Source organism: Manis javanica, chromosome 3 (assembly GCF_040802235.1).
Source record: "Manis javanica isolate MJ-LG chromosome 3, MJ_LKY, whole genome shotgun sequence".
Taxonomy (NCBI): Eukaryota; Metazoa; Chordata; class Mammalia; order Pholidota; family Manidae; genus Manis; species Manis javanica.
Window position 1 is genome coordinate 49,818,226 of NC_133158.1, and position 241,503 is coordinate 50,059,728.

General features: G+C 44.1%; 4 protein-coding genes across 13 annotated transcripts; 2 read left to right on the plus strand and 2 right to left on the minus strand.

The window, feature by feature from the left end:
* Positions 1-1,870: 1,870 nt before the first annotated feature.
* Positions 1,871-2,817, plus strand: SMIM34 (small integral membrane protein 34). Its single transcript, XM_037014648.2, is given in 2 exon segments — positions 1,871-1,919; positions 1,922-2,817. Coding segments are annotated over 2 exon segments (402 nt in total). The 3' UTR covers positions 2,275-2,817.
* Positions 2,818-20,213: 17,396 nt separating this feature from the next.
* On the plus strand, positions 20,214-28,736 carry C3H21orf140 (chromosome 3 C21orf140 homolog). The gene is made up of 3 exons (XM_073231397.1): positions 20,214-22,794; positions 26,321-26,411; positions 28,076-28,736. The coding sequence occupies exon 1, from the start codon at positions 21,403-21,405 to the stop codon at positions 22,162-22,164; it is 762 nt and encodes a 253-aa protein (XP_073087498.1). The 5' UTR covers positions 20,214-21,402; the 3' UTR covers positions 22,165-22,794; positions 26,321-26,411; positions 28,076-28,736.
* SMIM11 (small integral membrane protein 11) lies at positions 24,693-44,783 on the minus strand. 4 transcript variants are annotated; one of them, XM_037014805.2, is made up of 6 exons: positions 44,668-44,783; positions 43,193-43,249; positions 41,853-41,919; positions 41,132-41,236; positions 27,791-27,968; positions 24,693-25,849 (listed from the first exon to the last, which is right to left on the minus strand). In XM_037014805.2, the coding sequence occupies exons 4-5, from the start codon at positions 41,141-41,143 to the stop codon at positions 27,804-27,806; spliced, it is 177 nt and encodes a 58-aa protein (XP_036870700.1). In that variant the 5' UTR covers positions 41,144-41,236; positions 41,853-41,919; positions 43,193-43,249; positions 44,668-44,783; the 3' UTR covers positions 24,693-25,849; positions 27,791-27,803. The 4 variants fall into 4 exon arrangements, with proteins under 4 accessions (XP_036870700.1, XP_017508967.1, XP_017508964.1 ...); XM_017653478.3 differs by having other exon boundaries at positions 41,132-41,239; XM_017653475.3 differs by lacking the exon at positions 41,853-41,919.
* A 1,999-nt stretch (positions 44,784-46,782) lies between these two features.
* Positions 46,783-227,177, minus strand: KCNE2 (potassium voltage-gated channel subfamily E regulatory subunit 2). Of its 7 annotated transcripts, none has more exons than XR_012129148.1 (3): positions 227,050-227,177; positions 209,122-209,167; positions 204,201-204,540 (listed from the first exon to the last, which is right to left on the minus strand). XR_012129148.1 is itself a non-coding variant. In XM_073231399.1 (2 exons), the coding sequence occupies exon 2, from the start codon at positions 47,490-47,492 to the stop codon at positions 47,118-47,120; it is 375 nt and encodes a 124-aa protein (XP_073087500.1). In that variant the 5' UTR covers positions 47,493-47,504; positions 209,122-209,167; the 3' UTR covers positions 46,783-47,117. The 7 variants fall into 7 exon arrangements, 4 of the variants coding, with proteins under 4 accessions (XP_073087500.1, XP_073087499.1, XP_017508959.2 ...); XR_012129149.1 differs by lacking the exon at positions 227,050-227,177 and adding an exon at positions 213,802-214,121; XR_012129147.1 differs by lacking the exon at positions 227,050-227,177 and adding an exon at positions 213,280-213,767.
* Between the last annotated feature and the right edge of the window lie 14,326 nt (positions 227,178-241,503).

A 241,503-nucleotide genomic window follows, 5' to 3' on the forward strand; every position in this document is an offset into this window, starting at 1 on the left:
CAGCCTTTCTGAATTTTGCATTAGCAAAATGAATTAACAGCAGATATCAAAATAAAAGCACTTATGGATGGAGCACCTTTGGTCTACACTCCAGGCCATAAGATTTATCCTATGACATGTCTGAACACATCTGTGTTCATATACACCAAGAGAGGAAGGTTTGAACCAGAAAAGCTCAGCTGGAAAATGTCCCCCAGTTTCACTTCCCTGGCCCTCATAGCTTCATTGGCCCTGGCTTCCCCCGGAGAGAAAACAGTCTTGAACTAAACAACAACTAAGATCTTAATCTCCTGGTCTTGGAAGGGCTCAGAGCGTTTTTACCCGGGGGCGCTTCACCAAGGAGGCTAGAACAGTGCCCACTTGTACTCTTTCATTTTTAAATTAATATCTTTTTGAAAATAAGTGCACATATGATACATAAGGTACAAAAGGTCATCAGTGAAAAGTGTATCTCCTTCCCCTAATTTTCCTCCACATGGGCAACCACAGATACTAATTTCTGTGTCTTCTCCCAGAGGTACTTTATATATATATGACCTTTAGGCAAATAACAGATCTCCTCCCTTTATCTACACATTTTTTTTTGCTTGCATACCATATCATGGTTAGCTTACTTTTCCATTTATTCATATTTAGTACCCAGAAAACTCTTTATTACGACTTTTTCATTATGAGCACTTTTATTGCTGTGTAATATTCCACTTGGTGAGGGTTCCAGAATGTGATCTTAGAGTTTTAATCTGCACTTTTCTAATTATGAGTGACCTTGAGAGGCTTTTTTTAAGTTCAAGGTTCATTTCTTTGTCTATGACCTTATTGTCCTTATTCTTTGCATATTTTTCTTTTGAGGTGTTAGACTTTTCTTACAGAATTGAAGACTATTAAGAAATTCAGTGATAAAATTGCAATATCCCTCCAGTTTGGCATTTGTCTTTGGTACACAATCACTTTAATATTTTCTGTGTAGTTGAAAAGGGAAAACATTTTGTTTTCTTTCTTTTTCTCCCTCTGAATTGTTGTGTTACACTTAAAAGGGGATATCCCACCCTGAGATGATAAAGGAAAAAATTTGCCATATTTTTTCCAGTATTTAAATTCTTTCTTTTTTAATGTTAAAAATCTTTGATTTATCTGGACTGTTTTTGGACACAAGGTCAAAGATGTGTGGATTCAATGTCATGTTACTCCAGTGCTACTTTTGAATAATTCCCTACTCATCAGAAATGCCTCTGTATTATGTACCAAATTATAATTCCTAGCCTGTTGATAGTGGTTTTCCTCTGTTTCATTGGTCTGCCTATCTATGTGTCAGTATTGACTATTGTCATTTTAGGGGAGATTTAGGGAGAGTTGTACCTGTTCTGAAGAGACCCTCATGTCCTGTGTAAAGCCCAGTAAACCACAGCTGGGCTGTGGGCAAATAAAGCATTCATTCATCCCCAAAAATGTAAGTTGTGTTTCTGGCTAGCTAGTTTTAAATTTTTGGCTAGGCTGATTTCCACTCATCACTCTTTTTTGTTTTCATATTTTTCCTAATTAGTCATGACAGTTGATTTTTCAATAGGCAAAGTTTGTCTGTTTCACAAAGAAATCATGATAGTGTCATTGCAATTATAGGTTAGTTGGGTAGATTAAGACAATTGACATCTGTGTGATGTTGCATCTCTTATTCAGCAGCTTGGTGTTTTGAACTTTTTTACAAATACATTGGCATATATGTTGCTAGGTTCCTGCCCATTCCATAGAGAAGGCCTCTTCAAGAGGCCCCCGTTTCCCACTGCTGTGAGGGCCACCCTGTCATTTGGCTTTGCCAGGCAGCCCTCAGCCCAGGAGCTGGGTCTCATCGGGACCTCTCTGTTTCCCAGTACTCATGTGGACTCAGGGAGCCCCCACCCAGACCTAGGCCAGCACTGCCCTGGGCACCTGCTGAGGGACCACATGGAGGGGAGAAACAGCACCAGTGCCGCCAGGGCCCTGAAGTTCCCAGATGGGACCAGCGCTGCCTGGTACATCGTCACCATCATTGGCTTCTACGGAGTGATTTTCCTCTTCCGGTTGGCCATCAACATCCTTAGAAAGAACGGTAAGTCCTTGGAAGATATTTATTACCTAAATTTCACCTCCGAACTCAAAAAGAAAGGGCTCCAGAGCAAGGCAGCCAAAGGCTCTGCACTGACCATTAGCAACAGAACCGTCCTGCAGCCCAGCCAGGCCAGCTGGGGGACCCAGCATGGAAACAGCGGGCACCAAGCCGAAATACAAGGGATCCCTTGAACGGCAAGGCAAGCAGGCTTCCCTAGAAAAGGCGCTACCTTTGTGCCAGGGTGGGGGAGAGGCTTTGGGTGGAATCTTGAGAACTTCTGGTCACACACTCCGGCCCATGGGCGTATGACAAAAAACCAGCGGCCTGTTTCCTTCTCAGGCTCTGTGGCACTTTGAAACAGGAGAGTAGGGGCCGCAGCTCCCAGCCATACTCACCCTTCACTGGAAAAGCTTGTGCTGCAGGCAAGGGCATGGAGCAGCCAGTGTGAGGGAATTAGGAGACTCCCGGGGGTGTACGTGAAGCGGCTTCTTGTCATGGAAAGAAGCCTGAATTTGGAGTCAAAAGCCCTGGATTAAAATTCAACTTCTAGGAGCCCCATGAACTCTGACTGGCTTGTGGCTCACCCGGAACACATGGAAGTTGGGTGATAGGTCCCAGTGGGCCGTTCATTCTACAGGTTCTGACGCAAATACAGAAGCAAAGTTGTTAATATCAGAAGTTTTTCATTTTCATAGAGAGAGTGGGGCTCATTTAATAAAAGCATTCATTTTAGAGTCAGAAGAACCAAACTGTAGTCTGGGTTTGATTATTGACTATTTTGGTGTCCTTGAACACACCGCTTCACCTCACTGGACCTGTTTCCACACCCATAAAATGAGGATAATGATGCCTGTTCTGCTAATCTTATAAAGTCCATAAGAGTGAATGAGATCATGCATATGAATATATTTTAAAAAGTAAAATAAATATGTAAATATAAGCCTTGTGGTGGTGGTGGTGGTGATGCTGGTCGGTTCTGATGGTGGTGTTAGTGGTGGCAGTGGTGGTTACACTACTGTGGAGCAGGAAACAACTTGCCCCTGGCGATGAGGCTGTGAGCAATGGCTGAATTACCTTGTCCTACAGGAGAATCCGTCTGCATAACAGCTGATGAGCTGTGTTCCGAATCAAGTCCATAAAATTCAAGCTTTACGTGCACACGGAACAGTCGCTTTTAGGTTTTGCTACATTAGACAATGTTTTACAAATATCAGTTACTTCTATACTTGTCTCTGCTTAAAAAAGAATTTAGACCTTGCCTAGATGACTGATTTGGAGAGACTGTGATTAGCTGAATTTCTATAAGTGGTTCTCAGCAAGTAAAAAGAAACACTGTATTTTGTACCAATATCTATGAAGTTCATCCAATTTGGCTTGTAGAGATGTTTCTTGAACAGAAATGAAACATTTTTTCCCCCTGTCTGCAGACAGTAGCCTGCAATCAGCCACACAATTTCATAAAGGTCAGAATTAAACCTCAAGCTTTTGTTTCTGGACGGTGAGATAGATTTCCAAGTACTTTTCTTTCTTTCTTTTTTTTCATATTTTCCATGTCATCATCTCACAGATTCTCCAACAGAAATGTTGGTTTGTTTAAATAGGGCTGGACTTCATCCATATATTTGAGATGCTCATAGGGCAGAACAACACAGAAGATACTAATATAGACAAAAATGTAATCCACAGTGAATAGGAATGCAGAATGCATTAAATGGGAATGAAAGAAGTTAGGTGAATTTGAAGCTAAAAGCCTCTCCTGCAGGGGTTAACCCAACAGACCCTAATTTGCATTTGGGGAGCCACAGGGCTCTAAGGAAGCCAAAACTCCTCCCACTTCAAGGGCAGAATAAGAGACCTAGGTGGACTCAATCAGGGCATTCTATCTCCGGCTTCCCTGATTGGGCCCAAGATGGACCCATGACCTAACTAAGCTGACCAATCAGAATGAGCAGAGCGACTTTAACGGGAATTCTAGGACACAAAATTTCTCTCTTGCTCAGGATGGTGTTAAACACAGATCTGAGCCTGGAATTGTTAGAGCATTTTTGCCAACATGAAAAAAGCCAATTTGGGAGCAAATGCCAATATAGGAGAGCTGAGAAAATTATAGAAACTAGAGTCCTGATCAAACTGTGCCCATAGCCTGAATTTGGCACTGAACTGTTTTAGTTTGTGAGTCAATGAATTCCTTTATTAAGTCCATTGGAGGTAGGTTTTCTGTCCCCCCTCAACCAAAAATATCCTGAATAATAATATCACTGGATAAAAACTTCCTGAACAAAGCAGGCTTGGAGTGAAATTTGAAAAGAGAAGCACTATGATATGGTATGTTGAGATCATTTCTTTTACCAAGATTTTTGTATCTACTAGATTGTTTTTATTTATAGGGAAAACAGATTTGGTATGCTTCTTACATAAGATTTCTCATTGCTTGACCTTTCAAAGAGCCTTCAATGAGATTCTGTTCCATTTAACCCCCAACCCCTGACTCTGTCAGACTGCCACGGAAAACCCAAGGAGGGCTTGTCACGCTAGGCATGTGGTAAGGCACTGGCTTCAGAGATATTTCCTAAAGAACAAAAGCCACCATCTTCCCATTGACACCCAGACATGAGATCCCAGGACATTTTTCCCAGGCCAACTCATCGTTGCTTGAGCCAAATTCACCTACTTTCCACAGAGCTGGTCCGAGAGTTTGCATGGGAAGTGTGTTCTTGGGTAGGGCCTATGCATGTGTAGGCTCCGAGACTGGTGGGGACAAACACTATGGATATTCTGTGCTTCTCCCTTAAATCTAAAATGCTCAGGCTCAGAGCAACCAACAACTGCCTTGGCAAAGCCCATGCAGTAGAACGAGTAGGGAAGGTGCCGGCCGCACAGGGTGAGTGCTCAGTTCCGAAAGTGGGGAAGAGATTTGCACGTCCCATCATCCCTGATTCTTAACATTCTGGACGCTTTCCTTCCTTCACCCCATAGAAGTTTCTCCCAAGATAAGGAGATCAAATCAGATAAAGGTCTTCCTCTGAAATGGTAATTATTTAAAAATCAATGCCACATGGATCCATTTAGCTATTTCCAGAAATGGTTCCTCTGGGGATTTGTGGCTGACGGTACCAAGATTTGTACCAAATCAAATCTAGGTTACCACAGCTTTCCCGGGTAATTGGAGCCCATTTATTCTAAATAAAATTATAACCAGCTGCATTATCATTTGTCTGGCATGATATAATTATCACAACATTTTTAAAAAGGATTTTAAAAAAAGAATCTAGAGACTAAACATTTGTGAGTATTTACACAGCTCTTCCTAGAGTGGCAGGTGGCTCTGACTCGCATGACTGGGCCTGATCGGTCTGACTTCTGGGGCAGAGGAGTGTCAACTCACTCTTCAGTCAGAGTGAGACTTCTTCTCCTGAAAAAAAATTGAACCCAACTCTAGCTTACTGAAGCAAAAAAACGGAGAGACAGAGAGGGAGGATTTGTGGAGAGGCAACTGAGGAAGCTCCCAGAATCAAAAGGACAGCAGCCTGTCCAGGCCCCAGCTCCCTCTCTGTGCCTCTGCTGGTTTCACATGTCAGAGAAGTGTGTTGCACTGGACCAGGTATGGCAGGTGTCCACCCCTTGGGTCATCACTGAGGGTGGCCCAGGCTGTGGAGAGCTCTGGGTGAGGCTGAGTCATGTGCCCCCTTACGTGACCTGATAAGCACTGAAGTCTATGAAGAAAACACCAGCAAAGGGAAGTGCGGCTCACATATCACCCTCTGTGAAACCTTCTTGACCCCTAAGGTGTAACTGGTTGTTCCTCCAGGGCTGAGTGTAAACACTCAGATGGATCAAAGAGAAATTTTTATATAACAGAGTCTCTCCAAGAATGGGAACTGCATTCATTTGCCAAGGGTTTGGTACAGGAAGTGAGACCCCCAAGGGCTCATGAATGTGGGTGAAACTGTTCAACAGGAGACACAGAGAATTTGCTTCTCTAGTGAAGGAGAGAAGCAAGAGGGAAGGGGGATTGGTTTAGGGACCCAGCAGGATGGCAGGACACAGGGACAAATATCTTTCCAATGACTTGCCCACCACCACTCCCACCAGCCCTGATCTGCAAGGTTATGAAGGTCATGAAAGAAATGCTTGAAGTGATTGGTCTGGGAAACAGCGCAGGGACACAGGGATGGAACCAGCTGGATGCTGGTGGGCATAAGGCAGCAGGCAGACATGGGATGCCTGGGACTTAGAAGTGCTTTAGGCTGGTTTAAGTTTAGAGTCAGTCAGTTTCAGCTAGACTATCAGGAAGTAACAAAAGTCCGGGGAGGCCTCTATCAGATTTAACCCAACCTCTGTGGAGTGGGTGCAGGGAAGAGGGAAGGCTGGAGGTGGGTGCGAGCAGGAGCCTCCTGGACTAGGTCCTCTATCAGCGCACTGACCACATCACACTGTAAATACTGGTTTTCAGTCTGTTTCTCCCACTGACCCATGAGAGTATTGTTTTAAGAATAAGGACAGCCTCTTATCAAGTACTACCCATTCCTTGGAAACCACACAATAAACATTTGCTGAATGTATGAATGGTGCACACACTAGTGTGTCAGCTTAGTTACTCACAGGAGGGGCTATTTCACTTGAGACAGTAGGTCCCAACGATTTTCATGCAGCACTTTTTCTGGTGGAAATGCCCAGCCCTCAGACAAAATATAAGGAACATGGAATTTGAACAAAGCGTTTGGTTGTTCTGAAGGTCTGCTTCCACAAGCAAAAGTAGAGGGATTATGATTGTTTACGATCTCTCCCTGTGTTTACAAAGTCCGTTTATCTTTCTATCTCATTTCAGTCCTCAGAACAACCGTGGGGGTGGGCAAGCTTCCAGCCCGGTCCTGGCAGTTCCCTCTCCACCCATATGCCCAGCACATCTGTCTATCCCCAAACCAGTGCAGACATCATTTCCTCCAGAAGCCATCTCCCTTTTCCCAGCCTCCTACAGATGTGATAAACAAACAAACAAACAAAGCAGTACTCATTTAAAAATAATAAAAGTTAAAATTAAGGATCTGGTATGTACCAGGCACGAAGTGCTCGACATGGGTTACTGAACTGCCTGCTGCCCATCCTCTGCACCCCATGTTGTATGCTGCCACGATGGTAACACTGTTGCAGCAACCTCGGACGCTACAAACAAGAAGTCGGGACACCAAGACGTTTGGAGAGAAGCAGGGTTTATCAGTGCCGGCACTGCCAGGGGATTCCTCTCCAAAGGCTGAGCCCTGACTGCGCGGGGCCGTGCCTGTTATACATTCACTACGAGGTTAGGGAGGAGTCGGCAGCCAGGAAACACTGAGTGGGAGCTGTTAGGTCACTATAGGTCTAGGCAGGATGCTAGTTAGATTTTAACTTATCTCTGTAAAGGTTACCCGGATACTCCACCATGAATTAATGAGCCTCCGTGACTCTGATCAACAAGCTGCTCCACATCACTGGGTCCCCAGTAGGGGGCGCGCGCGGGAGGTACATTGTTAGGTTGTTTCAACCTCAAGCACCAGCACCGTGTGATTTCTTCTACATTCTTGACACCTCGACAAAAACTTTTTCTCCTTGGTTTCCTGCACCCCCACATCACCCCCAAATGAAGCCGGGCACAAACTGCACTGTCATTCAAACCGAGGCCATTTCATGTAAAGGACTTCTACATTATGATAAGGAAGAATCTAATAGTACAGATGTGAAGAGAACTCTCAAGCATATCCTAAGGCTGAAGGGGAGTGCCCAGGGCAGGACAAACCTGGAAGGGTTCCCCTGCCCAGGGCTGGAGTTCAAGAGGAGTCGGAGGAGGCCCGGTTGTAGGCTCTGGGTGGAGAAGGTCCCTGGGCGCCCCAGGCCTGAGCTGGGCCACAGTGCCCGGCAGCAGGAACGATTTCCCAGGGCCCAGGAAATCCAAGGCTGGTGGGCGGTGCCCAGAGAGGGCTGGGGGCGGGGGGGTGGGGGACATGTTCATTGTGCCTGTGACGGAAAGCCGTCCAGGACAGAGATCAGCGGAGGCTGGGAGCTGGCAGGTAGGGGGCAGGGCACTGGCAATGTTCCTTGGGCTGAATGTGCACCCCCAACCCCCATTCGTGTGTTCTCATCTCTAATGGAATATTTGAAGTGAGACCTTTGGGAAGTGTTAGGTTGGCATTAGTGTCCTTATCAGAGGAAAGACACCACGCCCTCTCCGCCCCGTGAAGGCACAGTGGGAAGGCAGCAATCAGATGCTGAGTCTGCCCCGCCTTGACGTAGGACTTCCAGCCTCCAGAGCTGGGAGGTATAAAACATGTGCCGTCTAAGCCCCAGGCTGGTGTTCTGCTGTGGTACCCAGAGACTTACGGCGAAGCAGAAACAGCACTGGACGCCTGTTGAGGTGATGAGACCGTGTACTCAGACACCTGCAGGAGGGGAGGAAGCCTCCAGAGGGCCCACACTCCACTCCAAGGGGTACGAAGGGGACTGAGGTTTCTAGAGGGAGGACAGATCAGGGACATAAAGGGACCAGGGGTGATGTGGAAGTGGAAGGTTCCAGAAAGGCGCTGGTGGGGAAAATAGTTTGGCAAGGTGGATTGTACACGGGGTGTACACTGTGAGACAATGTACACTGTGTGGTCTGGCAGCACTGTGTTTTCTTAAGCGAAGACAGCACGGGGCTGGGGTCACCTATAAGGACATGGACCAGGGCCAGTGGAAGCCAGGCCAAAGTTTGTCCATTCTGTCAGTGTGGGGTTTGGGTGAGTCCCTCAGGACCTATGGAGCCCTCTCACCAGCAGGTGGCACCTGGCCTGGCCTGGGTGCTGTCATTGTCTGACAGGCATGTGGGGCATAGGGCATTGGAGCCTGCCCACTTATGGGGCACCACACACCCTGGGGTGCATAGTCTGCATCAGGAGGTCTCACGGGGACAGGGGTGTCCCGCCTTCCCCTGCACCTCCCCTGCACTGTGCCCTGGGAACCTCCTCCTCTGCCCAGAGACTGTGGCCCAGCTCAGGCCTGGGCAGCCCCTTGAATTTGTTGCCCACCCAGCAGTTCAACCAGGCCTTCTCTGACAAGGTTTGAACCCCAGGCCTGGGGAGGGGATCCCTTCCAAGTTTGTCCTTCCCTGGGCATGTCCCCTCAGCCCTGGGGCACCTCTGGAGATCACTTTACATCTTTATAGCTGCTTCCCTATAGTTTAGTAATTCTTTACGTGAAACCAGACATCTGCTGGGTATTGCATGGCTTCGGTCTCCTAACCGCACCCAAAGTGATACAAGGTCTGAGCAGAAGAATGAATGTTCACAGCCAAGCAAGCTTGAGCAATGGGGGGTGAAATGCAGTCCAACAGGCTTCCGGACCCCGAGGTTACTGGGAGCCTTTCATATAATCCACACATTAACCAGACAATGGCCACCACTCTCACTGAGTAATGCTCATTTGGGATGCACTCCACTACAATCAAACACAGTCATAGAAATGAGAGGCAGAGGCTGCTTGTGAGGCTTTCATTTACTGTAACTCTGGTTAAATTAACCACGAAGCCAGTATGTACTCACCACCAACTTTGTGTGTGCCACTTGTCACATAAAGTCTAAGGCAGCTTCCCTTCAGGGGCTAAGGGGCTGGGGGCAAATTAGCAAATTACACAAGGTTTACTGCAAATGCAAATGTTGGCAAGAAAGGCCATAGGACAGTACACAATTAACTATAAAATGGGTGATGTGAGAGGTCAGAGGTCAGGAAGGGTACAAGCCACATGCTTAGCTGCATTGAGGATGCTGCCCAAGCGGAGACTTAGAGCCCAGTCTTTCCTTCCCTCTCTCTCCTTTCTGCTCTTCACCCTCTTTGTGCAGCAGCCCCCTCACACCCCCAGCAACACAGTACAGTGGCACAGTGCACACAGTTCTCACCTGGAGGCCATGTGACTCTCCAGAATTTTCTAAGGGCATCATGAGCTAGTTTTGCTCACAACCCTTCTGACACCAAATGTGTGGGTTTTCCACACAAACAGCCAGTTCTCCAACCCTCCAGACCAACTGAGTGCCCTACAAGTCAAGCCCGTTCTGACACTACTTGCCCAGAGTTAGGTCAGACCCCACAGGCTAGAGGGCCTGCCTCCACTGCAGACGCCAGTCTCAAGTCCCAGGTTGTCACCTCCACTTCTGACCAATCTGCTATAAACTGGGGGTTCCCACAACCCCCTCCTCAGATTTGACAAGTTGCTAGAGTAGCTCACATAGAAGTCAGGAAAACACTTAACTTACTAGTTCACTGATTTGCTACAAAGGACACAACCCAGGGAAGGATACAAAGCTTCCATACCCTCCCCAGGAGCACCACCCTCCCAGTACCCCACCATGTGCTCAACTCTGAAGCTTCTTGAACCCCATTTTTTAGGAGTTTTTGTGGAGGTTTCATTATGTAGGCATGATTGATTGAATCATTGCCAGTAGTGATTGGCTCCATCTCCAGCCCCTCTCCCCTCCCTGCGGTCTGGTTCCTCTGACAGCCAGCCCTCATCCTGCAACTACCTAGGGACCCAAAAAGAGCCACCTTATTAGCATAATACTTCATTTCAATCAATCAGGTATGGTTGAAAGGGGCTTGTCATGAATAATAAAAGATGCTCCTGTCTCAGGAAATTCCAAGGTTTTATAAGTTCTGTGCTAGGAACTGGCCAAATACATTTCTTATAACACAGGCATGCAAAGGCCCAGGCACTGTGCTAGGACTCATGATACAGAGCAACCTGGTTTCCTGGAGAAGATAGAGTGTCAAGGGGCCGCCCCAGTGCAGGGAGATGAGAGCAGAGCTGGAGGGGAGCCAGGGTCTCGCGGGAGCGGGGAGGGGGCATGTACCACGGCCAGCAGAAGTGCGGTAAAGGGTGGTGTAAGGAGGGCTCCAGGAGCACTGCCCATCCGGGACCTAGCACGCAATAACCACCTCCCACAGAGGGAGCAGTTCAGCCAGTCACTTTCAGAAGGCCTCATGGCTGTCTTAGGTTCTGCATAGCATGTGGACATCCCCTCAAATTAGACTCCTCCTCCCAGAGCTTGTGGGGTGACCATACCAGTGCATGACAAGAAACTCTCCCACAAGCTAGGAACTGAGCTCTTTGTAAGAAAAGCACACACGGTGTGTTGGTTTCGGACAATATGTTAAATTGCAACTGAAAAAATTGATGAGTAAACTCCAGGTCAAGGCAGAAAAAGATTTATGTCATCTGCCATCAGCATTAGTGATACAGTTTGACACATGGCGACATTTAATGGAGTGAAACCAACAAGCAGGATTATGTTGGTGAGTCACTGATAAACGTTGTAACTGTCAAATAAGTCACATCATTTCAATGACATGGATTTCTGTGTTGCTTTCCTGTGCCCACAAATCCTGAGGTTCTTTGGGGAGTATATTCTTGTAATCATTATTTGCCAGAGAGATGCTAAGCTCCTGCCCCCGGGCATGGTCTTTCTGGGTAGTTTGAAACCCTGATTACCTCGTGCCTTCTGCCCTAAGATGCCACCAGGGCCCAGAACAGTGCCATCACTCTTATTTCTCTATTAGTACAAGTGCAACGGGGAGCTGCCTCCAAACAGGCAGGGCCCTTCATCCCACACCCCCTGCCTTGCAAACTCACTTAGCACAGAGTTATATTAGGAAGTTTAATTAGCAGAAAACAAGTGGGGGTCCCGGCTGGAGCCCAGGCTGTGCCTCCTTCCAGGGTCGGATGTGTCTGAACAAGTGTTGACAAGGCTTTTTGCACAAAGACTAGAGGACGGGTCTGCTCCGAGAGAAAGAGAGATGTAGGGAAGCAAGTCTGGCCCTCTCTTGGAACCTGAGTGCCCACAAGTCCAAGCAAGAGTCCTGAGGTTCATGGGGAGCTGCTTACCTTACAAGCACACCCCTAACCATGCAATGAGTGGGGAATGTGCTGATTGGCTTAAGTCTGGAGCAGGAGTTGGCATGGCTCCCTCAAAGAGAGCCTGAGCTCCAGGACAGAGAGGTGAACACCTGAACCAAACTCATGGTACTGTCGGGAATGGGGTAGGGAAAACAGGAGAAGGTGCTCAACCGTGTGTCCATTAAAGGTACATTGCAAAGAGAAGAAAACTCAGATCTAATGAGCACTGCCAACAGTAGGTGTTTTAACATCTTAATATATGCCCAGGTGATTCCCTTATAAATTCCATGAGGTGTGAACTGTTAGAGAATTGAGGTTCAGAAAGGCTAAGAAATCTGAACATTGTCACACAGCTAGCAAGAGGATCAAAGCTAGGTTGACTAGATTTCAAAGTCCATGTGATTTCCATTAAGTCTTTGTCCAAAATACACCTTTATTTTCATTCAAGGTAAGGAAGGGGAAGGCTTCTAATTTGTACTAGGTTTCTTTCTTTCTCATGCCACATGTGCTGAACAGGTCAGCTAGGGCTCTGCTCCGGGTCATTTCTGTCCTCGCTCTGAGACCCAGGTTCTGGAGCAGCGGCTGTCTGCAACGCTGCTGGTGTCAGTGCTGAAGGGAAGAGCTCTGGAGGGTCTCACTTGGACATTTCAGTGTTCCAGACTGGAAGGGACACCCATCACCTCCATCTGACACTCAAGCCAGAATTAGCCCACAGATATGCCCAACCTCCAGGGGGTAGGAAGTGCCATCCTACCTACCATGAGTTTGGAAGGCAGCAGCCAAAAATTCAGGGGAGCACCATGAATGGCTACCACAGAGTTGAACCAGTTACAAGGTTCTCCAACTATAGGCTGAATGTATGTGTCCTCCCCAAATACCTATGTTGAAAATCCTAACCCGCACTGCGATGTTCTGGGTGGTGGGGACTTTGGGAGGTGACTAGGTCATAGTGCGGAGTCCTCGTGACAGGTCAGGAGCCCTGTGAGAAGGCACACAAGCACTTGCCTCCTCCGCTGCCTGCACTTCCCCACGGTGAGGACACAAGGAGATGGTCGCCTGTAGACTCCTCATCGCACACCTCATCTCCTGGCACTTTGACCTTGGACTTCCCAGCCTCCGGAGCTGTGAGGAATCAGTGATTGTGGTGCAAGCTACCCAGTCCATGATAACTTGCTGCAGCAGCCCAAACAGACTAAGTCACTGTGTTCCCTGGGGGTCCCTCTGGCCACCTCAGTGAGCAAGAAGCCCAATTCCATTCCCTACTTTCTCTCTCATTTTTATAAAACTCAAGTGTTTCTATATTAAAAAGAATATATATACATATATATGTTTATGGGAAGAAAAAATATTGTCCCTTTCCTTTCAAAACTAACCCTGAGGCCCTTTCAGCTCTAGCATTTGGCACCCACAGTTCCCCTATTAAACCTGTTCTAAGACGGTGGTTCTCCCCTTAGCTTGTAAAAATCTTGAGGATGCTCAGGCCGCACCGCAGACAGCTCTCGGAGCCTCTGAGCTTGGGGCCCAGGTGGAAGCCGCTCTGGGAGCTCCCCTGACTGCTCCTCCACAGGCCAGGCTGCAGGCTGCTGTTCCAGGCAGACCTCAGAGCGAGCTGGAGACCCCGAGGGCTGGTCCTCGCCTCCCAGGTGAGGGCCGCAGGGCCAGACAGAGTTGGGGGACGGCCTCAGCCCAAGGAGGCAAGACGGAGCTGAGTGACGGCAAAGTGGAATGGGTAATGGCCTGATGAACGGCTGGGAGCTGGGGTACCTGGGGCAGTGGGCGGTGGGGGTGGGGCCCTGTGGGGGGAGCCCAGAAAGGTCTCTGAGGAAACAGAACGCACATCCGGAGCTGGGTGCCCTCTCTCCCGGCCCAGTGTGCACATTTCACACATGCACGTGTGCTCACAGTCACACACACATTTTCACACCCTTAGAAACACACACACTCACACATACATTCCACACACATATACACACACACACATGCATCTGCACACACACAAATACACTCTCATATAAATACATCCCCGTACATACACATTCACTCTGATCTTTCTGGTTCCACAAGAAAAAGCGAAATCAAATTTTAGAGGGAATGAACCTCAGCCCTTGAAGGTCCCGTCTGCTCATTTTATGAGGGAAAGAAGGTCTTTGGAGGATCAAAGAATGGGAGAAGCTGGCCTGGTCCCAGTCCCCTCTCCTTAGTTCTAGGCAGTATATTAAGGTTTGTTTTGAAGAGTCTCTTGTAGAAAAAGAGCTAACTGGGGGTTCTTCTCTTGGTTGGCAAGGACGGGAGAGAGGATGCCTTCCCCTGTCTTCCCAGGACACTTGATTGGAAAATGGGGCAATAATCGTTCCAACTTCACGGGTCGCAGAGAGGACGGATTTAGATGCTCTGTGTAGAGGGGCCAGCAGAAACAGGACTGTTCCCCGGCCACTCACAGAGCAGGGACTTTGTGACCTCACGTGCCAGACACTTTTTGTTGGGCTCTCCTGCTGTGTGTGGTGAGATTGTGCTGATCCCGCCGAGGAGGAAGGAGATGGGCCACCCAGGGCAGGGAATGGGGCAGAGCTGTCCTCAGCCTGGGGATGAACAGAGGCTCTTGGGTCGGGTGATCTCGGGGTCTCGGCTCACTCCCTCTTGGTCCCCCTGAAGGTGACAGGCCTCCTTTGTGTCTCTGGGGCACACCTTGGTGAGCCAGATCCTGGCCTAGAGGTTCTCAGCACCTGGAAGACTCCAGTGCCACAAGGGGCCACAGGAATTGGATGTGGATGCGTGCACAGGTACCCAGTGAGCCACGTGGAGGAGTGACCTCCCTGCCCCGCCAGCCCTCTGCCTTGAGAGTGGGATCAGGAGCCCCAACAATGCCTGAGTCCAGTGTGATCGGTTTAAATATACATCATACTTCCTGTGCAAGTGGGTGTGTGGAATAAGGTCAGCTAACACTTACACACATACATCTGTTGACATGTGTGGCAACTGTTTTAGTCTGAGTTTGTGTGTGTGTGTGTGTGTGTGTGTGTGTGCATGCACATGTGCAATCAGTTTCCAAATGTTCTGTTTTTTATGACAAGCATGATTCATGCCAGGTGAAAGTCCACGGAACCACAGCGCTACTCCACTGAGTTTAGGGCCCTTCCATCCTGCCTCTTCTGGGTTCAAGTTATGATTTCTGTTTTTCAGTCCAACAAACCTGGTCTTCTAATTACACGAAGTTAATTTAAATGAACTAATCATATTCCAGTGTTCTACCTTAGACTACCGGTTACCAGGCAGAAGAAAGACATACAGAGGTATTTTCTAGAAAAGGAGATCATAGTTACTTTTAGGGCCAAGGGAGAAGGTTGTGATTAGGGACGGGTTAAGGGCTGCTTCTGAAGCCGGCAAGGTTCTAGCTCCCGTCCTGGGAGGTCATTGCACAGGTGTTGCCCTGTGAGTCGTCTTGGAGACATGTTCATACTGCCCCCTGGTGGTCACTTGGGGAAATCTCCAAAGTGGGAGGCGACCCTGGTGACTCTCTCCCAGGCCCTCAGGTTCCCCAGTGGAACCTGCAGCCAAGGAAGAGAAGCCGTGGAGGTACAGCATCCAGGGAAGGAGTGAAGGGGAAAGATTCTCTGCATCTCCAGCCCTCTGTGGTGCAATGCTTTGCTTGATTTCAGGCCCCACTTAGCTGCCAGGGCAAGCTACTGCCTGGTCCTGCCTGACACTGACCTGGCCTCACCCTGGGCTGGTGAGGATGGAGCACAGACTGGGACTCTGCAGGGGTAGACACTGGCTTGGAGCATCGTGGCCTCTCTATTGGTTCCTTGTAAGCTCCACGACTCCACACGCATTCACCTCCAAGGCCTGGCAGGCAGCCCACTCAGAGCCCACCTGAGTTGGGCATCCAGGACTCTCTGACTCCCCACTTGTCTGGTCTCCTCCAAACCCATGGCCCCTCTGCCCTCACTAAAATAATCCCTAAGGGCATCTAAATTGTGCATTTTATATTAAATTCCTCTTGTCATTGTTCGCATAATGTATTGCCAGATTTACTCTTCATTCATGTAGTTAAAACAATAAAATGATTGGCAAATCCTACCATTTGCAGCAACATGGATGGACCTGGAGGGTATTATGCTCAGTGAAATAAGCCAAAAGAGAAAGAGAAATACCAAATGATTTCACTCATCTGTGGAGTATAAGAACAAAGGAAAAACTGAAGGAAAAAAACAGTAGCAGAATTACAGAACCCAAAAATGGACTAACAGGTACCAAAGGGAAAGGGACTGGGGAGGATGGGTGGGTAGGGAGGGATAAGGGGGGGAAAGAAGAAAGGGGGTATTAAGATTAGCATGCATGGGGGGGAGGGAGAAAGGGGAGGGCTGTACAACACAGAGAAGACAAGTAGTGATTCTACATTTTGCTATGCTGATGGACAGTGACTGTAAAGGTGGTTTATAGGGGGGACCTGGTATAGGGGAGAGCCTAGTAAACATAATATTCTTCATGTAAGTGTAGATTAAAGATAAAAAAAAAAGAAAGAAAGAAAAGGGGGATTACTCCTTGATAGGATAAAACTAACTGTAAATCAACGATTAATGCATGCTTTAAATATCCTTAATTTTGATCACTTAAAGGGTGTCAGATGATCAGCTATGGAGGTACACTTTTCTGATAATATTCCTTTCTCTTAAAAAAAAAAAAGAAAAAGCAGTTCCTGTGTGGTGACCAATGAATTCTACACAATGGTATAAAGGGCATATCAAAGTGTGGGCAAAGGGTCTGTTTGTGTTTATACAGAGGATCAAAGCCTAATTTGGCTACCCAGAAAATGAACTAAGATACGATATGAAGGAGAACTTCCAACATCAGCACTCTCTGGAAGACTCATACCAGAAGATGATCATCAAAAAACCTCAACAAAGATCCAGGCGATGCTGCAGTTGTAGCTGCATCCATCCCACCGGTTCCTGGACTTGCCATGGGAATGAAGAAGGAGATATCTAAGCTGGCCTGTGCTCTCAGTAAAACAACAAATTTGACTGGATCTATACTGTTGGAACTCAACCAAGAATTAGGAGAAGTGCAAGTTGTAGCGCTCCAAAATCTTACGACTACAGACTATCTACTGTTAATAGAACATATGGGATGTGAACAGTCCCCAGGAATGGGTTGTTTTAATTTGTCTGATTTCTCTCAGACTGTTCAAGTACAGTTGGACAATATCCATCATATCATAGACAAATTTTCACAAATGCCTAGGGTGCCTAATTGGTTTTCTTGGCTTCACTGGAGATGGCTGGTAATTATAGATCTGCTTTGGTTATGTAACTGTATTCCTATTATGTTAATGTGTGTGCGCAATTTAATTAGTAGTTTAAAACCTATACATGCTTAAGTTACTCTACAAGAAGATATGTCAAAGAAATAATCAATCCTCCCATGTTTTCTTCCTTCTGCTACCTCTATAGCTTTTCTTCTTCCTTTCTAATTACAACCCTTAAATAGAATTCGTGCCTCATATCGAATTTACCGAGTGTCATAATTCCTCCAAGTGGTAAAGATACCTCAAGACAAATGCTGGGCATAGAAGCCACAGGGCATAAATCTGCAAAGAAGTAAAAAGCTAACCTTTTCAAACAATATGGCTTCTCTCTCACTTACCAACTTTACATCTCCCTGTATGGCCCCGGAAGATGACTGGTTAGCCAGAGACGGGTAAGATTCCTCAAGGGAGGAACAACCTAAGACAGGCACAGTTGCAGGGGGGCCATCAGGTGAGAAATTGGGGATCAACAGAGGTGAGGCTTAGAACCTCACCCCCCTTTTTTGAGAGAAATCTTATGCATCTGTGGATGTTTTAATGCCCTTGTCTAGCTTGGATTAACACATAGTCTACAGGCACACACCTGATCATCTACATTTGCTCTCTTACAACACTAAACTATGTTTTCTACCTTTATTCTTGCATCTACCTACCACTTCAGCATTTTATTAAAAATAAAAATAATAATAATAATAATAAAGGGAGAAATGTGGGATCCACATATAAATCAAGTATAAAAATCAAATGAATATTCATATTTGACCATAGTTCATAATGCGTGATCAAAACCGAAAGTTTCTGTGATGACTGCCCTTGTACTATTCACCATGTAAGAACTTATTCACTATGTAAGAATTTGTTCACCATGTAAGAGCTTGTTCATTATGCTTCAGAAGATTGGATACTGACGAGAATTAGGCTTGGGGTGGATTAATGATTGTGCATTGAGCATTGACTCCGCTATACATAATTTTATTGTTGTTAACAACCATTTGATCAATAAATATGAGAGATGCCCTCTCAAAAAAACAATAAAATGACATTTTTGCCTATCAGATTGGCAAAGATGAGTAATATTAATATCAAGTGGTGGTAAATATCTGTAAAATAAAAATTGGTATGAACTTTCTAGAGGTGATTTGGCAATATCTACCAATATATAAACCACGGGTAGCTTTTGGCACCTCCTTTCCCCTGCCATCTATATATGTGTGTATCTACCTGACACTCCTTTAACTATGAGGAGATACTCATCACAGCATTGTTCAAAATAGCAAAGATCTGGAAACATTCTAAACATCCACAAAACAAGGCATTTGTCAAATAGTGTGTGCCACATCTAACAGAATGTAACTATTAAAAAAGGAGGTTTCCAGCATTAATGACATGGAAAAATGTCTGTGACTTATCATTTGGTTTACAAAAGCAAGTTACAGAATATAGAGTATAATTCATTCAAAAAAAATCGAACATCTCTTCATGGATCTATATCTACACTTGTATATCCAAGTCGAAAGTGTCTGGATGACTGTGGTACATGAAACAGAGATATGGGTAGAGAAAGAACAGGAGACTTGTGTATTTCTGGAAATTATTTGCAACACGCACGCATTGCTTATAACTTCAGAAAGTGAGAATCTTTTTTTAATTTCAATTCTGGCAGGTTAACAGATCCTTTCCTTCCCCACCCCACTCTGTTCCTAATCCCTCCAGGGCTTCCAACTTCCTGAAATGCCAGGAGGTGCTCTCACCACCCAAGTAGGCCTAGAGGTTTAAGTCACAGACCTCTTGGCAAACAGGAAGTGTACAGTGTGTAAACAGGGGGCGCCTCAGCAACCTGGCTCTCAGAATCCCCCACATGGCCACTGGTCCCTCCTCCCTTCTCCTGCTTTGCCGTCACACCTTTGTGTCTCTGTTCCCCATCCATCCCCCTCAGCAGAGCAACCTCGGGAGCAGACCCCTCTGAAACCTCCTTTGGCTGCACGTTTGCTGGGATCTGTGCAGCTCACCCCTTGCTTAGGGCTCATCTGTTTTATTCCGCACACCAAGCCTTGAGTAGGGAGGCTGGGACCCCTTGAAGATTTATCTCAGCTGAAATACAAGCTGCTCCCCTCTGCCACCCTACCCCCCAGGTTTTCGCACAGGGTCCACCCTGTGTCCCTCTCGGAGGGTCTTGCCTCCCTTGAGGCTGTGCTCCTAGGACCTCCCCGCCCCCTGGGCCTTCTTGTCCTGAGACTGTTGACTCTGTGCTCCCATAAGATAATGCCTTCCTTGGCTGGAGGCATTCAAGATTTGCTGATGCAGTTGAAAGAAAAAAGAGAAACAGAGGAAGGAGGGAGGGAAATGGGAGGGAACATTTTCCATTGTAACTGTGGGGAAATGGACGACATTCATTTCAACATTGTCCTAGGTCTTTTTTTTTTCTCTCTTTTTCTCCTTTACTCCTCCTTTGTGCCTCCCTCCCATAGCCTTTTGAGTTCTCCCCAGTCACTGCCAAACTCTCTTAGGGTTGGTCTTTCCAGCCAGTCTCTCAACAGTAACAGCAGCCACTTATTAAGCTCTGTGCCAGTGGATTATGTACAGTGCCTCATTAATCCCCATCTCAGTTCTTTGACATAAGTATTCTACCCATTTTACAGAGAGAGAAGTTGAGTCTGGTGAGGGTGGAGCTAAGATTTGACCCTGAGTTTATCCATACCAGAGCCTCTGCCCCAGCCCCCAGTGCTCAGATCACCTTTACTCCACTACACTGCCCGCTGGGCACATTCATACCCCCCACCTTGGCCTCATATCTGCTTGGACTCACCTTCCTGGCTTTGAATTGGATGCACACAAGGAAAGTCAAGATAGACGTTTGATTCTTTTATTTATTAACTGGCAAAATAATGCAGTAATGCCCTCTGAGAGCTTCTCCAAAAGCAACTCATGAGTTTTTGGAGTATTTCTTAATTGTGTGTGTGTTTTTTAGTATCATTCTGAACTCAAAGATTTTAAACATTCATTCGGCATAAATTCATTTACAGCATTATTAATTAATGTATCAGGAAAATACAAATGAAATTTAAGAGGATGCTACAGTTTAAAGGAAACTGTTAGTTTGAGAATGTAAAATAGAAAGTGCTTGCCAGATGGCGTGAATTAGCTCAAGAATTGGCGGCCCCAGTGAAAGACAGATGTGCAGGCTGACTTTCTTTTGCTATTTGTCATATCCTCTTCGGCCACCCAGAAAAACCACTCTCGGCTGTGAAAGTGGGCAGGCACTTGGCATGAACTCCATGTATACATAGACACAAACCACACACAGGCCTGGGCCTCACTGGACATGCCATGGCTGTACCCCTGGGGCCTGGCACAATGCCTGGTGCTTAGCAGGTGCTCAATAAATATATTTGGAATAGATGAGTGAATGTAAATATTCCTTTCCATCCTAACAAGCCAAATGGAAAGGGGTCAGAAACTTGGCTCATCACTGTTAAAATATTGTACATACAGATGGGATTGTGTCCCCCCAAAATCATATGTTGAAGCCCTAACCCCCAGTACCTTGGAATGTACTGTATTTGGAGAAAGTTTCTTCAAAGAGGTGATCAAAATAAGATGAAGTCTTACAAGTGGACCCTGGTCCAACAGCACTGGTGTCCTTAGAAGAAGAGGAAATTAGGACAGACAGACATGCACAGAGGAACAGCCATGTGGGGATACAGGGAGAAGGCGGCTATCTGCCAGACGAGAGAGGCCTCAGAGGAACGCAGACCTGCCAATACCTTGGGCTTTCTGGCCTCCAGAACTGCAAGAAACGTTAAATTTCTGTTGTCTAAACCAGCCAGTCGGCCGTATCTTGTTATGACAGCCCTAGCAAACTAATACAACTGCCAATCTCTGTCCCAGACCTACTGCAGAGCAATATCAAAGAAACATTTTATATGGATAGCGTTTCCCATTTCCGTATCATAGAGGCCAGAGGTGACTGTTCTGAGCATGTTTCCCATGATGCTCTGAAATCCAAGTGTGTCTATGGAACTGGCCTATCTGTAAGAAAGCCCTTTATGAGGTCATCACCTCACTCTCGCCAGGTCTCTGCAGATGGAGACATGCAAGCTCTTAAAAACATGAGCCATCATGCCTCACTTTACAAACCCTCTTTTAAGAAACATCATTACCAGAAATCCATTTGATAACATCAAGAGGAAGCAATGTCTCCAATATTTGAAAACCCTGAGAAAACTGCAGTATGATGGATTTAAGACTGTATATTTTGGGGAAACCAATATCCCTGAAAGTCTGGTAACTGGGGAAGATTTTAGCAATAGATATTTTATGCAAACTCCAACTTGGTGTATTGTGCATGCCGGCGGTATCCAAGGATGGGTGCCCTGGAAGTACCGGATGTTCCTAAGAGATGAGTTATGCATCAAACAAGAAGATGGCCTCTTCTTTGAGTTCTGTGATGCGGTGAAGAAGGCCTGTGGGAAGTGTGCCATTGTGGTCAAAGAGAGAAGGCTGCAGGAGGAGATGAGGCCAAAGGAGGACAGAGAGTCCAAGGTTCAGGTCCAGACCCCATCAGTCCTTAACTTAACAAGTGTCGTGTGTTGCCCGCAGGTGGCCAAGTCCTGTGGACATGAACTACTCTCTCTGCCTTCCCTTTACAATCACCTGAACCCTTTAGACATAGCCTGGTCATCTGTGAAGTGGTTCATCATCAATAACAGAAAGGAGTTTTGCTTGCAGTACATTGACAGTGTCTATTCTTACAAATATATACTTTTCAATGATTTAATTAGCAAAGGGGTTGAAAGGATAAACCCAAGCAAATGGAAAATATTAGTTAGCCAAGTGCGGCGATGGGAAAACTACTACCTCAGTAAATTTCCTGAAGGATGAGTCCTCGCACAAGTGGTGGGCCCACGCTATGGCATGATCTTTGCCCACGCTGCTGGGCCCAATTCTGGACCACTGCAGCCAGAGACTCCTACAGTGACCCCACAAGGACAGTGTGTGGACTGAGGAGCCTCGGAGTGTTGGTGAAGTGCTTCAAGTTTACTGGAGGTTTTATTAAATCTTGTTGTTAAATTAGCGCTCTCGACTCCCATCTTGTTTAGGCCACTTTGAGGACTATGTTAATGGAGGATTAGGGCTAATCTGGCCCAAAGGAGTTTGGCTGTGAGCAAGGGTGAGCAGACCTAAAGATGAGGTGGTCAAAATTTAGGTCTGAGAGATAAAAACCAAGTATGCGATCACAAAACTGTTGGAATTAAGTAGTGTGCCAATGTGTTTCAGCCACCAAAACAACCCATGGGAAGCCAGCTTGCCATCAGCTGGAGATGGGATCCAAACGGTGGCTAACCAGACTCTTGCCTTCCCACTGCTTGAGGGCAAGCTGGCAGAGGGTGGACAAGACATCCCAGAAGTTGAAACCCCATCCAGATGCTCCCAGGCAGGTTGGGGGTCCCAGCGAGGAGCCTGGAAAGCTGTCACTGTGATTGGATCAGGTGGGACTTGGCGGATATACAGGTGAACAGGGCAAGGGGTCTGGGACTCACTTACCCAACCCATATCCCAGCCCAACTCCAAGAATCCCAGCAGGTCGCTGGACTTGTCATGGTGTGGCTTCTGGGGCCCTGGGAGCTGAGCCTCTTGCAGCTGATTCAATAGCACCCTATTCAGGCTTAGGGGGGCTGCTGGTGTGGTTGTAAGGGCTTGTGGTGGTACTTCTCACTTTTATAGAAAGAGGCCTGCCTCCCATTAAACATACCATGAACTTCACTCCTCTTTATATATGTTCAGGCAGTAATCTTACAATAGAAGTGACTATTCCAGAGTGTATCGAAACAATTTGTGAGAGTTTCTAACCAAGTGCTAACAGACTTCCTCACCTGTATGATGACGAAGCTGGGTTCCTGACAGCCGACTCCAGAAAGCATCAGAATCTCTGCTTGCCTTCCTGCCCTATTTCCCTCCCGAAGGTCCCTGGATTATTCAGACTTTATCGGATGAAAACAGGGATTCAGTGCTTTCAGCACCTAAGTGGCAGGCTGCTGAAGCATTTTGTTACTGTGCATTTTATCTGGGGATGAACTGCTCCCACAGCCTCCAACCTCTGGGCATCAGGTAGTTTCGGTTGGTACATTTCCCACCTTACAGCCGTGGTGCCCCATTAGCTTCCTGTGGCTGCTGTTACAAAGCACCTCAGACTTGGCCTAAAACAACAGAAACTTACTCTCTCCCAGATGTTCTCTAAGCCAGATGTCCACAATTAGATATGCTGAGCCAAAATCAGGGTTGGCGTGCACCGCGCTCCCTCCAGGCGCGCTCTGGGAGAGCGTTCCTAGCCTCTCCTAGCTCCTGCTGGCTGTGGGCATTCCTCGACTTGGATGGCTCCAATCTCTGCTTCTGTGGCCACGTTCTCCTCTTCTGGGTCAAATCTGGCCTCCCACTTATAAGGACACTAGTGATTGGCTTTAGAGCCTCCTGGGATAATCAAGGATCATCTCAAAATCCTTAACATGTTTAGTCACATCTGCAAAGATTCCTTTTCCACATAAGGTGACAATCACAGGTTCCAGGGATTAGGACCTGGAAACCTTCGGGGAACCACTATCTGGCCACAGGTGCTGAAGAAAGTCATCTTCTGACACCTGAAACACTGCCTGTCCCATCAGCAATAGCCTCGTGAAATTACTCTTATTGTGTGATACATTTGTGTGCCCATTTTCACTACCTGTTTCACGTATGTTTAGAATTTAAGTTCCTTGAGAGCAAGTAACAGGACTCAAACCACTTCGGTGACCTTAATGCATTGGCACTGTGCTGGCCCAAGTGTAGGTGGCCTGGGATAAGAGTGCACTAACAGCTACACATGCTTAATATATTTAATCCTCACAACCGTCTGCAGTGGAGGAACTACTACTATTATCCCATTTCTTAGATGGGGTAAACTGATGCAGAGTGATTATGTAACTTGCTCTAGTACACACAGAGGAGCTAAGATTCAGATCCAGAGTTCACATGTAGAGCCATTATTCACCCTGCATCTCTACTAATGAACAGTCCATTCATTCTCAGGGCAACCTTAACAGGTAGGTTCTATTATTTCTCCCATATTACAGATAAGAAAACTGAGGCATTGAGCAGTCACTCAGGCCAGACTCTAAATACCACGTGCCTAACCACCATGCCTGCCTAAGTCACACAGGCCCAGCTCTTTCTCTCCCTCTCCCACAGCTCACTTGGTGCACAGCTCGCCTCTGACATCACAGCAGACGTCGGCTGGCAGTGTCCAACCCACTGGATACCATGGCAAAAATGTATTGCAATACAAAATTGAGCAAGAGGTAGAATCACTTTTAAAGACACATTATTTTGCAATAAGAAAAATATCGTAGGTTTTTCAGATTATCAGATGAACAAAATAAACCAACAGGAGCTATTTTTATTTGAAAACAAAAGCATTCTAATAAAAACAGTTTAGGTTTCTATTCCCTTTTTTAATCATTAGGAAGGCAAGTAGAGAGATCAAGGGAGGAACAACCTAAGACACTTTGGGTTGGTAGTTTACAGGGTCTATTTTGAGCTTACAACTTTGATTCTATGCAAACTCTGCTTTCTAAATTGTGATTATGAGCACCCAGCAATTACAGTAAAATGTAGGAAAGGTAATTTCCTTTACTCCTCCCGTTTGAAAGTCTTGGAAGTCACGGTTCTATGAATGTGGGGCGGGGTGGGTGGTCACCTAGTAACACACTCGTGCAAATTTTCCATGTGCCCACCAGCACTGACACCACACACTCCACCGCATGTACAGCTCTGGCTACCACTTCCTTGCTCCGGCCACTCTCATACAGAAACCCTTAGCAGAGATCTCGACATGTTAGGTGCTGAGAAAAAAAATCTTACCCATCCCACTCTGAATTCTGGATGTCTCCTGGTACATCCCACCTTGCCTCTTTTATCAGCAAACTTGAGGGGAGGACAAAGCATGCCCGGCTCTTGCCACCCCGTCCCAAGGGGTCTGGTGAAGTGAGCAGACAGGGCACACACTGCGGCTGACAGGGATCTCCTTGCAATCCTCCCGAGGACCCTCACAGCGCACCCCGGGTACATGCACAGCCGCCCTTCACCCAAAGGGGGTAACTAAAACAAGAGGGAGGAGAAAAGGAATGTACTGTGTGGGGAGGGCAGTGGGGCAGAGGCGCCCACCCCACCCTGAGCAGACACCACTTCTCCTGCAGCCCCATCCTCTGTGCACCCATGATCTGGCACCCATAGGGAGGAAATGCCAGCAGACATGGCGGTTTGCAAATTTCTCTCCTCGCACAACACAGCGGGGTGGGAGTGGGGTGTCTGTGAGACAGACAGACTCTGGCTTATTCCAGAGACCAGGGGACACCCTCTTCACAAAGGTATTTTAGTAACAAAACAGTGGTTCTTTTAAAGCATATAAAAAGTCACATAATTTTAAGTTACACCCATGGATTGCAAAGTTATCCTCTGACACAGTGATCAATGATTAAGTCTCTCTTCTCTTCTCAGTTGGAATCCACTCCAGCTGACATTTAAATTGCAAAACCTAGAAAAGAAGACCAAAGGGATAGGTGTGAAATGTCTGATTAATGACTAACATTGACTCACTCAGCATTAACCCTTATGTTTGCCATTAAACAGGAACCACTGGAGCTTACCCATTAATAAGTATATTTTCCTTCCACCTAAAGTCCCTTTTGTTTAAACAAGGCTTCTGTCTTGGACAAGCTGCCATCAGAGGGAGAAGAGCCCCAGTCAGTTCAAGCCCAGCTGCGTACCACCCACCCTACTGCACAGGCAGGTCTGTGCGGGGCGGGGGAGAAGAGTTGATGATCCCATGCCTACTCTTTTGTTCCTCTTCTCAGCTTAACGCACAGAATGGTGACCCTGCCCAGAACAGAACAGAAAATCTGCAGTAGAACTGCCACCCTCACTCTTTTTACTTTCAAAGTGCTCCCTCTCGCCTCACCTTGGTCTCTACTCCTGAGTCATTAAAACATCTTTTATTTTTTTAAAGGTGGAGTTCTGAGACAGCAAAAGCATGCAGCTCACCGAGGATCACTGACTGGTGGCCTGAGTGACAGAGACGCAGGGTGCCTCACACTCAGGTAGGCAATGCAGCTGGAGTTGAGGCCCCGTGCGTGAATGCTGGGCCCACGCCCATTTCTGATTTGTTCTTCACCATGTACAGTATGAGCCATTTTTTCCTCTGAATGGACCTCACAGAGTTGTCATGAGGAATAATAGCACCACCGTATAAGAAGAGCTAAGCAAAGTGCCAGCACGGAATAATCATTCTGTAAGTGTTGCTCTTATTCCTACAAGGATGCCTTTAACCTTGACAAGGCTAGAACTACTAGGTAGGGAATTATAGAAGCATAGAATCTCAGGGTTTGGGAGATCACTGGTCCAGGGGTTCCTAGAGTGACCTGTCACTGAGAGGACTATGTAAGAGTCACTAATGGGTTGTCAGAAGAACAGATGTCCAGACCCAACAATAGACATAAACGACTCTCTGTGAGGCTGAAACCTGGGAATCTCCATTTTAAACAAGCACCCCAGGCAATTCTGATCATTAGTCAAATATGGGAACCACTGATCTAGAATCCTCTGCCATTATTTGAATCCTCTTATTTTTAGAGATGCACAGAACTCAACCTGATGAAGAAACCAGATCAGTACCCCAGAACTAAGGCAACAAGGAACTGACACTGTCACGTGTTCACTTGGCAAAGGGGGTTTAATGACTTCCTGGTGCCTTAACCCACTGAACCCATTCTGGGCACCTCCCGTGTGCTGAGACAGGCACAGGGCTACAATGATGAGTAAGACTTTGTGCCTGGAGAGGAGGTTGTCAAGGAAGGGCCCTCTGTGCCAGGGAACTAAGAAGCAAAGGCCAAGGGGCATGAAAGTCTATCGTGGCCAAGGAATGCGCTGTCAGAGCATGGGGAGTGGGCAGTAGAGGGGGCCAATGTGACCAGGGCTTAGGACACATTGGGAAAGGATTTACATGCCATTCCCAGGAGCCAGGCTTTATCCTGAAGATATAACAGGGCTTCTTAATCTTAGGTATAGGCAAGGGTTTCAAATGACTTGACCTCACCTCCTCCCCATGCCTGTCTGAAATTCGTGTACAATCTTATGTGCTTCTAGTATGCACACTTCTCCAGAAGGGCCACAGCTTCCATGTAATTCTCAAGGGAGTCCTGTGCCACCCATTCCTGTTAAGCACCACTGTTCCCAAGGAGGGAGAACAACTGCAGGCACAGAGCAGAGGTGTGGACAAATCACGTGTGCGCCCTGGCTCCGCTGCAGCCAGGATGCAAGCATCAGGACCTGAGCACCTCGCCTTACGCAGAGCCACTCTGCATTACATGAGGCCTCCGCCCTCACACCCCTTCAGGGGCGCATGTAATTCTCTGAATCGCGTCTGTTGCCTGGCCCACCCTGACCCACTGCGGATTTCCCATTTGCAAAGTCCCAGTACCTTTGATTTCCCTTTAGTTATCTTTCTTCTCTGTTTGATCCTTCTTTTCAGCTTCTAGTCTTTGCTCTTTTGCTTCCAGTCTTTTCCTTTGGTATATTTTCACTCCAGCAAATGCCAGGCAAAGAATTAGTGTTTTTGCTGCCAAGATATACAGCAACAGGGGCACATGTTCAAGAACCTTAAAGGAGAAAGCAACTATTCTAAATGTTCTATAATCAATAAAGAATGTTTCTTTTATGTTCTTTCATTTAACAAACATTTACTGTGCACCTGTATGTGTCATAGGCTAGATGCTGGGACTACCCTGGGGACCAAGACAGCCACAGTCTAGTGTTGGCTCGGCCCCTCCCAGCTCGCTGCTGCTGGCTACCCGGCAGAGCCACCAGTGGTCTGCAGATACTACTCTGGCCTCCCACAGCCCGACCGTGCACTCTGCTGATCACTCAGATCCTCTGCTTCCGAGGCAGCACCGTGGGCCAGTGAGAGGCGCCAGAGTCAGGGCCTGGGTCACCGCTGTGCTCTGCCATGGACTGTGGGACCCGGGTCAGTCACTTAAATTTCTGAACTTCTGCCTCTTCAAGGGAAGCTGACCACAACTTCTTTCTGGATTTTATAACTTTAGGACACTGCGATTTCCTCTTGGTTCCGGCTACTCATTAGCCCTGGCACTTGAAAGTAGAATAAATAAAAAATAAAAATACAATAAAACTCAAAACATTAAAGCTGAGCTACTTATTACCTATTCTTGCAATTTCCTGTTGGAGGTAAGTTTTAACCCATTGGCTAAAATGAAGTCTAAGGAATAACTCTGAATTTGAATTATTCTTTGCACTAGCAAGTTTTATTAAGCTATTCTCTACAGCACAGTAGTGCTGTATACTATTTCAAGGAAAATACTATACTTTTTCATAAAGATGACTAGTATGACCTGAATGATAATTATGAGATTTTTTTTTTTTTTTTTTTTTTTTTTTTTTTTGAGAGGGCATCTCTCATATTTATTGATCAAATGGTTGTTAACAACAATAAAATTCAGTATAGGGGGGTCAATGCTCAATGTACAATCATTAATCCATCTCAAGCCTAATTCTCGTCAGTCTCCAATCTTCTGAAGCATAACGAACAAGTTCTTACATGGTGAACGAATTCTTACAGAGTGAATAAATTCTTACATGGTGAACAGTACAAGGGCAGTCATCACAGAAACTTTCGGTTTTGATCATGCAATATGACCTATAAACCATCAGGTCAAATATGAATATTCATTTGATTTTTGTACTTGATTTATATGTTGATCCCACATTTCTCCTATTATTATTATTATTTTTATTTTTAATAAAATGCTGAAGTGGTAGGTAGATGCAAGATAAAGGTAGAAAACATAGTTTAGTGCTGTAAGAAGGCAAATGTAGATGATCAGATGATCAGGTGTGTGCCTATGGACTAAGTATTAATCCAGGCTAGACAAGGGCAGCAAGACATCCACGGATGCAGAAGATTTCTCTCAAAGCAGGGGGGGTGAGGTTCTGAGCCTCACCTCTGTTGATCCCCAAATTCTCACCTGATGGCCCCCCTGCGACTGTGCCTGTCTTAGGTTGTTCCTCCCTTGAGGAATCTTACCCGTCTCTGGCTAACCAGTCATCTTCCGGGGCCATACAGGGAAATGTAAAGTTGGTAAGTGAGAGAGAAGCCATATTGTTTGCAAAGGTTAGCTTTTTACTTCTTTGCAGATTTATGCCCTGTGGCTTCTATGCCCAGCACTTGTCTCGAGGTATCTTTACCACCTGGAGGAATTATGATACTCGGTAAATTCGATATGAGGCACGAATTCTATTTAAAGTTTGTAATTAGGAAGGAAGAAGAAAAGCTATAGATGTAGCATATGAAGGAAACTTGGGAGGATTGATTATTTCTTTGACATATCTTCTTGTATAGTACCTTAAGTATGTATAGGTTTTAAACTACTAACTAATTTGCACACACATATTGACATAATAGGAATACGGTGACATAAACAAAGCAAATCTATAATTACCAGCCATCTCCAGTGAAGCCAAGAAAACCATTTAGGCACCCTAGGCATTTGTGAAAATTTATCTATGATATGATGGATATTTTCCAACTGTACTTGAACCATCAGACAAATTAAAGCAGCCCATTTCTGGGATATGTTCACATCCCATATGTTCTTTTAACCATAGATAGTCTATAGTCATGAGATTTTGGGGTGCTACAACTTGCACCCCTCCCAACTCCTGGTTGAGTTCCAACAGTACAGATCCAGTCAAATTCGTTGTCTCACTGTATGCACATGCCAGCCTAGACATCTCCCTCCTCCTTCTTATGGCAAGTCCAGGAGATGGTGGGCTGGATGCAGCCACAACCGCAGCATCGTCCGGATCCCTGTGGAGGCTTTTTGATGATCATCCCCCGGCACGAGTCCTCCAGAGAGTGCTGATGCCGGAAGCTCCTCCTCATATCGTATCTTAGTTCATTTTCTGGGTATCCAAGCTAGGCCTTGATCTTCTGCGTAGAAACAAACAGACCCTTTGCCCACACTTTGACATGCCCTCTATACCACTGTGCAGAACTCATTGGAGGTCAGCACACAGTAACTGCTTTTTTTTTTTTTTTTTTTTAATTAAGAGAAAGGAATATTATCAGAAAAGAGTACCTCCATAGCTGATCATCTGACACCCTTTAAGTGATCAACATTAAGGATATTTAAAGCATGCGTTGATCTTTGATTTACCAATAGTTTTATCCTGTTAAGGAGTAATCCCCCTTTTCTTTCTTTCTTTCTTTTTTTTTTTTTTTTTAAATTTTTAATCTACACTTACCTGAAGAATACTATGTTTACTATGCTCTCCCCTATATCAGGTCCCCCCTAACAACCACATTACGGTTACTGTCCATCAGCTTAGCAAAATGTTGTAGAGTCATTACTTGTCCTCTCTGTGTTGTGCAGCCCACCCTCCCCTTTCTCCCTCCCCCCCATGCATGCTAATCTTAATACCCCCCTTCTTCTTCCCCCCCCTTATCCCTCCCTGCCCACCCATCCTCCCCAGTTCCTTTCCCTTTGGTACCTGTTAGTCCATTTTTGGGTTCTGTAATTCTGCTGCTGTTTTGTTCCTTCAGTTTTTCCTTTGTTCCTATACTCCTCAGATGAGTGAAATCATTTGGTATTTCTCTTTCTCCGCTTGGCTTATTTCACTGAGCATAATACTCTCCAGCTCCATCCATGTTGCTGCAAATGGTTGGATTTTTCCACTTCTTATGGCTGAGTAGTATTCCATTGTGTATATGTACCACATCTTCTTTATCCATTCATCTACAGATGGACATTTAGGTTGCTTCCAATTCTTGGCTATTGTAAATAGTGCTGCGATAAACATAGGAGTGCATCTGTCTTTCTCAAACTTGATTGCTGCGTTCTTAGGGTAAATTCCTAGGAGTGGAATTCCTGGGTCAAATGGTAGGTCTGTTTTGAGCATTTTGATGCACCTCCATACTGCTTTCCACAATGGTTGAACTAATTTACATTCCCACCAGCAGTGTAGGAGGGTTCCCCTTTCTCCACAGCCTCGCCAACATTTGTTGTTGTTTGTCTTTTGGATGGCAGCTATCCTTACTGGTGTGAGGTGATACCTCATTGTAGTTTTAATTTGCATTTCTCTGATAATTAGCGATGTGGAGCATCTTTTCATGTGTCTCTTGGCCATCTGTATTTCTTTTTTGGAGAACTTTCTGTTCAGTTCCTCTGCCCATTTTTTAATTGGGTTATTTGTTTTTTGTTTGTTGAGGCGTGTGAGCTCTTTATATATTCTGGACGTCAAGCCTTTATCAGATCTGTCATTTTCAAATATATTCTCCCATACTGTAGGGTTCCTTTTTGTTCTATTGATGGTGTCTTTCGCTGTACAGAAGCTTTTCAGCTTAATGTAGTCCCACTTGCTCATTTTTGCTGTTGTTTTCCTTGCCCGGGGAGATATGTTCAAGAAGAGATCACTCATGTTTATGTCTAAGAGGTTTTTGCCTATGTTTTTTTCCAAGAGTTTAATGGTTTCGTGACTTACATTCAGGTCTTTGATCCATTTTGAGTTTACCTTTGTATATGGGGTTAGACAATGGTCCAGTTTCATTCTCCTACATGTAGCTGTCCAGTTTTGCCAGCACCATCTGTTGAAGAGACTGTCATTTTGCCATTGTATGTCCATGGCTCCTTTATCAAATATTAATTGACCATATATGTTTGGGTTAATTTCTGGGGTCTCTAATCTGTTCCACTGGTCTGTGGCTCTGTTCTTGTGCCAGTACCAAATTGTCTTGATTACTATGGCTTTGTAGTAGAGCTTGAAGTTGGGGAGTGAGATCCCCCCTACTTTATTCTTCTTTTTCAGGATTGCTTTGGCTATTCGGGGTCTTTGGTGTTTCCATATGAATTTTTGAATTATTTGTTCCAATTCATTGAAGAATGTTGCTGGTAATTTGAGAGGGATTGCATCAAATTTGTATATTGCTTTCGGCAGGATGGCCATTTTGACGATATTAATTCTTCCTAGCCATGAGCATGGGATGAGTTTCCATTTATTAGTGTCCCCTTTAATTTCTCTTAAGAGTGACTTGTAGTTTTCAGAGTATAAGTCTTTCACTTCCTTGGTTAGGTTTATTCCTAGGTATTTTATTCTTTTTGATGCAATGGTGAATGGAATTGTTTTCCTGATTTCTCTTTCTATTGATTCGTTGTTAGTGTATAGGAAAGCTACAGATTTCTGTGTGTTGATTTTGTATCCTGCAACTTTGCTGTATTCCGATATCAGTTCTAGTAGTTTTGGAGTGGAGTCTTTAGGGTTTTTTATGTACAGTATCATATCATCTGCAAATAGTGACAGTTTAACTTCTTCTTTACCAATCTGGATTCCTTGTATTTCTTTGTTTTGTCTGATTGCCGTGGCTAGGACCTCCAGTACTATGTTAAATAACAGTGGGGAGAGTGGGCATCCCTGTCTGGTTCCCGATCTCAGTGGAAATGCTTTCAGCTTCTCGCTGTTCAGTATAATGCTGGCTGTGGGTTTATCATATATGGCCTTTATTATGTTGAGGTACTTGCCCTCTATTCCCATTTTGCTGAGAGTTTTTATCATGAATGGATGTTGAATTTTGTCAAATGCTTTTTCAGCATCTATGGAGATGATCATGTGGTTTTTGTCTTTCTTTTTGTTGATGTGGTGGATGATGTTGATGGATTTTCGAATGTTGTACCATCCTTGCATCCCTGGGATGAACCCCACTTGGTCATGGTGTATGATCCTTTTGATATACTGTTGAATTCTGTTTGCTAATATTTTATTGAGTATTTTTGCATCTACGTTCATCAGGGATATTGGTCTGTAATTTTCTTTTTTGGTGGGGTCTTTGCCTGGTTTTGGTATTAGGGTGATGTTGGCTTCATAGAATGAGTTTGGGAGTATTCCCTCTTCTTCTATTTTGTGGAACACTTTAAGGAGAATGGGTATTATGTCTTCTCTGTGTGTCTGATAAAATTCCGAGGTAAATCCGTCCGGCCCCGGGGTTTTGTTCTTGGGTAGTTTTTTGATTACTGTTTCAATTTCTTTGCTTGTAATTGGTTTGTTTAACTTTTGTGTTTCTTCCTTGGTCAGTCTTGGGAGGTTGTATTTTTCTAGGAAGTTGTCCATTTCTTCTAGGTTTTCCAGCTTGTTGGCATATAGGTTTTCATAGTAGTCTTTAATAATTCTTTGTATTTCTGTGGAGTCTGTCGTGATTTTTCCATTCTCATTTCTGATTATGTTGATTTGTGTTGACTCTCTTTTTCTCTTAATAAGTTGGGCTAGAGGCTTATCTATTTTGTTTATTTTCTCAAAGAACCAGCTCTTGGTTTCGTTGATTTTTGCTATTGTTTTATTCTTCTCAATTTTGTTTATTTCTTCTCTGATCTTTATTATGTCCCTCCTTCTGCTGACTTTAGGCCTCATTTGTTCTTCTTTTTCCAGTTTTAATAATTGTGATGTTAGACTATTCATTTGGGATTGTTCTTCCTTCTTCAAGTGTGCCTGGATTGCTATATACTTTCCTCTTAAGACTGCTTTCGCTGCATCCCACAGAAGTTGGGGCTTAGTGTTGTTGTTGTCATTTGTTTCTATATATTCCTTGATCTCTATTTTGATTTGTTCATTGATCCATTGATTATTTAGTAGCATGTTGTTAAGCCTCCATGTGTTTGTGAGCCTTTTTGTTTTCTTTGTAGAATTTATTTCTACTTTCATACCTTTGTGGTCTGAAAAATTGGTTGGTAGAATTTCAATATTGTGGAATTTACTGAGGCTCTTTTTGTGAGCTAGTATGTGGTCTATTCTGGAGAATGTTCCATGTGCACTTGAGAAGAATGTATATCCTGTTGCTTTTGGATGTAAAGTTCTATAGATGTCTATTAGGTCCATCTGTTCTAGTGTGTTGTTCAGTGCCTGTGTGTCTTTACTTATTTTCTGCCCGGTGGATCTATCCTTTGGGGTGAGTGGTGTGTTGAAGTCTCCTACAATGAATGCATTGCAGTCTATTTCCCTCTTTAGTTCTGTTAGTATTTGCTTCACATATGCTGGTGCTCCTGTATTGGGTGCATATATATTTAGAATGGTTATATCCTCTTGTTGGACTAAGCCCTTTATCATTATGTAGTGGCCTTCTTTATTTCTTGTTACTTTCTTTGTTTTGAAATCTATTTTGTCTGATATTAGTACTGCAACCCCTGCTTTCTTCTCACTGTTGTTTGCCTGAAATATGTTTTTCCATCCCTTGACTTTTAGTCTATGCTTATCTTTGGGTTTAAGGTGAGTTTCTTGTAAGCAGCATATAGATGGGTCTTGCTTTTTTATCCATTCTATTACTCTATGTCTTTTGATTGGTGCATTAAGTCCATTTACATTTAGGGTGACTATTGAAAGATATGTACTTATTGCCATTGCAGGCTTTAGATTCGTGGTTACCAAAGGTTCAAGGTTAGCTTCTTTAGTATCTTACTGCCTAACTTAGCTCGCTTATTGAGCTGTTATATACACTGTCTGGAGAGTCTTTTCTTCTCTCCCTTCTTATTCCTCCTCCTCCCTTCTTCATATGTTGTGTGTTTTGTTCTGTGCTCTTTTTAGGGGTGCTCCCATCTAGAGCAGTCCCTGTAGGATGCCCTGTAGAGGTGGTTTGTGGGAAGCAAATTCCCTCAGCTTTTGCTTATCTGGGAATTGTTTGATCCCACCATCATATTTAAATGATAGTCGTGCTGGATACAGTATCCTTGGTTCAAGGCCCTTCTGTTTCATTGCATTAAGTATATCATGCCATTCTCTTCTGGCCTGTAGGGTTTCTGTTGAGAAGTCTGATGTTAGCCTGATTGGTTTTCCTTTATAGGTGACCTTTTTCTCTCTAGCTGCCTTTAAAACTCTTTCCTTGTCCTTGATCCTTGCCATTTTAATTATTATGTGTCTTGGTGTTGTCCTCCTTGGATCCTTTCTGTTGGGGGTTCTGTATAATTCCATGGTCTGTTCGATTATTTCCTCCCCCAGTTTGGGGAAGTTTTCAGCAATTATTTCTTCAAAGACACTTTCTATCCCTTTTCCTCTTTCTTCCTCTTCTGGTATCCCTATAATACGAATGTTTTTCCTTTTGTATTGGTCACATATTTCTCTTAGTGTTGTTTCATTCCTGGAGATCCTTTTATCTCTCTCTATGTCAGCTTCTATACGTTCCTGTTCTCTGGCTTCTATTCCTTCAATGGCCTCTTGCATCTTATCCATTCTGCTTATAAATCCTTCCAGGGATTGTTTCACTTCTGTGATCTCTTTCCTGACATCTGTGATCTCCTTCCGGACTTCATCCCACTGCTCTTGCATTTTTCTCTGCATCTCATCCCACTGCTCTTGCATTTTTCTCTGCATCTCATCCCATTGCTCTTGCATTTTTTTCTGCATCTCTGTCAGCATGTTCATGATTTTTATTTTGAATTCTTTTTCAGGAGGACTAGTTAGGTCTGTCTCCTTCTCAGGTGTTGTCTCTGTGATCTTTGTCTGCCTGTAGTTTTGCCTTTTCATGGTGATAGAGATAGTCTGCAGAGCTGGTACAAGTGACCGCTGGAAGAGCTTCCCTTCTTGTTGGTTTGTAGCCTTTTCCTGGGAGAATAGCGACCTCTAGTGGCTTGTGCTGGGCAGCTGTGCGCAGACAGGGCTTCTGCTTCCTGCCCAGTTGCTTTGGGGTTTATCTCCACTGTTGCTGTGGGCTTGGCCTGGCTGGGGCTGTTCCTCCAAAATGGTGGAGCCCCGTTAGAGGGGGAGCAGCCAGGAGACTATTTATCTCCGTAAGGGGCCTCTGTGCTCCCTGCTGCCCAGGGGGTTAGAGTGCCCAGAGATCCCCAGATTCCCTGCTTCTGGTCTAAGTGACCTGTCCTGCCCCTTTAAGATTTCCAAAAAGCACTCTCCAAACCAAAACAACAACAGCAACAATGAGAGAGGGAACAGAAAGGAAAAAAAAAAGAAAAAACACGAGATTTTTTTTTTTTTTTTCCTCAGGTGCCGGTCCCAGGCACCCGCGCACTGGTCCTGCTGCCCTGTCTCCCTAGCACCAGGGTCCCTGTCCTTTCAAGGCTTCCAAAAAGCACCCACCCACCGGTCCCGCAGGGAAGGAACGCTCAATATTCTTGGTCCTCAGGCACTGGTCCCACGCACCCGCTCACCAGTCCCGCCGCCCTGCCTCCCTAGCACCGGGGTCCCTGTCCCTTCAAGGCTTCCAAAAAGCACTTGGCAAAAAGAGAGAAAAAAAAGGGGAAAAACGCGCGATTTCTTCCGTCCTCAGGTGCTGGTCTCAGGCACCCACCCACCGGTCCCACAGGGAAAAATGCGGGATATTCTTTGTCCTCAGGTGCCGGTCCCAGGCACCCGCTCACCAGTCCCGCCGCCCTGCCTCCCTAGCACCGGGGTCCCTGTCCCTTTTAGGCTTCCAAAAAGCACTCGCAGAAAAGAGAAAAAAAAAAGGGGAAAAACGCGCGATTTCCTCTGTCCTCAAGTGCCGGTCTCAGGTACCCGCCCACCGGTCCCGCAGGGAAAAACGGGGGATATTCTTTGTCCTCAGGCGCCGGTCCCAGCCACCCGCTCACCAGTCCCGCCACCGTGCCTCCCTAGCACTGGGGTCCCCGTCCCTTCAAGGCTTCCAAAAAGCGCTTGCCAAAAAGAGAAAAAAAAAAAGGGGAAAAACGCGCGACCTCCTCCGTCCTCAGGCACCGGTCTCAGGCACCCGCCCCCAGGTCTCGCAGGGAGAAACGCGGGATATTCTTTGTCCTCCGGCGCCGTTCCCAGGCACCTCCTCACCGGTCCCGCCACCCTGCCTCCCCAGCAACGGGGGCCCGTCCCTCTAAGGCTTCCAAAAAGCGCTCGCCAAAAAAAAAAACTGCTCCGGTTTCTCTCCACCCGCCGGGAGCCGGGGGGAGGGGCGCTCGGGTCCCGCCGGGCTGGGGCTTGTATCTTACCCCCTTCACAAGGCGCTGGGTTCTTGCAGGTGTGGATGTGGTCTGGATGTTGTCCTGTGTCCTGTGGTCTCTATTTTAGGAAGATTTTTCTTTGTTATATTTTCATAGCTCTATGTGTTTTTGGGAGGAGATTTCCACTGCTCTACTCACGCCGCCATCTTGGCTCCCGCCCCAATTATGAGATTTTTGTATGATTAAAATCCCTTTCCAAATAAAGGTATGCTTCTGTTGAGTAATCACTGTTCTAGAGCACCAAGGATTTATTCCAAAGAAATCATTATGTTAAACTGCCCAATGTCACCTACTAAAGGTAAATCCATTGTAATGACATTCCACTGTGGGCATACATTTGTCCCTCCGTCTAATAGTTTAACTAAAGTTGATCCAAAACTAGTGAAAACTTCAGCTGTGAACAATATGCTCACAGACCTGGAAGGCTGGGAAGGACTTTAAAGATGACTTAGACTATCACTTTGTTTTACAAATAAGGAAAGCAAGCTCTAGGGGCCTGGGAGGCCCATCCGTGCCGCACAGCTCATTCATGATGAGGCCAGAGTTAGGATGGAACATTCTAACCCTGATGCCAGTCTTCTTTCCAAGGATTCCTGGTTCTCAATGAAACAGAATTAATGAAGTCACAAACTACATACTTCCATGTTTTTTTTTTAAATTCAGATTCTTTATGGTTCACACCTAGATGTGGATTTCATGTTTAGAAGTCACAGCATCAGTTAGATCTCCTGGGAGCTCACTGAGTGCCTCACACAGATTTTTCCCTTTAATTCTCACAGTATCTGCATCCTAATTTCATGGCTGAGAAAATGGACAGTCCAGAAAGGCTGGTGCCTGACCAAGCTCTGACTGCTCCAAAGCCAGACCTCTTCATCACCACACTGTCCTGTAATAAATAGGATGCCCTCCTGACCCTCACCAATTTTACTATTTAATTATACAAAGAAACGATGGCCTGGCTCCTGAACTTAAAAGCAGCTGCAGTCACTACCTCTTACATTACTTAGTTTGAGGAAGGCTGCGGTGGTGATGCATAAAGAATATGATAGCAAAGGGAGGAATTCAAATATTTAAGTTGTTTTAGCTAAAAGAGCAAAATACAAGTACACTTTGAGTAATCAGATAATAGTTTTCAACCACAAAATCACTTTAAGGTAAAGAATAAACACAACATAAGGCACGTCAAAAAGATCACTGTGGCAACAGGATAAAAAAGGCACAAAAGTGAGACTTTTTATCCTGACAAATCTAAGCAGCTTTGCATACTGATTGATTTCTAGGTTCTTCCTCCCTCAGACCTAGGAGTCTCCCCCATAATAATCCTCTAATTCATCTCCATGTTTATACACTAGCTACGAAAGAAAAGGATGCTAAATGTTATTTTGTTCTACCTCCTTAGAGGTAAAAATCAACAGTTTGGAGTGTTCACTAGAATGTTCTAGGCTCACAGAACTCTAATTCACACTGGGAAAAGTTACCCTCCTCCCGTTCTCTCAATCTCTATGGATGAGCCCCTGGAGTCCTGTTATGGTGGAGTCCACACCACGGTTCATGGTTCCCTGTGATCTAAACACGACACTTGGCTTCAGCAGTTACAGGAACAATGTGTATCTCACCCAGAGGTTAGAAAACCCATTGGAATGAAGTACCTCAACAAATGGACAGAGGTAAGTGGTTTCAGTACTTACTTTCTTTTTAAAGGTCAAGGAGAGGAGGGGGCAGGAGGAAGAAGTTTCAGGACTGAAGGGGCAGAGCAGCAGCAGAAGTCAAGGACATGACAAGGCTAAAGCTAAGGGTTTCAGGGTCCCTGTTCTGCCCCTCTCAGGTTCTAAGCTTCAGGTGTGTTTAATCACTTCCTTTGCTTTCTTTCTAACAAATCTCTCATATTAACTCTCAAAACATACAAATCTTCAAAGAGATAGATGACATATGGTTGGAGTGGACTGGATCTATACTAATTCTGAAAAATAAACCCCAATACCATATAATGAGAATGGCTGACTTTTCAAATAAGGCCACACCTTGCTAATGCCCAGATAGTGTTGACTACCACTGATGGCCACAGGCCCACCAAGCCAGAAAGGGAAGGCCACCAGATGCGCTGGGGGCTACATACTCCTTCAGCTTCTAGAGCTCTGTGCAGTCAAGGCATGCGGAGAGGACACTCCTTTCTGACACTGGAGGGAAGGGCCCCCTTTGTAAACATGAGGTTGCTCCCTGGCAGCCACGGAACCGCGTGTCTGCCTAAAATTGCAAAGGTTTGGGCAGATTTTGTTCCCAACACAAGAAAGGACTCCTTTTGCCACAGGCAGGATTGGCCTGGGTGGACAGGTGGGCCTGAGGCCAGTGTGCACAGGCACAGCCTGGGAGCACATTAACCCAAGACCTAAGCAACCAGAAGTCCTGGAGAGGGGCCCACATCCATGTCTTAACTAGTCCTCAGGGTAGGTCTGATGCCCGTGCAAGTGGGAGAGCCCCACCTCAGAGCATCAAGCATGACGCTCTGACCTGTGTTGACTCGTACCTATCATCCTACTGAAGGATGAAGGTCAAAGCACTGCTCAAGGTCAAAGTCTTCCCTAAATGTCCCACACCGCTTTTGTTTCTTCCCCTTAAATCCTTTCACTGCCTCATCTTTCCTTCCCAGCCTGCCCACTGTGAGTTCTGGAATCCCAGGACATGCTAAACAAATGCTCCTTCTCCTTCAACTCCTTCTCAGAATCCTCACACTGCCCCCTTAACTTCAACCAGGCTCTTCCTGGAGAACAGGCCGCAGGCCCCAGGGAGCTGGGGAGGAGGGGCTCCAAACTCTCCCAGCTCCCTGATCCAGCTCTCTGACCTTTCCAGTTCTCCTTGCAACTGGAAAGCTAGTGGATGTTTTGAACAAGGAAATGCTTACAGTACTTGAAAAACTGCACACAATGAAATCCTAAGTTTGAAAATATACACACTACACTTATATATGTGGAAAAAAACACTAGAAGAAAATACAACAAAATTGTTCATGGAAGCCATCTCTGGATGGTAAGACAATGCATAATTTCTATTAGATTTTATACTTTTCAAAAGATCTGTAATGAAATGTATTTTAGTGGCTGCTCCTCCTCACCCCACCCATTTCAGGGATATAACATGACGCTCCCCTCTGCCTCTGCAGGACCTGCTGACTGTGGCCCAAGGCCCACTGAATGCTTGCAGCTTGCAGGCTACTCTTTGATGGCTCTTGAACTTCTGCTTCTCCCAGCTGACTAATATTTTACACAGGTCAGTTGTGTTTATTCCCCAACCAGTTTAAGTTGTACCTGATGTTATAATAGATAATTTACATAAACACAACCTTATGAAATATGACTACATAAAGAAAAAGTTGTTTCCATGAAAACTAACGATTGCTTGAAAATACATTTCAAGTTAGAATTGGAAAAAATAGTGCTGTTGGCAACACAAATGTAAAAGTTTAGGGAAGGAAAGCATAAAAATCTGCAATGTTTTGTATGTAGATTGCTTCATAATATCTTAATCCACTTTAAAGAGAGCAAAATGTGAAACTGTAGATGAAACTTTAAAGGCATGGCTTTTGCAGGAAAACTGAGGGAGATCTGAAGTCACTGGAGGCCTCTCAAAGAAAATGGCTTGCCTTCCTCTAAGTCTAGTGAATAAATTTATACTTACATATTTTAACTTAAAATAAAATATTAAATATTATTAGGATCCTGATTTAATCTACTTTTTAATCAACCTACCCCTACTGAACTGTATTCAGTAGAAGAAAAACCCAAACCATAAATGTTCAGGACTATTCTCACCTTCCAGTTCATGTTGGACCCACCGTGAATTCGCTCCTGGTCAGTGTGGGGCCCACTCAGACAAGCAGATGAGGAGAGGGGACAGGAGGGTCAGGTCTCACTGGTCTGCTGGGGAAGAGAAGAAAGAGGTCACTCTGGGTTGTCTGCAGCAGACCACCTTACGAAGACTTCTCTTTGATGGAGAGAGGGCACATGAGCAAAGAGCGCGAGCTCTGCAGAGTGGAGGGCTAGATGTCCCCAGCAAGGGGACCCAAGCCTAGTGGGAAGCAAATGGTCTGGATGAGGGCTGAGACAAGCCTGATGCGCTCAGCAGAAAGATCTCCTCAGCTGCTCTTTGCGGGAAGCAGCGCAAGCAGAGGTGGCAGTGCTGCCCCAAAGGGGACATGTGTCCCATGCCATTCATTGTGGACATAAGAGCTCAGCTTCAAAATCTGTCCCTCCACCCACCTCTTGTCAGGGACAAGAGACGGTTTAATGGATGAGCGCCTGTTTCTCAGGTCCTCTGAATGTTAATTAAACCAAGCTTGGTTTTTTAGAAGTATGTGGAGGGAAGGGAGTAAATAACAGGGAAAAAGAATTGTCCTAAGAAAGCTATTCATGTCTAGAATTCTAAAATGTGAAGAAGGCCTAGAGGAAGGTGAGGCAGGAGTGACAAGGGACACAGAGCACAGGATTTGCTCTGAGGCCTTGCAGTTGACTCTTTTTAGAATATGACACATACCCCAAAGCCCTGGAGGAAGAACCTACACACTCTGGTAAGTGACTTCCTCTCAGGGCCTCGGTCCCACCTGTAAAGGAAGAAGGGGGTTGTCAACTAGATGGGCTCTAGGGTCCCTATTTTTCTGAAATTCAGCTACTTAACAGCATGATCATAGCTTCACCTTGCTGTGCCCAATCGTGCTGCTGTGCACTAGATGCATTAACCCATTAATCTTTGCACCAGCTCTAGACAGTCTAGTTTGCAGTCTCCACTGCTGAGACGAGAAAACAAAGTTTACATAACACACCCAGGGTCACACAGTGGGAAGGGGGGCTTGAACCCCTCCAGTCTGGCTCCAGAATCTTATCCTGATGCATGAAGAAAGCTTTGCATTCAAAAATCACAGGATGCTTTTCTTTCAATATACTTACAATTAGAATTTTAAAAATCAGCAGAAAAAATGCACAGGCCTTTAGAATGGGGACAATAAGATGAACTTGAGGGAAGGTATTTTATAAAAACTTTTACTTACAAAATCACTGAAATATAAAAAGTTCACATTCATCTATTCAAGGTCACAGTTTCCTGGAAACAAGCTGGCAGCTGGCACAAGATAGCCAAGTTTCCCCCATGACTTTCAAAAAGGCAGATAAGCTAACGATGGGAATGTACACCATCCATCTGTTTCACTGTGATTGCAAATGTTCATTATTTTAATGCATCCATGGCCTGTTTATCTTTAGGTAGCAGCAGAGTCTGTCCTGCCCTGCAGAAATATATTCCTAACATGTAATAACCTATTGCTAGCATTTTTACTTTGAATGATCCCTGATCATCTCCAGGATTAGCCATGTTGTAACTTAAAGTAAAATATTTAGCATTGTGTAAATGTTATTTTTGCAACCCAGCTTTAACTGAATTGTGTACAAACACAGTAGGCAATTTTGGCTGTTCCCCACTAATCTTCTAAGGCCATATTATATACCTAACAAGACACTGATTCCCAGGGTCAAGGACAACAAAGAGGTTCAAAAAGTTTACAGGAAATAAAAAGAGTACCCAGGGATCTGGCCCTCTGCAAACATGCACTACGTTTACTAGTAAAATGACCTTGGACAAGTCACCTGGCCTTTCTAAGCCTCGGCTCTGTCATCTGTAAATTCTCCATCACAGATTGGATTGTAAACATTAAGCACCATGCTCAGCACGCAGAAACCATTAAATAAATATCAACCATTGTTACCATAAATATCTTTCTTTCCACTAATGGACATGCCAAGCTGCAAAACCACAATGAAATGGCATCCTAGGCAAAATGCATTCACTGCAAGACATTAGAGCACAATATAAAGGACACTAACCTGAAGACAAGGACTGGAGATCTGGACTCTTCGTGGCACAAGGGCGGGTCATATGACCTGGAGCAAACAGGGGACATTAACTTCTAAACCAAGTACTCATTTTGAAAATCAGAACCCAAACAATAATTCTGCAACTCTGGAATTCAGTCCCTATTCCCTCTGATATCACAGAAACTGACTGCAAAAATATACTGGCAGTTGCCTCAACTTTATACCTAGAGTGATAAAATTCAAGCTTTTTAGGAAGGAAACATATTTCAAGCTAACCTTGCAAAGTAGTGGGAGAGGTGTGGTAAGGGTGGGAGATGGAAAGACAGATTCCCACCCACAGCCTCCAAATTATTACTTTTCCCCACCTATCTTAAATTGCATGCTCCAAATTAGCCATTTCTGTAGCACCCTGCAGGACTTCAGCAAATGAGAGCAACTGGGAAAGCTAAAAATACCAGCAGGCTATTTGCTCTGTACACCTGACGCAATATGAGAAACAGAAGACAGCAAGTGTCTGACAGCTGAACTGCAAAAGCCAACAAGATGGGGAAAATATTGAGAGGTATAAAATCTATGAAGGGCAAGAAGTTTCAAACTTACCCTGGAACTATCCCCAGTCTTAGCTTAAAACTCAAAAATAACAATGGCTTGCATAGAAATAGCTCTATTCCTTTTAATTCAAAAAATTTCCTGACTTTTCCTTTGCCAGACTTCTTCTTAAAAAAAAACAAAAACAGAAAAGCTATTCGCTTATTTTGGTTAGGTCAATGAAAGCCATTTGGACGACGTACTGTCCACAATTTGCATTTTCTTCTGGACACACCTAACAAACGCAAGGGTCGCTCTCTCTTGGTGTGTCCAAGCTCATTGCTGCGTCTTTAGTCTGTTCGTGTTCTCAGTCTACTCTTTTTACCCCAACCATATAGGAGGAGGGCAGGGGAGGAAGGGGTTCCAGGTGGGCCTTGGGCCCCACTCCCGGGTCAGCAGTATTCACAGGGCCACGGGGCTGGGCCTCAGCTCCTCCCTAACGGGGGCGCCGGGTAGGGTCCTCTCCACCCCCACACCTGGGGAGCCACAAACACCAGACCCGCTCAGACCCGAGGATGAGGACCAAGGATGGCCACTGCTTCCCCCATCCCTCTACGGAGCAGGGCGTCCAGAATATTCGCTCGTTTACCAAAGCCCTCTGCCCAGAACCAACTCTGGGCCCGGCCCGGCCCGGCCCCCGTATCAGCCTAAACACAGGGGCCCCGCGGATTTCTGGACAACCTAGCGAGGCAAGGGCGCTCCAGGAGCGGGGGCCGTGGCGCCTGTCACCCTCTGGTCCCCGCCCGGGGAGCTGGCGCAGCGTGGCCGGAGGCCTGCTGGCGGGCATCCTAGAGACAAAAGTACAAGCTCGGGGTCGACCGCCGGACTCCCCAGCTCCCCAAAGAACTGTCGGGCTTCGGGTGGGTATCCCGCTGACCCGGATGTCACCCACTTACAGCTCCAGGCCTTGGAGCTCTACTGCCCGACCGCCGAAAACCACGATCGCGCAGAGCAGCAGGGAAACTACACTTCCCGAAAGGCACTGCTCCGCGCTGGCGCAGTGGGACCGCGCAGCTCCTGAGTTACCACTCCGCGCGCCTGCGCAGTAAGCCTAGGACTATTTGCCTGTCCAGGGGTGAGCCGCCCGGGCGTGGGCTGGATTGGAGTAGTCCATCCCCGGGGCCTGTTCTCCTTCGGAATTTACCCTAGCTATCCTCAGTGTCCCGCGTTCCCTGATCCTCCTCTCAGCTGTCTGCGCCAGAGGACCCTTGGGTCGCCAAAAGTTTCCGACAGTAGCGTTCAACTCTGCTGACAAAATGCATGCACTTTCCTTTGGGAAAAGGATAGGTTCTAGGTTCCAGATTCCTCCATTCAACAAACGCTTAGTACACGCGTGCAGTTGGGCACACTCAGTCCCAGCCCCACGGGAGAGCGCAAACTGGACTCGCAAAGACAAGGGTAACTAACGAGAGGGCATGACAGAGTTCTGACTACGTGCTCGGCTCACTCTGAGACCAGGGGCGATTAAGTGGCTGGCACAAGAAGATGCGCGAATTGCAGGGGCAGAATCTAGATTTGAACCCAGACCCACTGCCTCAAAATCCCGTTATGACATTGTGTGGTGATAAAGTAACGCTCAAGAAGAAAATCCAGAGGAACATGACTGAAGTCTGGTAAGGAGATAGTCTTTGTTACCCGGTAGAAATCACAAATCCCTGTCTGGATCTAGACGCAAGGCTGGGATTTTTCTAGCCTGGATTTCTGGTCACACCAGATGAACATTCTGTGTAACAGCATTTTTGGGTTTCTCGTCTGGGGAAGGCCATTCCTGCCACATCTGCCCTTGGAATACTAATGGCTTTCCCTTACACTGTATTTATGCTTCCCTTAGCATACGTGCACATTTGTTATTAGAAAACAGACACCTTGTACGTATGTCACTCTGAAGAAATAATCTGTGTGGTCTATGTAAGAGATCCTTGAAGAAGGGCTCCTTTTTTGAATTTTGTCGTAATGCCCTGAGACTTAAGGTCCTGCTCACAATTGTTGTGCCCTTGACTGAGCATATGGGGAGATGGGAGCAGAGGAAGGGGTAGGCAAGGAGGCGTGAAGCTATAGCCCATACCTGTTTGCCATTGATTTCCTTACTCTCACCTACTTTGAGAGATTAGCCGTCACCCCAGATGGGCCTGCCCTCCTGTCCCTGCTTTAGCCCTGCATACTTCCTCTTGATCCTCATTATAATCTTGTAGCACTCTTTCATCATCATGTCTACATATCAGACTCCCTGTCTACTGAGTGGGTTCCCTCCACTCCCAGAGTCTCATTCATCTCTGTACTTCTGGGATCTAGGCCAGTGACCCAGGAAGATGTTGAATGTTGATTGAATGAATTAAGAATGAAGCCAACTAATCTGTGGACTGTGGATTCCTCATCTATACATGAAATGGTCTGACTAGAATATGGTGATTTCCACAGTGCCTTCCAACCCCGATGATTCTGCTACCCGGAATGCCAGGCACAGAATTTTACACAGCTACTGTGTAGCTTTCCAACAGGCACCAGCTATTCAGACACATTCTGTAGCTTTGGTCTCTTGAAGCATAAGTGAAAAGTAGTAATTATACATAGAAGAAAATTAATTGAGTGAAAAGAACAAGTTATTTATGAAGCAATGTGATGACTTATTTTTTTCTAAAACAGTAAGAACTTTTAAAAGTTAGTTTTCTGTGAAACTTTAAATGTTCATTTATGAATGTTTCTTTTGCAGGATGGTTCTTAAAGATTCTACTTCTCTGGTTTTACAATTGCCCTTGTAAAACACTTGTTTTGTCTTCAGACTTCCAATTAAGCAAAATGCCAGGAAAACAGTGCACATAAAGTAACCCCATGATTCTGTATATTCATTCCTTCAGATCCTACATTCATGAATGAAATAAATACTCTTTTGTCAATCCAATGATCAAGTGATAGATTTTTGAACCTCAAATTCTGGATACCACATCCAGGTTATTTATAAATTCAACTAGTCACATATAAAAGAAGGTTTCATGAGAAAGAACATTCAATGATTTGTTAATCTCTCCTTTATTTCTCACTGCCACTGCTCAGGCACTTGACTTCAAATCTGGCCTTTATTTTCACTATTGTCATCGATTAAAATGATATTTACATTGCATAGAAAGTAAAAGAAGACTTTAGCATGAAATGCAACTCCAGTGAGAAGCATGGATCACTGACACTGAAACGTCATGTGTCTTAGTTGACCAGCCCCATGAACTCCATGAAAATTCTCAGCAGAAAGTGAGGAACTTATTGTCTTCATAGCAATGACAATTGGAGTTTGCTCCATGGCACTGGCATCTCTTTACATCTGGTGTCAGAGTTGGCATTACGCCCTCCTCACTTATGAGGGAGATATTTTGATCCCTGTTGCGCCAGTGTTCTTGTGGATGGTGGCCCTTGGCTCTTCGAGATTCAAAATTTGGCTCTTGTACTTCAATTGCCAGTCATCAACAATGTACTGGTGGTAAGGATCATTGGAATGTTCTTGTCTCTTGGATTTCACCGTGCTCACCAGGATGGCTACAATAATGAAGGAGAACATTCCGATCATCACCAGAAGGTACAAGATGACATAGTAGAAATTCTCAGCATCAACTTTGGCTTGCAGGGCCTCTTCCTCAGCAGTAGTGTTCCTTCGCCAATTGTCCATATAAGTAATAAAAATCCTTTTGAAGACATCTTCCAGTGTCTGTGTCAGATTGGATAGAGTACGCATAGTTCCCTCCTCCTGCAATTTAAATGAAAACATAGATCAACAAGTTTAAGAAAATGGATTCTTTCTGTACTTGGCTACTTTAAGACATGGCGAAGGGGCCATGCAAGGGTGGAAGTAGTGTTATTTCTTCTAAACCGGGCTGGTGATTGATTGTGCACATATTTTGTTATTCCTTAAACTTTTTATGTGCATTTTATATCTTTTTTACTTGCCTATATCTTATAATAAATTTAATGGAGGACATAAAACTATGTATGATGTGATGCCAACTTACATATGTAAATAAATGTATACATGCAGATGAAAATGGGAAAAAATAAATAGCTCAAAATGTTAATAGTAGGTGGCAAACTTAAATATATTTTTTCTTCTTTTTACTTTTCTTGTGTTTAGAATTTTCATCACCAATCTTGCATTATCTGTTTTTAAATAGATCAGTTGCCTCACAACAGCTAGCACAATGCCTTTTCCATAAATAGGCATTCGACAAGCATCAGTTGAATGACTGAGACAGTGACTCACATATGTTCTGTGTTTTTAGAGAATTATGGGGCAGAAGATTACAAGGGGCACTGACAGATTTGTTCCATCTTCCATGTCTAGGCAGTGCTTTACCCAAGTATCCCAAAGAGATGAGCATGTACATCTGCATTTGGAAGACATATTTTAGTTAAGTGATGCAATGAAACAACCTGAGAGATCATTCATATTTCTCAAGTCCAGTTCTCCTCTCCATGCTCACTGTCACTGTTCAGCACCAGTTCTCACTGGGTGACACAATGCAGACTAATACAACTCCCCCAAAACCACCTCCATGGGGTCACACCTGTCCCTCTCTGCTCTGCACAGTGCTCAATGTGCTCTTCTTAAGAGGGAAATGGGATCATATCATTCCCTTGCTTTTAAAATGATGCAATTCCTTTCTATTGTTCTTGAAATAAAATCCTAGTTCCTCAAAGGGGTTTGTTTGCCTGGTGTGGCCTGAGCCAGCCCCTGACCACCCTCTGCAATCACTCTAGTCTTACTGGTCTGCCTTTCTCCAAGTCAATCAATATTCTTCTGCTTCAGGACATTTGCACATTCTATTCCCTCCACCTGGAATACTTTTGCCCATTTCTTCCCTCTCCTACCTCCTCTCCCTTTTGGTCCCAGCTTAACTGTCATTCCTGAGACAACTCCCTGGCCCTGTTCTTAATCAGCTCACCCAGTGCCACAACCACTTTTCTGCAGTGCCATGTGATTTTTCTTCAAAGCACTTTTCTTGATATGTGGTGATTATTTGTATATATTGCTGGTGTGATTGTGTGTGTCTGGGTCTGTGTGTCTGTTGGTGTGTGCATATCCCTGTGTGTGATGGTGGATGGTTGGTCCTGCCTTTCCCACAGCTGTCATCACTATGAGGGCACGGCTCCGTAGCCCTTCCTTGGTATAGCCATTGCTGGCACAGAGCCTGACACTCTGCAGGCATGCAATGGAGGTTTGATGAATAAATTAATGTGCCAGGCACATGCTAGGCATGGAAATTCAGAGAGGATGAACACAAGAATTCTATCTGTGGATGTTTAGTGTAGTGAGAGAGATGCAAACAAGTGACAAAGCGAAGTGCAAAAAACCTAACAGGTACGAACACAGTGATTGGGGAGCTCAGAGAATGGAGCTGCAGGTGGTTCACAGATGGGGCGAGTTAACATGAGCAGGGCTGGAGGGAATGTAGGCAGGAAGTAAACCCATGGTGAGCAGGGACCTGCGGGTCCACCCAGTCAGAAACAGCCCAAACGACTGCACAGTGGCTCTGCCTAATACCCTTCCAAAAGCCACGTCCCCCTCTTTAATGTGTCTTTCCTTTCCTCCTATGAAAAGAAATATTTCAGATCTCTCCACCTGGGAAGGGAGCACAAATAAATTTCCAGGTCCTTCTCCCATAGAACATGCCTTCCCAACATTTCGCTCACTGAGAATTATCGTAATTAAGATAATAATTTTTTTCAATATGACATTTTAGATTCCATTATTCAAAGAGCTCTCAGGTCTTCCTCTGTCTCTCTCCCCTCCATGTAAAGCCTAGTGGGTCGGAAAGAGACTTAACAAATAGACAAGACTGTCCCAAAGTATGTGCCAAGCACATTTTCCAAGCAACATAACAGAAGTGTTTTTTAAAAAAATATAGGCCAATGTGGAAAAGAGTAGCTAAACTGGCTTTAATCCTACCCAAGACAGAACTTCACCACTGGCTCCTCAACCCTTGAAAAGACAAGATCTATTCCTCTGGGGGTAATTCATCAACCAAAGACCCTCCTCTCCTGCCCCTACCCCAAGCTATACAGGGACTAGTCTTACACGTGAGGAGGCAGGGTGACTTCACCTGCAAGTGTTCTCACCCTCTGTTTCTGCCACCCCTTCAAATCTTTGTCTCATAAGAAAAACTGATTTTGCCATATTTATATTCCCCCTGCTGCACCCTCCAGAGAGAATTCAGTTTCCTTTTGTAAAGCCAAAGTGAAAAAGGTGGGACCTAGGGACAACTAAGAACGGACAGGGGGGCTAAGTGTACCAAATAAAGGGCTGGTGGTGGGGTGCACAAAACTTACAGGGATGGATCATGAGGGAGGTGTGGGGTGGTCAAGGGTCCTGAGCACCTGGGGAGTCAGAGAAAACTGGGACGAGGTGGAGGGAGAACCTCTTCTGAGCAGAGAATTAGATCCCCATAGGGTTCTTCCTGAGCTGCTGTCAAGACTGGAATAATTCTAGTTATGCTTGCTTGTTGGATAGCACTTCTTTGAAGCACCTCCAGTACGCACTGGGCCCCGTGGGCCCTGCCTTGTACCTGGGTTCCCGCAGAGAGGCGTTGGCACTGTAGGTTCCTAAGGGCTTTGAGCGTCTCTGCCCACCCACCTCCTATCTTATCTCCTCCAAGGGCTGTGCCACTGAGCTTGGGACTCTACCAGTCATCCCTCTGAGCAGAGGAAGTGAAGGTTCCCACATTACATGGGGAGGGCAGTCGAATAGGCCACACTCACTGCCAACCATGTTCTGCAAATGTTTTTGACAAAGCAACTCCACCCTCTGTGAAAAATCCAGGCTGGTGCCCAACACAGAAGCTGTGCTTGGTTGGTACCCTCTTGTCCTTTCAGGGCTCCGAGGGAATGGGGACATAGGAGAAGCATGTTTTGATCTTAGCAAGGCCACCCAGGGAAGCCTCAGGTTCCACAGCTGAAATAGGTTCCATAGCTGGCACCTTAAGTTAAGTGCTGAGCGAGAGGGAAAATGGAACCCAAAGCTGGGAGAAGAGACCCTCGTCTTCAAAATGGGCTTCCCCAAGCTGCCATGAAGGAGGAGGAAGAAATACAGTTCCACATGACAGAGGAGCCTAGCATCCCCAAACTCACACGCAGACATAGTGGAGGGCTCTTGCTGCTCATGGTCCTCACCCCCATCTGGGTTGGCCATCTCTGTCTGTGCTTTTGTGCATTGCCAAGTTTGCTCGCTTGAATCACCCATTCACTGTGTGCTCATGCATGTGAGTCTCAAACCACCCTAGGCATCAAGATTATTATCTCCATTTTACAAACAAGAAAACATGTTCAGAGAGTTTAAGTGACTGAATCGTAATTACACGAGAGCCTGAGCTGCCGGAGGACAGGGTGGTTTCATTCATTCATCTCTGAATCCCAGAGCCCCACGCTGTGGCGGGCGCAGAACAGGTCTTGGCTAAATGTTTGGTGAATTGACATTCCTCTTTGTTTTAACCTCTTCACTCTTTTACTTTCATCTTTACTAAATGTTTGGTTAATAGACATTCCTCTCCTGTGTACTGTGGAATTTCACTGGAAACTACCAGAACTGTGACTCAGCTTATTTGCGGGGGAGAGTAGGGAGTTTCACAGATCCCTTGAAAAAGGAAATCAAAGAATTTGATTTGATTTTCCCCTTGAAAAAGGAAATTAAACAATTTGATTAAATTTTCCCCCAGAAACGTGTACATATGCACATACAGAGCTCTACATTCAATTTCGGGGGACTCCTGGGCCCCTATGGCCCAACCAAGAATCTCTGCAAGGAAGTATCTTGGAGATGAGGGGTTCCAGTGCCAGATTCCACTGGAGTTGGGGGGGCTTGTTTCCAGTTGTGGGCATAGCTGAGTTCACCAACCTGTTACATCTAATACTGATTATTTGTTCAGCCCTTGTAACTTGGATAAAGGCCCACAGCAAAGCAGATCAGGAAATGCTTTTTGATGAAACTTACTCATAAAGTGAAAGGGGCCTATGGGGGTTAAGTACCTAAGTGCTGACTCTGGCCAGGCTGAAGAAGTCAAGTCTACAAGGGATTCACTTGTTGAACACAATTGCATGAGACATGGCTGATCAGTCCATTGTCTGTTCCATAACCACAGGAAAAAGCAAATCACAGTGTGTGAAAGCAATTTCATTGATGGACATTAGGCTAAAACATATTCATAGATTTCAATTTATGATACCCAGAATACTGGCTAACTTATAGAAATTGACCATATTTGGTACACATGCTTTTTCCCTCCCCTAAGTAGAATATGGTTCAACCAAATATATGTGGACCTATACTTTCAGGCATTTTCAATAAATAGTCCTTGCTCAAAAAACAGGATGGGCCCCTAGAGATTATTTAGGCTGGTTTGTCATTTAGCAGGTGGAGTAACTATAGCCCACAGAGCTTAAATCACCAGCCCAAGGTCACAGAACTTGTATGTTGGCCACAGTGCTGGGACTAGAAACCCAAGGGCCTCCGGCTGGCGCCCAACACCCCTCTGTCCTAGCAGAGGTCACACATGCCAATAACTCTCTGCTCCCATCACCTGTGGCTGGTCAGCTCAGGCAAAAGAAACAAGCAAGGAGGTTTGAGCTCCCACACATTGATCAGTTGTGCCCTATCTTCAGGACACAGAATGATCCCCTAATTCCAGCCATGCCTGTCACAGTGTGTGTAATTTATGACAAAGCCAATCTGGACAAGATTAGAAAAGTAATGCCCTCTTGATCACCAAGCCCAAAGTTCTCTTTTCTCGCACCACCTGGGCTTACAAAAGACAGCAAAGTGTTTCAGGTCTATATCAAGAATAGAAGAAGGTATGATTATCTACCATGAAGTTTCTATAAGAAATTTTCCAAATTTTCACCCGAAAGCAATTATGGAAGAAATGAGTAATCAAAACACTATAGAAGGAAAAGAGGAAGGAGAAAGGGAGGAGAAGGAGAAGAAACAGGGAGAGGAAAGGAAGGAGGGAAGAAAAAAGGAAGGAAGGAAGGAAGGGAGGAAGGAGGAAAAGAGGAAGGGAGGAAAGTCTGTTTATACCAGGAAAATCATTCTTTCATCATTTTCTGGAAAAGGAAAATAGATGGTTTCTCACTTAATTCCTCAAAAAACAAAGAATTTGCAATGGAAGCTTACCTAGGCAGTGTGTGAGCAGTATTAAATCCCTTGCTACAAAGCCAGGCTGTTTGGAAGCTTCTTCAGGATTGTGCATAAATCTCAGCCAGCTGGGCACCCCAGCTTCCAGCCAGCCAAGCCCTTGCTAGCTGCAGTCTGTGATCTGAGGCTTTTATGAAGGCGCATGTATAATCTAATCTTCTGTGGGAAGTCAAATACTGACTGGCAGTTGGGAATTAACCTTGGTGCTGGTGGGGTGTGCCTGCTTGGAGTCTGGCACTGGGGAGAGGTGGTACAAATTCCCTCTTCAGGCCCCATGATGCCAACTCCAGCCAGAACAGTGCCTGGGCACAGTGAGCTCCCCTCCCCTAGGAGGAGTCCCAGTGGGAAGCTCTGTTCTCCACAACTTGTGCAGTGGGAAAGCGTCCCAGAGGGATGAGATGAACATGGCCATCTGGTTGGTGCGGGTTGTGGAGGAGACCAATATGATTCCAGGCAAGCGCCCCTGCTCTGACCACCTCCTCCTAAGTGTAATTCTGTTTAAATACTCCTCTCTGGGACAATTTCTAAACATCATCATCTTGTAAAACAGAAACTGGCCACAGAAAAGGTACTACAGGCAGGAGATGAAGCAAGTCCCGCAAAGTATGTAGAGACCTCAGAAGAGCTAAACAACCTCTTCACCAAAGATGCTTTTCTGCCAGAATGGATGTCCTTAGACTCGGACAGAGTGGAGCTTAATAAAAGCTAACATCTAAGAGCATTTCCATGCGCCAGGTCCTTCTTAAATGCTTTTTTGTATTAGCCTCACGCAATTGTTATCACAACCAAGTGAGGAGGTGTCACCTTCACAGCTGAGGAGTTCAGGCACAGAGAGGGCAAGAGGTCAGGGTGACATAGAGGTAGAGACAGGACTTGAATCCAGTCCTAAATGGCAGCTGAAGTTACACTCCACCTGAATTGCCTGAGGGCATAGGGCTGGCCATTATTCTGTAATGTAGTTAACATAGTGGGGTGATCTAAAGAAATACAAGGATCTCTGTAACTCCACACCAGCTTCTTATGACACCATCTGTCCTCCTAGATTGTCTTCACAGAGCGGTACAAGGCAAACCTCACCAGAGAGAATTTCATAGTCAATTGGGCTGAAAGTGCCTCCACAGAAACAGATGTTCAGAGGACTACCTGGGAAATTCCACTGTGACGGCTGCACCACCTGCTGGTGGAAACAGGGAACAGAGACCTACTACATTAACTACTGTAATTTGAGATAATTTTATATCTTAGCCATCTTCATCCTGCCACCCGGTGTACTTCAAACCACATTGCTCAGGGCACCATTTAATGAGAAAAATCCAGTTGTAAAACAGTTTACCTTACTTTACACCACCACATTACAGAATCACTGCCAGCCCTATGCTTTCAAGGGGCTTGGGTGGGGTGTAACTTATGCAGCTGCCATTCAGGATTGGATTCAAATCCTGACTCTACCTCTAAGTCATCCTAAAGCTACTCAGGCTCTTTAACTTCAAGTCTTGAATTCTGCTAGTGCAGAGGGTAGGAGAATCCAAACCGTGCACGTCTGCGCTGTGGTAATTAGAGGCTGAATTGGAGGAAATACATCACAGAGGCTAAGTGCTTAGCTCTGGAGGCTGACAAACCAGGTGAGCTGATCACTTAGTGGGATCTTTGGATTCTTCCTCTGTAGGATGGAGAGAATACAAGTTCTTACCTCATTGGGTCATCATAAAAATTGACTGAGATAATGGATATAAAGCACTTATTACAGAACCCAACACACAGTCAGATAGTAAGTGCCCTATATATATTAGCTTCTGCTACTCTTTTTAAGAGAAATAAGCAAGAGGACCTGGAAGTGAGGAGCAGAGCTTGACTAGACCTCACCTGGGAAAAGAATGTGTCACCACTGCCTGAAGAGATAACACAATTCAGAAAATCAGGATGAGAAGGACCTGAGGAAATGGGTGCAGAAGCAGAGCATAAAAATGACCCAAGTATCAGAGGCTGGAGAAGAAAATGGAAGGGGGCAGAGAGGTTTCATGTATCCCTCTGACAGGCGTCAGCCCCCTCAACCTTTGCAAAAGGCTCTCAATAGATTCACTCTGCATCATCTCAACAGGAGAGTGAGCAAAATGGTATTTTTCCAGAAAGCAAGGTATGGAAAAGCAAATGTTCTCATGGAAAAATCAAACCACAGCCACATCTTTACAGAGCTCCTCTGCCTACATATGGCATGTGTTTTTAAGACCTAGGGAATTGAGTCTGCTTTTGGATTTAAAATTGGATGTTATTCCGTCTGACATCCAGCTCTAAAAAAACCAAAATTCCTTCAAAAGAGAAAAGCAGTGGGGGACTGTTTAGAATTGAGTCTGCCCTTCAAGCTACCAGCACCGTTCTCAGGCCCACTATGGCTACAAACCAGCAGGCTAACAGCACTCCTTAAGTAGAACGGAACTGCTAACAACCAATAATGGGGAACGCAGAAAGATGGTAATTATGTTTGGAGAATTTCAAATCAGTTAGTGCCTCTCTGCCTCAAGCCAATCCTGCTGAGAGATATCCTGCATAGGCTCTACCTACTGACCTCCTGTTATGGCACAGAGCTCTTCTGCCACATCCTCTCCCCTGCCCCACACCTCCCAGTATAGTTACATCCCACTTTAGGGTTAAATTCAACCTCAGAGTTTGCATTTCTCTGATGATCAAAATATTGTCCTTTGATGACCCAAGGAGTGAGCAGTAGTTAGATTTCTCCTATACAAGTTTCTGGCTCTCATGGAGTTAATAATTATTTCATTTTTTTCACTTTTGCTTAGCTACCTTTGAATCTCTTTCTTTACCCTTCATTGAATCAACATCATTAGTCTTTAGGGATATAAGATAAGATACCAGTCATAAATAAGTCATAAATAAGATACCAGTGCGTACCTACTAGAATGGCTAAATTTAAAAAACTGACAACACCAAGTGTGAGTGAGAATGTGGAGTAATTGCAACTTTCATACATTGCTGGTGGGAAGAAGGCAAAATGGTACAACCACTTGGAAACAGTTTGGCAGTTTCTTAGAAAGTTATGTTGCCCCCAAAATCCCACTTCTATGTATTTACCTAAGATAAAGAAAAAAGTATGTCCACACACAGACTTACACATGAATGTTCATGGCATCTTTATTCATAATAGCTAAATACTGGGAATAACCCAAACACCCTTCAAGTGATAAATGGATAAACAAATTGTGGTGTATCTATAGAATGGAATGTTGCTCAAGAATAAAAAGGAGCAAACCAATGACACATGCAACAACATGGATGAATCTCAAAAGCATTATCTGAGCAAAAGAAGTCAGACACAAAAGAGGTTGTACTGTATGATCCATTTCTAGAAATTCCAAAAATGGCAAAGTAACCCTTAAATGAAAGAAAAAAGATCTGTTGTTTCCTGGGACCAGATAAGATTCTTGAGTGGCTGAATTGTTCTACATCTTGATTATTGTGGTGGTTGCCTGGGTGTATACACCCGTCAAGACTCATCAAACAGCGCACTTATAATGGACACATGTAATTTATGCAACTTCATGTAAAATATACCACAATAAAGTTGCTTTATTAAAAATGCATGTTTATGCAGGTGACTTGTCAGCCTACATCTCCAGCCCATTCCTCTCACCTTCAGACTCAAATGTGCAAATGCTTATCTGACATTTCTACTTGGATGTCCAATGGGAAAATCAACCTCAAAGGTCCAAACAGAACTCTTAACTCTCCCACCTGATCTGCTCCTCCCTATGCTCCATCACAGCAAAGTAGCCCCCCTACCCTCTCAGTTCCTCCAGCCAAAAGCCTAACAATTACCATTGATTCTTTCTTTTACTCACCTCCCACATCTCATCCATTAGCAAATAATGTCAACTGCCTCCCATCAAAGAAAATCTGTCTGAACTTGAGCATGGGTATATGACTTTGGCAGACACTGAACCTACCAGAACATTAGCAACTATCCCAACTTCTTTCAAATCTGTGCCTGAGCTTTTGTGCTGTAAATGAGAATACAGCCAATTGCAAAGAAGAGTTGCAATCCATCTCATGAGCCAACCAGACACCTGTCCTAAGTAGCATGCCCTTTTTTGTTGTTGTGCTTCTCACTGTTGCCCTAAACCTGGTTTTTCCCATTTCTGCACAGGCAGGCCCTTTGAACTTCTCTGCTTTGCCTGGAAAGCAGTACATTCAGCTTTATTTTTACAGCTCTAGTGGTTTTATGTTTTGATTTGACACCTCAAAACACATCCCAGCTCAGCCTATTGTCTTCAAACCACCCTCAACTCAAGGCTGGACTGTGACATGACTTGTTCACTGCCTTCAGCTTTACACTTTTGTCCCCATTCATCCACTTCTAAGAGCAACCAGTATGATCTTTTAGAACATAAACCAGAATGTGTTATTCCCCTGTATAAACTTTCCACTCGTTTCCTAACACCTTCAGAATTAAATCCAGAATCCTTGTGCAGCCTGTAGAGGAGGCCACAGACTGGGCCATAGACCGGGCCATAGACCAGTCCATAGACAGGGCCATAGACAGGGCCATAGACCTGTCCATAGACAGGGCCATAGAACAGGCCACAGACAAGGCCATAGAATGGGCCAGAGAGTACCCAGCCACTGCTGCCCTCTCTGACCTCATCCTCCCCTTGTAGCCTGATCTTGCCTCCCTGCCTTCTCATTTCTGCATAGCATCTATATTCATTTCCTGTTGTTGCTGTAACAAAGTACCACAAAACTAGAGGATTAAAACAACAAATTTATTAGCTTAGTCTTCTGGAGGTCAGAAGTCCATAGACAGGACCACAGTCTTAGACAAAGTGGGTGTCCCTGGGCTAATTCCAGGTGTTAGCAAGCCTGGTTCCTTCAGAGACGGGTGAGAACCTGCTGCCTTACCTACCCCAGCCTCTAGAGGCCGACCCATTCCAGGGTTCACCACCCCTTCCTCGCAGCCCCGACCTCTGCTCCCACCAGCACACCTCTTACTAACTCTGATCCTCCTGCCGTCCTCTTACAGAGCCTTTTGTGATTGTACTTGGCCTGCCCAGAGAATCCAGGATTGCCTTCATGTCTTGAGAATATTAATTTAATCACAACTGCAAAATCTTTTTTACCATATAAGGTAGTATAGTCACAGGTTCTAGGGATAGGATGGGGACATCTTGGAGGGGCTGTAAGTCAGCCTGCCTCAGTATCTTTGCACCAGCTATTCCCTCTGTATGGAATGCTCTTTCTGCAGATCTCAGAACAGGCCACTTCTTTATTTCAAATGACATCTCAGACAGGAACATTTCCTGCCCTTCCAATCTGTAATACTGACACGCACCCAGTCACCAGCTACCCTGTTTTATTTCCCTCATAGCATATTTTATTGTTTAAATTGTCCAGGGCTGTCATATACTGTTGCATAGACAGGGCAATGCACAACCTGGGGATGCCATTCACTTAGACTAGCCTGTGAATGTAGTCTGGGCACAGCCTACTCCACTATACATGGCATGTTTGAATTCAGAGATTATCTTGTTTTATTGTTTGTTATTTTCTTTTCTATCTCTAACTAGAACTTGAGCTCCATGACAGTATGAACTTTGCATTGCTCTTTCTAAGTCTGGTTGAACAAAAGCTCTCAATTCTTCCAAAACTCTAGGAAAAGTGACAAGTCTAGATTCCAGTTTTCATGAAATCAACAACCCTATGTATTTATAAGATAATTCTCCCAATCAAAAAGATGCTTGGAAAAGAAAACCTCCACCATTTCAAAACCATTAACAGTACATGGACTTTTGAAATGGGGCTCATAAAACAGGACATTTTCCTGGATGGTCTTAGCACACACATAATAGTTTTGTGCAAAGCTGGGGCTGGCTGTGCTGAGAAACACTGGTGGTTTCACACCCCTGCACATTGAGCTTCTCATCTGTCCATGCCCACCTTCAGAATATTAGAAGACATGACAATGGTTCTGAAAGGGATGACAGCATTCAACTTAAGCGTTTACTCAATGTTTCTTCTTCTTAAATGACAGACAAACTTGGCCATTTCCAATAAATACAGCCTCACCAAGGACTCTCCAAACATGGGGCTTCTTTTATTTAGCAATGAAGAAAGCAACCTTGCAGAATGCTTTCAAGATGCCTTTTTTGAGGGAGCAAACAGAGCTTTGTTAACTGTCAGAGGGAGCATTCACCCAAGGTCTCCCCCAGCTCTGCTGGCCTCATGCTTCTGGAATGACAGTCATACCACCACGAAGCAGCAGGCCTGTGTTGTAATGTAAAGTCAGAAGACACCTTGGCTTCATTGATGTCACTCAACTTCAGTGAGGCCCAAAGTCCACAAAGACAGGTATCATGGACATAATGGCAGGTCTTGTCTTTAGTTTCTGTTGGTGGAAAATGAAGCAGCATTTTGCTCATGAGGGTGGCATGTCCCCCGGAGTCTCCAGCAGCATTTTTCCCTGGAGCATTTTATCTGGAGTGAAAATGATACCTTACCATTACACTAAGGTTATTTTATAAAGATGATTTTCAAAAAGATAATCAACACAAACAAAAAAGAATCCCAGCACTTGGGCCATAGGTGTGTGGGGATTAAAACTGGATGGCAAAGATGGTGGCATGAGTAGGGCAGCGGAATTCTCCTCCCAAATTCATATATATTTGTGAAAATATGACAAATACAACTATGCCTAAAAGAGAGACCAGAAGATACAGTACAACAGCCAGGCTACACCTACATCTGAGAGAACTCAGCATCTCAGGAAGGCGGTAAGATACAAGCAGTGACCCAGCAGGACCCGAGCACTCCCCCCATCCCACTGGTGGGAGGAAAGGAGTCGGAACCAGGAGGGAGTGGAAGCTCAGAACAGCTAAATAGCCAGCCCTAGCCATCCACACCAGGAGCACAGACACATATTGCACAGTGTGCTGGATATTAGAGAAATGGAAAAGTAAAATCTGCAAGCTAGTCCCCACAGCTGGCTCCCCTGGGACAAAAGAAAAGTGGGTGCTTTTTGAAACTCTTAAAAGGACAGGGGCTTCACAGTTGAATGGAATCATCCCAGCACACTCAGCCCAGCAGGCTGGGAATTCTTAGGAACTTCAGGCACCCCAGTCCCCTAGGTGGCAATACAGCCCTGAAGCTCCTCACAGCAATAAGCAGCCTGACAGTCATTCCCCCAGCTGGTGCAGCCCTGCCACAGCAGCAGAGCAGCCAGAGAGTGGCCCTGTCCACAGCAACTACACAGAGTCTCCTCCCCATGTGCAGCTGCCTAGGCCGGACCCAGAGGCCACCGCCAATGTGCAGCTGCCTGGCGCAGGCAGAAGAGCTGGGGCAAGGCACGAAGAGGTGCTGTTCTCACAGGAGAGCACACGCAGCACATCTGCCACTCCTCACAGGGCTCTAGGCTGCCCCAGGGGCTTCCCTGCCCGTGGCAGCTCAGGGAATTACCCAGAGGCTGCTCCTGGTGTGCGGGTAACTGACACAGGCAGCAGAGAAGGGCAAGGCCACCAGCAAGCAGGAAGGGACTTTGTTCTCCCAGCTGACACATGTGCCACCCGCCTACAACTACCTCTATCACCATTAAAAAGCAGAAAAATTTGGGCCAGTCAAGAATCACCCAGACAACCCCTGAGAGAGGGCCGGGGGAGATAGATTTAACCTATCTACCTGAAAAAGAATTCAAAATAAAGGTCATAACCATGCTGATGGAGCTGCAGAGAAATATGCAAGGGCTAAGGGATGAAGTCAGGAGGGAGATTACAGAAATAAAACAATCTCTGGAAGGATTGAAGAGCAGACTGGATGAGGTGCAAGAGACTGTTAATGGAATAGAAATCAGAGAACAGGAATACAGAGAAGCTGAGGCAGAGAGATAAAAGGATCTCCAGTAAAGAAAGAATATTAAGAGAACTGTGTGACCAATTCAAACAGAACAATATTCACCTTATAGGGGTACCAGAAGAAGAAGAGAGAGAAAAAGGGATAGAAAATATCTTTGAAGAAATAATTGCTGAAAACTTCCCCAAACTGGGGAAGGAAATAGTCTCTCAGACCATGGAAGCCCACAGATCTCCCAACAAAAGGGACCCAAGAAGGACAACACCAAGACATATAATAATTAAAATGACAAAGATCAAAGACAAGGACAGAGTATTAAAGGCAGCCAGAGAGAAAAAAAGATCACCTACAAAGGAAAATCCATCAAGCTATCATCAGACTTCTCAACAGAAACCTTACAGGCCAGAAGAGAATGGCATGATATATTTAATGCAATGAAACAGAAGGTCCTTGAACCAAGAATACTGTATCCAGCATGATTATCATTTAAATATGAAGGAGGGATTAAACAATTCCCAGACAAGCAAAAGTTGAGGGAATTTGCCTCCCACAGACCACCTCTACAGGGTATTTTAAAGGGACTGCTCTAGATGGAAGCATTCCTAAGGCTAAATAGATGTCACTAGAGAAAATAAAGTCACAGGAAAGAAAGAAGACCAACCAAATACTAACTAAAGGTAAAAAATAAAATCAACTATTCACAAAAGCAGTCAAAGGAAACACAAAAGAGTATAGAATAAAACACCTAACATGTAAAGAATGGAGGAGAAGGAATAAGAAGGAAGAGAAATAAAGAATCATTACACTGTTTATAATAGCTTAATAAATGAGTTAAGTTAGATGGTTAGACAGTAAAGAAGCTACCCTTGAACCTTGGGTAACCATGATTCTAAAGCCTGCAATGGCAATATGTACATATCTTTCAATAATCACCCTAAATGTAAATGGACTGAATGCACCACTCAAAAGACACAGAGTAATAGAATGGGTAAAAAAGCAAGACCCATCTATACGCTGTTTACAAGAGACTCACCTCAAACCCAAAGACATACACAGACTAAAAGTGAAGGGATGGAAAAAGATATTTCATGCAAACAATAGGGAGAAAAAAGCAGGTGTTGCAGTACTTGTATCAGACAAAATGACTTCAAAACAAAGAAAGTAACAAGATATAAAGAAGGACACTACATAATGATAAAGTGCTCAGTCCAACAAGACGATATAACCATTATAAATATATATGGACCCAGTAGAGGAGCACCAACATATGTGAAACAAATACTAACAGAACTAAAAGAGGAAATAGAATGCAATGCATTCATTTTAGGAGACTTTAACACACCACTCACTCCAAAGGACAGATCCACCAGACAGAAAATAAGTAAGGACACAGAGGCACTGAACAACACACTAGAACAGATGGACCTAATAGACATCTACAGAACTCTACATCCAAAAGCAACAGGATACACATTCTTCTCAAGTGCACATGGAACATTCTCCAGAATAGACCACATACTAGGCCACAAAAAGAACCTCAGTAAATTCTAAAGATTGAAATTCTACCAACCAGCTTCTCAGACCACAAAGGTATAAAACTAGAAATAAATTGTATAAAGAAAACAAGAAGGCTCACAAACACATGGAGGCTTAACAACATGCTCCTAAATAATCAATGTATCAATGACCAAATTAAAACAGAGATCAAGCAATATATGGAGACAAATGACAATAATAGCATAAAGCCCCAACTTCTGTGGGACGCAGCGAAGGCAGTTCTAAGAGGAAAGTATATAGCAATCCAGGTCTATTTACGGAAGGAAGAACAATCCCAAATGAACAGTCTAAAGCCACAATTATTGAAATTGGCAAAAGAATAACAAATGAGGCCCAAAGTCAGCAGAAGGAGGGACATAATAAAGATCAGAGAAGAAATAAATAAAATCGAGAAGAATAAAACAATAGAAAAAAATCAATGAAAACAAGAGATAGTTCTTTGAGAAAATAAACAAAATAGATAAGCCCAAAGCCAGACTTATTAAGAAAAAAAGAGAATCTTTTTTTTTCATCAACAGAATCAGAAATAAGAAAGGAAAAATCACGACGGATGCCACAGAAATACAAAGAATTATTAGATAATTCTATGAGAACCTATATATGCTAACAAGCTGGAAAACCTAGAAGAAATGGACAACTTCTAGAAAAATACAACCTTCCAAGACTGACCAAGGAAGAAACAAAATCTAAACAGACCAATTACCAGCAACGGAATCAAATTGGTAATCAAAAAACTACCCAAGAACAAAACCTCTGATCCAGATGGATTCACTGCTGAATTTTATCAGACATGTAGAGAAGACATATTACCCATTCTCCTTAAAGTTTTCCAAAAAACAGAAGAGGAGGGAATACTCCCAAACTCATTCTATGAAGCCAGCATCACTCTAATACCAAAACCAGGCAAAAACACCACAAAAAAAGAAAATTACAGACCAATATCCCTGATGAACATAGATGCAAAAATACTCAACAAAATATTAGCAAACCAAATTCAAAAATACATCAAGAGGATCATACACCATGATCAAGTGGGATTCATCTCAGGGATGCAAGGATGGTACATTAGAAAATCCATCAACATCATCCACCACATCAACAAAAAGAAGGACCAAAACCACATGATCATCTCCATAAATGCTGAAAAAGCATTCGACAAAATTCAACATCCATTCATGATAAAATCTCTCAACAACATGGGTATAGAGGGCAAGTACCTCAACATAATAAAGGCCATATATGACAAACCAACAGCCAACATCATGCTTAACAGCGAGAAGCTGAAGGCTTTTCACCTAAGATCGGGAACAAGACAAGGATGCCCACTCTCCCCACTGTTATTCAACATAGTACTGGAGGTCCTAGCCATGGCAATCAGACAAAACAAAGAAATACAAGGCATCCAGATTGGTAAAGAAGATGTCAAACTGTCACTATTTGCAGATGACATGATATTATACATAAAAAACCCTAAAGACTCCACTCCAAAACTACTAGAACCAATATCTGAATTCAGCAAAGTTGCAGGATTCAAAATTAATACACAGAAATCTGTTGCTTTCCTATACACTCATGATGAACTAACAGAAAGAGAAATGAGGAAAACAATTCCACTTATAATAGCATCAAAAAGAATAAAATACCTAGGAATAAACCTAACCAAGGAAGTAAAAGACCTATACCCTGAAAACTACAAGACACTCTTAAGAGAAATTAAAGAGGACACAAACAAATGGAAACTCATCCCATGCTCTTGGATGGGAAGAATTAATATTGTCAAAATGGCCATCCTGCCTAAAGCAATCTACAGATTCAATGCAAACTCTATCAAAATACCAACAGCGTTCTTCAATGAACTGGAATAAATAGTTCAAAAAATTCATATGGAACTGCCAAAGACCCTGAATAAGCCAAAGCAATCCTGAGAAGGAAGAATAAAACAGGGGGCATCTCACTTCCCAACTTCAAACTCCACTACAAAGCCACAGTAATCAAGACAGTTTGGTACTGGCACAAGAACAGAACCACAGACCAATGGAACAGAATAGAGACTCCAAACATTAACCCAAACATACATGGTCAATTAATATACGATAAAGGAGCCATGAACATACCATGGGAAAATGACAGCCTCTTCAATAGCTGGTGTTGGCAAAACTGGACAGCTACATATAAGAGAATGAAACTGGATCACTGTCTAACCCCATACACAGAAGTAAATTCGAAATGGATCAAAGACCTGAATGTAAGTCATGAAACCATAAAAGTCTTAGAAAAAAATGTAGGCAAAAGTCTCTTGGACATAAACATAAGCAACTTCTTCATGAACATATCTCCCCAGGCAAGGGAAACAAAAGCAAAAATGAACAAGTGGGACTATATCAAGCTGAAAATCTTCTGTCAGCAAAGGACACCATCAATAGAACAAAGAGGCATCCTACAGTATGGGAGAATATATTCATAAAAGACAGATCCGATAAAGGGTTGACATCCAAAATATATAAAGAGCTCACACACCTCAACAAATAAAAAGCAAATAATCCAATTAACAAATGGGCACAGGATCTGAACACATACTTCTCCAAAGAAGAAATTCAGATGGCCAACAGACACATGAAAAGATGCTCCACATCCCTAATCATCAGAAAAATGCAAATTAAAACCACAATGAGATATCACCTCACACCATCCAAAAGGCAAACAACAACAAATCTTGGTGAAGTTGTGGAGAAAGGGGAACACTCCTACACTGCTGGTGGGAATGTAAATTAGTTCAACCATTGTGGAAAGCAGTATGGAGATTCCTCAAAAAACTCAAAATAGAAATACCATTTGACCCAGGAATTCCACTCCTAGGAATTTACCCTAAGAATGCAGCAGCCCAGTTTGAAAAAGACAGACGCACCCCTGTGTTTATCACTGCACTATTTACAATAGCCAAGAAATGGAAGTAACCTAAGTGTCCATCAGTAGATGAATGGATAAAGAAGATGTGGTACATATACATAATGGAATATTATTCAACCAGAAGAAGAAAACAAATCCTACCATTTGCAACAACATGGATGGAGCTACAGGTTATTATGCTCAGTGAAATAAGCTAGGCAGAGAAAGACAAGTATCAAATGATTTCACTCATCTGTGGAGTGTAAGAACAAAGGGAAAATGGAAGGAACAAAACAGCAGCAGAATCACAGAACCCAAGAAAGGACTAACAGTTACCAAAGGGAAAGGGACTGGGGAGGATGGGTGGGAAGGGAGGGATAAGGGGGGGGAAAAAGAAAGGGGGCATTACGATTAGCATGTATAATGTGGGGGGCGGGGCATAGGGAGGGCTTTGCAACAGAGAGAAGACAAGTAGTGACTCTACAGCATCTTACTACGCTGATGGACAGTGACTGTAATGGGGTATGTGGGGGGGACTTGGTGATGGGGGGAGTCTAGTAAACATAATGTTCCTCATGTAATTGTAGATTAATGATAACAAAAGAAAAAAACAAAAAAAAACGCGATTGCAAGGTGAGAAGGGAAGCCTGGAGCCGGAGGGACAGCCATGGGGGTTTCATTTCCCCGAGGAGCTTGGGAGGCCAGTCCGCCCTTGTAGGGAAAAGTGGGTCAATGCAGAGAAGGGGACAGAGGAGGGGCCTGTTTTTCAGTTTGTCAATAATCAGGCCTGTGCTTTGATCTCTGCTTAGAACCCAAGTTCCTGGTACTGCATCCAAACTCTTTACAGATGTGTCCTCGGTGACCTTTCTCCTCATTCCCAAGCCTTTGGTTTGTCAGATTGTTGAGCGGGTTGTCCAGGGCAGGAAGAGACCCCCAGGCACTCCCTAGGAACACACACCCTGTCACCATGGACTCCCAGGACTCTGCCCTCCTGACACACTCAGGTTTGGCCTCAATAGGGAAGATTTGCCAAACCCAAGCACCTTCTCCCTTAAGGAATCTTTGCTAAGAGCTCTGTCTCCTTGGCTACTTAGAACAAACCCATGGCTCCTTGCTTGCCTTACAGAAGATGATTTCCAGGCCTCTCCTGGGTTCCAGAGTATGGCAGTTTTAAGAATCTGCTTCACTTCATACCTGTTAGGATGGTTGTTATCAAAAAAATCAGACGACAGTGTTAGCAAGGATGTGGAGAAACTGGAACCCTTGCACACTGTTGGTGGAAATGAAAAATGATGCAGTTGCCGTGGGAAAAAAATTAATACTAGAACTATTCTATGACCCAGCATCCAGATGTGGGTGTTTATCCAAAAATACTGAAATCAGGATCTTGAAGAGATAAACAAGCGTGCTTATGTTTATTGCAGAGCTATTCATGGTAGCCAAGATGTAGAAACTACCTAAGTATCCATCTGCAGATGAATGGATGAAGGAAATGCAGTGTACACATACAAAGGAATACTTGTCAGCCTTTAAAAACAAGGAAAATCTGTGACATGTGACATGTGACATTCACCAGCATGGGTGATCCGGGACATTATGCTAAGTGAGATAAGCCAGTCACAGAAAGACAAACACTGCATGCTTCCACTTATGTGAGGAATCTAAAATAGTCAACTTCAGAGAGTCAAAGGGAGGAATGGTGGTTGCCAGGCACTGGGGAGAGATGGAAATGGAGTTACTACTCAAAAGACATAAAATTTCCATCCAGCAAGATGAAAAATCTCTTGCTGTCCAACTTCGTATCTAGAGTCAGCTGTAATGAATTGTGCGCTTAAAAATTAACAGAGTAGATCTCATGTAAAGCATTCTTATCACAGTAAAATAAAATTGAACACTAAAGAATTGGCTTTGGATTGGCAACCTCAAGGAGAGAGCACAGCTTTACTGAGTATCCAGGAAAGGATGGCTTGGGGAGCCTGCTGTCCACCGTTGGAGAATTCCTGGCACCTGCTCTCCAGATTATGGTCTTTGAAACCTGACTAGGCAGGGTGTTAATATATATGGGTTCCCCTCTGCTAGGCTAGAGAAAGAAAATTAAACCAGAGGCTGCAGTGTTCAAAATAGCCACTCTGTGTCCCCACTGCGCCGTCAAGTGTGCACGGCTTATGCAGCAGTGCGGCCCAGAGGTGCTCAGTGCTGCCTGTACAATAGAACAGCTGGCGGCGCTCCGGGCGGGCGAACTCTGCTCCCTGCCGCTCTGTCAACAGCTCTTAGCAAGGCTTCAGGCTTATTTCTTCATTCATTTTTATTTTAGAAAGCAATGGATTCAATCATTCTGTACACCTCACTTATTTTTATTTTGAAATAAAATAAAATTTTATACCATAGTGTATCACCTTTGAGTCTGACCTTTCTTCCACCCAGCATAATGCCCATGAGATCTGTCCAAGTTGTGTATGTCAATTGCTGGTTTCTTTTTATTGCCAAATAGTATTCCGTTATACAGATGTTTAGTCATGCACCTGCTGAAGGACCCTTGAGCTGTTTTCAGTGTTTTGCTATTGCAATTGGAGCTGCTGTGAATATTCGCATACAGGTTTGGGTGTGCAGATAAGTTCTCATTGCATTCTTCATACACACTGAAGAGTGCAGCTGATGGGCCATATGGCGGATGCACGTTTAGTTTTATAAGAAACTGCCTAATTGGTTTCCAAAGTTGCTCTACCAGTTTACATCCCAACAGCAATGAGTGAAGATTCTGGTGCTCACCAGCAAAACTTGTGTTTGGTTACCCAAGGTTACAAACTCCTAAGACTCTAGAATATCAGAACTAAACAGTGCCCGAAGATTACATGGTCCAGCCCATGGATTCTGCTCAGGAAGGAACCAGGATGCTGAGAAAAGGACTGACCATCATTTCTGCCTGCATCCAATTCTATTATTATTACCACCTTCCCTGCTTGCCCAGTCTCCGGCAGAGCTATCTTCTCTTTATGACATCCCTGGAGACTGTCAAAGGCTGGGCAGGACCTAGGAGGCTTGTTCAAGCCTCAGGGGACAGTCTTGCACAGGAAATTTGACCTTGTGCTTTGCTGCCATTGAAGAAACCAGGACCCACTGCACTGTCTTCTCTTGAGAAATTACTAACAGTACCAAAGTTCAAATTCATTCTGAAGTTAACAGCTCGCAGTCAACTTTCCCTTCATCCTGCCTCCTGCCTGTCAATAATGTCAATAGCCATTGCTATTAAGCTCAGCGAGTCCCGTTTATTGAGCACCTACTATGTTCCAGGCAATGTGAAAGGTGTTTTATGTACCATGCCTCTGGTTTTTAGGCCAACCAGCAAGGTTAGTACAATAGGCCTTACCTGATGGATGAGAAAGAAAATGGCTATAGTAAATCATAATCCCGGACTCAAAAGCTTTAGAATAAAAGAACTTGGTCCAGGTCATTCTTTTGCACAACTTCTCACAGTTCAAAATGCATAAAATATTGCTTTTGGTGATCAAAGTGACCTTTCCTGTCATTTCTGAGCTTTAATATGCCAAGTGCAACTCTGGATTTTATACCTGAAACTTGGGTAGCTGACACCAGGTGGCGCCAAAGCTGACTCTTTTCCTTGGGTGGACCAGCTAGACTTCCCAGAGGCAGCTTCTCATACCATTTGCATGTGGAATTCCAATTCACTAGCATTTCGAGCACATTAAGCTCTTTTTTAAAATAGCAGTGATCCCTGCTTTCTTAAAAATCAAATCACTAAAGATTAACATCTTTATATCTTTCTAAAAGGGTTACACTTTACAGTAAAAAGTAAAGAAGTACAACATCTATGTAAAATACAGAACCTTGTCACTAAACTTCAATTGTTTTACATGGTGCTTATTTTAATTTCAGCTTTTCCATATATGGATCCTTTTGAGAAATCCGTAACAGTTCCAGATCCTTACTGCATTTTGAACGATGAATAGCCACGAATTTCTTTGCATGGAGATGGAGTTAAAACGTATCTGCAACTCTGTTTACTGTTGAGCCTGTTTGTGAATATTTTAAGAACTGAAGCTCTCTTGTTTACCTTGTCAATGTCCAGCTCCTCAGAACCTACTAACTGCCCTGTTCTTTCTATGTGCATAAGTTATTTTCCACTTCTTTGTTCTCCCAGACTGAAACAGACGAGAAAGAAAATTGCTCAAAAACTGGCTTGGTGAACAGTGAGGACACATTTTCTTTTCTTTTCTTTTTTAATCGAAGAATCATTGATAGACAATCTTCTATTAGTTTCAAGTATGCAACACAGTGGTTCAATAGTTATCCATATTATTAAATCTTCAGCCCTTCTAGTGTGGTTACTATCTATCAACATAGAAATATGTTACAAAATCATTGGCTATATTCTCCATGCGGTACTACCATCCCCATGACCAACTTATATTATAATTGAGAATTTTTGTGCCCTTTTATCCCCCTCACCCTTCCTGCCCACCCACTCCAACCCCTCCCCCATGGTAACCAGTGGTCAGTGTCTAATAAGAGTCTACTTCTGTTTTGTTTGTTCTGTTTTGCTTTGTTTTTGTATTCCACAGGTAAGTGAAATCATGACCTCTCAGTGTCTAAATCAGATCATTTTCTATACAGGAATCTTTCTTCTTACTCTCTTTTCTTGGAAATTTCAGCTAGGGTACTCAGCTTTAACTAGTGCACCTGGGAACTCTTTTCCATCCTGCATCCTGACAACCATCCTGCATCCTGACAATCCCCAGGCAACATGGGACTGTTTGTGATCCAAACTTAAGTTTGAGTAAAAGTTAATTTGCACTGATTTTAAGATTAAGATTCAACTTCACCACTGTAGCAGGCTTCATTCTCATTCACAGACCCAGCATTCATTTGTCCATTTAGCAAATATATATTAAGCAAAACTCAGCTTCTTCTGCCATTAAGTTCACCTAAGTGAGCCTTAAAATTAACACCTTTCACTGTTTTTTGATGCTGACAATTTGCATCATATATCTTCCAAGGCCTACAGTGCAGAAAAGGCATCTAATCTGAATAGACACTTCATTAATGGTCATTCAATGAAAGGAGAAAAATGATTGCCCCTCTCCCACTTGAGGCTACCGCTTCTCTGTGGCTCTAAAGGTCTTGTCAGTCACGTCCATCTGGAACCTTACAAGGCCCTGTTTGGGGCTGAAGAAAGCTCTTAGGAGGCAGTAGGAAAGGGGACGTCATGATGTCACGCAGGGTCTTGGCTCCAAGAGGGACAGTAGTGTCCAGCAGTTTTTAGAACCTGCCTCAAACTTCAAAATTCCTTGTTACCCTTCTGGGAATAGAGGCTCCTCAAATTTGTTTTCCATGAGGTTTCTATTTATGAGAAGCTAGCATTTAGGAGGGACTCATAACTCAAGAGCAGTCTTAATTTTGCACCAGACCTCAAAATCTCAGAAAAGGAGGTAGTGACTGCAGGAGTGGGAGAGAGGAATTTGCCTGAGAGATTGTCCTCTATTCCCAAATAAGTTCTGTCTCTCTTTCCCAGCCAGACTCTCTATAAAAGGGAAAACTGGACAACAGGCAGTGGGAAGGAGCACGTCCTGGCAACTTTCTGTGAGACGCGTACACCATGCTGTTTACAAATTCCTGCAGCCAGCCCCGGAATCCAAATGCAGACAACTCTGTTTATGTAACTAAAATAGATGCTTATTCTGTGTGATTAAGGTGGCTGCAGGGAACTGGGCCACAGGGAGGAGACATCTGCTGCTGCTGAGGCCGGAGGGGAGCACAGGGCAGAGGGACCTGGGGCCCTGGCAGGTATGAAGTTTTTTAGATTAGTTTTCCTGGCCCGGACGTCTCCGAGAGTGGGCATGTCTAGGATGCATGGGACAGCCAGAGAGGTCACCACCAGGCATTCTTTGTTTCTGTCTGTCACAGAGGATGGTTTTTCACTGTCCCCTCCCTGACAACTCCCTACCCAGAAGTCTTTGCAATGAAGCCCCATCCTGCACCAGGAGACTTGTTCCAACACAAGGTTCCACTGCCTGGGTCAATAAGGAAGCTCGAATGTTCTAGGGTCAGGAGACATGCAGCCCAACAAATCATTGCCTCTGAACCCTGGTTATGGACTCACTATGCCCTTCACACCTCTGGGGCCCCTGGCCTCGTGACACAGCCTTTCTCCATGAGATTCACTCTTCACGACACAGTTCAACAAATTCTCCAAGCCCTCCCCACCTGGAAGTTACAGCCCTCCCCCAGGCACGGAGGTCCCCAACTCTAGGTCCACCCACCACACTCAAAGGTGAGCATTGTGGCATAGGGTCTGGGTCTCATCATCTTTACACCAGCCTTGGCCTGGCTTACTGTCCAACATGGGCAGCCACATGGGCAAATGGCTTGACCTCTTGAGTCATGAGGAGACTGTTGTTCTAGAGGCCATAGAATAAGAGCAGGACTGTGCCACACCCTGCTTCAAATCACCCCATCGACCCCCAGTCTGCACTTAAATCTCAAGGAAGTTAGGGACAACCTCCCCTGATCTAGATTAAGTGCCCTGCTTATATGTCTACACCACGTAGCAGGTGCTGCTATAATGTCTAACGGGTCCTTTTTCCCCTACTGAGAGGCAGGACTGGGTTTTAACCCTGGGGGCCTGGCCAAGGTTCCCTGAACTTCCCCTCCCATCACTCACCATGACGGTACTTGACTTTTGTGTAATTATTTGTCTACTTTCCTGCTTGACTCCGGAGAGCAGGAAATCCAGCTTCATCCCCACTGTCTTCCCGATGGCCAGCCCAGCTGTCTGGCTGCTCGGAATGTCTAAACGAATGAATGGGTGAACTGATTCATCAACAGGAAGAGGCCTGGACGGACTTGGGAGGGGGAGTTGAGGGAGCAGGATCAAGGTCCCCTTGAGGCAGGACCAAGCCGGAACCAAGGTGGCACCACGAAAGGGTCCCAGGCCACAAAGGGTGACTGTTCTCTCTGAACCAGTGAGATCTTACAAGGAGAAAAAGCAGTGGAAAAACCCAGCCATTTTAAGCTGAATGTCGTTTTCTCTTTTTCTTTGGAAAAAACAAACACAAGGGTTCTTCACTGAGTTTTTAAGGGGGAAGTAGGCGGCTGTGGCATGTAGCAGGAGGAAGAAAAGTTCTTGACAGTCAAAATCCCTGATCTCAGATGGACACTCAAGGAGAAGGAGGCCCCGCTGAAGTCACACTTGGACGCCAGACTCGTGGAGCAATGGAGGGCACGTGGCTGCCAGAGCAGCTAGGGTACACACAGGGGCATTCACAACCCCACAGCCACAGCCCCTCCTGCCCACCCTGTGCACCCCCAACAGCAAACAGAACTCTCTGTCTTGGGTCCTGAGTCAAGCCTGCACAGAATTAACTGCAATAATTGGCAGGTGAGCTGCTGGCTTCTGGGTTTCAACTCACCAGGGGCTCATGAAAAAATACGAGATGTTCTACTACAGCCAGTATTTAGCTTGGGCTCCGAGAAGCTTCAGCTTTCCATGACAAGAAACAAACTGTGTGGCTGCAGCTGCCCTGGGCAAACAAGAGCTCCCGAACAGCCTTGGAGAAAGCGGCCCCTCTGGCCAAAAATCAGTTCACCTCTTGGGGAAAGAAGAGGAAACAGGCCTTGACCTGCTGCCCTTCTCAGTAACACAAGATAATAGAGAAGAAAGGGGCCTTTTGACAGTGGTTTCCCCCTGCCTGCCCCAGGATGGACGGGAGTGATGATCCCCTCCAGAGATTTCCCAGGGCATAAATGTCCTTGTGAACCTTTACATGACTACCTACGATAATAGGAATGCCCGTCCCAACCCACAGCTCCACCACCATTTAACAGTGTCTGTGGCCCCCAGCAGAGCACCAGCCACCTGCACGGCTGCACTTCCATTATCTGCCCACTGCAGACAACACTAATCAATCGTGGTTATCTTTTCTACTGAGCCTGACACATAGAATCCTTCTCAACACTGCACTCCAGAAAGCCATTACAAATGAAAAGGAGTTAGCATGAGAGCTGAAAAGTATTTGCCATTTCTATTTTAGTAACGCAGAAGAGGCTAAAGTTACAATCTCATCAGAAAGTTTCTGCAAAGACAAGTCAAGGGATGTCCTACGCCAGGACTGTGGCTTTGAAGTCAATCACTGCCCAGTAGAGAATCTTTCTCACTGTTCTCCAAGGAGCAGGCTCCGACGGTGAGCCTATGTGTATGTGGTAAAATACGCATAACATAAAACTGACTATTTTGCAGTGTACGATTCAGGGTCATTAAGTATCTTCACAATGCGCAGCCATCACCATGATCTAGCCTGAGAGAACACTGGAGGGGCTCTCACTGGGCACCCAGGCATGGTGGCCCACGGCTGGGACTGCCAATGCTGGGGGCACATTCTTTCTGTTCATCATACCTGCCCTCGAAGCTTGTCCTTTGACTGGAATTTTTGCCACCATATACTATAGCAGGGACAGAGCTGGCTGCCATCCTTAAGTCCTTTTTGGGGAACAGCTTCCCCATTTACAGGGTATCCATGCGACGTGTCTCCCCTCGCTCTTTCCCAGCAGGCCCTCTTGGGCCCATTTCCACTGCTGAACAAGTGGCTTCCCTTTGGGTGAAGCCCGCATGGTCCATGGAGGAGAAGGCCCTTTGCTAACATTTCAGGCAACACCAACTATTCGTTCATGGTCAATTGTCCTTGTGACCTTCAGATTCCTTCAAACAGATTTTGGAGAGCGTCTCCTTCTAGATCCCCTGTCCCATCCCTGTGTTACCAAACATTAGAGACTCAAGTCTGAAACAATTACATTAGAACCTCCTTCTGTCCAGCCCAACCAGGGAGGAGCTTCCTCCACTATCACACGTTGGGTGCTGTGTCCTGGCTCTCACCTACAGCCCTAAAAAGGGGGAAGATCTTGGCAGGCCCTCCCTCTCCCTCACCTCACTGCTTGGGTTCTTGAGTCACACTTCTGGGATTTGGGCTGTCACTTTAGCTCTCCAAATCTGCTTCCTCATCTGCAAAATGAGAACAATGACCCCACCTCCTTGGATTCCTATGAAGACCGAATGAGATCGTCTACACAAAATGCCCCGCGTGCAATTAAGCGCCCAGTGAACACAGGCTATTATTAATATGAGATAGATGTTTCAGCTCTGACACCTCTCCTATGGATTTTTTTCAAATTGTGGCAAACTACACATAAAACTATTTTAAAGTGTATGATTCAGTGGCATTAGGTATCTTCACAATGTACAACCACCACCGTGATATAGTCTGAGGAACTGTCATCACCCCAAATGGAAACCCTGTTCCCACTAAGTAGTCCCTCCTCATTCCTCCCTCCCCACCAGCCTCTGGCAGCCACTAATCTCCTTTCTGTGTCTATAGATTTAACTACCTTGGGTATTTCAAACAAATAGAATCATACAGTAGGTGGCCTTCCGTGGTTTCTTTATATTTAGCATAATGTTTTCAAGGGTCATCCGTGTTGTAACATATATCAGTGCTTCATCCCTTTTTGGGACTAAATAACATTCCATTGTATGGAGAGACCACATTTTGGTGACCTATTCATCTGTTGATGGACATTTGGGTTCTTTCAACCTTTTGGCTATTGCAAAAAAAGAGGTTTTCTGAACATTTGTGAACAAGCTGTTGTTTGAACACCTGTTCTCAGTTTTGAGGAGGTAATACTTACAAGTGGAATGGTTGAGTCATATAGTAATTCTATGTTTAACCTATTGAGAAATCACCCAATTGTTTTCCGCAGTTGCTCCATCACTTTACATTTCCATTAGCAATGTATGGAGGTTCTGATTTTTCCACAGCTTCACCAACAGTTGTTATTTCTCCTTTATTAAATTCTGGCCATCCTAATGGCTTTGGAGTGGAATTTCACTGAGATTTTGATTTGCATTTCCCTGATGACTAATGACACTGAGCACCTTTCTGTATGTTTGTTGGTCATTTGTATATCTTCTTTGGAGAAATATCTGTGAAGTCCTTCACTTATTTTTAAATTGGGTTGTTTGTCTTTTTGTGGTTTTGCCTGTGAATTTTAGGTCACTCTAACCAATGGGATCAGGAAAGAGAATCAAAAGACATGAAGTCTGTGTGTGTGTGTGTGTGTGTGTGTGTGTGTGCAAACTCCCTCTACAACCTGTATATGCAAGGCATAAAACTAGTTCCTTTATTTTGTCTAAAACTTATTTATCTTCTGGGTTTTTATTGCTAATAGGGAAAAGATTAATTTCTCATTGATCTGTTTTATGGCTTAGATATTAACATTTACACAGCCCACCCAGCTATACTCAGTCTTTCTAGGAAAAACAAAACAAAACAAACCTAAATCCTAAGCCTTCAAAATGTCTCTTTCCTGGGCACAAGGTGGTCATGGCCTCTGGGAGTGTGGGTGGTAGTGGTAGTTTCATAACCTCAGGGCAGAGGGGACACCTCAGCACCCTTGGTGTGGTGACTTCTGCCTCCTCTGGACTCCTGGACGTGTCCCTTGCCCACTGGTTGAGCCTCACCATGCCGGAAATGGTGGCCAAAGGCTGCGGCCATGTGGCCAGCTTCTGTTCTTGGCTCCTTCAGAAGCCACCCACTCCCAGTGACTTGGCCTCCCCTTTGAGGTCAGGCTATGACTCTCCCTGTGCCTTCCTCACTGAGTACCACCCCCTCCCCACCAGACTTTTGGCTCCTCCTGAGTCTTACCTTCACCACAGGTAAAGCAAAGATTGCTCAGGGAAACTAGAGCCACAGAGCTTCCCTGCCTGCCCAGGCTGCACCTCTGTGTTTGCGTGGATGAGCTGCCGCCAGAGACCCAAAGAGGGAGCAGGTGGAGCGAGAGCATCCTGGTGGCTCAAGGACGGGAGAATTCAGGAGGTGGCAGCCCAGTGGGTCCTTGGAGGACAGGGAAGCATCTTGGAGTGGGAGCTAGCCTTCTGAATCTCTTTTACCCCGAAGCAGCACCTGAAATAGTGTTAGACAAAGAGAAGGGTGCTCAAAGCCAACCGTTGCTTGAGTTGACCATGAGAGATGAAAGACTTGGGAGACTGAAGGCAACAGCTCGCTGCTTCTTTTTGAACTAGACAAAATATTCAAATAGCCACCCCCAAGCTCATCTCTATCATTGACCATGAATTCCCCCAACTATTGCCCACAAACCAACAAATGCACAAGCTCTATATTTATAACCCCTCCCTGCCAGTCTTGCAGGGCAAAGGAAGGTATATTCCTCTCTTGCTTGAAACTAATTTTCCTACCTGTGCTCATAATTCCCATTCTCCCACTTCGTTAATATCTAGACCTTGATCCCAGGGGCTCAAAGAGAGGGTGCCCTGCTCAGAGCTGCAGAGAAGTGGTTGACCAGTCGGTTTATTGCTGGCTCCTAAAAGCAGAAACTTCTGAACTGTTGCCTGCCGGTTTTGCTGTTACTTGATAAAAGCTCTCATCCTGATCTGCCTGTCAATGGACTACAAAATCAGGAGCATGTAAAGATCTCTGTGATGTGGGAGAGAAAGACCATGCCTCCAGCCCAAGAGGGTCCCATTGGAGCAGAACCAATGAAAGGCTTGAACAAACAAGTAATAGGAATGCTTAGGGGGACACAAGTAGAGTCTGAGAAAAGGGCTTCCTGCAACTAAAAGAGAACTATTTTTGTATTTTGAAAACTTTGGAAATAAACTGAAAAGAGGATGGTCACTGCTGAGGGTGAACTAGAGGTCTAGAAGAACAAGTGCAAGAAATAGTTTATAATGTGAAACCACAAGGAGACGGAAATCAGGATGTAGAGGACAAAACAGGACACATGACATTCAAATAAAAGAAGTTCCACAGTGAGAGAGTCGGGGGAGGAAAAAGAACAGATGGAGGAGAAGTAATATTTAAACAAATAATGGAAGAAAATTTCCATGACCTGATGCAAGATTAAAGACTGCAGATTGAAAGGCCTAAATCCCAGATGGGATTATATTTTTAAAGACGCACACCTAGATGTAACGTGGTGAAATCTTGGAACTCTAAGGGTGGGGAAAATTGCCTACCAAGATGAGAGAGAATGAAGCAGTCTCAAGGGAGACACATTTTTCTTGCATATATCTTTGCATTGTTGCACTAGTAAAGATGGGTACTCATTACTTTAAAATTGACAAAGGAAAATATTTTAATGCTTTTCTAATGATTCCCATTTGTTTCTGGGCCCCCTTAGCCCTGAAGCCAATGCCTAATTGTGTTAGTCTTTGGCTGTGCCTCTCACACGTGGGGCTGGCAGCCTGAGCTCCTTCAGACCCACATGCCCTTCTTGTGTCTTCCTTTTGAGCCTGTGGCTGACACTGAAATGAACAGATGCATAGGCGTGGTTTCCATGCTCAAGGAGCGTTGAGTTAAAATAGGTTGAATTCAATCGATTAGGTCGAGCCTCTGGGCTTTTGCTCTTTGATTCTCAGAGGCAGTGGTGAGATCATAAAAGATTTCCTCCATCAGCCCATCTAGGGCCCCCTTCAAAGGAAGGAGGCCTGACACTATATCCCTGTGGTTTCCCTGGCAACCTCTGGATGGCATTTCCTGTGACCCAGCTGAGGTTCTTCTAAGACAAGATGGGTGACTCGGCCTCCCCGGGCCCATCCCAGCTCTATTCCCCTCTCCTTGTACCCATGGTCCATGTATATCCCCCATATTGTCCAGTCACAATCAATGTATGTGACGATTCCCTTATTCTCAGGAGCACTTTCCATATTTGGATGTCAACTTACCATCTGGGCTTGTTTTCCAAAGACAGTGGAAAATGGTCCCCAAATGCAGGCCACCTTGAAGCCACGTCACCAGGTGGGACCAGGGACTGCTTGAGGTTCAAAATCAAAGAGAGAATTAAAAGAGGGAATCCCTGAACAGGAAGGTTTCCCTGTTTCTTCCCTGGTATATTTCTGGTAAGTGGGGGAGCAATGGGGACATAGAAAACTTTCAGCAGGAAAAGGAAGACAAGCAGCAGGAAGAACCGTGGGGGCCACCACCCTGCAGTGCAGGAGCTGCTGGGGGACAGCTCAGGAGGGTTGAGGGAGCCACTTGGTGAGGCTGGAACATCTCCACATTGGACCAAGTAGGGTTTTCCAGTCACCATACATGGCTGCAGAGCTAATGCATTTGCACGTCTAGGGGTACTTGGTTGGGTAAAAGGGTACAATTTTCTGGGTACCCGATGACTCTGAGTGACACCAGATGCACCATCAGCACAAAGCAATAAATACATACTCCTTGCTCGTTTGCCATCTGTGCTCCCCTCCTTGACATTCCAAAGCCCACCTCTCTGATACCCACTCCACCTGTCTGGTTGGAAACTGGTCAAGGCCTAGGACTAAGGACTCTTTCAAACCCCAAAGCCTCTTCACAATTCCAGAGGCCAAGAAACAAGACCATGGGCCACCCCTCCTTCCAGCTCCCTGTTAAACACAGCTGAGTTGGAGCAAAGACCCCAGAGATCCAAATGAGGAAATGTCCAGGCACCCCAGGGCTGTTGCCTGGCCAATACCGGCCAAGGTCCAAGCCAAAGGATATAAAGAAGCAGGCTTTCCATGGAGATGCACTCCATGCATTCCAAGGATTTGCACTCCTGCCCAGTTGACAAAAGCCCCAGGGTGTTAGCCTGGGGTGGGAGTACCAACTTTCTGTTTAGTCTGGCACTGATCTAACTGGCCTATGAGGACCAGCAAGCCTGCAAGTGTGGATTTCAAGGCCCCTGAGTACCCATGTTTATCTTCAGGCTCACATCCAGGAGCTCAGCAATGTGTCCATTTCAAAATAATAATTACAACAAAGTCTGTCTTCAGTAAGATGTAGGCTTTGGAATCCATGTCAAAGTACAGTAAAACAAAACACCCTAAGAGAAAACAATTTTGCCTAATGACTCTGGCGCATGAAGAATGGAATTTATCACAAGAATTCTCAGAAGCCATGTGGACCCCAAACACCTCAGTAAGAAGAGGATGTGAAACCATTATAATGGGAAGAGAGAATAGGAAACTGACTGGAGCCTAATGTTTTGCAAAATTGGGTGTTTTAGCTGGTTCTGGTCATCAGACAATGGAAGGACCAGCATTTGGATTTTCAATTACCTCCAAAAGTTGAGGACTAGTTGAATAGATTTGGTTCCGGAAATGTCCCAGTGAAGAAAGAAAAATGGAACAAAAGGCTTTGGCAGAGGCCAGGCATTCTCGCAGCTGCAGAAATGAAAGATGGATCCCAGAGCACCCTAGTCTACCCCCAGCCCAAACCCCAGGTGGAAGATGCACCAAGCAGAGCTGAACAACATAAGGCTCATAGCATAAGGCATTCACAAGCCCCCCAGAGACTCCTTCTGTGGGCCACCCTATGCCCCGAGCATACCACCTCTGTCTCACTGAGAATGAGAAATACTGGAAATAGCCTTTCTGACTGGTGCCACTAGGCACCCAGCACCCAGGCACCTACTCATCAGCTTCCCTGCCTCCTTCTAGAAAAATGCCTTCTCAACCACATACTGACATTCCTGGCCAGAAAAGCCTTATTATTCCACCTGAACCAACGGGAAACAAAGCCAGTCAAGAAATTTGCCTATTGGGACTACAAAGCTTTGAATGTCATCAGTCATGTGGAAAATGTTGAGCCCAGCCTGGCAGAGTGCTCCAAGGCCTTCAAGCAAACAACAAAAGACTGCTGAGAGCTTTCAAGCCCACATGGAGGAGGACTTGCTAATCACAAAACCAGGCCCTGGCCTCCGCCGATGGCCCTAATGAGCACCAGGTGACCACAGACGAATGTGACCACACTGCCTTCGCGTTTGTCAAATCTGAGATTACTGCAAAGCCTGGAATGAATGAGTCTACAAACAAGAAAACCTATCTGTCCAGGAGCTGGAGAGAATAGGATGTGGAAAAGGCGGGGGGTAGTGGGGGTATCATCAATTACTTGTGGTTCTCAAAGAGCCAAGAATTATGCTTGGAAGTACAACTTCTGAGCATCTGGAGAAGTCTTTGGTCAGCATCCTCAGTCTTCTGGATAATATTAAAATCATCCAGACCATCCAAGCCAGGCCAGATGGAGGCAATACTGTGTAGTGTGGAAACTGGCCTCCTCTCTGCCCTCCGCCTGCTTCTTGCCCCTCTACCTAGGGGTCCAACCATCACCCCTCCACCATCACCAACCACCACCAAGAACAGCTTGAGGGTGTTCCCTTCTAGTCTTCTGAAATCTGTTCCTCAGAAAGGATTTGCTACAACTATCCTTGTACCGATTACAGGTCAAGTATTAACATATTTACATTGTAATGGGAATAAATGCCTTCAGATAAGGGAAACTGAGGAATTAGCTAAGAACAGAAGGAGGCAAGAGTCACAGTGACTCGGTGAATAATGATTTGGAGGAGGGAGGAGGGTGGAAGGACACCTGCTTGGCTCTGCCCTTCACTTCTGGTAGGGCCTTGGACAATGGCCTCCTCCATGTAAGGAAGGGCAGGACTTAAGTGACTGGAATGGTCCTTTGATCTTGACTGGTCCACAGGTGATGGGCCAGCGGGAGCTCCTCATGAGCCCGAGAAGTAATCGGACATGTCCACGGAGATGTAGAGATGTGAGAGCTAGCCTGCTTCTCCAATCCCAAGAGCTGTGGCACTGCATCTGTGGAATAGCCTGTCACAATCTCCAGGAAAGCCGCTGGGTCCTGGGTGACGGGGCACAAGGGTTCACCATCAGGGTACCCATGGGAACATTTTGGGGTCATAGTGATGGCTTCATAGGACCTGGACTGGGGCTTCTCTCGTGTCCCTAGAGTGGCGCCTGGTACAGATGTGCCTTGGTTTTAACCCCCTGCAGGGGTAGCACTCACACTGCAGTTTAGACTTTGCCAGGATACCCCTGGAGTTGTACAAGGTAGTGGTCCTGCCTTCTCCCTCCCCGGCAGTACTGTAGGCATCAAAGTCCCGCAGTCCCCTGCAGACCATCTCCTTGTCATGGGTCTTATTCCTTCTCCTCACCACAGGAAGCTCATCAGCCCAGACCCCATCTCTCTCTCTCTGAGCCTCTCCTCAAACAGGCCCGGGCACCCAGAAGTGTCCCATAACCCCGCTGGCCTGACCAGATGAGAAGTCAGACCACAAACCATTCCTTGTTATTCACTAATTCTGTGGGTCGGTTTTTTTTTTCTTTTTTCATATGAGAGGTATTTGGGTGTCTGGGAAATAGTTTTTAAAATAACTTTTTATGGCTAATGAGGAATTTTAAAATGTCTTTTAGAACAAAATGCCTTTTTGAAGCCCAGTCCACAGAACATCCACACAATGGACACCCTGTTTATTTGCTACAAATTGTTTACTTTGCTACAGCTTGAATGAGAGAGGGGGCTTTTTGTGCCTAGGGTTGCAGAGATGTCAGCCTCGAAAAGAATTCAAGTAACCTCAGCCACGTTCCATATACTCCACCTCAACTATGTGCTGTGGAATGATGTGTTTGGAGCAGCCTTCCATGGGCCTTAATTTGGCCCTGGGTCAGGTGAGGGTGGGAGGGTCCCTCATTACCTCTCTGTGTTTTAGACCCCAGCATGAAGGAAATGAAGGCAGCAACTTGGGACTTCTGACCTGTAGAAAATACTAGGGTTTCACGTGGGGATGGAAGGGCAGGGGTGTGGGAGGGAGAGAGGGGTGCTCCCTCCTCTCACAGCTTATTGTGGGAGTCCTCACCTTTAACCTCCCACACTCTCAAATTGTCACCTCTCAAAATCTGTATGTTGAAGCCCTAGCCCCCTAGTGCCTCAGAATGTGACTGTATTTGGAGATAGGGCCTTCCAAAGATGTTTAAGTTAGAAGAGGCCTTTGGGGTGGCCCTAATCCAATCAGACTGGTATCCTTATAAGAAAAGGAAATTTGAACATGCAGAGAGACACCAGAGACACTCTCCAGCAGAGGAAGGATCACATGAGGTCAGGCATGATTTTTCCTTCATATAATCTGTTTTCTTTTCCCAAAGAAATCTCTTTTTCAGGACTGGGGTTCTGTCTTTTCTCATCGCCGTGTCCTGTGAGCTGCTAGGCAAGCAGAGCTCACGCACTGAGCCTTTTTCATGCAGTAGGGTTTCCGGGGACACTGTGACCACATGTAATGATGGGTTACATTCTTCACCAACATCCTGGCCACTGATGTACATTCAATTTACTTGTCCTTGAAAACACTGGACGGTGCCCACCTCTGAATTTAAACCTCCAATCTGATACATTAGCATCTCCCCAAAATCTCTCCCAACCAACACTGGCTCAGATCCTGGCCACATACCATTTCTCTACCTTAGAAGCTCTACATGAAAGGTCCTTCCCATGGCTACAGATTCCTTGCCTGAGTTTCTCCTTTTGGACACATCTTTCAGTAAACATGTAAGGCCTGCAAAGTTAGCTGCCCACAGGAGCTATTTCAGATTCCTCTTCTGTATTAATGAGCTGGGGCAGTAAACACAGCAAACGGCAATGCTAGAGATAAACCTACAGCATTATGTTTAATTGATATTTTTCAACTTCTAATATATTCTCTCATGCCTGGCTGGTAACGTCATCACTAGGATTGTAGGAAAGACTGTGGTCCTGAAAAGTGAGTTGTCTCCATTTAACGCCAACTATGACTTCCATCTTTTTTTTAAATATTTTTTTTTATTTTTAATAAAATGCTCAAGTGGTAGGTAGATGCAAGATAAAGTTAGAAAACATAGTTTAGTGTTGTAAGAGGGCAATTGTAGATGATCAGGTGTGTGCCTGTAGACTATGTGCTAATCCGAGCTAGACAAGGGCAATAAAACATCCACGGATGCAGAAGCTTTCTCTCAAAACAGGGGGCGGGGTGAGGTTCTAAGCTTCACCACTGTTGTTCCCCGATTTCTCACCTGATGGCCCCCCTGTGACTGTGCCTGTCTTAGGTTGTTCCTCTCTTGAGGAATCTTACCCGTCTCTGGCTAACCAGTCATCTTCCAGGGCCATACAGGGAAATGTAAAGTCGGTAAGTGAGAGAGAAGCCATATTGTTTGAAAAGGTTAGCTTTTTACTTCTTTGCAGATTTATGCCCTGTGGCTTCTATGCCCAGCACTTGTCTCGAGGTATCTTTACCACCTGGAGGAATTATGATACTTGGTAAATACGATATGAGGCACGAATTCTATTTAAGGGTTGTAATTAGGAAGGAAGAAGAAAAGCTATAGAGGTAGCATATGGAAGAAAACATGGGAGGATTGATTATTTCTTTGACATATCTTCTTGTATAGTACCTTAAGTATGTATAGGTTTTAAACTACTAACTAACTTGCGCACACATATTAACATAATAGGAATATGGTGACCTAAACAAAGCAAATCTATAATTACCAGCCATCTCCAGTGAAGCCAAGAAAACTGTTTAGGCACCCTAAGCATTTGTGAAAATTAGTCTATGATATGATGGATATTGTCCAACTGTACTTGAACAGTCTGAGAGATATGACTTCCATCTTTGATCACTACTTCCCTCCATGTCTGATGTTCTTCCTGCCGCCAGCCTCAGGAAAGCAGCGTGCCTGCCCTCCCTAGAGCAGACTCTCTGCCTGAAATCCTGGCAGTGTCCGTCCTCACCTCCAAGGACCTTCCTTTGAGACACTTCTCGACCTCTCCTGACCCACACAGGCTCCTTTCCGACATTACAAAATTGTCTTCTCCTGAGCCCACTGCCTTTCTCAGAGCCAAGATTTTTCTTTTCATTTTTAATTTAATTTGATTTTTAAATTTTTATTGAGATATAATTGACATTACCTTGTGTAAGCTTAGGGTGTTGACTGGATACCTTTATATATTGCACCACGATTACCCCTGTAGAGTAAGCTAGCACCTCTGTCACGCGTCACACAACTATTTCTTGTTTTGTGGTGGCAAAAATTAGGACCTAGTCTCTTAGCAACCTAGGATGCTGAGCAGCAGCCCTGTGGACTTGAATCTCTATGCTGCACATTAGGTGCCCAGAATCCCTTATTTACTTGCTGCAAGTTGGTAGCCTTCAATAACATCTCTCCTGTTCCCCCTCCCACCCAGCACCATTCTAATCTCTGTTTTTATGAGTTTATTTATTTTAGATTCCACATATAAGTGAGATCATACTGCATTTGTCTTTCTGTCTGACTTATCTCACTTACCACAATGCCCTCAAGGTCTATCCATGTTGTTGTAAATGGCAGGATGTCCTTCTTTCTCACGGCTGAATATTATTCCATTGTGTGTGTGTGTGTGTGTGTGTGTGTGTGTGTCTCTCTCTCTCTCTCTCTCTCTCTCTCTCTATATATATATATATATATATATATATGTATATACATATACATATATATATATATGTATATACATATATACATATATACTCTCTATACATATATACTCTCTATACATATATATATGTATATACATATATATATATATATATATGTATACACACACATATTCTGGATCACAGGTCTTCACCCACCACCACATCTTAGAGTCACCTGTTTGCTCCTGAACATCTGAGGTCTGACCGCCATCCCACCACTCCACCAAGAGAGACTCTCAGTCCTGAGGCCAAAGAGAGAGTCCCACCCTGGGGAAGGTGGTGAAGGAGCGCCACTCTGAGCTGGTGGGTTAGAGGCCAGGCCAGGCCGAGAGACCTGGCCTCGCGGGAGAATCAACAAGCTGCACGCAGTGGGTGTCCAGGTGGTCCACACGGTGTCTGGGGGTTGGCCAACACAGGCAAGGCCGGCTGGCAACAGGCAATCACTTCCTTCCTTCCTGTGCGCTCCTTACCTCTGCCACCCCGTATCCACCCCCATCTCCTTCCATCCCCTCCCAGGCTTCCCCACCCTCCTCCCAGACCCCTTCCCATGCCCAGTGGAGCACCCACAGCCAGGCTGCACTGCCCTCAGGCACTGATGGGTACCTCTAGATACCTATCTCAGTGGCCACTTTGCTATTCTGTCCTCACAGCTCCTCCCGGGGTTGGCATTGTCACTGTCCTCAGTCCCATTTCATAGCTAAAGAAACTGAGTCCCTGTGAGCATAGACTCTACTGGTCCAGTCTCCCTTTAAAAAGAAGCAGAGCCAGAACTCTCCTGCAAGGAGTCGGGCGCCACCGAGCATGTTCTGCCTCACTGCTATTATCTGTTCCCCTCCTAAGTCCCCTCAACTGCATAGCCCTTGGGCAAACTAAGACTCCCCTACCCAGGTGAGCCCTGGACCAGAGGGGGCTTCCTCTTCCAAAGAGCCCCGAGCAGTCTGGAGAAGACCTTGACATTCATGGCTGAGGTCCCTGATCCAGGGGGCTAACTGCCTGGCCAGCCAAAGGCAGGGAAAGGAAGGGTGTCCCAGAGGATGTGTGTTGTGCTCTCTCCTGGATCCTACTCCATCCCTACTTTCTCCACACCCCCTAAGCCAGCTGTGCTCCAACTGCCTATCCTGCTGAGCTGTCACCATGGGAGAGGGACCCAGTGCTGGCTGGCAGAAGAAAGGAGCAGTTATGTGACAGCCTCCGGGTGGATTGCCCAGGTTCAGTCCCAGCCCCTCTTACTCACTGTGTGGCTTACGGCAAGTTACTGAACCTCTCTGTACCTCAGACTCCACATCCGTAAAATGGGGATGATAACAACACTTCCCTCTCGAGAAGATTGAGAAGATGAGACAGCACAGTATTAACACTGAATCAGCATTTGTTCTCATTATTTGTCCGATGATCCTAAGGAAATACCCCTTCTCTTGGAGGTAACATTTCAGTAAGAGGCTCTTAAAAGTGGGAGACACTCAAAAAATACTCTCTAACTGTAGAATTCCAGTTATCCTGGGAGGCCATGGGTCTTTCCTTGCACCCTTCAAATAATACCACCAACACAGCTGCCTCTGTGTCCTGACCATCCCCATTGCCCAAGTCACAGCCACCAAGCTGGCTTGCACAAAGTGGGCAGTCAGCTCTCACCAACATTGCCTTGAGGTTTTCATTTGTCAGATGTGTGTACAGGAAGTTCCTGTGCTGCTTAAATGAGCTCAGTGGAAGATAAACCTGTGGAATAGTGACCATTACCCCAAAAAAGCAGTGAGGGAGGGACAGTTGCCCACAGCCTGGCTTGCTAGGCCTTGCATGACTTCTGGCCCTGGTGTGCGAGCAGAGCAGAGGGGAGCTGTGCAGAGTGAGAAGGAACAGCTCTGGAGCCCACCTCCCCTTTTTTGGGTGTGTGCTGTACACAGTTAGACCCGTTACTAGTCCTAATCACGATGCTTTGTCTATTGATTCCACAGGTCCCAGCACCAAAGCATGAGGAATATTACTTTTCTACTGGTGCTAAAGTCACACAGCCAAAAGAGTGAAGCAATCATCTGGAAAACAAAATTGTTTTTGTCTGAATGTGCCACTGGAGGCACTCTGAAAAACACAGTCTTCAGGTGATTATGGGACCTGGTCAAAGCCAGGCTCTCGCTTGAATTATCTGCATAATCACCTTAGTTCTCCAACTTGTCCATGCAGATGCAACCTATTGCCAGCTCACCTAAGTGAGCACATTCCAAGTCAGGCAAACATAGTAATGATGCCAATTTAATACAGGAAGAACTAGGCTCTACTGAGCATCTGGCTGCGCCAGTGGCCTGGGGTTTAGGGATTTGTGTTTAAGGACTTCCTTTGGCAATGATTTTGATGAATGTTTTTATTGCTAGTTGTCCACAATAATCCCAGAAGGTTTAATTCTCACCTTGAGGATCATCTTGGTCCCCAAACCAAGCTTGTCATCTTGAATGTCCTTCTCCTTGCTGAGAGATCCCCTGTCCCTTCACTGCTGGGGGTGTCCACAGCAGGCCCGTCCTGAGGTCAACCATCTGGGCTGGACTGACCAAACTGGACATCACTTTGCAAAGTCAGCGCACATCCTCTGGGACACCCTTCCTTTCCCTGCCTTTGGCTGGCCAGGCAGTTAGCCCCCTGGGGCATCCAGAGCATCGGGGCACATCTCCACCCTTACCAAAGCCACAGTCAGGATCCCAGCAGGGAGCAAGTGGCATGGCAAGATGGGGTCATTCAAAGAGGGGATAGTTACAAAGCTGTGGGCCGGCTGAGCAGAACCCCAGGGCTGGAGCAGGGACCAGGGGCCAGCAGCACTGGGGCCATCGTGGTCCCTCCATTCACTGGTCAGATTGGGGAAGGAGAAGCCCCAGAACATGGAACGTGAGGGTCACACAGAGCAGGCCCCCTGCAAGTAGCTGCGCAAAGTCACTTCACAGCAAGAGGCCAAGGCAGTCAGACCATGGTGCCATGCTACTGCCTCTGCCCTCGTGTTGGGCACCCAGTTAGCTGAACCCAAACAGAAGGCAGTGTGTCCACAACCCCATCCACGAACCCACACAGGTCAGGCCTTCCAGCAGAACAGGGGAGAGAAGGGGAGAGAGAAGGCATAGGATGGATATGGCAGGATAAAGAGAAGATAGTACATAAACATAGATGTCAAAACTCAATTACAAAAAGGATCCCAGCTTGGAAGTTCAGAACAGAATTTCGTTGGCTGTTGTAACCATGTCCTATATCCCAACACGAGTCAGTTGGTATAGAACCTAGAATCTGCGGCCTGACTAGGCTGAAATGATAACTTTGACTTTAGGTCTAATGAGTTATCACGACCCTATGAAGACATATACTGTCTTGTATAACCACAGTAATTATAGAAATGAATAAAAATAAAAATAAGTGGAAAGATACTAAAGAAAATGAATAAGTCCACTATACAAATACTTTTATCATTGTTTTAAATGCACTTGTAACAAAGTATCATTATCATTGTGATAACATTCAAACAATTTTATGTAAAAGCAACCTTCATAGTAGGCTTGTGATTTTAATCAGACGACTAGGAAAATTTGATTAAAGAAGTTTATAATCAATGTTTAAATAGCAGGGAAATTTTAAATTGGTAAGTTCCTAAGTTTTATGTTATTGGTTGGGTATGAGATTAATAAATTGTGCATTGGACTAAGCACATGTACTACTGAGTGTTGTTCTTTAGGCTCAAAGCCCTTGGATACTCACAAAGTCATTCTCATGTTACTCTGGACCTAGTAACACAAGGCCCAACACAAGCCCCATCATGCCTGTGAACCTTTCATTGTTTCCTCTGCGGACTTCTCCTCTCCTAATCCTTTAGCTGCCAGACCCTCTTTTGGGTCTCGCTGTATAATGTAGTTCCGGCCCTCTTGAAATTTGGGGCATACACACCTCGACTCCCAACCACACTGCCAACTCTTTGGGAGACAAACCTTCTCCTGAACCAGTGATTGTTTTTCCCATTCTCCATTTCTCCAAGCCCAGTGCTCGAAACATATTAGGTACTCAATACATGCTTGTTATCTGGTTGTTTTTATCATGCATGGAATGATTCTATTACACCAGATATTCCGAGAAACAAAATCAGAGTTTTTGTCGAGGAAGGAGGAATAGAGAACCTAGATATGGCCAGCTTGAGTATTTAGCAATGGGAATGTTTTAAGTTACGGAATAACTTAAAAATACTTTCTCAATTCTAGAATGACCTCTGTACCCTGTCCCCTCTTCACCATCAGTTCATACACAAATACCCTTCCAGCACTGTGGATTTTCTAGGTTCTGCAGTTCTCTAGGGGCAGAGGACACAACGTCTTCTTTTGAGGAGGCTCAACCCTTGTTAACAGAATTCACCTATGAAGAAACTGTCTGACGAGTACCTGCCATGTGCCCAGCACTGTGCTCGGTCCTGGGAGTGCAGTAGTGGGCAGGGCTGAGTCCCTGCGCCCTCAGAAGGTCTTGGTCTGCTGGATGGCTCGTAAAACAACAGAGCAAGCTGTACGTGCTCAGTAAGATGGGAGTGACAGTAGGAGCTCTAGGACCTGGGAAGGAGATTGAGGGACAAAGTAGTCAGGCAGGGTGGCAGCACAGACCTCAAGCGAGTCAAGGGGGTGGAGGTGGGGGATGGACTTGCTCTGCTGGGTGACCAATAATGAGAGAGGTAGAAATTGATTTCTGTTTCGGCCCTGTTCCATGTGAGGCACCATCACATCGTGGGTACCCGAGAGCAGAACTACACAGAGGTGGCTCCAGCAGGCCAGCACTGAGGGACAGCCTCAGGAAGTCCAGGGGGTCAGTGGCCTGTGAAGGGTGGAGAGGAGACCCATGGGGAGCACCATAACAGTGTGGCGCGTTGTAAGTCGTGTTTTATGTTCCAGACATTCCTTTCTGCTCACCAGCTACTTCTATTCTATAAATTGGGGCATTCCAAAGTTTGGATTTTTAAATCTGATTTGGCCAAAGGGTTTGGAGGTATGTGATGGTAGGGGTGGGGCAGGGAGTGGGAACAGGAATGACAGAAATGCCCAAGAGTCACTGGGACTCCATGAGCGAGGTTTTGCTCCTCTTGAGGAAAAACTACTCATGAGGATTCCTGGAAGTGGACAAGCCTAACAGAGCACCTCCACGCCAAGCATGAGCCCTGGGGAAGCAAAAGCTGGGGTCATATCACCAGGCAGATGGCCCAGTCACATGTCACCATTTCCCTGCACGCACCTCAGTGCTGAGAGTAGCTGGGTGTTTCCCACGTGCAGCACAGGAGTAAAGAGAGAACCAGCTCTGACAAGAGCTGAGGGGTCCCCAGGAGGACACTGTGGTGACACACACTGCTGAGGACGGGGACCTGAATAACAGAAGCCTGGGGGTGTGCCAGTGTGCATACAAGGTAACGAGGGGCAATCAGCTGCCAGCCCCTGCCCCCACCCACACCAACTCCCAGAATCCCAGGGAACAGGAGATCAGGGTGGGGGCAGGGCTGGCGATGACCCTGAGTTCGTGGACATTTCAGTGTCAGTTTCTACTGTCTCGCACAATAAGAGCTTGAAACAGAATATAAAATCGGTCATTTTAAAAGCTAAAATAAATGAACATCTCTGAGTTCATGGTCTGAGATTTTTGCCACACATTTAAGACCAAAAGGAAAAGTACAGACCATGAAATGGACATATGAAGGCAGGACAAAAACCAAGAGCAAGAGGGACGAGAGTCACCGAAGTTGGGGGGAAGGAGACCCACAGACTGGGGGCGTGCGGGGTGGGGCGCAGCACCAACGCCTGAAGAGCCAGGCCGAGCCACGGTTTCCATAGGTACAAGAAATGAGGCACTGGGCTTTCAAGGGGCAGAGGCTGAACGTACAGTGCGTCTCCTGATTTTACCAGCTGCCCCTGTCTGCAGCACCTCGTGCAACTTGAACTTGAGGAGACACTGGCGCATGCACTCTTCGGGGAGGCCCCCACTCTCCAGTGGGAAGACAGCCGCTCCTGCTTGCAGGCCACTCCGCCCCTCTTTGGGCCTGGTACAAGGCTCACTGTCAGCAAGTTTGACCGGACTGAGAATATATAGTGAAAATCAAACATGAAGAGGTTTTAAGACCCCAGAGAACTTCCAGTCAACAGGACCCACCCCCCACAACCAGGAGGAGGCGCTGCCCAAAAGCAGGGCTCTAAAATGGAAGGTGCCAGGGGAGTCAGGCAAGCTTGGGGAAATCGTGGATCCCCCACTCTGACCGGAACGGGTCATTGTGCTGCAGGCCAGTGACTACACTCAAGACCAGTGTCAGTAAGACACCCACTGATTATGTGTATAACTTGGGCAAATCACTTTTCTGGGTCTCCCTTTCCTCCTCTGTAAAGGAGGCAGTTGCCTTCTCAGAGGCTTCTGCTCCTCCAGCCCTTTTCAGGGCTTCATCATTGCCTATTGGTGTATTATTGTTAAACCCAAAATATCACAAGTGTTCATCTGCCAAACCATAAGGACACGTTTCCTAGCTGGTGTGTGCTGGTGAACAAGCACCCTGCACACTGTTGATGAGAATGTAATTCTAGAGGACAGTTTGGCAGGAAGTATTAAAGCCTTGACAAAACTGTACCTTTTACTCGGTGATCCCATTTCTAGATGTTTCTCCAGGTAACAATCATGGACACGTGAAAAGATACATAGGCAAAGATGGGTGTTCGTTGCTATGTCATAGATAACAGGAGAAAACTGGAAACAACCTAAATGTCAAACAATAAGAGATGATCACCAAAATTATGATACATTCATACAACAGAATACCATATATAAAATTATACTGTAGATGAATATTAGTGACACAGGGAAATGTGTATATTATGATGCAGGACAGCGATTCCAATTAGATTTGATCTTTGGGACATTATTTGTTCCATTTATAAGAATAAGGAGTAAAGGAGAAGGATATGTCAAAAGACTTACAATGTTATTTTCTAGATGTGAGAGTAGAGGTCATTTTAATTTTCTTCTTTGTGCTTCTTTGTGTTTTCTGAGTTTTCTGCAGTGACTATGAACTGTGTTTATAATGATGTTTTTAAATTTATATTTTTATGTTTTTAAGTTATATATTTTTATAGAGGGCATTTTGTACCCAGCCTCTGTTCATATTCTGATACTAATTAATCTCTCAGAAATATGTCACTAAATACTTTAACGACAAAGAGTCTTTTTCCCTGCCCAGCTCTGAACCTTTTGGAGTGTGATTTTAATGGATGTTGGGGAAATTTAGATGGGTTTTTGGTCAGTGGTTGGAATGTTTTTGTGTGGAAAGGTGAGAGTAGCTGGAGGTAGGTGCTTGAAGAACAGAGTGGAAAGAGTCCAGTGGTAACTTGCTCTCTTTTTCTTCCCCCTCTGTAAGGTAAACAGCCCACAGACAAGTTCAGCATAAAAATTTGCCAGCTCCACAAACAAAGACCAGAGTGGATGTCTGTCCACAAGGATTATGTAGCCACAGATGTCTTTGCAGGCAAAATTAAAAAGCACTGCCTCTACCTGCCAGCCATGGAAGGAGCTCCCCTCTCTAGCAGCTTGTCAGCTTTCCTAGCTTCCGAGGACATGCGGTGTTTACTCCACTGCTTTCTGTTGGTTACTGGCAAATCAGCAAGGCCAGTCCCGACTCAAGGGGAGAGGAATTAGACCCCGTCCCTTGTGGCAGCATGGCAGGGCCACAGCACGGAGGTGTATGCAGGATGTGCCGTGTTTTACATCTGTCTCGGGCAAGGCCTTCTGGCAGGAAAGAGTTGATATCTGTCGAGACATGACTATATTGGCCTGGCATTACCAGATCTTCTCATTTTTTCAGGCATGGCCTGCAAAAATCTTAATTTTATCTGAAATCTCTTGCATTTTTTAACGTTGGCAACAAATTCCAAGCATATTAAGAACAGTTCAAAGCCACTGCCCAGTGTCATTTCTTCCATAACGTTTCCCCCACCTCCTTATGAGAGTGCCTGCCCCTTCAGTAAATGGTAGCACTCTTATTTATTTACCATGAGAAAAAACAAGTTTCCAAGCTTTGGTATGGAATGGGGGAAAACGTGAGACACAGAGCCTCAGAAAGGGACGATGCCAATAGGGAGAGGAAGATGAAGATGATGGTCCTGGAAAGGAAACCAGGGCAAGACCGGGGTTCTAGAGGGGGAACCATGACAAGATGGGCGGAGGTCATCCTGGCGAGAGAGAAGCCGGTCCTCTCTTCTGAAGGGAAGGAGGAGAGGAGGGGGAGAGAATGTGGGCTGGTTCGTCCGTGTGAGACAGCACTTCTGAGTGCGGGTTATGCACCAGGCTGGCTTGGGCACTCTTCTAGGACTGGGGGCATCAGCGAGCCCAGCCAGCATTCTCTGGGGCCCTTTCCTCTCAGTGGGCTGCCCTGTCTTCTTTGTGGGGCCCAGGCATGTGCTGAGAATGAGATGGGAGGTGGTGAGGGCCCCAAGGCCCAGGGGAGCCCCAGGGCAGGATGCACACCGTGGGCAGCACCCTGGGAGGTTTCTGGAACTGGCCCACAGCTCTGCAGGGATTTCCAGGCATGGCCTTGCAAACAGGCACCCAGAAGCAGGGTCCTTCTGACACTTAAGAGCAGGGACAGAGGAACACTCAACTGATCTTGGGTTGCAGATGGGGCAGAGGAAGGCCAATGGAGTGAGTTTGAGTGGCCTTTAAACAGTGTGGCTCCTGGAGAGGCCAGTGGAGCCCAGGGTGGGAGAAGAGGCTCGGGGGGCACAGTCTGGGGGAACAGCTATGTCTGAATGCAGAGGCCATGCCCAGCCGCCAGTCCTGCCATGGGCTAGCATTCTGCCTATACCCCTGGCTGGCTGAATGACAGGTCCCCTACTAGTGAGATGATGTGGACCTGGACTGCTAAGAAAAGAACTCCACAAATAGCCAAATTGCACCTTAAGAAAATGGTACAGAATTGATGATGCCAACCAACTCTTCCTTAAACAGAGTAATAAAAGATGTGACTTTTGTAGTTACTCCAGTTATTAAGGATCTGAAGGAAAATTAACAGCTGCAACTCAACTGGGTAGCATATATTCCTGAATATTCCATAGCCATGTAACAACCAAGGGCTTTATTGAAACTCCTGTTGTTGTTTTTTTAAGATCTGAGCTGTAAGAACTAGGATGTAACAGAACAAGCAAAGATTCACAGGGAAGATTCTGGAATCCATCAGTGAGTAAAAAAAGGCTCAACATATACTAAAACCCAAAAGCAAAAGAACAATGTTTCTGAGCTTACAGATAATGGATGATCAAATCAGCTCTCTATTGGCTACCTTATGTAAGAGTCGTCAGGAAACTTGAAGTTTTCTGTGAAATGAGGCATACCTTCCCAAATTTCATTTCCAAACTTAAATTTAAACCTGGAATATAATTAAATTCCTCACTTACCATGCTATGCATCTGTTGGAAGAAAATTTGAAACAAATTTTCTATTGTACAGCAAAATCAATGCCAATTCATCCTGATGTTTCTAATCAACATATCTTATTACTTTCCAAACAAACCCCTCTGTCCTTCTCCTTAGTGTCTCCTTCTGGCTTGCAATTTATATACATGGAAGTCATTTGAGGCAGGAGATCGTTCATCTATTACTAAGCAATTCTTCGGGTCTTCAAGACCCCTTGCCATTTTAAAACACAGAGCTCTGTCTCTTGGGCTCTAATAGGTCATAAAATATTTTAAAGAAAAGGTTACATTCTTAATTAGGAAGTAAACATAGAGCCATACAGTTTCCTAATTTGGACTTTGAGAAAACAAACCATCCTCTTAGGGCCACCACTGTTCCCTGCTAAAATAATTTCCACAAATGCTGGAAGACTAAAATATTTGATTCCTGCTCAGAAACACCATCCAATAATTTGACATTGGCACACTCCCACCTGGGCCTTCAGCACGAGGCTGCCTCTTACCCAGCCCTGACATTACCCCTCTCTTGATCCCTTTGGGGCTGTTTAAAATATATGGGCATATTTTCAGCTTGAAAATATTAAAAACACTTCCAATACGTTTTTACAATTATTGAGGTTAGAGTTTTGAAGCTAACTTCTCAAGTGGGCGTCAGACCAGGAGATTCTTGAGAAACCAACCAGTCCTCATGCACCTGAAATGCTGGGGGCAGAGTTGGAGCTGATACTAAAGTTTAGGTCCATAGCAGTCCCACGCCAAAACCATCCTGTTTACCTTCATCTCTCCCTTCGTCGCAATGGTCTAAGTTCAAGGGGTAACAGTGCAAGGGCTAAGGAGTCAGGAAGTGTCCACTGCTCTGAGCAATTATGTAGCTGGATCAAAAGGCAGCAGAAAGACTCAGAAAATCATTCACGTGGAGTTAGTATATTGCATACTAGTGAACTGGGTCAGCATCTGTTTTCCTCTGGCGATAGGGGACTCGGGTGGTAAGAACTGGTAATATACCTTCCTGATACCATTTTCCCAGGTCTGAGTGGAGAAATGTAATTTTGTGGTCTCGCGGGCCATTCCACACCACTGCTTCGTGGCAAACAGAGAAGCGTTCCCCTGCAGCACTCGTGTTCGTATCCCACTGGACTGAGTTTCCACAACCACACGGGAAAGCCCCGCAAACTCGTGAGATGCTCACGGCCCTTAGGTTTTCATGTCATCTGCGGTCGTTCTCCACTGTATCTCCAAAAACGGCAAGGGGTGTTGTGAAGTCCCTCAACCGAAACTGAGTTTAATTCACGCTAGTCAAAAACAAATAACCAGACAGCCATTGGGTGGTCGGTGAGGAGAGGTTGTGAATGAACTGTTTGCCCTTGTAGGTGGTCAACCCAAATTTAGGTTGATTTAGGAAATGTAGGGAACTACCATCTGAAGATTGATTGGGGGGACATTAGGATTTACTTGGGATGTATCAAGGTTGGAAAATGGATTGACAGCAGAAAGACGGCAGATGGGATCTGGGAAGGAGGACAGGAAGGCTGTGTGCTGGAAGCCGCAACAGGAACGGCTCTGCAGTTACACGGCAACAGGTGGAGACAGGCAGTGAGCTTTAGTAAGAGAACACCCCCCAAAGATGAGGCCGTGGGGAAGGGGGGCTGCGAGGAGAGTGTTAAAGGGCACTGACACCACCCTCTCCTAATTCAGGCCACCCAAAGACCTTGGAAAAGGAGCAAAGCTTGGTCAGTCCCCCCAAAACGTGGAACAATTAAGCCATCTCTTCCCCATTCCTTTCCTTTTTATTTTCTTCTGCATTCAAAGATGGTTGGAAGTGATTTCTAAAGGGAAGTTTTAAGAAGCTCTTTAATGCATTAAACGTAATTTCAGTAAAATCTAATGTGAAATAAAGCCATTTTATCAAAGAAGACAAAGACAACACAATTACCGACACTTGGCTTGGTTTGGAGTCTGATGGGTGAGTCTGTGGGCAAGTGGATGTCCCACCAGGACATACCCATAAGGCAGGGCAGTTGCTGCCTATTCTGATTGGTTGATGCAGTCATTAAATATTTTTGTTCTTGCTATTGATGTCTTCACAATCTCTTTGACAGTGATGAGGCTGAAAACAAACAAAATAAACTGAAGGACATTTGAGTTCCAGACATTGAGTTGGAATCCCTATTCCACTATTAACAGGGGGAACTTGAGCTTCACTTTCCTCTCGTTCCCCTTCCTCTTATCCACAGTGACACATAACATCTCAGGTAACTCCAACAACGTCGGCCAATAACCCCTCAGTTGGAGTGCCAGTACCCTCTCTTGTCCAGTGGTCACTTTCTAAGCGCTGAATAAGTAACCAACCAATAAACATCAATCTCATGGAGGTGTCTCCAGAGGCCTTTAGCCTTAAGATAAACTTTCCTGCATCAGCATTTGGGTCCCTTTATCAGTCTACATTGGCACTGACATTGCCAAGGCATTGCTACTCTCATGAAATATACAATGACCTTAACAAGGAGATAATGTATCTTCCTCTTGTGGCTGTTGTGGTATCAGTTCTAAACCAGGCATCCAGTTCCCCTTTGTGCCTTTCAAGTCTAATAAGGATTGCTCATCAATTATTACTACCCGCTGGAGTAAGGGGACTCCTTGGTCTCCAAGTCCAGAGAAACAGTCCCTTCCTAAGATGGGCCAAGCTCTGTGTTGGTAGGTGAGTTTATTCCATAAAAGCAAAGAAAATTTTTAAAGTTCAATCCCCTAGCCCACTAGTATTTTAAGTTGATTTCCCCATGTGATACTCACATGTTTGCATTTGTGTAAAAAGCCCTTTATATTTAGATATAAACACTTACAACTTCAAGATAGCTGTTTTCACATTTTGAAGAATATTCCTGTGAAAGATGCACTTAATTTAACCTTTGTTGCTCCAGAAACTAAAAATAGGACTAACTGGTGGAGTCTATAAGAACAGATTTCTTCTAAAAGATAAGGAGGAATTTCCCTTAGTAGTTGGAGCTGCTGCAAATGAAACTACTTGCTGTAGGATAGTGCAGCTGGTAACTGGCACTTAAAGAAGACACCCGTAACACTGGACTTCCAGGGACTGGAGGCCATTCATGGGGGAAGTGAAGAGGGGGCTTGGCACCCAATAATTACTACAGTTCCTTCCAACTCAGAAGCCAGTGGCGCTCCCAACCTTGAGGAGTCCATTTATGCTAGCAGGAAGTTTGGCCCACTCTCTGTAACACAGCAAAATTCAATACAATACTCTCCTTCACCTCTCCTTCATTGGCTCAAGTCTGCTTTCATTTCCCTTACAGAGTTTTATAGTTTATGATTTTATTTGTATACAAACTAGGTTTTATGTCTGATTTGGTGTCTACTTTCTGACATTGAAAGTTATAGGAAAATAAAGGAATAATTTAAACTTCCATATTCCCACAATTTAGAATTAAAGAATGTTAACATTTTTTGTCATATCTGCTTCTTGTCAACTTCAAGGAAGAAAAGAAGAAAGGATGGGATGGAGGGAAGAGAGGGAAGAAGGGATGAGTCAAGGAGAGATATTAGTTCTTGTCCCCTAAACTACCAACCCCTCAACCATTCCTCTCCACCTCCTCCAGAAACTAAAATGACTATGTATCATTCCATTTCTGTAAAACATTTTTTCTAGCTACATATGCATCTATTAAAACACACATACACATACATGGTTTTCCTTTAAAAATATATAAGTATACTGTGTGTATGTATCCCATCCATCTGCATCTGGCTTTTTCACACTTTACCTTATGTTTTTAACATCTATTAATGCTCATAAGTATCAATTATTTTTAATTGCTGTATGATATTTCATCATGGGAGAATACCAAATTTTATTTATTTATTCTTGTATTGAGGGATGTTTCAGCCATTTCCTTTTTTTCCTATCACAAGCAATGCTGTGACAGACACCACTGTGTACAGGATGCTTATGAAACTATGCAGAGGTGGTCTAGTGTATATCCTAAAGCATCATTTTTAGGACATGGGGTAAGCACATTTTCCTGGAGGCCACCAAATTCTGTCCAAGATGCCTTTAACCAATTCAAATTTCCAGCAACAATTCATCATTTCCCCTACAAACTTGCCAACAATCGAAATAGCCTGACTACTTACTTTGATGAATACAATGAGTGGCAAATGGTCTCTGTTCTTTTTATTTGCCCTTCCTGAGTTTGAACATTTTTTTGGTTTTTGCTTATTAACTGGCCATTCACAATTCTTCTTTGGACCATAAATTTTTTCCGTACTTTTATTTTTCTTATTATATGTTTTGTATACTAATTCCTAATCTATTAAATACATCTCCCCATCTGTTTTTTAATCTTTTGCCAACAGAATTTTATACATTCTTCTGTACAGAATTTTAAAATTTGAAGTGATTGACTATATCTATCTTTTTCTTTGTTCAGATTTTATAAATTTTCTTTTTAAAGGTTTTCTTTATTCAAAGGTCATGTAGATATTGTCTTTTGTTCAATAGTTTTTTCAATCTGATGTATGTATAAAGTATATGGTGTGAGGTAGGGATCCAGTTGTACTTACACTGCCCTCTCCTGACACTTGGTGATTTTTCAAGGGTTATTCCTGCCTCTCCAGAGCTGGTCTGTCCTTATCTTAGTTTAATAGTTCCTGCAACACATTTCCTTATGGGCTAGAAGGTGACAAAATGATACAGTTATAGTTGATTCACACTATAGTGTACTTCGAGTTATAGAGAATAATCTTGGCATGTCACTACCATAGCATGCACAATATTACCTGCTTGGCTGGCACAGACCCACTCTCACATGTACCTACTATAGATGTTATAGGCTGCAATATATCTCTCCCAAATTCATGTATTGAAGCCCTAACCCCCAGAATCTGGAGATATGACTAGAAATGTGGCCTTTAAGAGGGCAATTAAGTTAAAATTAACTTTGAGGTAATTTTAGAGTGGGTTCTAATCCAATCTGACTGATGTCCTTATAAGAAGAGGAAATTTGGACACAAGGAGACACCAGGGATGGGCATGCACGGAGAAAAGACCATGTGAGGACACCGCAGGAAGACAGCCAGCTGCAAGCCAAGGAGAGGGACCTCAGGAGAAGCCAGACCCACTGACAGCCTGCTCTTGGACTTCCAGCATCTAGAACTATGAGAAATAAGTTCCTGTTGTTTAAGCCACCTAGTCTGTGATATTTTGTTTTGGCAGTCCTAGAAATCTAACAGAGTGGGATAATCTCCAACAAATATGGATGAAGATGCTTATAGTCAGATCAGATAAACCTCTCAATGTGGATGTTTCACTTAGCGTAGTGAGAAATACGTGTACAATTCATACTCTAGGCTCATTCACCCATACAAAGGAAGGAAGCCAGGGAAACTGTGGAGGGCCTTATGGAGCCATTAATTTATTTGTCATAAGTCAGTCCTTTTTCAAGCTGGTAGGCTGATCTGACCCATCACAATAGGTTGTATTAGTTTTGTACTGCTGCTGAAACAAATGAGCACAAACATAGTGGCTTAAAAAAAATATTATCCTTACAGTTCTGGGGGGTCAGGAATCCTAAAATAGGGGTGTTGGCAATGCTGTACTCCTTCGGAAGGCTACAGAAGAGAACTCTTTCCTTACCTTTTCTAGCTTCTAGAGGGCACCTGGGCTCCCTGGCTTGTAGCCCCCTCCTCTCTCCCAAAGTGCAGTGCTCCAGTATTTGCTTCTGTCCTCACATCTTTTCAGACCCTGACCTTCCTGCATCCTTTGTAATATACTGGGCTGGATAATCCAGGATAATCTCCTCATCTCAAAATCCTACATTTAATCACATCTGCACAGACTGTTTTGCCATGTGAGGTAACAGACCCACAGGTTCAAGGGATTAGGAGGTGAACATCTTTGGGGGCCATCATTCTGCCTACCACAGTTGCAAAACAGTGCAGTAAAATAACTTTAAAAGGAAATCATTCTATTAGGTTCCAAAGTAGAGGATTTTAAAAGACTGAAAGTAATGAAAGCCACCCTGCTTCTTAACTTAACAGAAGAGCCTTTAAATTAATTTTTTTAACAGTTCTATTAATGCCAGAAGTTTCTCAAAAGAGTTTTTAAGTCCTCGTTAAACTTAAAAGGTGTTGTTTTGGTTAATTTTTTGTTTGGTTTTAGCCCTCTGCCGAACTTTTTTTCCACAGTAAATTGGATTCCATCTGCCAACGTGCAAAGGGGCCTGTTTCCACTTAGGAGACCTCTCCCATGTGCAGCCTAGAGGCAGAAGTGTCCTGGACTACTGAAAACGCCATCCTACTGCCGAGTTCTCCAGGCAGCTTATGCAACACAGGGAGTCAGGCTCCAAGTCAGAAGGGCAAAGAGAAACAGGCGCTCCTCTGGCCCAACGTGATTCACTTCCTTCACTGCTGCTGTCTTTGACCCTCTCAGGCAGCTGCAGGCAGCACATTCTTGCCCCCAAAGACCTCCAGTGCCACATGGGGGAAGTAAGTGTCATCCACTGACAGCACTAAATTACAACCTGCCTAGAGCAAGGAAGACACGCGGGTATGAACGCTGCCTGCAGGCAGATGGAGAGGAACACACGTGTGCACTTGCCAGAACCCATCCTGGGAGTTTCAGATACAGACAGAGCCCCACCACTCGCAGCTGAGTGATGGAGGAGGGAGGGCTGATTGTTCTGGAAGGCTGTTGCGTTCCCAGGGGAACATGTGTTGGAACAATGACCTCCGGAGGCTATCGACTGAACATGTTTATTGGCAGTTTCTGCTCGTATTCCAGAATGGAAAGCTGCTTTCATCATCTATCTGAGTATATCTATGAGACATGAACTCTGAATGTGCACACATATGCAACTGTGCATGTGTGGGCCTGGCATGTGTGCATCACTGATGCCTGTCAGTCTGTCTGCACCTGTGTTTGCTCTTGTATATGCTATTGCATGTCTGTGCAAGTACTGCTTTTACTGTGAATCAACAGAGGCGAGAGGTGGGTTCTTGCAACTGCCCTTCTAGCCTCTCCTGGCTCACTTTGTGCTCCCAGGGGCACAGGCTTCTGCCCAACACATCAGCCTACCAGAAAGCCCCCCCTACAATTCTTGGGAAGGCAGAAGATGCCAGACAGCCTGAAGTCCTCTCTAATTCCCCTGCCATCCATCTACAGAGGCTTGCAGGGGAAGCTCCTCATCTCACTGCACATTCCCCAAGCCTGAGATGCCATTGCCCAGGCCTCCCTTCCATGGCCTAAGATCACTTCCCCAGCCAGGGAGGGACATGCAGAGGAGCAGGCACTTAGGCCTAGGCTCTGTGTGTGACATCAGATGGTTGTTTTTCTTGGAGGGTAACAGCTGCTCTGAAGAACAACTGAAGTATGAACTCATGACAGTCTCTTTTTAATTTTTTTGAGTTAATAAATTTTAGTTTTTAGAGCAGTTTTAGGTTCACAGTACAATTGAGCAGAAAGTTCAGAGAATTCCCATATACCCGCTGTCCCTACTCCTTCCCCAACTCATAGCATCCCCCACTATCAACATCTTGCTCCAGACTGGCACATGTACGATGATGAACTGCCATCAATACAACGTTATCATCCAGACTCCATAGTTTACATTAGCAGTCACTCCTGGTCTTGCAACTTCTATGGGTTTTGACAAATGTATAATGACATGTACCCACCATGTGTCACTGCCCTTAAAATCCTGTATCCCACCTATTTATCACCAGGACAGCCCCTTACCGCAAGCCCTGGTATCCCCTGACCATTTACTATCTCCATAGTTTCACCTTCTCCAGAATGTCACATAGTTGGAAACACACAGTATGTAGCCTTTTCAGATTGGTGTCTTCCACTTAATAATATGCATTTAAGGTTCCTACATATCTTTTCATAGCTTGATAGCTCACTTATTTTTATTGCTGAATAATATTCCATTGTCTGGATGTACCACAGTTTATTTATCCACTCACCTACTGAAGGACACCTTGATTGTTTCCAGGTTCTGGCAATTATGAATAAAGCCACTATAAACATTTGGGTGCAGGCTTTTGTGTGGACATCAGTTTTCAGATCCTTTGCGTAAACACCAAGGAGCTTGACTGCTCATTTGTAAGGTAAGAGTATGTTTATTTTTATAAGAAACTTCCAAAGTGTGCAGACTCTTTAAATTCAGCATTCCTGCTTAACTTTATTTTTCACAAAGCCCTTTATTAATGTGCAGTAGGCACTTGAAATCCTCATGGGATGGCACTCTTGATTCTTCCAGAATTCCCCAACTCAAGAATGTGGAAAATTTGTACAGGCTCCTGGCGTCTTCCCGAATCACATCTCCACTGGGAGTTCAGTGTTTCCTGTGCATCTAGGCACACCACAATCTAACTGCCCCTTCATCTTTCACAGAACTTCTAGCTTAACTTGGTGATCATTTTCACACACAAAAAAATTCCTTGTCGTTTTATAATTTCAAAATACTTTGCAGTGTAAGTCAGGAAGAGGAGACCAACACACTGCCCTGGGATGGGGATGCTGGTGCTAGGCTAGGCACACTCATGCAGCCAAATGGCTTGTTACCAACACAGACCCCATGGCATAAGTGGTTCCTATTTGTGCCTTAGCAAATTTCAAATTGCAACTTGATGTGGCCTTCTGAATCACACAGGGAAACTCAAAACTTCAAATGATAGGCCCACAAATTCCATACAGTACCTTTTTTAAAAAGTCCTATAAAAAAGCTTCATATTATCTGGTCTAATCTGATAAACATTTCATTATCCTGTCTCAAATTGCACAGTAGCATAATGACACTATAGCACTAAGAATGCTGAGAACAATGTAAAATCACCAATCCATTCATTTTAAAAAAATTTATTGAGTCCTGGTTCTGTTGGCTTCTCCATTTGGAGATGAGGAAGTGGAAACAGGAAGTAGTTACCTGCTGGAGTCCCTGGCAATATTGATGTCACTACTGCTAAATGGGCCACTTAAAATTGCTGGAGATGATACTAATTAAAATAGTTACTTTAAAGCACAACTGAATTGGCATCAGAACAAGGGATTTCTAAGAGATCAGAAACCTTGAGAAAGCGTGAATCCAGAAAGGAGAGCTAATTCTGGAGGCAGCAGTTGTCTGTGGGGCCTGGGCCGGTTCTTGGTGGTCCAACCCAGGTTTTAATGGGTCACGCAGGCATTAGGGATACAGGATGAAGACATGACTGGGGAAGCCTTCCCATAAAGCCAAGACTACTGAAGGACAACACCCCAAAGACCTGAACCAGAGAAAAAAAGAACTGCTCCTTAAAGGGCCCAAAAAAGGACTTTCCTGGCTCTGGGAAGAGCAAGAAAGAAAAACATCCCCTGAGAATTTCTAATAGGAAGCCAAAATTCATACTACTTGAGTAGCTCTAAAGCCAGCAATCTAAAGTGATACCAGGTTGGGACTATTCCCAGGCATCTGACAGAAACAAATGCAATACCTCAAAGAATTATCACAGATAAACTTTGAAGGATTCTGAGCTCAGGATCCAAATTTACCAAAACTCATTTAAAAATGAGCCACAGAAATGAAAAATTAAGGGACATCATAAACCACAGAATCAGACCTGCAAAGATTACAGGTATTGGAAATAACAATACAGAATATGAAGCCAGTTTTTGTAAAGATACTTAAAGAAATAAATGAGGGATTGAATATATGATAAAGATATAAGAGCTATTAAAATACATCAGGCAGATTTGGTAAGGAGCCAAAAAGTACTGCTACAAATCAAAAACAGAGAAACAGAAGTAGGAAATATAAAAGTTACTAAGAGGCATGGAGGATAAAGGGAGGAGGATAAAGGGGAGAGATGTAACATATTATCAGATCAGAGTTTCATGAATAGGTAATAGAAACCATATGGAAGGGGCAATATTTGAAAAGATAATAACCATGAATTTTACAGAACCAATAAAAGATATCAATTACCAGATTCAGAAAACCCAAAGAACACCAAATTAGATCAATGAAAAAAAATCCTCACTTAGATACACAGGTAGTGAAACTGTGCAACAAGGGTCAGCAAACGATGGCCATGGTCCAAATCCTACCTGCTACCTAAATAACATTTTATGAGAACATGGCCGCCCTATTTGTTTACACATTGTTATGGCTGCTTTTGTGCAACAATGGCAGAGTTGAGAGTTGCAAGAGAGACTGCATGGCCCACAAAAGTAGGAATATTTAGTATAGGACCCTTCCCTGAAAACAACGGCCTACCCCTGTGGCAGAACATCAAAGCAAAGAGAAGCTATTAAGTGATTATTCACATTTATGGTGAATTAGCAGCACAGCTAGGACTTTATCTCAGATCTCTTAACCAGTTGTTCTCCAAGCTGGTCCCAGGACAAAGGACCAGCAGCACTTACATCACCTGGGAACTTGTTAAAAATGTAACTTCTGGAGACCCACAGGTCCAGATGCATGCCAAAGCTTAAGAACCACGGCTCTTGACTAAGGTACTAAACCAGGGGTTCTCAACCCTGGCTGTACATTAGAATCGCCATGGAGTTTGTAAAAAAAAAAAAAAAATACCACTGCCTGGCCACACCCCCAAGGACACCCACATAATAGGTCTGCAATGGGGCCTGGGCATTGGCAGTGTTTTAAGCTCCCCCAGTGAGTCCAGTCTTCCTCCAGGTGAGATCCACTGGGTTCCACATTGCTGCCTTCCTTGCTTTATCACTGGTGAAGTGAACATAAGAGAAAATCTGACAAACTCCAGAACTTTGCCAGTATTGTATATGGTATTCTTGATGATCAGACCACATAAGAACAAGGGGTCCTTGGGGCTCAGGGGAGACTGTTTTGCTGACTTACTGGAACCACCCAAATGAGCCAACACGAAGTGTTCCTTACCCTTCCTTTCACCCCCTCCATCTCTCTCCTGGAAGAGGAGCTACCCAGGTATCCACGAGTGAAATGGCCAAATGTCAAGCCATTAAATGGATGGTGAGGCAAGCTCTGGGAACAATTCAAAACGATTCTGGGATAAGGAGGCTTTGTGTGATGACCAACTGAGCTGACAAGGGAAGAAGGAACCGAGACGTGATGAGTTAAGAATCCTCGGTTCAGAGACATTCCTTTGGTGTAGGTACAAGGGATGGAGGTAAGTGGGTGACAGGTGCTCATGCGAAAGTTCTTCTAGGTGTGGGGGCTAGAAGAGGAAGGCTGAATCTTCTCTACTCACCCTGGTGACACTGGCCTCTGCTGAGAATCATGAACCCTGGGCATGGTGTCTCCTGAAAACCTGCCCCACCTGCACCCATTCCTTTTAGTGTCTCAGCAAGGGTAGCCCTCCTGGCAGGCAAGGCCACAGCCTGAGGCCCAGGTGACATCAAATCACCATCGTTTTCTTAGTTTTTTAGGTGAAAGGGGCTATTTGCATCAAGTGCTTCTTTGACTGAGGATAGTAAAATTTAGGTAAGGGCTGAGCACACTGCCTCTCAAACTGAAAATGTGTACATGAACCACCAGGGAATCTTGTTAACCTGCTGATTCTGCTTCAGTAGATCTGGGTGGAGCCTGAGATTCTGCATTTCTGATAATGTCCCAGGTTAAGCTGATGCTGTTGGTCCTCAGACCATATTTTGAGTAGCAAGAGTCTAAAGTATGCTCCCAGGGCCAGGACCTCCTGGAAAGTCCTTCTCCACACAGTCTATAGACTTCCTGCAGCCTCTAGCTGCTGGCAACAAGGACACACAACAGTGGACAACAAGATGAACTCAAGATCAGCTCTCTCTAGTTTTCCCCAGTATATAGATTGACTGATGCTCTCAAGCCTGGCAAAATTCCAGTTGCATAAAAAGGAATGCTGGTTTATCAAGTTTTTCACCAGAAATTTCAAAATAGCAAATGTTGAACACCATGAAAACAAGGGGTTTTTATAATAAGCCACAATATGGCCACAGCAATTTACATCTTCATGGTTTATAGGCAAGATGTCTTCAACTTGAGTTGAGGGAGAAGTAAAATCAACAGCTGGGGTTGTTTCACCACTCACCAAGATACTTATGCACTTAAAAAACTGATGCTGGAAACCACATTCTCATCTACTCTGAGTTTCCACCCATTCCCTTGGACTGTATCTGGTGGACATTATTGTAATGCTACTGTGAGTATTTGTTTAAAGCTCACCACACATTTATGGGGACCAGATTTGGTTCCCCATGGAAATCTTGCATGAGGCAATTGAGAAAAATAATAGTCGTGAGCAAGGCTTGGGCAGAAAAGGGAATAATAGGGTTGGAGAAAACCAGACCTGGAAGATAGGCAGCCCCTCAGGGTCAGAGGATGCCACAACAGGAGTCAAATTCAGGTCCAGGAGGCCAGGGAAACTGAGTCCAGAAAGCTGAACTGAAACTGAATCTTGCTGACCAAGGCAGAGCTCAGGACAGCTGCAAGAGGTACTGGGCCATGTAGGGTGACCACTCACTAGGTCAGGATTGGGAAATGATCAATGTGGGGAACAGGATGAAGACAGGGTGTTAGGTAGGAAAGGAGCTTCCTTGCATCAGCGCTATGCCCCCACCCATGACCAGAGGTTCTGACTTAATTGGTCTGGGGAGGGTCCTTGGCACTGGTATTTTTTTAACATTTTCTGGGTAATAACAGGGCTCAATCAGGGCAGAATAAGAGGAATGTGGGAAGGGAACTAGATAGCCATTTCTGTACTTGTTACCCTCTCTCTGTTTCTTTGCTTTTTATAGAATGGCCATCCTATGAATGTGTAGTGTTTGACAGTCTTTGATTTTATTCATACTATCTCTTTAAATAATAATAACTGTTGGGTTTATTTATTATTTTTCCACTAAATTACTTTAAATGCTCATTTTTAAAGAAGCCTTTTACTTACTTAACAATGCCTAATCATTATATACAAAGCACTGTTCTCCAAGCAAGAGGCACAAAGTGACAGGAGATGACAGGAGTGGGGAGAAGAAATGTTCAGAGCCCACTCAGGGATGTGTGTTCTCACCTGCCTACGGCTGGTCACACCCCATCCACAATGTCACCCTCTCTTTTGAAGGTGGATGTCTCCCCTGAGGAATGAGCTCCTTGGTAATAAGCCACAGGAAATGGGCACCATCAGAAATGTTGTCAATCCAGAGCAGAACTGGAGTGAAAAAGCGAGGATTAACAATGACCATCACCCCAGATTAAGATCTTCAACAAGACATCACTTTGGAAGACCTCCAGGCTGCAAACCACTGGCTTTTCCCTGGCAACAACTCTCGCGTGATGTATTTGTTTTTTCTGAGACCACCAAACCCAGGTGGAAATATTCACAAATTTCCTCTTCTACCAGGTGCTTCCTAACCTTAGTCAAAATATGGCAGCGGATCCACAACAACCTTGCAGGCACCACACCTGCGCACACCATTCTGGGGACCATGGGTCCACCTGAGTTTTCTCTACGGACCAGGGATACCCAAGTTGACTCCTAAATCATCCCAAGTGAACTAAGTCAGCCAAAGACAAATGAGTACCATATAATATCTACAATTTGCAGAAACAGATTGTAGAATGGTGGTCACCAGGGTTGGTGGGTGGGGAAACGGGGGTATGTCGGTCAAAGTGTACAAACTTACATTTAAAAGATAACTAAGTTCTGGAGATCTAACATACATCATGGTGAGTGCAGTTAATAGTGCTGTTTTATACAGTTGAAAGTAGTTAAGAGAGTAAATCTTAAATGTTCTCACCATGAAAAATGCAATGGTACCTATGTGACTTGATGGAAGGTTAACGCTAGTAAACATTTACAATATACAAGTGTATCAAACCAACCCACTGTACACCTTAAACTTACACAATGTTGTATGTCAGTTATATCTCAATAAAGCCAGAAATAAATGTTTCAGTTAAAAAAATGTAAGGTGTATATTTAAAATATCAGGAAACGCTCTTGAGAGTCCTCCTACTGCTATGTTCAATCTCACTGAGTATTATTTGCTATAATTCTGTCCCAGTGGTGCATCTGGCTCGCCCCTTTACATTTTTGTGTGCATCTTCTGACTTTTGAGTCAAATGGATAAAAATTTTTATGTTTTTTAATTAGTGTAATTAAAATATATTAGGGTTAAACATGGAATTTTTAATGCTTTGTATGGTTTGCTTAAAATTTTTCATTTTCAACAGTTGGGGAAGTAAGTATCAGTATTCCTGTTTTGATTGACAACCTAAGATCAGGGAATTAAATAGCTCACCAAGGTCACAGATCTAGTCCATAGAAGAGTTGCAGTTCAACCAAAGTTAATTTGGCTATTTATACATTAAGTGAGTTTTTCTCCACTTTGTTTGGAATGAAACCTTTTTTTTTACAAAATATTTCATTAATCTATTTTCTTTTATATTGAGGTTCTATTTGTTTTGTTAGCAACTGTTCTTCATTTTTCCTTTACAAAAAGAAAAAAGCTTCCTTGGGGAGCTGGAACAAAGACTCCTGAATCTACCTCTTTACCCATGGTTGGCAGAATGATGGTTCTCTGAAGTTGTTCACATCCTGATACCAAAATTTATAAAAATGTGACCTATGTGGTCAAAGGGACTTTGCAATGTGATTATGTTAAGGATCTTGAGATGGGAAGGTTCTTCAGGATAATGTGGGTGGACCCAACTCGGATACATGGGCCCTTCTAGGAGGGAGGCAGAGAGATCTGGGTGAGAGAGAGAGACGTAAGGACAGAAGTGGGGCAGGAGTGCTGTGCTGTGAAGGTGGAGGAGGGGGCCGCAAGCCAAGGAACGCAGGTGGCCTCGAGGATCTCGGAAAGGGAAGGGAGCAGGTTCACCCCTAGAGCCTCCGGAAGGAGCCCCGCCTCCCCAATACTTTGGCTTTAGCTCTTTGAAAATGATTTCAGATTTCTGAACTCCAGAACAGTCAGGCAATACATTTGTGTTGTTTTAAGCTACTAAATTTGTGATAATATGTTACAGCAGCAATTGTAAATTACTATGCCCCCCACCCCGAAACACACACATACACATCCTGCCTCTATTTCTTACCCACTATGACATTTTGCTCTGTGAGCTAGCCAGCTTCCATTCCACCCCAGGAAAGTGTTGCTTTTAGGTGCATAATCAGCTTACTTTTCCCCTGTATTTTTTTCCCGGTGTCCTAGATTCTAAAAGCAACAGTCTTGTTGCTTTGGGTTGAAGCCACACAGAGGGAATAAGATATTTTCTGGAATTCCTGGCTTTGGGTTGTACTTGGTGGATCAGGCCAAGTTGTGGGGGGTCCCAACACTAACACATACTTTGGGGAGATCTCGCGCCTCTACTTTCACTGCTCCAAGATACACCACCCACACTGGCTGGCTGAATTGTACTTTAGTGTTTGTGCAAAGTTCTGGAATGCATAACTGTTCCAGCCACAGAGGTAGCCAGGAAACTTCCACATCTTTCCATTCCCTGCCCCTATTCCACACTTCCTTTTCATTCATTCATTCACTCATTCATTCAACTGATACTAATGTAATAATTCTCAGGACCAGACGCTGTGCTAGGCTGTGGGGATAAAACACTGAGCAGACACAGTTTCTGTCTCTGTAGAGCAGGCAGTGGACAATAAAAATGTGGTCTGTGCATCCTACTAGAGACATGGGTTCACAGAGGAGGACAATCGACTCTGCTGAGAGCTGCTTGGAGTTGGTGTCAGGGACAGCTTCAGAGAGGGCAGGGCCCTTTAGCTAGGTCTTGAGGGTCAGTAAGATTTAACAGACAGGAGGGAAGGACCTGCAGTGTTGGAGGCAGGGAATAAATGTGGCTGCAGAGGCCGGATATCACGGAGTGGTGTTCTGGCTCAGTGGAAAGGAGTGCAGTGTGGCCCCAGGGAAGGGGATAAGGGCAGTGGAAAAGAGAAGGTGGAGGTGGGGTGGGGGCACAGTCCTTCAGAATCTAACAGGAATGTCAGGGCAGAGTTGGTGAAGCTTACTTCCCTGCACATCTGAATTGCAAAACCATGACCCACTGATTGGATGGTGAAGGGGTCTAGGGGCACCTCATCACTGAGACTATCTGTTGGCTGATTTAGTTAATTTAAGTATTGTATGTGGGATAGTTTTAGGATTGTTGTACAGTTAAAGAGGAAAGATGGGGTAGCATAGTGTTTAGACCATGGGCTTTGGAGTTGCACAAATGTGGGCTATGACTTCCCAGCCGTATGACTTTGGGCCATTTAGACAACTCAGCATGAATTTCCCTCAGTGACATTCAAAGGCTGAAGTGATGGTTACATTAAATAATGTACGTAAAGTGCTCAGCCCATTAACTAGAACACAATCAATACTCATAAATCACAGTTGTTTATTATCAGGGCCCTTTATGTCAATTTAGTGTGTCACTTATTTTCTACCAGATGAAGATAAGAGGAAGCTGTCAACACCTTCAAGATGGGATTTTAATAAGCTTGAGGAAAATGACAAAAGAGCCAGGAAATACAAATCTTTAGATGATAAGATTCAGGTTGAAAGCAGATGGGATTAACTGAACTGTTAGAAGCTCCTTAATTAATTACGGCAAAGTCTCAAGATTCTAGAATGACAGACCTGTCTCCAGTTCCTGTCAGGGACACCAAGAACACATGGCAGAGTTGAGTCATTTTCTGAAAGAACCTTAACTGAGGAAAGTGGGGGAAAAGAAGAGGGAAGACTGTTGTTCAGCATTTCGGCCTGTCCTGCTCAGTCATTGGTGGAGCCCGGGCGCTACATTCTTTGAGGGCAGGACAGAGTCTCCGGTGTCTTTGTACCTACGGCGTGCCTGCCACATGTGGGGAAACAATAGATGTTGAATAAATGAAGGAGACATAACTACTTCTTCTTACCAACTTAGCTGTCAATTCAAGCATTACTCAAATTTTAATTAAGCACATAAGCCAGTGAGGGGCTTTTTAAAAAATGACAATTGCCTGTCTCTGGTTTAAGCCCATCTCTAATTCAAATTCCTCAAATTGCTCAAAAGCTTTGTTACGACTCATGACGCTACCATCACCTGGTGACTTACGCTAAGAAGACCTGCGGTCACGTGCTTGGAGGAGTTTTAACTGAATTAAGCATCGTCTTTCACCTCCCATAGAACGCGGACAGATAATGAAAGACATCTTCAATTAATTTAAAGGTATCTTTACTGAGAGAGAAGTGATTAATATACTTCATTATTATTTTTGCAAATCTTAGCTTTATATTTCATGAAGCAAAAAAAGCCTGATTTTAGAGATGTGGTTTTACTGGCTGTCATGGCTAAAAAAAGTTTCTGCCCAAATATGAGAGAACCAAATGGAAGATGTGCATGTCTGTTTGTACTTACTGGGTCAGGACGCACAGTGTTCAATCCTTTATACCAACCATGACAAAGGTTTTCTTGAAATTGTACTGGTAAGTTTCCTTTTGCCTAATTTAACAGAATTTTCTTGCAACCTAGTCAGACGGCATTGACTTTTTAATATTTTTAAAGAATAGGTTAAAAATTCACTACAATCCTTCCTCTGAAAGACTTTTTTGAAGAGGTTTAAAAAAAGGTTCGCATTTTTAAAAAATGTGCAGATGTGAGTTTTTATACGTAACACATCACTTTCAACAGAATAATACATTGTAGTGGAATATTTCCAAACATCTGTTTTCAAATGCTTTCTCCATAACATGATTTACTCTTGAGAGTCAGTAACTTTCTTACTCCATGTTAAAAGATCATCTATCGCTTTACAGATTATGTTTATTTATTACTTCAAAACTATCTGCCAGCTAGCAGACCACTGACAGTCACATGCTGCAGACGCTGTCTTTGAATTTGCAACACTAATCTTACAGGAAAAGCAACTGAATGCCTCCTTTCAAAGGTGGATGTATACTTTTCAATATCTTACAAAAGATAATCAATAAACCTCTGTGTGATACAAAATACATTCACGATGACTTGCCTTTCCATTACAAAAGGAAAAGTCATATATTTTGGAGTTTTTTTGTGTTTGTTTTATGACTATATTTTGTTTTGAAAGTTAGCCTCATCAATGTCATTCTCGAAAACTATGTTCCCTCCAATGACAATTTCTTCCTAATAGAGCTTGCCTGTGAAGGGAATAGTAAGCGAAAATCACCTTTGGATTTAATCTTTGTAGGGTATCCAGGGCTTCCTTTTAAATTCTGGTCAAGTTGGCTGCCACAGCAAGAGTTACACTAATACTGCTTTCTCATAAAACGTTGCTCTTATTACAGAAGTCACTTAGCATTAAAAAGAGCTTCTCCAGTCCACTTTTCTTTTAGAGGTTCACAGAGAAAGTAGTCCTGGACGTATTCCATTACGGAGGACAATTAGCAAATTCCATAGGCTGAGACATGTTAGAAAAATCTGGATTTCAATCCAACTGTACAGTAAACCTCCCACGCTAACTAATTTCTCCTAGTACTTATTGGTCCAAATGCTCAGTGATGTTTTCAAGACATCCTCCAACAGTATTTGCTGACATAGGAGTGCATTTTAGTTTAGTCACCACTTTGTGTCCCATGCATTATTTTCCAGCTGTTGTCACCAAAACAGGAATGACAAGTGTTTCCTCTACAGTCTATAACTTTTTTCCATTTACTATTAAATAAGAAACTTAAGCCCTTAGAGGGCTTTCAAACATTTAACATCAAATTGATTGTTATTTTAGTAAAGCACTGGATTGAGTACTGAATAGCTCTAAACATTCAAAAAGTTGTAGGAATTTACCTTCACATTCTAGATAATAAGTTTTTTAATGTTTTGCACACAGTGTCGGCTTCATATCAGCTTTAGCTGATAACCCAGATTTCAATATGCATTTAGCTTGAGTCTCATTGCTAATGGCAGGTGACATAAATCATATTTCAAGCACTTTTTGTGGTCATTTTAATTTCTTTTTGGCAACTCATTGCCAGAACTGATTAGATAATCATTGTTTTGCCCCCTGATGTGGCCAACAACAGGCTTGCATCAGAGGCTCGGTCCTGACTCCTTTCTAATGGCTCACGGCTGCTTTCATTATTAGTATTACCTGCAACCAGCAGTTTCTCCATAGGTTCATTTAAAGGCACTTGCTCACTTTGTGGGGGTTGGTTTTGTTAAAATAGAAAATATAACCCCTACACCCACTTCACTAAGCCCCCATAGTTTGCATTTGTTGCATACCCTGACCAAAAATGAATGGATGCAGAGACTGCTGTCAACCCCTGTGCACTGGGGAGGCCCGTTTTTCCCTCACAATAATTCATGGGTTAGATAAGACATGAGGCTATCTGACATAAGGACCAAATGTAGGTACCCATGTCATTTCATATTCTAAATGTCAGCAACACTGAAGTTCTTTCTAATTATTTTAGATTTGAAAAAAAGATGTTCTAATATACTTTCCTTGTGCCAATAGAGCATGTTGTGCACTCTGGAGTGTGTGTGCTCTGCTTTGGAGACCACTATCCTTAACCACTTCCCCGATAAATAAAGAGCAGTATAGTAATTATTCATTCCCCAAATGTAGGCTGGTTAGTTATTCACCAGCCCACTCCCTCTCCTTCCCAGCACACAGTGACTATATATCCTAGGTCTCCTTATAACTGAGTTCTAGCCAATGGAATGTCATCTCCAGGCCTGGACCGTGAAACTTCCCAGGCCCTCTTTCTGCCCTTTCTCTCTGTTACTGCATCTGCTGCCTGGATGTCAGGGCCCAAAGCAAAGTTGGAAGCCATATGTTGAAGATGGAGAGTGTCTGTCTCTTTGGGCCCCAGATGACCACGTGGAGCAGACACCACTCTCAGCCCTCCGTCATCAACTGAACCTTATGTGGGCGAGAAATAAACTCCCATTGTGTCAAGCCACCAATATTTGGGGAGTATCTGTCACAGCAGCCAGTGTTACCTTAATTAATATACTTTCTTTGTGTCAAATGTTTTGACAGGTGTTGTAAGAGCTGCAAAAATAAATGGACATATCCCTGAACTTAAGAACATAACTATGACATGTATGTAAATAATCATATTATGAATCAGTCCAGAGCACAAGCACCATGAAAATGGACCAAATTAAGCACAGTAAGAGTTTAAGCAAAGAGAACAACCATTTCAGTTATTGTGGCTAGAAAATGTTCCATAGAGGAGATCACATCTTCACTGGAGGACAGAGAAGATTTCAGTAGACAGAGGTAAGAAGGAAAGAAGAGAGGTGTGAGCCTTCTGGTGGGAAGGGGAATTATGCCATAAGCTACAGTGCCTGGACTTCGTCCTACAGGCAATGAAGAGTCAGTGAGAATTTCTGCAGGGTGGTGGGGGAGATGTGGTTCCAGTGATACAATAAGGAGTTCACTCCAGTGGCAGTGGAGAAGGTAGACTAGAGGAAGCACAGGAAGACCTGTGTATTCATGAGACTGACAAAGAAGCAGCCACAATGGTGAGCCTAGGGTCACAGCTCAAAGCTCAGGCTGCGGGTGTCAGCAGACCTGTGTGTGAATCCTGACTCTACCGTTTGTCAACTACACTGACCTTGGATAAGTTACTTCATTAACTAAGCTTCAGTTTCCCTATTTCAGAAAAGTGGATAATACAGAAGATGCTTCATAAGACTGATATGAATGTGAGATACTGCATATAAAACATGTAGTCCTTTTTCTCTGTATTTCCAGCATGAGGTAGTAAGGACCTGAATCTGGTTTGTGGTAGCGCTAAACGGAAATGCAGGAGAATATGCAAGGAGGCTGAAGCCAAAAGAACTTCAGATCTGGTCCAATGGTTCAGCAGCATATTCTCCCATTGTGGGAATGAATTGGTTTTACCAAGTAAAAAGTCACCACATTTTTAGACAAGCCAAGATTGAGGTGTGAAAGAAAAGCTGGAGACATTTGTAGATAAAGATAAAGAAGGCAGCAAAGAATAGAAATTTAAGAATAAATTGTTGGAGAAAGTCCAAATGAGAAAGGAGTAGATGTGAGCAAGACAGAGGTTAGGGTCTTCTTCGAAGCGACATAAAAACACACACCCTTCTCGCCTTCTTCTGACATAAAAGATAATGAGGGGGAAAAAAGAGAAGGAAATCTCTAGAAAAAGCATGATATACAGAACAGACAAGTTGAGGCTGTTGGTGGTCCATGGCCTTGGCTTTTTCTGAAAAGCTAGCGGTGTGGTCCTCTGCTCAGGGTGGCAGTAGAGACAGAGATCTCAGCACAGAAAGCAACTGCCAGTTAACACCTACCCTCTCCAAATCCTGTTTGCTGAAGACCCGTGCACAAAGGCCCTGGGCTCAGTGCTCTGCAGAGGTTTTAAAGGACATTGTTTTAATGAGGATTGTTGAGGGAGAAACCTCCCTGAGCCTGCCGGAGATGTCCGAGCTTGGCTGAAGGCTAACATAAGCAGACACTCTCCCTATTTTAAAGAAAAATTAAATGTCAGGTTAAAGGTTGAAAAATCAAAGGTCCAAATGGACTCTCTTTGTTCTGATATTGTTGGGCAGAATCCACTGCAAGGGCATTATACATCAAGGTGCTTGCTGACTGAGCCACGCTGTAATTTGCTCTCAATGACCCTAGGGAAGCCACTGGGGGACTGGAAGCTGGACAGCATTGCTGGGGCTAAAAATGATGGACAGCTGGTGTGGACACTCATGGAGTATGCCTCTGCCTGCCTGCACCAACATACTTCTCAGGCCAGGGCCTTTACTGACTCCTCATCTCCCAGGCTGCCCAGTGCTCCCTTTAACCTCCTTTTATCTTTGGACAACGTGACTGAGGAGAGAGGGAGATGCCCAGTGGGACGATGGCTCTAGAGGTGGCCCTGCCTGGCTTGCCTGGCTTCTGGAGCCATGTTGCAGTCCGAGTTGAGCTTGAGCAAGCCAACTTGGACGCTCATAAGGTTGAAGACCTCCAGACGGGAGAGGCACCCACCAGAAGGGACGGGTTGCACGAGGACCTTCCTAATCAAGTGAAGTCTTGTTTATTTTTCCCTGCTAGAGGTAATTGCGTGTGATATTTCTCTGAATCATTTATTTATGCTTTTTCTCATTTTTATATCATAAGAAACTAAACAGATGGAGAAAACTCACTTAAAGGGCTTTCTTATTACTCCTGGCAGTCTTTGGCTCCAGACAACTGCTTAGCCTCTTTCTCTAGCCAGAAATAATGCCTGGAAGTGTTTACACTGCCTTCAGATTCACAGAGGGTGACCAGGGACCACGTTTTTCCCATTTGTTCCCTTCATCAAAGTCTTTTCCAAGCTCCAGTACAAAAATGTTTTATTGAGGCTCTGGACCCCACTCAGATGCTTTTTTGTTTAATTCAATTCTTCTTGTTGACATTAGGAGTGAATTTGAGCATGTCTCTGTCCCCATATTCTAGCCGGAATCCGGAGCTCCCTGTTGGAAGGTTGGACTTGGATGAAAACATCCGTGATGGTGAACACAGCTGGGAGCATGAGCAAATGAGGAGGGACAGATGGGGGTGGGGTAGGCCTGCAGAGGGCCAGCTCCCCACCCACTCCTCAGAGGAGACACTGGAGGGCACAGCAACGCCATGCTAGCACCTCTATAGGTCGGGTCTCTGGGGGTCAGGAGCCTGTAGGTACTCCCAGGAGGATCTGATTCTTCAGAGCTTAAGCCAGATTGGGCCCCCAGAATTCCCAATCCTTGAATATTTGTTCTCCACTGCTCAGGGAAGAGCTAATACCCAGAAGACAGAGCTAAGAAGTGTAACAAAAGAAGAGGCAAAGGAGTGTAACTGTGTAGGGAGACAAAGCTGCAGGTGTGGGCTAAAGTTTGGATGGGACCAGTACCTATAATGGGGCACAAGCGCACCCTCAGCCCCTTTTCCCATAACCTATCTTTTATCTGCAAAACTGGGTTCCCCTTGTATTTCCTCATCATCTTTTGTCCCCATTGAGAAGGGTGCCCTCCATGGAGCACCCTCTCTGTCACCCCAGTATTTGCCAGAATTCTCTTATCAAGCCTCTCATCCCAGCCTGGGTGGGTGCCCTCTTTCCACCCAGTACCCAGTACTTAACTCACACTGCCCAGAGAAGTACCTGCTAACAGTCTCTCCCCCATTAGACTGTACACTCTTTGAAATCAGGGTCATCTCTTGCTGGTGGGCTTTTTCAGGAATTAGCACAATGTCAACTCATAGTTCAATAACTGCTCAAATGAGTATGTGAATGAACAAACATAAAACAGGTAAATGAACTTCTCCACTTTCCTATATCCAATTCCACCTTAAGGCTGCCATTCAACGATACCCAACAAACACTGATACCTGCTATGAGCAAAAGCTCTCTGCTGGGCCATGGAAATAACCACCCCAGGAAAGAAGAGTTGGGATTTTCAAGATGCCCTTGGGCACGAGAGATCAGGAGATGCTGAGTGTCCGGCTGGAAGGCAGACCTAGTCCCTTCAGGATGGTGTACCCCGTTGCTTCTCACCCCAGTCTCGTCTCTGCAGTTGCTCCCCTTGGACTGTTGGAAGCCCCCTCCTCCCACAGTTCTCAGTAGGTCAGAACCACTGTAGAGATCTGGATGATATTTCTGTCTCAGTGGCTGAGGGTGTCATACTGATACATATTTGGTTGGAGCCAAGAACACTCAATATCCTGCTGTGCCTGGGACAGTTTCTTGCAGTAAAGAGCTACCCCACATCCGGTCTGATTTTCAAATGTTCCACCAGAGCTTCATGTAGGCAAAAATTCTGTTCTACGTACAAATTACTTCTTGGAAGGTTTAAAATACGTTGAATTTTCCAGGAATGAGACTCCCTTGCCAACTGGGGAAAGACTGCACTATGTTTATCATGAGTCACTCATCATTTGGGACACCATGTCACCAACAGCAGTGCCCCACGGTCACTGAGACACCAGTTCAGCTTGCCTGGGGCAGGCTGCATCCCTGGGTGCTGCTTATGGAGAGGCTGCCCTCTGGCCCAATATCTGCATTGTATTTCGAATCCCCAACATTATATTTCCTAGATTACTCCCACCTGAGCATTTACCTGCAGAAGCACATACTACTTTGTTATAAATTACTTGCCACTTATTTTTAAGTCGAAGTGTTACGTTGATCTTTTAAAAATACGATGGATGTAGGAAAACTAGATGCTTTATTTCTGATATGGGTTGGATTATGTTCTCCACCCCCCACACCAACCATGTTCAACTTCACATGTGGGAGTCCTAACCTCCAGTACCTGAGAATGTGACCTTATTGGAAATGAGGTCTTTACAGAAATAACCAAGTTATAATTAGGTCATTAGGGTGGACTCTAATCCAGCATGACTGGTGTCCTTATTGAAAAGGGAAATCTGTACATTGAGACCCACACAGGAGGAGGACAATATAAAAAGACACTGGGAGAAGCCAGCCATCCATAAGCCAAGGAAAGCAACCTGGGGTACAACCCCTACAAGAAACCAGTGCTGCCGACACCTTGCTTTTTTACTTCTAGCCTCCAGAGCTGTGTGCAATGATTTCTGATTTTTGAGCCACCCGGTTGATAGTCCTTTGTTATGGCAGCTCTAGCAAACTGATACAATTTCATGTCAGAAAAGTACAGGGTGTATGATATATATTATAAAGAGAGAGCATTGAGTATGATGGGGTTAAAATAACTGTTCCAAGCAGACTTTCAAACACTGCAGCTGAATATGGCCCCAAAGAGCAATAATAGAAAAATTGGGCTTGGTTTGGCAAAGGCAAATAGTGGGTAATTTTACTGTCAGAAATAATCAAAGTATTCAATATTTAGCAAAAGAAAAGAAAAGTAAACCTCTAACTACGGAGGTTTCCTGCACTTGAGAGGAATTGACCATAAAGCAATTAAAGTTAGAAAGAAAACCTATTTTATATTTGGAGAGAGTTATTAAAACTTTTCTTCCTATAGATAAATAGTCCCACTTATATTTGTATGGTTTTCACATTTTTTAAGCACTTCATGTACTTTATTCCACTTAACAGTCCTGAGAGACAAGCAAGGTAGATAAAATTATTCTTAGTTTTATAAATGAAAAATCTGTGGCTCTTAGAGTGATTTGTCCAAGGTCAGATAAACATTAAATTTCTTTATTGATTAAAATTATTTTGGTTGGCAAGAAATAGTCACCAATTTGAGTCACATAGAAATAAAATAATTCAATAGTCAAGACTCCCCCCAGCCAAGGAAGTCACCGTGGGCAGGCCAGGGTCGCCACTCCTCCAGGGCTTTTCCCTTGCAGGGGCTTGGGGATCTTTGTCCACCAGGCTTCCAGGAAGATGACTGACTCCACAGCCAACATCCAAGATCGAGCCTCTGATCACATTTCAAATTCTTAGATGAGAGGATCTGATTGGCTGGCTAGGTGTCTACCTGTGCCAACCAGCTGTGGCCAGGGTTACCTGGTCATGTCATATCAGCAAGGCATATGGGGACCTTATCTTAGATTAGGGGGACAGTTTCTAGAGAGAGGGAAATAGTCATGTAGCTCAACAAGACTCCAGAAGTCCTGCCCTTTGGCTGCCCAGCACCCATACACACTGACCTTCCTGTGTATCCAGATATGCCCCCTGGGTAACGCGGTGCAGAACATACAGGCACAAGCACACGTTCACCCACTCCCAGGCAGCAACAGTCTCAAAGTCATGTCCAGCTAACAGCAGATGGGTTCCTTTTTTTCCTGGGCTCACAGATCCACTCTATTTCCTAACTGCCCTTGGAATTAGATGTGGCATGTGACCAAGTTCTAGCGGGACTTGTGGAATGTGAGCGAAAGTGTTGGGCGTCCCTTCCAGGTCTGATCCTCCATGCTCTTCCTCTTCACTGACTTATGCTGATACACAGTGAGCTTGGCAACTTCTGTAACCTGAATATGGAAAAACCACAGCATGGAAGGAGCTGGGTCCCTGAGTTACTTCTTGGAGGAGAAGCACCAGGGATCAGGAGCACATTTGAGACTTCAGGAGAGCAAGAAAGAGAAGTGTATGTGTTTGAGCCCTAATACATTCTTGCTATTGGTTTTGCAGGAGCTAGTGTCATCTTAACCAATGCAGAGGGCGATGCTAAAAGGATGCTGCTCAGAGTGTTTCCAGACCCCAACTGGTGTTCATTTCTCCCTTCATTCCATCACAGTCATTTCTCTTGACTCCATACCATAAGGACTCCACAACCACCAATACACATTATTATAGAGGACTGGGGAGAAGGAAAGAAGAAACAATATTAGATATGAACCAGGAGACCAAGTTGCACACATGATGTGGTACCTCTATGTCTTTTCTCATGGTGACTCCCTTTTTTCTGGGAACCACAGGCATGTGCTCCTGGCAATCATGTTTATATTGCATGAATTACCTCCTCAGGGCTGACTGGGGCAGGGACACATCCCTCACTTAAACAAGCTAATCACTTTCCTTCTTCTAGGAATTTGGAATTTGTATAAGGACAACAGAGACCAGGAGATACAATGAACAGAAACATTAAGTTTCTGCAAAGTTTTAGAGGAAAGGTCTATTAACTCTTGGAGCTGACATTAGTACAGCAACCCAGTTCCCATCTTCCTTGAGTTGATTTTTAACTATTCCCTAAATTATATGACAGGCCAAGTAACCTTCCCATAAATTCCCCTTTATGCCTTAAAAAAAAGTCACAACCCAAATAATTCTATCTGATGAAGAAGGTAGTTCCAGAAGAAAGGATTTGCTGATCTCCTTGGTACCCAAAGGAGGAGTTGTTCAACCATTCATTCATTCACTCATTCATCCATTTAAAGATGATTTATTGAGCTACTACTATGTGCCAGGCATACTGTGCTAGAAATGGAAGATTCAGTGACAAATCTGATCTCTGACCTCAGGATGCATACATTGAAGAGCAGAGAGGGTCAGCAGTTGGGTAATCTCACTCATGAACATGTAATTACAAACTGAGATAAGGACTCGGCAGGAAAGATTCAAGTTTATGAAAGAACACAGCAAAGGGTTAGACCTTAGACTTGGAGATTTGAAGAAATGACATTTGGGCTGAATCCTGAATGCCGAGTAGGTGTTAACCCATGGGAGAAAACAATATTTATGTAAATATTTACAGAACCCTGTGATGGGAACTTAAATAGAAATACACAGGGAGTCCCATAGGAGCCCTCACAAAAGCATTTAATTTCCCTGAAGAAAATGGAAAGGGCTTCTCATAGTAGGTGACATATCAGTTGAGTACCAAGGGGTGAAAAGAGGTTTGCAAAGAAGAAAAAGGAAGAAGGAAAAAACGTGCAGAGGTGTGAAGACATCAAAAGGTAAGAACAATTAGCTCTGCGCTGCCGTAGGGATATGGTCAGAGAGGAAGCTAGAGGGCCAAGTCATAAAGGACCTCATGTAGGTCGTGCTAAAGAGGATGGATTTCACCCTGCTAGCAGTAGGGCATCAAAGGAAGATGATCTCAGGGCAGTGTTCCAATAAGATTTTTGCTTCAGAAGGTGCATTCTAGGTTTTATGAAGAACAGATTGGACCTGGGAGAGAATGGAACCTGAGAGGATAATTCAGAGCCATGAACCACCTCCGTGTTAATAGTTACCATCTTCGAAATGATCCATTATAGGCCTCAGGTCTACCATAACCTGAATGTTCCTGGGAGAAGCAATGGGTTGAATTGTTCTTCGGAAGCCCTCCCTTCCCATCTGGCTCAGTGCAGCCATCTTGTTTGGCCCCAGCTCCACCAGGTGTGGCTTGTTGCCATAGCAACAACGGCTCTCTATCCTCTCTGTCTCTCTCTCTCTCTTCCTGTATCCCACCCGCTTCCTGTATCCCTCCCTTCTCTACGGTGCCAGCTGGTCATGCTCCCTGGGGCGCGTGCCCCTCGCATTCCCCAACTCAGAGAGCCACTCAGTGACTACAGGGTCAGGCCATAGTCCTCTCTTCACCGTCTCTAGCTTCCTCTCTCTTTACTCACTGACTCTGCTCCTCTTCACATACATTGCTTTTAATTCCCTCCACACCCCAAGGTGAACATTAATGTCCTTATTTTACAGCCTCAGAGAGGTCAGGTCACAGACCAAAAGTCACAGGCTAGCAAACTGGGGAATCACATTTTAATCCAGGGCTGACTCCAAAGCTCCTACCTTTTCTGTTCAGGCACGTTAACACTTAACCAAGGAGCCTGTGTTGGTTAGGTCATGGTCCCCAAACTCTATACGCACAAATCACAGTACCCCAAGAACTGGGCCCAAATATTATTCACAGAAAATTGAAATATGCCAATACCGTTTTCCTGAAGCACAGTTAATAATCGAATATTCTCAATTTTACAAATATGTCCTCTAAAATTTTTTTAGTATCTTCGGCCCCTGCTACCACTTTTGTAAATTAGAATTTAGTATAGATTGCTGACTGCACTAATTATATAGTTATTTTAATTGACTCTGTCTCTTAAGTAAGTTTGAAATCCACTGCTCTAAACCGCACAGTGCGGGAGGTGGGACAGTTAGTGCGAAAAGTGGGAAATGAGGCTAAAATCGTGTTTGGGATTGACACGTGAAGGGCTCTGCAGGCTGGACCAGTAGCTGCGTAGCTGGCTTTGAGCTGAGGAGGGCCCCGTTACAGCTGCGCCAGGGTGAGCCTTCTCTGACCACAGGGCCAAGAAGATAAGAGCAGAGCTTCTCAAAATGTGGTTCCCTACCCCCTGGGGCAGAGGTCCCCAGGAGTATGTTAAAATACAGATTCCCAGGCCACATTCCACACCCACAATGAGAACCCTTGGGCGTGAGACTCAGGAGTCTACATTTTAACAACCTCCCAGCTTTTATGGACACTGAATTTGAGACTCAGCAGATTAGGAAACCAGCTAAGTGGCTGCAGGGATTCTCCAGAAGTGAGGCAACAAGGGAAGGAGCTAGAAGGGAGGAGAGGAAATTCGAGGCCTGAGAGGGACAGGAATGGGCAGGATTAGATGAGAAGGGAAAGGGGGAGATGAGGAGCAGCCCAGGGTTTCTGACCAGGGTGGCTGGGAGGATGGTGGGGTCATCGACAGAAATAAGGAAAAGCATTCTGGGGAAGGATAATACACATTTGTGTTTGGACACTTTGCAGCTGAGGTGCAGGCAGGACACACTGGCCAGCAGGTAGAACACTGTATCATTTGCACACTTTTATGTGGCATTGAAAATCTATGGCTGACTTGCCTGTTGGAAACCATGAGACACTCAGGAGGCGTAAGCCAAGGGACAGGTCTTCTGGAAGTCTATTAGCTTCTCTGCTTATGGCCTCAGATGATGACACCTCTCGCCCAACAGCCATCTGCAGGTGCAGACCATAAGTCGCACAGAGGTGGGGAGAGCTGCCGGGGCAGGAGGTGCAGAGCCCTGCAGATCCGGCCTTGCTACGTGAAAACCAGCTCTCGGCTCCGGTCCCGCCCGGGTTGTTTTATGAGAATATCTTCCAAACGCACCCTCTCGTGCTCTGGAGGGCATCGTTCTGCATGGCGCCACTGAGATCACTAACCAGCAGCGAACTCCTCGGAGGCAGCTTCAAAGCCTGCCCAGCTGCGCCCTAAACCGGCCAATTAGACTTGACTGGAAAGTCAGTGGCGGCCAAACCTGGGGGTAATTTCAAGGACACCTTTTAAGATGAAAAGAAGGCCTTTTTAGAACTGACAGTTTCTGTAGACCCAAGTCACACGGGGCCTTTCCTCTGCACATTAACGCATGCAGGACCCAGGGAGGGGGCTTGTCTGAAGCTCAAATCACCAGGTTTTCTAAAACACACGCATTTTCTTGTTGCTAGCTTCCCATCCGCCAAGGGGGTCAGCTGGGGAGTATCACTGGTGGAAATGCTTCTAAAGGGTTTCAATTAAAATAAATTGCCTCAATCCTTACAAATTATACAAGAAACTGTCCGTGTCATACGAGGGCTACAAACTGTTCACTCTCAGGCGAGCTCTAAGCTGAACTCCTTCGGCAGCTATGGATGAGGAAAGAGATATGAGCAGGACTCACAGCCTCCCTCCCCTCCCCTGGCCCCTGGCCCCACCTGACCGCATGAACGGAGCCGCACTGCTCTGCTCTCAGCCCCAGGAAGCTCTCAGCAGAAGTCTCAAAAAAATCCATCCTGCTGCTTAATCTCCAAGCCTACTGTACTCTCAGGCTGCCCGAGGTTTTCCTGTCAGTCTCAGAGACTCAGAGAGCCTCCCAAACATCCTTTCTCTGCCATCAGCCAAGCGTCTCTCACATCAAGGGCAGTAAGCAGCAAAATGTCCCCAGCACCTCCGAGGTCCAAGATCCCCCTGTCTCTGATCTTTGTCCCCATCAGGGTCTCATGGGCACAGAGAAGAACAAGTTGCATTTCCCTTGCTTCCCACACTAGGTCACAAGCTCTTGGGTTGTATGTTTCCCCTCCTGGCACCCCATTCCCCTTGAGGCTGGCAAGAGTGCAGAGTTTATGTGAATGGCACCTGTGTTGTTTACAGACCTTTCAGGATGTGATTGTTTGAGACAATTCAGGACTATTCATGTTGCCACACGTGTATGTCATTGTCTTAGTCTTCAAGGGCCACCATCACAAAATACTGCGACTGCAGGACTTCACTTTTCTCACTGTTCTGGAGGCTGGAAGGCCAAGGTCAAGACGTCAGCAAGGTTGGTTCCTCCAGAGGCCTCTCTCCTTGGCTGGTAGGTGGCTGTCTTCCTCTGGTGTCCTCGCATGGTCTCCCTGCATGTCTGTGTCCTATCACTTTGTATCAGGACACCAATCAGAGTGGATTAGGGCCTCCCTTATGACCTCATTATCTAAATGACCTCTTTAAAGACCTATTCTTGGCTCAGCCACATTCTGAGGTCCTGATGATTAGGACTTTAATGTATGATTTTGGAGGGGACACAGTTTAGTCTATAACTGTCCTATAACACAGTAGGTACCCCCAAAAGTCTGAACTCTGCTTTTCCCTGCCTATTAGCCAGCTGCTCCACCACTGCATTCCTCGCAAGACTCGGTGAGTTGGAGAAGGGGCAAAGTCCAATAGTGACAGTTGCTTCTGGTTTGCAGTTCTGAAAAAATCACTAGGAGGCAATGTCTGAAATTAGTAACTGTGGGTACCTGTCCTCACCTACTTCAACACCCATCTCCGTCAGTCATGGGAAAGGCCTTTAACTGTGAGTGAAGATCAGCTACTCTGGCCTGTAGCCATGGCCCCCCAGCCTTCAGAGAAGATTCTTTCCCAAAGGATTCACACACACCCCAGGCAGCAGACAACGCCGTGGTGTCTGTGCTGCATTAGTTACTGTCAGGAACCCAGTGTTTCCCCTCCTGGAACAGAGGGCGGAGGAGGCCCAGTGGAGGGACCCACGTAGAGAGGGGCCACCGTGCCAGCTAGGGCCTACCAGGGCTTCACACAGCTGTTTGAAGAGAACTGTTTTGATCCTCACAGATGAGCCGCAACATTTTTGGAAATCTACTCTAAAGGGAAAGAACACCCGACATCTACCCCAAACAGAAGCACTGCTGTTTGTGAATAAATAGTGCAACATGGAGTCATGTGTGGTACAGTTTGGAGGAGGGTAAGGCCAGAGGCCTGGATGAGACAGCCTTGGGCAGAAGGAGGTACCGCATCGAGCCTGGATGGGGAGACGTGCCCAGGCTGAGAGCAGGCAGGAGGGAGGCCCCAGAAATGGGGGCCCACAGGTACAAAGGCTGGATTCAGGTGGGAGGCAGCCATGCTCAGGGCTCAGAGAGAGGCAGGGCCCTGTTCTGACCAAAGCAGAGGCAAGTTCTCCAAGATAGGTATGGGGATGCTGCCTGAATGGCATCATTTCCAGAAAGAACAGGGAGCTGATAGCAGCGTCTGTGGCCAAAACAGGCCTGCACCCAGCGGGAGAGACCAGCCTGCTCTCGGACTCAGCACCTCTCCAGCATCTAAACCAAAGCTCTGCTCCACTTTTTGGCAGGCCCTGGACTTGCTCTCCGCTGTCAGCATTATTGCTTTCCAGGAATCTCCTGTTTTTCAAAGTATTTTTGCCAAGATGTGATGTTTTGCAAGCCCAGCAGCCCATCTCCCTCCTCCCCTGTCAAACTGATGAAACTATTCATCTTCCAGCCCCAGGCAGGCCCACCCCACCTTACCCTCCCTCCCCAACCCACCCCAGGATCTGGCTGGGACCCAGGAATCCCGGAGGCAGGAGAGGCCCATCTGTCTCCCCAGAGCTGGCGACACCGAGGGGCTGCGGTATGCTCGCTACCCAGCAAAGACAACTGTGTGCTGGCAGATACTCCCGGGGGCATAAACATCTCCAAGGCAGCCCCTGAATTTTGGCAAGAGACAGGGCAGGACTGTTTCTGAGTATATCTTGACATTGACATGAGTTAAAGGCAAGGAGTCCTTTCTAAAGTATTGGTTTGAGGAATGGGTTTTAAGCTTATTTCACTGCTCAGTGACTCCTCCCCCACATAAATTAATCAATACAGTAAAATATTTATCCAGTTCCCCATTTATTAGGCCAAGGGAAGCATAAGTTGTCTATGGAGAAAGTAGACTGCTGATTCCTAATACCTGGATATCATTTTAACCCAGCTTTGCAAATAAGCACTGACTTTTACCAGCCCACTACTACACTTTGTCGACCCAGGCAAATACATCCTAAGGGTGGAGAATATGTTATTAACATTTTTGAATTATGGAGCAAGCATTGTTCTGAAAGTTTCATTATGTGCAAACAGACATAATCCAAAAGAGACTTCCATTTTACCAGAAAAGAAATCAAAACCTACATGAAAACCACCTGTGACTCTTTATGCTTAGCATCCATAGCGATACCCCATGGTCGTACTGCTCCACGAGGAAGAGTGGTGGTAAACAAACTAATTTAATCCCAGGACTAAGGACTAAATCCAAATTGCTCTACCCCAGCACTCCTGGGAGGCCTGTGTAAGCTTTCAACTATTTCAGGACTCACTTTTTTCTCACCTATATACTGCAGAGTATTCCCAGTGGCTGGCACAGCACTTGGTGAGCAACCACCCCAAGAAATGACCTTGGAATTTTCTGGAAGCCCACCTAGGGCCTAGGAGGGGGAGTGGGTGGACAGGCTGTTTGACTCCTCACTTTAGCAAGCCCTGGGGCCATGGCCTCCCCAGCACTAAGCATGCAACTTTGGAGAAAATAGAAAACTCATTCAGTAAGAAAACTCTCTAGGAGTTTAGAGTCTAAAATGGTTGTCACAAGCCCAACACCCCATTAGAGTGCTTTTCAGAAAGGTTACCCTGTCCCTGACCACTGATGCCATGGAGAAGTGTAAGATTATAAAGCTATGCCATGTCAAAGACGGAAAGGACTTTTAGAGGTTGTGTAAGTCTGTTATTTGAGAACTTTAAAATTGTTTTCTCTATGGAAGCTTTCTTTGAACAGAATCCTACATGGAAAACCAGCACACCGAGCAGGCAAGCAGGAAGCCCTCCCACTCCTCACCGCCCTCAGACACCTCTTGGCATAGTGGGCAAGCTGGGCCCCACGGCCCTGCAGCTCATCTCCCTGCTGTCAGCCAAGTGCCAGCACTGGAATGGAGAGGAGTCACACAGCTTTCTAACACAGCAGCTCTACTGAAGAAAGATGCCATGCTGCCTCCTTGAGATGAGTCTCCTGGCACCAGGCAGCGGGACTTGATGCCCACGTGCCTGTGGCTGGGACTCACGTCTGGGTAAAGGGACCCTGCACGGTCTGTCCCCCTACTTCCTGATCAGCCCGTTGGCAGCACTCCTTGGCAGGGTAGCCTGCCCCAAATGGTTGACACAAACAGTGCAAAAACAGATCATACCTGTTGTCAGTGGAAGGTTATCAGTTGTAACAAATGTACCACCAATATTAAATACCAAATATTTATAAACATTTTTATATCTATTATATGTTATAAAAGACAGACTATAATAGAACTGTTCTCTTTTTGCTGGGGCTTGAAGAGGGAGCTTGCCTAAAGCAGATAAGGTTTCTAGTCAGTAGCAAAGTCCAGTTACCAATCAGGGTGCTGCCTCAGCCTTTTCCCCTCCCTCTGTCTCATGTCTTTACCACCACCATGTCCCCCATCCCACTTCCTAATACCTGTATAGGGCACACAAGAACCCTCCCTCATAGAGTTTACATGGGGAATGAGTAAACAAGTCAATAATAAAGTTACAGTGCATGATAACTGCAATGAAGGAAATAAACAGGATGCTTGGATGGTGAATAACTGACTTCCCTCATGTAAGTTTAGGACCATACCCCAAACCCAGAGACCATCAAACCACTGATATGCCCCTGACAGATGAAGAATTTGGCCAACCCCTGAAAAGAGGTGCCCATGCCCAAGAGCAGAAGTTGGTCCAGCCACCCACCTGGCAGTATGGAATGGAACAGAAGAGAACGTTGGACTTGCCCAGAGGAAGTGCTGAGGGCAAACAGGAAGTGCTGTGGGAAACCAGAAATAAGGGAAACACAGGTCCCAGGGATCCTTAAAGCAAAGCAATGTCTTCAAGTAGAGAAGGTCAACTCTCAAATCTTCTGGGTCCTCACAAACACAGGAGGGAGACGCTGGTAAAGGGGTGGGCAGAGGGCATGCCTTGCCTGAGAGCTAAGAGGGAATGATGGTGAAGGGGTGTCAAATGGTCCCTTTGGCTTCTACCTGAAAGAATATGTGTCTCTAACAGTGAGCATTTCAGGTACCCTAGTTAACCTTTGCCAGCGAGGAGAAAATGGACACCTCAAATAGAAAACAGTAATCAGCCAATTTCTTCACCTTAACCAGGGCAGTACTAACCATGAGTAGAAATGCTAGTCAGGCAGTTGCCATTTTTCAGAGAAGGTTGCTGGAGGGTGGGATCTCTGTTGGAAATATTGCTGGAGGAGAGGGGACAATGAATGCAAATATAGCGAGGCCACAAACATACTCACATTATAACTCAGAAGCTCAAAGAAATGATTATTTTCTCTATAACTTCATTTGATATTCCTCATGAGCCCCCACCCTGCTGGGCAGTGGGAACCGCTAAAACTGGTTAATTAACAGTAGTTCAGTCTTTTCCAATTTAAACCGTCTCCTTAAAATGTAAACATTCAGTCAGTGTATTCTAAGTTCAATTCTCTGTAAGGCTGGTCTTAACAATCTCTTCAGCACAGCTCAGATTTCCTCTCCTGTTGCTCTGCTTCTTTCCAATATGGCAGCTAAGTGTTTGGAAGGAAGGTGGGGTTTTCATGACTATGAAGAAACAAGGAGAGGCATCTCGGAGGCTCCTAGAAAGCTCCCATAGCCAGATTTTTCAGTCTAGCTTCAGTCTAGCCAGCCACTTCTGCCGGCGCATTCCACGCTGGAGTTGAAGAAGCCGGGGAGGCTAATCTCCTGTTCTCCGTCTAACCCCTGAGTTGGTGTCTTCCCCTACTTGTGGAGGGGCAGCCTGCAGAACAGCCTCCTCCCAGAGTCCTAAACTGCATCTCCCTCGCCTTACCCAACAGTCCTCCCACTCCCCCACCCTCACTTCCCCGACCCCACCATCAACTGTGGGCTTGACTGGGAGGGCATATTAGGACTGACGTTTAGTCTTTGCCTCCCTGCTTACTTCTGCCAGTCCTTCCATGCCATTTTGAAAGTGGCCATGCTCAGGGCATCTCCCAGGGAACCAAAGCCTCTCTTTAATACACACAGGGAAACCTACCACAAGCCTTGAGGTTTGGAGCTGCACATGCCTATCTGAATGTTTCTGGCAGCCCCATGGAACAGAAGTGCATGAGCAAGACCCCCGATATCTGACCCTGTCTTTTCCCGTGTTACTTTTCTGCACCCACATTTCCAGGTTCAGGTAAGGAGGCTCCAAGCTCTTCCTTCCTGTATACCGTATCTCTTCTCTACTCTGGAAATCAAGCCTCAAGTCCTAATTGTCACTGGCTGAAGCCTTTCTCTTCCCTAATTAATGGAAAATTTTCAGGGTATGAGTCCAGCAGACTTGGTTTCTGATATGTCAAAGAATTTTGAAAGTCCTCTCCGTCTCTACAAAGTCTGGTTTTCAAGAATGTTGTCCTGTTGCAAAATCCTACTTTGGATGTCAGAAACTTCCTTCTCTTTGCATGCTGACATAATAATTCTGATTCTTTCCCAACCTCCCCCTGAGGGGAACTAGATGGCTCTGACTGTAGCAGAACTAGCAGGAGAATCTGGCCACAGAAATGCATGAAGTAAAAGAATATTGGTAGTTTAAAAACAAGACACAAACAACCCCCCCACCCCCCCAAAAAAGAAACAACCTACTCCCATTTCATGAACCCAGTACTGAGAATCAAATGCTCGGCCTCAGGCTGGTTTTCTCCTTTTCTCAGAAGAGTAACACAGATACTTGAGTGGCTTAGAATGGGCCCAGCACAGCCCTGAAGCCTGCTTGGCCTTGTATCTCCACAGAGCGCTTACTCGCCTCTTGTCTTCTCTTCAAAGTGTCTAGTGAGGGACTGCAACAGTCATGCAACTCCACAACACGAGAACTGGGCACTTCTGACAGGAACTTGAGGGACAATCTGATGTCTTTTGAAGGTCAGAAAGAGGCCGATTAGGACAGATGGGGCTGGGCTTCATTGTTTTACAAAGTTACCGACGTCTGGCTGATCTCTTTTGCCAAGTGATGGAAAGTTTTCCAGACTAATTAATTACCCCAACTCTCAGAGACTCTGCAAAGGAGAGAAAACAATTGTACGGGTTCTCCGGTGCCCTCTGTATGGGGGATGCTGTCAGGAAAGTCAGGGAAAACCAAAGGGAAACAGCACAAATGCCAGACAAGCATAGCTGTCAGTCACCAGCTTCTCCAGGAACCACTTCAAAGAGACAGAACCATTGTTATTTTTGATGATGTCCTGCATTCATGTGGCAACTTAATTTTCAAAGCACTGTCACATCTACGCTCTCCTTTTATCCTCTCAAAGCCCCAAGAGTTGGGTTTGTTGAGCAGTCATGGCTTTTGACAGATGCGGCAGCCTCTGGGGCACAAAGAGGTTGATGCTCAAGGTGATCTGCTTCAAATAAGCCCATTGACTCCCAGGGCAGGTTTTTCCCTTGTGTCACAAAGAGAAGTTGGGCACAAATCTTCATAAAAAGGACGAAAGTTGAGTGGTGCTGCTGAACAGTTTAGAGACTGTGGGTGCTTACAGATTTGTGCTGGACGTAGGAAACCTGGGTTATCCTGGCTCAGCCACTGAGCGGCCATGTGATTTACAGAAAGCCACTGAACCTCTCTCAGCCTTAGTTTCCCTGCCCATAAAATAGGAATAATAATAATAATAACAAATAATGATAACACCACCATTCTATTAACCTCACAGGATGGTTGTATCAATGGTGTGGGTGTGTTCCATGTGCTGTATTTATGGAGGGATATTTTATGACCCAACCAGCCTCCAGAGACCATGATACAACTCTTCGCTACTGATAACTACAACATGCCCATGCCCCTGCTTTCTCTAATTTCATTTTGAATAGCAATCTTGGCATCTCTGCCTCCTTATCTTAGGAAAGACAGGGGAAAATTTTGAGTGTGATCAGGAAGATATAGATTAGTCCTTTGATTCGTGCTTGCAGGTGACTGGAGGGAGGAACACGGCCTGACTACGGTACCCAGGGGGCCTATGAGGGTCCTTGGTCTCTACATTTCTATACAAAGCATTTTTCCATCCTCTTCTCTTTTGACCTTCGTAACAACCATGTACATACATGTACATACATAAGCAGGACAAATAATTCACCTGGGTACGGAGACTGAAGAGGGGAGCTGACGAGGGGTGTGACGGTAGCTATGTGGTACTGGACCCAAGTCTCCTGAGCACCCCCAGCCTCTCTCCCTCTCCTGAATTAGGGCTGAAACTTTCAGCACTTGAAAGAAAAGATTGGAACAACCTGAACCAAAGCATTTTTTTTCTGAAATTCAGCAATAGTCACCATTAATAATCTTTGAGCATCAAATGCATACAGTGTTCTGTCAATGTATGGATCTATGCTGGGCCCTGTTAGGGGCTCAGTTTTGTGCTGGCATCCAAAAGGAATGTTGAAGTAAGGTGGTTGATGACTTCTAAGGTGTATAAAACTATTAGCGGAGATAAGAGAAATACATGAAATAGCAGGGAACGATTCTGGCCAGAACTAAAATTAGCACAGGGCATGACACACACAGGTCTCTAAAGGAACATGATGAAAAAAAGAATTATTGAATAAATTAGTTCATACTGATTAATGGAAAACATACTATTATGTGTTAGGTTGAATGGTTCAGGATGTAAAGGATGCAGAGTTTGAGTGGAAAACAAATCAATGAAAGTGAGCACTGTTAGGGGAAGTGTGATGAAAAGGAGAGATTTAACTAAGTGTTTATAGATGAGTAACAATTTTGTATTGTAGGAAACAGTGAAGACACACTAGGTAAGAGGAAAAAAGAACAAAGTCCCAAGCAGAGGAATATACAAGGTATGCATGCAGTGGTATGAGGTTCAACACCCTCTCTCAGGAAAAGAAAACAAACACTTATTTGCAGTATCTTCCAATTTCCATAGTATAAATACTCTAAACATGACCAATTTCAAGCTACCAGCATGACATTACTGAATGTGGAATTGGGAAGAGATGTGCATTAGTTCATCCACCATAAAATGGACACAAGTAATCTCAAAAGCACAGATAATAGTAAAATAATTAGGAACTTATGAGTTTTAAGTATTAACTTGGTAAACGTAATTTACTTAAGTTTATACAATTTACTTTTCACTAATAACTGTGTTTAACAACCGGCTCACAGATTTCCTGAAAATTTCACATCAGCTCTTGTGAGTCACTACAAGACAGTTCCCGCACACGATTGCAGGTACATAAAACAAAGAAATCATGGAATGACTCGTGTTGGAGGTTAGGGGGAAATAAAATTTACTTCCTGAAGCCAGATTATAAAGGACAAGAAAGACACGGAACCTGGTCTTGACTAAATGTCATAGGACATAGGGCTTAGGGAGGCACTGAAAAGATTTAGGCAAGGAGGCAGATGCCATGATGTTTGAGGAGGCCTGAGGTGGGTGAGCAGGACAGAGGGGTGGGGAGAAGAGACGGGTGTAGGGTCCTCAGCTCAAAGGCCGTGCGGTACAGGAGCTGGAAGTCAGGTGGAAAATGGGACAAAGATGAAGAAACTAATGCGAGGGACATTTTGAAGCAGAACTTGGTGCCTGGGTTTAGGGCAGTCAAAGACGCATGAGGGAGGTCTGGGTGATTGAGGAGAGTCCAAGCCGAGAGAACAGGCTGACCAGAGCGAGCATACTGGGAAGGGAGAGGGTTTCCTGAACCTGCTGGGTGGGAGGCAACAGACAGACAGACATAGCAGTGGGAATGTCCTGTGGACAACTGTAAGGAGAAATGAAACTGGAGATTGGAAAAGGGGAATGTGCTGGACAATGTGGACTTAGGAGGCTCAGTGCAGAGGTGACAGAAGATGCCTGAGGTGGATGAGCTCTCAGAGGAGCAGGCACAGAAAAGGAGGCCTGAGCATGAGTGCATGCCATTTGGAAGGAGAGGGGAGGAAGAAAAGCTGCAGAAGATTCCAGATAGGCAGTCACTGGGGAGTAGGAGAACCAAAGAAAAGGTCAAAAATACCAAGACAGGGCAGTTTCCAAAAGGAAAGAGGGTATCAAATGCATTAGAGGTGTTGAGTAAGCTGAAACAGAAAAACAAGTTCTCCGAAAGGAAGAGAAACCATAGTGGAATTTAATTTCATCCCATGAAGAGAAATAAACTCTGTCTCAGGCAGAAGCTGTTCTCCTGGCTTAGGTCTCCTGGAACGTGCCCCAGGATTGCATTTCAATTTCACCTTGCTTTTGTGGAAAGGGCTCTTTGTTTCAGAGATGGAGGTTCCTAGTCAGCCAATATAAATGTGTATTAGGAAATCTCACCATGCTAAACACATTCTAAAAATAATGGATAACTTCTCGGCTGTCAACCCTGATGAAAGAGGAGAGATTATAGAAGTTAAAACTTTAATAAGCAACTAGAGGTAAAGCACTACATTATGCAGCCTTCGCTAAGGCATTTTTCTCTCCTAGGCATATGAAATTGCAATTTGTGAAATAACTGGTGGCTACATTGATTCCAGTTGCTTCCTTTGAGAAGATTCTCCATGAAACCTAAAACACAAGTCTGGTCCCTGTAGAGGAAATCGGTCTTAAATGTCCAAAAATAATAAAGTAAAAATACAGCCGTCTTCTTAAAGGAATGTGCTGTATATGTCCATTGTTTGTTATGAATGCCAGAGATATCCACAGGCAGCCTTTAGGGACAATTATACAAATAATGAGCACTCTTAAAAATGCAAAAGCCAATTCAATAGCGTTTTCATTGTACTTATTTTGGATGATGGGTATTGAGAGAGAAAACAGATCTCAAGCCAAGTAGAAAGAAAGATAATATCCACATATTGTGTTTAATTTAACATACTTAACAGCAATAACAAAAACAAAGCCTACTCTACAGGTTTATTTCCCAAATTCAGTGATTCCAGCAATTCTTTTGCTTCATAGGGCGCTGCAAGCAACAGAAGAAGATTCAGTCTCATTTCATTTTGCAACGCAGCTCATCATTTTCTCTTTGGTATCATCTTCTTTATTTGTTCTTTCTTATCTCCAACCATTCTAAAGGGTAACCCGTGTCCTTACATCTTTTTTTTTTTTCATTTTTGTACCTGAAGGATAAAGTCTTTCATAACTCACAATGGTATATATTGAAACCTCCCACATATTCCTGCACCAGGCTTTTATTAGGGAAGATTATTTTCTGATTCCGTCTCGTTAGCTCCACGGAATTGTGAAACAAGCAGGACAGCGACAGGAGAAATGAATACAAATGACAGAACTGTTTGCTGGCAGGGCTTTCGGGAAGCAGGCGCACCAAACTTTGCTGGTGGCACCATAAACTGACGGAAAAAAAATCCTCTTCAAGAGCCATTTTGCAATATGTGACAAGTCATAAAAATTATTCTACTCTTTGACCCGGTAGGGCCTCCTGGGGAAAAATGTCCCAAGGAATAAGTCCAAGGAAACAAACATTTGCAGAAAGATATTTCAAGGCCTGCCGTATATTAAAAGGAATCATCGGAAACAGTCCAAGTACCCAAGTGAGAGGAAATGGTTTAGGCAGACTGTGCTCTATTAATATGATGGAATATTCAATGGTCACTAGGAAGGACAGTTAGAGAGATGATTACGAAATCTGGGAAGTATCATGCAAAAGCATTCAAGTGGGAAGAACAGAACAGAGACCAGTGCCCAGAGTAAAAAGTAAAATCGCAGGCTGCCGTAGGAGGGTGGGACTAGCATGGAGCGGGCCAGCGATTGTGGTTCCTTAGCTTGTGTCCCACCTTGCCTTGTCCAGGGGCCTGTCTGACCTCACTGCTCGGTTTAGTAGGTCCTACAACTCGCAGCCAGTAGGCAGCACACTCCCTTCAGAGGGGAGAGGCTGGAACAGAAGAGGGAAGAAAGGAGGCGACACACATAGTTAAACAACAGTGTCGTGTTTTGTCCCATTGTTCTCATGTGTGTGTGTGTGTGTGTGTGTGTGTGTGTGTGTGTGTGTGGAGAGAGAGAGAGAGATTATATTTATTTGAATCTCAAATGATATTTTTAAAGAATATGAGCTTTGTATGTTTATCAAAAATCATAAGTAAGGCTTAAAAAAGTTAAGAAATGCAAAGCTCCCTCTTGCAATTTGTTCTACTATTTATTTAACCTATTTAATGATGGCATTTGAATTGGATCTCCAGATAATCCATTGAAATGACCCATATTGAAGTGGTCTAGTAGCCTACAACTATCCTGAGAGGCAACTATCACACAAAACAATTGTTTGTTCAGCAATTTACCAAGAAAGCGAGTTTTTAGAAGATACATAGGCTGCTGGTCTGTTGCACTGGCATGGCAGTATGGCAGTGCTTTTGAGATAAATTTTACATGCTAACTGCTTGTATTTAGGTGAATTCTGTAAAGGGAATTAGACTAAACAGAGGGCCAAATAGTCTCTTTGAGTGATCTGTCTGAAAAGGTCCCATTATTTTGTTATATATTAAATGGAACTTCTGCCATGTCAGTGGACAGTCGGCTCTCCCTATACCTGAGCTCTGGAACCCAATCCACCTGCTCAGTCTTGCTTCCACCCAGTTCCATCTGTCTCCAGGGCCTGCACTGCCATCTCTAGTGGCTTCTTACTCCCACTGTCCCAAATCCAAACAGAAGTCACACTGGACCATCCTTCTCTCTTCAAGCTGTGGCATGCCAGGAAATACTGGGCGACCAGCAATCTGGGAAGAAGAGCCCTGACTGAGGGCCTCTGCCAACTGCTATGGTGTAGCCACGCCTTCCATGGCTGGTCTCAAGCTCCCAACACGAGGTCCCCGAATGCAGAGTTGAGAAAGGTGCACAGCAGCCCACCCGCCATGAGGCAGCATCTAAACCATGCAGATGCAACAGACATAACTGCAAGAGCTCAGGGAATACGAAAATGTCATAAAATAGTTAGGAAGGCAAGAGTTTTGAGATCTCTTTCAACACCAACACATTCTGGACTCCAGAACAATCGCAGTGTTTGCACCCCAAATCCTGACGTTCCTCCTGGGTCAAGCTAACCCACTGACATCTCCACCTGGGTCCTTACCTTTGTGCCTTCTTTCCTTCTTCAACAGAGCTTGGTATTTTTCCTGCCTTCCATATTGAGGGCAAAGAGCATTCTCAGTCATTGACTAATTCATTTGCTATACTGATTATATACAATGGGCCAGGCATGGTTTTCGGCCATGGAAATGCAAGAAAAAACCAAACTGGCAGAGTCCTCAAGAAGCGCCCTTGTAGTGGATGATGCAGACAGTCCGCAAAACAAACCGGCAAGCGAAGCCCGGGTATCATGTCAGATAGCACTAAACGCAGGGAAGGGCGAGGCATCTTAAAGTTACCCTCGGTTCCTTCTCCTTTACTCCCCACGTGAAACTGAACACTAGGATCTATCCCTTTACTACCTAATAGCCCTTAAACGGAAAGCTTTCCCTCTCTCCAAGCTGACATGCCTTAATTCGGTCGTATCACCTATGTCTTGCACAGTCTCTGACCGGGGACGGTTTCCATTAGGGTACTTGTCTGATTCATCCTCCACATTTTCATTGGAGATTTCCAAAACACCCATCTCATAACGCGCTCCCTTTGTTAAACACTTCCTGTGGCCCTTTAATAACTATAGAATAAATTCTTTGGCACGCTCTATAAGGAAACTGATTCTGTTAGTTATTTACCATGTAAAATGCTAGTGAACATACACACACACACACAGTTTATTTAGATATCCCAGAGGGTTACAGAAAGGATGTCATTACCCTTCCAACAACTTGGTGACTTTGCATTATTTAGCACTTTGCACAAGACCCTTTCCAGCCCATATCTGGCCCAACTTCCTTGCTGAAGTTTCTTCTCCTGCTCCTCACCCACCACCCCTGAAACCCACCTTACTGCCATATATTCCCATTTGAAGGGTTTTTACTTTTTTACACATATGAGCCTTTGCCCAGCTTGTTTCTTCTTCCAGGGACGTGCTTGCTTCCCTTGCTCTGCCTGGTGAGACACTGTGCGTGCTTCCTTCTCAGGCAAGGTTTCCTCCCTCTGACGCTCACCTCTGTCCTTTGCCCCAGGAACTCTCTCCCTTCCCAGCACTTCCACAGCCTTGTGCTCATAACACACTTCTGTTGAGCACCTACTATGTACCAGGCTCTGTTCCAGACACTGGGGATAGAGTGATGAACAGAACTAAGTCCCTGCCCTCCTAGGTTGGTATTTGAGTGGGAAGAAATGGAACATAAAAGCATGTATAAATTCAAGTAGTAATGCATTCTGTGAGACAAGACAGTGGGTGAGGAGCTGGGGGAAGGGGCTCCAGGTTGCTCAGGGAGCCTCCCTCTCCTCCCTAGGACATAGCATCAGGGACAATCACAGTACATACCATCACGTATTAATCAGGGTTAGTACCTGGGCCACATTCATCTCCCCCATTAGTCAATGAGGGCAGGAATCATGTCTTATTTCCCTTTGTCCCATATCATCTAGCTCACATGCAGTATTTATTGACTAAATAAATAATATCCCATATCATCTAGCACATACGCACTAAATATTTACTGAATAAATAAATAAACAAATGGCATTTCAGAGACAATTTGTTTGGGCAGAGAATCCAATCAATTATCAATGTTTCAAATTCTAAAAAAACTTCTGATAGCACAGTAGAAAATCCTGGTGACACAGTTACTGTGACTCACTTTCAAGCTATTCGTAGCAAGCCCCCTGAGTGGCGCACACTTTTCCATTTATTCCCCCATGACCGTTGCACCACATCCAGGCATTTGTCAGGGGTTGTAAAATTGCACCAGACTCCCCAGTTTGAAAGTGCAAGGAATATTTCTGTCTTGGAAGCAGTTCAGTCTCAGGAATATCAATGCCAGCATCCGTTCTAAAATGAATCCATTTCTCCATCTGTACTATTCATGAAACTATCCACTTGAATTTGCCGGAAGGGGAGGCAGCAGGATGAACCCCACAGCTATGGGAGGTAGTAAGGCGGTGGCTCTCTTTTAGGGAAATGCACAGAACAATGTCAGGAGAGAGAATTGTGAGACAGCAAACGTGTTCTTCACACTTTCACAGAGTACATACTACAGAGGGCTGGAGGGAGAAAGCCCTGGGAACTCCATCCTTCTACCTTACAGATCACAGGCGGGATCACATTTCACACCCCTGGGGGCTAATTAACAATGCATTTGTTTGGGTGAAAAAACAGCACATTTTCTCTTATTGCTAGTACAAGTACAAGAAGTTCAAGAGGAAATACTACTTCAGGCCCTAGTTCTGTGGTTTCAACCCCAGTTCCTTACATCTTACATGCCAGTTCCCAGTGAATTCAGATTTGCATGTGTGCATATACATATTATACACCTGCCGTGCTGCTGAAGGAACTTCATACAATTTATTAAATCACATAAAATATAAGATTGTATGACTCAAAAATGGAATAAAATTTTTGCTTATGATCTTTACTTGAAATGAGATCAACTTACTGTACTAGATCTTTCTCACTGAGACTTGCTGAAACATAATTAAATCCTTCTGTACAGGTGCTTAAGGCTCCAAAGAAAATAATGGTGCTAATAGAAGCCCAGGGTAATATCTGGGCACGGGGAAGACTGTGTTCCATATTGTGAGCATATTTTTGCACAATGTGAGAAAATCATTTTCTGTGTGGTGAGCAGCTGTAAAGCTCTAAATTGCTTCAGTGTCTCAACCCTGGTGTCAACACGTCCCAACTCATGGACATGCAGGGCAGAGAAGAGCACAGAAGGTCTCCAGGTGTTGCTGAGATGGGCAAGGGGCCCAGGGCAGAGGACCAAGAGGATAGAATTCTCTGGAAAGAAAGTTAACTCATTATTTCATATTGGCCTGTAGGAGGAGGTGGGGAGCAGTTAGAAAGGAAGAGAAACAGTATGGGAAATCACAACCCTGAAACATGAAACTGCCGAACAGCAAACCATGGAGAACGAGGGATGTATGTAGATGTGCACGAAGAACGGAGGTGGGCCAGGGCCAGGGTAGGTGCTGGGCAGCAGGAGTCGGGCCCAGACCGGCCTGGGTTCCAGCACTGGCTCTGCTGCTCACTAGCTGGGGGACCTGGGGCAGGGCTGCTTGACTTCTTTGGATCCCAGTGTTCAAGGTGTTCATCATTCTTAGCTCCCATTTTGAAGTCAGGAAACCAAAGTAGAAGACCTGTTGAGAAAATTCCCTTTCGGTTTTCAGAAACACAGTGTAATGAAAAGGTGCCCAAAGAGCTGTGGGCGGGGTACTGCCCTGTTGCTGGGGCAGACCTAGGAGACATTCACTTCCATTTGCCTAGGTGGGTCTTGAGTGGATTAAGCCTAGAGTTTGGCCTCCAGGGGTCTACCTAGATTCTTCATAAGCACGTCAAGTCTTTGCCCCAAATAGCCTACTACAGAAGGTTAGTGATAAAATACTTCGTACATCTCTTTAGAATACCTGCATTTCTCTCCTTAGTGGTTGAAAAACCCACCATCTTAAATTCATAGTATTGTACTTGTTCTTGAGAAAAACAAAGGAATATGGCCTTAAAATGTGACCTATTTTACTCCCTTCAGTATGTGGCAGCTGCATTGGAGCAAAGATCCCTCACCAATCTGTGCCCTCTTTTTTCTAATTTTCTATAAATTACTACCCTCAAACCTACAGTAAATTTCCTTCACAGACAAACTCTCTAGGCACACATGAAAACTTGGAAACAAGTATATTAAGTACATTACAGCTAGGGACAATTAAAACCTTTTCAAAAAATCTCCTGGGAAAGGAGCCCAAAGTATCTTAATTCCAACAGCCTGCTTGGGGTGATGGGCTTGGCGCCCAGAGATGTGGAGGGAGCCCATCACCACACCCGCTCTGGGGTCTGCAGAAGACCAGGAAGAGCCGGAGGCAGGAGCAGACCAGGATCTCCTTGGGGAGTGTGGCTGGGGGTTCCCTGGAAGAATGTCTGGAACCCATAGGCCTTGATGGATTAACAGGAGGGCTTAGAACAGTACCCAGCAAAAAGACCTAGCTCGGTAGCCACCACACACATTTTCTGTGGCTTTTCTCTCTCTGAGAGCCCTGGTCATGGGTCACTCTTCTCCCATCTATCTCCAGTTCATGACCTCTATGTGGTTACTCACCGAATTATGCTCCAAAAATCTTTTGGGACTTCTGGACTCAGTAAATACTGACTTCTGCTTTATTTAACAATTCTCTGAATGGTTCTTAAGTTTTTTCAAGTATTTATGTTTCTCCCTATCTGTAATGAACAGAGCAGAGGCTCAGTATGTTTTTCCTGATGAAGGGGACAATCAACTCCTTGAAGGCAGTATTTATGGACTTAGCCTATATTTTTGAGCATGTACTACATCTCAGGCACTGGTTTGGTCACTGGGTATAGTGGTGAGCAAAACAGACCTGAACTCCAAAGGTATTTATTTCAGTGTAGTGGAGGAACAGGACCTAATCCACAATACAACAATAAATATAAAAGTACGCACTGTGTAATGTCTGAAATGGTACCAGGTACTAGGAGAGAGTATATAGGGGTTTTAACTAGATTAGGAGGGGTCAGAAAAGGCGTCTTAAGGGATGTTACCCAATGATGAGGGGCCCCAGCCAGGGGGAAGTGAGGCCAGAGCCCAGTGAGAGGTGGAGATGAGGGAATGAGAGGAGACAGGGCGGTAAACAGGAACTCCATCACCCAGGGTCTTGAGGACAGCGAAAAACTTAAATTCTAAGTTAGGTGCAGTGGGAAACCATTGAAGAGTTTAGGGCAGAAAAGTCATGGGGAGCTGGTGGGAGGCTGACGGGTACTCCAGCTGAGACCTACCAGGGCTGGACTGGGGATGGGATGGTGGGGAAGGACAGCCATGCACAGAGATGGAGACGGAGAGATGCAGACGTACGTATAAGGTAGAGTCCACAGACTCTGCTGGGATGGAGGAGACAGAGTTGAAGGGGTGACTCTGTGGGTGGCGGCTCCACTTCTAGGAGAACAGGAGCAGGTTTGAGGGGGAGGGCAGGTGGTCTTCTTGGGAGGCACTAAAGCTGCAGACCCACGAGAGCTGCAAGCAGAACGGGTGAGGAAGCGAGTAGATGTGAGCGTCCTGGAGCTCCAGGGGAGGCTGAGCTGCTTTTCCCCTGTTCTGCCTGGGAGGGCTCCACGTCCCCTGGACAGCCTAACCAATGACAACCCCAGAACCCTGACTGTTCCACTGAGTCTGCCGTTTACTCAGAGGCCCCATAAGCCCCAGTCTCAGGATGGCTTAACAGTCACTGTTGCAACATTTTGAAAACGTTAAAATCCAACCACAAACGCCCCAGCTAATTGCCAAGAGCACACCAAAAGAGCTAAATGCATAGTAAGTATCAAAATTACTTTATTTATCCTCAAGCTTCCTCCCATATTGGAGTTCATATACTCAAACCTCAGTACAATCAAATCTGGATTAAGCTGTTGTAGAGCTTAATGGAGCCAAGTCACAATGCCAAGTTTCAGTTAATACATTTTAAATGAAAACACACCAGCAAGATTTAGAACAAGGGTCAGGAATCATAAAATAAATACCGCAAAATAATTCTCCATTGTGAAATGACGGGCACCGTGCCCCTGGGAGTCTAAAATCTCTTCTGAATTAAACAATCTTTTCACTTGGAGACAACTAGCAAACCACTGGCAGGCTCTGCTCTTACCTTTAGAGGAGGGAAAAGAAGAAAACTCAAAAGGGAAGCCAGAACCTTGTCCACCTCTGTTTCGAAGCTTGGCTTTAGTAGGCATTGTCAAAATAGTATTGCTCTGGTTCAAGGGGAGATAGTGACCAATGAACAGCTGGGCAGGAGTAGAGGGTTAGTGCCTGGGAAAGAAGATCCTGGTTGTGCAAACTTCTAGAACCTTCTAAAAGTGGGATGAACTCATATCTCTGGGGATACCTTTGTTCTCTGAGAGCTACAGGTGGTAAAGTAAATTAAAACTGCTTCCCAACCATCCTTCTAAAACTATTCTCACTATGAATCCTGCCAAAACACTTGGTGCTCCTCTCCAAGAAGACAATCTCTACTGCAAACACTCTCTGCTTTGGTAACAAGGAACGCTGGGTCTCACTGTCAGCTGCGGGGGCTCCCAGTCTCCATGGGCACTTTGTGTTCTTGGTAATGTTGGGCAGTGCCAGCCACTGAAACGGCCAAACTGGGCCTTCTCTTCAGTGGCTCAGAGCTGTGTGCTCACATAGGCAGTGCCCATCAGACAAACAAAGGCAGGGAGTGAGCACCACATTTAATCTATTCAGAGTCTATCCAGATGTGTCAGAAGCCTTCTGGGAAGGCCTTGCCTTCTGTGTGTGCCTCATGGGGAGATGCTCCAGTTTTGTTTTGGGTGCCACTGTCCTGAGCCTTGCTGGGTTTTTGTCTCCCTCCTCAGCCTCATACCAGTGCCCACAGCATAGTGACTAACTAAAATGCCTATCTGTATTTTCAAACCCCCCTACAGGAGGTTTTCACTATCCCTCTTGGTGAAAAGCACTGCTGGGGAAACCTGAGGACAGTAGTGGAGACCCAGATCTGTGTCTTCTGTTTACCTGAGTCCCAGCCAGCCTTGGAGAGTCAATGGGAAGCTGTTCCCAGTCTCTCTGCCCCTCACATTAATCTCAGCTGTGTCCCCCAGGGTCATCTGGAGCTTGTGGCTTTCCCTGGTAGCCCTCTAAGCTGCTCTGCATGCTGCATCCCCAGCCAGCTCTCCCTGCCCAATCTCTGGGGTTAGCCAGCATTTCTTAGCAGCCTGAGCAGAAGGCCATGTTGCCACCTCCCCTCAGTTCTCATGGGCCCCAGTGACAGCACTTGCCACTCAGCTCCTATGCCTTGGCTCTCTCCCCTCCTCACACAATGGTTGGGAGCCGACCTTTTCACTAGGGCCTCTCTACACCAGAGCTCAGGAGGAGCATTATCAATAAATGCTCAGATGGGTTTTTATGTCTCTTGCATGTGAGGGCATGAGGGTGCACAAACAGTTTAATTCTGTGAGCAGAGAGGCTGGGAATAGATGTTGGCTGACATGCCTGGTAGCTCAACCATTTCTGATAGACACTCTGCTGCCACTGGGCCAAGGCTGGAATAAATATGGCCATACGTCTAAACTGAAATTTGACAAGACCCTGTTTCCAGACTCTTCTGGGTCATAAGCAGCAATGTCTACCACAAAATGGAAGTTTTGTCCTTGAAAAAGGTGATGTCAAAGAGAGAAGTAGTGGCCAGCTTGTGAGCTGTATTTATAGTGCTATTAATACATGGTCCCCAAACCTCAGGTGATCCCAGGTAGTCAAGATGAATAAAGAAAGAGGGTACTTTACTGAGGAGTTACACATCCAAGGAGTTATGAAATTCAAAGTGTACTGATGGGCACACAAGAGTGGAGTCATGGCCAAACACAGATGACTCCCAGCCTCACCAGCAGGCAAATGGACTAACATTAGAATCATTTACCCTAATTAAATCTACTTCGAAGGAGGCCTGTGCAGAGCTAACAGGCCTTGTAAGACCTTCGTAAAGCCAAGCAGCTTACAGCCACTATGTCTGACTCGGAGCAAATAAACAGCAATTGACGTCTTGGCCCAGAATATAAACCTAAACCTAAACTTTCAGGGGAGTTATTTTCCAAGGTTGGCTTGGTGTTTTTCTTCATTAATTATATATATATATATATGTTCTTCATTTTCAGGCACATTGCTACCACTGGCCTCCAGCCAGATCTACTCTGTCTGCCAAGAGTAGGGAAACTATGAGAATAACTTTTTTTTTGACATTTCTGAATTGACTAGAAACAGAAGGTATAAGGAATCTAGAGAGTGGTTGGTACAAGAAAAAAGAAAAAAGGAGCATGAGTGCAGAGACATTGCAGAAGAAGAATATCTACTACTCAAAAAGGAATCCCAGTGGGAAGGGGATGAAGGAACAATCAAGGGGCAGTCCACAGTGCAAGGCTGCGGTCTGGAGGAGTGCTGAGTCCGTCAACCTATAGACTTAGAGAGTCTATGTCAGGTTGCTGCTTTTAATGGCTCCCTCTATGTGCATGGGCCAGTTTGAAGAACACTATGGAGAGAGCTTGTACCCAGCATTTCACCATCTCAGGATGGGCTTCCCACCCTCCAAACCCACCAGTCTCCTCTCATCTGGCAAAATTTCATCTTGCCATCTTTCTATCTAGATTCTCCCTCTTGTCTTACGTCTGTGAACTGGTGACAGTTTGGAGTAGCCTGCTGGTTTTGATTTGTCATCATTTCAAAAACCTTATTTTAGATCCATGACCCACCCCACATCCCACACACGGCCAGGTCACTCCGTGTCCTGCAAATTTGGACAAGTGAAGCCCAACTTCTCACCTAAGGTTACGGTAGGCTGTACACCAGACTGACTCGAGGTTCTGGTTGCCTGGGCCAAGAGGGGACAAAGGGAAGATGGGGAGACAGGAAGGGAATTTCTCAGGAAGAATACAAGTTTGTTTCATACATGTAAGTGCAAAGTCCACTTAGATATATCACATTTTGCACTTATATGTATGAAAGGGAAGAGAAGGGGACACTTAGAAATTGGGTCTGGAGCTCAAAAGTTAGGGTTAAGGATAAAGTTTTGAGGCTTCAGCATAAAGGTAAAAGTTGGATCAATGGTGGTACTTTGTGTAACCATTTCTAGCTCCACCTACATACTTATCTACATTTATGCTTGTCCTTACATAACTACCTTTTTCTATATTCAAGGTGAATCTCCCATCTTTAGTCATAACTCCATTCCTTCCTACCTCCCTTCCTACCAACTGTTAACCTTCAGTTTACAAGCGTGTTCAAATTTTCCTTATCTTTAAAGCAACAACTAATTAACAAACTTAAAAAAAATCCCTTTGTCTGACCCTGACTCTCCCTTCAGCTACTGCCTTGTTTTTATGTTCTCATCTCTCCCAAGAGGAAAAGAGGTTTGCCTGGAACAGGAGTAGACACTGCCTTTACTTCCTCATTTCCCATCAGCTGCTCTCTTCCTGAGGTCACCACTAATCTCCATGTCTCCAAACCCAGTGGATTTGTTTCAGTCCTCATTTTATTGCACACTTGTACATTGAACATGGTTTTTCCTTGGAATTCTCTGTTGCCTTGGCCTCTGAGACTTCTTTTCTTGGTTCTCCTTACCCTTCTCTGATCTTTTCTTGCTGGCCTTCTTCAAGAGCTCTTCCTGTGGTACCAAATACCATTTTCCCCAAAGTTTTAACCTTGGGCCACATCTCTCTCTACATGCTCCCCATGGGTGACCTCTGTCATAGATTTCTAGTTTAATTCCATTGTCATCAGAGAACATATTCCATAGGATTTCATTGCTTTTAAATTATTGAGACCTATTTTATGACCAACATTTGATGTATCTTAAAAAATGTTTCATATGAAAATTTTTAAAAATGAGTATTCTCTTGTCACAGGAAGCTCTTTAATAAATGTCAATTATATCACATTGTTGATATATTGCTCAAGTTCTGTATGCTTATTGATTTTCTTCTCCTATCAGTTATAGAAAAAGGAGTATTGATGTCTTAAACTATAGTTGTGGATTTGCCTTTTTGTCCTTTCAGTTTTGTTTTTGCTTCATATATTTTGAAGCCTGGTTATTGATGAATATACATTTAGAATTGTTATGTCTTCTTGATAAATTGATCTCTTTATCATTATGAACTGTCCCTCTTTATCTCTGGTAATATTCCTTGCTCCAAAGTCTACTTTGTCTGATATTAATATAGCCAATTCAGCTTTCATTGTATTAGTGTTAGCATGGTACACATTTATGTATCCCTTTCTCTCTGACCTATCTGTGTCTTTGTATGTAGAGCTTCTTACAGGCAGCACACAGTACTGTCTGGTATTTTGTCCAGTCTGACAGTCTCTGCCTTCTACTTATGGTATTTAGACCATTTACATTTAATTTAATTGTCCATGTGCTAGGATTTCCATTTACTATCTTCCTGTTTATTTTCTATTTTTCTTATCTATTTTTTATTCTCTTTTGCCCTCTTTTACTTTCTTCTCTTGGAATAATTGAGAATATTTTATAATTTATCTTATCCCTGTTCCTGGCAAATCTCTTTCCCTCTCAGGAAAGCCAAGAACATGAAAACAAGGCAGTAGTTGCAGAGAGAGGGGATTCTTTTTTTTTTTTTTTAGTTTGTTAATTTGCTGTGAGCAGATAAACTATATCTATTTGTGAGCAGAGAAGTAGAAACAAAATTTGGTGAGTATGGTGTCATGAAAACTAACGTAAGAAATATTTAAATAAGGAGAATAATTGACTATGTTAAATGCCTCTGACAGCTTTAATAAATATAGACAGAAAAATGACCACAGAATTTAACAATGTGAAGATCAACATGATGACCTCAATAGGAACAACTATGGTGAACTAGCGGGGTTGTAAATGGGATCCCAATCTAAATGGGATGCATAAAGAAAAAAAAGATGAAGAGGTAGAGACAGGTACCATGGACAACTGAAGATGTTTTACTGTAAGAGGGAGTAGAGAGAATGTGTTGGTGATTAGGAAAGGGTATGGTTTCAATAGGGATTGTTTTTTTAAGAAGAGAAATATAGAAACATGCTTGAGTCCTGATGTTGGATCCTGCAAAGAGAAAGAGATTGATAGATTTATGTTAGAAGAGAGAGAGGGAGCAAAGGAAAAGAAAATGGGTGGGTTCCAGAACACAAGTGGAGAGAGCAAACTTTGGAGGTCGATTGTCATATGTTAAAGGAGAAGAGGCAAATATGTGCTTCAGACATGAAGTCAGCTGGTAATTTTTTTTATTTTCAAAGTTCTGTTTTCTCCATGTTCCCAAAGATTAATGAGTAAAGATCAGCAGAGGATGTGTGTATGTGTAAAAAGTGCTATAACAAAAGGGATAATAGATCATAGTCCTTGGAGGTAGAAGTTATTTCCAGATGGAGGAATCAGAGAAGTCTTCTTAAAAGTGGTATCATTCAAGTGGGGTCTTGAAAAATGGGTAGAACTTGAGTAAGTATACATTCATTCATTGGCAAGTACTTATGGAGAGACTGTAACTACCCATGATCTGTGCCATGAACAAAACAGGGTCTCTGCCCTGGGGAACTGCTAGTCAAAACTTGGAAAGGGTTTTCCAGGCAAAGGAAAGAATGGGAATAGGGGGAGGATAATTGATGGGAAATAGGAGGATATGGACAGGTAATGGCCAAATTATGGAAGACCACACGTGGAAGCCTAAGGAATAAGGAGTAACTGAAGATTTTCTAGCACAGGCATGAAAAGATTGAGCTTTAAAATGGGCTACTCATCAGAGTTTACCACAGGGAGGCCAGAAAGCGAGAAGGCAGACAAGGGCTGAGTCTCACATCCATAAAGGGTCTTACATAGAACTTTTGACATTATCTCCAAATGATCTTATATGTACAGTCATAGTAACACATTCACAGAATTGAGAGAAAACAATGTTTATCCACCTGATTTTAAACTTTTGTCCTAACATGCAACCTCTGAATTTTTATAAATCCTGTAACTATCTTGTGAATGTGATGATTATATTAGACTTGGATTTTTATGTTAAACCATTAATTTGTTAAATGGAAATATTTAAAATATTCCGCCATTTGGGGAACTTGGAGATATACTTGTGTGTATATATGTGCGTGTGGTATATAGTAGAATCCCTGAATGAATGGAAGTGATAAAGGCTTAACCACTGAGAGGCTCTGCTTGGAAACACAGCATTATTACCTTTCATGAACTGCTAATAGCTTTCTTCTTTTTGAAGTACTTTACAGTATGCTTAAAACCATCAAACGATCAAACAGATGGTAAATTATTATAGTTCTTTCATGGATGTCAACTCTGGTCTCATCATATTAGCAATGGGCGCATATTGTATCTCATTCTGCCTTTGCAGGAACTCTGTACCAATTAATAAAGTTTATTTGCAGTCCACTGACATTTTTTAAAGGTCTTCAAAGTAAATAATTTGATAAATTTAATTATAGTGCCTTGCAATTCAGCTAAGGTTAATGGAGTTAAAGAACACACATAAAATTCTTGACAAACACAAGTGACTACCAAATGAAACTGTCATGAGAAAATAAAAGATACTTATTTGAATTTCAAGTAGCACTGCAAAATGAATCCGGTATGCAGACAAAAATAAGAATACAGAGTAAGCAGTGTTGAGTTGAAGAACTAAATTTTCCAAACACAGAATCCATATCCTTCATTGTCTACCTTCTCCACAGGACCAGATGTTCACAAGAAAAGAGTAGTTGAACACCTATGTAGTACTTTGTGAAAAGCATTACAAATGCACGAATGGTACTTGACTAAAAAAATCTCCCTTGCTATTCTGCCATTAAAGATTAATATCTTTAGTAAACTAGTACCCTGTTTTTTTCTACTTTTTTAAAATCCAAATATTTCTGGGTAAGTATTTGCCTGACCGTGAGAAGCCACACTCAAAGCTGAAAGAAAGCAGAACATATGACCCAGGGTCCTGGGCTTGCAACTAGATGTGGTAATTGTGTGGACTTCAGCTCGATTCTCTTTGGGGAAAGAAGATACATAAATTTTGTTGGAAGGAAGTATTTTTTTAACTATAAATATGACAAGAAGGATTTGCATGTATGCTGTGGGACTAAGGAACGGAACATTGTGAGCATCTGTTGTTTTGTCTGTCCCACACCCCCACTTCCTTTGAGAACTGCTCCTATTCCAGACCAATCATGTACTTATAAACAGATGGACAATGCCAGCATCCCAATACCATCTCTTGGCATAGGAGTAAGTAACTGACATGGACCCTGATGATCGAAGGATCTCATTATTCTAGCCACAGGGGCTAGTCCCAGTGTAAGTCATTCCCTGATATTTTTCTATTTAAGCTGGAATAAAATAATTTAGGAGGTCAGGAGATCACAGATGAAATGCAGAATGTAGGGGAATAAGGTGCTGACCTAAGCAACTTTGGAAATGGGTGGTGTCTGTAAGACTAAAGGCCAAAGGAACCATGGCCCAGCACTGCACACTAGCTGATAAAGTGGCTTCACACAAGTGTACACTTGTCAAATGTGAAACAACTATATATGTATTAGAATTGGACAATTAAGTAAAAGTGTGACAGGTGGGAACAGCTGGGTTTCTCACTGTTGGAGTGGGAGTTTACAAGAAAGGGGAGGAGGCTAGAATTATCTATGTAGGTATGGATTAGAGTTGGAGACATCAGTATGAATTCATATTTAGGTTACTACAGATACAGGTGATTACATGTATAAATATTTATAGAAACAGGTATCTATACAAGTTAATATACACACACATATCTCCTTATTCTGGCAGCTGAGAAGGCCTAGAAACAATGACCATCTAGATCTTGGTTTATAATAGCATTTTTATAATAGCATAAAAGGAACCAGGGCTCCTTAGAAACATGGCTGATTCTAGGGCAGAGGCAGGAAATAGACAAGCTGATCCGGGACCATCTTGCAGTGCCAGAAAGTAAGGAAGTGCTTAAACACACACACACTCACACTCATACACACACACACACTTAAACACACACTCTGTCTGTTTCTCTCTCACACACACACATTGCTGGTGTTATGTCAAAGGAACCCAGAACAAACTGAAAGAGTTCTCAACAGCCAAAGCCAGAACAATTTAAGCTACAAAATTTTTAAAGTATTGTATTATAACCCAACATATAAAGTAAATGGAAATGATATAAATAAATGATCAAATAAATGAGGGAGAATAGGCACATCTGTGCAAAGGAATTTCAAATAATTAATGTAGTATGGCTTACACTCTCAAGGAGATGAAGCATAACTCCCGAAGTGTGCACTCTGCAGCCTGTATAGTGACGTCCTTCCAAAGACGACAGCAGGGAAAGGGGACAAACCGAAACTTAACAGTGTAGAATTCTGCCAAAAATTCCCCCATCCAGGTGATCAAAGTTAACATCAACAGTGATACATGGTGTTGATAGTATATCTTTGACATGTCGCGATGAGAATGCCATTTCAGCCCTGTGGTCTTCCCTTCCCCATACCCAGTCTAATCATGAGGAGAACCTCAGACAAATCCCAGTGGAGGGACATTCTTCAAAACACCTGACCAGTGCTTCTCAAAACTGTCAAAGTCATCAAAAACCCAGAAAGCCATGAGAAACTGTCACATCCAAGAGTAGCCCAAGGAGACACAGACACTAAATGTGTGGCATCCGAGATGGGATCAGAAATGGGACATTAGGAAAAAGCTGAGCAAATCTAAATAAAGTGTGGACTTCAGCCAAAAATAATGCATCAAAATTGGTACATGAATTGTGACACATGCACCATACTCAGGTTAGACGTTAATGACAGGGAAAACTGGGGGTGGGGTCTACAGGGCTCTCTGGGCTATCTTCACGGTAATTCTATAAATCTCAAGATAAGATTTATTATAAAATGAAAAGTTAATTAAAATAAAATGAAAAGGTTACTTAATAAATAAATAAATAAATAAATAAATAAATAAATAAATAAATAAATAAATAAAGCCTGCATCTGCACAGCCAGCTTTCCCTTCAGCACCACCAGCAGCTCCCTGGCGCATGCGGTCCTGGGTCCTCTGCAGCTCTTCTTGGCCTCCATGGTTTCTATCGACTTCTGCTTTCTGCCCTTGATCCTCTAGCTGTGTTCCTTGGAGCACCTAGGGAACTCTTCTTCTACCACTCTCGGCACTTCAAAGACCCTGCTGGGGGTCCCCTTCTCCTTCACATCGTTGACATCCCAGGCAAGACACTAGGTTAATGTGAGCCCAGTAACACTTAGAAAGACTGCGTTGTAACACAGCCTCTCCCCCCACCTCTGCTTCTGCCCACTTCAGTAAGAGCAGCTATTTGAAGAAAGAGCTACTATTTTGCATAATGGGAGGGCTTGACCAAGAAACACGTAAGGCATTCCCAGACTCTGAAGACCTAGAACATTCTCAGACTTTGAAATTCCAACAATCCATGCTCTTCCCTTAAGGCAATGCACAAGATCCTTGCTGCAAATAGCTTTCAGAGAGCTGCACATGCGTTTGGCCCATAGAACTTGTCCTGGCCCTAGCCTATCATCCTGGAGTTCTCCTTCTCCTCATTCCCTGTCTCCAGTGTCTTTGCCTCTCTCCACAACCCAAAACATCAGCTTAGCACTACAAAGACTCCATGGGAAAACAGGTAAAGGAGACATTACCCAGGACATTGGCAGAGAGATAAGTTCATGTGAAGGAGAAAGAGGGCACTGCTCCAGGAAGAATGGTCAAAATGAGCAAGAGAAGAACCAGGGTCTTAACTAGGGCATTTACAAGGACATCATTGGATTGAAAGCCTATCTGGATAATCCAGGATGATCTCATCTCAAGCTGCCTGCCTTTACATAGTAATATCCATCAACACCCTTTTTCCAAATTAGTTCACATTCATAGGATCTGGGAGGGACATGTCTTTGAGGCCTACCACTCATGCTGTGACACAGAATTTAGGAGGAAGGGTTGAGATAACTACCTCTCTTAAGTATGAAAAACAAATGTGCTAAGTATGGTGGTTTGATGTTCGATGGTGAACAGGTATTTCCATGCATTGGACACAGCAGGGATGTGAAGCACTTGTGCTTCCCTGGATTTCAACCCTGCATACTTAAAAAATACAGAAGCCCAGGAACCATCCCAGACTAACTTGAGCATCTCTCGGGGATGGGACCTGGATGTCAGTTTTTTCCAAGGCTTCCGGGTGATTCCAATGTGCAACCAGAGTTAAGAACTACTGGGCTGGCTGATACAGGGAGGGTTAGGAGGCACTGATTTTATTTTTTAATAAGGCTGCCAGCCCACGCTGAGAGCAAACAGCAGAGAACCTTGTTCCTCTTCAAGCTTACTGGCCCAAGCAGAAGTGTTACTATGCACAGTCCTTAGGCACCTCCCACCACTCACCGCAAGAGATGTGCCCCAGCACCTACCGCTTCCCCCACGCCCCCCGCCACAGCAGGGGGTCAGTGACATAATGGAGTCACTTACTGCCAGTGACAGTGCAGTCTCCCGGACACACATGCATTTCCTCAACCCCCATCCCACCGCCACGTAATTCCCTGACCACAAGTGATTCACACCTCTTTCTGGATGAGATACTCCCCAACTGGTACGCAGCGATCCCTACTGAGTACAGCATAGTTTTCCTGAAGGTGCTGTCCCGGATGAAAACTACATTGTTATCTAATCAAATTGTTTCTTCTCTTACTAGTTTACACAGGAAGAGCTAGATGGGATGAGAAAGATAAGACTCAACTCATTACAGTTATCAGATTTATATTGAAAGGAAAATCAAGCCTGCCTTGACCTAAAACAAACATACACTCTCAATCAGATCATAAAATAATGTGCCAAATAGTATCTAAAATGGAGTACAAATATGCTTTAATTGTTTTTAACAACATCATTTTCCAAGGTACCATCAAAGTGTTGCTGGACAGCTGCACTAGAGGTGGGTGGAGGTGGTTCTCGACTGTGACTGAGAAAGAATTCACCAACAGGTTGGTGAGTGTAGGTAAGAAAGGAATTCATTAAAGTGAGAGTAGTAGTGGATGGCAGTAGGTGTGTAGGCAGTAGAGAGCAAAAAAGAACAGAGGGAAGAAAGGCAAGGTCATTGAACTCCTACTTGGCAAAGGACAAATCTCTCACCAAGTCCTGGAGCGGGGGCCACCTGGTGTCTGGTGTCCTCTTGAATCTGCATGATGTGGGAACTAAACCCCCACAACCCCAGGTTTTGGGGGAGCTGCAGAGCTCTGGATGGAGTGAGATGATATTCTGAAAACCTCCCAAACCAAAGAAAGGAGATTTTGGGACTGGTTACTAAAGAGCATGACTGTACAGCTGAAATCCCATTGAGGTCTCCCAGGCAAAAGTAACTTGCAACCCAAATCAGATCTTAGTAGCCCTTTCCGACTTGTGCTTAAGTCTAGAAAATTGAATGAATTAGCGAAGGAACAAAGCAAATTAATTTGCTGAATGAATTTACCACCAGGAAAGGGGTCTCTCATTAATCCCCCAAGAGATGGGAAAAGCACAGAGACAAAATGCAGTAAGTTGAGCAGCAAGAAGGCTTTGTTTAAGGCAAAGTATACACTCAAAGAAAGGGGAGTGAGGGCAGCCTCAAAGAGGAGGCGCACTTCAAGGCTTAGGATTTGTGGCTTTTAAGGACTTCAAGAACATGTAAAGGTCCAGGGGAACATAGGCTCAACATGTGGTCTCATGAGGTCTATCTCCAGGGAGAAACATGTTGTCATTATCTATAGTCAGTTCTCTAGATATCCTGTAAGATAAATTAACACAAGAAATCTATTGATCCTGTCCTTCTCCAAAATGGTGATTACCCTCAAGGAGTGGGAACATACCATTTAGAACTGCTTGCCCTGCTTTAAGATAAAGTCAATTGTTGGCTAATTACCATAAAGTATGTTAGGAATCTTATTTCCTAACTCTCTGGTTTTTTAAATGGAATCTTAGCCTTAAGATGGAGTCCCTTCTGTTCTTTTTTACACTATTTATATCTCAGCATTCATAGGCAGGAAAATTAATCACGATGCTTGTCCCATGTCCCTACTCTACCTCAAAAGGAAGCAACAGCTAACCGGAAATGAAGCCAAACTGGCTTGCCTTCGAAAGGGAACAAGTAACTCGCTATCCTGTAATCACTTCTTGGATCCATTGAAAAGATCACTCAGAGTCACTCCTTGGGCTTCATACCAATTAGTCTCAAAGCTACAGGCAAAACCTGAGAGGACAATGTCCCATTGTTAAGAATGAGGAAAAGATAACTGAATACTTCTCAAGGTTGTCATTCCGACTTAGTGAGAAACAAAAGTGGAGACAAAAGTAAAAAATACTCCCAGGTTAATGCAGATTTATGAGTTGGTAGCAGGAGAGGGACCACAACAGAATTCTATGGGGTGGTGACGTGAGAGTCCAGTGTTCTCAGAGAAGGGCATTAAATAAAGATCACATGCCTCTTTTATTTTTCTTTCAGAATCACTGCCTACCAAATGTGATCAAAGAATAAATAGTCCATTTATTTAGGAAAAAAAACAAACAGTAAATCATGACGTGGTGGTCATTAATTTTGCCTTCTAAATTTTTCCAGACCTTCTCTTGGGACCATGGTAGAATTGCAGATCCCTTGCTCGTGAAGTAGGGTGTGGTCATTTGACTTGCTTTGACCAATGAAATAGTGGGAGAGGTAACAACCTATGTAACTTCCAACCAGAGCATTTAATGACCTACACCTGATCTGCTATTCCCTTCCGCTTCCTCGGGGACCAGCAGCATTTCAGATCGTGGCTGCTTTGTCATCCTGGCTCTTAGAATGAGGACATGAGCAGCAGGGCCTAAGCACAGTGGAAATATAGCATGAGCAAAAAATAAACCTTATTTGTTATAAGTCACTGCAGTTTCTGAGATGGTGTTATCACCCCTTTATCTGGACTAGCTAGATGTGTATATATGACATGAAAGAAAAATGTTCAGTTTCATAAAGTTCAAGTCAGATATAGAAAAGCATTTTATAGCTATCAAATTAGCAAAAAGGAATTAAATGATTAAATACCCAATGCTAGTAACACTGAAGATTAAAAAAAAAAACTATTACTAAACTGATACAACATTTCTGGAGCACTATCTGGTGCCATATAACAGGAGTCAAAAAAATTCACATCTTTTAATTCAATGATTCCCTTCTGGAATTTATTTTGTAGAAATAATTCAAAAGCATTGTTGAAAATTAATTCTACAGGTTTGTTTACAGTAGTTCTGATCATAATGGTCAAAATTGGAAAAATCGAAATGCCCAAAACAATTAGATTAAGTTAAGTAAATAGTAGCAATTAAAATATATAATATGTAAATTACTAAAACCAGTGGAATAGCATATATGATATTAAATTCACTTAAAAAGTATCCCATCTCTGCGTACTAATTATAACTAAACAGGTTTTTGGCTCCTAAAGGATAAGCAGATCTTTCCACTAGAATAAAAGCCCCTTGTGGACAGGAATCTTCTAAGTCTTGTTCCCCACCATATTCCAAGTAACAGGAATAATGTTCAGCCTGTGGAAGACATCCTGTCATATATTTGTTGAATTAATTAGCCAACTAGTTAATTAATCTTCATCAAAACTCTCAGTCAAGTATAATGTTATTGTCTCCAGTTTATAGCTAGAAAAAAAACCCCTGTGTTTTTGAGAGCTTTCTGTCTGGTTTTTGGAGGGCTTTTCCCCCCCATATTTTTCTATAACTCAGCATTTTTTAGAATTCTCTCTGAGAAGATGCTTAACATTTTAGGTCTCTCTCTTTACACACCCGCTCCTGAAAAGTGTTTCTTCTGTAATTTCCAAGAGGCAGGGGGAGATTCAGAGGAACACGGGAGCTCAGAAACCAAACAGGGCATGGGAGAGACCTATCTGCAGGCTCAGATTCTCTCTTCCAAGTTCAAGTCCTGTCTCCAGCACGTCTTTCAAGCCCTCTAAGCCCAAGCACAGGTATGGTGTCTTGGATGGGAACATGAATGTTAAAGAATGTGTAAACAGTACAAAGAGTTATACAAGCACTGGAGACTCACTTCCTTCATTTACCTGCATCCTAGGATGGTAAGAACCGAAGGAGAGAGTGTCCATGAAGTGTTGCATATATTCTAAAGCTCTCTGATGCAACGCATGTTTTGGTGAGGGAATCAGTGTTGTGAGGTAGAAAGGGCACATGGGAAAACTTAGAGCAGTGGCTGTGGTTCCTAGGAGCCCAGATGACCTCTCTCCTCCCCTAAGCCCTGCATGGAGGAGGGAGGCAACTGCTTAGATGGCCAGGTAAGATGCCCATGCCCTGTGGGTTAGTCCCAACAGCTTTCCTTCCTGCCAGCTTCTGGACATGCACACCTGGGACACTCCAGGGGGTGCTGACAGAGACCTGCAGATCGGCCATGGCTTTGTCCATCAGAGCACCTCAGGCAACACCTGAGGGAGGAAATGAGTCCCAGATGTTTCTCGTATTAGTTATCTATTGCTGTGTAACAAATTATCCCAAAACTTAACACACAAAAACAATAAACATTTATCATGTCATAATTTCTGTTGGCCAAGAATCTAGTTGTGGCTTAGCTGAGTGCCTCTGGCCCCAGGTCTCTCATGAGGTTTCAGCCAAGCTGCCATCCAGGGCTGTGGTTTCACCCAAAAGCTCGACTGGAGTAAACGAGATCCATTTTTGAACTCACTCATTTGGCTGATGAAAGACCTCACTCATGCTGCATGGACTTCTCCACAGAGCTACCTTCCCCAAGACTGAGTGATCCGAGAGCGAGTGAGCACCCCAGGCGGAGGCTGCAATCTTTTCATAACTTGGTCTTGACAGTGGCATCCCATCACTGCTGTCATTGTCTATCTGATAGAAGGGAATCTATCCTTCCAGCACACACTCAAGGACAGAGGGCTACACAAAATAATAAACCCTAGGAGGCAGGGATCATGAGGGACATCTTGGAGGCTGCCTACCACCCTCCTTCTCTCCCACATTCACTACATAAATGGTGGTGCTGATGCCGCCAGCCAGAGGCCATGCTGCATACCAGGCTCAGTGCACTACAGACCCAGTCCTGTCCCCAGAGTGCTCCACGGGTTTAGGAAGTTGGAGAGATCACATCAGATTTGCATACAAGACTCACCTAGGAACCCCAAGCTCAGACACATGCCACCTCTAACACTGTCTTAGTCCACGCAGGCTGCTAAAACAAAAATACCGCAGACCAGATGACTTATAAACAACAATTTCTCAAAGTTCTGGGGACTGGGAAGTCCAAGATCAAGGTGCCAGCAGATATGGTGTCTGGTAAGAGCCAGCCTCCTGGTTCCTAGACAACCAACTTCTCACTGTGCCCTCAAATGGCGGAAGGGGCAAGGGGACTTCCAGGGGTCCCTTTATAAGGGCACTCACCCCATTCCTAAGAGCTTCACCCCCATGACCAAACCACCTCCCAAAGACCCCCCCCCCACCACCTCCAAATAGCATCACACTAAAGGCTAGGTTTCAACATACACACTTGGTGGGGACACAAACTTTCAGTTATACTGCAAACACACACCAACCTAAAATAAAATGATGAATTTGTTAAGGAAAAATAAATAGTGGTTAGAGGTATAACCTCTGGTGCCAGACTATCTGAGCTGGAATCTTGATTTGCCACTTAATTACTGTGTGACCTTATCCAAGTTTCTCACCCTCTCTGATTCTAGTTTCCTCATTTATAAAATGGAATCTATCACATAACAAAGTGTTACCCAGAAGAGTGTCTAGCACATGGGAAACACTCAATACATGTTAACAGTCTAGTCATGCTCTTTTCGTTGGAAATAAAGACAGATCTCTCCTAATAAAGAGATAAGGGCTGATCATTTTGCCCAAACTTCTCTCTCAGCAGTCATGGACTTTTGAATATGATGTTCAAGTATTCTTCAAAAAGAAAGAGTTCTCCAAGGATGGCCAAGGTCCACCCCCTGCATGCAAACACTTGGCCTTCAGAGCTTCGCTCAGGCCATCATGAGCCATGAAAATGGCAGGAACACAATAGTGTGCTTTCTGTATCTCTTCTAATCTGCAAAACAGATGCAGCCTGGATGCTCTCCACCCCAGGCCGTCTTCAGGAGGAATGAAGCCCCACAACTTTGGCACACAGTTCTGTGTTCCCAGTGGACAGGATCCCCCATAAATCACACCACTGATTCCAACCCCCAAAGCTGCAGCAGAAGGGTTCTTGGCAGGAAAGTCCCTATTTTGTTAGCTTATGATTTTTTCTCTATTAGTTAGTCTTGTCAAATATAATTGGTGGCAACCAGAGACACGATGACTTTAGCTGTGATTTCTCTCATTTACGCTGAGCATGTGTCTCCCGCCTGCATCCCTTGGTGTGTTCAAACGCAAGAAAAGCAGATTATGGCAAATTCCTCCCAGCAGACTCCAATCCTGCAGGGAAAGCCAACCAAAGTAGAAGGTCCTAAGCAAGAGCACTTCAAAACTGAGACAGATAGACAGTGACAGACAGACTGTCACAGGGCAGCTGACAGCACCAAGTCCTGAGAACCACCCCAATGTGAAGCCATCTCCTAAGGGGGTAACAAACCTGACCCCGAGCCTCCCAGCTGCTCCAGGCCACAGGGCTACAGCAAACCTGGAGCTTTGCATCTTCATCTTTCCAAAGCACTTTCACTGTCCCTGCTTCTCATTCTCTCCAGAAAATATGTTTTCCCTTTTGCCGCTGTGTTCCCTGCTTCCCAGATCTGGGTGTCTGCAAACAGCTGGATGACCTGAAAAACTGTCAGCTTGACCGCCATTCCAGCTGCTGGCTGAATTATCTTGGCTCAGTCACTTTACTTCTCCAAACTACAGTTTTCTTCTCTGTAAAATGAAAAGGGATGTTGAGCAGCAGATGAGCTTTGCAGTGTTTTGAGCTCCATGTTTCACGATTCTCAAAGTGGGTGGTGGTAGGTCCCCAGCAAAAGCTCACTGCTGCTCACTGCTAATCTGAGAGCAGGGCATCCCTGCAGGAAGACAGGAATGCCTCAGAGCCTGCTCAGACCTATCCTTCCTTCCTCCCCACCCACAAGCCCAGCACTCGAGTGAGACGGACAGGCGCTTGAGCCCTCCCCACAGTTGGAGGCATGAGTCTGATTAGAGACCCCAGCTTGGGGAAGGCAGCCTGTCACCAAAATATAAAGGAGGAAATATACTAAGATCCTCTTATTGGGAGCATGCTTGGCAATGAAGCTTAAATCTGTGGGAGGGGCTGTGTGTGTAGCCAGATCCACCTTTTCAACAACTGTTGACACTAAGGATAAAAGATTCTTATTTGGGATTTAAAAAAAGTACTATAAAGGATTTTGGAGGGACACTGGTGAAACTTGAATTCAAGCTATATATTACATATTAGTATTGTATCAATGTTAAGTTTTCTGAATCTAACATGTTGCAATTATAAAAATTAGCATTCAAGGATGAAGGATCACAGTGTCTGCAACTTCTCAAAGAGTTCAGTAAATAACAATAATATAATAAGTCTACCTATGGAGAGAGCTGAAAGCTAAGAGTTAATGGCAACATTTACCATCGGTAAATGCAGGTCAAGGGCAGACAGATGTCCACTGCGCTATTCTTTCAACTTTTCTGCAGGCCTGGACATTTTCAAAATAAAAGGTTAAAAATAAAGTGAAATAATCAATTTAAAAAACAAAGTGCCGGCGATTTTTTAAACATTTTAGTTCGGGATTAAAGGCAGGAGGTACAAAGACAAGGCGAGAGCCCCCGGTTCTAATAAAGTTCACTGACACTCATGGGTTTCAACACATCACAACAAGGGCCGAAAAGCTGAGCCTGTCTTCCAGGGGCCCACTGTCAGTAGGAAGAAAGGCAAGCCACGGGCATTACCTCAGCCAAACGCAGCGGGCTACACGAGGGGCAGCCTTCAGACCCGGAAGTGAGGGGGCTTGCTTCCCCAGGGCATCTAATCAGACTCCTTCAAGTTCCAAACGGGGTTGATACTTAGGCAAATCTCCTTCCTCTCTCCCTGCCAAACATCTGTGCTTTCTTTCCTCCCTCAAGCTCTGATTTGCATTTCAGTGATTGATAAGTGTGAGGTCAGAGGTTAGTAGTGGACCAGGCTGTCCTCAGGAGGCAGGAGGACTGGGCTCTTGGCCCCTGTGCCACATGGCCCTAAGTCAACACCTCTGCTCAAATGTCATGGAGATCCTATCAGGAGGCACTAGACAACCACAGGTCTTTAGAGTGTCATTGCCTTTCTCAAATCATTGTGACTGTCTCCACAAAGAAACATCAATAGAGGCAGGAAAGAGTGAGGGTCTGCCACCATGCTACAGATGGACAGGGTGTTCCTGGTCATGTTGCACTGGGTGGGGGCTGCGGGCTGCCTGCAAAAGGAGGGCTTAGAAGACAAGAGCACTCCTCGCCTGGCTCTTTCTGAACACTTTGCTCCTCCTCTGACCAACGTGGCAGCACCTAGTCAGCCCTGAGAGGTTCTGGAATCTTCTGCCCCTCTACAGTTGCTTCATTTTTCTTCTTCACTTCTCCTGATTTTCCAGCATCCCCTGAGTTCATTCTGGTTTAAAATCACCAAGACAGGACCACATTGCAGCTCCATTTCCAGTTGTCTGTGATTCCTGCGCAGAGGTGGCCTCACACCTACAAGCACTACTGTGGCCCTCTGAGTGGTTCCCCAAAGAGACCACGAGAGGGAGACAGCTTCTCTGCCAGTGCAGGCCACAGGGAAACCTGGGCAGCCGGTCCTATGCCCCACGCCAGTGCTTGGAAGAGAGAGAAATTATTTAAGAAGGCATACATGAGGGAAATCCATCGGCATCCCTCCCTAGAAGTCAATGCACCAAAACAAATCCCTCCTCCCATGTCCCTTGACTATATCCAGTGATGTGCAGTTCTGATGTGTCCAGAGACAGGAAGGGAATCCCAGCAGACCCCCATCACTTCTCTGCTGTGCTCCTCCCTCTCTCGGACCACACATCTCTCTTCCCTGCCTCCGTCAACTTGGCTGAGCCAGAGCCTCAGTGTCCTCATCCACCCCCCCAACCCTACCTGTGAACCCCAGGGAGCCTTCTCACTCCATCCCTGCCCTAGGAGGAAAGGTGTGTCCCCGGGCATGTCAGTGCCACCTGCCGCTGAGGGCGTAACACAGGGCACATGTCTTACCCACACCAGGTCCTTGCCAGTGCGCTCTACACGGCACTTACCATCATTTCACCCCTCCCTTTCCAGCCCCCAGGGCGTGGTCTTAAGATGGTCCTTAAAAGGAGACAATGTTCCTAAAAGCACCTTGAATTGTATGAGGATGTGAATAAAGGCAGTATTATTATTATTTTTAATAGGCTTTACTTTTTAGAGCAGTTTTAAGTTCACAGCCAAACTGACTGGAAGGTATAGAGATTTCCTGTATTACTCAGAGTCCATGGTTCACATCAGAGCTCACTCTTGGGTTTGGGCAAACATGTGATGACCTGTATACATCATTGTCATATCATACAGAATAGTTTCACTGCCCAAAACTCCTCTGTGCTCTGCTTATTTATCCATCCCTCCCCCCTCCCAAACACCTGACTGATATTTTTACCATCTTCACAGTTTTGCCTTTTCCAGAATGTCACGTAGTTGAAATCATACAGTATGTAGCCTTTCCAGATTGGCTTCTTTTACTTAATAATACCATTTCATATTCCTCCATGTCTTTTTATGACATGGTAGTTCATTTCTTTGTAGCACTGGATGATATTCCATTGTCTGGATATACCATAGTTTAGAATTTATCCATCACCTACTGACATCCTGGTTGCTTCCAAGTTTTGGAAACTATGAATAAAGCAGCTATAAACATCTGTGTGCAGGTTTTTATGTGGATGTAAGTGTTCAACTCATGTGAGTAAATATCAAGGAGCATAATTGGTGGACAGTATGATAAGAGGAAGTGCTATTATTAATTGCATTTTTCAAGCAAAGACTCCCTCCTCCTCAGCTCCTAGATCTTCTGGGGTCGGCCTCAGGAGGGCTTTAAAAAACCCAGTCCTGCTACCACAGCCCCCAATTCTTAGCATCTGATTCACTTGACTTTTAAGTTTTGCAAAACCTTTTTATTTTGAGATAATTGTAGATTCATATGCAACGGTAAGAAATAATTCAAGAGAATCCCTTTATCCAGTTTCTCCCAATGATAACATCATCTTACATAACTACACTATAATATGACAAGCAGGAAACTGACAGAGATATGGATGTACCATTTTGTTTAACCATTCACCCATTGAAGGATATCTGGGTTGTTTCCAGTTTGTGGCTATTACAAATAGAGCTGCTATGACCATTTTTGTAGAGGTTTTTTTGTGAACTTGAGTTTTCATTTCTCTGGGATAATGTCCAAGAGTATGTTTGCCGGGTCATATGGTAAGTGTGTGTTTAGTAAGCAATTGTCAGACTATTTTCCAGAGGGGCTTCCCATCAGCAGTGTGCGAGTGAGCCAGTTTCTCCGCAGCCCAGCCTCGCCAGCAGTTGGAGTTATCACTGATTTTTATTTTAGCCACTTGGAGAGGTGAGGAGTGATACCTCATTGTGGTTTCAATTTTTGCATTTCCCTAGTGGCTAATGTTGACAAACAACTTTCCATGCACACATTTGCTCTGCTCATGTCACTGCATAGCTTCTTCAGTAAAATGTCTGCTCATGTCTCTTGGCCATTTTTTCATTGGGCTGTTTAGGGCTCTTTTGACTATTGAGTTTTGAGACTTCTTTAAGTATTCTAGATATAAGTCCTTTGTTGAACATGTGATTGCAAATATTTTCTCCTAGGCTGTAAATTGTCTTTCCCTTCTCCTCATGGAGCAAAAGTTTTCATTTTGAGGAGGTAAAATTCACCCATGTTTCCTTTTGTGGATCAAGCTTTTGGTAGCAAGCCTAGAAACTTCATCTAGCCCTATATGCTCCCTTCCTCTTATATTTTTCCTAAAAGTTATATATTTTGCCTTTCACATTTTAAATTCAAGTTCATGATCTGTTTTGAGTTAAATTTTGCATCAATATGTACGAGAAATAACATGTGAAGGTCGAGGTTCTGTTCTCTCACCTGTGGCACCATCTGCTGTAAAGGCCCTCCTTCCTCCATTGAATAGTTTTTGCACCTTTGTCAAAATCAGTTTGACATACTTGTGTAGCATTCGCTTGACAGTTATCTTGCCCTTTTTCTTTTCTTTTTAGAAAGTTACCCGGCCTGGCAGAATGCAAACAGCTGTGCACCTCGGAAGTCTCCGAGGCCCTGGGTAGTCGGGTAGTCCAAGCAGCCAGGACTCAGACCTCACCCCGCTGCAAGCACCTGGGGTGTGGCGAATGGCACCCTGCCTTGAGGAAAGCAGGAAGCAAAGATGGTTTGGGGAAGAGGAAGTATCAATCAGAGCTTAATTCAATTTTATAAAAATGGAAACCATTAGGATAGCTCTCTTTCCGAGCAGGTGGCAAACTGTGAGTGAATTCCAGCTCCCCCTTCCCCACAGCACGGAGCTGCTCCGGAGGCTGTGGACAGCTGCAGTGGGGACAGCTGCAGCAGGGACAGCGTCACTGTGGCGTCACCATACGGCTGTGAGACAGAGCCATTCCCGCAGCCAGAACCGCAGTGGCACGTCTTTTACTGACCGCCTGTCAGCTCAGTGCCGTATTTCCTTTCAGCTGGGCTTCCCTTATCCTTTCTGCTTCTCTTGGGAAGTGTCAGGATTCAGTCCTCTTGAGAACCTCCCCTGGAGCTGGAGGGGGCCAGAGGAGGTCCTTGTGGGGTGCGACTCCATAGATCTGCACTTCTCTTCTGCTGCCCTGGGCCCTCCCTCGCCGACTGACCCTCCATTCAGGACCCATTTCACCCTGAAGCCCCACAGAGCAGGGAAGGGGATGGCAAGGAAAACATCCCAACCAGAAGCCTCAGCATGTGGATCCATTTTCATTCCAAGTCTGAGACAGGGAGGCCAGGCCCCTCAGAACAGAGCACAGTCCCTTTGCTCTTCAGGCACAAAGCTAAAAATCACAGATGAAGATCTTTCCTTAATGCCAGCATGTCAAAAATCAGAACAAATTTCTCAAAAAGCAGGATACTGGCTCTTCATAATTCCCTACTCAGGCTGGCTTTCTGGACTACCTTAAAAAAAATGCAAAGCATCCTTCTGCATGCCTCAGAATCTCCTAGAAACAAAGGCTATTCAAGATGCTTCACTTGTGGCAACTTCTCAAGTTCCAAGAGTAGATCATTCTGCCTTTTTCTGGACCCAGAGCAGCAGAAATGCTCAGCAACCAGCGTTCCCGGGGCAAAAGCTTTAAGAACGTTGCAGACTAAAAAGAATGCATGCCAAAACCATCGGCCCTCTGACCCCCGTCTGGCCCCCAGAACTGCTCAAGGAGAATATCTCATGGTGAACTCTAGTCACAAAGCAATCTCCTCTTACTATTCAAAAGACAACTAGGAGGGCGGTCATAATGAGATTGCTACTAACACACTGCAGTTAATAAGTGACATAAATAACCACATGAATGTCAAACTGTGAAGCTGAAACTTGACAGGACCTTTCAAATCCAACCAGAGCTTGGCACCAAAAAGCATTCTCTGAATTTGCACATAATCTTCTTTTTTGCAGCTCTTTTGAGAAGGAGCTATTTACCCCATAAGCATGTTGTTCCCCACTGGAGATTATAGTCATTCCAATCCAATTAACTGCATTCCAAAAAAAACAGGGGGAATACTTCAAAAACAAGATGTTAAGGTTTGGGAGCGAGGTAGAGAGACATGCAGGGGTCATAGAAGTTGGGGTTGCTAATATGTTGACCTTGTCCTAGCGCTCTGACAGCGGACAGCACCAAGCATTCTGATTTAAATAATATTCTGCATTGTTGACAGGATTTTTGCATGGACAGCTCGATGGAGTCTCTCCAGGCCAATGTAGCACTGTCATTACACTGGAAGGCTCCAGATCAGTGCTTTTCCAAGGGCTGCTCACCCAGAGCCAGGAAGTGCCCACTGAGAGGGTGCCCCATCAAGCCATTAATGGTTACAGGGCCCTCATAGCCTGTGATTCCCCCAAGACCTCCTTCCTGCTTTTTAATTTTTTAACTGAGGGAAATTCTTATTATATAATATTAAGCATCTTCCAGTATACAGTTCTGTGATTCACAAAATAGTGCAACCACCCCCTTTATGCAGCTCTGAAACATTTTTGTTACCACAGGAGAAAACCCTGTCCCATTAAGCAGCCCCTCCCCATCACCCACAACCAGCTCCTGGCAACCTTAATATGCTTTCTGTCCCTGTGGATCATCCTATTCCAGACTTTTCATATAAATGGAATCATACAATATATGACTTTTGTATCTGGCTGCTTTCACTAGCATGAAGTGTCTGAGGTTCACCCATGACGTGGGAAGCATCAGAACTTTAGCCCTTGTTATGACACAGTAATATTCCATTGTGTGAACATACTACCTTTTGTTTATCTGTGTACCAGCTTTTGTTCAAAAACATTTCAGTTCTTTGGGGTATATACTTAGGGGTGGAATAGCTACGTTATATGGTAATTCTCCGTTTAACTTTTTGAAGAACAATCAGACTATTTCCCTGCTTCTTGCTTTCGAGTGCAGCTCTGTTTGATCAAAACTTCTTTCCTATTATTTCTGAGGTTTGGGACAAGGGAGAGAAGACTCACTGGTGGCTCACTTAGCCATCTTGTGCCAGAAGTCCATCATGAAACTAATCTTCAGTGGAGTCCTAAGTGGCACTCCTGAAAACCCAGTCCTCTACACACCCACACCCTCCCTGCCCCCCATGAGATCTGAGGGTGAATGATCATGGAGGGAAGAAGAGGAAGAACAGAGCTCATGAGGAGTTGGTCTCCAAAGAAAAGTACACATACCCCATTGGTGCCCAGACCATTATGCCAGATAAAGCCATTAGAACTTCTATTTCTATGTTATTTTTATCTAAAAGGTAAGATAAAATGAGCTTTACTCATTGTTATGGTTGAATGTTTTATCTCCAAAAGAGATTATGTTAAGACTCTTAACCCCCAGCACCTCAGGGTGTGACTTTATTTGGAGCTAGGGTCTTTAAAGAGCTAATCAGGTTAAAATGAGGTTGTTAGGGTGGGCCCTAATCCAATACGACTTGTGCCCTTATAAAAAGGGGATATTTGGACACATACAGAACGCCATGTGAAGATGAAGGCAGAGATCAGGGTGATGATGAGTGTTCAAGCCAAGGAGCGCCAGGGATCACCAGCAACCTCCAGCCGCTGGGAGGGAGGCCAGGAGCAGGCTCACAGCAGTCAGGAGGGACCAGCCCTGCTCACACCTTCACCTCAGACTTCGAGTCCCCAAACCCTGAGAAAATACATTTCAACTGATCAAGCCACTCAATCTGTGGGATTCTGTTATGACAGTGCTAAAAAGCTAATATTCTAAGATTTCGTAGGAAGATGCTCATGGGCGCCCTGATCCCTCACAAGCAGGACTTGGAGCACCTTGAGGGAGGTGGGAGTTGCACACCTAGGGACTGGGCAGAGCCCCTGGAGCAGCGTAAGTGGATTTATAGATTAGTAAATCCTCTTGTAATACAGTCAATGCTCACAAAATGAATGGGCAGTTTCAGGATGACTGTTAAAAATCCTGACTGGAAATAATGCTGGGAACACAAAGGCCAGACAGGGCTGACCTGTCCCCTCTGAGAGGGCGTCCCCCCCCACCGCCACCGGGCGCCGTGAAAAAGCTGCGGAGCCTACCAGGGCTGACAGGAAGCTAACCAAAACCTAGTCCAAATGAACAAGAAAACTACTTCAAGTGAGTACTTGTATCCCTTATTGCCAATAATAAACCTTAAATCTAAACTTTAATATGAGTTTTATGTTCTGAGGTCATAACCAGTGGTAATACAAAGCCAACATGATTAACAACACTTAGAACATTGTTTATGTCATCACGTTCTTTGGTTTAAACTCCACTTTACATCTGCTTTACAGTTTACACAGTATCCAGTTTATAAGTAAGCATATGGGGACATATGCCTTCCATCGTTTTATTAAATGCGCAAATAATCAGAAGAGTTTGGAGGTCACTGAGCTGGGGCAGGGGCTGCAGAGAGATGTGGGCGAACACCCAACGGAGGGGCAGGAGCCCCAGTATCTGACCCTCAGCCAGAGACCAAAGCTGTTAAGACATCAGAGAAGTTCTGGACCAGGAAGTACACCAGGGATGAGGTGGCCAGTTCCTCAGATCAGGGAAAGGACTCAGCACCCCTGGCAGAGGGACCAGCACTGATGCCCAGACAGAGCTGACCTGTCCCCTTTGAGAGGGCATCCCCCCACCACCGGGAGGGGACTGGCAGAGCTGCCCGATATGCTGGTGACTACACAGTCCAGAGCCGGAGAGGACACCGCCATGTGCACAGGGGCGCCACATAGCCGCGGTGCCCCACGTATTCACAGGAAGAGGATGGAGGCAGTTCTTGGCCTTGCGAGGTTGAGGAGGCTTCCAGGAAGAGAGCCTAGCAGCCTGGCTTCCCACTACCTATGGCAGTGAAAGAAAAAAGCCCCCAGATGTAGGAAAGGGACAAGTCAAAGTGAATTTTTAATGTATTTCAAGGTTGGTGAAGAGACAAAGATTCTTGAGCAAATGCAGCCACTTATGCTTTGCAAATCTTAGCAGGTTAACCATTTTGTGCAAAAGTTTAAGCAACCAGGGTTGAGTGAGCGAGTGAGGGGGAAACACTCTACTGTCTTCCAGAATCCAGCCCACTCTTTTCTTTCTCCACCTTCCTAATCTGAAGTCCCCCTCCGACCCTCTTCTGACCCAAAAGCAGATGTGGACAGGAAAGCCAGCAAAGCAAGAACCTTGAAGAGTTCCCAGTTAAAGAGGTGGGGCAAGGTTCTCAGGCCCAGGATGAAGGAGAAGGAGGAGATTTCAGGCAGGACTTGCGGGTAACGGGGGAAGTGTGAGAAGTGGGGGGTTGAAACGGAGGCCGGTGAGCAGGAGGGGCTAAGCCCTGCGAGGCCGAATCTGATGAAAGCGGGGCCAGAAGAGAGGCTGCCCTCATGCCCCAGCTGCACCCGAAGCAGCACGAGATTAAATCTGCTCCACCAAATCTGGGGTGTCCTCAGTCAGACGACCATCCCCAGCCTCTCCTGCTGCCAGGCCATGTTTGGGTTTGGGGGAGGGATAGTGGCGTCTGCTGCTCCCCAGGCCATAACGCTCCAGATGGGGCTTTCCCCTTTGCCTGTGGGAGGCGTCCTCCCAAGGGGCCTCTGGAGCCTTAGGAGGCCCGCCAGACCCCTCACAACGCGCTCCTGGGGGAGCAGCGGCAGGATTGCGTACCTGCCTTCTCCTCCAGGCCCAGCCCCGCCTGGGTGATTCTGAACAAAACATTCACAGGGAAGGGCTGAAGCTGAGGGATGAGTTCACCCCCTCTTATCTCTCCCGGTTTAGAAAAACAACCAGCATTTCACTGACAAGTGACCCCGTGGCGCCTGCGTCCGTGGCTCGTTCCCGCGGGAGCCTCCTCTTCCCGGAGCCCTGTGCTGGTTTACATTGCCCTTCTTGCCGCCCCCCCCACCCCCCCCGTCAGACCCCCAGGGGTCCGAGATTCTCACGGACATGCCACGTCCGTGGTAAGGCTCCCAAGCATTCCCAGTGCTCAAAACTGGAGACTGGCATCGCTGCACATTTCATCCACGTGATGGCAGCTCCCAGAGTCTAGACAGACAGCCCCAGCCCCAACAGCACGGGTCTCTCAGCTTGCAGGAGCCCTGCAGACCCCCCCAGCCACCCCAGCCCCAACCCTTGATACGGGCACACAGTGCCTTGGCCCAGAGCCCTGTGCTCACTGGTTCCCATCTGTCCCCACCCCTACATGGGCCCTGCTCTTCTATCCACTGCCCCAGCCTCGCCCCGTGCGCACCCAAGGCTCCCCACCCACCACTCGCCTCCCTTCCAGGCCGCGGCACAATCCCGCTGGGCTCAAGCACTCAATCCTCCCCAAGGAGCCAGGCACAAACCTGGAGTGGAAATCTCTGCCCATCACCTCCCCGTCGTACCCTCTGCCAGATTTCTCCAACTCAGTCTGCCGCTCCTCCCTCCCTCGCACTCTGCAAACTGCTGCTTTGTAATGACAAACTCCCTACACCCTCAGCCATTTCTTCACACGTTCCCTCCAACTCACTCGGGGACACTCAACCCTGGCCGCTCAGAAACTCATGCAGAGATTTTCAAAAAGGTACTGCAGTCCAAACAGGCCTGGTTACCCTAATTTGCAAGGCCCTGTGCAAAATGAATTCTCAGGGCCTCTTGATAAAAAATTACTAAGAATTTCAAGATGGCAACAGCAGAGCATTAAACCAAGAGCCACACCCTTCTACGCGTGTGGCTGCATGGGTCTGTGCCTGTGAAGCCAGCCCTGTGCTCAGGCACATTCCCTAAACATTCAGACTTAATTAGCCTGGGTGGGACCCCAGAATCTGCATTTTAAAAACTTCCCAGGAGGTGCTTAGGTGACTTAGCTGGCTGGTTGGTACTTGCCCACATAGAAATAGTGCTTCTGTTACAGGAAGCACATGGAAACTGCTTATTCTTACACTCTTGACCTTGGGGCTCACATCTTCCTTGCTCCATATTGTCACTTTCAGCACATTTCTTTTTCACAGATTTTCAGATTACCTGCTCAGTTGAGACTAAGGTCATTCAGGTCTTTCCCTGCCCCAGTCTAGATCATCTCTGGACTTTCTTTGGTACATTTCCTTAACCAACCCATACTTAGCAAATGGCTCACCACTTTCTCAACCCCCATTCATGTTGCTGCTTCAGAATCCTTGGAGGTGGGCCGCTCAGTTTCTCATAATCATTTGCCTTCCACCTCCTCAGCATCCCATTCCCATGCTCACCTATCCTGGCTGACACTCAGGGGTTCTCCACCTCTAACTCTCAAACCCAAGTGCCCCCACTCTTTGACCATAACCTCGTATCCTAACTTCTCTCTCAATTCCATAATCCCACTGCATCATTACTCAATGCCCCTGAGGCCTTTGGGCCAGAGACCCCTCTGGACGTTCCTCATCCACTGCCTGCACCCTCATCACCTTCCATTTTATCCTACTTCTGTAGTCTCGTCATGTAGGACTCTCTTCCAAATATTACTCATTCCTTTTCTCTTCTGTCCTTACCTCCCACTCATTTAGCAAATTCCAACCCTGGAGGAATGTCAACATCCATCTTCTGCACACCCGGCACCAGCTAGCAGAGCCTTCCTGGAGGTACCAGGTAGCAGAGCCTTGCTGGAGGCAATTCCCAGAACCATCCAGACCCACCTCAGCTACACGGTCTATTGTACCAAGCCTCCGAGTGTTCCTACAGTCAGCCTGGGCTCCGATTTCACACAGATCATAGTTCACACCTTCTCCAATATCATCATGTCTACAACCCTTCTGCCTTCCTTCACTCTCAGCAAGTGTCCTTGCCTGCTATTGCACCAAGCAATAATCCGTTGCCCCCTGCCAAATCTATAACTACCCATTCTGAGCTTGCACCCAGCTCTTCCCCTTCCCATAGGGAGCCAGTTCCTTCACAGACGATCTCTGCCTCCCTTGCCTCCAGTCTTCTTGGGAGCCTTGTGCTATCAATTATTTTCTCCCCATCCTGTTTCTTCCATCTCTTCTCTGTTCTGGATCCTTCTCACCAGTATTTAAATGCCCCATATTCTGTAACCTCTTAAAAAGGATGAAAAGGAGCAAAGGAAAGGAAAAAAGCTGAGGCCATGAGAGGAAAGGAGAAGAGGGGAGGGGAGGGGAGGGGAAGGAGAGGGTAGAAGAGTGAAGTTCCCCATCTCTCTCCAGCTCCTACCCTTTTCTTCACGGCCACACATCTTGAAAATGTTGTCCATCTCTCACTTCCCATTTATTCCTCACTTCCTCCCCCTGGCCTTCATCCCACCACTTCAGTGAAACAGTTCTTGATAAGGTCACCAATCACTTCCATTTTAAACAGAATGGCCAGTGTGTGGAGCCTCTTCTTTCTTGACCGCTCAGCATCCCTGAGACTGGTCCACAACTCCTTCCTTCTGAAATAGACTCCCCCACTGGCTCCTTCACCCCGCTTTGCCTTCCCTATTTTTCTGGCTTCCCCTCCTCCGTCTCCTGGGGGGTTCTTCCTCCTCCACATAATTATTACAGGTTGGAGTTCTTGAAGGCTGCATTCCAGGACCTCTTCTTTTCTCCCTTTACTCCCTAACTCTGTAAGGATAATCTCATCTATTTCCATCATTGTAAATATCCTATAAATGCTGACTCATTTTATCTGCAAAGACATGAAATATAAATGGCCATCTCTTTCTTGTGTAAACATCTAGGGCTGATAGAACAGTGCTATGGTTTGGGGCACCCAGGCTCCTTCTGTCGTATCCCTCTGCCTCCCCAAATGTATTATATTCATCTGCAGAGTCCCAGATAACTCCATGCCTACACTGCAGACTTAGGGAGGAAGGAAACTGGCAGGGGGCACTCAGCTCCTTCCTTTTAAGGACACTACCCAGATGTTGCAGGCATCACTTCTGCAAACATCCTATTGGCCAGAACTTGAACAAATGGCCACACTTAGCTCCAAGGAATGCTGGAAACTGTAGGCTTTATTCTGGATGGTCATATGCCCCTTTAAATTTCTCTTGGTGTGGAACAAGGGGAAATCCAATATTGAGAGAAAACTAGCAGAATGGGCCACAGGTGTCAAGTAGATTTGCAACTTTTGATGTTGTTAAGTAGGAGCATTTTTTAATACCGCCTATTGCCATTGTTTTATAAAAAAAGAACATTTTTAATACCAAAATTGAAGATATAATCTCAAAATAGAGAACAGTCTTTTAAATTAAATGAATTTAGGCAGGAAGGAGTGTATCATCATAATTTTCCTCATTTCCTTTGAAATAGGTGCAAGCCTATGTCTCCTGACCTGAACTGGGAGCTGTGACTGAGGCATGGCTGTTAGAATGTTGTTGGTATCATCTTTATTTCCCTATACCACCCTTATTTAGGGGGTGGCTATGATTGCTCCCACCTAGTACTAATATGGACACCCAAGCCCCTACCCTGTCAAGTCCCTTCCCATTTCCAAATGCCCAAGGGGACCGGGTCCCAAGCAGTTGGAATTCACGGCTGTGGTTGCAGAACCTAATCACATTGCCAGATTTATATCATGCATCTCCGAAGAGTCTGGAAACATTACCACAGCCACACCCCTGACAGGGAGACGCCCCAGGAGAGAAGGTGCTCTTTTGACCAATCTTGAAAGGTCACACCTTTCCCAACAGGATTCCTTCCTTCTGCCTCACATCCCTTTCATGTGAAACAAGACCAGCCTAGTGTCTCATCTACCAGCGGCCCCATCTATCACAGGAGGTCTCAAAGTTTTGCCTTCGTTTACTTTAAGGCGAGTCCCTCCTGAGACTTCTGCTCCTCTCTTTGGTCAGGAAGGACATCGCCATCCCCAGAACTCTCACCATTTCTCCAGGAGGCCTGCAGACCTGCCCTGGCCTCCAGTCCTCCCAACAGGCATGCAGATTAAGTCATGAAATAGAAGGACTAAAGGGCTGAGAACTTTCCCCTGGCTCAAGGCAGTCAAGGAGGGTTGTTCTCCACTCCCTTTCTGCTCCTCCAGTTTTAATATATTCTGGGGATTCAAGGCAGACTCTTAGCTGTGTTGTTGGGATGGAAGCTTTGGATGAATTGGTTTTCTGAGTGTTTTTGATTCTGCCTTATGAAAATGAAATGTTTCACTTTCATACAGAGTCCTTCACTACATACTCTTGAATCCTGAAAACTACGATTTTTTTTTTTTTTGTCAAGTATTCTGCCCTTGCCTTGTGTTTTTTCATTTAGACATTTTGGGTTTGAATCCTAGGATTTCAGTGCAAAAGAGGCTTAGAAATCATAAGATCCTACAGCTTCGTATTATGGCTGATGAAAGTGAGGCCCAGAATAGTGCACAGACTTCCCAAGGTCACACAGTAGCCACCCCTTGTCCCTGTCCTTCGTAGTCTCTAGTCGCCTTCCATGCCAAATGCAGCTAAAACACAGAGGAACTGCTCAGGGAATTCTCATGAGAAGGCTCTTCAAGATCCGTTAAGAAGAATTTTCTGTTGTTGACAACAGAGCGCATCCTAGATGCAGTGTCAACAGGGTTTGCTTCTTTGTTTATTTTAACCAAGAAGGGAAATTAGTGGCAAAAGCATATTTTGATAATGAATGGAAAGTTAGTCATGACATTTTTGAGAGGGGAAAATATAAATAAACTTTTTTAAATGAGAGATGTCTCAACAGGCGATAGAAGGGATTCATGAATCTCAGCCAACTGGAAGAGACATTTGGGGTGGCTTGAGTGCCCTCTGGGGGTTTCTGCTTCTCCTAAGCACTGAGGCAGGGGAGTGAGGTGTGTGTGTGCACATATGTGTGTCTGTGTGTGATCTCCTAAAGCAGTCCTTGTTTATGGGAAGGTTTTTAATTGCAAATCCATCTCAGAGCATTACAGAACACAACAATATCTATTTCCAAACAATCTGGGAGTATTTGGTGTCTGCTTGGACCTGGTAAATTTCCACTGTGGGCAGCGCTGCACAGTTTTTCATTCCAGACCAACTCACTTCAAGGGGCATGATTTGATTAAGCATTTCTTCACTTTCAATTGCATGCCAAGGCCCCAGGGCATCATTTGTTGGGTGGCCCCTAGTGAGCTGGAGTGGGGGCAGAAAGACATGTCAGTCTAGAAGGTTTGTGCCTACCTTGGTGTCCAGTGTACTTGCGTCTAGTACCTGGCAAGCCTTCCCATTATTCTGAATGGGCCTGTCTTGGCTGTTGGTGGTTCTCTACGGCTGGAGGCAAGGGGCATCCAGGGGAAAGCCTGCCTCCAACGGGCTCTTGGCCTCCCTGAAAGGTGGGAGGGCATCACACTGCACTTGGCTGAACTCCACCCCCCACCTGGGAAATTATATCCCTGAGCTACCCACTTGCAAACTCTATTACCACAGTATTTTTGAAAAAAGGTTGTTGGATAATATCAAAAAAACCTTACACTCTAAGCAGTCTAAACCTCTGTAAAACGAGGTAATGTTAGAACCTCGTGGAGTTGAGGTGGGTGTTAGAAATATTATAGCTCAAGCCCTGGAACATGGTGCAACTCTGCAAATCATATTTACACACAGCACCCTTGACTGTCACAGTACCCATTATCCGCATCTGCCTTCTGAAAAGAGCACCCACTTTGTTCAGCCATCCACTCCACTCCCATGGTGCTGTGAGCCCAGGGCTCCTTCTCAGCGGCCAGGGATTTCCTCAGGAAAAGCCCGCCACACATTGATGGCCAATAAAACATGATCAGGAAAGAACCTGTAGGTAGGGGTGCAGTGAGGCAGGAATTGGAATGCCCTCTCTCCTGAGAGAAGGCACAGGAAGACAGGGTCCCTGATTCCTCAGGATGTTATTTTTCAGGTTGATGCCACCATCTTGAAACCAGCTGGAGGAGGAAGCCAATTCCAAGGGTGACAAGGCAAGGAGAAGGAAAGAGACTGGGTCCAGAGGGCAATCCCGTCAGTCCAGCCATCTAACCATCCCCAAAGCCAGTGCCCCTGCGCTTCTCAGCACCCCCAGGACACTTAACGTTCCCGGATGGGAGACACTGCAAACCAAACATACTCAACATGATGGGTAGTCCCCAAATCTTCTCTGGCTGGAAATCTCCTTTGCCTCCCCACTAGTGAGCCGCTCCCCACCCCCTGCCAACTGGCAAGCCTTTCCTCACACTTCTGAGCCATCCCCCCACTTCTGAGCCATGCCTTGTCTAATGAGCAGTGACTGTTGCTTCCTCACAAACAGCAACCTGAAGAGAGCACAAGATGGGAAGTTTTCCTTGACTTTTCTAGGAGAGTGAAGCCAAGAGGAATGAAAGTGTAAACCTCAGTGGAGGTGAGAGGACTGGGTCCCTAGGAGAGAATGAAAATAAAATTTCATCTCCAAGAAGATTTGCAAAAGAACGCCACTGTGCATGTTCAGACCCCGCTCCTGGGACGTGCTAAGGCTCAGTGGGGCTTTACGGGGTTTTGGCATTAAAACTGCTCCACCCACTGGGAGACTCTGGCTGCAAAAAAACACAAACCCTGACTGGAACCATCCTAATCAATACAGGAATGTATTATTTTATATAATAAAAATTCCCTGTAGGGAACTTCAAGGCCAGTTGAATAAGTGGTTCACAAATGTCAACAAGGACTGAGTCCTTTCCTTCTCTCTGCCTTTGGTGTGGGCTCCACTCTCTTGTCTGGTATTAAGACGGCTGCCGGAATTCTAGGCATTTTAATAATGACCCCCACCAAGAAAACAGCTGGCTTTGCATTCCATGCCACTCAAGTAATGCTAACTAAAGACGGATAGGCTTTGAATGAGGACAAAATCCAAGGTCCCGGTGCCCAAAGTGACATTTATGTCTAGGGGAACATTTTACCGACAATGAAAGACAGCCTGCTGGCCCGGCAGCCACTGAGGACAAAGGAGGAGGCTCTGTATCACGGTAGCCTGCTTGGAATTTAGAAACAATATGCTCAACATCCCAGGGTGTTTTGCTAAAGCCACTGTCTCAGATCACCAGACAAGTAACCAGATTTGGGAGGGATCCTCCAGCAAACACTTTGGCAGTGATCCTGGCAGCAGCGAAGCAACCCTTGTCCAAAGCCCCCAGCTCCTTCACATTCTATGGAATGATAGTCGTCCTTGACCAGACTCTGCTAACAGGAACTTTGGCAAGGAGTCCACCTGTCCTCAACACTCCACCAGGATTCTCAGCCTCTGGGCTTTGGAACCCTCTGCTGAAAGACAGCTGCTAAACTATAGCTGGCTCTCAGAATAGGGAGGGAAAAAATACCTTCAACAGCGTGTCAAATCTCTTCTTCAAAAGGATTATCAAGAAATTGAGAAGAATATTTGCAGCATATATGACAAAGGTTTGATATCTTTAATTTATCAGGCACTCTTACAGATCAATTTAAAAAAAAATTAATGCCCATGTAAAGCATATAAAACTTAGTTATAAAAACATATAAAAATGCTATACTCCCTAGTAATAAAAAAGTGAAGTTGAAAAACAAGACATTCATTTCTTTTTTTCTATTTTGTTCTTCATAAAACGGTAAAGAAAAAAACCACATAGTGGCAAGGGAAATGGTATTGGTACTATTATAACCTGTTAGTGGCAACACAAATTCATGCAACCTCTCCAGAGGTCAATTGGCAAAACAGATCAAAAAGACTTACAAATGTACATAACCCAGCATGGAGTACAGTCAATGATTCAGTAACATCTTACCTCGTTGATAGATAGTAACTGCACTAGAGAGGGGGAGGATTTAATAATATGGGTAACTGTTGAGCCACTGTGTTGTATATTTGAAACCAACATAAGATTGTATATCAAATGATACTTTAATAAAAAAAACATGTACATAACCTTTGAACAGCTGTTCTACATCTAAACATGTCTCCTAGAGAAATTGTTGAAGAAGTGCGCAAGGCACTACTAGTCAATCAAGAATATTCTACATAGTGTTGCTTTTGACATTAAAATGTTGGAAATAACCAAAATGCCTAATGACATTTGGATTAACCAAATGAATGATGGTACATCCATGCCATAATACGCAGCCACCAAAAAATAATGCAAAAGAATAATTCATCAGAGGAGCTCCTTAAGTTAAAAGAGAGTTACAAATCATAAAGGTCAGTGTAAATTTTGGCAACTATTTGCACGGTACAACTTTGCATTATCTTTACTTTCAAACTTTGTGCACACACAGTATGCACAGGAGAGATACTCAAAGTGCTCAACAACTGGTTTCCAAGAACAAAGGGCCATATTTCTAAATACAGTTTATCTCAGTGTGAGGATTTTTATTAGCTACTTTGTGGGCCAATTACCCCCACCCACAAAGTCGCTTTATTTATTTAACAGATCAAATAATTATTTAAATGATTATCACTCTTTAATTACCCACACATTAGTAGCTTTATTAACTCCTTTGTGTGTTTTCATCTTTTCCACTTTTTTTTAAACAGTGAAAATATATTAATTGCCAAAATAAAACAATAACAGTTAATAAGGAGGTCAGTATATATGTACTTCTTCATCCACTGCCCTTTACTCTGCCCTCCCCAGCTTCCAACCCATGTCTGGCCTCCATGTGGAATCCCAAAAGCCACTCAACCAACCAGATTCCTCAAAAGCAAGCAGCATCTGATCTTGCTATCAATAACCACATTTTTGTCTTTGATGGGGTACAGTGTTTCTGCACTCTCTGGGGAAGCCAAGCAGAGAGGACAAATTTGGAGGCTCCTTAAAGTCCTGCTCACCAGGGACACTGTCACTGTTGGTGACACTATTACTTGCTGCTGAGGTCTTGGAGAGCAGTCCAGACTTATCCATCAAAGATTTAAATATACAAAACTTTGAGTTCTGCTCACACACTTACAAAAAGATATATGCACAAGTACACTCCTTAAAGTGTATTTGGAAATAGCAAAAATACAGCAATAAACCCAATGTCTATGAACAGAGGATCCTTAATATATGGAGCTGCCAAAAACAGGAGGTAGAGATCCACGTGCTGGTAGGAAAAATACATCCAATATGTAAGGATAAAATAAAAAATTTACATCTCCAAAACAAGTATACTATGATCTTATTGGTGTTAAAAAGAAAAAAAAGTCTATATTGCGCACATTAATATTTCTGGAAAGTTCTATGAGAGGCTCTTAGCAGTGGGGACTTATGAGAATAGGAGGGAAAGGAAGGAATGACTGCTTGGGGCACTTTCCACTTAACAGCCTTTTGTACTGGTTTAACTTTTTGTCAGGAATAAAAATAATTTTTAAAGATCTGTTTCCTGACGTTCTAGGGCAGGCCTGGGCCAAACATTAGATGCAGACCACTGAGCCACGCAAGTACTCTCAAGCTTCGGGTGTTAATTTACGTGTCTGGGACTTGCCCACAGAGTGATTTCCATTCTAGCAGTCAAGGTCATCTCAGGGCAGGACTTCTCAAACTTTTCCACAGAAGTACCCCCAGTGACAAACAGAACAAACACGTAACCTCAGGGGATGGAGGAAATTGGCCTAAACCTCTGCCTCACACAAAATTTCTTTAGTGTCCAGACTATTTTAAAAATTCAGGCAAATTTTATATTTTACTCCCCAAGAGAGTCATCTTCGACTTACTATAAAAAATAATTTTCTCTTCAAGTCTTGTTTGTGGAATTCCGGTCACTATATTGGTAAATTCCTCACTCTTACTTCAAATGGATAAAAATTACAGATAAAACTTAACAAGAAAATAAATATATTCATACTCTCTAAGGGAAAAAAAAAAGTGAAATGAAGGTGGGAACTTAAGACTAGGGATTTATGGAAAACTAGAACTTGGCGATAGGCTGTGTCATAGATAAGCTAAAACACAGTGCTGGAACCTGCAAACGCTGCTTCAGACTTGAAATAAGAAGTGAGGATGAGAAACATTCTATCCATTAGTCTGAAAGTGACAAGGAAGCTTTTCATCAACTTGACCTCTAGGGAAGAAAAAAGAAAAATACTAGAAATCAGGAAACCCTTGCCAGCCCTGCCATGAGTACTACCTGCCTAGCACAGTGGTCAAGAGACACGACATCCATGTAAAAAGCATTCAGCACTAAAGAAATCCAAAAGGCCCTTGTAGAGGAAAACACAAAACCACCCTGTAGAGGTCATCTCTAAACCCAGGGAACTGGGACCTACCATAAAAACATGAACCACACTGAAGATAAACAGAAATAACAAATTGCATGAGGAAATGAATTGCCGTGACAGAAAATCACAGATAAAAGAAATGGGAAAAACCACAAATCAAGAACCGAAGGTAATAGGACAATATAAAAGAGATATTTAACATGTTTAAAATTATAAAAGAAGAAACATAAACTGTAAGAACAGAATGAAAAAAGAACAGGGATACTACCAAAGGACCAAATACAAGTTTGAGAAAAGAAACATATAAACTCTCTATAGGAAAATACAATTGATATAGTAGTATATTTGCTATAGATAAAGAGAGTAAAGGAATTACGTCAGGAACCAAAGGCAGACCACCCCAGAATGTGCAGCTTTGCCATATGGACTATTTTGAGCCAAAGGCAATCAAGACCCTGCAGTCTTAAGAGAGACTTCTGCCCCTCCCTTAACTACCTAGTTAAATCTCAACTGGAGTCTTTCCCAGAATAAGAATCTTTACCAGACATAAATTTCATCTGAGGGACCCATCTGCACAGCAGGGCAAATATCTAATCAACAAACACCTCCTCTGCTTATTGTCCTGTGAATCTCCCTCCTCCCCTTTGAAGCTCCAGGCCCCTACCCCACTCCTGAGCTCAGGATGGCACATATGCTACATTTCACCTTTCTGTCTTTGAACCTCTCATGTATGTGGGGTTCCCATAACATATGAAATTAAATTTTATTTTCTCCTGTTAATCTGTCCCACATCAATTTGATTCTCAGACCACTGAGAAGAACCTTGAAGGGTAAATGAACGCTTTCCCTCCCTAACAGTTGGTGTAGTCGGCAAGATACTTTATCTTGCCAGACATTGCTCACTTTTAGGCTGCTGCAGCTGGGACTTGAGAACATGTGATCATGGGCAGGAAGTCAGATTTCTTACTAGGTCAGCCTCCAGGAATCTGTGGGGTCCAATGGAGTGAGAATGCTGAGAGTACTTTTTCTCTCTAAATTTAGATTAGCAGGAGAGAATATTGGTGGAACTAGCTCCTTGTGTTCACAGCAATTCTTGGTAAATGTGTTGAGTACTCTTGTTCCTCCCGAAGTTGGTCTTTGTCCTTCATGTATCTTGACAGTTTGGCCTTCTGACCAGTGAGAACTTTCTCTCTGGTCTCTGGCAGCTGAAGCGTTCACATACCGGTGTGCATCTGGTAGGCAGCCCAAAAGGCTGTGGATTCAATAGGCTCCACTGAACGACTCTGGCTGTGTCAGCTCCCAGGAGAGTTTGACTAAGAGGTCCCAGACCACAGGAACCTTTGTCATCTCAACCTCCATTGCTCACTAGTGCTAGAAGAATCCCATTCCATATCACCTGCCTGTCACAGATTAGTGGGTCTGGGACAGCAGGCATCTCACATTCCTCTGGGAGACTGAAGCTTTACTGCCTGTACAACAAAAGCTTTTGCTGTCTTATAATAACTTTGGGAGTAAATCTCGGGAGCTACATCATGTATACTCACCCAGGGACACCTCTTGCATCCATGGTAAAGATTTAGTCTAAGACTGGAAAGTTACCTTTGGGTCTTTCCATGAAAAGGCTTATTGGTTTGAGTTGTTATTGATAGATAATACTTGTCAATGACCAGATGCTGAATATTTTGAATTGGCTATGCTTAGAAGAAAAACATTCTTTTTAAAGAGCTCTCAATTGCCTTACTAGCATAATGGCTAACCTTAGGGATTCCCATGACAAGACAAAAAAAGACAGATAATAGGCTTAGAAAAACATAATGTCCATATTGAACATAAATTCCCCTTCTCAAAATCTGGCTCCATCTGCCTGTTCTCCTTCCCTTTCCCTATAAGATTTATAAAGAACACTCCAGCCTAAATCCAGGCCTAGAGGATATGGGTTACTCATGTAATTGCTGAAAGCCAGAACATGAACTTGGCAGAAGCACCTGGGGCAAGCAATAGGACTTGTTTTGCTGGGCTTTGTAATCAGGCTCTTTCAGCTTTGGGCCTTCCTACACAATGTCCTTTGTCTATATATCCTAGACTCTCCCCCAAAAAATTCATGCCCCCAGCCAGCAGCAGACCTTTTCAGAAGATTCTACCAAATTTAGAGAATAATTAGAAAGATCAGTGGCCACTCACAAACCCCTACTTACTGAAGAAATAGGTAACAAGAATTTCTTCTAGGCCCTCCTACAAATGAACTGAAGGCTGATGTTCAGGGGCTGATAGAAGAAAACATAATTTCATGACACCCTATCCTTTCCAAATACAGAATCAGGGTTATTTATCCTTTCTCTTCCAACAGCTATTGCTTTCTTGCTTATCTCGTTTTGCATCCTAAGACCTGGGCTAAGCTTTCTGCCTGCCTGGGATGTACAGGTTATTGGTACTTTCTTTTAGCTCTCTTTGGAGTGACTCTGGATTTGGGGAAGGTAATATCCTTTGCACCCTCCTTGAGGACCCCTGTTACACCTAAGGGGAAGTTATTCATTACTGCCAGAAATATTTAGTATTTGTTCCAGCTGTAAACTGACAAGCTCTGTAGTCAGAAGCTGCCCAGACTGGAGGCTAATATTTAGAGGCTGATAGGAATTTCTTAAAGGCCTTCTTCCCTAAGGTAAAATTAGAACTACGTACCCAGACAGAAAGAAGCAAATGGAGGATAATGTACTTGGATAGGTGGATTAGCATATGTTGTCATTTAAGTTCCAACTCAATTCTTTAAGCAACAGGGAGCAACTGTCCTTATCTTCCAACTATTTACAAAACCAGGAATACAACTCTAGAAACAGGTCAAAGCCCACCTATAAATCTTAGCCAAATCAACCCCAATTTCTAAGACTGGGAAAGAAGGTGGAAAAGAGGCCTTTTAAAAATGCAAATGGCTGTAGAAGCACCCTTGCTCAAAATCTACCCGACAGCTTCTAAAAGGTTGCTTGTCAAGGTCAAATACAAATCTTTAGTGTCCTCTCCACACATATCAATAACTATGTCTCTGTTTGGATATGTTTATATGTTCAAGTATGTCTATATATGTGTGTAGATGTGTGATATTTTCCTACTACCAGATGGTATTGCTAAAATTAATTTTAAAAGAGCTATATTTAATTGGTTTAAAAACAAGAAGCATTTTTAAATCTCAGAAATATAATAAAAACTAACCAAAATGTTTTTCAAGCTTATGTGATCTAGGATAATTTTCAGTAAATAAAAGCTAGTTTAAGATTATTGATTTAATATAAATAGACATATCTTTTTCACTGGAAATTACGGTTCTAAAACTTAAGGATTTTAATAGGGATAATTAAAATTACTGAAAATAATAAGTACTCTATTAAAAAATTGGACTATGAAGAAGCATGTTTCTAGAAGTTATTAAATATATTCATAAATTTGCCAATCTAAAAGAATGCTGGTGCAACAGTTCACAATTGATTGCAACCAGTTTTCACTGGAAATTACGGTTCTAAAACTTAAGGATTTTAATAGGGATAATTAAAATTACTGAAAATAATAAGAAGCATCTCTGCACACAAGGAAATAAGATGTGTGTTTTTTCATAAAATAAGTTATGAGGAATAAAAATGCATTTTTCTTGTGTTGAAGGAAAAACAAAGTAATTTTGTCATAAAAGTGAGAGGCTAATTATTTAAAGAGGAAAATTTTAGGATAAAATCTGAATGTAAAAAGGAAACCTGTAGTTTATGAAAAGGAATCTTGGGAAAAGAATTTTAATGTGTGATCAAGCTGGCTAATATTAAAATGAATTTATTTGAAAATGATTTTAATATCAAAAGTAAGCCATTGCAAAATTAAAATTTGGTTTTTCTCTGTTAAAAAGACAAAGTTTCCTTGGACTATTGATCTGCTCTTGATAATAAAACATTGTGAAGGGTTTTTCTTGGCCCTTAATTACCTAGAAAATCAAATTCTGTATTTTATCAAACTATTCCCTATGCTTTATGTCTCTATCATCAGAGTCTGTGTATCTCTATTAAATGACATGCCAGTCAAAGCCTTAGTAATATAGCCAGTTTCCAATTGTGTCCCATTACAAAGACAGCAGATTCTTATTGAATGTATGCAAATAACTATATCGCCATAAAAAATAATACTCATTCACTACTTAAGAGTGGCCTTCTTAATACTGAAAGTGCTAATTTTGCCAGCAACTATGTAACCTTCTATATTTGCCTGTGAAATCTTGTCACTTTGGTTAAATAGGTAACTAAGTACTGATTCAGAGTGATCTATGATATTGTTCCACCAAGTGTTTTAAAGCTTTCTTGATATTTTTGACAAACTTCCCAAAATCAAATTCTAAATAAAGTCCTTTTTACCTCTAATTAACACTGAGATTTTCCAGAGGGCCACTGGAAATTGTCAGAGGATTTTTCTTCTCATCATAACACAGAGATATTAAACAAATTTGTTTTTTTATTTGATATGTTAAATTATCAAATAAGTGATGCTAAACCTTCTTGCATTATATTTGTGTAGAAATATTTAATAATTGTTTGAGAAATTAGATGAAATTCCTAGAAATCTGGTATGTCCTGGTATGTTATCATTTGTAATTATAATAAATAATATGTTATATGTTACAGAAATAACCAAATATCCTTGTCAGTTGAATAATAATGAGCTCTCATCCGATTTTTAACCATGCCTTTTGTCATTTTCAGACTTCTCATTTTACTCAGATGCTTTTCAAAGGTGTCCCTGCGAAGGTCCTTCATCTTCAACAAGATCCATTGGAAGGACTTCTGACAAATACATGTTTCTGAAAATCTTAAGGTCATAAAACTAAACAGGATAAGAATTTATGGAACAAGTGGGAAAAAAACTGGATTCAAGCAGAATAAAGATTATAACATGGGACTGAATGTACTGAAGAGGATGATTATAATTCTTTTGACTCTTGTTTAAAATATTGCTGATTCTCAAATGTTTTCTTTTCCAGAGTTGAGGAATCATTTTCTTTTCAGCTATTTACAAAAATTAAATAAAATATGCCTTTGTAAACAAATTTGAAACATTTATCTTTTTCTCTCTATCTGCCCTCCAGAATTCAGAAACTCTTGGTGAGTATAATTTTTTATGGCAATATAGTTATTTGCACACATTCTATAAGAATCTGCTCTCTTTGTAACGGGACACAGTTGGAAACTGGCTATGCTATATTATTAAAGCTTTGACTGGAATGTCATTTAAGAGAAAGATGCATAGACTCTGATAGTCCAGACAACCTTGAGGAACTAAGGTTTGTAAGGTTGAAGGCACTGGGGGGAGAGGTGAGCACGTCAGACACTGATGACGTGCCAAAATCCCCAGCTGCTGCCCCCTCCCAACCTGAAAAATGTGCTGTAGGCTAGCCAATCCTTGCACCGCTGTAAATCTAAGCTCTGCCTCCCCCTACCTTCTTTAAAAACTCGCTGCCTGTCTACTTTTGGGTGACTTCCCTGGCCTGTGACAGCCAGGCCGCGGAACCTCACCCAGGGGCATTCAAATAAATTACCTGGCCCTTTGTTGCCTCTCTTTGTCTGCTTATTTTGGCTAGAATTTATCTTACAAGGTTGACTTTATGGAACCAGTGAGGCTCTTGGAAAAATCAACCTGAAACCTTGCTTAGAGGAGAAGACCTACCAGGTGAGTGAGAGAGGTCACTTCCTGCAGGCACAGTACCATTGGGATATTTGGGGGATCTGGGGTAGAGAGGAATCCACCTAAATCTATAGGTATGGTAGGTGAAATCTAATGGCAAGAGCTTGGTTTGGCTTTCCTGGCCTCAAGAGGCCACTCAGAAAGATCGCCGGCAAAGTCAAACAGCAAACCAGGAAAACCTATCAGAAAGCCACTGTCTCCATCAGTCTACCTGAAGACGTTTCAGGCCTGACATCTAGAAATCTCCTCACTGGCAGCACTCAGGACTCAGATACTGGGTTAGTAATGTGCTCCAATCATTAGTCTTGTTTTTCTTTTGCTTCCATATAAACACCTCTTGTTAATTACCTGATTGCTTACAAATATAGGCCTAAATTGGGGAGTCCACTGGAAGGACCACTTCCTGAAATAAGATATAACTATTTACTGAACTGACCAATTTTCGGGACCAAGAGACTGTTTCTATAAATGGAACAATCTACCAGCTCAACTTTTAATGTGAAACTTCCAGAGACATTTGAGAAGAGAGAATTGTAAGGGCCAAGGGCAGGCTGCCCCAAAGTGTGCCACTTTTTGCTGTAGGCTCTTTTGAGCTGAAGGCCATCAAGACCCTGAAGGCTCAAAAAAAATTGCCTCTACCTTGACTACTAGAAGAATCTAAATTAGAGTCATTCACAAAATAGGTTATTATCAGAGATAAATTTGTGTGGCAGGGCAAACATCTAGTCATCAAACACCTCCTCTGCTTAAGGTCCTGTGAATCTGCCTCCTCCCCTTTGAAGCTCCAGGCCCTTACCCCATTCCTGAGCTCAGGATGACACATATGTAACATTTTACCTTTCTGTCTTTGACCTCTCATGTATGTGGGGTTCCCATACATACAAAAGTAAACTTGGTTTATCCTGTTAATCTGTCTCACATCAATTTGATTCTTAGACCACTCAGAAGAACCTTGAAGGGTAGAGGAAATTGTTTCCTCCCCAACTTTGCCCAACACACCTCAAGAAAATAGAGATGGAAAATATGAGAGAGAAATTAAGAAACATGAGCATTTGAATGGGAAAAGCCAACATATAGCTAAAAGGAGTTCAATAGAAAAGAAAGAATTGGGCAATATTCAAAGAAGTAATGGCTGAGAATTCTTCAATATCGAAAGAAAATAATGTTCCTTTAAGAAATATGTCAAAACCTGAGAATTATAATTAAAATAAATGTGTGCCTAAATACATTACAGTTAAACTACAGAATACCCAGGACAAAGTGAAAAATCCATCTTCAAAGCTTTACAGAACAAGTGGGGAAAAATTAACAAAGCTGAAGGGAGCTAAGTTACATGATAAATAAGAGAAATAGAGAACATCTTTTCAAGTGACCACAGAACAAACCTCAAAATTTCCAAAAGACAAAAACAGAACAGAAAATATTCTTAATTACAATGTAGAAATTCATGTCAAAAATCCAAAAACAAAAAGCCTTTACTAGTATGAAATTTTTAAACATTTTTTCAAACAACGATTTTTCAAAGAAAAAATATAAACTGGTATCACAGAATAACAGAAGGTGGTAACAAGGAAGATACTCCCATCAGCACTTATGGCAATACAGCTAATGCAGTACTGGATGAAAATGCATAGCCTTATAGGGTTTTATTAATAAAGAGAAAACCTAAGAATAAATTAATGAAATAACATAATAGGTTAGAAAAAAAAACAATCAAATAAACTGAAGTATAGGATAGCTGAAGGGATAAATAATGTTAGAATATAATGATTATAAAACAGAAGGCTATAGAACTAATAAATTCAAAATCGTTGAAAAATAAAGTAACAGTAAAATATATAAATTATGCCTAATAAAATCAAGAGGAAGAAAGCAAATATATAAAATGAGATTAATCGAACAACCAGAGAAACTGTGGAAACTAAAGAAATCATGTAAAAGTAGATTGCCCAATGTTATAAAAATAAATTTTCAAATACATTTGAAACATGGATAACAAACCCTGAGCTCTCCAATACAGTAGCTACTAACTGTATGTGGAAACTGCACTTAAAATGTGGCTTAAACTGAAATACATTCTAAGTGTAAAATGAGTGCTAGATTTTGAAAATGTATAAAGACATACATATATTTATTAATAATTTTAATTGACCACATTTTGAAATTATTGATAATATTTTATATATATTTTGTTGAATTAAGTATTTAAAAAATAATTATACCTGCTTTTTAAAAACTTCTTCAATATGGTTACTAGAACATTTTTAATTATATATGTAGTTGGTATCATATTTATACTGGACAGTGTTGTAAAAGAAAAATGTAATCTGTCAAAACTGACTCTGGAAGAGACTGGAAAATCTAATAAACTAATACCTACAGAGGAGCAAAGAAATTTGTCCAGAGGCTTCTTCCTGCTGCCTCTGCCAATATATGATCTAGACCATGATTTCCCATTAAAGATGAGTAATTCCAAAATTATTTAAATTGTGCCAGTGCATTTTTTCTTTTGAGAGGGCATCGCTCATATTTATTGATCAAATGGTTGTTAACAACAATAAAATTCTGTATAGGGGACTCAATGCTCAATGCACAATCATTAATCCACCCCAAGCCTAATTCTCATCAGTCTCCAATCTTCTGAAGCATAACGAACAAGTTCTTACATGGTGAACGAATTCTTACATAGTGAATAAGTTCTTACATGGTGAACAGTGCAAGGGCAGTCATCACAGAAACTTTTGGTTTTGATCACGCATTATGAACTATAAACAATCAGGTCAAATATGAATATTCGTTTGATTTTTATACTTGATTTATATGTGGATCCCACATTTCTCCCTTTATTATTATTATTATTTTTATTTTTAATAAAATGCTGAAGTGGTAGGTAGATGCAAGATAAAGGTAGAAAACATAGTTTAGTGCTGTAAGAGGGCAAATGTAGACGATCAGGTGTGTGCCTATAGACCAAGTATTAATCCAAGCTAGACAAGGGCAGCAAAACATCCACGGATGCAGAAGATTTCTCTCAAAACAGGGGGGGTGAGGTTCTGAGCCTCACCTCTGTTGATCCCCAATTTCTCACCTAATGGCCCCCCTGCGACTGTGCCTGTCTTAGGTTGTTCCTCCCTTGAGGAATCTTACCCGTCTCTGTGCCAGTGCATTTTTAAGAGAAAAATTTTCAGTTGTTCTTCATGAACTAAGCTTAATGCCAACTGACAAGGATTGCACACAAAAACTCTTAAATTAATTTTACTTGTGGATATTGAAACAGCAAACAAAAAATGACAACTAAACTAATAAAACATTGACAAATGGTGATACTTAGGCTTCCAGAAAGAATACAGTAGATGAGAAAGGTCAATGCTCTCTCAGTAACAATAATTGGATACATTTGAAATAATCATATTTTTAAGACAGTGGAGAACCGTGAAAACAACAAGAATTATACAAACAAAAATTCCAAAAGGGAAGAGCTCATCCTAGAAGAGCTGATAATCACCAGCTGGATGTGAGTTAATGTCAGCTTGGCTCAAAGAGAGGGACTCTGCGCAGGAAGAGGAACCAGCATAACTTTTGGTTAGTGCAATGGATTAGAAATTAAAAGATCCCAATACACAAATCTAATTTTCCTCCTGAGACTTTTGCTAAGTTCTAGGGTAGCCCAGAAGGTTGGGGGCTGGGCTAGGAAGGCAGGGTGAAATATCCTGCAGTCTTTTAGGTACTTAGGAAACAAAGTCTCTTCAAATGGAGAGGGCTGCAAAACACATGACCAGTCTTCCACTCAAGACATTTGCTAAATTTTAACTTGCTTGGGTTGCTTAGATTAAATCCTCCAAGAGGCAGGACTTTCAGTATAAACCACAGGTGGAATGCATCTTACTAAACTAGAATCTAGCCCCAGCCCAACTCAGTCCTTGATGAAACTGAAGCAATCTGCTCTTCACCTTATCTGCCTAACAGAAGGAAAATGCAATCCTTATTAGTGGAAGACATCATCTGGAGTCTCTGTGATTCAAAATAATATGACAAATGTGTTAAAGGAAAATCATTGGACTCCATGAAGGTAATCAAGTGGACATTCTACAGGTGAAAATACAATCGCTGAAATAAAGAACTCATTGTTTTGAAAGAAGACTATATACAGCAGAAGACAGGATTGGCAAACTCAGATCAACAGAAATACCCAATATAAAGCACAGAGATAAAAATTAATGGAAAAAACAGACTGGAGCATAAGTGATGTATGGGACACAGTCAGAACATCTAATATGTGTGTCATTAGAGTCAAGAAAGAGGAGAGATAAGGACAGAATATTTAAAGAAATAATGGTAAAAAATTTCTAATACTGATGAAAGACATCAACTCATTGATCCAGAGTCTCAGTGAACCCCAAAGAAAATAAATAAAAAGAAAAATATACCAAGATGCATCTCAGTTAAACAGTTGAAGAACAAAGAGAAAATCTTAAAGACATCTAGAAAAAAATGCAGATAACCTTCATGGAGCGATAGACAAACTGATGATTGACTTTTTCAACAGAAACTATGAAAGCCACAAGATAACGGACTGACATATTTAAAGTGCTGAAAGAAGAAAAGAAACTATCAAACTAGAATGCTATATCCAGCAAAAAGTTCCTTCAGATATAAAGGCAAAACAAACATTTTTCAGGAAAAACAAACTGGGATAATTCATCCCCAGTGGACAAACACTATATGAACTAAAGGACATCTTTTTCAAAGAAAGGAGGAAAATGTTTCCAGATGGAAGAACAGACCTTCAGGAAGGAACAAGACACAATGGAAAGAACAAATATGCATAAAAAGAGACAAGAATATTTCCTGTTTGAAGCCAAAATAATAATGTCTTGTGAGCCTTACATGTAGAGGTAAAATTATATAACAACATCCCAAAGTATGGAATGGAGTAAATGGACTTAAGCTATTGTAAGGTTTATTGCATTATTAAATAAGAGGTAAAAGTACTTATTTAAGATCAAAGGTAAGAAGTCAAGGATGCATAATGAAATCTTTAGGGCAATCACAACAGAAAAGTACAATTAAGACCCAAATAAATGAGAAAATGAAATAGAAAATACATGATTGATCTCAGCTGTGATTGTTGATTTATTTTGTCCTTCAATTCTGTTAATTTATCTTTTGAAACAATGTTATCAGGTGCATACAAGTTTTATATCCTTGCCTTTTCTTGCTGAATTGACCTTTTTGTCATAATAAAATATCTCCTTTTCTCTCTAGTGATCATTCTTGCCTTAAAGTGTAGTCAGTCTGGTATTTAGATAGTCAACCAACTTTGTTTTTGCTGGTACTGGGGGTATGACTTTTCCATTTTTTCACTTTCATCCTCACTTTGCCCTTATATTTCATGTGTTCTCACTGTAAACAGTGCACTTGGGTCTTCATTCTTTTTACTTAGTCTACTTTAACCTTTTAATTGGAGTGTTTTACATTTGTATTTCAAATAATTACTGATATAATTGCATTAAGTCCTACCATGTTGCGATTTATTTTCTAATTGTCCCATCTGTTCTAGTCCTCTGTTCCTCATTTTCTGCCTCTTTGAGGATTAATCATGTGTTTTTCTATTCCATTTTTCTCATCTATTAGCTTTATAATTATACTGTTTTTGGGTGCAGATTCTTAAGTACATATTATATATGTATACATATATACACACATGTATATACACATTTAAATTGACCTTCTTGTACACTTCAGACTTGTGTACTTTGTGTACACTTTGCAACTTACACTCCTTTAAACTTTTCAACTTAAAAATGTTAGCAAATACATTAGCAAGCAGAATTCATCAGCAGGTGAATAATGTACACCATGACCAAATGGGGCTTACTCCAGGAATGTGAAAGTAATTCAGTATTAGGAAATCCACTTAATTCTCAGGAGAAAATTATCTAGTCAACTCCACACATGTTCAAACAGAATTCTACAAGATTCAACAATTCATTCTTGATTTTTCAAAGCCAATAATTTAGGAATAAAAAGATACCTTTAAACTATATGTATGTGCATGTGTGTGTGTAAATATATATGTCAAACTCAAAACCAAAAGCAGGCTTAACCAAGAAATACTAAAAGCTTTATTCTTAAGTCAGGAATGAGACAAGCGTTTGCTCACTATCACACTATTATTCATTTTGTACTAGAGGTACTAGCCAATATAAAAAGAACAGAATTGAAGGTATAAAAATTGAGCCAACAGAGGTAAACTATCACTATTTGCAGGTGGTTTGTTTATACTTTGACACCCCAAGAGAAATGAATAAAAACTACTACAAAGAATACAGTAGGATAGTAGGATCTGTAAAATTAATATACAAAAATCAGTAGCTTTTGTTTATACAAACAAAATCAGTTAGGCAATACCTCATTTACAATAGAAAAGATAAAAGAATTAAAAGTAAGGTTAACAAGGGAAGTTTAAGACCTACATAATATTTTAAATACTCTTATAAAAGACCAAAAATAAAAAAGTAAAAAGAAAGAAAAAGACTTGAATAAATGAAAAGACATACCATGTTCTTGGATTGGAAAACAGGCTTATGTCAATGTCCCTTAATTTATAAATGTTAATTTATCAATATTCTACCAATAAAATTATGAAAATAAATTTTTATCTCTACAAGGTAATTCTAGCTTTCACACGGAAAAATAAACAAGACTAGCCCAGGTAATTCTGATAAAGAAAATAAATGAGAATAACTAGCTATACCATATATTAAAATATACTTAAAATCTTCAATAATTAAAACATTGTAAAGTTGAATATGATTTGTCAGATTGACATATGGCACAGAATTGAAAATCCTAAAAAATATCCAAATACACATAGAAATGTTGTTTAAGATAAAGGTGGCATCTCAAATACATAGGGAAAACATGAACTATTCAATAGTGGTATTGGTAACAAACATTTGGTATATGAAGTTCACATCTACAATAGAATAATCTCTAATTATATCTCAGACTTAAATATGAAAAGAAAAACATTGAACTGGCTCAAGCAAAAATGAGAGCTGAGGAAGGTCTTGCTTACTCTGACTCCAAATCTAGAAGCCACAAAAAATAAATGGTTGAAAATTTTAACTACATAAAAAATAAAAAACTTGTGCATGGCAGAAACCAAATATTTAAAAACACCCAAAGCAAAGTCACTAAGTAAGTGACAAAATCAGCAATACTGTAACTGTCACAAAGAGTTCATTTCCTCAATATATAAAGAGCCCCTGCAAATTCATGAGACAAAAGACAAAGCAATAGAAAAATAGACATGGATATGGACAGTTTATAGGAAATAGATGTGATTGTGAAACATATGAAAATAGGCTTAATGTCAATCATAATAATATACCAATTTAACCCAAACCTGATATTTTTCAACTTTCCAGAAATGGCAAAAATCCAAAATTTTGAAAACAAACTCTGTTGGTGAGCTCTGCAAACACAGGCCCTCTCTCTCCTACATTGCTACTGGGAGCATAAATTGTCATACCCCCTGCAGGGGGTCATTTGGCAACATCTGTCCACATTAGAGAGACGCATATACCCTTTGACTCAGCAATTTCACTTCTAGGAATTTACCTTCTGCATAAACATGGTCAGGTGCTGCATGAAGAGTTGCAAAGTTATCCATGGCAGCATTGTTTGAAGGCAAAAAAGCACAAATCACTTAAATGTGCACCTAGAGGAGATTGTTTGGGCACATTTTGTATAGCAAGCATCAGCAGAGAAGAATGATGACATGCTTCTGTATTATGGTGGGAAGGACGCTAAAGTACACCATTCACTGAAAACAAGGTACGGAACAGCCCGTGTGCTAGCAAACAAGCAGAAAAAGAGTTGGGAATGGAGGAAGAATATATATTCAATTTGCTTGTCTGTGCAAACAAAAAGAAAAAAACAAAAGAAAAAAGAGTAAGGTGAAAAAGATAAACAACAAATTAGTAACAATGGCTACATTTTTGCGGTCAGGGATAGGAACCCTGCAGAATGGAAAGGACACTTTCTACCGTGTAATGTTTTGTAATTGTTGGTTTTTTGAACCACTTGATATAGTACGTATTCACTTCACAACGTTAAATAAGTAAAATGTCTTGCTATGAGAAGGAAGTATAGGACAATGCCGCCTTCTCCCTCTCGTGCCCCCAGAGCAGCCTGCCTCCTGCTGGGCTGAGCTGAGGAATGAGCGTGTGATTGTCTTGGTTTCCTGGAGCAGGGGCAGGTGTAGCTGAGTCCTTGAAGGCTTGCTCAGGCCTGTCTGGGGAGGTCAAAGGCAACTGTAGAGCGGGAAGCCCAGGGCAGGAGACTGCAAGTGGTTAAGTCCTAGTAACTTCAGAATGGAGCCCCTGGCCCCCAGGAGAGGAGACAGGCCTCTGGCCCACTTCTGAGGGGCCACGACTGCTGCATTCTAGGGTCACTGCTTGGGGGCCCTGAGCAGCTGGCCCAATCTGCAAATGGCTGCGAATGGCAAGGCTTTGTGGGATTTTCTGAACAGACCTCATCAACTTCTCTATCTCTCATCACCCTCTTCCCCTGGCAAGAGGCCTCAGACAGGATTATAAAAGCAAGGAGGGTCAGAGACCTGGAGAGGAGACTGGCCTGTCCTCAGGAAGCAGCCACCCCCAGGCCCTGGCCCTGGGCCCTGGTCGGCCCAGTAAAGGAGTTAGCCTGAGGCCGGGACACCTGATTCCACTGTGTGATTTCCCTTGAGGGGTTAGGGTGGTGGGGGGAGGTGGACACATTCCATCCAGTGACCAAGGCAGTCATTTTCTTCTGCCTTTATCACCATGTGGCTGGAGAACTGTCCACAGCAGCCTGAGCTGTGCGCTGGCAACACAGCCCCACATGTGAGTGGCTGCCAGGAGCTGCAAGCCACCCGGACCCAGAGAGGAGCAGACAATTAACCACAAAGCTCTCTCAGCTTCTCAGCTACTGGCATTCCCTGGGCCCACAGCCGTCACTGGGCACCTAGTAAGATCCTGGCACAATCCCGGGGAGCCCCTGGGCTTCCCATAGCTCTCAATTTCTTCCTGCTTCGATCCACAGAATTTAGCAAGTGTTAGAAACTGTCCTGTAGTGGTCCCTAGTTGCTTTTTGCAGCTTGACTTTATTCCCAACAAGACTGTGTTCCCCTCAAAGTGCAGGTCCTTGCTATCCTCACTGCGTTCCTCAGGGCCCCGGCACCCTCTCCAACACAAAGCAATACCTTCTGTAAAGGCTTCCTGGTTGTTCGCCAGTCTCCAAGCTAGAAATGGAATTGCACTCCAGTCAGTTAAAACCCAGGGTGGATCCTCAGCTGTGTCATGGAATGGCTGGCCAGAGCGCTCACAGTAAAAGTCCCTTCAAGGCCCTGCAAACCCTGCCCCAACTCTACCGCCGCCAGCCCCGCACCTCATCCCCACCACTCACCCACCACAGGGACAGTGCCCACATTCCTGTTCCTGTAACAGAGAGGGCTACAATCCCCTCAGGCCCATTCCACTTGCTGGTACCTCTCACCTGGAATGTTCTTTCCCCACAAACCCACAGGGCTCACCTCTCACCTCCCTCCTTCTCAGGTGTCTGATCAAAGATTACTTTGGAGAGAGGCCTTTCCTCCTCACTCCACTTATGCTCTTTCCTCCTCCATATCACTTGTCTCCACCTAAAACACTGTGGTTTTCGTATTTATCAGTGGTCTCCCCATGACAACATAAGCATCCCAAGAGCAGGGACTGTTGTGCTCTGTGCAGCATTGTATCCCAAGGCACACAGCAGGTGTCCAGTAAATATTTACTAAATATATTAGCATATATGACTGATACAGCCCTGGCTCTTCATCAAAGTTAATTCAACCAAAAAGACATAGATTATTATTGTTTATGCATGTGAATAAAAAAAAACCTCCATATATTTCTTTACAAACAGTTTCACAGACATAATTCTATTCTATTTTAGTCCCAGGACTTGTTATTATCCTGATTTTAGAGAGGCCAAAACGAAGCCTCAGAAAAGTTAGGTTTTCCTGGATTTTTAGCTGGTCACTGGCAGAACTGGCTCCCCTCCCCACCCCTCCCCGTGTCCTGTCTCCCCTAAGCCCAGCTTGGTTCGGGCTTTTAGGCTGGGGACTGCTCCTTCTTCCCTTCTGTTTCCTGAATTCTTCCTGAAGCTTCATACTCCCCTTCAAGAAGAAAAACCTGTATTTTTTTTCCCTTTCCTTCTCTTCCCGCCTCCCAGACAAGTCGGGTGCGCTGTCCTCCTCCCCCTTCCAATCTCAGAAGAAGCCTTGGGTTGTCTTTTGACATTGGCACTGTTCGGCAAGGTTGAGTTCTAAATGTTGGACTCTGTTCGCTAGGTTTTTTCACATTTCGAGGAGCAGAAACAGGCCTGGATCCCCTGAAATAGTGGTGATTTATTGCAATAATTCACGTGGAGTTAAGAAAGATAGCGATCTGGCAACACCGCCTGGCTTCATGGAAACGTCTCCCCCCGCCCGGCAGTCTCACAGCAGGGGCTGGAGCTCAGGCTGCCTGGCGCCTCCCGCCTCTTCCTCTGGCTATGGGCTACGCTGCCGTCTCAGATCCACGGCCCTCCTCCCCTGCCCTGGCAAACGGGCAGGAGGGCCCCCCTTTGGGGCTCTGCAATCTTCTGTGAGCCTCTCGATCTTGGCAGCCATCCTACTGCATAGGCTTTGGCTGCTGTGTGTGTGTGTATGTGTATGTGCGCGCGCGCGCGCACACACACACACATATACCTTATATATACCTTTGCTAACTCCTAATCCCTCCCTCTCTAGGACCCACCAGCCATTTCTAAAAGGGCACCACAGGCCTCAGGTGGACAGACCCAGAGAGGTTCCCGGTTCATTCATTCTCCGCACACTTATGAGTGGCAAAGCCTGGCGGAGGGACTTGGGGGACAATTCCAGACAGGACTTAGAGCTTGGGTGAGCGAGGCGGGAGCTGGGGACGGTGGCGCGCGCACACATCACAAGGGGAAAATGCCATCAAATATGTCCCCCCACCCCACCCCGTTCTCCTGCAATGACACAAGCGTCGCCAGCTTTTCTTCGATTTGCTGTTCTCGCAGAGAGGTGGGGGGAACACTCCGGCCAAGCAGCGCCTTGCACGGAGCCCGCGGGAGGGCGCGAAGCCGGGCGGCGTGCGCGGCCCCCGAGCGCTGGGCTTCGGCGGCTGCAGAGCCCGGCGTGCTCGCCGCCAGGGGCCGCAGCGGCCGCCGGCGCATGGAATTTTCCACAGCCCGGCAGAGTCTGCACAACCGCATCTCATTGGCGGAGCGGGGGTGTCTGTCCCCGCGTGGGGACGGGGATTAGATTAGCCAGGGAGCCCTCCTCAGTGGGCTTGGCAGGGCGCTGGTGAAGCAGGCAAGCGGGGCCAGGGAGGGGAGTTGAGGGAGGCTGGGAGCCGGGAGGAACCCACGTCTGTTTTCAAATTCAGCTCCACTCCAGCCTCTGGATGTCACGTTTCTACCCAGAAAATGCTCCAGTGAGCTGGGAACAGTCGAGGGTAGACATTAGAATTTGCCTTTTTGTAGTTACATTCCCCTAGAAACCACTGGAAAAAAAGATTCCAAGCGCTGAAGCCACGCTGCCACCCGCCTCTCTCTCCACCTCGTGCCCTTTGGCCTCTCCTTCCTGGCCCTGGCATTTAACCCTTTGAGCGCGCAATGCCATCAACATATTCTCTTTTGGCGAAGACCTTCACAGACTCCCCACTCCAATCAGAACCTCAGAACCAAATCGGTTTCCTCCACGGGGTCCATCATGAAATGCAGACAGTGCATGACAATTAGAAATAAGGAGTGGACCTTTTATGTCTGTTGGAGAATCGAATCAGCATGAACATTAAAATATTAAAATACGCAGCCAGACATGAGAATACCTACCCTGTGCTCAAATATATTGTTGGCTTAATGGAATTTACGTGAGCTCATCATGTTAACTTTTGATTAAAAAGACTCCCTTTGTTTTTTTCTCCTGAAGTTGCTGGCATTAGGAAGCTCTTTTCTGAGAGTTATTGCTAAATCTGCCACAAAGGCTACATCTGGCCCTCTGTGTTTGGTGGGTGAATGAATGATGTTCCCTGCTGCCTGCAATCTAGGTCCTAAGAATGACAGCAGTAAGAGTTCCTAGGTCCCACTGCTTTGTCATTTACTAGTCATGTGACCTCAGACACCTCAGTTTCTGTGAGTCTCAGATTCCTTGCTTTTAAAACGGTACTAATAGGTTCCTCAAAAGTGAGGTAGAGAATCACCATATGACCCAGCTATTCTATGCCTGGGTATATACCAAACAGAGTTGAAAATGGGTACTCTTTTGCAAAACAAATACTTGTACAACAATTTTCATAGCAGCACTATGTACAATAGCAAAGGTGGAAGCAACCCAAGTGCCCCTCAGCAGGGGATGAATAAACAAGATGTGCACTGGCCGTACAATGGAACCATTACTCTGCCAGAAGAAGGAAGTACTGATACAGCCTGCAAGATGGATGGACCTAACACACATGCTGAGTGAGACGCCACACACGAAAGGCCGCCTACTGTATGATTTCATTTCGATGATATACCCGGAATAGGTCAGTCCACAGAGACAGAAAGCAACTGGTGGGTACCTGGGGCTGGGGGAAGGGATAAGGAATAACTGCTTAGTGAGTAAGGGCTTTGGGGGGCAGAGATGAAAATGTTTTGAAACTAGATAAAGGTAGTGGTTGCACAACATTGTGAATTTACTAAATATCACTGACACATTCATTTTCAAATGTTAATTTTGTTTTATGAATTTCACCTCAGTGAAAAAATTTAATGGGGCTAATAATACAAGCACCTGACTGAAGATTAAATGTGACATCTATGTAGAGATGTTCAAGCAGGTTAAACACCCTATTCTTTGATGCTCCCTACTGTGTGCCCTTGTGGATCTGTGCAACCGCAGGCCTTCAGGAGGATGGTCTAAGCCCCAGCACCAGAGTGCTCCACAGTAGTCTGACCTGAAAGCAGAAGGGCCTTGAGGAACCATGAAAACCACCGAAAACACTGAATGGGAGGATCGGGGTATTTAAAATTTTCGCTCAGGTTCCCAGAAAAAATAAGCACAGAAGCAGCGCTGGGGCTCACCTCTCAGACTGGGAGCCAGGTGGCCTGGACTGCCAGCTCCACCACCTTCCCTCAGGCCAAGGCTTTTGTCAGGAGGCAGTTTTCTAATCTAACCAGTGGGATTTATTGAAGTACCTCCTGCATACGGCAGCTAATTAGTGCATGTGCTGGAAACCAAGTGCACCCTCAACAAATGTTAGCTTGTGTCGTCAAGGAAAAGGTGAGCAATGAATAAGAAACACTGGGTGGTTTGTGTTCAGCTGGGAGGCCAGGCAGGGGGAGTCAGGAAGACAAAGGACCACTTCCTAGCACTGAAAGCAAAAGTGAGGGGGGAGCTTCGTGGTTGCTTTGGAAGCTGCTCAAAGCATTGTGCAGTGCTGCAGGGTGGAGGGGCAGGGAAAGCTGGGGGACAGGGAAGGGGGAGATCTCACCACCAAGGCATATTCTGAGAATAAAGCACAGAGGAAGTGCCAGATAGTGGGAGTAGCTCGAAGTGGGGCTGACCCAGAAGTTCAGGAGTCTCCACAGGGCATGGGACAGCCTCCTTGTGTTGTAACAGTGAAAGAGGGGCTGAGATTTTGTCCCCTGCAACACTTGGAGTCTAGCTTTCAAAGCAGGATCAGCACAGCCAAGCAGACCTCCTCAAAGGAAAACCACAAAGGAAGTAAGCTCAGTGGACACCCACTGCACGGATGTCCCTGACACCTTCTTCTCTCATTCCCACCTGAGGTGAAAAGTCCCTTCATGAGAGTGAATCTTTCTGCGAATCAGCCTGAGGTCAACAACCTTTAGCAGCGAAAGGGAGGCTGCAGAGCACAGGTTTTAATGGGAATTGGGGCCCTGACTCAGCTTTAGTAATATCAGCCATTGTCCTGATGCTCGCTCACTGTAACTGGAGCCCCCCATGCCGCCCACTCCCCCGCCATGTGCCAGTGTGAAAACCCTGGGGTGCCCCTGTGTCTGTGCTACAGTCTTCTGTGTGGCCAGCCGGTGTCCCCAAGCCCCATTCCCACCAGCCTCGGGGCAGGGAGCCCCGTGAACTGGCACTCAAGGAGAGCAGACCCCAAGCCCCAGCAGTCTGCGATGTTCGGGCTTTGCTGAAACGCATTGTCTTTACACCGTCTTCAGTCTTTATAGACAGAGGCAGAGGTAGAGATGACAAGTGATCAGATAATACCTTGCCGTCAATAATACTTCAATAAAGCTGGGAAAATGATATACGCACACATCCTGCTAACTGTTAACAGCATATAGATACTGAGATTCTGTGAAAGACTGAATATAAAAAATGGAGGTGTCTTCTACTAGAAATAGTTTGAAAACACAGTTCCACACGATTTTTTGATGCCTATGCTGTATCTTCCCCTCCCACCACCCTCCTCACACCTACCTCTCCACCCCTCTGACTTTGCTTTTGACACAGGTAAAATACTTTGCTTTGAATTACAGGAAACTCCCAGTTAAATGTACTGAGCTATGAAGTGTGTTCAGTGATTAGAGTCATAACTGGTTTCAGGTACATCTTAACTTATTAATACAAGTAACATATATTTATGATGAAAATTTTAAAAACACAAGTGTGAAAAAAATTAGAACATTTAAGCACCCCAATCTTGCCATTCAGAAACTATTAAAATTTGAAATTCCAATTTATATTGGTTTAATAATATACACATGTGCATGTACACACACACACACACATGCACACATGGGGGCCTGGCTAAGGCTCATGCCCATGGGGGCTCTTTTGGAACAGAGAGAGCTGGGAGGTTGATGCTGGATGCATGGAGGCGTGGGTTTCTGTAGGACTGTGGAAAATGAGGTCAGCATGGCTGCTGGCATGGCCTCTGGTCCCCAGCTCCCCCCGCGAGCCCAGCCCAGCCCTGTGGAACAGCCCCTGTTCAGTTTCCTGGCTCTCTGCAGCAAGTAGCATGCACCACCAGCACAGGACCAAGGCCAGGGTTCGCAGGAGAGCATGCACTAGGCCAGCGTCTGGGCAGGCCTCTCAGAGGCCCTGGCAGCCAGAGCCTCACCTCGCACTATCCTCACACCCCTCTGCAGGCGATGGAAAACAAGGCAGAGAGAAAATTTGAGGGATCATGGTCCTAACAGGTAGGAAATTCCTCCCAGGCCCTCAGAGATAACAAACAGGTGGGTGGGGTGAAGACTGAGGAGGAAGCCACTATTTAACAAACGAGAACCATCAACCCAGGGCATCTGTGTAATTATGATTCCCGTGACTTCATTTTTTCCAAAAATTGGTGAAGCCTGGGAAAATTAATGTTTCTATATTTTTACATATAAAATTGGATCACAGCATAATTTGATTAGTAAACTATTTTCTTTACTTAACAAGATCCTGTGAATATTTTTTCATGTAGACAAAGAGATAACTGTATCGTAAAACACTGGTTTTCAAACTATGCTCTATAGTTCTACCAAATTCTAGAAGCCACTGAAGGTGTTTCAGGACCCCCAGAGAGGGGAGAGTAGAATTTTCAGGAGGAAGGAGAAGATTATGAGGTTCCCATCCTCCGCTCACCCAGAACAGTCTACTCTTAATAGTTCTAGATACTGGATTCCATGAACTGAGTATTAATAAGGGGAAGAGCCCACCAGAAATCACTTGAAACCACAGTTCTCCGTGATTTTTTAATGTCTTATAGCATCTCATTGTGCAGATAGATGAGAATGTATTAATGAAACATCTATTTTTGGACATCAAGGTTGTATAGAAGTTGGGAATATCTCATTGTTCTTCCCTATTACAGGAATCTGGGGTAGAAAACATTTTCTAGCAAAGAACAGGTCCCTCCTCCACCACAAAACCAGGGTTCTGAGTAAGCAGGAAAATCAGAAAAACAACTGAACCATTGTCTGAAAATTCTTTTCAGCATATCCCCGAAGCTGTATCACGACCGCAATTTTAACTTGCGATAAAACCAGAGAAATGAAATTGCTCCTTTAAAGAGCTGTGGATTGTTCTAAGACTTCCCCAACAATCATGCTCTTTAGAAACACTGTACTAATTTACTTTTCCCACCAGCAGTGTCAAATACAAAAAGTATCTCTTTAACAAAAACAATAGTATAATGTCTTCTTATTTTACCCTTTGCTACTTTAATAAGCAAAATGCTTCATGCTTTCTTGTTTAAAAACATTTTTAAAGTAAGAAAAATCGCTTTGATGCATATCAGCGTGATGTGAATGCTCTAGAGCAGTGCTCCTTAAATTTTAATATGTGCCTAAATAACCTGGGACAGTTCTAGAATTCAGATTCTGAAGCAACAGAGGTGGGGGCCTGAGAATCAGCATCACTGATTCTTCCAGATGGCACTGGTGCTGCTGGTCCACAGACCTGCTCTGACTAGTGAGTTCCTGGGTGCTGTACCAATGCAATTCCATTGTAACACATACTGGGTCTGTATTGCTAAGTGAGAACAGCTATTTCCCGTCTGAAGAGAACCTCTGAACAAAGGAGGCTCAGAGTAGCAAAGATCCTCCATGGGGATTTGTTCTCAAAGCCAAATCTCTACCCATATGCGGCCACAGAGGGAATAACTAAGTTCTACCCAATTCAACAGGATTTCTGAGTGACCCGGGAGGCCCTGAAAAAAGTGAGGGCTGCCTTAAAGAAGTGAAAGTGTGTATGCCGCGGCAGGGATAAGAGAGTAACATACCTCTGCAGCTATGCTCCAAACAGAGACCAAGAGCCTGGAGCAGCCCAGGACAGAAACAAGAAAGCTGCTTGGGAGCACCTGAGCCAAGTGGCGGGTGTTATGGCAGGGTCAGCTGTTAGGACATAAGTGGGGTAGGGCTTCCTCACTCCCCCACTACACCAATTCCAGCTGGTAGCCAAGCTTCCCACTTCCTTGCCTTGGGGGTTTGGGACCAGCTGAAAAGATTCTTCCCTGCTTTGTAAAAGCTAAATCCCTGGATGGGATGATGCCATGGCCTGGAAGATGAGAGAAGGGAGAGAAGCAAGGAGAAGGGATGAGCTCCCAAGCCAGGCAGTGTTAGGCGGAGCCCTGGGGACCTGGGACTCTAAGCACCCAGATGGTCTGCAGAAAGCCTAGAGAGGTGGGCCCCCAAGACCCCAGATTCCTGTCCCCATGGAGGCAGTTGAACCTCAGGCTCTGAAGGCAGGCTGCAAGGCAGGGCAGGTAGTGAGGAAAGGGATGGGAAGAGGGTTTGAGGGTTTAACCTGTTTATACCCCTTATCTTGAAGCTGACTTGGTCTGATCTTAAGATCACCACACCCATTTTCTGCCCTTTCAGTTTGCAGAGCACATCTTCTTCCAGTCTTGTGCTTTTAGCCTGTGTCCTTATATTAAAATGTGTCTCTTGTAAACCTTTTTGTCTTAACTGGACTGGGCCATGGCCTACAATTAGGGGCATGGCATATATAGGGCTTACAAAGTCCCCAAGGGTCATATGATGAAAGAGTTTTTAACAGTACTGACAAAAGTTAAGTACCTCTTTACTCAGTGGAAACCAGAAGATGAATAGTAGACATTCCACAGAGTAGATGTTGAGGTCTCGGGACAGCAACTCCCACAGGTCCTGATACCTGCATAGTCAGGTGATGGGTGTGAGGGCCTTGCAGCCTGGGAAGACGGTTTGCAAGTGTGCATGCACATCCACCCATTGGGTGGGCTTACAGATGACTCCTGTTTACTTACTAGCTGGGCTGCAACAGTGAAGCCCCCTCCCAGGGCATGAACACTCGCTCACCTACAAATGTCGCAGTATCACCTGCAGAGAGAGACGGAGACCCAGAAATTCTCAAAAATGCAGCCAAGAGACAGTTTTCACGTATCTGGTTCAGAAGTTCCAGGCCTGGCTGTACCTCAGAAGCACCCACCTGAGAAGATGTTTTAAACGCTAACACTAGGCCCCACCGCCAGGTGAGTCTTTCATTAATCTGGATCGAGGCTAGGCATCCATTTTCTTTAGGAGATTTCAATTTGAATCAATATTTTTAAAGGCTACCTAAGCCTGAAACATTCCAAAAAGGACCAGGGGAGAAAGTCACCAGGATTGTAAGGTCAGGTGTGGGTGGTTCTGTGGCATTACCAATGACCCCAGGCTGGCTGGCTGCTAAGGCGGCTCTGCTGAGATGGAACAGGACCAAGGGATGCCAGAACCCATCACACGTACCCAGTCCACTGAGGAAAAGCACCTAATACTGAAGCTCCATGAGGGAAAGGATCATGGCCACACCACATGGCACAGGAGCCCTGCTTGCCCCTCAGCTAATAATCAGGCCTACACTGCAACATTCCCTGATATCCACCTCCAAGGTCAATGTGAATGAATAGACCTCTTTGCTTGGTTTCTTCCCTTAGAGCAAATGTTTCAATTATCTCCATTTTCCTCCTCGATTCAGAGTACGTTGTCCAGCACATTTGAACCGCAATGAAAACAAGCCTCTTTGTGGGTATCATGGAAATAAAGCCATTTCCATGAGAAACGGCATTTCTTGTGCAGCCCCACTTGGGAGAGCTTACTCAACCGGCAAAGAAAAAAACTAGTGCTTTTCAAAGTATGAAAAACTACCCACTGTCCATTAGAGAGAAGCCGGTGAAGTCAGGAGCTTTTGGCTCCAGGCAGGACTAGTGAGTTTGAGGCTAATTTTTTAAATGGAAAATGCTCTTTTCTTCTTTGCTGCTCACAGCAACTAGTTTGCGGTGTGAAGCCCAACCAGACCTTTCGAAAATGATATTGTTCTAGGACAAGGGGGTTGGGAGAGACAGAAAAGGCTTTCAGTCAAAGGATGAGATTGTTTTTCTGTCCCACTGGCCAAACTGAATTCCATCGACTTATCCAGTCCGAGGATCCTAACCCTGTATTCCCTGACCCCAGATGGGAACTTGCTAGATTTCATTCATTAAAAACAAAGCTGCCTGCCTGCGAGCATCAGGGCCCGCCTGCTGCCCCATCTTTGCAGACTCAGTCCCAGGCATCCCTCTCTAGCTGTCCTTCTCCACCACCAGCTTCTGGGCTCATGCAGAAGCAGAGGGAGGTAAGCATGGACAGTACATGCCTCAAGTGAGTGCACCACCCTCCATCCATTTTCTGTAGATGTTTCAACACCGAAAAGCTTGTGGTGGGAGGTTGGAGGAGCAGGGAGGTTCAGAGGATGGTGCAAGGATCCTGTGGCTGCTGAAGCCCAGAATATAATTTCCTCTGCTACTCAGAAACAGCAGCAGAAGGCCACAGCAGCCACCTCCTGACCTTCTGGCCACTAGATAAGGGCAGCTGACGATGTCTGAGCATTCCTTCACCACGCATCCTTTGACTTGCAATGACCAGTCAGGACACATCTTCAATGTTAACAGCTCAGGCATTGCCCTGGACTGCCAAAATGGATATCACAAAAGCAAGAGCGTGGTTTGTTCTTAACCCTGAGGCAAGGGTGGCTTTATAAAACAGAAAGCCTTGAATGTTAACACCCACTATAAGTGTCAATAGTCACATTGAATGGCTTTGGAGTTAACATGGCTAACAAAGATAACAGGAATTTTTCCCCTCACTTCCACAAAAATTCTTCTAGCCAGATATCCTTGTCCAGCTTGGTGCCCAATTGTTCAGAGGGTAATTGTACTTGACAGGACCTCCAGGTGGGAACTTGAGAGGTTTGAGTCTTTCCTTGCTGCATTGTTTTCCATAGCTGGAATTTACAATCTGGAATTTGAAGAACAAACAAATCACTGTGGCTCCCCTGTTGATGATACACAGAAGCACATTTAGAGATAAATGAGTCTTTAAAAGTAACTTAGCATTGCCATCCATGGCTGTTCTGTGGGTACCTTGCAGAAGAAGCAACAAATAGGAATGAGCGGACCTGGCTCTGCCCTCAATCCAAAGTGTGGTGTGCACATCGGTGTGCAGGTATGTGTGCACATGCACAAACTCATGTCCATTTTCCAGGTGTTCCCTCACTGGGCAAACAGAAGTGAGGGTACCTGACCCATCTACCTTACAGGATTAACTCATAGATCAAATACGAAGTGGGTGTCCATGTGACTATGGAGGCTGACAAGTCCCAAGATCTGCAGGGTGAGCTGGCAAGCTGAGACCCAGGGGAGTCAGGGGTGTCATTCCAATTCAAGTCCAGAGGTCTGAGAATCAGGACAGCCAATAGTGAAGTCTGGCCTGAAGGCCAGTAAGCTTGAGACCCAAGAAGAGCTGATATTTCAGTTTGAAGTCCAAAAGCAGAAAAAGTTGCTGTCCCAGTCAGGAAAGAGGAATTATCCCTTACTCAGGGGAGAGTAAGCCTTTTGGTGCTAGTCATGCCTTCAACTGATTAGACAAGGCCCACCCACTAAGGCATACAATTGGCTTTACTCAGTCTACCAATTTAAACGTTAATCTCATCCCAAAACACCCTTACAGAAACATTCAGAATAATGTTGAACCAAATATCTGGGTACCCCCATGGGCCAGCCAGTCGAATCAACACATAATAGGAATCATCACAGTGGAGTAAGAGGAGGCACTGAGTAGAGGAAAGAACACTGTTTCTGGAGCCCAGAAGACCAAGGTCAAGTTTCTGCTGTTATTTTACCAGGTACATGATTCACAAATTATTCTATCTACTGAGGCTGCCTCAACTGCCCCTTTGGTAAGATGAGAGTAACAGAGGCATGGTCACATGTCACACTATGACACACAGCAGCCTCCAAAGCACTAGTTGTCTTCAAGGCAAAAAGCCCTCTTTTAAGGTTCAGTTTGCCCTTTGCATTTAATGTACACTATTATTTTAGGGAAAAGAGACTGCTGTCCAGAGCAAATACAGGAGGGAAAAGAGAGGCCCTGATATCAAGAAAGAACATGACAGACCTTGCTGGCACATCCTTACTCTTCAGTGAGCAGGCCAGGGGCCGGGGCCCAGGAGAGAACCACCGCAATGGACTCGCGGGTCCTCTCCTCTAGGGAAATGGCTCCTGTGTTTTCCCAGGAGATTCGTGGGCCCATATTTACCTTGAAATTGGTGGGGTGGGATGGTCTTTGCAGACTATGGGCATGTTTTACATTATATGCCTGAGTTGTTGGATGACTGTGAAACCTAATATATTTGGTACCTGATACCATCATCCACCATAAAAGCAAAATATTTTTCCATCTAGAAGTCAAGTTGGAAAACCTCTCTCATAGTTGGTTTGGGTTTTAAAAGCACAGTAATGGCTGCAAAGAATGCCTGTTCATCCAGGTAAGACTGGAGCCAACCTGACACCTCATTTCTGTGTTGGTCCCCCTTCCAAAGTCCTGTAAGCCTGTGGGTGGTGTTAACAGCACCCTTCTGGCAGCTAAAATGGACCAAGAGAACAGCCTTATGGTCAGAGAAAACCTAGATGGTACAGCAAGAGAGGCAGTGGCTGGACTGGCCAGAGGAGACGGTGGGGGCGAGCGTGACGGCTCCTACGGAGTGTGAGATATTTGGGGCTTGGCAAATCCTAAGATGCTGCCTGCCAAGCCCTGCTGCCCCCTTGTTCCCCTGGTGTATTTCAATGGAAATTAAATCCACATGTTTCTGACTTGCTGACACTTAAAGCTCATCCAGAGGTGGTTTTGCAAGAGTGGTTTGGACACGAGAAGCCTAGAGAAACTTTAATTATTATTGTTATTTTTCGTTTTGAAATGCAGACCTGTACCCTTACATAATAAATGCCATGCCTACAGAATCAGAGCCCAGTTTGCCTGACCAAAACTTTTTGTCCTGCGCCCACCAGAGACAGATAATTGAAATCAACTAGAGAAGACAAACAGCAACTTTAACATCCAACCTAAAAGTTCATCTTGCAAGTGGCACTGTCGACAGCCCATTCTGACTGGGCTGCACCTAAGAACTCCCAAAGTTAGAGTTCAAACATATATGCACAGTATGGGTTGAGTCTGTTGATTTCATTATTTCCTCAGTCTTTGGCCAAGGGGCTGAAAACCTAGAATCAAGATGGCATCCACATCAGGTCCAGGGAACCCAGGTCCAAGGGCATGGGGTGTGGAGCTTCAACAGCAAGAAGCCACTACAAAGGTACTCTGTAGAATGTTCTGAAATGTCCTATCATGTCCCTGACTGAAACCCAGACTAGTGGCAGCCCCACTTCCGCTTCGGGGAAGCAATCATAGAATATACTTAGAAAGAATTAGTGCTCTGGACATGATATATGACCTCTTCAAGTCCAGAGAGATCAGAGACTAAAGGGTACCCCTCTTCTGAACCAGCGATTAACATTTCTAATCTCTCCCATCCTGCTCACAGCCACTGCATACAGCTTTTCCTCAAGATTCACCTCAGAGGTGGCCTCCTCCACTGATCTGAGTTCCCCTGACAGAAGAAGCTGCTCTGTCCCCTCCCCGCTGCCCCCACCTCTTTTCCCAGCCCCGGCCATCAACTGCTTGATTGACAGTCGACGTATTGGTCTCCACCACTGGATGCCCCCTGCCCACAGCCCAGGGGCTGGCACATGGTGAGTGTGCTTTAGACCTTTGCTGAGTGCTGGTCTGGAGGCCAGGACCCACTTCTGTCTCCTTCCTCCTTTCCTAGTGCCTGGCACTGAGAAAACAGTGTTGGCTCACTGAACCACTTCTCACCCTACCCCTGCAACTGCCTTTGCCACCAGGATGGCTCATTTCCATGAACTGTACACACAAAGACCAACAACAGTGCTTTCAGACACTTTGAGACTGGGACCCACTTGAATTGAAATACCACAAATGGATGGCTTCAAGTGATAGAAATGGATTTGGCTCACAGTTCTGGAGGCTGGAAGTCCAAGATCAAGGTGTCTTCAGGGTTGTTTCCTTCTGAGGCCATGAGGAAGGATCTGCTCCAAGCTTGCTCTTAGCTGCTGGCATTCTCTAGCACCCTTTGGCTTGTAGAAGCATCACCCTGATCCCTGCCTCCATTGTCACATGGCATCCTTGCTGTGTGCATGTCTGTTTCTGTGCCTAATTTTTCCTTTTTCATAAGGACACTAGTCATATTGGATCAGGGCCCACGCTGATGGTCTCAGCCTAACTTGATCATCTACAAAGACCCTAATTACCATATATGGCTGCTTTTACAGGTACTGGGCATTAGGACTCCAGGATCTTTTGGGAAAACAGTTCAATCTCTAACATCACTCTCACAGTAAAGAAAAAAAATGGCTTAAAAATTGACATTGAAATACTGTAACCATTTAATTTATTGCCTAGCCTGGATGGTTTTTGAGAATGAAAGGAGGCACTATTAATAATTTTGCAGGGACAACAGGTACAAACCTGGACTGTCCCAGGCAGGAGTCTGGGATGTATGGCTACCCTCTGTGTGCAGGCTCATTGCCCAGGCTCTCCCGTGCAAGGATGTGTTGTACCTCCACTTCAAATCCCTCTTTGTTTGTGTTCCCAGTGAGTCTGGTCTGTTTTACATACAGTCGCAGCAAGACCAAGAGATTAGCTGTATTCCGGCTGTAGTTAATTCACTGTTTCCAGTTACCAAATGCCAGCCCAATATCAGCAATTAATTTGGCCGGATCAAATCAGGCCCTCTTACACCTGTTCTCCTGTTTAATTAGGCTCTAATCTCCCTGGGGGAGCTGGAGGCACTGAGGACCATTACCTAAGACTTAGACTGGGAGGCAGCTTCAGACACCCCATGCAATGCACAGCTCAGGCCCTTCAGTCTAGAAATTTGCCCTGGCAACTGTGGGCCCCTCAGGCTGGCCAGGGAAACGCTCCCTTTTTTTTTCTCTTCCTTTCATCTCCTCCCCAGGGAAGGCAGTGTTCCCAATGGGGCTACTTTCTGAGGTAATTGTTGGACAGGAGTCAGCCAGTTAAGGCTGCCCATCTAATTAACAGAGTCTGTTATGATTTATCAGGATAATGAGGTGAGGAACAAAGACATTGATTTTTTTTTCCTTCCTGATATTTTGGCCTCTTTTCTTCCTTTTAGAAGACGACCCTATATTAATAAAAATTAGTCACTACTGTTGGGGTGCAAATAGAGAGATAAATGCCATCAGTAATTCAGTTTCAAGCCCCCTTGGTAGACAGAGCCATTTGTCAGGCAATATTATTCAATTAATTAATTCCATTCGAGATACCACATTTCCCCCAATCCAGCCATTTAATCGTCAGCAACAATCATTTGTATGGTTCAAAAACAGAACGGTTAATAAATGCACAGTGAACCCAAAAAGAAGGTATGTTAACCACCACAGGAAACCTAGCTGGAAGTATTTGATTTGAGAACATGTAAATTGATTACCATCAGCCACGTACCTCTTGCTGCACAATAGATGCTCTGGGTATTCCTTAGTTCAAATGCCTAGGAGGAAAAAAAGACGTTGGATCAATCCAGCTCACCTTCTTACACCCTATCAGTGGTCATTGTCAAGGTCTCTGGTCAGCAGCCCTTCTGTGGCCAAAGAAAGGATAAGTGACACAAATGTGAGTCGCTAAAGGCAATGCAATGGGACAGAAGGTTCCAGAACAGCAGCCCCCAAACCACGTGGTCAGGGTTTTTTTTTCATATAAAACTATTTATTCATAAATATTTTCCAAGATGAAAATAGGTTTACCAACTGTGTTCAGTTTTTGTCTGCTTTCTTGCCCATCTTTTGTCAGAGGAGAATCTAGGGCCACCCTCTACGCCCATCCATCTCTCCTGGCTCACAGCTCAAGTTAATTCTGCCTCCATTGATTCTCACATTAATACAAAGCAAACCCACATTCTCAATTCCCCTACTCTTTCCACTCTTGCCAACTTGTCTCAGAGATCTTTACCTCCCTCCTAGTGAGAAGTTTCCCTTCAGAAAGAGAGAAGGTAACAGTCCAGAACCACATTTAGGAAAAATCTAAAGGAATTAATATCATGACATTCTAAGGAGCAAGGCCCACAACTCCTATGTTATCTCAACAACCCCTCACTACCTCCTCACCAGCCTCTGAATCAGCCTTTCCCCCGGCCACGAATGTTGGTATAAATGACACACTATCTCTGTGTGTCATTTATTGCTTTATTCCACTTTGAGTGGGTACTAATCCTGCGGGAGCATTGAGACTGCTCTTCTTCATTATGACCAGCAGTATTTCAGCTAGATTTAGGATTAAACATGCCCCGTGTGCTGGCCTGTGACCCTATCTACGATTCCTAGGAAAACAACTCACATTCCAACAGCTGACTTCCAAAGTCCAGAGCATAAGCTGTTTGTAAGCTGGGTAGCTACCTACACAGTTCCAGCCCCTTTTCTCACGTCTGGACTCATCAAGTCACCTTTTGTTTCTTGAGCCCATTCCCTGGGCCTGGGGTAAGACACATGGTCTCCCAGAGTGCACAAGCCAGGGTGGGAAGGACAGGGCCCAGGACAGTGGGTCTCAAGCTTGGACCAGCAACAGAACCATCTGGAAGGCTCATTAGAACAGATTGCTGAGGATCTGGGGAGGGACCCAAGAAGTGACAGTTCTAACCCCCCTCCTAGGGGAAAATTTGACCTCAGAAAACGATGGTCTTGTCCAGGGACTACACTTTGAGAATCACTTGCTTAGATCGTATGGGTACAGAGAGGTTTCAGGGAGGTGGCTGGAGTTTCAGAATCCTGAGTGTCCATCTTACAACCTGGCTGATGCAAAGACCACCCTTCCCTGGGTCATAACAAAGGGTCTCCACCTTTACCTGTAGGCAGAGACCATGTCCTAGAGTGAGATAAAAAATTCCCTTAGAACAATCCAACATCACCTGCAGTTCTATACTTAGATCTAGAAATACTGTAGAAGACTCCTGAGATTGTGGAATTTCCAAATGTTTGTAAAAATGTTCTGTTTTGCTTTGCTCCCTGCTTCTCCTAGATGTCACACATACTCACAGATGTTCAACAGGCTTGACGAGGCCTGAGGATCTTCTCCCACTGTTCTTCATGAAAGACTCAGATACTCCTACATCTGTTAGAACTGGATAGAGATCTGACCATCTAAATTCTACATGCTGTGATCCCAGGGGTCATCTTGAGACAGGGACCATGGATGTAGTCAGAATAGAGAGAACGCCTCCGGAGGGGAAGGGCAGGATATTTGCAATCAGAGCAATGTAACTACATGCAAGGAAACCACCCCCCTGCTAAAACTCTATGTTAAACATTGAGCTCTAGAATCATTCTCCAGTGAAATCAATTAATGTTCCCCAGATACAGAAGAGTAGCACATGTTTTATTATGCTAATCATTTGTAACCATGTCTAAGATTCACTTTAGCATACTAAAAGGCCCAGGCCTATGTGCAGTCTTTTCTCCTTCAGATCTGAGGAGGTAATTCTGCAAACTGAGCAACTTAGCATGCAGACCCAGCTGTAGATGGCATGGTAAAAGGCAGGAAGAATTCCATCTTAAAGATAAGATTGCATTTTAACACCCAGGAAGTTCAAGAGGCAAGATTCTTTAGCAAGTAGACAATACCTCAGCCCACCTTGGGGGCTGGGCAGGCAGCCTTTTGATGTGCTCCCAGACCAAGGCGCCAGTGTCCCAGAGAGAAATCAAGGCAGGAGATTCCTTACAGTTAAGTTAATTTTTAATATTCAGGAACCACTTAACAAGTCCCCACCCCTAAGTTTTTTCATGTTCTTGAAAAATCCTCAACTGCCTATAAAACCCCCTAGACAACGCACCACTACGGACTTTCTTGTCCCCTCCTGGCGTGAGCCGGGAGCTCTGTCCTTTCACTTTATCTCTAAATAAAAGCCTGTACCTTGCTCTCCTGCCTTGACTGTTTGTGAAGCTCATTCTTCAGCTCCGCAAACAACAACCCCGGCATCAATCTGGCCCAGTGTTTCCCAAACATCTCTTTGAACTCCATTCAAGGATATATATACAACCCAAGAATCTCTTGGCAATTCATCTGCCAGTGCATCATTTTAGTGTCTTAGCCTGGGTTCCTCAGAGAAAACAGAGCGTGTGACAAGGGCTTTTATAAAGGAAGGTTATTTTGGAGATTTCATCCCAGCAGACAGCAGGCAGGAGGGAGTGAAGCAGGGAAGGAGGGAGAGAAGGTGGCCACATGATCCAAGCTGTGTAGCATGTGCATTGGAATTTTCAGCCTGAGGGAAAAAAAAGGGAAGCATTAACCTATAGACTCCCATTCCCTTTTGGATGGTTGTCCCATGGGGAGTTGATTCTCTCCCAACTTCCAGGTTGTACACACATGTACATCAGGATGCTGTCTCAGGGAAGGCCTGGGCTGAGAGGGAGAAATATCGTGTAGCTGGAATGGGGTGCTGTGTGGTTACACCTGCACAAAGCTGGTTGCCCCCTCAATGGCTGGCACCAAAGGTGAACCAGAAGATGAGGGACACACACAGAAGGTGTCCACATGGTGTACTATGAAAAACAAGAAACTGGGAGTAAAAATATTTTCTATTCTATTCACATATATTATAAATCTCTTATTAGTCTAATATTTAATATATTTAAAATTTTAATTGAAATGTGAAGATTAGCATCAAATTTCAGGTGTTCCTAAAGCCTATAAACCTTACAATGGACCTACATGCCTTATTTCTAAAAACTTCTATCATTTCTGTGCCCAAATGTCACTAGAAAACAGTGACCAAACAAAGTTCATGATAACCGTTTCGAGATCAACAGATACAGGGAGGAAGTCTTAAAAGTTAATCCATGTTAGCTGTTTCGTGCTCACATTAAAATATAGGTTGAAATTAATTAGGAGTTGGGGCATCAAAAATTGCCTTCATGAGCTTGTATCTGAAATTCTTCTATTTTGTGCTAACAAATCAATCACCTATTTATAATCACTTCTGTACCATCATTTGTTTTTTATAAATGAAAATCAGAATCAGGCACAATTGTCACTATCTTTTCTTTCTTGTAACACTAAGTTTCTGAGATTCAGGGACATCTTCAGAGGGATGGGCTTTGATGAGAGAAAGTGAAATGAAGATTATTATAGGGCAATTTACTGAATTATTAACATGAATTTCAGCATGTGTATTGCTAATGCTTCTAATCTTCAGCAAATGATCCATTCAGGATATGGACCAAAGAACGTATGGCTAAGAGTAAAGGTCTCTTGAAACCGTGCAATGGCGTTCGGCTCACAGTTAAATTAACTGAGGCCGGCTCTGGAGCATGCTCAGTGGAGCGGCGCTCCCTGCGGCGCACGCCCACGTGATACGCATTCCGGGCGCTCCGCAATCGTTGAGAGGTACTTAAACGCTTTAACTTGCTGTCGTTGAAATTTCCAAAATTATGCAAAAGCACCGAGACTAGATTAATGAGACCTCAAAAACATCACCCAGCTCAATCCTCTTGGTCAATCTTAAATATGTTTTCATTTAAACAGATGTCTTTTTGCTCCTAAAGACAGGAAACCCGGGAAGATTTGCACGACCCCCTGAGGGTTTGTGACCTGCTGGTTCTTTGGTTCACTGACCTTGTTCAATCTTCTCTTTATACAAGGGAATGCTATGCTTCTCCCATTCTCTCTGGCTATCTCTCATGCTTACAGCAAATTAAGTGGACTCCTGTCTATGATTTCAGCAACGGTGACATATAATCCCAGTGTTCAATGATGGAATTTTCCAATGCAAGAAGCGGCAAAAAGCGAACAGAGAAAACGTTGCCATGGGCAAAGGCTCCTCCACACAGTATCTCCCACTGTGCTACGAAGCAGCCCGGCATTTGGAGGAAAAGTGAAAGAAAAAAAATCTGACAATGGCGTGATTGTTCTCCCACCACAAGCCATCCTACTATTTCTAACCCCTTGATGGGCTGTGCTGGCAACAGGCAGACATGGCTTAGGTTTTCCTCAAGTGGCCAGCAACCCCAAAGGCAAGGGGGAAAGGACCCGTTGTTCTCCAGAAGACCAAGATCCCACACCAGGCGTGCAGCTCCCAGAACCCTTTCTCAGGGAAAAAGTGGGGGGAGCGGGAGGCGGTGCAGGCCAGCTCCTCACCTTGTCTCATTCTTACATAAAGAACCCAAAGCCAGCGACATGGATCAGCTTCTTGCTTTCTCTCCAACTACTTGCCTACTACTCTAGAAAAACAACCAAGGTCTGCCAAGAATCTGAAATCTCCTAAATCTCAAAATAATGACTCGCCTATCCAGCGTTTCCATCCAAGGAATTGTTGGTTCCTATACAAGAAAACCCTTTGGGGTCAGAGTCAGGAGTCCAAGAAAGGCATGTGGTTATTTTTGCCACACTTTGGAAAGAAAGAGAAGTCTATTTTTGACATCAGCTATTCATCTTTCAAATAACATCAACTGGTAAAGCATGCCTAATTTAAATGTTGATTACAAATTGCACTTAATTTTATGGCTTTTTGATCTCCTTCTATTCAACCACTTCACACACACACACACACACACACACGCACACACACACACTTACGCTCTATTTCCTTGGCACAAGAGTTAAAGTTTTGGAACAGGTTAAGGAGTGAATGCCCCGTTTCCATAGGACAACTTCCATCTTTAAAAAGAAAAAAATAGTAAAGGGGAGTGATCAAGTGAAGGGTTTGAGTGCCTCAATCAGATCACAGCGTTTCTAAGACTGACCATGGCATTCAAAACAATTAATCATTAAAGAAGGAACTCATTAGCCATGAGGGGGAAATGAAATGGGAAGGGGAAAAGGGAGAGGAAAGGAATCACACAGTAGTTTTGGAATATTCCAGCATGTGTATGAGTCATTACACATCAACCCTGAACGGAAGGCAGAAATCAAACATGAAACTCACTAAGGGCTTGTGAAAATTAAGGCGTGTAAGAAGTGTAATGTCACTGACAACCTAATCGCCACATTTGCATACGGACAGGAAAATGAATTCAGACATGGGGGCCCCTTCCTTGAAGGGAAAGCCAAGAATATGCATTTCACCGTTTCAAAGAGAGAAAACATGTATTTCCAATAGTCATGAAAACATCTGCAATCCAGAGTTCAGCTAGTCTTTTAGTTAAAAAACAGAGCGACATACCGTTTTACAAACGTGATCCCTAAGGTGAAAGAATGGAGTCCTTTTCCCCCTTAACTCATTTCAAAGGCAGAGAAAATTATCCTTCTTTGGAGCCTTTGATGCGCATTGTTCATCTAAAGTAAATACAATTACAAGAAGTGAGCAGCTCTCCCTGCCCCCGAGCCCTGCTGCCCTCTCCTTTGTCAGCCACCTACCTCCTCTCAACTCCTGGGGTCTTTGCTGGATGCCCCTCTAACTGGGTGTAGGCTGGTCTTCTTACCCCTAACAGCTGCCTCGACCTGTCACTGTAGCCCCCACGCATCTTTAGGCAGAAGCTTAGTCAGTGTTGTTGAATGACAAATACATTTAGTAATTATAAGATTTTAGTCATATCTATCAAACTCTTTTTATGAAAATAGAAGAGATGGGAGTGAACGAAAATAAAAGCCACAGTTGTAGGTTTAGTATGCAACTTCATTAGGCATGGAAATAGTAATACAAATATTAAAGTAAAAGGAAACTGAGTTAGAACCCCTACAGGGTGACCAGCTGTGCCAGTATGCCCGGGTTGCCCGTTTTAGGACTGAAATTCCCACATCCCAGGAGAGCCCCATTCCTGGGAAAACCTTGGGATAGTTATCCTGCAGGCTATCAATGACTCCAACCAAAAATTAAATGTTGACTTAGTTGGAAATCAGCAATATTTGAGAGGCCTCATCACAAAAGCCCCATATACCCTGCACCCACCCCACCAGAGCACACAGCCCCATTTATTTTCTTGATTGCACTTAAAATAATGTGATTGTTTTTCTGGTTCCTTTATTGTCTGTTCTTCTTACTTAGTGTGAGCTCCATGTGGTCAAGGGAGTTGTCCAGCTTGTTTCCTGCTGTAGTCCTAGAATATTCTCTGGCAAAGAAGATATGCAAGAAACATGTCTTAGATGCAGACCCCTCTCTGAAAGAACAGAATCTGACAGAATTACTGTATTCTGTTGATTCTAAGTTACACAGTTTTTCACACTTCAGCATCTCCAGATGCATTCCAATTAATGGTGCCTTCCAGAAGCCAATGGCCATGACTTGGCATTTGTCTTTGCATGTACATTCACTCAGTTGTAGCTGTTCATGTTGTCCTCACTTCAGCTGAGGTGTGTGCATCTGTTAGTTTAACCTAAGAGCTTAACTACACTTAGAAACGTCTTTTAAAAATTTCACTATGATTCAGCATTGAAATGACGAGCAATTTTGTACTTGGAAAGGCATGGAAGCCAACGATGTAAATGTGACATTAGTGAAGAATATTTGTCTCAGAGGAATGATTATAAGTCCACGTTTTTTGCAAAAGAACAACCAAGTACCTTGGAGACCTCAGATACCCACAAAGATACCCACAGAGCTGGGCAAGCTGTATTACTTTGCATTACCCAGATAGTTTCACTGCTAAATCCTTCGGAAGAGATGAAGATTAATTTCCAAGAAATCTGATGTGATTGGTTCATGCCACTCAGGACTGTGGCTAACAGCACCTGCGACAGTCTGTTGGCAGCACTCTTCCTTTAGTATTGGCATATAAAATAATGGTGGATCTTACATTCAAGGGCATCTTAGAATTAACTTAATGAAATAAAGTATTATTAGCCTTTTGTGATCTTTAATTCATGTCTACAGGGCAGCCCTCCTAGGGACCAACCAAAGGGATTACTGGAACATGACAGGCTCAGAAAAGTGTAGCAATACATTTGGTCCATGCAACTTTTCCCTCTGGGGATTGCACTCTCTACGGGCCCCTACTCCTGGCTGAGGATGAGGGGGCTCAATGGTTCCAATGCCAACTTTAGTGTTCAGGTCCCCATAAACTTCCCACGGGTGCCTTCTGCGAAGGGTCTTGCTGTGCTTGCCCAGGTCTGCCCCTCCCCCCAGACACCTGGCTAAGCCCGAATGGTGCCCGTTTCCAGAATCTTGTTACTGTCTCACCACTGCACCTATCAAGTCCTGTCGCACAGGACCTGAGAAATCTCAAACGCTAATTTCAATGTGTAATTTTTGGAGGACAAATTTGAGTATTTAATGTGTTCTCTCTACAGGACCAAAGGAAGAGATGCTCAGAACCAGTGCAGGTCTTACAACACAAGACAAAACTTGGTCAGTGGCCCAATCAGAAAAGTACAGTTCGGAGAGTAATTAGAGAGAGTCCAGTTCATAATTATCAACCCTGATCATGTGTTGGTTTAAACAAAATGCATGCATTTTTCTTAGTCTTTAGAGTCTCTCTACATGAACATTGTTATATGTTTAAGTCATTTCATAGTTTGTTCATTCATTTATTCGCCAAATAATTGAGTCCCTACTATATGCCAATCCATTCTACATGGCACAGGGCATAAAAGGATTAAAAAAAAAAGATGCAATTTCTACATGGTGTGTAGCACAGAATGGGCTTTTAACAGGGGGCCCACAGACCCTCTCCCCAAGTAGTTCATGAACTTGAGTGGGAAAAAACTACAACAGAAACTTCATGAACTTTTGAGCCCTGTAAATCATTGATTTGTCTCTATCACTATAGTCTAATTTTTTCAAGAATTTCATATTAATAGAGTCATACAGTATACAAAACATTTTAGATTAGCTTCTTTCACTCAGCATAACAACTTTGAGATTCACCCAAGTTGTGTGTATCAATAGTTCATTTTTTTTTCTTGCTAAATTGAGTAGTATTCCACTGTAGGGATGTATCAGTTCATCTACCCATTCACCCATTGAAGGACATGTGGACTACATCCAGTTATTGATGACTGTAAATAGAGTTGCTGTAAACATTCATATACAAGCTTTTGTGTGAATATAAGTTTTCAGTTCGCTTGAGTAAATACCTGGGTGTGGGATTGATGGGTCATAGATAAGTGTATTTTTGGCTTTATAAGAAACCACCAAGTGGTTTTTCAGAGGGGCTGTGCAATTTGGCATTCTCACTGGCAATGTATGAGAGCTCTGATTGCTCTTCATTTGCATGAGCACTTGGTATTTTGTTTTTTATTTTCACCATTCTAGATAGGTAGTAATATCTCATCAGGGCTTAATTTGCATTTTTCTAATGATCAATGATATTGAGTTTCTCTTCATGTGATTATGCTGGACATCTGCTGGCATTTTATTGAGGATTTTTGCATCTGTGTTCATGAGGGATATTGTTCTGTACTTTTCTTTTATTGTACCATCTTTGTCTTGTTTGGGTATCAGGGTAATGTTGGCCTCAAAGAATGATTAGGAAGTATTACCACTTATCATGTTCTTGAAGAGACTGTGTAGTTCTTATAGTTCCTTAAATATTTGGTGGAATTTGCTAGTGAAACCATCTGGGTCTGGATATTTCTTTCACAGAAGATTTCTAACTACAAATTCAATTTTTAAAACAGTTACACAGCTACTCAAACTTTATCAATATCTCATCTTGGGTGAGTTTTGGTGGTTTGTGTTTTTTGCAGAATTTGTCCATTTTAACTAAATTGTCAATCTATGAAAAGTGTCTGTAGTGATAAGCCCTCTTTCATTCCTCATATTGGTCATTTGTGTTCTCTCTCTGTCTCTTTCTCTCTTTCTCTCTCTGCTAGTCTCCTTAGAGATTTATCAATTTTATTGAACTTCTCAAAGAACCAAGTTTTGGTTTCACTGATTTTCTTTGTTGTTTTTGAAATTGTGTTCAATTTGATGTATGCTCTATTATTCCCTTTCTTTTGCTTATTTGGGTTTATTTTGCTCTTCTTTCTCTGATTTCTTAAGATAGTAACTTAGATTATTGGTTTGATAACTTTCTTATTTCTGATACAGGCATTTAAATTGTATCAACTTCTCTCCAAAACACTGCTTTACCTACATCCTACAGATTTTGATATATTTTCATATTCATTCTGCTCAAAATATTTTCTGTGGTCTCTGAGACTTCCTCTTTGACTCATGGATTATTTAGAATCTGCTCTTAAATTGCCAAGGGTTTAGAATTTTTCCTGTTATTCTGTTACTGATTTCTAATCTAATTCCATTATAGTCAGAGAACATAGATCTCAATTCTCTAAATTTGTTAATAATTTGTATTATGACTCAGGATATGGTTTCGGTGAAGGTTCCATGTATACTTGTGAAGGATGTGTATCCTGCTATTTTTAGGTTGAGTGTTCTATAAGTGTCAGTTAAAACCAGTTAGAGTATTGTTCAGTTTTCTATACTATATACTTACTGGTTTTCTGTCTGCTAGTTTCTACTGATTACTGAGAGAAGAATGTTGAAGTCTCCAGCTATTATCATGGATTTGTCTATTTCTTATTTCAATTCTGTTAGTTCTTGCTTCACTTATTTCTAAGCTCTTTTATTTGGTACATATGAATTAGGATTACGTGTCTTATTGATAAATTGATCCTTTTATAGTTATGTATTGTCCCTTGTTATCGCTGGTAATATTCTTTGCCCTGAAGTTTGCTTTGTCTAATATTACTCTAGTCACTCCAGATTTCTCCTGATTAGTGATATGTTTTCCAAGATTTACTTTTAGACTACCTAAGTCATTGTATTTGAAATGACCTTCTCATAGACAGTATATAATTGAGTCACTTAAAAAAATCTATTCTGAAAACCTGTCTTTTAACTATTATGTTTAGTCCATTTACACTTAATGTAATTACTGATAGTTTTGGATTTAGGTCTACTATTTTATTATTTGCTTTTTGTTTGTCTACTTTTAATATCTATGTTTTCCCTTTTGCTTTCTTTTAGTTTACTTAAACATTTTTTAGTTTTCTACTTTACTTTATCTATTGCACTTTTCTACTTATCTCTTTGAATAAATTAGTGGTTGTTCTAAAGATTAATATATACACACTTAACTGCATGCCTATGTAGAATCAATAATTACCACTTCAAGTGATATATTACCACTATACAGGTTTCATTACCTTCTCTCCATTGTGTTCACTTGTTCAGTTTGCTACCTCAACAGACATGGAAAATCCTGCTAGACAGCATTATAATTTTTGTTTTTATCCATCAAACATAATTTAAACAACTCAAGAGGAGAAGAACAGTCTACTGTATTTCCCAGGTATTAGCATTTCTGTTGTTCTTCATTCATTCTTGATGTTCCAACTTTTCTTCTGGTGTCTTTTCCTATCTGTCTCTTCCTTTAGCAGTAGAGCTGGTGATATGAACTCTCTTAGTTTTTCCTTTACCTGAGAATGTCTTTATTTCATCATTCCTGAAGGGAGTTTTTACTGGATATAGAATTATGGGTTGACAGTTCTTTCTAAATGTTCTTTAAAAACATTCAGTTTGCTTCTAGAGAAATCTGTGGCTATTTAAATCATATTCCCTTGTAAGTAATATGTTGTTTTGCTCTGGCTGCTTTAAATTTATTTTTCTTTAGTTTCAAATAGTTTGATAACGATGTGTCTGGGCATGCATGGGTTTCTTTGGCCTTACTTTGGGATTTCCTAGATTTGTTGAGTCTGTAGGTTTCTGTTTTTCTCCAGTGAAGATTCTCCTCACTCAATTTTAGCTCCTGAGAGCTCTCATGCCCGTGACACCATAGGATTGCTTGGGGGCCAAGGCACAAGAAAATGGTGAAAAGAAGTTGACAAGTTTTCAGACATTGTTTCTTCAAACATTTTCTGTGCACCATATCCTTTCTTTCTGGGACTCCTATGAACAAGATTGTTAGATTTTTTTTGGCATTTTCCCACAAGCTGATGAAGCTTTTTTTTTAGTTTTAACATTTTTTTCTCTGCATTATTCAGATGTCATGGTTTCTGTTATCCACACTGACATTCACTAACTCTTTGCTCTGTCATCTCCATCCTGCTACTGAGCCCATTCAGTGAGATTTTTATTTTAGTTATAGTATTTTTCCATTCTAAACTTTCCTTTTGGTTCTCCTTTATATCTTATATTTCTTTTCTGAGACTTTTTATCCTTTAATTCATTTTAAGAATGCTTGCACTTACATGTGGGAGTATTTTTATAATAGCTGCTTTAAATTCTGTCATCTAAGCATTGGCTTTTGTTGATTGTCTTTTCTCACACAAATTTAGATTTTCCTCAGTTCTTCATATGTGCTGAGTAATTCTTAACTATCCTGGACTTTTGATGGTTATGTTACAACACTCTAGATTTTTTCAGAATCCTATGGAGAATGTTGATTTTTTTTTTTTTAACTGAGAATCTACCAGGTTGGATTTAGGTCAGAAGTTCCAAGCAGTCTGTCAAGGTTTGTGGTTCTCAATAAGCTCTGTTTGCCAAGACTTCAGATTTGTCCTGTGTACACTATCCAGTGACCACTCTGAAACCTGGGCAATGGTCTATTTTGTAGCTCAGCTCTCAAAGTCTATGGGATGCTATTTAGGGTCAGGTCTGTTCTTGTGTGTCTCAGGGGTGAGCCGTGCTTTCCTTAGCTCCTCTCTCTCTCTCAGTTCCCAGGGGCTCAATATTTTAGTCATGTAGCCAGAAAGCTGGGGCTTTACTTAGCCTGCTCTTCTATGCATGTCCCCTAACTGCATCTGCATCCAGGGATAAATGGTGGGAGAACAGAGAGGGGAAAAAAGCATTAGGGGTTTGCCCCACAGTCTTGGGACCACAGCTTCTCTGATCAGAGGAAGATTCTCCTCACTCACTTTTAGCTCCTGAGAGCTCTCAAGCTCCTGACACCGTAGGATTGCTTGGGGGCTGAGGCACAAGAACAGGAGAAAGGAAACTCAAAGCAAAATGGGATTTCTCCACTTCTTCTAAGTATTAGGAGACCTTCCTCTTTCTCTCTATAGGGTTTCTCCTGGGGCACTCTTTATTGGCACCAGCACCCACATCCGGATTTTAGGCTGTGTTGAATTCATGCTGGGGTTCTGGAGGGGAAGAAATGGTAACTAACCACCAATTTAGGGGTACTTCAGGTTCTGTCTTCCTCACAAGTCTGCCAGCTACCATTTGCTTTTTGGAGTCTTGTAGTAGCTATTCCACGCATTCTGTCCAGGTTTTACAGCAGTACTTACTGAGAGGCAGGGTGGAATGTGCTTACTCCATCTTTCCCTGAACCAGAACCCAATGTGTTTTATTTCATGCATTTAAAAACATGATTCTAAGATGAGAGTCATAGCCTCACTGCTTCCAAAGATATACATGGCACAGAAAGGACCCTTAGCCAAGGGAAAGAAAGACATACCAACAGTTACTTGCAAATCAGCATATACATGCTCAGGAGGAACAGCTAGGATCTTTGGAAGCCCTTGGAGAGCACCAAGGCTAGTTTGGGATCAGGAAAGACTTTCCAGGGAACAGGGAAGGAAGAATATTCTCAGAAGACAGAAGATTATGCTCATAAGCCAGAAAAGAACCAGAGCCTGGAAAGTGTGGGTCACAATGAGTAGTTCAGAATGGCCAGCACATGCACATCATGTAGTTTTATCAGATAGCATCCATGGACTGTTAAGTCCAATGAAAGGCTAAGTCTGCTGGAAGCTGTGGCCCTGAGGATACCCATGGTAGAATTCAATCCCAGATCTCCATCTCAGTTCTGTACACAGACTCTGTTATGTAGGCATTGAACATTTGAATAAGGAGCCCTTTCATTTTGTATGCTGGCAGCAAACTCTGTTGTGGATACATATACCCTGGGATAGCTATTTTAGATGGCTGTTTCTGAGATCGAAAATTCAATGAGGAGATGGAAAGCAAAACACAAAAATGAAGAATGCAAAAAAATAAAATAGCCAAAGGAAAAAATTTCATTCCATCTTTTGATTATTGTAAATGAGAAGAGCAATCACAAATAACTGACATCATCAGTATAATGCATGTCTCTGTGCTTTTTGAAAAATTTGCATTTGTCAGAGCTTGGGGCAGGGCAAGAAAATAAATATGATAAAAGAGAGAAGGTATTCTAATAAATAAAAAAGGAATTAAATTCCCAAGGCAAGTAAATCCAGCATGCAATAACACAGATTAAAATCCCCAAAGACAAACAGACAAAGGCACATACTGTGAGAAGCCTGGTGGCTCTGCCTCAGAGATTACAGGCTGAATGTGATCTCAGGCATACCACTCCTAGGACATTTTTTGAGGAAAAAAAGGTCATGTAATCACACCACTATAGTTATTTGCACAACATACGACTGGCTAAGGATAAAACAGATAATAAACAGCTTATTTAATTTATCTTAAGAAAGCATTTGGTACCATCCCATGCAATACAACTGGCTTGAAAACCAAAATGGGGAAAGAGAACAAGCGGAGGACTCTCATTCAGGCACTCAACTAACCTTTATTGAGCAGCTACTATATAATGAAGCTCTAGGGGTGTGTTATGGACTGAATTGTGGCTCCCTAATTCATATGTGGAAGCCTTAACTTTCAGTACTATACAGAATGTGACTGGATTTGGAAATAGGGCCTTTAAAGAGGTTGATTAGGGTTAAATGAGGTCACCAGGGTGGGCCCTAATCCAATCTGACAGGCACCCTTTGAAGAGGAAATTGAGACCCACAAAGAGAGGCCTCTGCACACAGAGGAAAGGCCCAGTGAGGACCCGGCGAGAAGATGGGCATGTGCAAGCCAAGGGGACAGGCCTCGGGAGAAACCAATCCTGCTGACACCCCGATCTTGGACTTCCAGCCTCCAGAACTGGGAGAAGTAAATGTCCGTGGCTTAAGCTGTCTGGTCTGCAGCACTCTGTGAAGGCAGCCTGAGCTGACTGGGAGAGGAGGGAAGGTGAACGGAGCTCACAGGCTCACGAAGAAGCTGCCCCACGGGCAAATGATAACAATATGCAGAACATGTAGCAGGGGGATGAGCAAGTGTTCAGGCCTACACAGAGAGCACAAAAGGAAAAGAAAAGAGGTTCCAGGAAATAATGAACAGGATCAACTCAACTTCAAAACTGTCAGCACTGCTACTTCCAGAAACTGGATGCATCCTGGGATCAGTGAGACTGAAATGCCATCTTCCAAGAGGTCAGCCTTGGAACCTGAAACTGCCCCCTTACCCAGGTAGTCTCCCTATAAGTGGTTTTGGATCCTGTTGCCTTCCAGATGTAAAGCATCCCCAAGCAATTAGCATAAAAGGCACAGGGCACTAACAGTATATAGCCATCCCTCAGTCTTCAACTTTCTCAAGATGGTACCAATAACCAGGCTTATCTGAATGATCAATGACCCGACTGATCTCAGAGCACAGAGCAAAACTTCAACGAAATGAAAATCTTGAATAAAATATAAGTGCAAGGGAATACAGATTCAAGAATATTGCATACTGGGAGAATATTGGCTACTGAATGTTGAATATTAGGAGATCTGGAAAAAGAGAAACAATTTGGGGAAGCACCCTTGGAAAACAAATAGAAGAAAACACTTCTTAACTGAATAAAGACCAATTTTTGGACCAGAATGTGAACTCCAAGTACCAAACAAACCAAACAAGATTAATAATAATAATTTGAGAAGCCAAAAGAGAATCACACCTGGACATAATCTGAGTTTCCAAACTCTAGGTACCAGAGAGTGAAAACAAGTTGTTTACACAGGGAAAAGAATTCAAATGGCACCAGATTCCTCACTGGAAAAACCTGGTATACTGAGGCAATGGGGCTAGGCTTAAGGCTTCTGAGAGAAAAAGCTCTGATCCAAATTCCTTTGCTTGGCCAATATGATGCATACGGACAACCAGGGAAAGACATTTTTTTACAAAAACTTAAAATAAGTATACTACCCACATTCCATTTTGGCGCAAAGCCTGAGGACTACTCAGGATTAAGGAAAACCGAATCAGAAAACAGATACACAGGTGAACTTCTCATTATCAATGAGGATGAGGACAAAATGGGTAGGAAGAACTTTCCAAAAAAAACAAAACAATGCAAACTTGGTCAATCCAGGAACAATAAGGAAAGTTAAAAAAAAAAAAAGAGGCAAGAAGAAACTTTAATAAGTAACAAAAAAAGAGAGAATATGAAAAAAAACCCAAAGATATCAGCCATCTCAATAAATGTTACTAGATTAAGTTCCTCCGTTGAATGACAAATATGAAATAGAATTTTAAAGCACTATTTGTTATATGCTATTTATGAAAAACAGCTAGACAAAATTACAAAGAAAGCTGGGAAAGAAAGAGATGAGAAACTGTGAGCAGAGGCAATATGAAAATCAGATAAAGAGGAATTTAAGACCAATAGCTTTATCAAACAGGACAAAAAGGAATATTTTATAAGGATGACAGGTATAACTCCAAAGAGAAAATGAGTTACGAGCTGTGATGTATTCCTTAATGACATTGTTCCCACATAGATAGGACAAAACTTTTCAAAAATAAAAGAAGCAGATGAATCCACAGTCATAAAGGATACTTAACCAGCTTTGAAACTGACAGATCAAGCTGACTAAGTGAACATCTGGAGAAACTGAGTAACAAGCGGATGTCATAGATCTGTGCAGATCTTTGCACTGAACCTAGAAAACAAATTCCTTCATACACTCATAAATGATTTTACAAAGATTGACCATGATTGATGTCTTTGTTCAGGCTGCTTAACAGAGCACCAGAATGTGAATGGTCAGGCTCTTGGTGAGGGCCTTTGTCCTGGTGAAGGCAGGTCTCTTCTCCTTGTATCCTCAGTTGGCAGAGAGGAAGCAACCTCTGGTGTTTCTCCCTATAAAGCCATTAATCCCATCCTGAGGCCCAAACTCTAATTACCTCCCAAAGGCCTAATACCATCACACTAGAAATTAGGACATCAGCATAAGAATTGGGGTGGGGGTGGGACAACACACTGAGTCCAAAACGAATAGGCCACAGAGGAAACAGTAAAAATACAGGCATTCTGGTCAGTGTGCAAGACAGAGATGATGAGAAAGGATGTCCTGCTCCAAATGAATGGAAATATTGAGTAGAACACAACAGAATTGTGTGACATAGCTGAGCTCAAAACCAGAGAGAGACCAGGAAAAACGGGGTGACATAAAGCAGCAAATAGTAAAATATCAAGAGCAGTCCAAGACCTCATAGAGTCACACATAGACCTGGACCAATAAAATGAGATTAGGGGACTGTAGGGAAGAGGAGCCCGGGCTGCTGGGCCAGGAGAGAGGCTGCGAGCCGGAAGGAGCCACCAGCGTGAAGCCAGGAATGACCAAGAATGAAACCAGACTAGAAGCACGACCTGTGGACCCAGGAAGCTGGCCTCAGAGGCAGACCGGGCCATGCTTGGGAAAAGAATTACCTGTGAATAATTGGAACGGATGAATGAATTAATATATCACAAAGATTCTTCCTGTCCGTGAACTCAGAACTGCCCCCACATTCATTATTTTGGGTGCAGGTGCAAAACTACTTCCTGGCACCTGAATCTTTTACCTTGTTGCCAACTAGAACTGTACCAATAAGAATGACAAACAACAGCACGGGTCTGTGTGCGCTCTGCTTCATTCACTGGAAGAAATACTTGTGGGAAAACACAAAACTACACTGCAGCTGGTTCTTTTCACCATTACCTGCTCTGCCAGCCCAAGGTCAAGTGCATTCTACAGGAGATGGCACAGCATCTCCTGGAAAATGCCACCATAGTGCCAGCTCTGTGGTGGTGGGCATCACACATTTCAGAAACTATAAGGCCGCGCTTTGGAGACAAATGAGCTGGAGGACTTCAGAAAGTGTTGCACTTCTCTGAGCCTCAGTTTCATCTGAATGGGAATGATAATGACTATTTTTGAAGGTCAGCATGAGAATCAAAAGAGATATATAGAATAGTAACTATAATAAACAAAGGAGTATTATTATTACTATGTGTTTACACCTTGATTTGAAGCAAAAATTTGCCCCATGATTTTTAAACCAGTTATTTTTGGTTTAAATATCTCAGAATTCTTTTTTATTGCCAAACAATATTTCACTGTATGGATATATTTATGGACATATAATGATACACACCACCAGTTACTGGATATTTAGGTTCTTGCTACTCTTGGCCGTCATGAATAATGCTGCAGGTGAACATTTGTGTCCACATTTTTATGGAGTGGGTGGCTGGGTAAAATGGTAACTCTGGGTCTAACATTTTGAGACTGTTTCTAAAGCAGCTGCACCCTTTTACATTCCCACCAGCAGTGCATAAGTGGTCTGATTTCTCTACATAAGTAGGATGTTTTTTTAAAACAACTGATGAGCAATTAAACTACAAAAAAAAAAAAAAAGAAGAAGTAGGGGGTGTTATGTAGCATCCCCACCTCTTTCCTGGAGAGCATCACCAGTTGGCAAAGATCTGTTTCCCTTTTATTTGTACAAATTGAAACAGAAGTAACAGGATTTGATCAAAGTCCTTCTCCTAAATTTGGGAGTTTCTGGCACTTGCTGCCCTCCTGTGTGATTCCATTTTTCTCTCCTAGAAATGAAGACAGAGGGAGAATTTCATTAAAGTACCAATTGATCCAGTACAGTAGAAAATGCAGTAAGATAGCAGTAGAAAACATGGTCAAAAGTGGTAAGAAATGTGGTTCAAACCTAAGAATTTAGAACATGTGAAAAAGCTTCACGTGAAATACAATCATGTCCTTTGCAAGCCTGTTTGAGACCTTAAGGGACCTCCTTGGATCCAAAGAGAGAAATTTCCCTTGTCCTCTTCCCCGGCCTAACAAAGACCACAGTGATAGAGGACCAACCTGGAGGACCCAGATGGTTATAACCAAAGGCTGTACCAAAATTCTTAGGGTTCAGTAATGTTTTCAACTGGGTTGAATAGAAAGACAGAAAAGCAAAATGAATAGCAAATAGGATACACAGACTTCTCTTCAGAAGCCAAACCATGGGGCTTGCTCTGCAGCATATTCCAGATTCTTGAAGAGAATCATCAGCAATGGATGAAACAGGCTTTGGATGTGATGCATGGGGTGGGCCATTTGGGATTTTACGTACACTTACGTTGAACTGAAAAGGTTCATATGAGAGTTCCTTCAAGTGTAAAATGTAATTCTGTTGGTCACAGGCAAAAAAACCATCATGGTACAGAGTGACTAACAGTATGTTACATCTTTTTTTCCACAATCAACTACAAGAGGAAAAAACAATGGAATATTCTTTTATGCGTAGCTTCCATTATGCACTTTAGAATGCAAGGTGGTACAGTCATGATATTAAACGTGCGATAATGGAAAAAACCAATTCCATTATAAATATGCTTTATTGCTCCATCCTAGAAAGAAAACAGGGAGGTGGTTAGTGTGCGCCTCTTCCCTTTTAAAACCAAACCATAATCCAAAGCAAACCAGTTCAAAAACACAACAGAGATAAAACTGGGATTTGCAGATGCCCCTGGAGTAAGGCAGCCGCCTACAATGTGTGCATAGAAGTGTGGTTTAGTGTTATGTGGAAGGTGCCCAGGAGGGACTCAGACCGTTGAGTGGAGGCCCCGAACACTCCGCAGTTGGGACTGGCAGCCAGGGGCCTAGCATGGGAGGTGGCATCTGAGTGTTGGCCGGCAGCCAGAAGAGCAGCCCCAGGTGGGGAGGTAGGGAGTGGAGCTCAAGAATCTGCAGATTGCCTTCCAACATGGCAAGGCTGGCTTGCGGCCTGAAGGCCCCAGGGGCAGACACTGCATTCTACAGCTCGGAAAGGTGGGTCAGCACCTTCCTGGCTTTCACAGATCTGTGGGCCTCGTGAGACAAATGAGGCTTCTTCTGAGAAAGGCCTACAATGAGATGCCAACACCATATAGGTTAGCATTCTGAGGCAAGCAGTGACCTCAAGCAGACATTCTGCCCACGTGTCACCTAAATAATTTTTATGATGGTTGGGTCCCCACGGAGGACTTCCTAATTTGTGCCTTCCTCCCAGGACTTGCTGGGCATGGTCAAGAATGCTGGTTCTCGTGGCCAGCAGGCCTCACCGGGCCAGTGGTCCTGCTGCCATAGCTGGGCTCTGTCACCATCAGGGAAGGGCCAGCAGCCCCACAGCTGAGTCCTTTGGCTCCTGGCCACTCTCTGCCGTGGCCCCTCTACTCCAGTGAGCCTCAGATACGTCCTGCCATCAGGACAGGTTCCCCTGAATGCCCCAGCCTCTGCAATCTTCCTGTTCAGTGTGACACTGGCATCCATCAGGGTTCTTATTTCAGAATCTTAATCATTTGATCACTCAGAATTCCTTCCTTCCCATTTCGGCAGCACTGGCTTCACTCCTGCACAGTCCTGCAGACCTTGCCCTCAGCTCGCTGGTCAAGTTGGAAAGACTGCAATTATGTCTTGCTCACCGAGCGGTTGGCTGATCATGGATTACATGAGAATTGACGAATCCTTCTCCTTCAAAGAATGACCATAAAAATCTATACAGATGACAATCAATGTCACGCTCTTGGGGCGATCCTAATGTTTCCTCTCCTCCTTCCTGTCCAAGTATTAATTTTCAAAGTTCAGCTCATGATTCTCATTCAAAAATAAAATGCACATGCTTAAATTTATTTAACTCATTAATGAGTAAACCAGTACAATACGAAAGATGGTTCAAAGAGCATTTGCAGAATTTACTGGCATTTAAGAACAAACAGAATGACTGCTAGATTAGGCACAAAACTGGTTAATGGCCTGCAAAGGGATAAAACCATAACCTTTACGGGCATCTTTTCTAAGAGACAGAAATTGACAAGTTAACATGTAACTTTACTGTGTCTGGGCTTATCAGCTAGTAAATAGTAAAGTCAAACACTGGTGCAGTCTCCTCAGGATTTAAGTAATCCTTGGCTGAGCCTGCCAAACAATGCCTCAGTATGACATTGAGAGGACATGTCCCTTCACCTTATTTCTAAGGCATTTTTCTTAATAATCCCTAAAGAGAGAAGATTTTAAACTGGTTATCTCAAAATCTCCACACTTATTCCTTACTGAACTTAAGAAAAAAAGAAAACCATAAGGGCATCACTCATACTCCAGTGGGCTCTCGATGACCAAAGGACAGTTGTCACCTGGTAGGATTTCAGACAGCATGACTTGGCAGTAGGGATGGTATTCTGGCAGCCCTCCCTCCACACAGATGGCCACCAGCTCTCCCGATGCCAGTCCTGGCCAAGAATACAGACACTTCGAGTTTCAGGATAGATCATTCAGGAATGGATTCAGGACCTTCATTGAGACATCATAGGACTGGACCTTCAAGGAACCTTCTGGAAAGTCTCCCTAGATCTTCTAGGACAGATGGTGTTTCCTACATTCAGTCTTCCCAGAACTGAACAAACCCGCTGTCGGCCCACGCCAGGCTCTCACCAGTCTCCCTGGTAAGGCTCTCTTCCTCACACTTTCACTGAATCAGTTTAAATCCATTTTCCTTCCTTTATCCTCTGTGAAATGGTTCTCAGTTGATCATTGTCTCCATCTAAAACCTCTTTACTTACTTAAGATGGTTTTTAGGCCATGATTTCTTTTAGGCTAAATAATCCACAGTTACAATATTCTTAATTCTATTATTATTGTGCTTTGCTGAGCCCTCTTGGGTCTCTCCTAAGACCAGGAAGAGCACAGTCGAGTTCCCAGGATGATTTCAATGATGATTTCACAAACCAGGGCTACGGTCTCCCACACCTCTTCCTCTATATGAACTTCTTCTGAACAAAATCCTGGCCTCACTCACGCATTTGCTGTGATACCCCATGAGGTTGCCTCTCATATTGTTTTGCTTGCTCAGTCTTTCTTGTTTTTGTAGATATTTCTGCCATGTTCTTCAGCACGTGGTCATTGTTTTTAAAAATTAGCAATTACAGTTAACAAAATGAACAAAAGAAGTGATACCTATCACTCACTTCTCAGAGACAACTCCTGTTCATATGTTGGTGTTCAGCATTTCAGGAGGTTTTCCTGATTTTTATTTAGAAGAAATCAGAATGTATTGTACTGCTCTTAAGGTGTTTTTTTTTCACCCAGTAATAACCCGAATCCCACACTCTGCCCCTGCTCAGAAGTATCTTGCCCTTCTCCCAACGTTGGGTTACAGCATCAGACTGTCATCATCACTACAACCCATTTCAACACAAGAGCGGCTCCTAAGCTCAGATGCAGTCCTAGCAGCTGTTCAGACTGGCTTAGGAAGTGGAATAAAAGGAATCTACCAACATTGACTTATAAACCTACGAGGAACCAGCCAAGTGGGAGAATGGACCAGCAAGCAACTGAGGCTATGCTGAGATTCATTCAAACCAAAACCTCTCCTTTGTGACATCTTCTGAGTCTGCAGGGTTCATACCAGGTCCTTCTCCAGGGCCCCCAGGCTGCGTGTGTGAGGGCCCTAACATGAGCACGGGCATATCACTGTAGCTGAAGGACAAGTGTGTCCTGGAACAGCCTGATTAGGGCATACCCAGTCCTTCTGTGCAGATGATCCTCATGCTTGTTGGTTTTCTTCCAAATGGTGCCAACCTAATGATGTTTCTGTGCTCAGAATAATTGCCAAGATCTCGTCACTGATTTTCTAGAGTAGCTCATGGACTCCCACTGATATTATAGTGATCCATCTACATTTTTCACTATCCTTGTAAACCTGGTTCTCTTTTATGCAAATCTGATTTATTTTCATATGAAGTTCATGTATCTAAAATACCATTAGACATTGTTTAAATTTCATTTTCCTCCCATTGATAAAGCCATATATATTTTCTCATGCTATTATATGTTGATTTTTAATGGTGGCATAGTAAATCCATACACAATTTATTTCAGTAGTCTCCTACTGTAGCACATGTAGGTGATTTCCAACTTTTTGATTTTATTAAAAGAATAATTTGGTGAACATCCTTGTACCTTAACTCTTTTTGCCATCATGATTCAACATAAATACCCATGAGTGGAACTGCTGGGCCACAGGGCATGCATTTTTTATAGGTTTTGCTACCTACAGCCAACTCACCCTTGGTTGTTTGTCTACCAGTATTTTCCTTACTAATCTTTATCCAGTTTTTGACCGATCTATTCTCCACCTGGGAAAACAGGGCTGTTGGAGCTGGTGCTCTTAGAACAAGAGGTTTCACAGCCCAGGGCACTTTGACTTTACATCTATCATTCTCTCTTGGAAAATTCACCTTCATTCATTGAAATGCAATGTGCCAGGCACCACTCTAGACTGAGAATGCACCAATGAACTAGCCAGATAGAATTCATAGCCCAACAGAGCTTAGCCACCACCTAGGGGGAGACATACAATATAGATAGAAGTAAATAAAACCTGTATCAGATGGCAAAGTGCAGGGGCAAAAAAATACAGCAGGGTGAGGAAGTGGGGCAAGCGGGGTGTGGGCTTCATTTCTACGCTGGATGGTCAGCAAAGTTCCCTGGGAAGGTGATCCTCATCAAGCCCTGAAGGTGAGGCAGTGCCATGCCCTGTTAAGACCCTGAATTCCCCAGACTCTGCATTTGATTTGTTGACTATAGCTATGTGGCCTTGGCCTTGACTAGTTGCTTAACTCTGCTGTACCTGGCTTCCTCCACTGTAACGTGAGGGGTGTTCGTACCCATGGCATAGGGTTGTTAAGATAGCTAAATGAATTAGGTAAGTTAATGGTCATAAAATACTTAGAACTGGGCCTGGTGTATAATAAACATTTTATGTGTGTCTGTTAAATATAGAGTCAAGGAAGTGTTCTGGCAGAGGGCACTGCCAGCACGGAAGGTGTGGGGGCCAGTGTAACCAGAGCAGAGAGGGGAGGGGGGAGGCTGGGAGGTAAAACGGGAGGTGGTGGGGCACCCAGGTTGAGTCAGGTTTTAGGACTTTGCCCTCTCCTCTGGGTGAAATAGGAGCCTTCGGAGGAATTAGGCAGAGGAGTGATGTCCGCAGGCCGCTGCCTTGAAGTCAGACCAGGGAGGGCCCAGTGGGGAAGCAGGCCGCCCGGGGAGGAGGTGGAGTGGGTTGAACAGCGTCTCCCAAGTGCATGACCACCTGGAATCTCAGAACATTGCCTTATTTGGAAGTAGAGTCTTGGCAGATGCATTATAGTTCAGGATCTCAAGAAATCACTGTGGACATAAGATGGGGTCTAAATCAATATCTGGTGTCCTAAGATGAGGAGAGGAGACCCAGAGGACACAGGGAAGAAGCCAAGTGAGGGGTGGTAGGGACTGGCAGGATGCAGCCACAACCCCAAGGGGTGTCAGGAGTCCCTCAAAACTGGAAGAAGCAGGACGCCTCCAGAGCGTTGGGAGGGAACACCACCCTGCCGACACCAGCGTGTCACACTTCCAGCCTCCTTGAACTGTGACAGAATGAATTTCTTTTGTAAGTCTCCTGGTTTGTGGTACTTTGTTATGGCAACCCCAGGAAACTAATATGGGATGTTCTTGTTGTGTAGTAGAGAGACAATGTGATCTGGACCCTGGTGGTGGAGGTGAGAGCTGATTGGATTCCAGAAACATGTTGAAAGTGAGAAAACAGGATTTGTTAAGGGGACTGGATGGTGTGTAAAGGAAAGTGAGGCATACAGGATGATCCCAAGATTTTTGGCTTAAGCCTGTGGCAAGCAAGGATGACTCTCAGAAGAGTGGGCTTGGGAGGGAAGCAGGAGCTGTTTCAGATGTGTGAAATCTGAGATGCCTATTAGGCCTGCAAGGGAAGATGTGATGTAGGCCATTGCAGATACCAGTGTGGGATCCAGGAGAGAAATCCAAACTGGAAACAACAATTGGAGTATCTTAATGTATATGTATAGCTATCTGTCCATCTATTTCAAACCAATAGAGTGATGAGCTCACCTAGGGAGTGAGAGTTGACAGAGATCTAGAGCTGAGCCTGGAACACCCCAACACTAGGACTCAGAGGAATGAGGAGGCCCCAGTAAAGGAGCCCACAGAAGAGACTAGTCAGGAGAGGCAGAGTCTGTGATGTCCTAGAAACCCAGGGAGGAAGGCACTGCAAGGGGGGCGGTATGGGCAGCGGCCTGCAGCGCAGCTGATGGGAGACGGACAGGAGGGCTGAGCAGAGCTCTGGGATTAGAGACCTGGACCCCAATGGGTGGCAAGAGAGGTCTGATATGAGAAAGTCCAAGGGGTGTGGGGAACAAATTCAGGACACAAGGTTGGGCTTCTTTTCACTTCTTTCTCCACACTTTCCATTGTGAGGAAATAATGAGCATGGGTAACTCTTTTGAGAAGTTTTTTCCAGGATGTTTTTGCTGTGGGATGACCAGAAAACAGGGGACATTTGATGATGCAAGAGGGACATGAAAGTTGTGGTTACAGACTCCAGGACGGTAGGTGTGACTTGAGCATTTGGGGAACATTTCTTCTGCTTGTCTTAATTTTTTCAGTAAAATAAGAAGCAAGGTCATTAGCTGAGAGTGAAATGGGGGCAAAAAGGGACTGAAAGATTGAGGAGAAGGGAAGGAAGGAAATATTTACCTGGGTAGGTTGGGAGTCAACGGACTAGGGAAGTATTGCTGTGCCAGGGTGCACCATGGCCCATGTGAGGTCTCTTACACAGACCAGTCAGCAGACCTGTGTTTTTTCTTGGAGGAACATATGCAGAACAATGAAACTGCATGCCTACCCCACACCACTCACAAAAATTAACTGAAAATGGATCAGAGATTTAAACATAAGACCTGATACCCCCAAATTGCTAGAAGAAAGTATAGAGAAGAATCTCATCAATATTGGTCTTGGCAATAATTTTTTGAGCATGATGCCAGAAGAACAAATGACAAAAGAAAAATCAACCAATGGGATTACATCAAACTCAAGAGCTTCTAAACAGCAAAAGAAACAATTAACAAAATGAATATATAACCCACAGTGTTAGAAAATTTTTCAAATCATCAGATAAGTGTTTGATATCCAACATATACAAAGAACTCAGTCAGCTCAGTAACAAAACAATTTTATTTAAAAATAGATGGAACTAAATAGACATTTCTCCAAAGAGGAAATCAAAATGAACAAGACACATGAAAAGATGCTCAACATTACTAATCAGCAGGGAAATGCAAATCAAAACCACAGTGAGCTATCACCCCCACCTCTCAGAATGGCCATCATCAAGAAGACAAGAATCAACAGGTGCTGGTGAGGATGTGGTGAAAAGGGACCCCTATACATTGTTGGTGGGAATGTAAATTGGTCAAACCACAATGGAAAACAATATGAAGATTCCTCAAAAGATTAAAATTAGATCTACCATATAATCCAGCAATTCCACTTCTGGGTATATACATAAAGTAAATGAAAACAATATTTCAATGAGATATATGCATTCCCCTGTTTAATGCAGCATTATTCACAATAGCCAAGATATGGAAACAAGTTAAATGTCCATCAATGGATGATCAGATAAGGAGATGTGGCACAAAGTCATGATGGAATATTATACAGCCATGAAAAAGGAAGCTATACTCCCATATGCAACAATACGGATGGACCCCAAGCACATTATGCTAAACAAGATAAGTCAAAGAAAGACAAGAACTGTATGACATCACTTATATGTGGAATTGAAAAAAGTTAAACCTGTAACAAAAACAAAGAATAAAATGGTGGTTACCAGGGGATGGGGTGAGGGGAGTGAGGGTAAAAGCGATGGTGTTTAAGGATAGAAATGTGAAATGAGTAGTTAATAACCTATAGAGATCTAATGAACAGTATATGAACAGAGGCAATATAATTGTAAATGTGTGAATATTACTACATTGGCAATCATAATATATAAATATATTAAAGTAACACACTGTACACCTTAAACTCACACAATGAAACATATCAAATTTATTCTATTAAAATAAAAAGAAATGTGTTTTTCTCCAGCCACATTTCAGCCACACAGCTGCAGGCATGGAATAGGCGAAGCATTTGAATGTGATCAGTAAGAGGGGATCTACAGAGTTGAAGAGTGATCATAGTGATGGTATTTAAGCTAGGTTAGGAAAGGAAGTGATGGTGTGAGGGAGATGAAACATAGAAAAGATGGTAGGATCAGCAGGTCCCAATGGGTTGACAGGATGGATTGTTGGAACTGGGGTGCACGAGAGAGTGAGATGGAAAGATAAGAGTGGGATGCTTGAAACTGAGCTATGGAATGGTGTAGCTATTGCTAACGACAAGGTCTAAGGTACAACCAGGGAGCAGGTGACCTAGAGACGATGGATGGCAAGGTCACTGGAGGTGAGAAGATGAGCTGAGAGGCCAGGGTGTTGGAAAGGATCGTTTAAGTAGCTATTGAAACTACCCAGAACCATATGAGATGGGGTTGGAAAGAGCAGCAATGAGCCAGGAACTGAAGTCTTCAAAGAATGGGAGAAGGTGGCCTGGGGTTCTTACATGAGGGTCTGATGGCATGAGATCCAAATCTAGGGGCTTTAGAAGAACAGGAGAGACAATGGTCTGGATGGGGCAGAGACTCAAACAAAAGGTCATGTGAGAGAAAACAGCCACCACTAACAGGGCCCCAGGGGAAGCTGGGATGCCAGAGACAAGCCCAGTTTCAGTCAGGGCAACAAGAGGAAGGAGATGTCTTAGAAGGGTTTGAGATCAGAGGGTTGGCTGACAATCATGAGATGCAGGGGCACAGAGAATAGGATTTGGGATTGCCAAGGGAGATGGCCAAAAATGGAACAACAGACTGAGCTAAGTGGGGATTGTGTTGTGAGCATGAGGGATGATCTGGAAATCCTGGCCTCCTCACGATGACTCAAAAACAAGAAGAAAGAGCATTGTCCTATTAGTCCCAAAGTTCTCAAGCTAAATAGCAGGGCAGGGCTGTGTGGTTGGGGGGGAGGTCACAAGTGGTGAGGGGGGAGGGGCAAAAGTAAAGGCAGTGTTGCCAGAAGCATGTAGAATGTGGGGAACCCACTTCACTCCTGTCAGTGGCAGGGTGAGGACAGGGTGGTGGTCTTACACCTTCTTGAACTGCATGTGTACAAAAAACATTGCCCTTCTGCTGTCTTAGATTAGAACAGTGACAAACGATCCAGGAAGGAAATCAGCAGATTAGTTATTAATTAGTATATAAAAAGCAATTCACAAGAGGAAGAGCCAGAATGACAATTACCAAGAAAATAAACTCATGCTTAATAATAGAGAATATGTAAGTTTAAAGATAACTCTTGACACTGAGGTTGGCAAAGTTAAAAAAAGAAAATATGATAGTGCCATGTATTGGGAGGTGTTTCAAAACAAGGACTTGAAAATCTTGCTGTTAAGTGTGTAAGTTGGAACAATGACTTTGGACAGAAATCTGTCAATAACTAGTAAAGATACAAATGAAAATACCCAGGAGGCAGCAATTCAGTGTGTAGTAAAAAAACACTTCTGCCTCAGGAAGTATCTGGGGTAGAAAGTCCACTACAGCGTTGCTTGAACACTGTATACTTGGGCATGCCCTGTAAGAGGCAAGTGGCCGAAGTGTGATGTAGTTACACACAGCATTCTAGATGGCCTGCCATTCAGAGATCTGCCTGCTGCTGAGGCTGGGAGATAAATGGAGCACTATGTACAGCTCTTCTCTTAGTCTGGCTCTTCTGGCCACATCACCAAACTTTCTGCTGCAGTATTTTCCTAAGTGTTCCATTCAAAGAGAAGGGCTCTGGCTCATGTAGATGTATAGCTCCCAAGTGGACGGGAGCTGGGGCAGGAGAATGGAAGTACATGTGGATGAGAAGGGGAGGCAGGATAGTAGGGGACAAACCAGACAAGCAGAAAGGAATACTGGTGGGAATAAAAATCCCCCTTATTGCACATAAAAACTGAAGAATTGTAGAAAGATGTCAAGAGGTCCTCTACAAAAAACAAAGTACAAATCTCCAGAGTCAAATACGGTTGATTCTCATTATTTGAGATAGTTATGTTGTATAAAATTGCTGCAAACACTGATTTCGAGAACACCAAACCATTGCTCCTAAGGGAAATACAAGGCTAGGTTCCTGTGAGCCTCTGAGCACAACCTTTGTGCCAAACCATCAATACATATCTTGCTTTATGTGTGTTTCTTTTAAAGACACCTTATTTAATATATATTGCTGATTCATTAACACTGAACAAGGTCAACAGCACTGTAATCCAGGCTTGAACAAAGCTTCTCTAACACACACATTTTCTCCAAAAAGCACATCAGAGCCTTCTTGTAGTTAGGTACACTAGCACTTCAGCACTGAACTTGGACCCATTTTCAACAGCAAAATCCCCATCAAAAAGCACGTAAATGCAAAAAACATGACCCCAAATAGTAAAAAGGACAGTATGAGCTGAAACAAGAAGGCAGAGTCTTGCTTTGTTCCAGCTGGGGATGGATTCATCAGGAGACTCAAATTTTTGCCACTCTGTCCATGAATGACCACATAAACACTGATTTGTTACTGACTTGGGGGTTACAAATAGATCTGTGAGTAGGCAAATCTGCAAATACAGAATCCTCAATAATGCAAATAATCCTCAAATAATGAAAATTGAATGTTATCAGTAACAGAGTTTGACGGCTTTGTCAAAAAGGCAATATTTAGTCTTCTACAAAGGGGGGCTTACATTTTGGGATTCATTTGGACAAAGGATGCTACATTTAAGTCTTATAATTTAGTTCAATAAAAGCTTTATGGAAACAATGGAGTCTCCCACTTAATTGGAATGGAGAGGTGGAGTCCATTTTGCATGATCCACACTCCAGCATTGTCCACTTAACAATGCATACTTGTCTTTTCCACTCACAGTGGAATCATCTCAGGGCAGTTCTCTGGGAAAAGGGATGAACACATCTCCTTCCCCCGAAAAGCCACAGCTTAGCACTGGTGTTCTGGGAAAAAGAACTCAAGATGCAACAGGTAGACAGCATTCTGCCCCCTCCCAACCAAGGGCTTGAGCACTTTAGAGACTTGATATGGTTTTGGGAGTCTCACTTTAGCTAACTTCTCCTTTGGGCTGCAGGGAGCTGGGAGTATATAGGGTTATCTAGGTACTGCTGCTGTTACTACAAACTTAGGGGCTGGTTTTGGGGATCACGGTGCACCTTTCCAAAGACCAGACGCCAACACCTGCAGGGACTTGGTTGCCACTCTGCTTTCCTCCTGTGCCATCAAAGTGCCTCGAGCCTGGGTTTGGTTCTGAGTCCATGTTCCTTAAGCTTTATTCTCAGAGCAAAAAGAATGCTGGCAGTTTGCCCCCAGCCAGCCTCTTCTGTTCCCTGTGCTGTTTTCTTGTGATCAAGTATAGCACCTATTCTGTTTAGAGTAATAAATAGTTGGGCCTACACAAGCCACCAGCAGGCTATGAAGACAACAGCTAGGCTTATCAGAAGATGAAAAAGGTGTGCAAAGAGTAAGGCTCTGAGAAACTCTTAACCCTTTCCCATGTCCTTAACCCTGCCAGCTAGCAGGTTCCAAACCATTGGTGGAACAAGGCAGTGGGGCTGGACCCAGGGTGCTATGGACTTGGTAGGCTCTTTGAGACCAGCTGGTTCACTGGCCACATTTTCCAATATGAAGACACTGAGGTTGAGGGAAGATAAGAAATGGTCCAAGATCATGTAGCTGGGAGGTGACAAAGCAGGGCCATTGAGGTGGTCTTGGATCCAAAGTTGGACACACATTCTGCTGTCACACTCTTTACAAGGTGACCAAGCAGCCCACAGACTGCCCTGGGAATGTCCCATATGGACACCATACTGGCCCGCTCCCAGGTGCAGAAGACAGGGCAAGGACTAGCAGGTGGCATTCCAGGTTGACTTCTGGGGCAGTTGTCTCTTACTGAGCCCTCCTACTGCAAATGGCAAGTCCAGATCACAGTGAGTAGAAAACGATGCGTATTTCTAAAACAGTCCCTCACACAGTGTTTCAGAGCAGCCCAGTGCTGTGAGGGTCACACCATCCAGCCCACTCTGTCTACCTGCTGGTGGACTTCTGAAAACCTAGCCTCAGCCCTGTTTGTACTTCTCCATGGTGAGTATGTGCAATTATTTCTTTCTCACAAATATATGAGCAGCATGTTGGGGGGGCGGGGTGTGGTGCCAATAAGGAGGCATACCTTATAACAAGTTTGTATGCACGGTACTCGTTCTTGCACTCATTTCTTCAGTGGAAGAAACCCGCAGGCATCAAATCTCTCACCAGCCGACTGCAACTTGGACCGTCCCTGAATTCCCAATCTTTCCTATACTCCAAACCCTTTCCCACCATCACATCCCCAGGGGTTCCCCAAACACACCACGCAGCTCTGCCACCTCCCATGCTCCACACTGTGTTCCCATGCCTGCTGAAACACCATCTCTGCTGGAAAACTCTCTCACCCAGTTCCAGGTTGTAATGAATCCAGTTCTCCATTAGCACTTGGTTGTATCTCAACTATTATTTTTACAATGGCCTGTTTTCCGATAGCTATTTCCTCCTCCCCTATCTGTTTGAGCCTGGATGTCAGGGACCCAGCCATTTTGTCTTTGCATCTTGCCCAGGGCACCACCTGCCATGTGGTGCTTTATAAACACACTCCTGGAGTAATGTGGAGAGAAAAAGCTCTGTGGGAAACCACAGAACAGGGAAAACTTACAAAAAGGAGGCCTGCCCTCCAGGGTCCACAGACATTTTTTCTTCTGTTGTTCTCAACTTCCTGTTGAAGACCTGAGATTAAACGCACTCCCAAGGAATGCTGTCCACTCTCCCCTCCTGCAGCCATAAAGCCTGGGGCTTCCGCCTAGGTGTGAGGTAGGAGGGCCAGGGGACTGAGTTGCTGAGCCAGCCCCTCTGAACATGGCCTGATCCACAGGATGGGCAGTGTCAGCCTCCGGAAGACTAGGGGCCCCAAAAGTGGACTTCCCAACTCCCTTCCTTGTAGCTGTGGATGAGTCACTTTTGTTCTGTGAGCCTCAGGTGTCCTATCTATAAAATGGGTAGAATATGTGCCTCATGTAGTGAGAAGGGTAAAGGACTGAGGACCCTAAGAGCTCCTGCTGAAAGCCCCCCTCACGTGTACTGCGCTGTATTCCTCAGATGGGCTGGGTAAACACCTACTCTCCTAGACTCAAACAGAAGGATGTGGGAACAGCTTGTACTTTCCTATCAACACAAATTTGGTCTTTCAGCAAAAACCTAAATGGCATTCCTGAGCCTTAACAGTCCCTCCTGGACATTCTGTGATTCCAGACTGGATCAGCTCCCATTCAGATGCTTGCTGAATACTTCCTCGACTTGAAATGTCTCCAGGAAGCAGCTGCCGAGGAACCCAAGACTAGCTTTGGGCCCAGACCTTTATCTTGTTCCCCACTTCCGAGCCTACCTCATGAAAATAACACAGCACTCTGTAGGCTCTATCCTGCCCAAGCGGACCACAAACAGGCAAAGTGACGAATCTGAGGAAGACAACCTTTTGTGAGGACGTGAGCCTGAAGGAGAGGCTCCGGAGCTGGTGCTTCGCTTGGGGCCGGGCCTCCGATGCACCACAGCACACTTCCCTTCTGCAGATGCCTGTCCCTCTGTGTTCATTTCCCAGGGGTCTCCAGTCTCCCAGATCTGGCCCTTGAGTTCCTTGTCATGTTCTCTTCCCTTCCATTCCCTGTTCTAAAGCTCAGGCCCTCTGCCCACACCACAGATGGCTCCTTGCGCCCACTGTGTCCTCTGCCCTCTCCCCCCCAGCACCCCCACATGACACCACACACACTCTCCTGCCCTCCCAAGCTCTCAGCCCCTGGGAACAGGCGTTGTCTTTGTTCGCTGCTCCACTCGTAGCACTTGGCTCATCATGGCCCACGGA

Excerpts from the sequence above, each read along its gene's own strand:
- C3H21orf140 (XM_073231397.1), top strand. The coding sequence starts at position 21,403 with ATGCCTCACTTTACAAACCCTCTTTTAAGAAACATCATTACCAGAAAT.
- KCNE2 (XM_017653470.3), bottom strand. The coding sequence starts at position 71,988 with ATGAAGCTGGATTTCCTGCTCTCCGGAGTCAAGCAGGAAAGTAGACAA. Across the intron at positions 47,505-71,910 it reads AAAAGTCAAGTACCGTCATG|GAGGAGGGAACTATGCGTAC; the intron begins GTGAGTGATGGG and ends TTTAAATTGCAG.